The sequence below is a fragment of the Drosophila montana genome, unplaced genomic scaffold, assembly GCF_035044405.1.
Source record: "Drosophila montana isolate Dmon_TW-CO22-7 unplaced genomic scaffold, ASM3504440v1 contig_3217_1, whole genome shotgun sequence".
In the NCBI taxonomy this organism is placed as follows: domain Eukaryota; kingdom Metazoa; phylum Arthropoda; class Insecta; order Diptera; family Drosophilidae; genus Drosophila; species Drosophila montana.
This window is the reverse complement of record NW_026998097.1, coordinates 810,497-1,024,508: the sequence shown is the minus strand read 5'-3', so window position 1 is coordinate 1,024,508 and position 214,012 is coordinate 810,497. Positions and strand designations below refer to the sequence as shown.

Below are 214,012 nucleotides of genomic sequence, written 5' to 3'. Positions count from 1 at the left end.
AGATTCAAAGGCAGGCTCATTGGCTGGCTTTGGATTTGTTTGTTTGCCATGTGCATGCATCTATCCACATAAACACCCGCCGCTCCTCTATCTCTATCTCTATTTAACTCCCAGCCCAGCTGCTCACCAGCTTTATCTATACTAATGTGCTGGCCAGGACTTGTGCACGTTTCGTGCACAGGATATTTGCCCTGCAGGAGCAATTCGCTGTGAAGGCGACGTCGTCGTCGTCGACGTCGACGTTGGCAATGAAAGCGTCGTGCATGTGAAATTGACAAAAAGCTGATGGGCGTGTCTGGGCGCCCACATGGCATGAAAACATAAATATGACTTGAGTCGACTCTCAGCTCCTGGCACCTTGAGGCAAAGTTGCTAAGTTGTTTACCCAGGCATTGAAAAGGACTGAACCAGACCCAGCACCATGGAACCGCAAACAATTCCCAGTTCCCATACTCTCCATACTCTCCTCTCTCCACTAACCCCGCCCCTCAAGAGAAAAGGATGCTGGCTGCAGCCGGAGAAAAGTTTAATTTCTTTAATGCAAGTGCAACGGCAGCTGCAACTGCATTTTGTTATTGTTTTTATATGTAAATCTTTTCTCATATTTTATGGCAAATTTATTTTATGGGTTTTCATTTAGTTGTTTTGGCTTTTCTAGCCTGGAAAATCGTTTTGAGGCGTTTTTTGTTTTGATTGCAAATATTTTATGGTTTTAATTCGTTCTTATGCATTCCTTGTGCGCCTTTCATCCAGTATTCAAAATGCTTTTTCCTCTCCTTGGGCTCGACGGCCAGAGGATTAAGAGGATTCGTGGCAAAAAACGAGAAGACTGCACTTTATTTGCGTTAAAATTCATTGAATATCTTTATAGAAAATACACTTGGCTATGCAAAATGGAAAGCAATCACAAGAAAACTCAGTTGCCCTGTGGTGGCTGTGGCATGGTTTTGCTCGAATTTCTCGGACTTCATAAAGATTTGAATTTAATTGAATGTTAAAATTTTGTTGGTTGTCTTAAGGAATTACTCAGTTGTCTGCAGGATGAAGTGTCTTGTTTCACAGCTTGATTAGCTTTCAAAATTTTTACTCAATCGCTTTCGGTTAGTCTTTGTACTCTTAATGACCCTGATCCACGTTAATTTTTAACTAAGACAGTCTCGGCTTTCTTATTTGTAACTTTTTGCTTTTCAGTTCTCATGTTAAATGTATTTTTATCGCCGCCCTCTTCACATCGCTTTCCCCCTCTCAGCGTGGCATGGAACTTTCCTCTTTAATTGCTCTCGCAGACAGAAAACCGGAAAAGTGCCGCTTATCGCATCCATTCGCATTGCAAGTGCCAAACTTTTGGGCACTTGGCAACTTTAAGCGCGGACCACAAACAAAAGGAGCGTCTGCAACTGCGGTAAACCCTCTCGCAACCAAGCTCCTAGCCCGCCGACCTCCTTTGCCAATTAAATGCAGCAAACTGCAGCTCATTATGGAAAAGCTGAGAAAAGAAAAACTGAGCACTTGAGGGACTGCGTCTACCCCGCCCAGCTTCTTAGCTGCCTTTAGCCGCCACTTCCCTGGGATGCCCCTACGGATTGGGGGAGTAGCTCCACCCACTCGCAGCTGTCTGTCTTCATTTGGGGACATCTTGTCAAGCTGCCTGCCTGTTGACAAACATTGTCAACGCCCATGGCCAACGTCATCATCAATGTCAGTGACAGTCTCCCGCTCCAGTCGCCAGCCCCCAACCCCCAACCCCTTTTCTGGAGACACTCGTGTCAGACATCACTCAGCTTCAACTTGAAGTTCTCTTGACGCTTTTCATGTTGACAAACTTTTCGCGCGATTATTTTCCATTTCCCGTCCACATACCCCTCCGCGGCATTGGCAACCACTTGGCAATCAATTTCCATAATTTCCCATAAAAACGGCATGTTACACATCCCCACCAAATGGCTCGGCCCCTACATGAGCAGCGGCCCATTAGGCCCAGGCCAGGCGGCGCTTTAATATCATTTGATTAACATTTTATGCGCGTTTGTCATTAAAATTTATGATTGTCGAAATGTTTCGACAGCTGGTAGCACCCATATCTAAGAAATATGTATATATATATATATATATATATATATATATATATGTAGATAGCGATAGAGTAGAGGACTGCCAACTATTTGTTGCTCTCTATTAAAACTTATGTCTGTCATTTATTACTTCTTACACTTATTACAAATTTAAGTCCCATTTTTAAAAAAAAAAAGTTTTAATTATTATATATTGGGGACACACTTCTAACGAATTAAACAATAAATCAGTAAATTCTTGCCAAGGCTTACTTCGACTTCTCAAACTAAACTTTTTTGTGTAAATAAAAACATGCTTGTCTGTTAAAAGGATATTTTAAATGTTTTATGTTGAACAAATGGGATAAAATACGTTACGTTATATATCTCGTCTACTTCAACCCATATCATATCAATATATGTTACCAATATTAATTATTAAGCTATAAATTATATATATATCGCCTCGTCTATGCCTTATCATATCAAGATATTGATAACTTTTTAAATATATGAAAAACTCTATTCAAATCTTAATTTAACTTTCCTCTCATGGCAACTCACGGGCTACACTTTATTATGATTGTAATATATGTATTTATCTACCCATCGGAAATTAAGCCACTTTTAATTGGGCGTCGAATGGCAAAATTTGTGCATTTAATATGCGTTCGCGATATTAAAATATGCAAATTCGTGTTGCCTACATTTAGGCGCCCAGACGCGGGGCACGTATTCGCAGTGAGCGTGGAAAGGCTTTTCGTCCGTTTCATTTCGATTTTAATTATGTTAATAGCCGGGGCGTCGTGCTTGGGGCGGGCAGCTTTAAGAAGACTTTGACTAATTACTTATTATAATTGTATAATATTTGTGCGTGCAATGTAATTGGTTTTGAGGGGAGTTTCGGTCAAACAGTCAGGCCAGGCAGCTGCTGTTGCTGCTGTTGGGGACGCATCAATCAATGGACAGCGGACAGCATCATTTCGCGTGATTAGGTAGGAGGGCGAGGTCGCCAGAAATAAATGTAGCCACCCATTGGGCTCCACAGCACTGCAGAGCTACAAGTAAACCAACACACAACAGAAGCGTGACAGCTAAGCCACTGACAATGGGGAAACGCTCTGCGAGACCCACTCCAAGCCATTTCTGTTCCAAGCAAGTCAAGCATTGCCATGCATCGACACTTCTTTTCAACTTGGCAATTTTCAAGTGACAATTTCCACACATTGCAAACCAACTCAGAGCTCGGGTTAGTCCCCATACAATTGCTCTCTGGAGGGGAAATGCTTTGCAATTTGGATGGCCTTTGATATGCGAGACAGTGCCAAGAGGGGGCAACGTGCAGCAGTCGCACACATTTTTCAATCGATATATATATATATATTCAAAACATATTTAGACTAGTCGCCTGGCACTCAAATGAATGTTATCGTAAGTAGTCCTCAGTAAGTCTGTGTCCTTGGAGCTGCGCAGCGAATCACAAATCACGAATCATGACCTTAGACCTGTGACTGTATTAAGGAACGAATAGAACGAATAGTACAAAAAGTTTTTAGTTCTGATCAAATAAGCAAGAACTTGTTAATAGTTCCTCCCTCCTCTGTCCTCATCCATCCTTTGGTCAGGCTTCATAAGTAGTCCTTATGAATCACGGATCGTGACTGTTGCTGTGACTAATCGCTGATAAAGAACAAGTTCCTTATGAATGCGACAGTGCAAAAGGTATTCAGTTCTGATCAAATATGCCCACCACTCGTTAAAAGTTCTTCCCGCTGCTGTTCTCACCCATCCTTTGGTCAGATTTCACAGTGACTACCCGATCACTGGCTGGCTCATCGCTGTTGTTTTGACAGTTCCCATTTGAATCGATTGTTGATAATGATGATGATGGCGATGAAGATGAGCTGTTGATGGCAATGACGATGATGAATCGCTGGCCTGACAAACGCTGCATTTCCCTTTCACAGCAATTCCAATTCCACATCACATATAAATAACTTTGAATTTAAAAGATGTATATTTACAGCAGCTGTTCGAGCAGCTGCATCTACCTGCTGGTAAGCTACTAGGGTAAACATGTCTTTCTGTTATGCGTATTACTTTTGACTGAACCGAGTGCTTGCTCCTTCAGCTCCTGCTGCTGCTGTTTCTTTTGCAGGTACGAATGCGTTAAGCTGGAAGAAGCTCTTTCTTTGATTGGTTGTTGGATGCTGGTGGCTGGGGTTAGTTTTTTTATACCCTTGTAGAGGGTATAATGAAATGTGAAACGCATGGACTCCATAAAATATATATATTCAGCCGAGTTGATATAGCCATGTGCGTCTGTCCGTCTGTCTGTCTCTCAGTTTTAAAGCTATCGTCTTAAAACTTTGCAAAATTTTGTCAGTCATATGTCGGAACCAGAAAACTATAATATATAGCTGCTATAGAAACGATCGGTTGAAATGTAGGTTTTTGTCAAATTTTTAGAAGGGTATTAAACCTTCGGCGTGCCATAGATATTCTTATTTTCTCGTTTTTGATTGATTTTTGTTTGAATTTGGCATTTGATGGTATTTGCCTGCTGGCTGAGCTGCCATTGATTGGCTTTCAAATGCTGAAGCTGGCAAGCAACTTGAAAACTAAAACACCCTAATCAATATCAATCCAAGACGCACTTTCAGCTAGTGCTTAGAGTTGAATCAGCTCTCAAGACAAGAAGAAACTAACGCTGTTTTCTTTTTGTTTGGAAAATCCATCTGAGCTATTATTTGCGTCTCTTTTTCCAATCTGAAAACAACAGCATTTTATTTGCCTTTGCTTATTAGAAATAATATTTGGCTTATACATCGTTTATATTTTGCTCTCCCTCTCAAAAAAACGCACAGTCCCCCTCTCTATCTCTCTCCCTCTCTCTCTCTCTCTGGCTCCGTCTCTTTTCTCGCTGCGTTGACAGTGCGTATTTGGTCAGTTCTTGTTTATTGTTGCTTTGTTGCCATTGTTTGTTTTGAGATACTCGCAAAATCCATTACGTCTCCCCATTGCATTTGCCCCTTTCGGAATCCTGCTGATTTATGCATTATAATTAACGCTATCTGCTCGCATGCAGCATTAATTTAGCAAATCCGATGAAATTGCTATAAAAACTGAAAGAGAATTTCAGCACGTGCTGCTGCAGCCATTGATGGAAATTTAATGAACTGTCAAAGCTGTGCGCGGTGCAACGTTGCGTATGCGTGATTTATGTGCAACCAGTTAACGAGAAAAATCTATTTTAACTCCCATATAAATGAAACAGTTTGAAAATGGAAACTAAAATTCCCTCACAGCCAGAAAATAGCTAGTTGTTAAAAAGTAAATGTTTGCTGACGCCCGAACAGGTACATGTTATAGCAACAAATTGCACAGAGCTCTAAATGTAGATACAAAAATACGAGAACTCTTAGCGAAATAGTATTTTTACTAAATAACGTCGACAGATGGCAGCCAGACTGCCAACGGATCAGGTATTTTTAGGGTTGGACCATTCAAAAAACTTTAATATTTCTCTGGCTTCTTGAATTTTGTGTTTAATACGTGTGTGAAAATTAAAACGAATAGGAATAGTTTTGTCCCGCCCCCGCTCCCCTCTCGTTTTTAACTGACGCCCGCAGATACTGATGATATATGGCTGTGATTGCAATCCGAAGCGTTTCAATTGTGAATCAAAAGCAAATGCCTGAAATATATCTGTTGCTTTGTGGCTGGGGAAGATGCCAGTGGGGAAAGGGTTGAACTGTCGGTGGTCTAAATGCATTTCCGCACGGTCGGGTGCATGTGTGTAATACTTTAATAAAGACACGAGAGCGAACATGCGAATGGGCGAGAGTGAGAGCGTCAGATGCCCCAACATGCCGCGGAATTCCATGGCAGCCAGGCACTTTATCAACTTCCGGCTTGTGAGCGATGTCGACACGGGGGGAGCGGCAGGACAACGGCAGGAAGAACGCAAATCAAGCGAGGCAAGCTCTTTGAAAACTTGCGGCGAAGCCAGAGAATTCGCGGAAGCTTGCTTCATCGCAATGAGGCGTGCAACGTGCCAGCCCCACTCCCCTCGCTTCGCGCCACAGCTCGAGTGTACACTCCTTTGCATATTTTAGGAAGTGATTGCGCAAATGCATAATTTAATGACAGGCGAATGCGTCTGATGCGACAGATAAGTGGAACAAAAGGGTTAGACGAGCTGCCATTCTGATGGCGTGCTAAGAGAGAGAGAGAGACAGAGAGTGAGAGAGAGAGAGATAGAGGGAGACAGGCATGGGATTTAAGTTTAACTACTTTTCTGCATTTAAGACCGACTTAAGCAATTTGATAAAAATTGAATTTAATTAAAATAAAATATAAAAGTCAAAACTTTTTGTTATTTCTTGTCATGTTTTTATTGCTCTACATTTTGTGTAGGCATTTATTTCAGTCTACTTCCCGTTTGGCCCCCTCTCCACCCCTTTTCTTCAAAGTAAAATTGCCTGTGTAACTTTTGTTTCGGGGCAACTTTTCGAACAACGACTGCCAAAATCAAAGCCAATTTCAACGCAGCGCTTATCAATTTGCAAAGCACATGGCCCATAAACTTATTCAATTTGCCGCCATATGTTGCAACAACTTCTGCCTCGTTGCCAGATTCCCCACAGACGTTGCAGTTTAATTGGAAACAAACCAAAAAAGTTATGCAACCAACTTGCCAAATGGCCGTCTTCGCCTCGCCTCGGTCCCATTTGATTGTCATAATTAAATAACTTAACAGGCTGCCCAACTATTTGTGTGAATGGGTGGGTAGGTGGCTGGGTGGGTGGGGGTTTGTTCATGCACTGCCAATAAATGTAACTGTAACCAACAGTGGCACACTTGAAATATGCATAAGGTCATAATAATTAAATATCACTCATACGCACTGGTTAACAATATTACGAGCATCTCGACATATAATAAACAAGGCACTCGCTTGTCCTCGCTTACGCAACAACACGTTCAGACAAATGACAACAGCAACAACAACAACAACAGCAACAGAAACAACAACAACAATTTGCCAGTGTGTTTTTGGTCTGTTATGGCATTTAATTTATAGACTACGTAGTCTGCCTGCATTCAGAATCTCTAGCCCTCACGCTCTGCATATTTCTATCTCTCGCTCTTGTTTTCGGTTCTATGCTCATTACACTAGGCAACAAATACGTTTATTTGAATGACTAACTATGATAAGAGATTCCAGTTATATTCCAAAAGAGTTAATCAAACACTTCGCTATGATAAATACTCATATAGTTAATTGATAAAATTCAAAAGCACAACGTTTTTTTTTTCGAGGAGAACAGGGCCAGATTTCCCTAAGATTTATGTATAATATAAAAAAACAAAAATACCTGGAGTTACGGGAATATATATTTAACTTTTAAGTCTAGCTAAGAGGGACTAGAGGGGATTCCTTCTGCTATATTTATAATATATATAATATACTAATATAACATATGAATATACTTATATACAAATATACCAACACCAATATACTAATATACCAATTTATTCTTTTATACTCTCTTTACGCTTTTTTGTATTTTTGGGTACAGTACATAAACATCATTTTGTATACCATAAGAACCCAATTACAAATATATATCATTTAAAACCCCAATTATGTTGCGTAGTGTAGCTTTGTAGCTGTGCCTTATGCATAATTGAGTTCTGTGCATGAGTATAAGTGTGTGCGTGTGTTTGTATGTCAGAAGATTAAGAACAAAGCGAGATATGCTCTCACATATAACATAATTCAATTGAAATTGTTGCAAAAACTCTTAGTAAAATATTTGTGCAGCAGGCACAACATTTTCAGAGAAGAAAGGGACAGCAACAACTAGCCGCCAGCTCGCCTTATCAATGAATGCTTTATTGGTGGACTTAAACGCTGTTGGACTTAAGCAGCCGCTCATTATCCTTGACAGGCTGCAAAAGGAGCTTAGCAGTGCTCGAAAACATTGCTGGGAGAAAACTGATATCAATTAGCTGACACTTTGTGCTGTGCTGCAATTTCTGCTGCCTCAGCAGAATCCATTGCATTTGTGTGCGTGTGCGTATGTGTGTGTGTGTGTGTGCTGGCGTTAAAGACTCCTGCATTGTTCATGCTTCAGGCCATAATCCTGTCTAAGCCCACTCTGAACAATACAACCACATAATAAGAGCACAGACAAAGAAAAGATTAAAACCTTTTTTTCAATGCAGCCGCATCAGAATACTCTTTAAAGCACTGTGAGACGTTTCGGCTGCAGTTTTTATGGTAATAAAACATAAAAGCTTTATTATTATACCTTAATCAAAGCTCGAATTGGTCTTTACTACTCTGACGAATATAACATTGTTTTAATGTCCTAAGAATCAGAAATGTAGACGTAATATATATGTATACAAGATGGGACAATGATAAATGTACAAATGGTTTAGACTTTAAGAATTTATTATTAATTTAATATTCATAATCCAAAAAGTGGATGAGTTTGAAGCCGATCGGATGGTAAAAAAAGTAAGTTTGAAACCGATCTGACGAAAATAAGAAAATCACCCACAAAATCTTTGAACCGAATTTTTGATAGCGGAAAACTTGGATTCTGCAGAGTGTAAAAACACTTCCTGAATAAATTTTCATAAAAAAACGTTGATAATGAATTTGAACGCGAACGTCACCCACCAAATCTTTAAAACCCATTTATACCGAGGATTAATGGATTTTCCGAAAAGAGTGAAACACCAATCAAATACATTTCAGCAAAGATCTTTAAAAATGAACTTCAGGCTGATCAAAAGGAAAAAAAATTATTTGTCCACGCTTGCCGGTGGAACTCTCCAAAACTCCGCCTTGGCGTGCACCTCCATCGGAAAGGATAACTTAATTGAAATATTCAGCTTTCTAGCTTTTATGGCTTGGGCTGTGCTTCAAACTCCAATTAGTCAGTCAGTCAGTTAGTCAATCACTCAGTCAGGACAACCAATTTTTTATATATAGATTAAATGATATATACAACATTACCTGTTTAAAATAGTTCCTCATATGTTTATTTGCAATTTTATATTCTTCTTCCTTTTATCAAACCATAATACGAATATCTCCTGAGTTGCTGAGTACGCATACGCCCAGTTGGCTGCTGAAAGAAAAGTTAAACGATGCAAAAATTATTCGAGTTTAAAGCAGTTTGGTTGAGCAACTTTTCATCTGGGCAATAAGTGCTTGGTTTTAGCTATCAATAGAGTTTAATTGCCAATGAGCAGGCAAAGTTTTATGAACTCAAATGCAGCAACGAGTCAATCTTAATTTAGTAAAAGTTTTAATATTATCCGATTTATGCCTTTAATGCTTAAGGTACAAACACGCTTAACACGTCTAGGGTTACCTGCGCACAGATTGAAGGGCTAACGATTATGGCCTTGGTTTAATAACCAATTCCTGCCATGAAACAAACCCATTGACAGGCTGAAGCTCTCGTGCTAAGCCCAGCTAAACACTCGAATGGCGCCAGAACAATGGCCGCCTTTGGTGTTGTTTATCAGCAGCACAAGAGTGCGGCAATGGGGCGCCAATTTATTGCAACATCTCGACCTCAAGCCCCTCAAGTCACGCCCCTAAAGCCTATTCCCTTCAATGCTCGCATGCTAATTACCAAGCGAAATTGGCTTGCAGCCTCAAATTGGCCGCTCAACTCCCTCTGAGGGGGTTGCGGATTTGCATTTCGAGTAATTTGGTCGAGATTTTGGAACTGAGATTTTCGAGGGGCTGCGTAGTTGTTGCAGGAATTATGACCGACAAGAAGTGGGGCCAAAATGGCCACCTTGTTTGTGGTCTTGTGTGGGCAGCAGCGGGAGCTCAAATGACCAGCAACTGCAGCACATTATGTGTCGAATCCTATTTCAATCTGGGCCTGGTTAATATGGTATCTTATACTTATTAGACATTCAACCCACTTTAGAATACAGCCACCCTGGACAACGACAAGAATTGCCTTCAATCCGATTCAATTTCAGTCAAAAGGAAAGCTCTTCGCTGTCAGTCATTTGCGTGAAAGTAACCCCGTCGCCAGACGAGCACCAGGCAACGGCTTGGCTCCATTCTTGGCTTCCCAGTGGGTCTTCTTCGTGACCCTGTCGACGGCGCTGAACGCATTCAACGCTATTCAAATTGCGTATCCATCTTCATTTATTTCATTTTCCTGTAATTTCCTGACATTTTTGCTGATATTTTGTTGCCCACGTTCCCGGAACTCAAATTCCTATGCTGCCCGCCCCGCCCGCAAACTAGCAGCACGTCTTGGCTTGGTCTCTGCTCGGAAATGGAAAAGTGCGCCAACTTTTCGCTTGAATTGGCAATCGTTACACCTCACTGTCCTCAGTCTTCGAACCATGCCCACTCCCACGCCCACGCCCACTGGCTGCAGTTGCCAGCAACCGCAAAGCCTCAACCTTTGGCCCGCTCATAGCCATTTGTTGTCTGTGGTTTTGTGGCGGTTGCAGCAACGGGACAACCTGTAATCGTTCTTTTGCGCCACATTTAAAATGTCTCCGGGAGTTTTGCCCGTCCTTTCCCGTTCCACTCCCCCCTCCCAGCGCTAGCCTGCCCCTGTGTCCATTCGTTCATGTCTTGTTAGCGTAAATCAAGCGTAACAAAGCGCCGCACGGCATGCACAAGTCAGAGGAGGCAGGAGTGAAAGAAAATGCCAAGATGAGGCATTGGTCTCCTGCTCCTGTTCATGCTCCTGGATCGACTTCTCCTTCATCCAAGTTGTCGCAACTGGCGGGCAAAAAGACGCTGGCAAATTTATTATGGCGCTCAAACGGAAACTAAACTGCTCCACTGGGATCTGAAAGTGGATTGAGATGGGTTGAGAACTGATGCTCCTCCTGCTGATGCAGCTACTGCTGCTGCTGCTGCTGCTGCTGGCCACGACTCCCGTGCTGACACTGCCCTTTTGGCAAGCGGACAATGCTGATAAAGCGCAAGAAGATCTGCGTTGCAGAAAGGCTTTAGAACGCGCCAAGAGCTTAAATTGAATTCTTATTGTGCTTAAATTAAATTAAATTTAACTGCAGAATAGCTTCAAATTAAATATAAATCCTTAACTTTCTGTGACTATGGGATTATAAGGAGAACAGCTATGACAAATAAACTAGAAGTCCTGTAAAAACATGATTGTCGGTTAAAAAATAAGAAAATATGAAAAATCGATATCTTCGCTTTTTAAATGATGTTTTTTAATCATAAAGTTATTGATCATACTTTTTAAATTTAATAATAAATTGTCTTTGACTATGATAAAATAATAAAAAACCGCTTTAAAAATGAAATAGGGAGTTCTATAAAAAGTAGATTGACAATATTTATGGCGATTTCTTTAATTTAAATTAATTTAATAAAACCTATATCATTTGCTGTTAGAATGATTTTCGATACAGAAATCAAATTTTTTGCTGACTATGCGTAAAAAAAGAGAAAACTTTAAAAATAAACTGAAAATCCTATACAAATGAATTCCTGATATTTATGCGAAGTAAAGACTAATGCCCCATTAACAGTCAAAATTTAAAAAATATGTCTAACAAAACTATATCTTCGCGTTTTCAATGATTTGAGTTTATCATAAAGGGACTATGATAAAATAGACATTATGACATTAAAAATTTTTTAAAGATAAAAAATTTAAGATAAAAAATTGTCATTGTTTTTAAGTTTCCACCTTTGTTAAACCAAACTTATTCAATAATAAATTATTTGTGAATATGAGAAATAGGGAAAACTACTTTGAAAAATAAACTTTAGCAGATATAAATAATAAAAACTATAAGCACGCTTTTTGAATAATTTCTGTTATTCACGCAGAAATTAAATAAAACTATTCTAAAATTTAAGATCAAAAATTGTCATTGTTAATATTATTAAAATTCACACCTTTGTTGAATTAAAATGATTCAATTGCGCAATTATTTAATGATGCATTTCAAGTGATAAAACATGTTGAAAATTTACGTGTAATTGCCAATTGCACTAATTAAATTAGATGGCGAGTTTTACAGCCACATAACACCAGAGTGCACACGAGTGAAGAATTGATTGCCAGATAACTATAGCTATGCATTTATATTTATATTTATATTTATATAGTGTATGCACATACAGATCGGGTATTGTCTCACACAGATTACAAACGAACCGAGCTTTTTGGAGGGGGCACTCGCTGCTTTTTGATTGACACAGTTAGCAGCTATTAAGCACTTAATTGAATTTATGATGCCAAAATGCTGACCGACACGAAGCACAACTTTTATGTACCCCTGCCAAAAACACCCCCCCCCCCTCCCCGGCAAACCGCACTCCGCTTTGAACTCGCGCTGGCCACATCAAAATAATGCAATTATAAAGTATTAAAATTATACGGCAAACAGAAGTGCGCTGCTGTGCTATATTGACGCTGCCAGGATGTTGTGGGCAGCATAAGGGGGGCGTGGCATTAGCCTTTTATCCAACCTACCCTCCCCCCCTTTTACCACCTATATTTATGAAGCTCCGATTATGACAACGTTGCGCAAAAATGTTTACTAATTATTTATAAAATATTGGTCGCCAGCTGTTTACAGATTTAGCCCATTTTTCGGAGTTAAGGCTATAAACGGGAGGTGGGGGAAATTAGTTTATTAAAATAGCACACATTTTAGTATAATTTTAGCAAGTTTTGTTTGTTGTGGTCGCTCGTGTCTGTGTGTGTGTGTGTGTGTGTGTGTGTGTGGCTTTTTGTCCATTTAAATGGAAGCTGCAAATCATTTTCGGGATTTGCAGCAGGAAACAGAATGTACACCATGGAATGCATGGACTTATGAGCCCTCCGAGTATGCCACAAAAAGGGAGAGCATATTTTAAGTGATTATTAACATTCCTCCATTAAATAAATGCATTTGCATATTAAACTAATATTTCTGTGTGTGCTAATTGAATATGATTTTGAATATTTGGCATTTTTGAAAGACCATCAAAAGTTATGGAAGCCAAGTATTTCTTTAAGCATCCGACCATCAATTTTCACAAGCGAGAATTAAACATGCCAGGCAAGCACATTATTCACACAAATTATGGCCAGTCGATGCAGTTAACAAAATGTTAAACGAAATTTATGCGTCAAGGAAAACAAGCAGAGGGCCAATGAAAATAAAACTCAAAGTTTTGCCAAATAGAAATTTCGTTGGCAATTCGCAAAACATTTTGAATACACTTAAAAAGCTTAAAAAATATAAAATTAAATTTAGAATAAATTTAAAATATCTATACATAAAACTAATTGTCCTGACTGATTGAGTGACTGATTGACTGACTGACTGATTGATGATCAACAATTCCACCCGCAGGTGAGAAAAAATCGCGAAAAAAAAACATTTTCTGTTTACGATCGGACTCAAACGAATTTTCAAAGATCTCTGTTCAAATTCATTTATGAGGTGTTTCTCACTTTTTGGATAATCTATCCCGCCTTGGTAGAAATGGGGGTCAAAGATTTAGTGGGTGATGTTTCGGGTTCAACTTCATTTATAAGAATCTTCATAAAAATTGTTCATCCCAAAAGTCTAACGCTCTTGGATGGAAAACGCGGGGTCTAATGAGCGAAAGGTTATTGTTTTGCTTTCAGGATTCTCACCACAAGACTGACATGAACGGAAAACGTTGATTTCAACCTTAAGTTCTTTACTCGTTTAAGATAGAATAGGCAAACTTAAATTTTCCACGAGCGGAAACTGGGTGAAAAAGGGTAATACCCACTAGAATTATATAAAGAGATAATATAAATTTGAGCTGAGTCAAACTTAAATGCAAAGCAATTTAAGGTAGCGTAATAAATAGTATAAAAACAAGAATCTATATATAATATAGATTTTCATAATTATATTTTACTGGCAATTAAGATATTGCACTTCAATCTGCTCGTAATAGCTGATTTACCCATATTCAGAGCTTAACTTTAATTGTTTACAATAATGTGAAATTGAATGCCAGAACATCTTTAAATGCAAAAAAAAAAACAGAAAAGCAGAAAAAAATGAAACAAAAAGGCCTCGAGTCAGATTCACATTAATTTGATTTAAGCATCGTTGCTTTTTTGACATTTTTATTGTTATTGTTGTTGCGCTATCAGACGTTTGTGTTCATTGTTCTTGTTGGATTGCTTTTACGGTCTCTTGCATTGTTTTAAACATTTTCCAACACAGTTGTGTGTTGCCGTTGTTGTTGTTGTTGTTGTTGGTTTATTTTTTCGCATTGGTTGCCCTTTTTTTGTGCTGTTATTTATTTGCTTTTTTGGCCTGTTTGCCATTGTTAAATGGCATTTTCATGCTCAACTGACGTCAAATATGGCGGCCAATGAGGCGGTCAAAAGACCACGCCCACCAATAAATAGGCCCAAGAATGGTTAAATGAAGCCTGGTTGGGCTGCAGCGAAACGAGTGCAAATAAAAAGTTTTGACACGTGCCAATACTAGGGTAAGAGAGAGAGAGAGAGAGACAAAGAGAGAGAGTGAGAAAGAGAGAGATAGACTGTCAGCTAACAGGTGCCACAAGGTGAGCAGAGCAAGGCAAGGAGTAGAGAGGAGAGCTGAGTGTGAAAAGTCTGATCAAGCAAAAAAATTAAATATTGTTTTGGCTGTGAAAGTAATTATCAGAAGTGCGCAAAAAGTAAATTGTGTTGACTTTTTTACAAAAATATTTCTTGCAATAAAATTCAATATTAAATATTCAAAATATGTTTGCATATGATGCTTGTTGTTGTTGTTGTTGTTGTTGTACAACCAGAAACCACCAGCTTGTAAATAGTTTATAAAAATTGTATGCAATTTATGAAAAGTGCGCAACATTCCACAGGGGAACTGTACAAAAAAAACACTGCAAAACAAAAGGCTGTTCAGATGGGGATGGGAGTACAATAAGACGCGTGTCGTGTTTTCGTGACACGGCGTGACACGAAATTGCAAGGCTATAGGTGTTTTTGAAAAACATAAGATTCAAATTAAGAGCCAATTAGTGCTATTCTGTCTAAATCTATAATTAATTTCCTATTCTGGTAAATGATAACAACAATACCATTTGCAAAAATTAAATTATCTAGGGTTCATCTCTGTGGAGGGGTTCGTTTATTATACCCTGAACCAATTGAAAACGGATAAAAAGGGTATAATGGTTTTCTGCAAATGTATGTAACAGGCAGAAGGAGGCATCTTCGACCACATAAAGTTTATATATTCTTGAATAGCATCAATAGCCGATTCGATCTAGCCATGTCCCTCTGTCTGTCCGTCTGTCTGTTCATCTGTCCGTCCGTACGTATGTTTGAACGCAAAGATCTCAGGACCTTTTAGAGCTAGAGACTTGACCCCGCCTAGTGCCTAGTTTCTGATAATCGATAACTTTCCCCGTTTTCAAGCAACCGATACATATCGATATCGAAATCCTGCATATCTATTAGATTTTAAAAGTAGAGCCACCAAATTTGGCATGAAGCTTCTATAATAGTATATATAGATCAGATTTTAATTCGTTTTTGAATCTTTTGTATGGCTGTCGAGTAGAGGCGGTGGCATGTATTTTGTCGGTTACGGGTTCAAGACCAATAAAGTAGAGGAATTTTTTTTAAATTAATTTTTGTTACTGCTAAATTAAATGAGCTCGTAGCTCGAGCTGTATTTGGTGTTGGTATCCCCTAGTCGCGAACTCCTGACGAGAGCCTCTTGTTTTATATACGAATTATTACTAAATATAATGTTATCTCATCATTAAATATCAAAAAATACTGTTATGTTTTATGTATAATCCAAAAAGTAGCTGATATGTCCTAACATGAACAGTTAAGTCCGAATTTTGAACTGAAATTCTTAAATATTGTTTAACTTCCCACACAAAATTATCGCAGAATATCCGCTTCTGTTAAACTGTTTTAACTTCGAGACTTTTCCTATTTGCAATTTATTATATAATGTAAAATTTAAATGACTTTTACTCCCCGCTAACAATCCAGTTTCGGAATTAACAACCAAAAAAAGGGGGCGTGGCCGGGGGCTGACTGACAAAGCGTGAAAAGCAGTGCAAAAAAATGCTCCGCTCGCTTGGAGAAGAACTCGCTGCGGAACAGAACTCAACTAAAACGCATAAATCTTCGTAAAGTGTCAGTGTGCATATTTCTCAGTTGTTGTTGTTGTCATTGTCAGCGACAGCTTTGCAATTGTTGTTGCTTGTTGTTTTTATTTGTTGTTTGGGTAATTTGTACGCATTGTCTTTTGTTTTATTTTTGTGTAATTTTTTTTCAGTTTTTTCCAAAAGATTTGAAGGCTGCTGTTGCTGTCAGCGCTGTTGTTGTTGTTCTTGTTGTTGTTGCTGCTGTTATTGTTGTTGTTGTGTACTATTTTTATATAATTTGTTTGTTTTGTCGCTCGCTAGTTGAAAGTGTGTGAATAACGAGTTGCAAAACGGAAATTAGTTGCAGAATCCCTTCAAACAAAGTTCTGAGGGGGGGCCGAAAAGTTGCTCAACATTCATCATTAAACGCAAAATGGCCACAAGCACAACAGAAGGAAGAAGAAAAAAATAGTGTTGAAAATGCATGGAAAAAGTGTTGCCAAGGATCAAGCAGGACAGCAACAAAAACAATTAGCAACAGGCACAGCAATTAGCCAAAAAACACACACGGGAGCAGTGTCAGCAGGCGACAGAGAGAAAGAGAGAGCGAAAGAGAGTGAGTGAGGGAGAGGGGAAGACGTAGACGAAACAGACAGCAGATAAATGCAAATGAGTTTCGGGTTACGGACAGAGTTTCACAGCAGCCAGCTTTTGGTACAGCAAAAGCGATTAGCAGGATTTATGTGGGCCAAAAGTTTTACGGCTGGACACACCGAAAGTTTTCCATTACGTGGTCAGGCACACCAGAGAGAGAGCGAGCGAGAGAGAGAAGGAGAGAGAGAGAGAGCAGAGAAATAGACAAATGGATAATGTCTGCGTAGGATTGGCAACTGTTGTGTGTAAATGATAAATAAATAACAAGTGTGCAGCCATTTATAAAATCTTCTTCTTTTTAATATTTAAATACACTAGCCAACAAAATACTGGCACTCCCAAAATGCAGTAACAAATCATATATGTATTTGCTTCAATCAGGGAACGGTTCTGCACGATGAAATACGTTTTTTTAAAGACAAATTTTGTAGCTGAGTGTAAGAGTTGCCCTCAATGACAAGGGGTAGGCCAAGGAGGTAAAGTTGTAGTTGTTTGCGTACATTGCTGCAGATTCGTTTCCAGAAGCAGCAGAACGAGCAGGCGAAGTCGTGTGCACTGGCCGTATTTAAAGTATTTACAAAACTTGCAGACCAAAAAAGAAAACATCAACAACAAAAATGGCACAAACGTGTTAATGAATGTGGCCAAATGTGGGTGGCTCGCACTTAGCTGCAGACCCAGACTCAAGAAGAAAAAACTTTGAACAGCTGACAAATTACAACACTAATTATGTGGACTTGGGAAATGTATAACAGAACACTTATAAAACCACCGAAATGGACTCGAAAGCAGCTTGTAATTTTTCGGAAAATTGTTATAAATGAGATGGGAATGCGAGCGAGTGGATTTGTAGAAAAATCTACGAAAAATGTACTAAATAATGCTAAAAAATGTGCGGCTTAGTTCGGTATTTCTGAGCACAGACATTTCATGCAAATAAGTGGAAAATGGGTGAAACTTAATGTAACAAATGGCGCACAAAAAGTTGTTGTGCGAAGATAATGCCGGATTCGCCCATAATTTCTCTGAAGAACATCCCCAAATGTCTCATTAATCTTCGAGTGAAAATAAAGTCGAGATAGTTTCAATTGCATGTTCGAAAACTTGGCGAGCTTTTAGTAATTGATTTTCCCTCGACATCAACTTCTAATACTCTCCGCCAATTTATTGGCGTATAAATTAACGTACTTCTGCTGTTCCGCCTGCCACGCCCACATAAATTTCAGCATTTTCAATACAAGCCAACTGGAAAATGCAATAAATCGACCTCTGCGACCTCTGCGGATTCGAAGCCGGCAACAAATGGGTTTAATTATGCGCCAAACAGTACCGACAGCATTGGCAGGACATTTTGTTGGGAGCTGTTCAGGTGCATTGGCCAGGACAACGGCGACAATAAATTCCAGACGGCGGGGCGGAGGCGTTAATGCAAGTGCGGAAATATTTTGTTGCCAGACAGACGAACAACGAACTCCGCTCTCCTTGTGCATGTGCATATATCCTGTAAACTATTCACAATAATATAAACATATCTTCCAAAGGAATTTTCATTTTGCCAAAGGAATTTCACACAGCTCCTCGGAGCAAAATTAAAAACAAAGAACTTACGAGTGTGTATGTGTGTGTGGGTGGGTGTGGGTGTGGCTGTGGCATTGGGGGCATTAAGTGTCAGCAAGTGGCATAAATAAGTTGGCTAAACAGCTGCCCCGACAGGATGCGGATGTGCTCGACCGGATGTGCCATAAAGAGCACGACTTATGTACAACGAACACGAAGCTTTTGCGAAGGTAAAAACGAGCGGGCTTCGGAGGGAATGAGACTTGGCTTAATTGACTGCACCATGACAACATATCGACAATTGTGCGGGGTTGTGGGCGTGGCAGAATTGAAGTGCCTTCAGCACGGCATTGTTTGAAGGTTTCCAAAAGGATTGAATTGCAGCAGCTGCATCAATATGGTAGACTCTGGCCTGTTTCGAATTACCTTTTGCCATAATTTCAGGCGCAGAAGCCAGCAAAGGTTGGGGCAACATTTTGTGCCACTCAGTTGGAAACTCTGCAATTTTCCCTGTTTTGCAACGAGCAACACCCACACATGCAGGTGCAAGCCAAGCCCAAACACTCCTCTGCCTGCCACACATGCATTCCTTAGCCCTGGTTATCGTTTGGACAGTGTTGGTCAGTGTCTGCATTTGTTGGCCGTTGTTAATTGAGTGACATCTGTGTGTGTTTGTGTTGCAGTCTTGTTGTAGCTCGTTGGACAGAATGTGTTTTTGGCAGCACAGCTGCAACTACATTGATAAGAACATTCATAGTTGCGTATGTGCCAGCTTTTCAGTTGTTACACTCAAAAAGAGGCAATAATGATACCAAATTTAACTTTTTTTGCCAAAAACCCATGTAACTGGACTCTCAGACACACAAGCACGCACATACAAGTGCACGCAAGCATTTCCTGTTAGCATCCAATTAGATTTTCTTATTGGGAGGCACTCAACAGCTCACAATTAAATGCCACACATATCGCTCACTAATAACTCAACTCATTTGCACTCAAAAAGCACGCACTCCCCACATCTCTTTTGCTCTTCCATACACAAAATATAAACCAAAATATATCCAAGTGTGAAACAAGATAAAAATTTACAACTCAATTTTTATGGCCGCAATTGTAATTCCAGGCAAATGACTCAGCCAGCAGCGACTCGCACTCATTTCACTTTTACTCTCACGCCTTAGAGTCAAATTTTGATGTGGTGTAAATTTTGCACACCGAGTCGAATAAAATATTTACTGCTGTCGCAAAGCATAAGAAAACGGAAGAAAAAAAGCAAAGCTGCATAAAGCGCGAAGAGCACAGCTGGCGGCAGTATGGGGCGAGAGAGTGAGCGAGAGAGCGACAATCACGTTTGCTGCTGCCAGCAGAAGCGCCAAATGTCAAAGCAGCAGCTGAACTTTGCGCGCCCCCTGCTCTTGGCCAACACCCCCCCCCCCCCCTCTGCAGCAGGCGCGCTGCGACCAATCGTTAGCTAATTAAATTTATTTTTGCCAGCCAAAAAAATAAAAAAAAAATAGCCAAAATGCACCCACACGAAGATGAATCGTCCTCAGCAATCGTCGCGTCGCGTCGTTGGGTCACGAAAATGGTTAATGCCATAAAAAAAAAAGCAAAAATTATATTTTCTATGGGAAAATAATTTATATTTTATGGGAAAATCGTTGCCGTTTCTCTTTTTGACAGGCGCTTATTTTTATTATTCGTATTTTTGCGCAATTTGCGTGTGATTTCAATTTTTTATTTTCATTTATTTTTTATTTATTAATGTACTTCTTTTGCCGCGAGTTTCGGTGCTGTGTTGTATTGTATTGTGTTGTGTTTATTTATTATTGTTGAATGTCATTTAAGTTTGCGGTGTGGAATTGATTTATTTACTTAACGTCGCATTTTATGCAAAATTCACGAGACACGAACATTATTTTCTATGGGATTATTTAAATGAATGTTGATTAAAGTCGAGAGCGGGTGCAACAATGATAAATGAGATCAGCAATATTTAAGTTTATTAATAAGTGGCTGCTGTGGTGTTATCTTGACAGATATTGATATATTTATTGTTTTGGGTTAAAAAAAAACCATAGAATAGCTAAAGAGAAGCAGAGAGAGGACGATCGGGCATGTCATATTTACTTCCACCTATTTACGGAATATATCTTTTGTTATGCGAACTTCGTACACCATAGAATTCATATTTGACAATTCTCATTGATAATTTCCCGCACAGTTGGCCCAATGTTGTCATAAAAGTTAACAGCTTCACGTTATTTTTAATCTAAAGTGCAAAAACTACAAGAACAACACGACCGGAAACAATAACAGCTGTAATCACGCTTACAGCATGCCGCCATATTGTTTTTCATCGCCCTCCCCCTCCCCCCTTATCCCCTTAAACAGTAAGCCATAAAACGTATCTTATACAAGCAGCGGACGACACCCCGTCACGACTCACCAAAATTGGAAGATGTGCAGGCAAAAAAAAAGTGTGTGCGGATAAATGAAAAGGAAAAGCTAAAACGTATTTTGTAACTGTAAGTGTTTTTTTTGCACTCATAATGAGGAGAGGCGCCATCTGACGGTCAGCGGTCGCACAAAGCTCTTATTAGCGCAAAAATATGGCAATCAAATTCGATTTCAAGCGGTTTACAGCACTTAACTCAATTTAAGCAAACAATTCGGATATTGTCATTGTCCATTTGATTTTTTTGTCATTCTTGTGCTCTTGTCATAAATCAAATACACTTAAATCATCCCTCATTCTACTTGCGCATATATGTATGTATATGTATATGCATGACTGTCTGTATCTCTGCTTCTATGCAATTTTTTGTCATTTTTTTTCGCTCGCTCTGGTCGGGGCTGTCAAAATGACATAGCTGTAAATTGACATTGCAGTCGACCGTTGTGGTTGTTGTTTCTGGCATTTAAACTAATCGTGGGGGAGGGGGCACTTTGGACTGTCATGCGTCACTTTGGCATGTCTCTACTTAGCCACAAAGTTCCTGCTACCCGCCTGCCTCTGGTCATAAGATTGTCAAAACTTAGTTTGATATTTTATTTTTGTGTGGCTTGAGTTTCAAATTTCGCGCGTTACCTAGAATGTTTGTCTTTGCTCTTTGCTTATCCATTGTGGCGCCATCTGTTGTTTGCGAGCTACACTACAACCCGCTAGAGCAGTTTGACTGCTATCTTCCTTTACCCTGTTGTCGTCGCGTTCTCGTTGTCTCTTGCTTCTTGTTGCTATTCTTTGGGCTTATCTTATCGAGAGCCAAATGAAAACAAGTCATAAGCACATTGTTAGTGCAGAAAGGTTTTGGTTAGTGTAGAGATGCTTTGATAATTGTATACTTATTGATCGCGATGCACTGCACACTTGCTTACATATATGTACACATAAATATAAACATGGGCTACTCTTAATTTTTATTTAAGAATGGAATACTAAACCTGGAACAACAGCGGCTGCTCGCTCTTATGCTCTTCTCTGTCTTTCTTCGCATTGTTCCCGTTACGTTTTATTTGCACTCTTTGCAATTGCTGATTTGCTGTGACTGCAGCTGTTGCTGCACTAGTCTCTGCTCTTTGCTTCTTGTCTTCGTCTTCGTCCCCCGCAGAATCACTCGCTGCGCTTGCATATTACAAAACTTTTTACTTCGTCCACTTTTGCATTTTCATTTATTTCGCTGCTGGCGTCAACGCTGCTGCCTTTCATTTACTTGCCGCGCTGCTCGAGTGGCAGGGAGGGGGCGCGGAGGCTGAACTTTTGTTGTTATGCATATCGCTTCACTTTTAGTTCTGAGCGGCGCTGCCGAAGAATTTTATTTCGTTTCCTTAACGAAACTTAACTTTGCTTTCTGCATTGCCTTTATGCATTTTGCCTTTGAACTTTCTGTGCAACTTTTTTTGCCGGACACGAATATAAAGAAATAAGTAAACCGCCAATAAGTAGATATAAACGAACGTACACACACATACACAATCGAAATCGGACTGCAGTCAAAACTTTTTGCAATTATTGTGTTTTAATTCCGAATTTTTTATGCTTGCAGTTAAAGGAAAACTTTATGAATAGCTTCAACTTTGATACTAAAGAGGATCTGCAGAAAATCGACCAGTTACTTGGCTTTGCTTGAATGAACGCGTAACGCAAAGAAGGGCGAAAAGTAAGAGCAGACGTGAGCGAGTAAGAGAACTGCGAGAGGTGGTCAAAGAGAGAGTCGTGTTTACGCAACGGCCTAGCTTAAAATGAATGGGACTGAAGACACGACCTATCATTATACACGTAAAAAAACAGTTATATTGCGTTTGCCTGCGTATTGTATTGGCAAAATACGGTGTACATTTTAAAAATATAACCAGATACGATCGCATAAACATACATACAATTTTTGTATGCAGAAAATCTTACTGTATTTGACCGATAATTTTTTTTAAAATTCAGACTTAAATTTAATTAGCTCACACACATCAGATAATAAATTGCTTGATCTGGCTAACCTTCCCAACTACTGACCCCTACTTTTATATGTATAAAAAAAAAACCCACTCACACACACACATATCTCGCACACATCCAGTTTAATCAAGCGGCTTTTGTTGCAGCGCCAACGCGACGTCCAGTCGAGTTCCGCCCCGCACCACCGCGCCCCCATCGCATCTGGCACGAGCCTGCAATGGTTAACAGCATTGTTACACTTTTAAACGGTATTTTTACGTTTTGAATATGCGGCAAAAGGTAGTTGAACCAGCCGAAGCCGCTGTCGACTCTGCGTCTGGTCCAGTTCTGGTTCTGGTTTTTGCTTCTGGTCAGATCCGCTGCGGTTCATTAGCGCAGCAAATGCGATTTGGACTTTTATGCAGCGGCCTATCCGCAAGGCGCAGCGTAGGCGGAGGGGGAGTGGTCGCGAATGTCGCGTCGCTTTGTCGGTTGCCTCTAAAACTAGAACACATGAGCACGTAATTTAGTAGCCGCTTTAGCGCTTTTGTGTGAAAATCACACAATGGGGAGAGAGAGAGGCAGAGCGGAGCCCCCTCTCTCACTCAAACTCAAACACACACACACTCACACTCACACACACACGCTCACCCCTTGCCATTAACCTATGTGGTGGCTTGTTGTTTATGGTCATGTGCCTCATTGGGATCGCAGGCACTTTGTGTGGGTCCGGTTTTTGCCGTTAATTCCTTTTTATTAATAGCCACCAACACAAAGGCGAGTGAAAAGAGCAAAAACAGACAAATACTCGTGGAAAGAAAAACACGAATTGTGTTAGTTAAACGGGAACCTAAACGAACCTACGGCCATGACGCAAAACTAATCAGATTTTATTTGATTTTTTTTTTTTTTGAGCTAAGAATAATGTAATTGGCTAACAAAATGAAGGGCAATTTGTGGTGCGACTGGAAAAGACATAAAATAAAGTTAAGATCAGCTGCGGAAGGCGACAACAAATAAAAAGTAAATAAACAAATAATGCAATAAAAATAATGCTCAATTTTAGACATCGCAAGTGCGTATTTTTTTATCATTCTGTCCTACGATAGATCTCAAGCGTTTCTTATCAATTCCCGCGCTAACAGATAATTGAGGGAAATTCGCAATATATCACATTTGATTAAAAAATAATTGGGAAACAAAAACAAAAGTGTGCCCGAGGCACTCAACATTATCAGGCATAAATACATCAAGAGATAATGCGCATTCATTTGCGCACCTATTTTGCTAAGCCTTTTGAATTTATTAATGCTGCCTATAAAAACTTAGAAAATACAATACACAGTACATATGTTAGTTATAGATTAGAAGTGAGTTGGGAGTAGGATGGAGATGGAGGGAGTGGGATCGGGTCACAGGCCTCTACTCGGCATCGCTGGCCACGGACATGTCGGGCACCAGATCGGCATTGTCGGCGACTGTTAGGGAGAGGGGTTCAGAGGGGGCACTTGAAAGAGAACCAAATGGTTAAGAACTCACCCTGATCCAGAGCATCGGCGGCAACAGACATGTCGGGCACCAGATCGGCATCAGCCTGGAATGCCTCCACCTTGACGGCTGATATGATGCACAGTTAGAATGGAGGATTCAACTTGGCGACGGGTCGTGCACGGAACTTACTCTCGTTATCCTCGGCATCGGCGGCAACAGACATGTCGGGCACCTGGTCAATGTCGGCACTAGCTAGCTGGACACCATGCACCTGGGGGCTCATGAAGCGGAAGGGCGGCACCTGACGCTTGCGGGGCGTATCATCGGCATCGCTGGCCACAGACATGTCCGGCACACGGGCCAGCATCATGCCATCCTCGGCCGTGGACATGTCCGGCACCAGATCGGCATCGGCCGGCTGTGGCCTGGTCATCGCAGCGCCATAGACGAGGGGCAGCAGCAGGGCAAGAATGGCCAGGTATTTCATAGTGGAATCTCTTCAGTTAACTAATCGTGCGAGCCAATTGTGGATGTGTTCTTATAGACAACATGCGCGGTTGTTATCAAATATATATACAATATTTAATTTACAAGCTGCCTACTGCGACTCTTTAGATAAGATTCTCGTCTGGAATATTTCTGGCCTGCTATAAAAACATCTATGTATATAAATATTGTCAAAAGTTGTTTATTAGTTCCAAGTAAAGAAATCAAATCAAAGGAAATCTTTAAGTGGCTCGCGTGCCTAAGGAGGACTCTATTATCCCTCTATTATCTTCCGACTAAACTATTTAGAGATCTTTGGTTCGGGGCTTGCGTCTACCTGAGCGACCTTTTCTTTTTCAACCCCTGGAACCCGAGCAACAACAAATTGATTTAGCGGCTTTTCGCTTAACAAGTATATACTTTATTTTCAATATTTGGAAAAAAAATATGTTTATTTGTCTTCAATGACTGAAGTTTTGTAATATTCGAATCTCTCAAATAAATTGCTTAGACAATATGTAAAAATGGAAAGTATAAATGAAATCAAGAGATTGTAAATAATCAATATAATGTTAAATGTTACAAAAATTACTCCACATTTGTTTGTGGCTAATAAACTAAAATATGAAATTCAATGGATTTTTTTCAATTGTTTTTTTTTTTTTTGGCACCTACATGCCCAATATATCGGCGTCCTGGTCATCCATAATGTCCTGCGGCTCGCGCTTCAGGCGACCCATGTCGAAGTCGTCGGCCGCTATGATGCCCGCCATTTCGGGGTCCTCGCGCCCAGCCTGCTGCCTGGCCGCGGGGCGTGGCAGCGGCTGGGATTGGGCACGAGAATCGGCCAATAGATTCGCCACATTTGCACTCGGAGACGTTGACTTTTTGATCGGGCCGGGCGCGGCGCTCAATGGTGGCCGCACCGTGGACATCGATGGCTTCTGCTGCTGGCCCGCATTGCCCTTCACATTGGCCACGATCATGCTGCGCTTCAGCGGCGAAATGGATGAGGAGCCGGAGCTGCCGCCAGATCCAGACGAGTTGCCGCTGCGCACCGAGGTGGGCGTGGCAAACTCATTAAACGCGCTGCCCTGAATACTGGCAATCTGCGGCGTTTTCTGTGGCACAGCGCCGCCCCCCGTGGGCGATGGCTGCTTCTGGCCGCCGGACGAGACGCTGCGCATCAACAGACTATTCCCGGGTGCAATGGCGGCGATATGGTTACTGCCCACGGGACTCTGCGAGTAGCGCGCACGTTGCGGCGGCGGCACCATAGTTTGCGATGCGGGCCCCATGCGTCGCTTGAGCAGCGCAGCCTCCAGCTGGGCGGCATTGGCAGCCGCGGCGGGGGAGGTGGAGGCGAGAGCCGTGCTGGGACCACCGGCACCGCAGACCGAGTAGCGCCTGCCCATTTGACGCACAAGAACGGGCTTGGAGGAGACTCCCGACGTGGCTGCAGTTGGCGTCATTTTGCTAAAAGCGCCCGGTGAATGGCTGAAAAGGGCCTCCAGGGGATCCACGATGGCGCGTGGTGTCTTCGGACTGCTGCCGGGCACAATAAAGGTGCCCATACGAGCTGGCCCGCTGGTCAGCGGGATTGTGTGCGAGCTGGAGTTGCTGTCAATGCTGTCCTTGCGCTGAGTTGTGCCCGTCAAAGCGGCCGACACATTGACTCCGGCCACGATCTTGGTGTGGTTGTTCATCTGGAGTATGCGATAGAGCTTCTTGTCGTCACCAATGGCAGTTGCTCCCTGCACGTGCGCTGGCCTGAAGATGCGCTGCACAACATTTGGAGGCTTGCTGGAAGCCACGCGCTGATTGGGCGTGGTCGCAGCTGGGAGGCAGCTGCTGGGCGACCGATCGTTGGTATGCTTGGCGGCGCTCACCATGCTGACCAGCTCCCGGATGAGACGCAGCTCGCCATCGCTGACGTGATCGAAGCCCGAGGGCGTGTTCATATTGAAGTGCTGGACCTCGCCGCTGTTGGGAAAGTCGGTGGCATCGTCGAAGGTCTCCATTAGGGCCTGGAAGATCTTCTGCTTGAAGTGCATCTTCTGGCGCGGATTCATTTCCTTCATCTGCGGCCGCACCATGTCCAGAAAGTGCTCATCCGAGAATATGTCCTGGCACTCCGTCTGATTGCCCCGCTCGCAGCGTTTGATCAGGGTTAGCACCGGCGGAGTTGTGCTCACAATTGGCGATGCGGTGATCGAGGCCGTCTGCGTTGAAAAGCTCGACCCGGCCGTGGAACTGGAAGTGCTCGTCATTGTGCTGTTGCTGCTCGCGGTGCAGTTGGTGGTGCTGATGACCAATGTGTTGCTCGTGGATACAAGGCGCTGCTGCTGCTGCTGAGGCTGAGGCTGCGATGTCGAAGTAACCGTCGGGGGCTGCTTGAAGCTATCCATGATGTTAACTGGCGCTGGAGCGCGCTGCCCGGCAAAGTTGCCTCTTAGTCCTGGCGGCGGAGCCAGTGGGCGTTTGTTCATAGCAGCCATTGCAGCGAGGCGTGCAGGACCCGGCGGACGACCTACACCATAATGATGACGCTGCACAGTTTGTGTTGGCTGTGCGGCTTGTGGATGTGGATGCTGCTGTTGCTGCTGCTGCTGCTGTTGTTGTTGCTGGCCAGGCACGGGACCTGGGCGTCGAGCCAGCACCAGCTGCTGTGCCGTCGGTGCTGTGGATCGAGGACGCGGAAAAATGTCATCCCGGCTGCTGGGCGGAGCTGGCTTTGGTGGCAGCTTGGGCGCCGCTTTCGCCTGTGCCTTCGCTTGTGCCGCGTTCGCCGGCAAACTGGCCCGGGGCACCGGTGTCATCTTGACCGGCGATGTGGAGCTGCGCAGGCTGTTGGCCGCAGCTATGGTCATGGATTTGCGGCGCTGCAACCGTGTCAGTCGCTGCTCGGCGGCTGCCTTTTGGATGGGCAGCTGCTTGATCCGATTGGCCGCACGACGCAGGCGCCGGCCACCGCCCACGCTGGCGGTCTCATCGGGACTGTCCTCGACCATTTGCTCGTAGAGCGGATCCGTGGCCGGCGAGACTGGTTGCTTCTTGCCAATGATCAGGCAATTCGATGAGGAGTTCGTGTTGCTTTGCTTGATGAAGAACTCCGGCTGTTTGGCTACGGCGCTGTTGCTGGTCCCGGCAAAACTGGCAACCGAGCCTACTGATGATGTTGTGGGCGTGGCAGTGCCCTCTGACAGCTCCTTGTCGTCGGGATGGGAGCTGCTGTCCTCGGGCTCGTCGTTTTCCTCCTCGCTGGCAACTTCGTCCGTTTTCGCGGCGTTCGATTTGTCTTTGTCCTGCTTCTCTTTTTGCTCTTCCTTCTCCTGCTTCTTTTCTTCCTTATCCTTTGGTTTATCTTTATCTGGTTTATTCGTATCGGGCTCCGTGGGCATCTTTGCAGAAGCTGCCTGTTTCAGTTTAGCCAGCGGCTGCTCCTCCACTGCTTCGTAAATATCCTTTTTCTTGCCTTTATATTCATCGAGCGTCGGCTCTTTGCTCTTGCTCTTGCTATCCCTATCCCTATCCCTATCCCGCTCTCGCTCTCGCTCTTCCTCGGGCGATTCCCTTTCGCGCTCACTGGTGTCGGACAGAGACAGATGCGGCTTCAAGAACTTAAGCTCTTCGGCCAAGTAGAAAGCCGGTCGCTTTAGCCCGTTGCGGTGACGATGCTCGTCCGAGGACGTCCAGCGGACGTAATCGTTGCGGATCTGACGCCAGCGGCGTTTGCACTTCTCCACTGTACGCGTGGGAAAGAGAGAGGCAGATATATGTAGCTACAGTGTGAGGTTGGCAGAGAGAACGGGTCACAGGTAATCGAAATAGTTGCCTGGTGGTCGTTGGGTGGGTTGGTCGGTGTAGCTGTTGTAGGTGTGGGTGTGGGTGGTTTATTTCGATACCTGAGCCTATTAGGCTGAAAATCCAGACAGATGTTCAGCACCGACAGGCTGCCTGGTAATCTGGCTGATATATTGACTCTAAGCCCGACTCAATAAGTGCCATAAATGTTAACACGTGTGCATTCAAATTGCTCAAGTTTCGACTTTCACAAAATCACATGCCATAAAAGTTTATAATTCTTTTGCTTTATGACTTACTATATGCTTTTCGTAATATGATCTTAACCCAAACTTAACTATAATATGTATCATAATTATATTCTGTAACTAATTAGATGAAAAAATATAACTGAAGATCGATAAACAAAAATGTTCTGCAGGACTTTAGAAATTTAATATCCTTTGCAAGCATTTAACAGATATTCTGTATTCAATATTCAATCGATTCTTTCGATCGGAGCTATTCGATAATGTTTCGCTAATAAAGCTTATATTTAAAAAAATGTATTCCGATAACAATAAAGCTAATATATAAAGAACAACACTGATAGGCATTCACAAGTTTTCCTTATAGGAATTTCGTTTACGATCCTCATTCGATCCTACGAAAGCTATTTGACGAGGTAGTTCTATGATGTTTATTTATCGCCAAAATATAAAAAATTATATATATTTCAAAAGAACAAAAGGAACTAGCGCTAACTTTCGACCGATAGCGTGTTTTCAAGAAGTCCGATCCGATGAACTTGGCCAGATTACCACGGAGAAAAAGAGGATCTTTCTAAAACTTGAACTTGATCAAGGCTTGCTTAGAAAAATACAGAGATACAATAGTATATGAACGGACAATTATGTGGTTTTCCCAAATCTATAATAAATTATTCATTTTTCGTAAATCTCAGCGAAATTTAAAGTTGATCTTAAGATTACGTATTACGTATTTTAAGCTAGAAAGTAGCAAGGTTGTTGTTTTGTCTGCCTCAAAAATGGAAATAATCGGTTTGATAAACTTAAAAATTTGCAACCTTAAACCGTATTTCAGGACTAAAATAAAATACCCGGCGTTGGCTGGCCAAGGTCACCTTCGCAGTGACGTAATTGGGACATGCGAATACGATTTTTTTTCATTATCTCTCGCGCGCATTTAACCTGTGTCAGCTCCTTGCTCTCTTGGGCATTGTAATGAACACTGTAAAACGACACGAAATTGTTTTCACAAACACTCGAACACGAATCAAATCTATCGAAATTACCTTGATTTACTTAACTGAGAACTTAACAAAATGGAAATAATTGCATTAAAAAAATAACTATTTAAAATCATTTAGATTTTTATATTAATCGCTTAAATTTTTTAGCACAACCGCTCGAACTGGTCGTGTCGAGAAACTTTCAGGAACTGTCTTGAAATACGAATTGCTAACAGTACAAGCAAAACAATTGACAGGATGTGGCTTTGATAAATTAGTCAAAGCCATCTTTTGAAGAGCAACGCAAAATTCAAATTTCGATTTTTTTTCGATTTCTTGAATAGAGATTAGCAAGCACAACGAATCGACCAAGATTGTCGAGCCGTGCTTGAGTTTTTGCAGTTCCTACGCACGGATATTATTATTTTTATATAGATATAAAATATTTTAATATTTACAGTTAAGCTAATTAAATATATATTAACTTTGAAATCGCATTATTTTAAACAAATATTTTAACTAACAAAAAGTTGAATACCTTTCTTGTCATCATAGAGGTTGAATTTTGAAGTCTAATTTGTCATAAAAATCGCTTAAGAAATTTATAAATTTTAAGATTGTTTTAACCTGTTGCTTGTTTCGTAAAAAGTATTTTGAATTTTGGGATGGTGACTTTAAAACTTAAGTCAAAATGTGACTTGGGAAACGATTTTTGGACTCGATCCCTTAAGGAGGTCCTGAGTAATCTACCTGTCAAAAATGTGGATGTCGATTGTCATCTAATATAATAATAATAATAATAATAATATAACTTGCCTCAAAAACGTTAAAAAAACTGAAATTGAACAAAGGCAATATGCTCTTTTCCTTTTCCATGAAAATTTTTTTTTAACTTAAGCTCATAAAACAATAAACATATCGATAACAAAATACACGCAGAAACTAATCTAAGAATACGCGAAAATGTGTATTTGTAACTATTGAGCTTTTAACCTTTTAATTAAGCTCAACAGTTTGAAAGTCTATATCGATCCTTCATTTTCTATTTTTAGATCTATTTTTATGCAACTCGATAAACACATGACGTTTTCATGTGAAAACTTACTCTTTTGCGTAGAAAATTTTGCTGTCAATTTAATGTAAAGTAAGAAAGTACAGTGTCGTTAAATTCTAAATTTTATAATAGAATTTTGGCATTATCTATAATCGATAATCTATAAATCGATTTAAGCTCCTTTGCTGTTTTGACCTTACTAAATTAGTAGTTATTTGGTTAAAGTTTAATTTACGATTAAATCTATTAATAAAATCATAAATTGTAAAAAAATGTATATAATATGTATTTACATACTCTTAACTTAAGCTACGAGGTGTCCTAATTTTATTTTTATACATTGTATATTGAATATATAACCAATGTAAATATAAAAACGTTAATAAGGCATTTCAAATTTAATTACTTAACGTTAATTTTAAAGTTCCAATTCGTTAATTCCAATTTGAATGCGCACGTGCAATTTGGCAATTAGCAACACTTTGAGTACTGCCAACTCACTTTTAACAGTCGCCACACAACACTTGGCTGTGGCGATACACGATAACGATAAACGCAAATGCGCACGCCTCACTTTTCAACACTACTTACCCGACTCTCCCACCTCTGAAGCAACCAAATCCCAGCAATTCTCTGATGGTAGTCTTTTTCTATAATGTTCATGACTTTGATCATACAGAATCGGTTGATTCTCTATTGCGCGGCACAGTTTTACATTTGATTTAAATGCAGACATGGCTTAACAACTAAACACACACACCAGCGAGCACTTTGAGTTGATTTTATATTTATTTTACTTCAATTCAAAACTGGCGAGAAACTTGTCCGACAGCAACACGCGTCGTACGTAAAACGAACTGACACAGCTGCGAAATTGACACACATACACACGCACAGGCATTCGTGTACATGCCGTCAGAGAGCGCGAGAGTGCCCAGAGAGACGAATGCGTTGGTGTTTGTGATTGTGATGCAAACTAAATTGGCAGGCCAAACTAGAGGGTTGCATTATTGTTGTCGCCGCCGATTTCTTTCGATAGCAATTTCCATCTGCAGCAGAGCTTTATTTGAAGCTCATTACAAGTATCTGCGGATATTATATGCAATTTAATGCTAAAATCTTAAGTATATACATTGAATTGGCAATTGAGACAAAAATACTGCAGCAGATAGAAATAAAACGAATATTTAAGAATATTGTTAGACTGTAAAATTACAGGGTGTCATTGAACAAAACAATTTCTACAGTATATGCAACCGATCAAACATCATTGCCAGCCGGTATTATTATTAACCGACTCGCTGTAGCAGCTGCTTTGGAGCTGGCAATGCTTCTACTCTCGCTCACTCTCTCTTTCTCTGGGAGAGCAGCTGTTAATGTGTGCGTGACCAGTAGCGTCGTGTTAGTTGCTTATATTTCAGGGGTTACTCGGCACAATATGTAGCAGGCCCCTCTCGTTGTTATTTATACTGTCGACGCCTATGTATCAATTGAGTTGTTTTTTTGCCGGCAAACAAGCTGTTTACGACAATAACAATACGTGCATATGTACATACATATTGTATATGATTCATTTTAAATGCTGGTAGACTTAGTTCTGTTAGCTTTTAGCAGTATAAAAGATATGAATTTAATAACTTATATACTCAACAAGTTATGGTTGAGCGCTGTAAAAATATTAACACATTGACGTTGGATTTTCTGTCGCATTTTCAATATTCTTATCAATGCCTTACAGCAACACCGTCAGTATATTGGTGAGAGAGCGAGCGCGAGAGTAACCGTTAACCCAAATAAATTGTAATAGTGTGCGAGCACGAAACTCAACAACAGCAATTTCACTGCGGCAGCAACAGCAGCGACGACAACAGCAACAGCAGCAGCAGTAGTAGCAGCAGCAGCAACAAAAGACCACCAAAAGCGACTGCAAATCTTAGCAAAACCAGTGGAAAAAGCAATAAACGGATATAACAAATTGCAGGTAGGTGAGTGTAGCTCAAGCTAGCACAAGCGCAGGCAAATTTCAATAAATGTAATTATTGCTGGCATCCCACAGAAAACGCGCCAAACAGCTGTTGCGCCCTGCAGGCAACAGAAATGTCCGAAGCATTTTCCGTGTGGACGTGCAGCAACTAGCATTCGTTTCTCTTGTCACCTGTGCGCAATGGTTTGTTTTGGCATGCGTGTGTAAATTGTGTCGATGTGTTTGTGCAGAGAGAGAGAGAGCGTAAGCGTCGCTGACAGTTTCTGTGGAAACGGACGCAACCAAGTTGCAGTTTTGCTTGGGACTGTGTTGCTGCGCAGTTGACGACTCGAATAATTTGTTGTTTTTGCTATTTTATAGTGCACGAGGCAACATCACCAACAGCAACAGCAGCAACATCAACAACAACAACAACAATGAACACTCGACGCAGCACCGGCAGCATCAAGACCAGCAAAAGAAGCATAAGCCGCTTGTATGTGGCGGCACTGACCACAAAGACGATAACACCGGAGCTGCACGCAATAAACGCGAAGATCTGCCGTTTGGTGGAGCAGCATCCCTGCATGTACGATCGCTCGCATCCGGCGTATATGCGCAAATCTCACGTGGAACAGGCATGGGAGGACATTTCCAAGGAGATGAATGATAGTGGTAAGTGCCGCGCATCACAGCAACATGCTCTATAGATTTTGAATTAATCGAATCCCAATCTACAGTTGATAATTGCAAGGAACGCTTTAGGAATATTCGCACCAGCTTTGCGCGGTCCATTAACGTGCAGCGCGGCTCGAATCGCGTCAAGCCCTACTATCTCAGCGAGGAACTTGAGTTTCTCAAAAAGCACATCACGCCCGGCGTGCCTGTGCCAGTGAAGGGCAGACGGTCACGTGACAGCAACAATCGCAGGTGCGATGATAACGACGAGTATGATGACAACGAGCATGATGATGAGGAGCATGTGGGTGCGCTGGTCCATATAAAACACTCGCTGAGCAGCGACGAGCATGAAAATGAGAACAGCACCGATAGCTCTGAGTGGGTGGCTGAGGAGCATGCGCAGAGTGTCGCCAGCCAAGCGCAGGATAAACCCGAGTCTGAGTTGCACCCACAGAGCGAGGAGGACGACCAGAAGCCGAAGGATTTGGTGCTGCCGAATGCCGTGCCCCAAACCTGCCCCTTTCCGCCCAAAAAACGTCGACGCACGGTCACCGAGGCGGCCAAACCGAGCGAAGTAAGCATGTGAATAAATTATACATTTTCCCACTCTACTACAATTGCCACCACCTAACCCTCTGTCCGCCCACAGCCGACCGAAGTCAGCGCAGACACAGAAGACACGCCCGCCGATATAAAGCCCCCAGTCATGGACTTTGATGATGCCTTTCTGCAGGGCCTGCGCCCCGAAATGAAGCACATGAACTTCCATCAGAAGCTCTTCTTTAAGCGACGCGTTTACGAGCTGCTCAGCGATATATTTGAGGGCGGCGAGAATGCCAGTAGTCAACCACGTACCAATGGACAGGCTGGAGCTACCAACTCGCCATTACCTCTGCAGCATTTGGGCCTTTTGGGCTGCTCAGGGACGCTGCAGCTGCCCAAGCTGGCGCCGAAACCCTCCAAAGATCTCTAAGTAGAAATAACATTGAATCGACTAATGCCCAAAGACGGCCGCAGCAGCAAACGGAGCTGTGTAATCCATTCGAATTTACGCTGTACAGTAATTTCACATACCCATTATTTTTGGGTATAGTTATAGTTATAAGACGTTACTATTTTTAAAATGTACTACATTAAATACATATTTACATAAACGATTGTATAATTTTAAATAAGAAACGGCATGACTCGTATGTTTAAATCAGGATACAAATAAATTGTGAGACTTCTATTGCAACAGTTCAATTGATTTTCGATACCCTAGAACATTACGGATCGGTAGCAATGGCCGATCCGATGTTCGTCTGACTATCTAAAGCAAACTAGTCCCTCATTCTTAAAGCTAACTTGGTATAGACTCGGACTATAGTTTCGGATAGTAGGTATAGAGTATGGAGTATGGTATGGAATGGTATGAATCGAAGCATTTTAGAAACTATCCGTGTACAACGCCTCTTTGTTTATTGCTTAAAATTGTTTTTTTTAATAGTCAACTATATATGATAGCTACGATATGTATGTCAGCTGCCCTAGCAACATTCTGTCTATAATTAAATTGAATTCTTGAATGGAAATTAATCAGAAATCAGGATCTAAAGTGAGCTAACTGTATATTAATTAACTACAGCTCGCCCGAATTTTTTCTAATTTGCTCAATGAAAATAGTAGCGTAAATTCGAATAATTACGAAAGATTTGGTTGCAAATATTACGGAATATATTTTCTTTCGAGAGTTTGAGCATACATATATTAATTTGTAGAGCGGGAGTTGGACAACAAACACTTTTGGCGAATCTTAAAGGGAAATATTAGCAGACTTTTTCTAAAATTTTGGAAATTTGTTTAAACAGTGGGAATTGGGGGGAGTATTTGCGGTGTGTCAAATTCCTAGTGTTTCAAGTTCCAAAAATGTTTAACATTCTTTTTGACACGGATATTCCAATTTCATTCTTTCTTCTGGACTGGCAAAAATAATTCCATAAAAACGGACGGAAGGAGGGACAGTGTAGAGAAACAATATACTCTTTAATAAAGTTAAAAGAGTATATTGGTTTTGTCTACCGACTGCACTTTGGTTCTTCTATTAGTGAAGAGCTGCAGGTAAACGTATATATATATATATTCCAAGGCGAGCCTCAGAAATTGGCGTATATTGACAGTCGGACGGACAATAAATACTTTGTGCACCGAGTACAACACCTGCAGCTTTCCAATCGGAAGTTAACAAATTGAGTTAATTTAAAAAATAGTCTAAATGAGCCTGCTCGGACTTCAAATTTGATCATTACAGCTGCCGAGATTCTGCCAAAATACCAGGCGAACAGGGGCTAATAGCCATTTATAGCAATTTATAGCCATTTATAGCCGTTTTTAGCGGTTTTTAGCAGAAATTTAGTAGTTAGTACTGCATACTTTCGTGCTGTCTACATAATACGTTGAAATTAAAATTAAAATTGAAATATCTCGGGTACCATATGGCCGATATCGGAATGATATACCTCTTTCTTCTCGTACGGATCCCGACTATCGATTGACACCAAACAATCTGAATTCTAAGAAATGGCCCAATTTGAGAAAAACTACTATTTTTTTTGCAAAAATTACGATGTTGGCTCAAAATGGCCGTGACAACGAGTCGAACGAGACCAATCTTTCCAAGATCGGGGCCGATTTGGCCGAGAACAGCGATTTAAAAAACGCGAAAAAATGCCGTTATAATTTTGAAGATTTTTCGTTTTTTTCCGATAATCCGGCTAAAAATGGTCCGATTTTGGAAAGTCATACCTTTTTGAACTCGCACTGATCTCTGGAATCGACTTGCATACCACGTTTTTTGATTTTGTTTGGAAATTTTGAAATTTGTGAAAAAAACAGGCAGACGAACAAAAATCAAAAATTTCATTGCATACCCAAACGGAGTGGTGGAGCAGCTGGTGGAGCAGCTGAAGTACCAGTACGAACGAAATCTGCTTTTTTGCTCCGCCTTCCCGTTGGTGTTACAGAAACTTTGTGGGCGTATTATCTATATCCTGTTGTATGTACACTTGTGTAAATTGGTGGGATTTTCTTCGCTCTTATTCTAATTAGTTCCTCACAGGCAACGCTCCGCAGGGATATTACATATGTCCGGGAGTTTCCTGCGCGATCAATTGACGCACCACAACAGCTACAAATTAGGGGTGCGTTTATTTAACCCTTATCAAGTATCACAGGAGCCCTGAAAAGCAGATTAGGCAAATTCAGATGGCTGCTCAACAGTATCTTTAAACGAGAAGGAAGGGCTATCTACGGCTAGCCGAAGATTTAATACCCTTGCAACAACACATAATGTTCATATCTAAGAAGCTAAAGGGTTCCATACAACAACTTAATTTTCGACCGAACGTTCCTATGGCAGCTATATGATATAGTGGTCCGATCCAGCTGGTTTTGACATATGAACTGCGTGCAGCAGAAAAGAGGGACTTCTTTCTGCAAAGTTTCATGAAGATAGCTTTAAAACTGAGAGACTAGTTCGCAGACAGACGGACAGACGGACATGGATATCGGCTCGGCTGTTGATACTGATCATGAATATATATACTTTATGGGTTCGGAGATGTCTGCGTTACACATTTCACGACAAAATTATAATACCCTCTGCAAGGCAAAGTAAACATAATATACAAAACCTCCTACCTGGCGATATATTCAAGTTTACGGTTTACGGTATCGCGCCTTACGAAAATCAGGGTGTTTCAAGCAAAAACGCTCCGCTATCTGTCTGGTGCCCCCTGGTATATGCGAACTTCTGATTTGGAAAGAGACCTCTAGGAGTGCCCAAAGTCGGGGACGTCATAAACAGTCAGACTGCAAACTACATAACGCGACTGGGAAACCATCCAAATCGACTGGCTAGGCGCCTTCTAAAGAGGCGTCGAATTGGAGGAGTCCGAACGCGGAGGAGATTGCGGAGGTCTCCCAGATCGATATACATATATATATGTATAGTCACGTATCCTTGTTAATTTTATATTAGACTTAATAGTAGACTAAATAGTATTGTAAATTTTCTAATAAATTTAATTTAAGTTGTTCTTAAATAACAGGAAAATGCTAAGAAATTTAAAAAAAAAGAAAAAGAAAAAACAATTTCTTTCTATTAGTTTCTTTTGAGGCAAGCTGATTTTAAATTAATTTAACAAGATTTAACTGGCAACTTTTAACTGTAAGCACGGGCTTATATGTTGTTATAATTTAAAGCCATAGTTAAAAAGTCAAGTTTAAATATTGTCTAATTTGCATAATATGTTATATTTTATATATATATATATATTTTTTTTAGCAAATACTTTTGTAAATGTAAACATTGATTTTATAGTTGTTTAAATAATAAAATAATTATTTATATATCGTTCCCGCATAAATTATGGCATAAAATATATAAAATATTATTGTTATAATTTGATTGTGTATTTTTTTTACTTTTATTTCTTGTGTGGTGTGCAATTAGAAATCGTGTGTATACCAATATATAAGAAAATACCACTGCTAAAAAAATGTCCATTTCGTTGCATCGATTTCAAGAATTAAATACGTAAATTAGTTAAGATAGTTATGTACATTCATCGATATATAACGTATATGTTTGTATATATATAATAATAATAAAATAATAATAATAATAGGGCGGTGGTAAATGCAACACCCCACGCAAATTAGAAAGTTTATATCAATTGCACTTTAAATTATTTAAATATATATATATGATTACGATTACCTGTATATAGATCGTTCTCTAAATGCAGAAACAAAACGTCGCAACTTGTTTTTTTATATCTTTTTGCTTATATCTAAGAAATTGTGGCGCGTTCTATATCATTCTTTATCTTATTAGCTTATCAACTTTAGGCCAAAGATATTTTGACGGGACCCAGCGGCAGCTGTTTCATATAGTTCCAGGCATCGACACGGGTCATTCGCGCCGTGGATGCACCATTGATGCTGAGGATCTCATCGCCATTGCGCACCTGATTGGTCTTCTGGGCAGCACCACCTAGGAGAGAGAAAAGGGGAGTTTAGTAGGAGCCACCAGGTAAATGCCAGTCAACTGACCCATGAAAACCTTCTTGACAATCAGCGGGCGATTGCCCAGCGGCGAGTCAAAGCCACCCTCTATGGAGAAGCCCAGTCCACAGCTGTCTTTGACAATTTCTACGCAGCGTGCGCCGCCGCCGGCAGCAGCATCCTCAGCTGCAGGAGGAAAAGGCAATTAGTGATAATATTCGACTTACTGTGGCGCGGACTTACCTTGCGCGCGAATCTCAGCTGCTATGGCATGACGAGCCTCTGCTGCGCGCTCTAGCAGCTCACTGGTGCTCAGCTTGGCCGCATCGCCGCGTGAGAGCTGGCGGCGTGCTCGAATGGTGGCAATGGTGGCCTCCGCATCGTTGCCGTTCGCCTCGTCCAGCAGGCTGGCCGGCTGCTGGGGGCTGCTGGTGCCCGTGCTGGGCGTGCTCGGTGTGCTGGGCACTGTGGCGCTGCCGCCGCCCTCATTGGACACAATGTCCAGATCCAGGTCGAGCGAGCGTGAGGCCTTGTGGTAGTTGCGCTTGCGTTCGTAATCCAACTCGGTGGGCTTCTCATTCAGCGAACTGAGCGAGCCAAGCGAGGAGCGTTTCTTGTTCAGCGGCTTGATGACCAACGATTCGGAGCGAGTAACCACTAGGACAACCTCTGGTCGTGGTGTCTATAAAGAAGGATGGAGAGAGTGTTGATTAGGCTGATATATGGAATAGTTTAATGGGAACTCACCTTTAGTACGCTGATCGACTCGCGATGGGTCAGGCCGCGCATGCTCATGCCGTTGACGGCCAGAATGCGATCGCCCTTCTTCAGGCGACCGTCCTTGGCAGCCGGAGTGTTGCTTAGTATCTTGTGGATCTATGGATGAGGACAGAATTATAAGCTGTTACATGCGATAGATATAGATATTTATGACGTACGGTTATCTCCTTAGCCTCGTAGTCGGAGCCACCGGCCAGAGTGATGCCAATGCTGCTCTCCGGCGTATCCCGCTGCAGCACTATGATAAATGCCTCCGGCGTCTTGAGCGGCGGATCGGCCTCCTCGACAATCTGCTGCACGTCTTGTGCGGTAATCAAGCTCTGATTGCTGCCCAGCGATGAGAAGCTGCCAAATTCAGTGGCCGTCTCCTGTGTGGTGCTCACATTCTGTGTCGTGGAGCTGACGCCCGACGAGCTGGAGGCCAGCGAGTCCAGCGAACTGAAGCGCTCGTGATGCGGCTTCGTGGCAACAACTGTGGCAAGCGCCTTGTGCATGGGCAGCGGAACTTGAGGTGCGGCAGCTGCTGCTGCACTGCGCTCAAATTTCTCGCGCAGCTCGGCTGTGGTCTGCGACTTGGTGTTGCCCAGTGCCAGCTCTCGCTTTGGTGTCTGTGTGCGCTGTGGCATCGGGCTGATCACGGGCTTGGCCTGCACCACGCGCAGCTTGGCCTGCTGCGTGGGATCTGCCTTGAAGCTCGCCTTGCGCTCCTCGTCTATGAACATGGCACTGATCTTGGCCGGCGTATCCGATCGTCGGCTGCTGTCGTCCGTATCCGAAGTGAGCTCCACATAGGCAGCCACATTTATCAGCTTGTCCACCACCAGCTGCTTGGCCAGCAGATGATGCTGCTGCTGCTGCTGTTGTTGTTGTTGTTGTTGCTGCTGCTGCTGCTGGAGCTGCTGCTGCTTGTAGCTGGACTTGAGACGACGCCCGTTCAGGACGCAGGCCTCGCCATCGGTGCTGTCGTTGTCATTGTCGTTGCTATTGTCCTGGCCGCGGCTCTTGGCACTGCGGCACTTGGCAGACGCGAGGATGCTCTTGCGATTGCTTAAGGCCAGCTCGGTGCTGTTGCTACTGACGCTACCATTTAGCTGGCACTTGAGCACGCGCCGCGTTAGGTCCACGGTGGGCGTGCTGCCCAGGGAGCTGCAGCTGGCCTGGGAGCCGGCTGAGGAGCCCGAGGTCAGCGTGGAGGTGTTTGAGCTGGCTATCGAAGTATTTGTCTCCGAGCTGAGCGTGCGCGTTAGCGCAAACTTTTCTGGTGGCGTGGGAACACGCGCCGTGCTGGAGAACACCGAATCTGTGTCGCTCTCCTGGTCCACCAAAAACGGCTGCTGCTGCTGCGGCTGTTGTTGGCAAAGATTAATCCTGCTGGGCATGCTTAGGGCGCTGGCGAGCGAAGTGCGTGGCGGCTTTGCGGGTGGTTGCGACAGCTGCGACTCCAGCGGACGACGCTGCACAGCCGCAAAGATGCTGCGAAAGTTGCTCATGTTGTTGTTGCTGCTGTTGTTGGTGATGTTGATGTTATGTCTGAGTGGGCGTGTCTCGCCCAGGCCACTGTCCGTGGAGTCCTCACCGCTGGCCGCCTTCACCTGGCTCTTGATCTCGGGCAGATCCAGTATGGGCTCCAGCAGCTGCGGCCGCTCCGGTATGACTAGGCCGCGCAGCTTCGACAGACTGCGACGTCGCTGCTCCAGTATGTTGGTGATGGCCGCCTTGCGCGTGGCCGCATCGCCCTCACCCGAGAAGCTGATGCGGCGCTCCACAGCGGAGGAGACTCCCCCATGGCTGCGACGCGGCAGCGAGGCGTAATTGTAGCTGTAGCTGTTGCTGTTGCTGCTGCTGCCGTTGCTGTTGGGCGTGGTCAGTGTGTGCAGCGAGTACATGGAATCGGCCACGTGGAGCTGCGGCAGCTGCTTGGCCAGCTGGTATTGACGCTGGGCATCGTTCAGGTTCTCCACGCTCATGGCGCGCGTCTTAAGAGACGGCGGCGGCGTCGAGGAGGCGGCCTCCAACAAATTCTCGCTGCTCATGTTGAGCGGCTTGCGGGAGAAAGTGGAGGTAGCGGTGGAGAGGTTGGCGCTGGAGCTGGGTGTGGGCGGCGCAATGGTGTCCAGTTCGTTGCTGGATGAGAACATGGCAATTTTGTCGCGTACGGATTTCTCCGACTTTTCGTCTTTGCGCCAATCGCTTGGCTTGCGTGGCGCACTGGCACTCAAGGAACGTTGGTAATCACGTACGCCGCCGCTAGATGGCGTTGCTGCTAACTTTGTTGGCGTCTCTGTGGCGCGTGCGGCTTGACGCGCATCCTCCACATTGATGACCAGGTCCTGGCGATACATCTTGCGCGGCACTGTGGGCGGTGGCCCCGTTTTGGGCAGCGGCGGTGCAGCCTCCAGTTTGTTGTCGCTGTTGTCGTTGTTGATGTTGTTATTGTGCTCGAAGCTTAGCTCCGCTTTGAGGCGCGTGGCGTGTGATTGGGGATGCATAATCAGCGGCTCACTGAAGTTGGGCGGAAACTCATGGCCATCGGGCGGTAGACGCGAATAGGTCGGTGGGGAGGCGTAGCTCAGGTAATCCTGTGCCAGCAGCTGCTTTGTAGTCGTTGCTGTTGTTGTTGCTGTTGCTGGTGTTGTTGCTATTGCTGGGCTGCTCAGCAGCTCCATTTTGTTGTTGTTGTGCTTCTGCTGCAAACTCTGGCTAAGAGTCGGGGTCGAAGTGGAACTCGGGGTCGAAGTCGGAGTCGAATTCAAAGTCTTTGTCGTTGTTGCCGTTGCCGTTGCCGTTGCTGTGGCCACCAGGGTCTTCTTGCTGTTGATTCCAGTTGCTATTGTTGCTATTGTTGCTGTTGTGTTGTTAACTGTGCTGATGTTGTTGTTGTGGTTGTTAAGGGTACCAAGATCTGTAAAAGGCAACGACAGAGAGAGGGGAAAGGGCACTGGTTAGCAAAATACACGAGGAGCATACATATGGAGATAACAAATAGAGTGTGTAAGGGAGTGGCTGTGGCTGATCATAAGGGAAGTACATTTATCGATAATTCGATACAGCGATATATAGATTAATAGTTTAATATTTGGATTTTAATATTAAACTATTTATTCATATTATATTCACTCAGGTTGAGTAAAAGAAAAAGCAGAAAAAGCAACTAAAATGAATTCGATTTAATCATATGTGCATTTATCGATAAGCAAATACGTAGATATATCGATTGTATATTATATCGATTTGTACGTTGATATACAGAAAGTTTTAAGTGATTCGCAAAAGTTAAATGTTTCTTTTAACCATATGACGCCAAAAGGAATTGGGTTTATTTATAAACAGGAGTATTACACAAATTGGGAAGGTTTGAACACCATCAGGATAGTATTTCACAAGGTATTGTTTTTACAGGTAAACTGAGTTCGAGTAGTAAGCTGTGAGTATAGATTTAAGCAAAAGAATAAGAGAAACAGTTTAAATAACAATCTCCTACAAGACTATAATTATGCATAAAAAACGCTAACAAATCCGAAAACTTTCGCCCAAAAAAAAGCGAAGCAGTTGTCATTATGCGCTAACCCAAAGTTAAGGCGAATCTTACGTCTAAGCCAACTATTTCCAGCACGGAGCAATTAAAAACCACAAGAGCAGCAGCTAAAAATCGTTGTGGTTGACAAAACGTCTCTAACAACAATTGTAATACTAGCAATAATAATAAGTAGTTATAATAATGTCAGAGATACCTGAGATTCAGATATACAAATTATGGACAACAAAGGTTTTAAATTCGGCAGCTAAAAAGCTAAAAGCGAAAGTTTCTCGCCAATCAAGAAGAATAGAAAAAGTTGTTTACCAAAACCAAAAAAAAAACAAAAGCCCTCAAGTATTCGGCCAACAGCAGGTCGGCAGTGCAGGTTGACAGATTTTTGCGGTCGCCTTGCATATTGGGGTCATTCGTTAGGGGGAGTTGAGCCCCACTCCACAGCTCAGGCCAGAAACCTTAATTAATTGCGAGACTGAAATGTTTATCTAACGATTTTGGACTACAAATCAAGTTTCTAACGAGCGTTTAAATTTATTCAGCAATTTCTCTGTTTGGCATGAAATTGAGTTAAGAAATTCGATTTCGTCAAATAGGAAACCGCCCACATATCAACAATCTTCAAAGAAATGCTACATGCATGAAAAATTTGCATTTTTAATTAAACCAAAACAAGAAGCGAGAATGAACAAAATGCGAGGCTACCTTTCATTTAAATGAAAACCGCTGCGTGGTTCTATTTATTTTTTTGTATGTTGAAAGTTATTTAATTTTTCTGTTTTTTTTTTTATGCCGTTGCGGTTTGTTGTTGGGAGCTGTAAGTTTTGTTCTTTCTGCAGTGTTAATGAACTTTCGCATTTGTAAACGTCGCACAAGCCACGGCGCGTCGCTGTCTAAAAAAACCATGTACATATTAAATTTAAGCCGCATATGCAAAAATTAAGTAACAAAAAATGTGGTAAAGAAGAAAAAAAGCATGTGAATGTTTAATGTAAACGCAGAGCCAAAGGGCTCAAGGGCGTCACTCGATGGGCGGAAAAGACCTAGAAGTGTTTGCCCGTGTTTAAAACGTGTATTTTCGCAGATTTTATGCTCGGAAGAGACCTTAAGAAAAGCACAACTTTCGTCAGCATTTTATTAATCAGCAGGCGCCGATCGATAAGTGAAGCCAAAATAAACATTCGGTCATCGAGAGTCAGGCATGTCTCTTATATATATTAACAAAACTATACCATAAGCCTATCTCTCTCTCGTTAAGGTGATTCAGCGGCGGCTGACACAAAGTCTATTGAGTAAGCAACGTCATGCGTCTAGTTAGTCATGTGATTAAAGCGTATAGTTTTGGTCATGTCATAGGTTTTTATGACACAGAGCTGCCCATGAGAATCGCATAGGGCGGCAGAACATTTCCCAGCAATTAGGCACAGCAGCAGCTAATTAGCTTTTATTATGGCCACATAATATTTAATAATAATTGTGATTATTAATCCAAAAAGCCCTTTGGGCGCCATTCAATTCGATTAACAATTTTAATTCCACGCTTAATTAATCAAATTAGCCGTAGATAGAGTATTCCCTGAGTCTGAACTCTCAACCCCAAAACGAACTTTTAAACTCTGCTGCTAGTCGTGGGCCTACGACAGGCAGCAACAATTAATCTTCAACTCTCAAGTGTAACATGAGGCGCCCCTCTTAGTTAGTGTTTAGATTTGGCAGCTTGTTTGGCTTTTTGTTTGGCCGAAACCGCGCTTTATTATGCATATCGTGTTGGCCATTGATTCTTATCTAATAGATGTTTAATGTAGGCGCAAAAACTTGACTTGGCGGTTCGCTTCGCTGGCTCGGCTGGTTCGGGACACCTGCCACAATTTTATAATTTGTAATCTGTTCGGATTGCGTTTCCCTGGCATTTTGGCAATTAAATAACACCGTTCTACCGCGGTGCTGAAGTTCATTTCTGCACAGTTTCAGTTAACATACATCTACATATGTACATACATACATATATTTGTATTTTCCACATTTGGCAACCCGCTGCGAGCTCTGGCCAAATTTAATTGTAATCTTCAGGGGCTCCAGCGAGCGATCGATGTGTGAAAGGTTAAGAGGTTCCAAGTTGAATGGGCAATGGGATTTAAGAATTGAACTGGCATCAAGTTAAAGAAATGAAGTATTTATTGGGTAGAGCAAAGCATGCGTAAGTAGTTATTTTCGTACTACATACTATGTATAAAGTGACCGGCGACTGGCACTACAATCAACTGGAAATAATATAATTCTCGGTACTCCATATATCAAAACGATTCTTCAAAGCTTGAAGCGAGGCATTTCCGTGCTGTCGCCGGCCGTACTCGCTTTCGAGTACATGCCGAAGTGTCGTCTTTAATTAGAAGCGAGTGAAACAAAAGCGACCGCCGGGTTGGGAATCTCAATGCCAAGACCGCTGCGCTACGCTTTAAAGTTCTTTGGAACTGGCTCGCATAACTCGAAGCTTGCTCTAATAACTTCCGCTGTTATCAACATGCGACGATTGCATAAGACATTGCACCGCAGCGCCACCTACCGCTGATAATTATAAATTGCATAGCATAGCTGTTCCCACAGTTTCACACAGCTTATAGAGAGTTCCATGCTATGTGTTCCCTTCTGTTTAGCTATAAAAATCCTGTAACAAATTGCGCGCATTTAGCGCACAAAATGCCACTTACCATGCTCCCCTCTCGGCGATTCTCAACGTGGGAATCGCTGGGAAAATCGGCTTGCGTGCTGCTTACCGTACGTAAATAATTGAAATTAATATTTTATTTTTTTTTTTTTGTACGCTTTCAGCGATTTCTTTAAAACATTTTATCGCTCGCATTTTACTTGTCGGTCTTCCTTTGACGTCGAGAGACGCGAAAAAACAAAAGAAACAGAAAATAAAATGGCTTAAAAAATGCGTAGATTGGTAGCCCGCACATTTTTCAACATGGCTAGCATTCTGCGCTGATTCTTCGTGGTTTCTGATGTTTTTCAGACCCCTCTCGCGAGCCCCTGATCTTTGCAATTCAGTCAGTCAATTGCGAAGCCGGCGCGAATATTGTTCGGGTTCGAGCTATGGCGAACGTAGCATATTTCATTTTAATTATTTTATTAAAGCCTCAGCCACAATGTGCAATTATTTAAAGTGTTCAATGCGTCGTTTGATGGATAGATGGGGAGTATGGGAGCTTGAGAGCTTGGGCGCTTCGCATCAACTGCCTGGGGCAGCCTTTTGATATCTCTCAACACCAGCAACACGCAAGCGAAGACAACTTGTCGGAATATAATTTAATGCATATTAATAAGCTCAAACTACATAGCTGAATGCATTTTCCGCTTGATTAGTGTTAAGAGCGAAGCACCATAGCCAATTCTAGCCGATAATTGCTACGCATTATGCCAAAAACGAACGACTCACCTGTGTGTGCTTTTATCGTATGATTATATTGTCATAAGACAAGAAACAACAGCGTGGCAATAACTCAACATAAGCCAAACAGCTGCTACAGAAACAGACGGTTCTTTATGCGAAAATATACAAAAGCTTAAGACTGTAGTCGTTAAATAATACCCTGTTAAAGCTAGATGAGGAGAATGATGGAACTTGTTCCTGTTTGAACAAAGACGAAACTAGGGTAAAACAGGTCAGGATTGGAGTACGTTAAGAACTTAAATGTAAATCGGACTCAAATATAAAATACCAACCATAATAGAGTACATAAACAAATAATATATTAATTTTTAGGAGATGTTCACATAATATGAAATATCTTTTTATGTCAAAACATTTTATCAACATATTCGTTTATCTATATCATATCTAACTTTAAATGAGTAGATTTATTTTATCTTAGACAACATTTCTAGCTGATGTAGTTATTTCAGAATCAAGTCTGATATACCCAAAGCATTACCATATGCACTTATAGGGCATATGAAAAATTCCAGACCATTTCTTTTATTTAATAAGAGCAACGCAGGAGAATAAGAAGCAACTGCAGCAGCAGTGGAAGCCGCTGCTTAAACCGACACTGAGGCCGACTTCTTGGCGGTGGGCAACAAAATGTTTCAGGTCTTTTCTTGCCTCCTTGAGTGCCCGCTCCGTCTACAAATTCACGCTGTTGTTGTCTCACTCAGTTTGTGTTGCACGCTGCCCGTTTTGCATTTAATGTGTCATGCAACGCTGCATAGCGGACGCTGCTGCCGCTGCCGCTGCTGCTGCTGCTGCTACGGCTGCTGTTGCATATGTTGCAGCAGCAGTTGCAACTTCTGTTGCTGCTGTTGTTATGTGGCAAGCGCCAAGTGTTGCAAACAATGCGATGAGCGAGCAGAGGAAGCGCCCGAGGGGACAAACAGAAGGGTAGCTGGAAAAACTGCTTATGCATATGGCGAGGAAAATGTGTTGCCAAGAAAAATGTGAGCTTAAATTGCAGCTGATGGAGAGAGAAACAGACAGAGAGAGAGAGAGAGAGAGAGTGAGAGGAGAAGGAGGGCAACCAGAACTGAAGTGTGTGCCGTTGCATAAATATCGAGCTAAAGTGCCAGACCTGCGACTATTGTAAACGCAGGCGAGCGGGCACCGCGGCAGGTAACTGTCGGGCTCTCGCAGCAGCAGCTGCCACACACGTTGCACACACGCACCCAGCGGCGGCGGAGGCGGCGGCGGCTTTCGGCTCTTGGCAACTTGACTTAAACGCATTTTTGCCATTGGCAACGGCCCCGGAGCGAGGGGAGAGCGGCAGTTTGGGGAGGGGTAAGCGCGTTGTGAATTATTTGTGAGATAGTCACAGGCAGGCGGGCAGGTGAGAGAGGGAGAGAACCTTTCAAGGAACATTTCAACGCTATTTACGAGGCAATTTCGCAAAAGGAATATTGCAAAATGTCTACTCCGAATTTTATGGTGAGTTTTCTTTTTTGAAGTGTGAACTTCATAAGCAGGAAGTGAAAACTAACATCGAAGAAACGCACAACAAACAAAAAAAAAGCTAGAAATACAAAATTCAACAAAATTCGGCCAGCCTCCTCGCATAGTTAAATCCCACTTAATGCAGCTTCAGCCGAAATAATTCATCGGAATAACGATCGCATCTAAAAATGCATTGTCCATAAATTATGCGTTTCATCGCATTATCAAAAAAAAAAAACAAATAAATCTTTGGGGCGGCACATAAAACTTGTCGTTGAGCGAACGCAATTTAAATAAATAAAAAGCCAGCCGAAAAATATAAAAACCAAGGAAAACTAATTAAAATAATACCAAGAAATTACGGAAGCAACTAATTGGTCAGCTCTCCGACTAAAGTTTGCCGTGAAGTAGCTTTTAAGCCGAGTCTCCTCCAAAGTGTGACATTTGTGGAGCGATCTTTAAGCTGTTGCGGCTTATATAACACGAAGATCGCTTTTTATGTTGGCTTTAGAGTCGCGGATAATGATGATGTTGATGGCTTTTAATAACCGGCGTGGAGTTAAGTAAAATGAAATGGAATGGAATGCTTTGAATATGTCAAGAACCGTAGCACCGGCGGCAGAACTTTGATCTAGACGCTGAAAGCGTAGCCTCCGGTCAACGTATTCCGTTCGGTTTGGTATTTCAAAAATTGCAGATCGAACAATTAAACGGCAATCGGAACAATTAAATGTTTGCAAAAGGCAGCCGGCATAACAAACGGCCAACATGGGTTAATTACTCTCTCCGGCCCATTCCTATTCCCATTGTCATTCCGAGTCCCAGTCCCAGTCCCAGTCCCAGTTCCATTCACATTCACATTCTTCCTTCTTCTTCTGGGGCAGTGTTGAAAAAGGGCGTAGCTGGCAGCTGAGTTGTGAGAGTGTGAGAGGAGCAGAGGTTAGAGGGAAGTGTTGGAAACCGAGTTGGTGAGAGCACGCTTCGCTGCGCAATTTAAGTGCCTCGAAAAGGTCCAAAACTATTAAAAGTTTTTCTGTGAATACCCTATAAGCAAGGCATGCAGTTTGGGTATGTTAATTATATGCGAACGAGTGCAGTCTGCAAAGCAAAGGAATTCTTGACAAGAAATTGAAAGTAACGCAATTTATGCTCGGGTATACAAATTCTCGAAATTCCTATCTAATAAGTAGAATATTTGTTGTATATACTTGAAATTGGGTTTACAGGGTAACTGGCATTTAAATAACATCAGCTTGTTTCTACTTTAATGCAAAGTGCACTCAATTGTGGCATGATTCTCAATTTGTTCTTTCTTTCTTTTAGATCGGAGCAGGAACTTCCACCTGTGACTCGACTCGCCGTCGACGCTAGGGTGTGATCTTTATCGGGGCACAGCTGGCACTTCAAGTTCATTTTAGTTCAGTTGGGTTCTTGTTGCTTCTTTTATGTACATTGGGTTCTGTCATTGTTGCCGATGGGGATTTCCATTTGAGTGACTCTTGAAGCGTTTCATTTACCTACAGTAGCCGACGTTGGGCTCGGCTCGGAAAACCATTTTCCCAAAAGACACAGCATTGTGTTTTCTTATCAATTAAAGCGTGACCTTTGTTGTGGCTTATCTGAGCGAATTAGTTCGGCCAGGCAGGTCGGCTGCTTTATGGTCTAATTAGTTGGAGAAACCTCCGTTCATTTCGGTTCATTATGACTTCACACAACAAATGAAAGAAAGCCAGAAAGAAAAATCAAAACTTGTTCGTTTCGGCGATGACATCAAGCAAATGCTTCCATCACCTGCTTCTGGCCTATCGGCACGAACTATAAAGTATAAAGTATCTAATAAATCGGTCGCTATCAATATGAAGACATCGTCGTAAATAGCCCCGACAAGCCTAACCAGCTAATCACAGCTTTAAATAGCTGTGAAATTCTCCGATCTATTTATACATATGTGCAACACTCTACAATTGTTCAATAAGAGCCAATAAATATGGCTTATTACACGGAATTACAGCCACATATTTTTGATTTATAAACAAATATTGCAACTGACAAAAGTAACTATCAACAGGTGTCTGACAAGCGTTTCGATTTACACAAGTCTGTCGTCTGTGGGGCCCTGGCTGTGAGCTTCTCGTTATATTTTTTTCTCTTTGTGTTGTGTAATACAAGCGAAAATGTCATTAACAAAAAATAAATGGGGGAAGTTACATAAGAATTGGAATAACTCATGGCAATAAAATTGTATTCAAATATAAGATCTGAAGTTGACATCAAGGTTAATTTGTAAAAAAAAAATAAATATTACAACTTTTTGAAATGAGAAAACGAATTTTTCTCACATTAAACGTCTTGAACTTAAAGTTCTTGTTTAATTCTTGAATGTCTCTTTATTGTATCTAACAATTTCTTAGAGGAATTTTTCTATATAAATCGTTTTTCATTACAGCCAAAGTCTACTTCTAGTTGCATTGCCTGACTAAAGAGTTAAATATGATACGGGTTTTGTTTGATTTTCGGGAATTATTACACAAGTTAGTTATTTGCTCACATTCGCAAATTATAACTCACGGCGAAATGTTCACATATTTGCTCATTAAATAAATTATCGTTTTCACTTTGAAGTAATACCGATTCGATCGGATCCGTTACGCCGGGATCCTGATGTCGCAACTGCAACTGTAACGGGCTGTTTAAAAATGCCAAACACAAAATGCCCCAAAAATTAAATAAAAAAAAAAAGAAAGAGATAAATAAAAAACATGGTCTTATAAAACAATTTCAATTGGTTCGCGTTTTGGGGCATTGGGTATTTCCACTCTTATCTCTGTGCCTCTCCATACCGCCTTCTCCCTTTATACGTCTATGTCCCTCTCTCTTTCTCTTCACTGAGCTCCACTTCAGCCCTTTTTGCCGAATTCTTTTTTTTTTTACTGTCAAGCGCGCGATTTTCGTTGACATTTGCAAATTCTTGTCACAAACGCGAAAAATTACAAACAGACAAACATATAATAAAAAGGCGAATCATAAAAATGTTTAGGTTTCGAGCGAATTTCAACTATTTTGTTGCTGCGGCCTCTTTTTCAATTTTGTATATATTTTTTTGTCTTTCTACTCTGTTCACAAAGCGACAAGGAGTATATTGGTTTTCTGCAAACTTCTTTTGAGTTGATTTTCGCAAAAAAGTTTTTTAAAAGTATTTCAGGTTGGAATTTTCCCATACTTCGAATATATGAGCATATATTCGTATATATCTACAGTTTTGGATCAAGTCAAGAATACTCTAGTAGTCACAGTTTTGCAGTCACAGTTTTAGTAACAATTTAAACAGCGTGTGGCGCAGTCGGGTCAGGCTGACTGCAACATTTTTACATTTTTTTTGTTGACTGCTGGAGTTGCATACAAAAGCATACGCCCCTTTCGCCACGCCCACTGTGACAATTTGTGCACACTTTAATGCAAATATTTGAATGAAAGCAAACTCAAGTCTGGCGACGGGCGACGGGCGACGGCCGACTGTCGGCTAAGTAGGTAAATGTTTATGATGCGTTTTATAAGGTAACGACTGCATTTGACAGCAAAAATCAAAAACTTGGTGACTGTCCAAAGTGTGGCAGTTGGGAAGGAGGGGGAAGGGGGCAGGAGTGTACGATATATGTACATACATATGTACATATACACAGCTATGTATGTTAATTCCATTCGCCGTCCAACGAAAGTAGTTCAATTTTGGCCAGCAAATATTTGCCAATGGCATACAAATTTTAAAGCTCTGTTTGTCTCTCGCAGAAAAGAACACGCGAATTGTGTCTATGGAAATGTGTCACAAATGTGCGGAGCAGGGTTGCCACCTAATGAGCGACAGAATGACAAGGCGTCTTTTTTTTTACAGTGGCAGACGGAAAGTGTGAAAGGTTGTTTGTCATTAAGAGTACGTAAGTGTGTGTGTGTGTGTCGAGAGGAGAACAACAACAAAGTAGGCTAAAGATTAAGGAAACGCCACAGAGGAAGTCAGTGGAACAACAATGAAAAGTCAAAAAGAAGAGAGAAAAACAACAATAGGGAAATAAAAGGAACGCTTGAGTTGCCACTATTAAACATGATTATAGGGATACACAGAAAAGAGAGTTGAAAATATGCACTATTTGAGCTAGACAAAGCTTTAATTTAAGGCCAAAATGGAAAACTACAAATTGAAGTACAGGAAAGTTGTTTAAAATGTGATTTAAACATGCATAATTCACTATATTTGCAATTGGTAAGATTTAATCACACTAAAAAGCAAAAAGCTTAATACTTTTCCAAGAGGCAATTTATATAATAAAAGTGCAACTAGGAACGTTTAACTTCCAGAAAAATGGAACCAAATATACCAAATTTTTTTTGTCGAATTATCATTTTTTCTTTGGGCTACGTACCTTTCTAATAGCTTTTGCTTTGCGCTCGGGGCTTTCGTTTTTGCATAAATTTCGCACACATTATTTATTTATTAATTTTTATTTTTGTCTCTTTGTTGAGAAAATATTTAAACAGTTTGCTTTTTGTTTGCACTTTTAGGGTTTTTTCTTTTAATATATTTTTGTTACCAAATAAACTGTGTTAACGATTATTAAAATTAACATAATTATTGTGCATTATAATTATTGTATTAACCATTTTTTTTTGAGCGAGATTTCACTTTCTTGAAAGGCATTAGCAATCATCAGAGATCATATCAAATGTTTTAAATAATTTGCATTGCAGCCAAAGAAACAACAACAAATGCAATTAATTATTGCGCTCGAATGCACAGCAAAGCTAAACGGAAATGGATATGAATGGATATGAACTCGAAATGCCGAAAAAAAAACCAGAAAAATTAATGTTTGCAAATTGTAAAGTTTGCAATTAGCTTTAAACTCGATTTCGATATTTGCGTTGCATTACATTTAATTAGACGGCCAGCGATGATGAAACGTGAATGAACGTGAATGAACTTGGCGAGAGTGCAAAGCGGCAATAACAAAACAAATAACAAAGCACAGTTACAGTTACTCAGCTTATAAACATGCAAAAAGAACAAACTTCACGGTCAGCCTGCAAGCGAGCGATCGTACGAATGAACGCAACCACATGCACACACACACACACAGACACACGCAAACCACACACTAGCACTTTACGGTGTGGGAGAGCGTGAGAGTCAAAGTCAAGTTTACACCTACGTTTGTGCCGTCTATTAAGTGCCCGCTACGTTGTGTACGCGACGAGCGCCAAAAGTAAACTGAATGTGCCGGCAGACACGATACGTCTGCGCAGCCGACTTGGACGCAACTTGCTTGACAAGCAGCTGAGCGGCCGATCGGCAGAGCGGCCACCTCCAATTGAGCAGAGAGTGGCGACTGCGACTGCGGCGGCGCTTGCAATTCTTTCGTTTGTCTTTTAATTGTCTTGGCGTCGCGTCGCGTGGTCTTTTTGATCATTATCTTGAAGCTTCGCTCAACTTCATTATGAGCGCAGCAGCATGTGGCGACTGCTCTTCGACTCCAACTTCGACTCCATGTGGATGTGTGCATATGTGTGCGTGCGTGTGTGTGCCTCGTGTATCTGTGATCGCATTACAGCGACTTGATGACAAATTTGTGATAAGCATTGGAAAATCTCTTACTGAGCATTAAATTAATTTGCCCAATGAAAATGCGGAACGCCGATTGATATCGATTGAACTTTGTACCCGTTACAGCGTGTGCATTAATTGACCGCTAGGCGGCGTTTCAAAGTGTTATTTATGGGCATATTTTGTACTTGAGAAAATTGTTCATTTGTCACACAATATTTGCATGTGTTTCATTTCCCTTTGGTCATATTTAAATGAATTTACGACTTTATTATGTATACTATATCTATATATGTATATATATATATATATATATATTATATCGCATTGGGCGTGTTGATGTAACACATATCGTTCAATTACTTTGTTTGGTTTCGCTGGAATTTCACAGCAATTATCGTAAATAATTCTATAAATATATGTATGTAAGATCTGGGCTGACATTTGAAACAGTAAACGGCCGTTTTTCTTCAACAGAACTTTGTTCTCAATTGTGTTCCCTTAACCTTGGAATACTTAAGAGCTCTGCTTACGCTTCTAACTTACAACTTTCTTTAATTTGTTATTATTATTCTTAACTTTCCTTGAATTATTATTTTTTTCGCTTTCGATTCACATGTACAGCATATTTTTGGATAAACTTTTTTTTAAAAGTTTTTCTACAAAGCATTTCCTCTTCCAGCCCTCTCTTTCCAGCTAGCCAAACAATTGCTAATTTTGACCGAAAAATAAGTGCAAAAGCAAATCGAAATGAGTGCGGTTTTAGCCATGAAATTCTATATATTGTTTAAATTGGTGGGGTTAAGTGCCAAAAAAAAAACCACAAGGCAGGCAAAGAGCAATGTGATGTGCGCACTTATAGGTAGCTGCCCCAAAGGAGGGGAAGGGGGGCAGCCTAGAAGAGGCTGTGGCTATGGTGTTTCGGCCACGCTCCACGCTTTGGGCTTAGTAATTTTTAATTTGATGATTAATCGATAAGCGACAGCCCCATCGACTCGGTACCAGGCCAATGTACGACTCCAATGCCCCCCCCTCCCTCCCCCCTTCGAATAGCATTCGTAGAGTGTGTGTGAGTGGAACCGAAAAAGAGGAATCGAAACGAAATGAAACGAAAAGAAACGGTGATCGGTGATCGGTGATTGCATGTGATTAGAATTTGTAATAAGCCAGAGTTTCAGATTCGGAGATCTCTGGAGAGCTCAAAGCTCAAAGCTGGGCAGAGTTTCTTTTATGCTCGGCACGCTCTGGAGCTGACCGATAGAGATCTCTATGTGAGCTGGGCGCCCGATCAACTGCTGGATGCTGCTGATTCCCAGCTGGAACTGGGAATTGGGAAAATTCCCAAGCGCAACACCCGCAACAAGCATTTTGTTGCCCGAAACTGAAAGTGCATTAGGATGAGTACACAATATTTTCATATTTTTCTTTGGGCAGCTTTCACTTTGTTTTCATTGTCTAGAATTTGTATAAGCACGCATAAACATTGCATAATCGCCAGAGAGTCTCGAGAGATTCACGACCTTTGGGCAATTATCGTTCAACTTTCTATGCCTCTTCGCTTTGAAAACTTTCACACAGAACAAAACACTTTCCCAAAGATATTTCTATGTTTTTTTTTTTTCACTCTTCTATTTCTTCTTTATTTCTGTATAATGTACGCAAATGGAAGTTCCACTTCAGATTGTCATTTATCAAAGCTGGGGGCTTCTCGCTTCTCAGTTCTCTCGCAGCCCTGAGTTATGTTTTTCATTTGATTTTCTGATTGACAGATGCCCCCTCGCAGCATTTGTAATGGATACCAAATGTGTGTGTGCGTCCCCATCGGGTTTAGCTTAGTTTCGGTTCAGTTTTTGGGATAATCAACATACCATATGTAAATATATGTTGGCAAATGCAAAACAGCTGCCTATTAAAATGTGTCGGAGCGCAATTTAGTGCGAAATATTTTGTCAAAAGCCGCCGACCTTGTGCCACTTGAGGCGCAACCCCGACAAGCCACACTCTTCACATCCAACCCAACCCATTCCATTTGATTCCAATCAACAAAAATCTTGCGCTGTTTCTCCTCATGTTGTGCGTCACTTGGCAAAACAAATCAATCAAAGGCAGCTGCAGGAGGGCCGGAAAATTGCATGGCAATACACGTTGCCAATATATAGATAGCTATATATATATATATCTATCTATATGAAACACGCCCCACACGATGCTATGCCAGACAATTGCGGCAGAAGCTGCGGCGCCAAATGCAAATTGCGTCAAAGTTTTGTTTCGTCTCGTTTTGCGGCGAAACTTTAAAGGCAAATTATTTGACATGTGACATTATGCGAGAATTCCTCCCTTGGGGTCCGTGAAACTAGCATTAGATCCATTTGCATATTATATTAGTGGAGGATACTCTAACTTGGCTACAAACTTTGCAACTTTGAGACAAGTTTGTGCGCTCTTTTTGTATGTATTTAAATCTTCATTTACTTCTTGTGCCTTATTCTTAAACGTTTACACGAGTCCGTCAGCGCTTGAATTGGCATTTGTCTTTTCCTTTCGTTTTTGTGTCGTATTCTTAAACAAAGCAGATTCTTTTCGCATTCCTCTATATGTTGTATTCTAAACCCATAGTTCAAAAGTCCCTTGATAAGGTTTTTAATATAATGGAAACTTATTTGTACTTGAGCTCAAAGAAGAGCATAGGAACTTCGTTGCCATTTGGCAAGGCAAGCAATCAAAGCCCGTCAATTGATAGGCACAATTGTGTTTTCTTTTCTTCCATTATTTTGTGGCTTGATGTTTTTTTAGTATGGCAAATGACAAAGTTCAGCGTCGATGAAAAACTTATGATACCACGAAAATGGCTCACAATGCTCACATTAACCCCACAATGGACCATGTTGCACTTGACAGTCGCATTTGTTGTGCACTGCAATTTATTGTTTTGATATTTGAATAAAACAGCCAAAAGTGGCCGCAAAAGGCCGTCAAAGCTGGCCAAAACTAGCCAATGGCCAAGCTCGGGCGGCTCATTAAAAGACTTTTTTTTTGGCCAAATTATTAGCAGGCCGCATACATTTTTATCTCTGCATTTTTTTTTGCACCTATTTCTGCCTGTCTTGTTAACGTTTTTTTGTTGGCCTTTTAGCGTGTTTATTAATTACAATTTGATTCAATACGTTTTGGCTTTTGTGAGTGCCAACAAAAGCCAAAGGGGCGTTGCGATCGTTTTTCGTTAGTTTCCAGCAAAAAAAAAATCGAATTGAATTCTTTGCTTAGAATTAACAAGAATAAAGCTGTGCAGCTGGTTAAGGAAAATATAAACATAAACACAATTCATAAAACTATTACAGCTGGCATTTATTGTAAACATATAAAAAAAATTGCAAGCCATAAAATAAATTTCATAAATAAAATACTTAATGTGGCTTCCAAGCAAGTAAACTCCTCTACATAAAATAGACATAAAAATAAATATCGAAAAATATGTGCAAAACGCACAAATGATAATAAATATAAATATAAAACGGATAAAAAAACGATAGACCGAAGAGTTAATACCCTTCTAGACATTTGCCTTACGGCTTTACAGATATGTGAGAAAACTGAAGCTCGCAAATGTTGAAACTCAGATGAAAATATCTTGGATAAGAGAATATTTTGCCGTAAGAGAACCTGCCTTTCGAAAGATCGTTATAGTGGTCCGATGTTGATAGGATTTTGAATATATCTTATATATATTATATATCTTGACAAACAAAAGAGTTTTCCATACAAAACCCTTCTCTTCAACCGATCGTTCCTATGTCATATATATAATATAGTAGTCCGCTGTTCACAAGATATATTGCATATGTGTAGAGAAAATTTGGTCAAGATATCTTGACACTTTTCAAAAAAGAACCTACATTCGAAACGATCGTTGCTATGGCAGCTATATGATATAGTGGATGTTGTTGATGCTGATCTAGAGTATATATACTTTATGGGATCGAAGATGTCTTCCTCTATGCGTTACACATTTCAGGACAAACTTATAATACCCTCTACAAGGGTATAAAAAGAGAAACAAACAATGTAAGGGATCGTAAATTTCAATCAGTGGGCCAACTAAAAAAAAACCCCATTAAAAATATATGTTATAAAGTGAATAAAAATTCAATAACTGTGGCCTAAAGGAACTGGAACTGGAACTGGAATCGCAACCAACTATTGTCTAGTACAAATAATGCACAATAAACATAAATTAGCAATGCCATTTTTTGTGTTTTCTGTTGTTGTTACTTATTTGTAAATGAATTAAATTGGGCTCGTTATGGCCAAGTGACCTTTGCGGGCGAGCAAAATAGCGGATAATACCCGGAGACTCCAATTGGATCGGCGGCCGTTTTACATTATAAATTGGCAATTCGACATTCGTTTGACAATCGCCGATTTGGCCAAGTTCACATGGTGTCGATTTCGAATGCAACTTGATATCGGATTGCGAATTCGAATACGAATACGAATTCGATGTCGATGTCGGTGCCGATGCCGATGTCGATGTCGACTCCTAATTCATGTATTAGAAAGTACAGCAATTGCCAGATTTGAATTTGGGGCGTGGGCCCTGGTGACGACGGCCACAGCGAAGACACACCTTATAGAGTGAGGGGGCTCATAATGAGATTTCTGTTGCCATATCTAAAAACAATTGCCAGTGTGCTAAAGGGGCGTGAAAACTGCAGGGCCTCTTGCAATTTTGGGCTGGGTCTTTGTCTGCGAGTCCGTTGTTTTTGGGCTCTGATTCTGCCTTTGGGCCCAACAACAGCAAGTGCCATTTGCTGCAGTTGCTTTGGCTTTTTAATTAGTTGACGTTGGTTTTTGGCTTTTTCATATACGTTTTTTTTCTCTTTTTGCGGGTATGTTGCTATGTTTTTTATTGCTTTTTATTGCTGTTGTTTCCATTGCTGCCGTTGGGGCGTGCGAACTTTTTTCTTTAATTAGCTGGCTTGTTCTTTGTGTTCTGATAGAATGAATTTGACATTTCCAGCTGACAAGTAAATAGTATATATATACTTTTTTATATATTTTTTTGATTTATCGCAATGCTGACGCAAGTCGTTCGCATTGCAATTAACTTTAATCTATCAACTACAACTAACAATAACCAACTTTGCCAGATTCAAGAGAAGTGCCAAGCCAAGCACTATTCCTGTTTATTTAACTAAATATCTGATTTATTTAATTTATATGTATTGAGAAATCAATACTCCACATTCACTTTCAGCTAAAATTACTTTTAAATTGCTAATGAAAATCAAAATCTGTTTGAACTGATTTTTCATTAATTGGAACCTTTGCTTTTCATGTCAATTATTGTGACGTGTGTTTTTTATACCCTGAATCCATTGAAAAAAGGTAAGATGCGGGTATAATGTCTTTATGCAAATGTATGTAACAGGCTAAAGGAAGCATCTCCCACAAAAAGTATATATATTATTGAGCAGCATCAAAAGCCGAGTCGATCTAGCCATGTCTGTCTGTCTGAGAATTTGGGAATATTCTATAGCAGAATAAGATCTACTGCTAAAAATATCATCAAGACAGGATAAGAATGACAGAATTTATTAGAGAAATTGAAAAGCCACGTGAACACATAATAACTATACTACATACACACTCAAAACTTGATTCTTGGTATGGCTGAAGAAGGTTCAGGGTATACGCTAGTCGAGCACTTACCGACTAGTGCACTCTTGGTTTTTTTATGCAATTATTAAATAAGTGCAATTTATTTAAATCAAATATTTATCAATATGGAAAAGCCGCAATAAAATGTGAATAAAACTGTCGCAATTAACAGCACGAAAAATTGCATTGCAAAAATGAATCATGAAATTAAATTATAAAAAAGCGCTTTTATTGCACAAAAAAAAAAGGAAGGAAAATCGCGCAATATTTTGCTTAAATTATTCATAAATTTGACAAAAGCAACAACTCGCTAACCGCGTATTGTTAATCATTATTGTTATAAACTAAAGACAACGACAGCTGCGGTATCTGATTAAACAGTTAAAAGCGAATGTTTTATTTATAATTGAGGCCTTTTTTTTCGCTTTTTTTTTCGGTATCTGTTTGCTTGTTCTTTTTGCCATTTATTGTTAATAATAAACTGTTTCAATTCTGCGTTATTTCAATTATCTAAATTTAAAAATTCCTCGCTCTTGTTCACAATATTGTATCTGTATTTGTGTTTGTGTGTGTGTGTGTGTTTCGATTTATTTATTTATTGTATTGCAATTTTTGCTAATTTGTTACTTCAGTTTCGCTGTGTCGAGCACATTTCACGCTGGCTGATTGGTTTTTCTGTTGTTACCTTGCAAGGTCGCAGATACAGATACACGCACACACACACACACACACACACACATAGATACAGCTGCCACAGATACTTTTACAGTTGTGCACACACAATCAGCTGCAGATAGCAGTCGAAATATTCGCGACAAATTAACTTGTAAACGTTAAATGAGCCGCGTGTCGGACAGAAGTTAGATTCGAAGTAAAAGTCGACATTCAAGTGCTTGCGCTGCGTGTGATTCGATAACTTTGGCATTTAATCAGTCAGCTGTTATCGAAAGATCGAACGATTCGCTCGTTCCGTTGCAAGCGTGCGTGGGAGCTGACCTTGAACTGCTTTGCAGGGCAGAGGAATTTGTCAGCGACTTGTGATGAAATCTGACAACCTTGAGTGGGGCTAATGTTAAATGTTAATTGGAAATCTCAACAGGTGAAGGAAGATCAACGAAAGCGGATAAGGTCAAGTGCGCGAAAAATGCGAATCAGCATGCAAATATATATATTTAAATATATTTAACTTTATTACTCGCTGATCTTTGGAAAGTTTGATAAATGAAGCAATATTTAGTCATTAATATTATATTTAGCATACTGATTCATTTTATTTTTTATTTTTAAAAGAACTGTGGAAAGTTGGAAATATGAAGCAATATTTACGAATTTAAAATTTTTTGCATATTGATTAATATTATTTTGATTTAAAAGACAATTTTGAAATTGGCAATATAAAGAAATATTTAATCTTTTAATATAATTTGCATCTTGATTTATATTATTTCGATATTTTAGAGATCTTTGGAAAGTTGGCAATATAAAGCAAAATTAACATTTAATATATTTTATTGTAACAAGGGATCTATTGCATTGCATTTTCAGGGACTTATTTTTAGTCTTATTTTTTGGCATATTAAAATTTTGATCTGAATTTTTTTTCACATGCCTTTCTCAAACTAATTCTATGCAGGCGATTCATGAATCATAAAAAAAATTCAAATTGCAATTACTCGAAACTGGAAAGATCGTGATTCGCGTTGACATTTCTTAGGACCCCGCAAAATTTGCATTTAAATCAAAGCCGACAAACTGTTGTACTGTTGCACCCCCGCACGCCCAACACCCGGAAGCGCCACTAAAATGGAGTTCAAGAAGTTGCTTCAACTTTTGAATTTTTTTTGTTTTTGTTGTGGCGCCCAAATCGGTGTACATAAATTATATTTCTGCCTAATTTCAACGCTTAGAAGCTAGAGGGTGGGCCAGCCCTTGCCGAAGAAAATGCGAGTGCCAAACACACACACATACATATAAATATATATATGTATATACTAGCACGCATAAATCATGGACGCGTCGTCAGGTATGGAAAAGTCGCCTGCCAGGCACTTAGTCAAAAAGATTTTGCCGACACCGCACAGAAAGTTAACATGAAAACTACATAATTCACTTAAATGTCAAGTTTGCGGGTAATGGCCGACAAGGGGCTGCCGGAGGCTGCATGGTTAAGGGGGGGGGGGGGCTAGTAAAAGGCAGTAACTTGGCCATAAGTAGCAGAGGAAACGTTGGTAGCTCCAGCAGCGGCAGCTGCGCCACAAACTGTTCACGTCACTCAGCGGTGCCTGAAAATGTGGTAATAAAGATCCAGCCAGCAGCCAGCAGCCAGCTGAAGAGATGAAAAACATACATACAGAAATTTGTAGTGGGCAGCGGGAAAGAAATTTCACTAAAGCGCTCCACGGTCACGATTTATCATCATTGCTGCAGCCATTTGACAAAAAGGGAAACATCTGCCAGCCATGGGCCGGGCAGCGGGAAAACTGGGGGAGGGGGGGCTGAATCGGGGGAGCGGACGTTTTGCCTGTGTAGCGGGTAGCTGAGTTCAAGTTCCAGTCAAGCGGCAAACATTTTTTTGGTTACATAGGTTACCTTCTTCTTTTTTTTTTTCGTTGGCTATACACATTTTGGTTTATTTTTATTTTTATTTTTTGCTCGCTTGGCGGCCTCTCAAACGACTGTCGGGGATCGGCGGATCTCTTGTAGTGCCTGACACTTAACGTGTCATTCGAACATTTTATTAGACTTGACAATGAACTCTTGAACCGCAGCGGTTCAAGCAAAAACAAAATACAACATTTACAGCAAACTTTAAGATTAACATTGGCGGTTGGTTTAAAACAAAAAAGAAACATCCAAAAGACAAACAATCTTAAAACAATAGAAAATAGAGAAGCGTTGCCTATAACTTTCACATTGACAAAGGATTTTCATGAGAAAAATATTTAATGCAAAAAAAGAATAAATAAAATAAATTTAAATATGTATTGTTGCATGTCCTAAAGAATTTCCACAGAAAACTTAAAACTCACATATTGTTTAGATTAAAACTTGTCTTGTTTTCCTTTAGAATAGAGATGTTATCAAAGAATTTCAATGAGAAAAATATACGAAAAAGTACAGTAAAAACAATATTAAGAGCGGATTTTTTCAGAAAACTATAAACAAAAGTTCATTTACTTTTAAGGTGGATTTGTTTGCGCTCAGACAGACTTACATATTGTAAAGATTTGAGCTCATCTTGATTCCCTTTTTCTTAAAATTCCCAAAACTCTTTTTCTTATAGAGATATCCACTTGATGTCATAAATCAATTTCCCAATTGGGCTGCCAATCGGTAGTCGTTGCCAAAAACAAAGATCGAGACACCTACACCAAAAAGGTAGTTCATTCCCACTAATCTTGAGATGCCAACGATCTGCTTTAGACATTTATCAATGCGCCCAAATCGTAGTTTACATTTCTATTTTAACTGTCTTTTAAATGTTATTTAAATTTTTTTTTGATTTTTTTTTGGACTCTTTATTGGAGTCGTAAAGCCGTAAACATTTCTCAATGCGCGCACTCCAAACGCTTGGCCTTTACCCAGCGCCAGCGAAAAACAAAAACTTGGCTCAAATAAATCTTATCAAATTAAGCCGAGCGCTCACAACAACAACAACAACAACAACTGTTTAAACGTGGGCGTGAGTTGGAGGCGACTACAAGTGAGAAGTTTGGTGGTGGGGACTGTTTTATTTTTTACCTCTTCTTCTCCGTGTTTTGTAGGGCTTGTCGAGGTTTGTTGGTTTTTTTTCGGTTTTTTTTTTTTGGGCTTGGGGACTGTTGAGTAATTGTTAACGACCCAAAGACTCGAGTTGACCAAGTTAAATGTGTACCATGCCAAAATTGGGCGAATTAATTAAGCCATTTGAAACAATTTCGCGTTGGCTCTCGCTTTTTTTTTTACTTGCCCCAAATTGCAATCAAATTAAATTGTTTAATTTAATTTGCCTGAAAATAGTTGCAATTGTTGTTGTTTTATTGTTGTTGTTGTTGTTGTTGTTGTAATTGCAGGCGCATTGCGTTTAAGTGAAAAGTGCTTTGCACGTTTTTTCTTTGCCCCTCTTAGCTTTCAATTCACTCGCGTTCATTTTCAACTGTCCAGTTTTATACTCTTCTTTTTCTCTCCGATAAAAATTTCTTCTGCGAGTTAGAGTCCGCTTTGTTTGTAATACTTTTGAAAAAGTCGATAATTTGTGTTAACTTATAAAAAAACCAAACATCTGCAATGTTATTAGCTCGTTCTTTGGATAATCTAATAGTAGTCTATATACAAAATTTGGTAACTAGCTTACAAGTTGTTAAAGACAAGGCCAAGTTTAGAGAGTCTAGCTTTAAATTCCTTTAGAAAAATATTGGGTAAATAGAGTGATAAATTGTGTGTTAATAAAAGCACAACAACATCAAGACCCAGAGCCAGCCAAATGAAAAGTTATATATAATAATAAAGTAAGGGTATTTCCAGCAAGCCAAAGATTTAATACCCTTGCAGACATTTGCCCTTCGCAGATATGTGAGAATACTGAAGCTCGTAAATGCTGAATTTGATGAACATATCTTTGAAAACAGAATACAAAGCTTAATATGCGACCAATCGATCCTATATGACATAGTAACCCGATGTTGATTATATTTTGCATATATGTTATATAGAGAGCATAGTTAAACTTAAAGATTACGTGTGTGGTCAAGATATCTTGATAAACAGAGAAGTTTCCCATACAAGAACCTAGTTTTAGAGCGATTGTTGTCCTATGGCAGCTATGTGATATCGTGGTCCGATTTGGCCGGTTCGGCCAAAGCTGAGAGACTAGTTCGCATAAAAAAGACAGACGGACGGACGGACATGGCTATATGAAACCCGGTTGTTGATGCAGATCTAGAATATAAGTATATACTTAATGGGATAGGAGATGCTTCTATCTGCCTTTGCACAAAAACATTATACATTGTATAAAAGATCACCAGAAAAATATGTCATTTAAAAAGTTATAAAAAGGTAGAGTATATACAGCTCGTTAGCTTGTGTCAACCAATTCGAATTAAGGAAGAAGCTTTTGCCACTCGATAGGCCTCGTTTGGGTGTTTTGCTGCTTATCACAAATTCCGATGCACGTTTTTTTCGTACTCATATTTGTGTCAGGAAGTGATTCGGCTGCAACTTTCCAGGGCCAATTTATGAGGGCTGCCGCTGTTGCTGCTGTTGCTACTCTCGAAGGCCCATCTCCAATTACTGATTGCCCGGCGACGATGCCTGCGGCCAGAGAAAAAGTTGTGCGTTTGCTGGGGACCTGGGCCCTGGGCCCCTGGGGCTGGCAAATATTTGACGCTTATTCCATCAACGTCAACGGGACTGGGCAACAACAATAACTCAACTGATCGATCAAATGTCGCTGTCCCGCCTCGAACAATCGAAAAAAAGATCGCCACACGGCGGCAAAGTTAATGGGTTAAGAGTTATTTTGGTCAATTTTTGACACACTTTTTGCTTGTGCGTAGAGATTGACACAAATATTTTGTGATAAATTATAAAGCTTTCAATAAGTTGAAATTATTTTCGATAATTATGAAAAAGCATGGCAAGTGTTGAAAGAATTTTGCCGAAAAGAAATGAAATTTCCCATGTCTTCCAGCTAGACTAAAAATGCACGATATTCATGCGTTTTCAGGCCTTTTTCCCGGAGCACAAACAATTGCAGCCAATTAATTTGTCATAAACAATAGTCATAGATCTATGCACAATTATGTTGTTACAAATGGAGAATGGCAGCCGGTCAAGCGGTCGATCGAGTGATAAAAATCTCAATTTGAAAGCAATCCGTAAAAAGACTCGCCAAGACATGCAGCACCCGCAACAATTATAAGCAACAACAGACATTATAATGCAAAAGGCTAACAGCAAGCCGAATTTGGAAAGAGATGCAAGTACGGAGCGATCCTCCACAACAAGCCGGAGCAAATTGCATAATTATTGCTACAAATGAAGCTGAAGCTGAAGCTGGCGCTGTGGCTGAAACTGAGAAGAAAGTGGCACCGTTTGAATCGTGATAAAGCGATAATTTGCCCCGTACCTATCGCCTCCAATCCCGGCGCCACCTTCCCCTCAAGATCAAGCAAATGCATTTCACTTTCTGTTTAACAAACAAAACAAAAAAATATATACATAGTATATACAAAATAAAATCACCAAAGCAACTTTAAGTCCAACTGGTGCCCGTCGACCGGAGCAGAGTGTATTATTATGAAATCAAATCGGAATCGTCCACAAGGCGCCCACGCCAAACTTTGACTTGGTCTGACTTTGGGCTTTTGGTGTACCGGATTCCGTTTTTCAAGTCCGAGTTCGAGTTCAAAGTTTGCGCAAATCTTTAGCCAACATGATTTCCACACAAACACACACACACACACACACACAGCAAGCAGCGTCTGTTGTAATTCATTTTAAATCATTTGCTTTTCACCATTTTCTTTTATTGCCCGGGCATGCACAACTTTAAAACTAAAGAGGAAACTGATATAAACATCACTTTCTGGCTTGTCAACCAGACTTAGTCTCACCCTGAGCTGGAGGAGGGGTGGGAGAAGGAGGACTATCATTGCCCCATCAGCTTAAATGCTCTTTTCATTGCGCCCCAATCATATCCCACTGACGGAAGCTTTTCGTGCTCTTGACATGAGCTTAAACGATCCATTGAAAGGCCACAATTATTGCATTTTAAGCTTCAAGCGCCATTCGAACAGTTTTGATTAGCCACAAATGAAACTAACAGTCAAAAAGCTGTCTGTCAAATGTGTCATTTTGTATGAAGCGCATTCCATTGCATAAATGTTACACAGTTGCGGATGACACTTAACAGCAATCGATAAGTATTGTGGTATTTTACTGAAGTATTATTTCCCTTTCCGCCTCGGGGATTCGCACTCCAAATTATAATTAAATACTTTAACTAGAGGAAGTATACAGGCTAATGCAAACTTCTTCTTAATAGTGAATAAATAACTATTCATAAATTTATTTAGGGGCTAAGTTCAGGCAATGTATTCTCTTTTGAGCCACGAAATGTTAGAATTTGCTACAAAGTATGGCAAGGGGCAGGCAACAACAAACAAGTCAACGAACAATAACAAATATTCGTGGCTACCGTGTGCCGCGGGCTCTGAGTCAAGAGAGGGAGCAGCGTTCCGAGGGCCGAGCGGAGCGCGAATGGCGACTCTGGCCAAAGCCAACAAATACGTGCTAATCCCGCCCTACGGTTATTGACGCAACCCACATACCAAGAGCTCATTGAATCAGCCCGAAACACTTTTCTTTTTGTTATTACTCGCTGTGTGTTGAGGCGAACGGGCGCTGCCCGGGGCTGGGATTAAGTTAAATTATTTTCAGCTTAATTAATTTACAAGCTGGCAAAATAAAAGGGCAAAGTTATTTTCTCGCGCGTTGACAGCTGCGCCTTTATCTGGGAAATTGGCCAGGCGCATCAGCGAGCAGGCAAGAAAATGAGAAAATGAAAAAAATAAATAAATACACCAATAGAAAAATGCTAGGAAAATATTTTTACACGCCAGCTGACAAGAGGACGAGCGCAGAACGTTTGAAGGGCTGGCAATATGAGGAGGCGTGCTGCGGACCGGGGTGTTGGGGGCGGGGGATTGGCGGAGCAGCGGGCGTCTCTTGGGGCGCTGCCTTTTTTGGAATTTTCACAGCCGCCACAGCGGCGACTTTGGCTGCCTTTTGATAACGCGAATGACTTGGGCAATGCCAATCTATAAATAGACATTGGTCTGAGCCAAGGCGGCTGCGCATGCGCAAGGCATGCATGCAGGTTCCTTGGAAAAATGCAGCTATGCCAGAGCAGCCAGAGCTGGCAGAGCTGGCAGAGCAGCCGGAGCAGCTGGAGCTCCAGGAGAGCGTAGGACAAGTTACTTTGAGGGCTGACACGGGCGCAGGGCTGTGTGGGAGGGCAATACGATGCGATGCGATGCGATGCGTTTCGTCGGTTGCCAACCCAACTGCCAATTCCCCTCCCACAGTTCGCTTCATTCCCCGCCAACCTACAGCTTCGTGCATGCTTCATAGACAGATGCTGTTAAATTGATAGCGTGCGTTTAGTTGTTGTTATTTCTGTTGCTTTTGTTGTTGTTGCTGTTGTTGTAGTTTTAGAGCTTGCGTGTCTGGAGTCTTTGGAAACTCAGAAGTCTGAAGCCTGCTAAGACAGCCAAGCATTTTGACAGTGGGGGTAAAGTGTCGGTAATGTGCCTAAGAAGTTCGCTGCACGAGCTCTAGGTGTGGCTCTAACAGCCAGACAATGTTCTAGAGAAAGGGAAACTAATCGCTTAGAGCTGAAAAAGTGGCCCCAACTTACCCCTATATCGTTTAATGGTAAGCATTTTGTTTGAACGTTGTAATTACCTGTAAAGAAAAGAAAGGAAAAATCCATTATTATATATATGCTAATTAAATAAATGATTAAATTATTTATAATGTGTCGAGTTAAAGCTATTCACTGCCCCCGCGATCAATGTTCACTTCTTATCAGCCTGTCGAAGGCATCCACACTTTAAATATGCAACCACTTTTCCACTAATCTACAGAAACGTCAAGTCAACTCTCGCCAAAAGGCCATCGGCATGGCCATGGCATTGATAAGGTCTAGGTCGCACCGTCTAGGGGCGCCCACTCTCTGCCAGATAGCGAATGCCAAACCCAGAGCCAGAGCCCAGGAGAGCCGTTGCAAGCGTCTGGAACCGGGCAATGCACCAGTCGCCACATAGATAAGAAATGCCTTTTATTGGTTTTTCCTTTTGGCTTGGCTCTATTTCCTGATTACCCCCAAGATTAGGGGGCCAAGGCTCAGGCACAGTCGCAAGAGCAGGCGCAGACTGAAGCCTGCAGCCTGAGCTGCAGCTCCAATTTAGGGCGCGGCTGCCAAGAAGCTAAACTCTTGTATAAATTGCTTGCTTTTTGTTTGAATAAAAGTTGTATGCATCAAATAATTTTTGTTGCAAATTGAGCTAAGGAGAACTTCTATAAAATGTAGATTGAATATTATTTTCATTAAATAATTATTTAATTAATTTTATATTAAAATATTCAATATTTATATATATTCATATGTTTAATATATTTATTTATTATTACTTATTTTTATTTCAATTAATTTATAAAATGTTCAATATTTTATTTCTATTAATTTATTAAATATAAATATATATCTGTTTTTAATTTGATTTAATCAAATTATTTATAATTATTTTCTTTTTTTAATATTCTTTTATAAAAGTAATACAAATGATTTAACTTATCAATAAACTGAATTAATATTTTTTTAATTTGATTCTTTCACAGACTCCATAAGCAAGCGAACTTCTTTTCACACTTTTTCTGTTGATAATTAATTTTTTGCCGCAATATCCATTATTGTTATTACACCAAGAAGAACAACGCGAGCACGCGGCGTATGCGTAATTATTTAATATATGCTATGAACGAAGCGCGTGCAACAACGAAAATAAAAGGGTGGAGGCAAAGAATAATGTAAAGCATTCTGTTAAAAAATTGCCATACATTTTGTAACGTGGCGCCGCTAAAGTTCAGCAATTAATTATGAACAAAGCCCGAAAATGATTAAATAAAAAAAAACACAAAATTTGTTTGGCACAGTGGACAAAATATCCACAAAAATAAAAATGTATCTATAAAATAATAAATATAGACAATACATGCCCTGAACATAAATAAATAATTCAAATTTTGCAACATTTTTAAACTCAAAAAGAAAGTTTTCAATTTTGATTTCGTTTTTATTGTTTTTTAAATTGTGCAACATTTGCTGATGCTATTTTTTGCTCGCCATAGGTTGGCAGGGTCTTTTATTTGATAAATTGTCCATAATTAAATAGGCGAAGATGCCTCCAAAGCCGGGCAGGTAGGCAAACTCAATGGCAATCAGCTTATAGCCCATTTGATGATTGACTGCTCGGTATTTGTGATTTTTTTTCTTTCTGTATGTTTTTTGAGATATTTTGAATTATTAATCGTTCGCCTTTGGCGTTGTGTTTTTATGTAATATTTAGTGAATTTGCAATGAAATCAGAGGCTGCTCTCATAAAATATGTTTGGCTAGGAACGATAAGCTACCTTGTACGTGTAATTAAGTCTTTCACTTATGCCCACGCACTCACTGTTGCATTGCTGAGCCATACTTGATTTTATGAGAATCGCATAGAGAGGCAAATTTGACTTGTATGAGTCTTCAATCCAACAAATGACAGGCTGTTTTTCGTTTTCTCTGAGGATTTTGAACGATAACATTAAAGCTTAATGTTCATTTTATCGGTCTTCCCTCACCTGCTGGTTTTCCTCATTCACACATCTAAGCTGTGCGCTCAGATTACAATATTTAATCGTAATATTTTACGGTCTTCAACTGCAACATCTTCTTTTTCTACTTCTTCTTCTATTGCTTCTTCTTGAATTTCTATTACTTTGCCTCTTGGCAGCGATCTTCATATCGATGTGCATGTGAAAATTATATGCATTATTAGATATTATTCCAGGCAACTGCATTGAGAGAGACTCCAACGATTGCAACGACTGTAGCTTGCAGCCTGCAGTGGGACGCGCTGCAAATCTCTGTATAGATTCTAACGGTAACCGGGCAACAAAAGACAACAACAACAACGACAGCCGCAGCAGTTGCATGCAAGGCAAACAAACATGTGTAAGCCGCTGCTTAGCAGCCTGAGGATCCACCTTCTTCTTCTGCTGCTGCTGCTGCTGCTGCTTCTTCTTCTACTACTCTGTGATTCTTCCAGTTGTGATGATTCTCCTGCTGCCTATTTGGCTTCCTCGCTTACCAGCCTCTTCAACCTGCTTGGCCAAGTTGTTTAGCAACATTTTCAACCTGTCGTCATGACTTGGCCAAAGTCAAGTTAGGATAAACAACAACAACAACAACAACAACAGCAGCGGCAGCGGCAGCGGCAGCGGCAGCAGCAATGCGGCACACGTGATTTAGTTCCTGTCGCTGCAGAAAACTTGTTGTTGTCCCAATCCGGCACTCCGCTGCCCCGCCGCATAGCGCCCCCTTGGAGCTGAGTGTCGCCCGTGTTTTATGCATATTTTGTGGCCATTGGAGCTGCCTGCCGCTTATCTTTGGCTTAAATAAATTTAACGCTCGTGTATTTCTTTTCAACGCCAGCATCCAATGCACAAGTCCACAAGCCGAATCCGGCCACAGCTCCACAACTTCGACGACGACGACGACACACTGCCCAAATGTCCTCAGTTACTACGTTGCAACTTATTTTATTTTAGTTGTTTGTTGTTGTTGTTGTTGTTGCTGTTGTTGTTGTTGTTATTGTTACATGCATCCTCCAATCGCTTGGCAGGCATCTTTGTCTGCCCGTTTTTCCCAGCTCAGCCTCACCCCTATGCCAGCCAACCCTCACCCTCGCCGCTTCACTTGTTTGGTTTACTTGCATCTTGTTGCACATTGTTTGAATTTATTGCCACATTAATAAAATTTACAGCTAATAAAAAATGCATTGAGGTCTTGCCATAACACCCACTAGCTAGTCCCGCTTGCCCCCATCACTTCACCCCTCCTCAGGCTCCACATGTCATGGCACAGTTCTCTGGCAACGTTTGTTTTTCCCATCCAGAGTTCTCATGTGGCAAGCAGATATATTTGTAGGCCAAATGTTGGGCGCCAAGGGATTACAGAGGATTCTTTTCTAATCAATTTTTGATATAGTATGCTCTCTCACTCGCTCTCTCTCTCTTCCCTCTAACTACAACTCTTTGGAGCTTCATTATTTAAAAAACGCCCAAAACTCTACAAACAAAGCTTTCCACTGACTGCGCCCCGCTTACCCCTGGACCGCCTGCTCTTTTTAACTGATCTCTAACTACATCTTCGACTTGTCTGCAGCTGTCTACGAGATGAACCTGAAGAAGAAGAAGAAGCAGAGCCAACTATTTCCAAAGCTGTTTGAATAAAAATTGCGCAATATTATTTAGCAACAACTACAACAATGCAATTGATTTTTAAAGGAAAATGAAGAGGAAGAAATACTTGCTAACCAACAATTACAACGGGACTTGCGCTGCTTGAATGAAAGCAAAGAAAGAGCTAAAGTCAGAGAGGGGACAGGTAACGAGGACGGGGGGGTTGGTGCAGACAAGACATCTTACAAAGATTCCTCAAAGCCAACCTCAAGCAAACAAAATGCTTAACAAAGGTCACAACATTGACATTGAACAAGACTTTAAAAGATTGTAAAGAAGAAAAGAAGAGAGGCAGCGGCAGCCGAGGGGTACAGGGAATGTGCGGAGCAGGGTTCTGTAAGAGTTTGGCTAGAAAAGAAACATACATACATATATATATATATATATATATAAGTAAACATAACTTTGGTAAATGTTGTTTAATATGCAATTACAGGCGACAGAGAGATGATGCGAGAGCCGAGCTGGGAGTTACGACAATGCAGTTGAACTTGCTTAGGGAGTGGAGACGGAGACGGCGGATAGTGAGCAGGGGGGTAGGGTAGGGTAGGGAGGGTTACATGAACGCTATGGGAATCGAGTGTACCGTTTTGGCCAGTCAATCAAAACGTTTAAAATTAAATTATACGATGACAAACGAAAATCATTTTTTGTCGGCCTTTGAGCGCGTTCTGGGTCGTGTCAAGAGTTCAGCGGCGCGCAGCTTTGCCCAGTTCCCCATTCCCTTCGGGTTACATATTCTATCCACAAATCAATCATTGCTGTCATAGTGTGTGCTCTCCGTCTCCCTGTCCGCCACCCCTTGCTCCACTGTCCATTGTGCGTCACACATAATTATGCTGTAATTGATATTTTCTACGATGTGCCTCCCGACACCCCTCTTTTAGCCCCGTCCCCATCCACCCCTTCCCCCCCTGTCATACTGTCGCTCTTCCCGGTTTTGGGCGTCGCTAGTTTTCAAAAGAAATCAAAATTTGTAACGCCTTTTGATGGCCCGTTTTTTTTTTTTTTTTTTTTTTGAGTTACCGCCTGGTCGCGGGTCTTCAGAGATCATCGCTTGGAACCTGCACTTAGTTTGCATAGAGTTCTTTGCTCTGTTCTTGTTGTTGTTGCTGCACTCTTGGATGATTGAATGTTTTCAGAGTTCTCAGCGGTACCGTTAGCTCGAAAATGCTGTAAAGTGTTTGGTAATTTTGCCTATATTGTCTATAACATAGAGGAACCCAAAGAGCAAGAGGGTCAAGCTAGCGCACATTATATTGTAGGTTTACTCAAGAAGAAGTTGTGGCTTTATGGAACAGACGTCTAAAGGCAGAAACATTCATACTTTAACAGAAAGGAGAACTCTTCACTTGACAGCGCCCAACTAGTTGATGCAGTGTGGCAAGATCGGAACAGCGGTTGTCCTCAGCCCCACACTAGGGGAAATTCATTCTTGAATAACTAACTACATTTTGAGAGCTTAATCATAGCATTAAAATGTATCTATATATACATCCACTTTAATCGATTTTTATCAATATCAAAGAATTTCAAAAATGTTTGTATATGCCGCTTACTCTGATCGATATTTATCGATATTAAATAACTTCAGCTCTTAATACAAGCTTATAACTTATAACTCTTATCGAAAACAACGAATTTTAGAACTTAAAAATAAATTCGAAATGTGTGTATATACCTCTAAATAATATCGAAAAATATCGATATCAAGGAATTTCAGTATTTAATTAGCGCATTGAAATGTTTGTATATTACTCTAAGTCTTATCAATATTGTTCGATTTCAAAGCATTTTAAAGCTATGTGTATTATTATAGCTCTTATCGACATTTATCGAAAATTAAGCAATTCCGAGTTTTAATAAAGTATAGTAATCTGTGTATATATCTCCAGCGATATCAAACATGCTCGATTTATAAACGGATATGGCTGGATTGATCAGCCTGATCCAAAATATATGTACAATGGGATCGAAGATAAACTCTTCATCTACTCTTTTATATGATTTTTACACATTTCAATGTTCGAATAATTTCCGTAAGCTCTAACGTTCTCTTAGATCAATTCGAAGTATGTAAAATAATTTATCTATATATTTAATACACGTGTATTTACTTTATGCAGTTCCCGCATCAATCTTTACACTTTCCCTTGAAGTGAAAGTCTTTCAGAATTTAACGCTAGACATGCTTGTGGGCGCATCTTACAACACTGGTCGCATGCATTCCAACAATGATAGATCATTAAAACTTTTCGTAGAGGTGACGAGACAGCAACAACAGCTACAACAATAACAGGCAACTGGTCACGACCCTGGCCCGATCCCCAAAAAAGACCAAATATGCGAGTCTGAAGTTGAAAGGTCGTGTGAAAGGCTGCTCAAATATTTTAATGCGACTTGATTTGCTTAAATGCGGATCAAAATGAAGATCAAGTAGCCTTTTAACATCTCAGAACCGAGTCATTCGTTTCCGAGTCCATCTAAGTCCCTCGAACTAGATGCTTTGTGCTGCTGATTGAGTCGAGTTGGGGGCTCAGAATTCTAAGCAGGAAATGATTTATGTTTTCCGTGTGATGCGACAACAATGCTGAGGTTTTTACTTTTTGAAAATGTTCTCTAATAAAATGAACAATTGATAAAAAAACATTGAGCTGGCGATTTTCTTGTTGCGAGCAGCTTAACCAGAGGAAATGATGTAAGCGAGTTATGAGAGGAACAGCTTTGCCATGTAGGAGAGACAGAGAGCATCAATTTGAAGGAATATTTAGTTGATAGTTTTAATCGAGTATCAAAATTTATCAATCAGAAGATAGGATAAAGAATTAACAAAATGAAAGGTTTTTAGAATTAAAACCCAGAGACAAATCGATTAATTTATCGATAAATCGCTCTTTTTGCCGCCTACTATTTGAAGTCACAACGATAAATAGTTGAATACAGACTCGCAAACAGTTAGAGCTATAACAAAAAGATTCCTTAAATTAAGTTTACATTTCTGGCTAACAAATTTGTTGACACTTTGCAGGAGTCGTTGGGCATCCATGACCATTCAATAACTGCCACGAAAATAGTTTCCAATGCTCAAGTGCAATAGACATTTATTTCTATTTTTATTCCAGTGTCAGTGCGTTATCCATCATTAGACTCAATTTGTTGGCAACGCCTTAAAGATGACTCGGCAAGAATCTGGCTTTTGACTCGATTCTAACAGCATGACCAACAACAAAGCCAAGCAGGGAAAAAATAAGAGCTGGGGCTAAAGGGTACCCCGACTGCAAAATGCATTCATTATAAAATATTACAAAACAAAAAAAACTGTCAACAAGTTAGAGAGAGAGAATCAGAAACACGAAAAATTCCCAGAGACAGTAGCCGGGTAAACAAACAAGTACAAGAAAAACACACACGATTGCAGTTCAATCAACTTTGTAAAACCAAAACCAAAACTAGAACCCAAACCCAAACCCATATCCAGAAGGGTCAGACTGCTGCACGTTGCCGACTGTCGACCATAAACGTTGCTCTAAAACTGTCAAAATGCTGCACCAGACGTCCTGCCAAACGTCTGGCAAATGTCAAACGTTAGTTTTGTAATTAGCTGCTTACTTGTGACAGGGCATGTGGCATGCAGCAAGAGCCGCCGCTGCTGCTAGCTCGAAGTCGCCAACGCTGACAATTTGCAACTGTCATTGTGACATTTGGCGGCAAGTCGCAATGTTGCAAGCGTCGCCGGGGTTAATGACAACGTCGCCACATCTCGCCAACATCTTGCAACATATGACAGCTTAAAACACACTCGTAAGTTCATTTTTCTTATTGATCGTTTTCACAATTCCAGCCAGTATATGTGTGTGTGTGTGTGTGTGTGTGTGTGTGTGCCACTCGTTAGGTAGCCTTGAAGTTGCGCAAATGCGCGCCCACAATTCGCATTTGTGGCCAGTAAAAATGTCAATGAAATTCGCCAGATCTACTAAGTGCCGCATATAAAACTATTTATAGCTTTGCCATATCGGGGCCCTGTACGATCTGTCAGACTTTGAGAGCTGCTCTAATACAGACGTTAATTGCGCTACTTGTGGAGCACTTCAAAATACAATTGAATAATTTATATATATAAAGCGATGCGAAATATTTTTACAAACATTTCATAAAACACAAAACAGCCTCACAGTTGAACAATTTGAGGATTAAAATAAAATATAAAAATAAATAAAATTAGATTAAAATATAAATAAAATTTGATTAAAATATAAATAAAATTAGATTAAAATATATAATATAAGGATAAGGATAATAAATACTCCTCACAATCAAAATAGAATACTAGGGAATTTACATTTATCTTATAAGACGTTCTATGCATTCTAAGTATTTGAGTATTATCAATGGATTAGTTAGATATATTAAAGGCATATTAGGTTAATTTTTAATCTTTAATCTTAACTTTTCAACTGTGCAATATTGACTATATCCTATATTCGACCTAAGTAAATCGACTTTCTATTGATAAACTGAGCCACATTTCGTCTGATCTTAAACTATTGGCAATCTCTTAGTTATATTTATATATTCTTTTCTCATGCATTTGCTCTTCGAGGCCAATTTGGTATCACAAACTAACCAACAGATCACAATATGCCACTGACTTGACTTGAGCTTGTGCTTTTTTCTTGCATCTTTTCTAAAAAGATAATTGCAAACATTCGTTTGAAAATTCTTCAGTGTTTGCATTTCTTTAATCAACTTTTCCACTTTTCCACTTTTCACTTCCCATTCAAATTAACACATTCACCCCAGTTTGTGCTGCTCAAATACAATCGCAAATCACACTCGCACTAATCAACAGCAATTAAAATCAATTAAAACTAGACAGACGAATTGTCTGTCTGTTCGTCTGTCTGTTTGCTTGTTGCAGACTGAGCTGCCAGGCCTTTTAATTCCAAACTGCATTTCTGTATTGCATTTTCTGATTTTTGCAGTTCCGACTCCCTTACTTTGGAACGCACTGTTGCAGTTCGAGCTGTCAAATCAGCGCCTGGCCCGTTGACATTTCTATTATGTCAGTCAGTGAGTCAATTGCGCGACTGAACAAACTGAAGTGCAGCCGGCGGAGATTTGTTGGCTCTTTGTGGCGGAATTAAAAATTCTAAACACTCGCAAACACACACACTCGGACACACGCATACAGTGCCCGTCAAATGTTAATGACCAGCGTTGAGGCTCGTCTTGGGGCACGTCTAAAAATAAAGCAAAACCTTTGCAAGCGCCACGACTGCGCAAACTGAGGCGTCTGCATGGCGAATCAGGCGCAGATTAAACGCAGCTCCACTGCGCAGCGAGGATGGGCGGATGGTGAGGGGAGGGGGGGAGGGGGGGGGGGTGTCGTGGCCTGGCCTGGGCAGCGGAAAGGTAGCGTATCAAACGCCTGGCATCTGCAACTGAATTTGACTTTAATGCGCGGTAATTATGAAAAGTAAACTTGACCAGGCACAAAGCAAAATCGCTTCTGGTCTTGCTAGGCTCCCATTTAGATTAGTTGCGGTTTGTGGAGCTCCAACTGAAGGTCGAACACGATGGGCGATGGGCAATGGGCAATGGGCGATGGATTGGCTACTCTTGCAGCTCATTGTGTGGTTTCTTTTTTTCTCTTTTCCAATATTGTTTTGGAATGCCCGCGCAGCCCGCTCCCGCTCCCTTGCCGATCTGTTCATATGCTAGCCATATATAATTCAGTGCGTCAGTTCTCTGACAGCTTCATGCAATGGGTTGGCAGCACGTTCCAAGCTGGAAACTGGTGTGACTTTTGGGTGTTTTGTGCCCGCGACGCGTTTTTCTGACAGCCCAACGGCAGCGGGCTGGGATAGAGCTGTAGAGGGGCAGAGGGGTGTTCCCGCTTTTTGCATAAATGCATAAAAATTGTTTGCCATTGTTTGCAGTTGCCCCATTCTTTCTTTTTCCATTTTTTTTCGGGGTGCTGCCTGCAGTCGAGCTGTCAAAATATTGAGCTGTCTGCGGATTTTGGTCAACAGATTGGACTGACAGTTCAGTTGTATATATGTATGTGTATATCTGTGTGAGTGTACACAAATATTTTCAATTGTAGACAGGACTTAAATTGAAAAATAAACTAGATATAGACAATGTGTACACATGTGCACGAATATTTTTGGTATGCACAAAATATATATGTATCTGAAATTTTCTTAAGCTAACATCATGAATATAAATTCAAATAATGTTATTATATGGGATATAGTTACATTTGTAGAAAAAAGAAAACTGTGTAAAAAGTAAAAATCAACTATTTTATTGTTCGAGTGCATTTAACTGCATAGAACACTTGGATATATCAGTTATTTGTTTTTCTCACAACATTTCAAATCACGGCAAACAAGAAGATGCAATCCCAAAAAGGTTTCAAAGTGCATACAGAGCCGCATATTCAAATAACAACAACAACAACAACAACAATGAGTGCGGCACTCGATTCTAACTGCGTTGGGCACATTGCGCAAACATTTGAGGCAACCCAAACAGAATCAGAGTCCAAACTCTATGCAAATATTTGTCTCAGGTCCGGAGTTCGAAGTCAAGCCATCGGCAATTTGGTCTATTGGAAAATGTTATCAGCTGTTGTTTGCACAGTGCCCTACGAGAGGAATATACATATACATATATATATAGTTACATAATCTGTGAAGTTTTGATGCCGGATAACAAAATCGTTGCCAACTGCATTTCTGAGCCGCACTTCAAAGCGTTTGCCGGCATAGTTTGGCGTTATCTTCCGACACTTTGCTCCATTTGTTGTCAGCCGCTTTATATTGAGGCATATGATGTATTGCAATTGCACCCACCCCCCGTCCCCCGCTAACCACACCCACACACTGGCCAGTTAAAGTGTATTGGGGCGAAGGAAAAAACAAAAAGGCAACAACAGCTTTTATGACTTCCATCCGAATTGTGGCCACACTCTTTGTGCTCTTTATTCCTACATATCTTTCTCTCCTATCTGTGCGTACATATCCGTTTTTATAGCTCATTTCCCACTCTTTCTACTCTTTCGGTCTTCTAGCAATGACATTTTAATTGCTTTATTGCATATTTTTTTTTTTGTATTTTCGTTTTTTTTTTTCTTTTGCGTTTATTGTCGTGTGCCGCCGCCTTACGTTGCGTGTTACGTCACTTGCGTAATTGCAGTTATTTCCCTCCCTCTCTCCATCTCTTTTATTTGTATCTCGCTTGGTCTTCGCCCAATAACAAAATCTCAAACTCCAAATTAAACGAGGTCAACATTGTTATGGGCCATGTTTTGTGTCGTGGTTGTCGTTGTTGCAGTCAATTTGAAATTATCGGTCAACTTTTTGTCTGCCGTCTGTCAAAAATTAATCAGATAAATATGTCACACGACAATCTCGAAAAAAAAAACACCTACGCAGAAAAGGTCAAACTTGTTTATGTGTCTACACAACATGAACAACAACAACTAGCTACAACAATATTAATTGGGTAATGGAAAATTTTATAACTTACGCAGTTTATTGCCAAAACTTGTAAATTCTTGTTTATCAATCAAATTTTCATTCTTATCCAAGCACAATTTGAATTTGACATTAATTTTTTTCTGAACAAATTTCGCTTTCGTTTGTTTTTCGGCCTAATAATGCAAATTCCACCAATATTTGTGGGTTCAGTGAAAATTTGTTGAAAATTCCCATACGCGAATGGGAATTACAATAACAGTTAACACGAAACACGCAACGCGGACTTGAAACTGAGATTCTGCAGCAGAGACGTTGACGCCGACGTCCGATTGCACGGAAATGAAAATGTGCACTGGACTATTTGGGCACGAAAGCCGCAAGCGCAGCAGCACCGGCAAAGGCAGCGTCAGCAGAAGCAGCATCAGCAACGACGGCCCTACCTACAGCGGCGGCAAACGCAAAAGAGACAGCTTGAGCTTCGGTGGGACCAGCGGCACAGCCGTCAGCTGCTCTAGCGACAGCACTGTTAAAGATCGCAGCAAGAGATCGCATTGAGTTGCAGGTAAACAAAGCAGATGGCAGAGAGAAAGAGAGAGAGAGAGAGAAGTGACAGTGCGCAACTGAGCGCGTGCAGTCTGCGTGTACAAGCCGGTGTGCCGGCTCAACATGCTGAAAGAGCGCACGAGCCAAATGTTGCCAAGCAGCAAGTAAAGCAACATGTTGAGAAGTAATGTTGCTAACAGCACGCAAATTGTTGAAGCTTCAGATTAAACACAAAATTTATTGCTAATTATTTAATTGTTCTAAGAAATATGAAGTAAACCTTAAAGTATTAAGTATGCAAAGTGCTTGCACTTAAAAAAACCGTTAACTTAGTTATGTGACAGTCAAGGTCTGCTAATTTTTTCAATAATTATGCTGCAGTTGCTCAATAGCTGCGCGCTGAACTTCCGTCATAACTGACTGCCGGCAAACAGAACAGAAATTCCAAGCAAACATTTCCCACATTAAGAACCAGGCTAATAATCACAAAAATGAACCAACTTTAATAATGATGACGCTGCTGCTCCCCGCTGCTAGCGACTGTCTCTGCTAATGAGAGCAGACCAGCAGCTCACACCTCACACACACACACACACACACACCTCGCACACACCTTGCAACTTGGTCCGGAAGCCTGAGAAACTTTTGAATTGTTTCATAAAATGCACAAAGTTGCAGTTAATTGTGTCAGGCCTGTCATCTACAGGCCTCGAGAATATGTGGAGCCCAAAATGAAGCCATTTTGTAGACAGTCTTTCGTTTCCATTTCATCTGTCTCTCCCTGCCTCCCTCTCTCTAACTGTCTCTCTTTCTGTCTCTTGCTCGCTCAGACTCTTGCGGCAGCTGGCATCAGGTTATATGCTAATGCCAACAAGGATCTTGAATCGCATCGCATATAATTTATGCTTGCTTATTGGCAGCTGTTGCTGTTGCAGATTTGCATAAATTTCATATGCAACATGTGGTGGCTGAGACGGAGGCCGCATGCTGTATGCCGCATGCTGTATGCCGCTTAGAGTCGACTCGCCACAGTTTTCGAGTGGGCGATGTCTTTGACATTGGCATAAAGCATCGCCAATGTTGAACTTCAAAAGCAGCTCGCTCGAAATAGACATCAATGTTCAGGAAGCCGGACAACAAATACAACAAATACAACCAAGAAAAAAAAAAATATATCACGGTGAAATTTTTACAGCACGACCTCATTTCGTATATCAGCAAAGAATGGCAGCGAGGGGTTTCGAAAAAAAAAAAAAAGCAAAAGAAAAAAATATGAAAAATATGTTTGGCAACGGGTCGAACGTCGTCGATTGGAGATCGCTGATCAGTGATTGGCGATCGATTATGATCAGCAGTTCGATTTTAATGAGTTCGCGCGCCAAAAGTATCGAAAACACAAACAGGCAGACGGACGGACGGACAGACTGGGCGACGGGCAGACGGACACGTTAAGCAGGTCACTTTTTGTGGCATGAGAAAGGCAACAAATGAAAGTAAAAGACAACAACAAGATGCACCCTGCCACCCCCTGCTCCCTGCTCCCAGCGACCATGCAGCAGACAGCAACAGGATGAGAGGAGTCTCCAATATCGCGCCGGCGTCGCCGTCGTCATCGTCGTCATCTCTGACCCAATTTCGCTTTTTAATGGGGTGCCAAAGGCCGCTTCAAGTCGGTATGTGCCAAAAAGATTGGCGAGCCAACGATCGATCTTTTCATCTCGCTCGAAATCGATCGAACGCGCTTCTTGTTGCTTCTTCTTCCCCTTCTTCTTTTTCCTGATCATTGCAATCGATCTTTATTACTCTCAGACGCGTTAGTTCTCGTTCTCTCCCTCTCCCAGGCTAGCTCAATTTTCACGCTCAATTAATGTTTATGACAAGTGATTGTGTCGCGGCGATAACTCAACTTGGACTTCGACTTGGACTGAAGCTATATAGCCTCCCCCTCCCGCAACCCCAACCCCAACCACTCTTCGAACGATCGAGCAGACAGAATCCGATTTGAATTTGCCAGCCTGAGAATGTTGCAAACAGCTTGCCTGCTTGCACATAGAAAGTTGCCGATTTGCGAGTGGATTCGTTTTGAATTTATGTTGCCCGCTGCCCGTTTGACATGTGAAAATCAAAGCTTGATTGATGTTATGACTGCGCCAACGGAATCGCATTCAAAATCATTCGCAGACCTGCATTAGACACAGACGGGTGCACGGTTGGAGGGGGAGGGGGAGGAGGGGAGGGATACGGCTACGGTGTGAAATGCAACCGAATTGGAGTTGCAGCCGACTAGGCGTTGTGTGTGTGTGAGTGTGTGTGTGCGTGTGGGTTTTTGATATGCATTTGGGTTGGCGACAAGCCGGCGAGTGGCTTTGTTTATGGTATTTGACAGGGAAGACTCTAATTCTAGAGTTTTTCCTTAAGCCCCTTCCAGAGCTTCACCTCCCTCTCTATGTCTCTCTCTATCTCTCTCTATCTCTCTCTATCTCTATCTCTCTATCTCTCTATCTCTCTCTCTTTCTCTCTCTCTCTATCTCTCTATCTCTCTATCTCTATCTCTCTCTCTCTCTCGCTCTGTCTATCTCTTTCTATCTATCTATATCTCTTTCTATATCTCTATCTCTATTCCTATCGCTTTCTCTATCCCTATTTATATCTCTATCCTTATCTGTAGGTCTATCCCTATATACTTATATTTATATCTCTATCCATCTATCTCCTTCTCTCTCAATCTTAAGTGCTCCTTTCACCTTTGGAAAACACAATCTTTATGCTTCTTCAACATTTTAGAAATTAGTTTATTTTCTCTTCTAATCTTTACTCCACTAAACTATTTTCTTTATCTAATTTAACTTTAATCTAAGCTTTCAAATAGAATTCGCAATTTGCATAAACTAATTTCTAATGCAATTTATCTAACTATCCAGCTGCTTTACCCTGTCTCTCTCATCACGGAAAATAGTTTCTCTTTTCGCACAAGCTATATTCTCAAAAAAATATTTTCTTTATCTAAATTAACTCTTATCCGCACTTTCAATTGAAATTTGTAATTTGCATGAGCTAATTTCGAGCGCAACTTTTTATCCATCGTGCTGCCCGCTGCCCGTCTCACCTGTCTCTTTCACCGGGGAAAACAGTTCGCTTGTTCTTTAAACTGTGTACCCAGTGCACAGTGCAGCGAGCCACGTGGCATATCCTCTCGAAGCTTCCAATTACAAAGCTGCCTTTGAGATATCTGGCACTAAAACCAATTTGGCAACGTACCCGCCGATCCAATCAGCTGCGAGTGTTGGCTGCAATCCCTAAATGGTCGCGCATCGTCCGGCTTGGCGTTTTGTTGTTGCCGCCCCGCGTTGCCCCTTGGAGGCCCCGCAGCCAACGCACCGCATCAACAGCTGGCCCAAAATAAGCAGCTAGTCAGCACAGTTTGAGCCAAAATTCATTTGCGCCGCGCTCTCAGCGGCAGCCCATCTATTTTCACCGCTTGGCGTTTGACCGCAGCGGCAGCGTCCCAAGCTTCGGAATTTGAATTGAGAGATTAAAACGCAGTGAAAAACTCATGCCCCAGCCGGAGCTCCGCGCAGCTGCCCCCACAAACGCCACTTAAGCAGTCGCCCACACACGCGCGCGCGCCGCCAGCAGGAAGTGTCGGGAAGGGTATGCGGTTGCGGGTTGGTTCTACGGCGTGTGGCATTTGCAACAGTTGCAGTTGCAGTTGCAACAACAGCAGCAGCAGCAGCAGCTACTCTTGCAGGCCGTGTCATGACATGAACACAGCGCCAAGTGAAAGCAGGTTAAATGCAAATAAATTGTATACGAAATATGCGAAATCCCAAAAATACGAACAGTTTGTGCCTTTTTTTTTTTAACTGAAAATGTGACTCCATAAGGTATTTGCGTGCTTTAAATGTGGTCTTTAATTTGATTACTCTTGATTGTGATGATTATGCGGGTAATTTGTTTAATACTATTGATTATTTTTTTTAACAATTTTTAGCTGACAAGGTAGAAAGTGGAATTTATGATATTTGCAATATTTGGGAGTTGTTTTCTATATTTATATGGAAGCTTAAGAGTAGATATGGCTTATATTTTTACCCTGAACTCATTGAAAACGGGTAAAAGAGCATAATGTTTTTGTGCAAATGTATGTAACAGGCAGAAGGAAGCATCTCCGACAACCCAAAAAGTATATATTCTTGATCAGCCGAGTCGATCTAGCCATGTCTGTCTGTCGAACGTATTGCCCGCCCGAGCACTACAAGTTTATCTCTGATAATCGATCACATGCCCCGTCCAAGTAATCGATTTAAATCGGTAATGAAACCCTTTTGTCTAATGTTAAAGAACTAGAGTCACAATATTTGATATGTAGCTTCTAAAATAATAATTATATATATCAAGTATCTATCTAAATCAATTGGAACTACCCACGAATTTTAGCGAATTTTTGAGAATATAAATGTAAATTTATTATTTGTAAAGCAAACGAGTTGGTGGAAGAGGGTTTAGGGTAACCCCTAGTCTCTGTTTATATAGGAATTTTAATGCAGATATATAAGAGGATTCTATGTTAAGTTGAATATTAAGTTATATCTATATAATTTAAAGTGTTTTTAAAGTCTAAGATGTTGTTAGCAAAATCCATATTTAATGGAAATTAAAGTTTAAAAAGTTTTTATTGCTATGGTCAATTTGTTCTAAATAATATTAAACTATTTATTTACTTAGGACAATTCTCTATTTCCTTTTTCGTAAGGGTTTCGGTCTTTTATGACAGGCGCTGGAATTGTCGGTGCCATTCACCTGGCAAGTGTAACAAATTGAAAAGGTGTGTGTGAATGAACAGCAGGTGTGTTGACTACCTGATGAAGCTGGTGAAAACCGCGCCCGAATTCCGCGCGGGTTACCCTTGGCAAACACACACCCCAGGAACCACTTAGGTGATGTCGCGACGTGCTAATGAGTTTTTTTTTTTGGCAAAGGTAAACGCACCACATGCTTGGGTAAGGTATTCGAATTCGGACATGAATGAATGTGAAAGTGTTTGAAGATTTATGAGATGAGGCAACACCCAGGCTAAGTTGCAATTAGCTCACGGGAAAGTGAAATGTTCTCAACGAAGTGCGGACAAGTAGGTAGACTCGATGATGCGCTGGCAAAGGCGGACATAAAAAGTATAGCACAAGATAAATGGCAAAGACAAGACAGAGAAGAGGAGAGGCGAGGAGAAATAAAAAAAAACGTAAATAAATAAATAAAATAAAACACTTTAACGCTTGGGCCACATAAATCACAATGGGACATCATGTTCGGGTCCTGTGTGTACATGTCAGCCGGGCAGAGTCAGTCGGGCAGTTGGGCAGTTGGGCAACTGTCAAAACAGCAGTGGCCAAAATGTGAGTAACGGCTAAATAATAATGTTGCCAAAAACGAACGCGAAACTGGCCCAATGCACTGGTAACTGAGACTCTTGGCAGTGGGCTAAGAAGGTAAACGCCACAAATGAACGCTCATTTATCATACGAGGCGAGGGACCTTTCCCTCAGCTCGTGTTGAGGAGCAGTGGGACAAGCCTTTGCAGCTGGCCGCTGCGAACACAAAATTGGGGTCAGGCACACAGGAAGCCCGTCAAGTGTCGCCAGCGTCCAGTGTAGGAATCGGCGCCGCCGCCGCCGCCGCCAAAACCAACTGAAGCAACTCTCTTTCTGCCAAATGGCTCAATGAACTGTAATTTGAGCGCTCGGTAATTTGCCGAATGCGAATGCTTATGGCCCGAGGTGTTTGCCACAATGCAACAAAACGAATTGGGAGGCACAAAAACACAACAACAACAAAAAAAAACAGAACGTGCAACGCAACAACGCGTCCAAAACTTAATTCATTGACCAAATTGGCCAGCAGAAGCGCAAAGGGAAGAAGCGAACAGGAAGTTTTCCTGGCCGTGTTCGTCGTGTTCAGCTCTCTGTGTGTGGGTGCGTATGTAATTTAAGACTTTCTCGCTTAGCCTCACTCATTTTATGTCGATTTGGGGCGATACTCGGCGATACAGCTTTCAAAGGCCAACAGCTGGCCTGATGCGGCCTGCCGCAGACACATATCGAGCCAGCAGCTGCTTGACATTACGTCCGTGTGTACTTGTGGCCAAAATAATAAAACAACTTAACAAGGTATCGATATTTATCGGCATTCAATTAATAAAAGCAATTATCTTACCGATAACATATCGATAATTTGGGTAATCGATTTAGTCTTACTTTTAACTAGGCTGGCAATTCTTTTACGGTACATAATTTTAAAAAAGTTCAATATTCGATAACCTATTTATGCAGTTTATGGATATAGGAATCGGTTTTGGTAATATAATACAATTTTTGTGTATGATATTCACCAGGTCAAAGCATTTTCTAGACAAGAGCTATCTGCAGAGAAAACACTTTTCCTACAATCAGAGATATATCGATTTTTTAATCGGTTCGGATAATGCAGGAAAAATTTAAGTGTAATATATACAACAAATCCAGACCACAGCTGTCTTCATCTAAGTAAAAACTTTTCTAATATCCGTAGATACAGTTTATTGATAAATTAATAGGTTTGGAAATTTTCTGTGTGAAGGGCTATCTATCTTTTTGATAACTTAAAGATACACGTAATAAATCGTTATATCGATACAATAATCGGTTTGAAATGAAAGTGTAATTTTGTGTGGCATATATGCAACACCTCTTGACGAGAGCAATCAAATTTGAGTAAACATTTATAATCAGAGACTTAAGTGAGTCTTAATCGACCTTATTAGCTTTTCAACTACCATAATATCCAAGAGTTGTGACATTTTTAAAGCCATAAATTATAATCGATAACTCTTTTGAATAACTGCCAACTACTCTTTCAGTCCATTTACTCAACTCTAAAAGTCAATTTCGAGTAAAACCAATGACAAAAGTCCATTAAAATTTGGCAGCCGGAACCGAATGAAAAAGCAAAGCATTAACTGTTAGAAAAGAAAAAAACTGGGTAAAACTGTTGCACAGCGGTTCACATTTCGACGTCTGTCTGTGTGTGTGTGTGTGTGTGTGTGTGGGAAAACCGTTGGAAAAACACGTCGCTGTGGCAGTTGCCGTTGCTGTCACTGCTCGTCGAAATGGAAAACACAATTAGATGACCTAATAAATAGTTATACTCGTATGCGCACACTGACATGGACAGACGCAGCGAGTAGCGAAAGCCCAACAATGGCCAAAGAGGTAAAAACACAATTTTTGGTAATGCAAAAATTTGTATGGGAATTACCTTGACTCCGGATCGTGAACGTGTGTCGCTCACAGGCGATGAGCGCAGAGGGCTGGCAATTGGATTCGGCCTAGACTCTGGGTTTGAGCCTGATCATTGTGTGCCTTTATTGGTGCACTCACAGCGTGACTTGTTGGCTAAGGTCCAATGCTTCTAATGCTTTTGGTCATGGGAAAGTGTCGCCTCAAGGCTTCAAGACTTGAAAATTGCGAATGATGTGTTAGAATTGTCAAGCGATTGCAAAATATTCACGATTTGCAGTGAAAGTCAGAGAAGGAAGCGAAGATGTTTGAGGAACACAAAGACTTGTAAGATTGGCCCCAATTCGAGCCAAATCATACTAGGAATATTCTGACAGAGATATCTGAAAATGATAAAGAGGATCTTAAGTGTGAATTACAGAAAATAATTCAAGACAAGGGGTTAATTAGGTGATACCAAAGATCAACGGTAAGTCCTTTGAAGACTTCAAAGGTAAATTAATTATACTATCGTGAGCTTGCTTAAAATACCTCTAGGAAGTCGTAAGAGAGAGATAATAGTACATTTCAGCCTGAGAAACTTGTCCCATTTTCTGATTGATGAAAGAATCGCTGCAGATCAACAAGAGAGATTACAACATATTTATTTTAAAAACTATGTAACGATATTCCAGACTGACAAAGGGAGATATATGTGAATGAAAAGGCAGAATGCCAGAAGACTCTTCGCTAGACTCTCTTTCGTAAAGAGATCACTTTAGATAATAAAAAATCATAAGAAATCATAAACCGATTACTTTAGATCTTAGAAAATATCACTCGTGAGGGTTAATAAGATAGTTGACTGTGGATAAGAGGATAAATGAGATTAGGGGTTCTCCTTTTTTAAATAAGACTTTAGATTTTAGGAAAGAAAGATCACTTCATTTTAGAAAGACTGATCACTGTGGACTAAAAGGGAGAATATGGACTATCTTCATATAAGATAAGTAAAGGGTTATAAAGAGAGATTACAAGAAACATACAAAATATAAATTTAAGATGTTTAAAAAATAGTTTCCAACTGTTCGGGACTCTCTTTCATAATCCCATTACATTTGATAATAGGAACGAGCGATTCCTTTATTTAAGTATAGGGTTACGAAGAGAGATAACTTTGGATAATAAGGCAGAAGTGCAGAAGACATGTTTAAGAAAAGCGTGTCACCTTCTCTGGAGCCTCTTTTATAGGCAGATCCCTTCAGATCACTTTATTTTGTTAACGGATTACGAAGGGAGATCAGGCAGAATTACAGTAGATCTTTCTAAGAGTGTGTCAACTTCTCCTAACTCTCTTTCATAAACTAATAACTTTGGTACATAGAAAAGAAAGTAAAGGGTTTTACCTTCACTGCAGATGACTACAGTTGGCAACGCCTAATTGAAAGTTCTGCCCTTAATCAGCTGACACTCAGACCAATAAACAATTGACTCAGTTTGTTTGACTTATCAGTGTACAACGATTATCAGCTGCCATTAAGTTAACATTTAGCTCACATTACAATCTCTCCACTGCGAGGAGTTCAACTCCTTTCGGTGCCTTTTTATCGTGGCATTCATCTCCCTCATTTATCATCATCGAAAATTTGAAGCGTGTTGAGTTAGCCGGCTTGCTCGGCCGGCTGGCTGGCTAGCTGGCTGGGGGCTCATTGTTTGGACAGGCGCTCCAACAGAGATGCCGACCGCTTGCCTGACCCACATCGAAAGACGAGAGAGAGATGGAGATGGGGAAGGAGAAGCCCCCCGCGCTTTCCAAGAGGAGAAGATACCAATGCCGCGACTTCCTTGTCGGTTGTGTGTGTATGTGTGTGTGTTTTTTTTTTCGGCTGTGCTGCTGTCGCTTTTCAGTGATAAATATATGTTACACTTTTTTACTGTTATTGCGCCCCGCATGTGTTCGCATTTCTCCAGCCGAGTTGAGCTTTTAGTTTTTGTAGTATTTTTTTTGTTTGTTTCTGACTGGGATCTGTGGAACTCTTCCTTTCAAATGCATTGGCCATTAATCGTTGCGTTTGCGTCTTGTTTTCTAATTAAATTGCGGCCAGCTCCATGTGGGTGTCTTGTCTAACAACTAGATAATTATTCTACAGCCTCAGAATTTGTTGTTCACATTGGGAACTGGGAATTGAAATTAGACTTTTACTTTGCATACCCCGTTGACTATTTTTGGTATGCCGCTCATAACTCAACTCCACAATCCAAACTGGGGCAATTACAGACGCGTGAAACAGTGAAAATTACGAGCTCCTATTGAGTACGATTCTTGGTAATTGTGTGGGTGGTCGGTCTAATGATGCTGGCGCAGAAGACACACAAGTGGGCTAAATGGGCAAAAGGAAATCAGTGTGAACTTTATAGATTAATTTTATTGAATGTTTGCTTATGATCTTCCAAGTCACATCTGAAGCAGCGAACCCTAACTTAGTCAGGGCAAACGCGGAACGTAAATTGCCCGTGCGATTCTCAACAAAGGAAGCGCCATTGAATAGCGAGAATTTGGAGCAGATTGTTTATCAGAAATGTTGAAATTCCCCGACTTGAGAGGCAGCTTCAATGCAAGTCGCAAGCCCAGTTAGAAGCATTTGAGCCAACTCTTGTCTTGGCCTCGCTGATTGTGTCAGCGCGATAGCGAACGGAACTCTGCGGCTGTCCCCTTAAATTCACCAAGTGTGAATCCCCCCCCCCCCTCCTACCCCTACCGTTTAGGAGTCTCATGGTCTCCAGCCTCCACGTGCCGCCCCTTGGCGTGTGAAAGCGCAAATTCTGATTATAAACCGAAAAGCAACTGACTAGCGACTGTAATTTATAGACTAGCCTGCCAGACAGATGCCCCTCCATCTGAGAGTCTTTTTCGCAGTCGCCCGTTCGGTGTTGGCTCCTCCCCAACGCTTTTCGTTTTCACTTCCTATCGCAAACAAAAAGTATTCCCCTACCCAAAACTAAGCGCGAAAAACATTTTATGCGATTTTTTTTGTTCGTTGTTTCTCATGATAAATTTGCGTGGTTTATCCTGCGGCTAACAGCAAATTATGGTTCTTAAATTCTCTCTGTGCCAGTTGTTGCCGTTGCTGTTGATAATGTTTGCCAAACACGAAATGAAATGGCCATAAAACTGTTGTTGTGGGCATTTCAGATTTAACGGAAATAAATTGCTGAACCAATTGTACGCTCTTTAAAAAATCTTTGAGCGAACCCAGCCAAAATAGAACTAACCAAAAACTATAATATTATTTGCAACGTGGCCCCAAGCTACAATTGAAAATTGATATTATTGTAACAGCATTCGATGGCCAGCGATAAAAAATTCGAATTAAACTCTATTAGGCACAATTTTAATCCATATTTTCAGATTTACAGATTTCAAGAAATGTTGAGCTTTTGTCCGACTGAAAGCTTTAAGCGAAATGAATTGTGTTAAGCAAATAACTTTACTCTCTTCAAAACATGCTTAACTGTCAATATAATATATTATTTATTGATAAAATATTTTTTTTAGTTTAGCTATTTTATCTTATTTTCAAACTAAAAGCTTCTTTAAGCTGAAATTTTGCAAAAACGCGTAACTGAATGTTTTAAGAAAATAAAATTGGACTGAGCAAATGAAATGAATATTCCTTAAAGCTTGCTTAACTGGAAATATAGTGCACGATAAAATATTTACAAAATAAAATAATGTTAAATAATCTCCCTTTTAAAACATTTTAGCTATAAACAATTTCGGTAACTTGTCAAAGACATTAATTGAAGATATATTATTTGGCTGAAAGCTTTAAAGGAAAAAAATAGATTTGAGCAAATTAAATGAATGTTACCTTAAGCTTGGTTGACAAGAAAATTATGCACAATTAAAAGGAAAGCGATTCAAACATACAACATTTATTATGAAAAATTTTAACTATTTTAACTAACCTTCAGGCTAAAAGCTTGTTTAAGTTATAATTTCGGAGACTTGTTGAAAATAATTGTTGGAGAACTGTTGTGTAAGTGAAAGCTTGAAGAGAATAATATTGTGCTGACCAAATTAAACGAATCCTTCTTAATGCTTGCTTTACTACCAATAATTTCTGAAAAGCTTTTGTTTAACTGAAAGCTTTAAGCGAATAAAATTGGGTTAAGCAAATGAAATGAATCTCACTTAAAGCTCGCTTAACTGGCAATCTTCTGGCACTAATAAGAGGAAAGTAATTTTGAAATGTGTAAGACACCAATTTCCAAATAATTGTATTATTTTAACAAATCTTTAGGCTAACAGCTTGATTAAACTGCAATTTTAAAAAGATTTGGTTAAAGAGCATTTAATATCCAAATGCTTTGACAATTATTCTCTAATGACAGCCGCCGGGCTCAAATTTAGTTGGGTATCTCAAACTCAAATAGTTAGCTTGACCCTCTTTTGCCCCATCACAATAGTCATTAGCAGTTGATATGCCATTTAGTTAACAACCCCACTGTCAAAATATGCTTATTTATTGTAATAATAATTCATTTGATTAACTCGAGTTGTGGTGTCCAAGTCAGAGTCGAAAACTAAACGCCCCCATTAGCCTTTCTAAACCACCAGCAGCTCGGAGGCCCGGCCCGGCTCGGCTCGGTTTGGGGTTTGGGTTAAGTTCGGGACACAGCTCCTAAATGCGCTCACGTTTAAGTTGTCCGAAAGACGACATGGCTTGGAACTGGACGTGGATGCTGACTACTGTGCACCACCAATGCACCACAGCCCCTGCAGGAAAGGAAAGGAAAGTTTTTTTCGGTTTTGTTTTTTTTTTTTATTTAAGCTGGTCGTGGATGTTGCTTTGGTTTTTTATTGAGCCATTATTAAGTTATAAACACGTTGCTATTGATACAAATACAAATAAATATAGAGTCTAGAGACTCGTACAGCATGCACTCATAACACTGGCCAATTGTTTAGAAAGAAAGACAGCAGCCAGAGTAGCCGGAGCTGAGTAGCCGAGTGAAAGGTTGCACATGGACAAGGACCTGGACCTGCCTCAGATTTAGACTAGGCACTTTGTTTATGTGCAATTTAGTTGCACATTTCGTGGAAACGTTTCGAGACGTGGGGCAAATGTTATAAGTAAATATTGCCATGTTGATATTCTGTGTGTGAACAGGCAATATACTAACAACTAACAACAACGAAGGCTTGAGGCTTGACTCCGTGGGCGAGTCTTTTCAGTTTTTTGGATTTGGGATTTGCGATGTGTTCGCTGTGCATTTGTTTTAATGGCCCATTTCAAATTGAGTTGTAGCCTAGCCTACAAGTGGGCGTCCATCCGGAACCGGGTGGAACCACCAAACTGATTTTCGCACAGTTCAATTTGTGCAGCATCATTTAGCCGATTTTATTGTGGGCTAAAGAAACAATTAAGCGCACCCAGAGAGAAATGGAGAGTGGAAAATCACAGTTGCAATTGTCTGTCACAGTGAATGCCACACTCAAGCATAAAAAGTGACTGGGACTGTGAGACTGTCCGAAAGCTTTCACACGCACACGACACACAAATAGAAAAGCAGCTGTGTACGCATTGTTCTAAAATACTTAGAAGCTCCTAGCTGGAGCTTAAAGCTCACCAATACCAATAGAAATTGTTGTTGATTGCGAATATAAAGCTTTTTTGGTATTTAGTTTGGAATGCGCTGTATCAGGCATTTCTGCTTTGAGCAACAAAGTTGTTTATAAACTAATATTAATTATATATGCCCATTCATGTGCAAGATTAACATCGCTTATCTGCAGCATCTGTGACCTTTTCATACCACTTGTGTAGACATAAACAAATATATATATTTATATATAAAAAACGACTATGGGGGCTGGCACATTAGATCTAAGCTGATGTTTTCAGCAATTAGCGGGATTAATTGCTTTCGTGTTGGGCTGCCGACGCAACAGAGAAACAGCTACCCGGAGACCTCACCTAGTAACCTCACTGAGCTCAGCTCAGCCAAAACAATTAGAATCAACATAAAAACTAAGATGAAAAAAAAAATAAAAATAAAAAATACTGACATTTGAATTATATGAGAAAAGCAAACGGCGCATGAGTCAAACCCACAAATGTTGTAGCCCAAGTGGGCTCCATTTTTGGATCGCTGCCAGTTCTCGGATGCAACGCACCGCCCAGTAAGCCGTACAAACAGTATTGAGTGCCCGCCGTTCCACCGCTTTCTTCTGGCCTCTACACTAATGGCTACAGCTGCTGTCAAATTGCAGTGGCTGCTGCTGTTGCTGTTGCTGCTGTTTCTAGTGGGCGTGACAGCCTCGACCAGCCCACACACACACACAGACAGAGGGAGAGAGAGAGACGGTTACACACATACAGGAAAACACCGGCAGCTAGTAAAGCCAATAAATGGCATTAACCAAATGTGGTAAAAACAATTTTGAAACTTGTTAATAAGTGATCGCTGGCATACACATAAATACAAAACACACACACACACACACATTGACACACACAAATAGAGGCAACGCTTTGGCTACTCCTCGAAAAATGTTTTCATTTTGTACAAATTTCCCACAATTGTTTTAGGTTTTATGCTGTAGGTGTGTTTGATTTCCTTCGACAATGCTTCACTGACCAGGCCAGAAAAGCAAGCAGCCGCAACCCGCACAACCCGCAAACCGAAACTGAAACCGAAACCGAAACCAATCCCAGACCCAGACGCGACTCATATGCAAATTTGCCTCGCAGTCTCTTTGTTGGGTTTCTTGGTGGCCCAAAGATTAGTGTGACAGCTGAGCGACGATTTGTTGAAAAATTATGGACAGTAGTCGCTGCCAGAAACAATAACAATAAATTTCAATATGCTCCGCGGCGCAGATTTTGCCAGCGTAATGGAAGCAGGAAGCCTCTTTTTATTTCTTTTTTCATTTTGTGGGTGGGGTCCTCGCCTCCGTATAATGACGTGTAATATTTGGCCAAGAGATCGGCTTGTCTTTCAGCTTTCGGGTGTGTACGATAAGAGGAGCGCAGCATTAGAAAGTCGCAGATTGAGCTTAATGCACATGAAATGAAAGCCGGCCAAGCTAGCTTAAAGTTAATGTTGTTTTAGATATGAACACTTGACTCTGCCAGCTAACAAAAATAATAACAATAATAATAATAGTTGATATGGCTAGGACTCGGTGTGCCCAGAGGGCAATGATAACACAAAAAGCTATTAACTACATTAATGCAATCCCAGTGAAAGCTCTCAAAATGGAAAACCTATGTGCAAAGAAAGTTTGAGGCGGCATTTAAAAGGTTCTTTTAAGCGAATAAAGAAATAAAATCTTTTAAAAATAAATTTAATGTTCTAGAACGGTTTCAATATGAATATGCTTTGCAAGCTTGTTTCATTAATCCACTGTCAAGAGCGGAAAATTGGTGAAAATAGAGTTCAAAACAGTTGACCCTGGTTAATGGCGGCTTAAACCGTTTAGTAATCTATTGTCTATTTGAAACTTACCCCAAACAATGGAAGTTGCAAAAAATCTCATTAAAATAAATGAATTAAGTCCGTTTTACATACCTAAAAAAAAAGTAATAAAAAATCGTTTAAAAAAATGTCATTAAAAGTGAATTTTTGCAATAACAAATAAGACTGACAACAGTTGTTGTTATTTTTATTTATTATTATTAGTTTTTTTTATATATATTTTTTTAAATTGAAAGTGTTGCGGATAATTGCTAACAAATAAATAAAAGCCAAGTTTTTCAAGCTAAGGGAAGCAGTCGTCAAAGAAAAAATCAAAAGGGAATTATACGGTTGAACCAATGTGTGGAGAAGTCGCTGAGATTCAACAATAATAATAATAATTACAACAACAACAACAACAACGGCAAGTGGCATTTTGACACTCGCTTGAAGTCGAGTGGGGGGAAATTGCTCAGGCAAAGACAAACAGAAACTGTTGGGGCTTGATTTGGGGAATATGAAGCTGCCAAAAACAGACTTGGAATGCTTAAATTGATGAACGATCCAAAGATGAGAGAAGGAGGGAAGGGGCAAGGGGGGGGGCAACAGAAGCGTGTGTGTGTTTACATTTCAATTGTAAAAGGTCGGGAGCAGTTGAAGGCGACAGCGGCGCCTCAGGGTTAAGCAAATTGCGCATCCATCGCAAAATATGCGGGTCAATAAATGAAATGCGATGGCGATGGCGATGGCAAATTATGCAACCATTATCAAAGTGGAGGGAGCTGCGTGGAGCTGTACATGATGAGTGAGTGGCCTCCGTAGGCAGGCAGCCGGGCAAGCTGGCAGCCGGGCAGCCAACCAGTCAGCCAGGCAGTTGGAGCTGCTCATTAATTTCATAAACGCAGAAGAAATGCAACAATGAAACCGAAACCCATACTTAAAAATAGCTGGCCTCCTCCCGATGCCTGCCTCCCCATTACCGCATCGGCACATCTCTCTCGCTCTCTCTTTCGCTCTCCCCTCCTCGCATCTAGCCATAAGCATCTCTTTAGCCCCCATCTTCATCTTCATCTCCATCTCCATCTCCATCTTCATCGCCATCTCCATCATAGACAAAAGCAAAGCGCGCGCGCATTTGGCACACCTCTGGAGCAGTCTCTGGGGTATGGGGAGATGCAGCCTTGGCTAAGGCGTGTGTGATGATGATTATGGCCTAATGGTGGGGCCTGTTGGCATGCCAGCGTAGATAACAACAAAAATAACAACAATAACAAAAACAACATCAACAACAACAACAACAACTAAGACAGTCGATGGCCGACAGTTGCCGTTGCTGTTGCCGCGTTTGAAGCAGCGCGTAAAAAATGGCAAATAATTTTGCGCTCTAGCTGATTAGTTGATGCCAAGCTGCTGCAACTGGAAGTGGGGGAAGGGGGAGCAGGCGGTTTTGGGTAGTACTATGAGGAGGGGGAGATCGTTGCTTGGTTGCACTGCAATAACAGATGCAAAACGAATGCCGTAAACATCAGAGAACTCAGCGGCAAAATCAGCACAAATATTCTTAGAAGCTAAAAATGCTTTAAATTAAAATTCAAACCAATCAAAACTTTGACTTAAAAATATACTTTCCATGGATAATTAAATACAAATAAGAAGGAAAAAATTAAATTCAGATTAAATAAAAATCATTTAACTGAAACTGTAAGCCAATTGGGGTAAAATTCGATATTCACAATTTTAGATCGAACTATCAAAAAAAAAAGTAAATTTAAATTCAATTTTGAGGTTTTATATATTGTAACTAAATTCCGCTAAAATTAGATTTTCAAAATTACAAACTAAACCATAAAAACTAACAATAAAAATACAATTTTCAAAATTTATATTCAATACTTTAAAGAACTTCACCTAAAGTTCTATTATCACAACTATAAATTGGACAATTAAAAAAAAAAAATTAAAATATAATTCATATTTAATACAATGTTAAATATCATTCAATTGAATTTTTTTTTATCTCCTTTTGTTAAAGGTTGTGTATGTAAAATATAACATATATAAAATATGATTTATGAAAAAACCTACGAGTACAATTTTGTTTTAATCACCATCATCGTAAATATACTCATTGTTGTAATGTAACCCTTCATTGTAATATACATATACATACATATATTAAGTATAATATTCATATAATTTATACACTTCTTTCTGTCTTTCGCTTGCAGAGCCTAATAAAACAAACTGAATTTAACAAAGTTTTAATGAGTTATTGATGAACAATAACAAATATCTTTTTGCATTGAAATTGAAGACGAAATTAAAGTAGATATTGAAGTGAAATGTTTCTTAAAATAAGTATGTGTCCCTGGCAGAATGCAGCCCAGCTTATAAAATGTGTCTATCGATATCCCAAGGCTGTTATCGCTACGCTCGAAAAGAATATACATAGATGAGGAACAGATTAATTTATTCTCTAGACTTATCGAGCGGGTTAATCATGGTTAAGCGCAGCAAGGTTTGGTAAAATGAAAAGGAAGTAATCGAGTTTGGTTAACAATATAGATATAGATATACCTCCAGCACGCCCCTATCAGATTTGAAATTGAAAAATTTACGTCAAAACAGAATTCGCTGTGTGAGATAAGGCTAGGTTTGGAATGTCATAGTAAATATCTTATAGACTCATACTCGAGTCTGTGGCTGACTGTATAAGCCACACAAATACCCTAAATAAAAAACAGCATATGATCTATGGCCATCAAGATTGGCTTGTCTAGATGTCTGGCCTGGGCTACCAACACATATCGGTTCAGCAAACAAAACCAAAATAAAGATTTTCTATATTTGTTTTGGTTGAGGGCAAAGCTTTGTAGGCGTTCCATTTGTCTGGTCCAGATGCAGCTACAAGCCACATAGAATTGTCCGGCTCCGGCTCCGGCTCTGGCTCTGGCTGCGTTTGTTATGACGCTGACAAATTGTTTACCATATCAGCTTTTTGTCCATGTGTAACAAATAACGCCCTGACCGCTGGAGCGAGCTGGGTGCGCAGCACACGCCCAAACACAAAAGATCCGAACGATGCGTCTATATGTAACTTTTATATGCATGTGTGTGTTGTGTTGTGTTGTGTGTGTGTGTGTTGCTGCACTCAAGGTCGTTTCATTACTCAGCGGCGTCCTTGGATAATTACACACACGCCAAGAGACCAAGACCAAGACGAAGACCAAGACCAAGTCCAAGTCGGGCTCGGTCTCGGCCTCAGTCTCTGGCTCGAACCGGGCCGCGCAGACCGCAGCCGCGCCAAAAGAAAAAGCACATAATAATAGCCAGTCAGCCAGCGAGAGAGATAGACAGACCAAGGCAGAGAGAGCCAGTGAGAGAAAGAGAGAGAGAGAGAGACAGGGGGAGAGCATGTCTTAAGCTGCTGCAGAACGGTGCGCAGCTTCGTTGTTTTTTGTTTTTTTTTTTTTGTTTTTTCAATTTTAACCATCATAAAAAATCGCCAAGCCAACATTGAACAGACTCCAAAGTCCGGTCCGTCCACGCAGAAATCTGATCTTTGCTTCTCGTTCTCATCTGTGTCGCCCGCTCGCCCGCTCGCTCGCTCTCTCTCACCCCTCTCTTTCTCTCCCACTTGCTCGCTCCCTGTCTCTCTTTGCATTTTCTGCAACATTACTTCCTTTTAGGCTTCTAATCGCTTGCTGACTCAACCCTACCCCTTAGCCCGCAACACCCTCCAACTATCAACTAGCAACTCCCAACGCGCTGCGCATTCGTGCGAAAGTCCGTCCTCGTGGCCCGCTGTCCATTCTGTGCAATGTGTTCGTTCGCATTGTATATTTGTATCTGTGGCCATGTTTAGAACAGATACGAGTTGGCCGATTCTTACGTTCGCTGGTTCCTCAGCGATGTTTCTAGTTTTGTGGCCTGCTCTGGCCTGGCCTAAACAGTGGACCGAGTGCACCGTGGACCATGGCAACGGAGTTCAATGCACCGCCGCCGCCGTTCGCAGCTCTACATGCATTTTGCCCGCCGCTGGCATTTTATTCAATTTTTTATTTGCTTTTATCTTGAAGTGAGTGAGTACACTACCCTACCTATGAGTATGTAGTTGACCAGCTGGGGTCGCTTAGTTTACACAGAACTTTTATTACCCGAGATAGGTACCAGTATAGCATATCTACGGAAAAATTCAATTACAATCTATTCAGCTGATTTGTAAACTTCCGATAGCTTACTGCTCGGCGGGGTTTATTTGCAAATCTGTAAGATCTCATCTCAAGGCAATTCCCTGAATGTCTTGAGCCAAAATTCAAGATGAACAGTCGACTAGTTGCTGAGTGAAAAGTTTTTCGATCGATTTAAACCTTAGTATAATCAGCTAAAATAGAGCTAGGTAGAGCTGATTAAAATTTGAATACAGATAGCTTAGATGAGCTTCGTAGCATATTTGATAACTAGTTTGATTGCACAGCGTTCTGTATATTGCCTAAATCAACTCTAGATCTTTTCGAGGTGAATTCAAGACGTTTAAATTGCGCAAAGTTTTGAACTCAACTCAAAGCAGAACGAAAAGTTGCTCTTGCGAATCGACATGAGGCGGCTGTACGAAAAGCAGCTGTGCTACGCTTTTGTGGACTGCCATTGTTGCGATAACAATAAAATGTGGGTGGGTGGCTTGAACTTGGACCTCTCATTGTCCGTGTGCCCCACAATTATAGGCAAAAGCGCTGCCCAGATGAATTACTTTCAAAACCAAAAATCTTGAGCTCCGCGCTCAGCTCTCGCAACATCTGCCCAATATCTTCGTTCCCGTTGCCAATGCACAGAGACCAGACAGACAAAAGACCGGCGCACAAAACTTGAAACTGGCCAAGGCAAAAAGCCAGCGCACGATGGGGAAACACAACAATAGCAACAGCAACAACAACAGCAGTAAATAAATAAAAGAAACGCAATAACAACAAGCACAGAACAAGAACTTTAACTGCAAGTCCAACTGCGATTCTCCAACTCCAACTGCAAGTCGGAGGCGCATTACTCAACTGTGGTAAACGCCAATAGGCAGCTGCTTTTTGGTCAACTGCAGCAGCAGTAACAACAACAACAACAACAGCAACAACAACAACAACAACAACAACAACAACAACAACAACAACAACAACAACAACAACAACAATAACAACAACAAAAGCAGCAGCAGCAGCAAACGGCAGTTTTATGTCGCCGGAAGCAAAGCTAAAACATTCGTTAGAGACGCGCATCCAGGGTTCGGGATTGGGTCTCCAACCAGGGGAATTGAGTGTGCGGGCTTTGGGTTTTCTTGAGTCTGTTTTTGCTGTGTGGGTTTGTTTGTGGTACGTTTTTTTTTTTTGATGTAAGAAATGCATTTATTTATAGCACTTGCTCGTTCTCTGACTTCCTTTGCTCCCTCTGCGCTCCTCTCCTCTCCTCTAACTCTCAATGTGTCGTCTCGCTGTGCTGTGTAAACAGCACAATATTTTCCTATTTATTTATTTATTTTCTCTCAAATGTGCACAAAAGGAAGGAAGTTTTTTAATGTGGCCATAAAGTGCCGGCCACTTGCCGTAGACCCCCTGAATTCTTAATGAGATTCCTAAGGCGCAGGTGACGATGCAGGTCAAGGATCGGAAGCTGCCTGATCTATGTATGATTGGATATGGGTCAATAAACGGAAACGGATCGCTACTCCAAACTAACTCAACGTAAGAATAATAAAATTGATTGCGTCTAAACCCTATTAAACATCTAGTTAGTGCTCGTAAGTTGTTAGGAATTTGACAGGTGCTTCGGTTGTGATTGACAGCTAAAGATGCATTTCACAAATTTATTGAAGCTGAGCAAGCCGGTTCTGTTAACTATTAAGTAAGCTTTTCCTTAATAATCGAGTTGAGAAACTGAGAGAGAAAAAATGTATTTCTTCTGGCAAATTTATTCTATGTCTACTCACAATAAAAAAAAAGATAATCAATCAAGGTAAAATTGTTCAATTAATTAAAAACGGGAATTTAAGGATATCTACAGCTTGTCGAATATTGCAGAATATTGTGTCATATAAGAACCTACTTTTCGAAACGATCTTTCCTATGGCAACTATATGATATAGTTGTCGTGTTGTTGCTGATCGAGAATATTTATACTTTTATGGAGATGTCTCCTTCTATGGGTTACACAAAATATATAATTTTTAAAAAGTTGTTAATGGCATAATCCTTTTTTCATTATATATTTTCGAGTTGAGAAAACGAGAAATAAATTATTCGCACTGGAAAGTGTATCCATGTCTATTCATTTAATCTTGTTTAATTATTTGTTATATTATTTTTAAAGGGCTCTTGAAATTTATTTTAAAAATTTTATAGGTCCAATCAATATCTTTGATTTCCTTTGATTTTGTTTTAAGAAATTTCAAATAAATAATAAAAGTTAATCTTTAAATATATTTGCAACTATTCTTGTTAACTATTTGCCTGCATTTCTTTTTTATAGCAGCTATTTGTATTTTCTCATTAATTTAAATTCGCAACATTTTCTGAAATGACCGCAAACAAATGTTCGTTTGGGTAACAAAGTTACAAACAGATTTTATTTTTTTTTTTTTTTTTTTTTTACAAATTTTGCGAATGTTTGCAATCCATTTTACTTTTATACAGCTTAACATTGTTGTCGGGCCCTCACAGCAACGTCTGTGAATATGATTGTATTATTTTCTTGTTGTTGCTGTTGTTGTCGTTAGTGCTTTCTGATTACAACAAATTTGTCATGGTTACTAGCCGGTCCCCCACAGACATTTGATACCAGCCAAATGTTGACAAATGGCAGCAAGGTTTGTCGTTTGCCGTTGTTGTTGTTGTTGCTGCACCCCAACAGCAGCAGCAGCAGCGGCAGCAGCTATGCAGGAATAGGAATTGGAATGCTTGACGCATTTGGCAAATAAAAGTTATTTCTTTTTTTTTTTTTTTTGCAATTTGAAAATAGAAGTTGGTGCCTGAAGAGCTGAAGCTGCTGCGTCTGAGGCTGCCACGGCGACTGGTCAAGTTTTGGCGTTGTTTGTGGCGACTTTTGTGTGTGTGCGTGTGCGCGTGTGTGTGTGTGTGTGTGTTTGGCTTTGAGGGCGCAACGCGCCTCTTGTCAACATGTTGCCAAGAAGCTGCTGTGCGGCGTCCATAAAAATGATGAAAAGTGCTGAGTGCAGCAGCTGCTTTTCACTGGTCTAACAAGTTGTTGTTGTTGTTGCCATAACGGTTTCTATTGCAGTTATGTAAACTTTTGTGAACTTTTGCTCAATTAATTTGCAACGCACAAACTGCAAAATTGAGGCGCAACAGCAACATTTCGTTCCGGTTTATTGAGAACAGACTGAATTGAGAGCATGCCAGCGCTAACTAGAACATAATGCGAATCAATTTTATTTCCCTGGAATGTCTGTTAATCACGTTTTAACAATTTCTTGTAAATTACCTATGCAATTACCAAAAAGAATCGCAGATTATCAAGCAGATATTATTTTTGTTTAGCTATATTTCAATTTAAAATATCTAACGATCACTTTTGGGGCATGGTGTGTGCACACAGCTCAGCTTGCCGCTTATTATGTGCAACCAATCAAAGTACTTCCATGATGAGTTAGGCAACAGGCCCTATACATAGAACATGGGCCAGTGTTTGCCTTTTAATGAGTTTCCTTGGGCTCTACGCGGGGCGCCAAAGCAGCAGTAATAGAGTGAGATCGAGAGGGAGAAAGACAGTTAGAGCGATCGAGAGAGAGAGAGAGGGACGCAGAGCTACAGATGTAGAAGATAGCAAAAGAGTTGTTCGCACAGTAGCCACAATCTCGGCACAATCTGTTACATCTTCAACTTGTAATTATTAACTTACGGCATATTAATTTATTATTTGCTATTTAATGTGGCCAGCCTCCAAGACACTCAAAACCTGCCCCCAACCACCTATCCCCCCTCAACCATGCCCTACTCACAACTAGTCTTCTAGGCTACTATCATGCTGTGCTCTGGTCCGCAAGTCAAGTTCATTTTTTGACATCTGATGTATTTATGTGTTGGGCTCTGCTGCTGCTGCTGCTGGCAGTTGTTGTAGTTACTGCTGCTGCTGCTGCTGCTGCTGCGGCTGTTGCTGTGAGCGATTGGTGGGAAACTATCCTGTCATGTGTAGCAAAATGCAGTCTCTAGCATTTTTGATTGAGTGATTTATTTGGAAAATGTTGTGTCTGCAAAAAGGTATAATTAAATGGGCATAATGATGCCAAAGGGAAAGGCCACAAAACAAAGTGGGCTATTGTGGAAAGGAGTTGCTAAAAGGAGCTGCACCCAAAGAACTGAACAAAGCGCTGATTACTCTAAGATATTAGTGAATGTATTTGTTCGAGATAGGATCAGAAGATTGCCAAAGTGCAGAGCAATTGGCTAAAACGATTGTATACAAATCAAACAAAAGGTAGATAATAAATAGCTAAAGGAAAGCTAAAAGTAGTCTACCAATTCTCTTAGTTACTAATTGATTTTTAAGCGTTGGATATTAGCTATAGATAATATTTTATAAATGTATCTAGCTGCATTCAAAGCTTTTTATTTTTTTGCATTCGCTAGAAATATTAAGTAATTGACAATTCCTTGATTATTCAATTTCATTAAGCTATTTATTGTTTAAATAATAATAATCATTTGATTGCTTTTTTTTTAAATTATTCAATCTTCCCTTACCTGAATTCATGAGAATCGCAGAGTGGGGCGATGTTTAAAAATATTTTTGTTTTTATTTTGCATTAATTATTGCGCCAACTACTTGAAACATGTTTCTACACTAAGTAAAGAAGATTTTCGGGATATTCAAATCATATACTATGGAGACGTTTGAAAATGAGTTCAAAATTGATCAGACGAGCCTCGAAATGTTTCAATCAACTTTATGCCATAAATTCTTAGTCAGAATAAAAAGATGTATGCATATAATTCAATATATATATAAAAAAGAGGTATGAGGTATTTGCAAGCTCTCAAAATGCCGCAAATATTTTTTATTTAAAAGTGCCGTTTTCATGACTTTAATGGGTCATTGACTTAAGATCTGTCAGTTAGATATTTGTTTGAATAAGTCATGCAGCTATAATAATAATAAAAGCCTCTCATTTCCTTGTGCTGGCCATAACTATATATCTATATAGACTCGCCGCTAACATAAAAGTCAATTAAGCCCGCAAATCAGCTGCAATGTCTCTATAAAAAGTGTGATAAAGCCATCATCAAAACACGCACTTGCGGTGTCTTAAGAACGTCAGGAACGAATCACCGAATCAAAAGAACCCAAAGCCAATGACTTAATCGCACCGAAGACATGTTACAGAGCGCTCAGTCTAGCAGAGCAACTGTAAAAGCCAGTCGTCGTCATTCACAATAGCCTTCTGGGTAAGAGACACGCAACGAACTCGAACTCGAACCCACATAAAAATCTTAATCTAGATCAGGAAGGAAATCAAGAGTCGTTATAATTGATTAACTGCACACGCTGAAGACGACGCGAGCTGAGCGAAGGCGCTGAAGACAACACGACGACAGACGGGGACGGCAATTGCATAAACAGAGACAGAGGATCTGGCAAAATGCAGATGAACAAGAAACAGGAAGACTTTCGAGTAGAGAACTGGCAGTGGGACTCGGACTCGGACCGGGATTGGGACCGGGGCTGGGACCGGGACTGGAACTGTGAGGCGTGGGGCGTGGGGCAGTCACGCATGCGCCGAGTGGTTCGCCCGTTTCTGTTGCTCTTCTGCTGGCTATTTTGGGATGCACACACGACCATCTCGTCTTTGAGGATGACCAGAAAGGGAAAACAACCGTTGCGCGTTCATCGTTAGAGAGCCAAACATTACGGTAAATGCAATGGCAATCGTCTGTCTACCCCCACCCCCTTCCCTCACCCTCCCGCTGACGCAGCACAGTGTCTGCCTCGTCTCGTTTCGTCTCATGTGATTAGATTAGAATTGCTCGATACTTAGTTAGTTAGTTGCGTTAGATAAGTTTGGAGCGTCTCTGGTGTTGGCAGAGGTCATAAAAATAGCTGCCCGGTTGGTTAGTTGCTGCCACCCGATGAGGGTGCCAGCCCAGACTTGGTTGCCGTCTGACTGATGCGTGCAACTTGGCCATAAAAGAGCGACAACCACAGCGGCAGCAGCAGCAGCAGCAGCAATAACAACAACAAAGCCGTGGATATAATTTAGCTGACGTCGACGCCGTGTCCAGTCAAATGGCCGTCGCCAGTCGTCTTAAGGAAATGTATTAAATAAGACTCGCAGCTTCGGCGCGTACAAGTTTGTAGCTTAACAGTTAGACGTGGCCTCAGCCCCAACAGCAACAACAACAATAACAATAACAACAAGGAGCATGCACTGGGGCAGCTACTGGGCATGCCCACGACCAATAAAAGGGGCTATTAAATATATATGGCCACAGCGTCAATGAACAGTTTCAGTAGTAGCTGCCACTGGGTCAAAAGACAGTTAAAAAATTCTTTAAAAAATTCAGTATGCAACACGAGAAAAACTTTAGGTTCAACTAACTAACATTTAAAAGTATGATTCTTAAATTAAAAGAATGCATAAATTATTAAGAAATCAAAAACTGTTTAATTGAAAGACAATTGGATGAGCTTTGAGTTTCAAGCGTGCTTAAATGGAAGGCAATGGGTAAAGCTTTGTGCTTAAAGCATGATTGAATGTAAGACATTTGATTAAGCTTTGAGCTTTAAGCATTCTTAAATTGAAAGACAATTGGCTGAGCTTTGAGCTATGAGCATGTTTTGATGGAAGACAATTGGTTGAGCTTTAATGAAAGGCAATTCGTTGAGCCTTGAGGCTTTAAGCAAATGGAAGAAATATTGTAGAGATCTGAGCTTTAAGCATGCTTTACTCGAAAAAAATTGGTTGAGTGTTCTTAAGTAGGTTGAGTATTAAAGTATTCTTAAATGAAGGATAATTTGTACATTTCTTAGATTTAAGCATGCTTAAATAGAAGAAAATTGGTTGAGCTTTAAGCTTTAAATTGCATTATTGGTTAAATTTTAGTTAATAATGATTTTCTTTTGGTAAATCATACATATAATAATGTTATCAGTTGATATTCATTGATATCCGGCTAAAGAATGCAAGAATAAAATACATATTGAATTAAGCTAAGCTTTAAAGAAACATTTGAAAGCTTTTATATGAATTTCAAGCTGTGTTTTAATAGTTTAACTTTTTTGCTATCTTACTTTTAATTGAATAATTTGTTGTTGTCTTAACTGTTTTTAATTACCTTCAATGCATTAGAATTTTACGAACTCTAAGTTTGGGCATGCCTAATTGTATTAAATTAATAATTGAATTAATTAAAATGAAGAAAATAAATGCATTACTTTGATATTGATTGATATTTGGCTAAAGAGTCCACAAAATTAAATGCGGATTTAATTAAGCTTAGTATAAAATGTCATTTAAATTAATATTTGAAAGCATTCATGCGATTTTTAATGCTCTGCTACAATTGGTTTGTTTTTCTTTCAATAATTATTTCAATTAATTTCACATACAGTCAGCTGATAATAATAATAATTTATTGACATTCAATTGTTGTTAAATAAATAAATATATTGTGCAGCACAGAATTAAATATATTTTAAACCATATTTAAAACCTTTCATGTGATTTTAATGTTGCATTCCGAATTTTTTCCATAAATTTAATGGGATTACAAAAATGAGCATTCGATAAGGTTACAATAATATTGACACTTAACTTTGAATGTAAATTATGGATTAAATTTAGCTTAGCTTATAAAAAAACACGTAATTTAATACGAAGAAAAACTGATATAAATTTTGAATAGAAATAATTTAAGAATAATAATAATAGTTAGGCTTTGTTGAAAAGCTTGTTAACAGCTATGAAATATTGAACTAGCGGCAATTTTCATGGCTGTTTAGAAAGTACGGTCAGCTAATCTATAACATATATATGTATGTATATATATGCCGCCAATCTATAAGCAAATGCCATCGCAGTGGATGCCATGACCATATTTTTATGCATTTCAATAATAAATCTTTTTGCCAATTGGCCAAGTACAGACGTATGGCGGCAACTGGCAGACAGGTTGGGGTGGCAGGGGCACAGACCGGGGAACAGGCTAGACAAGAGAGCAGGCCGGCAAAAAGACTGAAAAGTAAACCTAAAATCCGTCCATGACCTTCTTTGGCCATGTGCAGAGCTGAGCAGCGCAGTTCTTTAGCTAATAACGAAAGATTTTACTTTGGCACGACTTTGAACTTGGTTTGGTTTTAGTTTTGGTTTTGAGTTTGGTTTTGGTTTTAGCCAAACTTAGCCAGCTGCCGCTGAGGACAAATTGTGGCCCAGCATTTGGCATGCAAAACAACAATTGCCTCGCTCTTGCTTTGACTGACTGACTGACTGACTGAGTAGTCTCCTGACAAAATGAAATTATATGCCGGCCAGCACGAATCTTGAATTGACACGCTTCCAAAAACTAAAACCCAAGCTGCAATTCCAAGAGCCAAGCCGAAGGTTTCTTTCACTTGAATGCTGCCCAAGTTCTGTCCTGCGCCGTCCCTTGGCAAATGAAATAGAAAGATGATGCCCGGGGCCGAAATTGTCTTGGCGCTTGCCAGCAGATGCTGTACCCCAGTAACAGTCACAGTGTTCCCAGTTTCTGGGTCGTCTTTTATCCGGCGATTAGTGCTTGTAAATAATTTTTGCAGCACAGTTTTTGGTTGTTTGCTGTTGACTTCTTTTTGTTTATAATCAAAAGTAAAATGATTGCCATTTCGTGTTTGGGGTCTGTGTTTATTTGATGACCCAATTGCATGGTTTTCATTTTTTTTTCTCCTCTTCTCTTGATGGTTTTTTGTGGTAAAGAAAGTAAAGGAAGATGTGGAAAATATTTGCTAGCTAATGCCTTTTGTTGAAGGTTTCTATTAGGGCCCAATTGTGCATGCAGGAAGAGAAAGGAATTGCTTTAAGACTGGGCTAAAAATGTAACCAGAACTGAGATAGGGCTTGTGGAAGATTTGTGCTAAATTTATCGATATTTAACTTCAAGAGCAAGCTTCAAAGATCTGCTGAAGACTTCTATTAGAGCCTAATTGTGCATAGAGGTAGAGGAAGGAATTGCTGAAAAACTAGCCCTGAAATATAGTTTGTGGAAGATTTGTGCTATGATTATTGATTTTTATATTTAAAAGCAAGCTTGAAACATTTGCAGCATGAGCTAAAATGGCATTGTTTAAATGATTTTAAGCCAGCTGGTTTTTCCGAGCACTTGCAGTTACCTCATTTGTCACCGGCCCCTAGATCAGTCATCCGCACCATATAACTGACCACACCTATGGCCAGTTCACAGCTCAGCAAATGGGCCAAAACCGCAAGAGCATTTATAAAATAAACACACTTGACGCCAACCGCAGAAATTCAAATATGATATACATTATTTGAGTGTCTAACGCTGCGTATGAGTAATGACAGCGAATTCTCAATGCAATGAGTCAATTTGGCTTCGGTTTTGGTTTCGGTTTCGGTTTTCGACGTGTGCAAATTGCGACAATATTTGTAATTGGATGGAATGTATTAATTGCTTGCGGTGGAGCAGTTACAACAATTTGTATTGCTTATCGCTGTGTGGGGTTTGTCAGTTGGGTTTCGGCCATTAGTTGCGTTTGGAGTTAAGCGCAGTTTGGGGAATTTCTTTTGTTTTTTATGTAATTTTTTTTTTTTTTTTTTTTTTACCTTGTTTGGCTATTAGAGCGGCGCGTCTTTGCAAGCGATACATGATGTGTTTTTCTTGAAATATTTATGTGGCCTTGGGTTGCTCGATTTAAATGAATTCACTTGTTTTCTTCTCCTTTTTTTTTCGTGCACACTAGAAACAGTTCATTGTAATATACCAAGAGTTTTGGATATATGCACTACGCCTATGCCGCACACTGCGCGCAAAACATTTGCGCCATTTGAGTTCCACGACGCGATCGACTTAGAAAAAATTCTGGAAGTACTTGCAAAAGTGAGACACGAGCGAGACGACTCAAGTCTGAATTCGAGCAACGATTTAGGACCGCTTGAGATGACGTGCAAAATTCAACTGAACTGAAAATTGAACTTCCTGCTGGTCGCATTGGTTGGCATTGCAAAAAACAGAAAGAAAAAAAAAACACAGAAAAAAGCCACTGGGCCGTGTAGGAGTCGGGTCCAGAACCAGCGACTGCAACTTGTTTGGCCAGGCGGCTGCCGCGCTCTCGCTCGTTCTCTCTCTCTCTTCATCTCTCTGTTAGAGAGCTGAAGAGAACTTTGCGAAAAGTCAAAGTCGATGCTGATCTTTAACGAGGCACAAGGTAAACAAAAGTCGCTTAAAACAACAGCAACAAAAACGTTGGTAATGCAGAAAAAAAAACTAAGACAGCAACAGCAAAAACAACAACAACAACAAGAACTTGTTTCCAACATTGTCCGTAGTTGGACTTGGACGGCATTAAGCAATGTGCGTGCGTGTGTGCGGCCAAGAATCTGCTCTTGGCTCTTAAGAGAGCGCCGAAGAGCGTGGCATGATCGAACATGTTGTGTGTTCGAACGCCAGCAGCTTCATACAAGCTGCAACGCTTTGACACTGAACTTGGCCGGCTTAGCAGATCTTTTTTTTGTTGTTGGATAAATTAACTGTCGTTTAGCTGTGCTTGGCTTAAGGGAGCGAGGGAGGGAAAGAGGAGGAGGGGGGGGGGGGGGGGGCTTGAAGGCTTATGGATCGTTAATTTTTGTCATTCAAATTCCCCGCTAAAATGTATTTTTTTAGAAATCATTTTTATTTCCGTATATTTGGATTAGATCACTTTTCAAAAACAATTAGATCTTCAACTTGTATTGTCAGCTTAACTATTATAAATTATGTGCTAAGTATTTAATTTGTAAATAATTTATGCAGGTATAAGACTAAGCTTGAATACTTGGCGATGTATTCTACGGAGTTAATTAATGCATAAATGCATGTGATTGACAAATGATCTACAAACTGAGTCAATGAATAATTAATTATTAAGCTATAGACAGCGCATATTTAATTATAATTGCTGAGAAACTTATGATGGCATAATGATATTCGCAAAAGTAGGCCAATATTAGGCGTCGATTATAACAACAGCTATCAAGTTGGGCAATTAAAAAAAAAATAATGAAAATAACATAAAATATGCAAAGAATTATATCTAAAATCTCTGCACCCACAACACAAAAACATGGCAAGTAGCGGCTAATCAAGTTCAATAAACCCCAGGTAAGGTAATAACAAAAAAAAACACACACACTCCTACGAGCCGATGATGACCAGCTCCAAGAATAAGTTGTTACAATCAGGTACTGACTTTGCATATATGTACATATGTATATACATACGTATGTATGGCCCGTAATCCCGATCTAAGTGGGTCAAAGTTTGCGGGCAAGCTAATTTATTTGAAGTAGAAATAAACAAAGTGCGAGGAGCGAGAAATTTGCAGATCACTTTTGGCCAACAGACAAAACTGACAAAATATTTGTGTTTGCCGCGTTGCTTGGTAAGAAAATTTACATGCCAAACTTGTTGCTGCCGAGATTCATCGAGTCTTGGATTTTGTGAACGAAGATTTACAACATGCACGATAAAGATCGCCCGCCATGCTATGTACTTATATACATATATATATAAATATATACATATGTATAAATGAATATGTTCTCACGCTTTATGGCTACGCATTCGGTTGAGTTGTCAAGTCAAGTGGCCAACCGAGCCCTGCCCCAGCTCCAACTCGGCAAGTTCGAGCCGAGCGAGCAGCTCCAACTTTGTTGCCCGTTTTGTGTCTCATTAAAAGGGCACTAAAAACCCGAAGCTCTGCTATCAAGTTTTATTGTAGTACATCGGCTATCAAATAGCCAACTGCATACGTTTTATGGGTTATGGCACATTCTTGATGTCCGATCGGTTTATGATCCGACTGTTAAGGGCATATATACCCTATGCCTGGGCTAATTTTTATGCCTCGTTTACACGCTCTGCTCTTTATCAATGTGCCTAACAACCCGACAACCCGACAACCCGACAACCCAACAGCCCAACAAGTCAGCCCATCGCCCGCTGATTATTGATTTCCAATGCAAAATCTTTGGGATTTCATTTTTTATGTGTTCATTTTTACAGCCGCAGCCCAATAATTGGATAAAATTGTCGTCATCGTTAAATAAACCTGGTGGCCACGGCACTTAAACAGAAGTTGTTGCTATTAAGCTTGCCCCAGGGCTATTTGTTTATAGAGCGTTTTACAGTTTCGATGATGTCTTTTATACAACAAATTTATGATACGAGCTCCAGTTCCGACGAAGGGCATGTGTCTAACGCGTTAGGTGTTAAGATTAAATGAGATCTTTAAATGTAAGTGTTATTTGATATTTTTATAAAAGACATAAAACCGGCAAGAAGTTAAATAAAATGTGAAATTAAGTGTAGTGCCAGGAATTTCTGTTTTCATCCCAATAAAGACAGCAAAAATGATTGGTTTAATTCCTATTTCTAATTATTCAATTCATTTAAAAAAATAGATTTAAATCTTCAAAAAATGTGAAACAACTGAAGTTCATAAAGATGATTGGAAATGAGTTTGAACCAGAAACTTTGGTGGCGGATTTTTCGAAAAGTGCGAAACACCTCTCAAATGGATTTCAACACAGATCTTTAAAAAATAGTTTGAACCCGTTCATATGATAAATATGAAGTTTCAAAAACCGTTTTTCACAAATTGTTCAAGCTTAAAATTAAATTAAATTTGTATGTTAGTTTTCTAAATAATTTAGAAGCTGATCGAACGAAACTTAAAAATGTAATCTAAAAAATCTTTTGCCAATCAAAAATTGTGAGTTCATATATTAAGCGATTTGAGTCCAAGAACGACAGCAAAAATTCTTGTTTTAATTCTTATTCCTAATTATTTACTCCATTTTTTTTTAACTAATAAAAAAGAATTACAGTGAATGGAATTGTTTGAGACTTTTGAACCCAATAAAGGCAGCAAAAATTCTTGCTTATTCCTAATTATGTATTCAATTTTTATAGAAATAAAAAATAATACAAATAATTGTAGCAAAAGGAATTTTTGTAGAGTTTCTGGCCCAATAGAGGCAGTAGCAAAAAATTCTTAAAAAAAATGTATTTTGGCCTATAATTAAAATTTAACTTTTGAGCATTGTGTACATATTATAAGGCACAGGCGTACGCTACATTCAGTCCCATATTATATTGCATAATGAGCAATACCTTGTGCCAAAAGCTGTTCAGCCTCATGAACAACTCAAGTGGATAGACCGCAACAACAACAATAACAATAATAACAAAGAGCCAACTCCTCCAACTCAACAGCTATAGAAAAAAGTATTCAAATGTACCACACGATTTGAACAAATAACAAAAGAAAGCTCCGCACGGGTCCAGACAAAACTTTTTGCACACGATCCACACATAAATACGAACAAATACTGAAGTCCATATACATATGTATATATATTTTGCTCACTTCATGCCTTATACACTACTTCATACAATAACTACAAAAAACTACAAATCTACTTATTTTCGCATACAAAAATCATTAAATGCGATCATTGAACCGCGCTCCCGTAATGGATACGGCAGGAGAGAATGGGTAAAGGGAGACGGGAGAGTGTGAGAGGAGAGACGAGAGACTCGGCCACTCGAAAGTTAGAGAAATAATAGAGTCACGCAGTCGCATAGATCAGAGTTTATAAATAAGAATTATGGTACAGAGATTAGCACAGAAATCAATGGAATTTGACTATCGAATCAATTGGAGATGAATATTAATCAAAAGTCTGCCTAAATTTGTCACACAATTCATTCAAATTATTTAAGAAACCGAATACGAAAAAGAAACCATTAATATCAATTTATGTGCCCAAAATAATAACAACAACAACAACGAGGAGCTGATGAAAAAATGCGAGTAAATTTCAATTGGTATTTAATTGCGATGACGACTCGAGAATTCATTGGCAACGGCCGCCAACCAATCGATACGATTTCAATTTACTAGTCGTACGGCAACGGGTACTCATACTCAAACTCATACTCGAACTCGCATTCATATGCGTATTCGAATTTTGGCGACTTGCCGCCGACAGTTTTCAATATATTGATTAAGGCTTAAGCATTCTGACCTTCAACATTCATTGAGATTTCTTTTTTTTTTTTTCATTTTCTTACTTTATTATTATTTATTTATTATGATTATTATTGAATTCGATTTCGATGATTTCGATGATTTTTGTGGTTCCATTCGGTGCGCCTATTCAAAACTCGTCGTCGCCACTTCACTTGATCAAAGCATCAAGTGAGAATGTTTTTTTTATTCATTTATTTTTGATTTTGTTTTTATTTGGCGCCGAGCTCAACAGTTTAATTATGGCTGATATAAACGAAGCCGGGATTTATCGTACTGCTGCCAAATCGTAGGCATAAGAGACCAATTAGAACATTTGCTATTTGCAGATTTTTATGTCGTCCCTGAGGCTCATGAGCTCAGCAAGTTCTTTAAGGCATTTGAGATATATTATAAACGATTTTCAATTAATACGTAACTTTTAAAGTATGGTGACATATTTATTATTATTTATGATAAATCTACAGTTTGTTTTTTTCCTTTTATGTATGTTGGGTTGCTTGAATAACCTCCCAAAATTTGTATAGGAAAAAATTCATTTCGTTATTATGGTCCTCAATTCTATATAAAACACAACTAGTGGATACTATGAACCTTCTGCTACCAACACCAAATGCAGTTCGTACTACCCGATTGATTGGTAAGCACGGTATAGGATACAATTGCATTTATATTTGTGTGCACATGTATACAAAAATTCTTGCGCTATGCGATTGCAGCCACGTGGCTTACCCATATATTCACACCTATTCTTTAATTTCTGCCTTGCTTCGTAACCAATCTTGATCAAATTTTCAGAAGTAGATCTTATTGTGGTATGGAATTTTTGTCTTTTGTTGGTAGTTCCAATTGATTTATTTATAGCTCTGTGGTGGAAAATATGAATGATAATTGATTTTTATATACTATTCTAGAAGAAAATGTCAAGTTTGATGACTCTCCCCCTTAACCAAAGTTGTTAAAAACAAGATTTTATTATCCAGTTATTGATTATCGGAAATAATCTCGTACCGCGCGGGCACTAGGAGGACTTACGTTCAAAACTTCAGTCTTTAGCATTTATCGGATCTCAGATCGACGCATTCATACATAAGGACATGGCTATTGATGCTGATCAATATGGGGTTGGGATGCTTTCTTCTGTCTGTTACATACATTTGCACAAAAACCTTATTTCCTTATTGCCCATTTTCAATGGTTTGCGTGTAATACGAATTGTAATCTTTGTTGATTCATTTAAATACAACTTTTCGCATAGATCTTTCGATCTCAGTTCAATTTACAAAACGAAAGCAAATCTTTCTCACAGATCGCCTTTGGCGTGGTGTAAGCTCCTTCGATCATTTCTCTGGTACAGGTTTCACTTCCTTCTTCTATCGGACTGGCTGGCCATCAATACAGGTCTCAGCTCAGTTGTACGATCTGGGTACATGACTCTTATCAGCTTATGCTTTGTAGCTGGTAACTTGACTTTTTGGCTCGTCATTAGTCAGATCGTTTGCTTATTATTATGGGGCATGATCGTGTCTAAATGAAATCTATTTTGTTGTGCCCATCCATGGCGTAATAAAGCGCACTAATGCGATTACATTAGAGCCCCCAAGTATTAAAAAAAAAAAAAACAAAATAAGAGCCGCTTAATACAAGCAACAAACAGCAAAACTGGGAGGACGGCCCAAAAAGCAACTAATAATAAAAGTGAAAAAAAAAAAACAAAGAAAAAAAATTATATGAAAGATAGACGGGGCAGCAAATAACCAACAAAAGCCTTGGCAAATAGTTGGCTAAGAAATTTCTAAAGTCAATGAACGTTACGTAATTTCAATTAGGTTTTCGAGGTTAGCATTTGCGCCAGGGAAGTACGGGAAGTGCGGGAAGCTCGGAAACTCGTGGCTCGGAAATGATGAGAATGAAATTGCATTTAATATATGAAATGTGCGTAATTAGACAGACGAGCTAATGATACACTGCGCGTGCTCCCCCCCTCAAAGAGGTCAAAAGACTTACCCGCTCGCAAAAGAGGCAAAACATGACGTATGCGTAATACATATTATTTTTTGGGAATTAAACTCACCTGGAAATAAAAAGAATGAAAGGAAGCGTAAATTAAATGCTGTTTTATGTTAAAGAATGTTCATTTGCCCTAAATTATTGCTAAACATTTAGTTTCAATATTAAGCTAGTTCATTTCAAACTTCGCATGTAAATTGTTTTCGAAACATTTCGCTGTTAAATTGTTATTTGTTGTTTCTGTTTGCGCTGTTTGCATTTCAGAGCAGTCAAATTTTTTGGTCTAGCTAAGCAAATATTCCTCTCCGATAGGGGCCCCACCCTAACTGTTGCATCCATAAATCTTTTATGCGAGCAATGAACGTTTCACTAAACTAAAAATTGCATTGAACAATTTGCACGGCGCTGAGTCAACAATTTGTTCATAGCTCCAACTGACTGGCCCCCCCCGCCCCTCCTTGCGCACAGCTGCTGCCCGCGCCCCCATGAATGTCTGATAACAAAAGGCAGCGATACACGTGAATGTGTGTGCGTGTGTGTGTGTACCTACGTACACCTAGCCTGTGTATAGAATAAAGCTACAACAGCGCAGTTAAGTCCCCAGCTCCAACCTGCCCAGCCCCCGCTCCCCCGTCCGCGCACACACCCCCTTCAATTTACTCTTCTACCAACAGTTTTGCCGGCAAAAACCTATTTTTGCTTGTTGAATGCTGCAAAATATTTGCGATTGCCTTTTGTTAAATGTTGCCCGGCAGCCGGCTTACCCCTCTCGACCAAATTTGTATCTCTATCTGGTGTTTATACTATGACAGACAAAGCATTGTGTATAAATACCCTATATGCCAAAGGGTATATGCGTGCTTCTATCAATTTGGAGACGAAAGTGGGGTTGATAAGTGGATGGAATTTTGATTAGCCATGAAAATTGTGTTTAAATTGAATTATAAATCATTTACAACTATAATTAATTGAATTGTAGCTAATAGAGTAACGCGCATTCGGTTAGCTGTCGATTTTAGCTGTCGACTGTTGTGCACTTTAGCTCTGGTCTATGGAACATGGCTACCAACAACATAGAATGAAATCGGCGCCGTTCTTTGCCCGCTTATTATGAATTATGGCCACGTTGACAGTTTGGACCAGGCGAGGGCGTGGAAAACTTGACAGATGCGCGCAGATCTCGCCGAGCTGTTGCCGTAGAATGGTTCCTGGTATTTATTGTTGTCTGTAGTTTTTGTTGCTGTTGCTGCTGTTATTTGCGGACAAGCAACCGCAGCTCTATTTCTTATTAATAATGTGATAAAACTGTCAGACTGCCAACTGTGTGAGCTCAAGCTCTCTTGAGTCGTTGCCAGTTGCATGTGAAAAGCAAAAGTGGCTTTTGGCTGGTGTTTTTATTTATTTATTTTTTTGCGAAACTCTCGCAATCCATTCCACTAAATTAAGCAATTAATTTCACATTTATATAAGCCGACAACAACAGAAACAACAGCAACAACATCTATGTGGCACAACAATAAATTATTGTAGTTTTTGTGTCTTGTTCATATACATGCATATATAGGGACAAGATTATAACAAATCCAAGAGTTACGCGCAACTCTGTCACATTGCATTATTTTGTGGTGCCATCAAATGAGCCAAGTTAATAAACGAAATTGGTAATAAAGTTGAAATAAGAAATAAATCTGAATCTTAAAGTCAGTCAAATTGCCTGGCATATAAGCTAATTGATACTGACGTCTGGCATACTTAAGACATAAGCCAAGAAACAGGAAATCCCCATCAAGTCAAAACGAAAGTGAAAACTTGACTTATTACGAAATCAAGAGTTAACAATCAAGTGCCTACTTCAGTATTCAAGAAGATGAAACTGTTTTATTTTTTAATAGAATTTAATAAAATTATTTATATTTAAGTCTATTGAGCTTCAATTGCCTCTCTAATCTTATAAGCAAAAAGAGTTGCAAGTTCCTAATCTTGTATAAAAAATAAATAAAGATATAAATATATCATTTCACTCTATTTTTTAATTGCCTTTCTAGCCTCAGCATTCTTAGAAGCAAAAATATTTTAAAAAGAAGTGTATACGGGTTTTGACCTTCAATTGCCTTGCCAAATTAAGCCTTATTATGAGCAAAAGGAGTAAAATATCAATAGCTTTTGCAACCTAATCCCAATATGATACAAAATTGTTTTATTGTTTTTAAATGATTTATACAACTATTAATATAACAATAAACTCTATTTACATTTAATCAGCTTTATTTGCCTTCCCAGCCTTAGCTTAGTCTACAATCCAATGCCTTGTCCTGTTTACATATACATTTATTGTTTTTGAATAATTTATACAATATTTTATATAACATTAAACCCAGGACCTATTGTGAGCAAAAAGAGCTAACAATCAAGTGTCTGCTCACGAATAAATAAAATTAGTTAATTCTATTTAATTTATTTATATAACATTTAACTCTATAAAGACTAAATTGCCTTTGTAATATAGCCTCAAAAGGGTTTTAATTCAATCCTATATACTAAAATAAATGTATTATGCTCAAAAAATTTATAAAATTATTTCACATTAAACTCTTTTTTGTAGTGTCTACTCCTGGCTAAAAAATTTTGTTTATTGTGTGTGAGCTATTTTGAAAATGTTGAATAAAAAGTTTGGCTCTATTGTGCTTTAATTGCCTTTCCGACTTATAATAAGCAAAAAGAGAGTAAAATCAAAGGTATACTCACTTTAATAATTTATAAAATTATTGAACATTAAACTCATTTTTTGTGGCTAGTCTAACCTTAGACCTGTAATAGGCAAAAATTCCATGGCTTTAATCATGTTCCTTTCCGCTCTGGAATCTCATTAAATGCCAGCTGAAAAATTTGCCACGCATTTGTTGGCGATTTAGCGTTCAATGCTCTCCATTAGGTATAAACAAGAAACCGCTTGGGCCAATAATAAATTCAAATGCTGCTAACATTTCTGCTATCAATAGTCCCGTCTAACCAGCAACAACTGCAACAGCAACAACAACAACAACAAATGCAATTACAAATAATATGCAACTTGGTCGTTTATCTTTATCTTATTTATGAAAACGACAACAAACCGACAAATGCAATTTATGTGTTTGTGCTGGTCAATGCAAAGGGCAGGGACTCTCTCCCTCCCTCTCTCACTCTCTCTCTCTGGGCATTGGGATTCCGTATCAGCAGCTGGCACCATGGACCAGCAACAACAACAACAACAACAACAGCAGCAGCAGCAGCAGCCACAGCAAATGATGCTGCATAATGGACGTTGCTGGGGGAGATGAGCGCTGCAAGTTGGAAGCTGCAAGCTGCAAGCTGAAGAGACCAGCACTCACGATGACGCTCCCCAAAAAACAAAAACAAAAAAAAAGGGAAAAAACAACGCAAAACTAAAACAAAGCAAAAGCCAACTAGGAAGAAGAAGTGGCAACAATTGTCGGGCATTAGAGATAGAAGATGAAACAAAAAAAATAAAAATAAATATACAAATACAAAAAAAAAACCATCCAAAACATTAAGCAAAAAAGAATGTGAGGCGATTTGTTGAAGTGTGGTAAAGCTGCACAGTGGTTCAATACTAATGAAAAAAACGCACATCAAATATCATACCAAGAGAAAAAGTGGTCTAAGATTACAAATCGGTCTTATTCTTCTTTTTTTTTAATCGACTAATACTCTCTAAACTCTTTTATTTATTTTATAGTATATTTACAACATAACAAAACTCCTTTTCTTATAATAAATTTCTAACATACTAAGAGTTTTGTGCTCAACTAAACTATATTTATTAAACACTAAAAAAAAGAAAATAAACCATAACGGGCTTAAGTACGAAAACTATCGTATGAGGGCTTTGTAAGAAGAAGAAAAATTAGCTTAAATATAACATCTTTTCTTGAATAATAAGAAAATAAGGAATTTCTTTTAATTATTTTATAAAATAAACATAAAATACTAAGGAATTTGTTTGGAAAAAAGATGACTAAGATAAGAAAACTCTCTTATTTATAAAATAAAACAAGTCTCTTATTTATTTTGTATTATTTATATAACCAATTAAACAAAAATTTTAATTCGGTTTGTTATTTTTTTTAAATCCATCTTCAATTTGGCCAAATCGTATTTTGTAGAATTTTTTTGGATAAATAATACTTATAGATCTAAAATATAATAATAACATACATAATCTTAAATAATATATAAAAAAAAGGAATATTAATTTTAAAAATAACTAAAAATAAAGACAATTCATTAATCAAATTTTCTTCTTGACTGTACATAAAAACACATATTGAACTAAAATTATAAAAAAACAAAAAATATTTTAACTAGAAAGAGATATCAAGGATTTCTTATCGTAGATCAGTCAATGATTTAATTTTCAATTATGTTAAATAAAATAATTATAGTTTTTTACGCAGAATCAATTTTGTAAAGAACAAATTTAAAAAAATCAATTTAGCTATTAATAAATACTGGCGAATATATTTATCTACACCTATCACATGCTCCACTGTGCAGTGCTTACCAGAGGCAGTGGCAGGGTCAGAGTCAGAGCATTGCATCATCGAGTGGCATTGTGATTGGAGGGGGACTGCGCGCCGAGCAGTCGTAACAGTGTGCAAAAGTGTGACTATAGCATCGTCGGGAGTTGCAACATAGGGCACGGCTACCATGTACACTGGGCACCAGACACCAGGCAGTGGTCAGCAGTGGGATGCTGCCCTCTGTGTGCTGCAATTGTTGCAACCTGGAAGTAGGAAGTGCCTGGGCACAGAGCAGCAAACCCTTTTGGGGCAGCGGCAGCGGCAGCAGTGCACGCAAAAAATCAACAAAAATAAATCGCACTTGATGGCCGATACCCAGAGCCACAGCGACTGCCAGAGGAACAGCCAGAGATAGACCCAAAGTCGGAGCCGTGCAACGGCTGCAACTTGCCACAAATATTGCGTTTAATAAGCGCACATTGAGCCGGTAACTAACTGGGCGCAGTTGAAACAAAGGCAAGCAGCTACCAACCTGTTGCCAAGTGCAGGGCCAACATCTTCTATTGATAGTCAATGACATTTGGACGTGGTTTGTGGTAGGGCTCTGCCACGACTGCCAGCTGCTGCACCTTCTCGACTGCCAGCTGAAGCTGCTCCCGCGCGCGGCCATAAAAAACGGCCAAAAGCTTCTTTGTTGCCTCGGCGGACCAGGGCAGCGACTGCGACTGCCGACTGCTGCAGCGGCTGCTGCTGCTGCGACTGCTGCTGCCGTGACTGCCATTGAAATCCTATAAAAATGTTATCTTAATGGCTTTTATGTTAGCGAAAGCCATTAAAACAACAAAGCCAAAGCCCAGGCGAGGCAACAGGCAACATGCAACAGGCAACAGGAGGCAGCCGCAAAAAATGAGCAAAAACACAAAAAAAAAAAAACAAACCGTCGCCTGTTGCAAGTACTGCAAATAAAGTTGAGTTTTACTCAATTGTACGATTGATCAGCCAACAGGCAATGGGCAATGGGCAATGGGCAATGCTCATAATGGGCTGCGCCCTGGCCATAGGGATTCGATTTGGGCTTCAGTTTGGGTCTGAGTTTGGGCTTGGGCTCGGGTTTTGGATTGTGCCTGATGAAGATTAGCCTGGCTAAGTATTTGCCAGATAAATGGTCGAATATAAGCGAGCAATTGCCCATATTGTTGATACCTGCCTTATGCCAAGAAAGGTGGGTGCATTGGGGGTCTATATCGCAAGAATTCCAGCTCAATGTAGCTGAGATAAAAATGAACAGATTATCTTAGTGTAGGAATGTTAAAAAGAGAAGCAACTTATACAGAGACAAGGGACTAAGAGAAGAATGATTAAGAATGAAACTGTGAACAATAAAGTGAGACATAGCACCAAGAAAAGAATGATTAAGAATACAAATAAGAACAATATAGTTAATTAATAATCAGGAGACACTATTGTGCGACCTTACTTGCCAGTCTTATTTATTACAAAAGGGTCTCATTACAATTCTGCCGACTATCTCGAGCGAGTCGCTTGGGGAACCGAGATTCCATTTAGTTCCGTTCCTGTTCATGACTTAGCTCGAATTTATCGATTTTACATGTTTTATCAAGTCGATGAGACCACACTTTCACTATCTTTTCAATATAATAATAATAATAAAACTTAGAATATAGATTTTAAGTGTTAAAAAAATACTCAAGATTGGCATACAAAATAATTAGATTGCAATAATAAGCAATTATTAATTAGCTATAATTAATTTTGTCTTGCCTTATTAAGGTGCGACAGGGGCATACAACAAATTTAATTATAAAAGAAGAATTCTTTATTCCGAAAAAGTTTCCAAAGGTTATCTGTTATTTTAAATTCTAGATTGAGTTAAAAAAAACTTCAGTTTCTATATTAATATTCCATCTCATTCACACGCTGTCGCAAAATCTACCAGAGCGGGTAATGCTTCCTACCCCCACCTCACTTCCTCCAGCATCACATCGACTAAAGCCACTTAAGCACGCTGTCTTTACCCAAAAAAAAACTGCCAAAATCAAACCTACCGCAGTGTCAGCAGCAGCAAAGTTCCAAAAGCAACAACAGCAACAACAACAGCATCGACTACGACCGAGAGACAATCAACCTGGCCTGACTGTTGAGCACAGTTTGAGAGGCACTGTCAGCTTAAAATGCCCTTCAGCTGAGCTGCTCAACTGACACGTCTCTTGGCTATCAGTTTACATTTTGATTTTATGCTCCCGTCCCTGTTCCCGTCGCCGTCGCTGTCCCTGTCCGCTTGCCAGCTCCTGCAGCTGCTGCTGCCGCTGCTTGTCACTTTTCGCTTTTCGCATATTCGTAATTAAATAAAAACAAACTGTAAATATTTGCAAAAAGGCTATACGGAAGCTTTTTATAAGCACATGAAATACATGCCTTTCGTTTTTTTATATATTTACTTTTTTTATACATTTTAAAGAATTTTTGTGAGCCATTAAAAACATTCAGATTGCTAAGTGAAGTGAAGTGCGACAGCCGACGCCGGTTTCAAGTGGCCTCAGTACAGCAACAGCAGCAACAACATCAACGACAACAACAACAACAACGGCAACAAAACAATGCAAAGTCCTCCCCTTCAACAGCCCATCAGCAGTCAGTCAACCAAACGATCTGTCAGGTCTCCCGCTCTTCACAATATCGCAAAAAAATATTTGTTGAATAACAATCAACAATAACAAAAGCCGAACAAGTGAATGCGTGTAATGCGATGAGAAAGGTTTGTGCATTGGCTAAATAAATGTGAGTTTTTTCCTTGTCGAGTGTGTGAGAAATTTGGTAATCGATAACTATGCGATTTATGATTAAAGTAAGCTAGACTAATTAACATTAACTATTAGTTGCTGTTGTAAATACTGGAAATAATATCCGCGTCCTGAAGACGCTGCTGGTAATCATGAAAATCGCAAAGAAGGGCGATTCACATTTTTTCTAAAATGTTTACCTTAACAACGCATCGTCAATAATTTAGATGCACAAGCTCATTTTTATATTTGAATTATTTATATTTGAACGTCAACCGCTTTTTGCGCAGCCATGCGAATGGCAATTACACAAAAAACGAGAAAGTAGGTATATCTTCGGCACGTCGAAGACTTAATGCCCTTGTGAACATTTTGCTGTGGTTGTAAAGCTTGTAAATGCTGAGATTTAGAAAAATATATTGGAAAACAGATTATTTTAAAACACAAACACTTTTTGACCGATTCTTCCTATAGAGCCATATATTAGATTTGGGTCCTATATAAGCAGCATAGTTTAACAAGTAAATGCCAGATTTGCTCAGAATATCTTGAAAAACAAAAATAAAATGCCATACATATGGCAGCTATATGATATAGTGGTCCGATCTGGCCGATACTGCCTGCAATAGAAAGACGGACCTTATGCAAAGCTTCACGAAATAGTTCACATAGAAACATACATATGGACATAGCTATATCAACTCGGCTGTTGATGCTGATCTAGAATATATATATAATATTTTATGGGTTCAAAATAATCATACTCTTAACAAAAGTAAAAACAAACTTGACTTTGACGTTGGTTAATTGCATTTGCCCTCTACACAGAAACCCCAATGCAATGCTGCAACCAGCAACAGCATCAACAACATCTGCAACATCGACAACAGCAAAAGTCATAATGAGCAAACAGCAAGAGCAACAAATAATAATAATGAAACTAACAACAACATGCGATATGATACGAAACGATAGGAATGAAAAACAGCTTCATACACAGTAGCATCAAAAGCTATTTAAAGTCTTTGACACTTCATTTAAAATGAAAATGAGAAGCCACTACGCAGACGAGTCTGGGGACTGGGGACTGGAGACTTGGGACTGGACTGGCCTGGCTTGGGCAAGCGCGACCCAAGCGGATCTCAATTCTACACCCCCGACGGGTAACCCCCCCGACACCAGCACACCCCTGTGCCAGTAAATGGACTGCATTTCGTGCTAAGCACAACAAAAGACGAAGAGCCAAGGCAGCAAAAAAAAAAAAACAGGCAATAAAAGGCGAACAAAAATTAAATAAGAACCAAGCGAAAAGTATTGCAGGCTATAAAAAACCTAAACCTGAAACCTGAGCACAGTATGCTGGTACACCGAAACTTCGAATGGGTTCACAAAAGTGTTGATCAACAGCAGCAGCAGCAGCAGCAGCAGTGGGAGTAGAGAGGGCTCGCGGCTGGGGTTATCCAAGTTGGATGCGAAGCAGCTGAGTCTTGGACTTGGAGCCTGTGACGGCGACAAAGTGTCGCACGACGGCGTCGGTCTAGACTGCGATACGGTTCTCTCGCTCTCGCTCTCTCTCTTTCTCTCTCTGTCTCTGTGTGAGATTCTCGGAACTGGCAATGCAAAAGTTGCAGTTGAGAACAAAGCTCCACAGGCTGACTGATTTGAGGGCAACTCATAAACCTAAACAAACGAGCCCCAACATAGGCCAACATAATGGCCATAAATAATGTCCAAGAATTGGCTAATGGCAAAAGCGTAACGCTGGCGACATTAAAATGCAGTTCCCGGACCCATGGGAAGCAATTTTTTGGCCCAACATTTCAGACGACTCAACTCTCTGGCACTTGGCATTAGTCATACTCCGTCTACACACACATGCTTGCACTTATGTGTGTGTGTGTGTGTGTGTGTGTATACACCCATTTTTTAGGCTCTGCGCTTTATTGAAATTTCTCAATGCTGCCAAAAAGGTGTGAAACTCACGCACAAAAAACTCCAAAGCTCCAAACGGCCAAGAGGAGCTGTTCCAACGGGCGCCTCTCTTATATTTATGAGTGACTGCCGAAATGGCAAACAGACGCAGCCAGATAAAAGTCCGACTAACTGACAGACAGAGAGACAGACAGCCACACGGACGAACAGACAGCCAAACAGTTCGCACTGCTACTACGTGTGTGGCCTATTTCTTTTCGTTTTTTTGGTAAAGCTTCCACAATGAAGCACAGTGAACTCTCTTTGAAGATGCCTCGAAATGGCGCATTTCGACGCGGTTTTTTTTATTTCAATTTTTAGAAGTAGTTTTTCTTTTTGTAAATACTAAGTAATGTTGGATACATAGAGAAAAAATTATAAATAAAATATATCATTAAAGATCCTGAAAACTTGAAGCTAAAAGTCGAAGCTATGCGCCTAAGGAGTTATTTTCAATTTTGGAAGGTCGTTTGTTTTGTTGTTAATCTATGAGATACTCGTAATCCTAATTAATTTCTTTTAAATTGATATAAAGAAATGGGGATATATAGAGAGAGAAAAAATAAATAAAGGACAATATATATTTTAAAGACTATATAAAAAAGAATTGTGATCTCTCTTTAAAAGTGTTGGAAACTGAAAAATAAATTATGACAGCTTTACAAATCCTTATATCATTTATATTTAGGTTTAGACTTAGTATGGTAATAACACTCTTTTATATTAATTAAAGAATACAAATTAAATATTACATTTTTGATACATAGAGAGAAGATAATATATATGCACAATGTATATTTAAAGCTTATAGAAACACATTAAAACTGAAAAACACTCTTGACAGCTAATAAGCCCTTCCATCTTTATATTTATTAATTAACGAATATAAATTAAATATTTATTAAGTGTCGAAGCGTCAAGTTTTATATTAAATTGATTATTATTCTTAAGTGAATAAATTCCTAGTTTATTCCTTATTCAAGTACATATAATGTTGGAAAAATTGAAATTTTCGTCACCAAAGTGGCAAAAGGGGTAACCGTTTTTCTTCTTAAATTTCTTTGGCAGTTTATAAGATATAAGTTCATATACCATCAACTAACAAACAACAAACTCTTTGTAGGATATGCAGAAAGTAAATATATATTTAACAGTGCTATCTATAAAAGCTCATCTAAAATATTTAAATAAGAGAAGGTGTATATGAAAGCCGATAATAAGAAACATGAATAACTTAAACATGGGCACGCATATTTCCTTATAGGCAATTCGCACTGTACCAAACTAAGGGATTAGCCAATTCAGGATCTTTTTACGCGTGACTCATTCACAAATAAACAAAAACAAGTCTTAGGGCGCCCTTTTTGCGGTTCTTGGCTACGAAACATATTTTGCAGCAGTTGGATTCTGTTCGGGCTAAAATCTTCATCGTCCGCTCCTTTTCCCACATTTGACGACGCCAGCGCATAAAAAGACCACCGGCGTTTTTTTGTTTTTGTTTTTGAGTGTGTTTGCAATTTTGCTGAATGAAAATTGAATTTGAAGCACATAAATTATAGGTTTGCCCTGGGTATTAGTTTGGTTTTTATGCGGAAAAGAGCATCGGGGGCCATCATCATTAGATGATGACGATGATGAGGATGATGATCATGATGATCATCATCAGATACGCCGCTAACAACGCAACGAATGCAGGCAACTCGAGATGGGCCTCTGATAATGCCAGAGGAGCCTGACCTCTGGGATTGCGTGCGACGGGCGCTCAAAGTGTGGCAAATGTCCAGGCAAAACTAACTATAGTTATACGAGTCGCGCATTCTGCTCTACTCTAGCAACACGCAGTCCACTCCAGTCCGGTCCACTCCAGCCCCAACCCTAGCCATAAATATTAATAAGCTGCAAGATACAAGCGCCAACTTCCTTTGAAACATTTAGAATTCTAATTAAAACGACTTTATCTCTGATTGGATGCCAGTTTTTTTTCTCCTTTTTCTCAACTGCGCAGCGATTGCATTAGAATCTGAAGCACGTGCCCAGGGACTGACGTCTGTAACTAGACCTACAACTGCTTGTCAAATGTAACTATAGAGTGGGCATTATAAATAAGTCACAGTGTTTGCGACATCCTAGTAAAATGGGTTTAGATAATTGTGAATCCAGGAACTATAAGAGTATACCTGTTGTTAACCAAATGGAATCAAGCCAGGCAATTTATTTTTTACCCTGAAACAAACCCTTAACCAAACCAAACAAAAGAACTTTTTAGAGACACCCAGCGACAAATCATAAATATCTTCGGGTCTAGCCATTGCAACTATCGAGCCATAGATCATTTTTTCCCAGCCTATATGAGAATATATATCTATCTGTCTCCAAGTACATCACTTTTTTAGCGAGTTAAAACTTTAATTAAATGCTAATTAAACATATTTTGTATACTTTGATTAGCAATCGCTGCCCACATGCTGTTAATGTTAATGTGCAAGCGGCTGTTAGGGCTGTTACTGTTGTTGTCTGTTGTTGCAATTGCTGTTATTGTTATGGTAGTTGTTGCTGTTGTTGTTGCAGCAGCAGGTGCAGTGGATGGCACAAAAACTAAATAAGGCGCAAAACAAATAGTTTTTGCTATTTGAAAAGTGGCAAACAAAACAAAGTCAAACAACAGCTCATTGAGCAAAAGCAGCCAGGAGGTGTGTAAATAGAGGCAGGAGGGGCGAACCAGAGCCAACACAGTAGCCAGTGCGATAGAGAGCAGAGGGAAGAGCTAGCTAGAGCGAGCTTCGCTTGGCTGCTGTTTGCTGTTGTTGTGTCTTTTATTTAAACAATTTACAAGAAAGCAACATTCCAGCTGCCTTAAAATGGACAAAAGTTGGCACAAGAACTACGAATAGAACTGCGATCGAGGCACACGGTTCGAGGGGCAAGTCGGCAGAGCTGAGCAGACGCCAGCGACGACGTCGACGACGACGACGACAATGGCCAACGTTGGCGCGACAGCAACATTTTTCTTGGCACCAACACAGACAATGTACACAAGCCGAATGAGTGGAAGGAAGTGAACTGGGGCTGCCGGAGTGGTAAGGGGGGGTTAGAGGCACTGGTGTTGGGTAAGACAATAAACGCGTTTATTGACTTGGCTGCTCCTTGGCAGCAGCAGCTGCTGTGTGGGCAGAAAACGGGCCTAAAGAATCGAAAAAGCGGCTCCTGCAGAGGCTTAACAGGCATGCGAGAGGCGGCTACAACAGCGGTTAACAGTTAACAGTTGCCAACAGAAAATGTTAATTGAGTGTAATGTTAATTACGTTGTGGCATTTAAGCGATTGATTATGGGCCTGGGGCATGGTCCAAGAGAGAGAGAGAGAGAGAGAGCGGAGGCGTGGGCGGCAAAGCTGAAGAAACTGTGAGAAACGTGAGCAACGAAGTGAAGCTAAAACTGTTTTAATACAGTGCTGCAGTCTTAAAGGCAAACATGTTTATGTTAGGTGCTCTGTTAAGCATACCTGAAATTTAGAGTTATACAGTTGAGAGGCACACTGTCAGCGCTTTTATGCCCTGTTGCTGTGCACAGCTTAGGAGAAAACAGCTAAATATTCGTTTTGGCATGCGATTTGATATCGTTTCTTACAAAATTGCCCTATAAAAACTGAAAATAAATAATAAATTATGAAGCACGCTTAGCGCCCGCCACACAGAAGGGGCATCGAGAGAAACGGAGAGGGAGAGAGAGAAAAAAGACAGCAAATAAATATTATTATCGAGATTTCGTTCATCAAGTTTTGAAAAGGCTGAGGCTGTGGCATTTTGAAAGAGGCTTCTCCACTGCTTCCTTATTCTTTTCAGCCAAACACGCAATGAAGACAACATCTTGAAAAGGGTCAAAACACCAAGTAAAAGGTATTAAGGGATTGCGCTGGATAGCGCGATTTTGGGATTGAGATTCAAATGCGAAAGGTTTCCTTTTCGTTTACGTTTAAGGTTTTTTTTTCTCGACTTGGACTTCAACTTGGCGATGCGCGGCACTTGATAGTCGACTCCAAAAGTTGGCGGCTGTCTTTACAGCTTTATAGTAACAATGGAAATGAAATGAAAGAATTGGGCAAAGATATTTGCAGCACGCGAGATTTATGAGCTGAGACTTTGAGATGAATTTGTAATCACGCCAGGGCCAAAATATAAAATGGATACAAAGGCAGAAAGTACACAAAACGCTGATTGTTCAACGATTTTGCGGCCTGATTTGGCAATAACAGCATTTTGAAGAATTAAAAACCGTTAATAATAACTTGAATAATGGCAGGTAATAATCAGCTAATGCTTGATATTAATGTTAGCTAACAGCCGCAACTTAACAGCAGCTGTTAACTGCTGCCATGTAATTAACACCAAAACTAACAGATTTACACTGAGGCAATTCACGCGTTTGCTGGCGTTTCAAAAGGGAGGAGGAGGGGAGGGGGGGGGGCGTGTCACGCAATATGTTTAACGTAATTAGCAGCCGAGGCAGCCTGTAAAATATTTGCGTCGAATTAAGGCAACAAACAAGCTCCCGACGGCAACAGCAACGGCAACTCGGGACTCGGGCAACATGGAGCTGCTCGTCGCCGCCAATGCCTTTTGTAGCAATAACAACAACAGTTAGAGAAGCAGGCAGCATGTCCAGGCAGCAGGCATAGCCAGTGATTGGCGTCAACAGACGGCGACGCCGACGACGACGACGTCGACGACGACACCCATTGGAGTCTACAATATGGCGCCACTAATTAGAAATTCTTAGCGCACAAAAAGACGTTGGAAAAATATTTTTGTTGCCTGTTTGGCGACAGGAGACGCTGTGCGGACTTTTAAGGAAGTGCCAAAGTGACATTAAATAGTTGTGCTTGCATTTCGACGATTCGATTTTTTATTTAGCCCAGCCAAGTGTCAATTGTGGCCAATGTCTTGGTGCGATTACAGTTTGAGAGGCTAGGAGGGAATGTCTATGAGAGATCGGGCATCTCATATTCGGTCAACGGTAGCTGCCCTCAAATCTAACCCTGGGCATTAAGAGGTTGTTCTCCCTACGATACTTAAAATTCAAGTTCAATAGCAAGAACAACGACAACAACAACAACAACAATGATGCTGCTGCTACTGATGATGATGATGGCAACAGCGGAACGTGGCGCAGCATGTGGCGCGTTCTAAGAACTTGCAACAGTTGCCGACGCTACTGCTGCCACTTGGCACGAATGTCAACTGCACGAAAATGTTGCAGCAACAGCGTTTTGTTGCCTGCTACCGCATGCAATTGCCTCATCCTCTCAGCTCACAGCTCGCTTCTGTTCTATTGATCGTTAGGCGGTTGCTGTGGCTGCTGTTTTTTTTTGTTTTTTTGTTTTTTTTTTTGGTCCCTGGTGATAGCGTTTGCTCCTTGGCTTGTCAAAGACGGGCAGCAACTACAACTGCAGCAGCTTCTTGTAGTTGTTGTTGTTGTTGTTGTTGCTACTGCAGGAAAAGGTTAACAACATTCAAGCCTTGGACTACGTTTCGGTTCGTGCGGCATCTTGATGTTGCTAGCTGCTTCCTGATGCTGCTGCCGCTGCTGCTGCAGCTGATGCTGCTGTTGTTTGCCTTTTTAATTAGCAACTTTTGGGACTCTTGGGGCAGCCCAAAGGCAGCTGCTTTTCATTAAGTATGCAGTTTCGGTTTGCTGCTGCTGCTGCTGCTGCTTCTTCTGGCACAACAATGTCTCCTTGTTCTTGCATTTAATTAAATGCTCATAAGCATGTGAGCAACAACCCAAACAAAGTCATTGTTTAAGTCTCTTGGGCTACGGCCTGTAGGCAACTCCTGCAGCGTTCTGCCAGCCAGTTGGCTGGACATTAGAACCAAAAGGTTTTTTCTTCTCTTTTTTGGGCTCGCTTTAGGGCCTCTTTTGTTTGCCTGTTTGATATTTATCAGTTGTTTTGGGCTATCTAACAGGTAAATGAACTGAAAACATTTCAGAAATTACTTTAAAAATGTTTTATTGCACACGGGACGTATGCGTAATGGACTTTGCAGCATTTGCGGTGAGCTCAGTTGGTAGATTCTGTCTTGGGGAAAAATCTATGATATGAACATTTTCTAAGCTTATTTTTTCTGGTTGCAAAACTGATATAAAAAGGTAAAAAATAAAATTTTTTATATTTCCAATGAAATTATAATTTAGGTAAACATACTGAGTCACAATAAAGTATCCCTTCTTTTAGGATACATTGAAATTTGTATTCTGTTCCCTTGATAATTTATTTTTTTGTATATGTTTTGATCTAACTGTAAGGAAAAAGCAGTATGCAGCATACTTAAGTAGCATAAATAAAATTAGAATCCCTTAAGTTAGCAAAATGTCAAGAGCTTGCCTTTCGTGCCATTGCCAGGCAGTGCAATTTTTAACCAGGCTAGCTGGTAACCATCTCCTGCCCCGCTCCGCCCAAACCCATTGCTTGCGGGTCGCTGCTGCTGCCTTCGCTTGGCCAACGCAGAGCGCATTTTCAATATGCTTCCCCGAAGCTGGCAAATGTCCTTTTGCATTTTAGTTGAGGCAATTTTGCCTTTTTCAATTTGTACCAGATTGCTGTTCCTTTTGTTGTTATTGCTACCTTTTGCTGCATGTCCTGTAATTCCTGCTTTTTGCTGCTGCTGCTGCTGCTGCTACTGCTGCTGGCCAAATGCGCATTTTGCATTCAAATTGCTGCCGCCTGTCAGTCAGCATATGCAATCCTTTTAGCCCCCTCAACCACCACCAACTATTGTTTGTGCTGCCTTCTGCTGCAACTGCAATGCATATGTGAAAACTCAATGGCAGTAAGAGTTTATGCTGTTGTGGCAGTAGCTAGCATTTTGGCTGCCGTGTTATAGAAACTTTTATAATCAAATTAAATTTTATGGCTTATTGCAAAATGCGCGCGCGTGCAAATCCAATTTTCTCCACACATGCAAAATACGTTTCACGTTTTACTATTTTTCTTTTTTTTTTTTGTATTATTCATTCCAATGGGTAAAGAATTCCGATTGGGATATGCTGGTTACAAATTTCAAATTGCATGGGAAATGGATGAAATTTGATTAGCATTAAAAAATGAATGCCACTAAATGTGGTTAAAATGGCCAGAATTTTATAAGCGTTATAGCAAATATCTCTCGTTTGGCATTTTTTATAGGGAATAAATACGTTTTTTATATGTTTTAGTAGTATCGAACCATAAGAATAATATTTTCCTGACAATATACAACAGCATCTTAGTTTTTAACTCGAACTAAAAATTTATTTTAAATAATTGAACAACGAAGTTCGGGGTTTTGAGTCTTCGCTAAGGGGCAAAAGTGTTTCCAAATACTTTTTTTAAATTTCTTTCAAAAGAAAAGTCTTTTGTAAAATGTAAACTCGGAAACAAGATAAGATATTTATATAAAATGTTAAGTTGTATTAAAAATTTATTAACTTTAATTTAAAGTCAGTTAAGTCAAGCCCCAAAAATCCTTATGCCAGAAATCTTTTGAATTTCTTTCATTATTTGCATTCTCCTTTTAAAATTTACATTCCCTTTACAAATGTAAGCTCAGATAACAAGGCAAGGATTAATATATCATATAAAACGTTGATAATTTAACAACTTAAATTTTTAGTAATTAAACTATAGCTCCTATAAGCTATAAAGATATAAATATCTTATTCATATAAAACGTTTCGTTATATTAATAATTAAATTACTTTAATTTTAAGTAATTTAACTATAGTCCCCAAAAGTCTTGATGCCAACAATCCCTTGACTTTTCCTAGCAAAAACTTTGTCTATTCAATTCTTAGAGCAACAAAAGTACACGTTACTTTGTGCTACATTTAAAACTATGTTACTTTTCGTTTTTTCATTTGCTCCGCTTGATCCAGTTTTTGCTCTGAATTGCCGGCAGCTCTTGGCCATTTGACCAGAGAGCGCCTTGCCCTGCCTTGCCCAGCCATCAGTTTGAGGCGGAGCATCCACTGTCCACCCACCTAACCAGTTACAAGACTATATATATATATATATATATCTCTTGTTTTTTTTTGATGTTTCTTTGCCAGCTACTAGTATTTTTTCCCAGCTTGTTGGCGTGCGCTTTTTGCCCGCTGTATTTAAAGCAAATTAAACAAAATTGCGAGCAATAAAACTTAATGGCTAATTAAATGGGTTGGGTTGGACTTGGGCTGCCCCCGAGAGCTGCTCCATTGGCGCATCCTTTTCAGCGGATGGCGGACGACAAAAAAAAAATGCGCAGCAGTAGCAGCGGCAGCTGCCAGCAATTTTGAAAAGCCTTTTGCATAATTTACAAGTAGCAAAGGAAGCAAAAACTAAAAAATAAAAAAAAAATAGTAATAATAAAAAGAAGTAGAACTAGAGACAAGCTGCAGTGAGGCGAACGTGGCTAAAAGGGATGCTGCCGCTTGAGTGGCCGGCGCCTGCCCGAGTGGGCGGCAAATTGAGTTTAATGTTTGGCTATATGGCAATATTTACAATTCGCTTTAATGAAATTATTCAGTTAATGCTCTATATGGCCGCTGCTGCGGAAAAGTTTCAACTTGCCACAGCAAACATGCGCCGTTCAAATTTTAAGCAGCCCCCCAAAAACTATAAATATGCAAATTGCATATGCATAATGAACGCTAGCAAAAGCAAACATAAATAAAATAACAAAAACAAGAGTGTTCTCGACGCGAGTGTACGACGATCAGATACCCTGTATAGAAGCGGCGAGCATTTTATACAGCAGCTGTGCCTTTGCCTCCCTTGGTCCCAAATTATGAGCAAAGCTTGCGAGAACATTTCAATTTTGGTTTTAAATATTATTAATCTTCACTTTTTGAGAACTTTTCCTAGTACACTACGACTGGTTTTTCTAGCTTCTATTATCTCCGAGTTATAACATGTGTCAAAAAAACTATATATCTACGAAAATGAGGGGAGATATATTTGCATTAAGGCATAATAAACCTCTTTCAGCCCATTGCCAATGGATACGGGGTATAAAAATAGCAACTAAAAGGGTTGAGAATTTTAAGTTGGGGAAAATGCATTTAGCTGCAAGAAAATATCTGTGTAATGCACGCGCTCGTGGGCTTCATAAAAATTTTAAAAACTACCTGGCCAAATGGTTGGGTCGATTAGGCGATTTACGAAGAAGTTACAAAGTTCGGTTCCAAAATATTTAAAATTATTTTGATGCTAAAATAAACCGTTTTTAAGACTCACTCTGATATATTTAAAATTATTTTGATACTAAGATAAAGAATTCTTTAGGACTCACTTTACAAAAGCGTACTTCGCCTTTTAGAATAATAATATATGTTGAATATTTGTTGCACACTTTTCTTGTCTTACCACTTTTCTTGTCTTACCTGAAATTATAAAGAAGAAAATTTATCATTAGACATAAATTATAATATTATAATATATAAATTAGTTGCAGTTTAAATTGTTTTTTAAAAATTTAGAGATAAAATTGATTCGTTTTTTGTTGAAATTAATGTTCTATGTTTTTATATATTATATTTTATTATAATTAATATATTGTATACTAATTAAAGTAAACACAAGCAGGTAAAATCTGGCGTGATAACATTACAATATTACTATCATATTTGATTCAATTTATATTATCTTTTAATTTATATTACAAATAACAATTTTTTTTCTGCTAATGAAATTTCTTCCTGAGTCATATACCAAATATGTACCCCTGATTTTCTCTATGTACATTTTCTTTTTTCCAACATTTCCATATTCAATTACCAAGTCAAAAGCGTTGTCATCCGTTCTTGTTGTTGTTCTTTTCTTGCTCAATTTCTCAATCTCTGCAACGCAGGCATTACGGATTGTCCTGCTATCTGTTCACTCATTATGTCTGCAGCACTTTGTCTACTTAACATTTTGTGCAACAATTTTGCAACTTCTGCTTACAAAACTTTGCATAGTTTTTAATTTTAATTAGCCAGCTGGATGTGTGTGCCGAGAGCCGAGAGCCGGACGCCCCTTTAGCGCGCCTTTAGCCCCTTTCAGCTGCTGCTTGCTTATCTGGCCAGTTTCCAACTGTTGGCTGCCTGCCTTACGCTCAATTTCTTTTCGTGCGGCTGTCCCTGGCCTGTGCCTGAGCCTGAGCCTGAGCCTGTCGAGAGTACTGTCCTATCCAGTCTTGAGCGTCGTCTTGGCAGCCGCCTGACCGCCAGATAAGCGCGCAAATTTCCAAATGGACAGCAAAGTGTCGGCTATACCCCGGCTATAGAAAACGAACTGGGCTGGCTCAGTTCTTGGTCTTGTAATCTGCATAAAAAGATTTTATTCTTGCCTCGGCATGGGTAATTAGTGCATTTTAAACGTCTTTTAGTATTTGGCCACTTGGGCCCTGCGCAATTTTCCAGGCTATTTTAAGAGTTATGGGCATAGATAAATGGATTAGCCTGGGCTCGGAGTCAGAGCCTTTGACGGGCAACAAAGTTGCGTTTTTTAGTGGCAAACTCTGAGCAGCAGCAGCAGCAGCACCAGCCAACAACAAGAGGAAAACATTTGGAAAAAATATTACCTAGGCGCAGGTACATCAGCTACCTTGCCCCGCATCTCTTTCACGCTCCGCTCTCTATCTTAGCTGAACTAAGCGCAAAACGTAGTTAAAGTCAAAGATCTGACTGGTAAACGCAGTCAAACGTGCGATAAATTCAAAGCATAGACCAAAAAACCCCAACTGACATGGAAATAAAAGGCACAAATGTTAATTGGTTTGTGTCAATCTTCCAGCACACTGCCCAGCGGCCAATGCCAGAGAAAGAGACATGGACAAAGAGAGAAAAGGGTGGAAGCGAGAGAGATTCGCCCAGAAGCTCTGCTTGCCTCTATATAGGAATACACATTTAATGCTCCGGACAGATGAAGTTGTTTAGTTGGTAAATTGTCTTATGCTACACTTGAGTCAAGTGTCGGTTCTGGACCTGGTTCTGGACTAGCGATTTTTCGATTTCGCCTCTTTTTTCGCTGTTGTTGTTGTCGCTGATGTTGTTGTAATTTTCATTTCAATTTCTGCAACGTACGCTGAAAGGGAAATGATGTTTAGCTTTGGTTTCGGACCATGCTCTATTAGAGACCATTCCGCGATCTTCACCTGCCTGTCTGACACTCTGGATGCACAAGTTGTGGCTTCTAATACGACGGAAATACGCGCGGCATTTTGAGTAGCAATTTCCTGAGTAATCGTAGAAAAGCAGAGGGGAAAGTACTTAGCAATCGTGGCAAATAAAAAAATGACATCTGCATGAATTGCAAATGTTAATCCGACTGCATTCAAGCGGAAGAGTTGGCAGTAGACTGGAAAAAATACATGCTTAGCATTTAACTGAGTGCTCGATCGGTTTGCTTAAAATCTGAAATAAGTCTTGGATATCTTTAAGAACTATTTACTCAGCAATTAAAGCTCCGATCAACAGAAGTCTTAAATACCAGAGTCAGCTTGACTTTTATCTGTACCATCTGAACTATTAGTTTTTTGCCATTTTACACCATAAATTATTAAGGAACCTCGCACACAATTTGTCTTGCCGAGTGACTGCATCAGTTGCCCCCTCGAATCCTCCCTTTGACTACACAGAGGCTACGTTCTGCCACTCTCCCGGCACTTGCTACCTGCCATAGCTGGGGCTGGGGCCCAAACATTTGAAAAATGATCAAAAAGCGAAAATGCCGAAAAGCAGAGAAACCCAAACCCAATCCTCTGGCTCGAGCGACTGAAGCTCCTTCGCTTTGCTGCCTTTTTGCCCATTGCCAGTTGCCAGTTGCGAGTTGCGAGTTGCCAACCATTGCCATTTTGGGGCGCAAATCCCTTCAAGTTTTGTTTGATGTCCCTTAACTGCGCCGCTGCTGCCGCTGCACGCTCCGTCCATCAAGTCACCGATGCGGCCGCCTTTGCACGAAGCCGCCTCAACTTGTACAAATGTCCCAAACTGTCCAAAATGTCTGTTCAAATGTCCAGGGCGCAACTTTTATGGGCAGCGGCAAAGTTGATTGCACTTTGCAAAGCATCTTCGTCTCGGTGACAAAAGTTGTTCCTGTCGTTGTTGTAGTTGTTGTTGCCCTTAGTTTTGATGCACAGCCCGGACAAGAGTAATTAACACCCACGTGAAATGCAAGCATCAGGGATGAAGTGGGGCCACTTGTCATTAACTGCCAGTAGCAGCTAGCAGCCAGGGATCAAGTGTGAAAAGCAGCTGCCCAACTGCTCAGGCAGCCATTTACATGTAACAATGTTGCTCAAGTTTTGAATGTTTACTTTACATTAGAGATGACAGCGTGTCTGTCACATTTACCAGCGATCTGGCAACACAAAATACCTGTGTACCTTTGCATAACGTTGAACACTTTAATGCCAGCAGGCGATTCCATTGTTGCTTAACTTTTTTCCATTCTAAAATTTTAAGGATTTTTGTACATCCATTCAATGCAGAACGATTATATTTCATTGTTTCAAACGAAATATGTGAAAAAATCGAGAGCATGACAATCACATCGATCAAGCAGCACCAAGTACATGGGAAAATCTCGGTTATGTTGGCTGTACATGAAGGAGATTCTAATTGGAAAATATCTTATGTATAAATATCGTTATACTGGAACTTTTCTTTTTCAATTCGAAAAATTTAAGTGATTTATATCGATTCGTTTGATAAGCGAAATGCAATATTCAAGTGTTTCAAAATGGAGAATGTGAAGATAATAAAATTTGGCACCGCGTCAGTCACATTTATCTATCTGGTAGCACCGAATGATGAATATGTGTGTTAAGTTGGCTGCACTTGAATACTAAATAAATACATGTTGAATAAATACTAAGCATGTTGACTGCCGGATTGTTTTCCAGCGGAAACTCTAACTTGTATAGTTTTCTATTTTCTGGAAGACTGCTTTTTCTACAATTTCATTTCATGGATATTTTAAGAATTCTATGTTCCAAATTGGAAAAACATTTTAGTTTCTGGAGGACTTCTTTTTCTACATTTAAAATATGATATATATTAATACATATATATATGATTTATATTTCGCATTTCATAGGGATGTGAAGAGTTCTATGTGTCATTGTTTTTTAAAACAGAAGGGGTGAAGAAAATGTCTTTAGAATTGGAGCTTTAATTGTAGAATTAAAATGCAAATTTTCGGAAGTTTTAAATTACGAGCAGCCAATGTATATCCACAGCACATTAACTTATTTATAAACAAAACGAGCCCAAATATTCGCAGATTCTGTACATGTAGCAAACTTTTTACATTCGTTGCATTTATCTTTTTTTTTTTTTTGGGTTTCCTTCTGGTACACGGTCTCATCGCCAATTTAATCGTCAAGTGGCTGAAACCAAAAGCCATACCAGATTCTCAATTCAGACGCTGCGGTCCTCCAGTGGCAGAACTTTAACCCCCCGCGTCTGAGCCACTGCGATTGCCAGGGTTCTACTGCTACAGGCACGTCAAGTGTGTGGTCTTTGGATGCACTGCAGAGCGACAGTCGCTGATACGCACACTTCACATTGAATTTCCATTTGTTGGCAACAGCCAACAGAGCTAAAAGTGGCTCCAAGCTGCTACTACTGCTAGGAGCAGGAGGAGTCGCAGTTGAAGTTGCATGTTGCCTTACGATGCGACGCGTCGTTGGCTGCTCCCTTGATTTCCATCGATTTTCTAGACACTTTGATTGTTTTATTGTTGCATTAAGTGCCCGAGTCCAACGGCAGCGGCTACAGCAGCAGCAACAGCAACAGCAGACAAGGGGCCGAGGCGGAGCCTCTTGCGACCAACCACAAAAATGCAATTGACACTTTGGTGTGAAGTGCTTAGCAATGGTCATAGTCTCGACTGGATCTTGGCGGCTTAAGGCTACGAGCTGCGAGCTGCGGGCTGCTCGCTGCTGGCTAAGAGCTCTAGGGTCTGGGTCTGGGTCTGTTTCTGCCTGATTTCTGTTTAATAGATACATTTGCATCTTCCACGGGCTGAAGATGCGTTGTTGCGCTCTTGGCCATTTTGATGGGATGTTGCCACAATGCTCACGGCTGGCTGTGCTGGCATTTTTCTAGCTGGTTGCCTGCGCCGCTTGAGTGGAAAATTGTTTTGGGTAATTTTGTGCGTGATAGAAGGCATGAGCCAGAACAGCGGACGGCCTCTGGTATGCTATGGGTAAATGGGTTCGAGTAAATGGGCAGTCGTTGTCGTTGCGCGAGGCGAGTGTGGGGGAAATGGATCGATTAGCATGTTGGCGAGGTGTGAAACATTAGGCTTTAAAACGTTTTCGGTTAGTAATAATATGCTTTTAAATATGGTGGGGGTAAACATTTTCTAAATCCTATATGACGATAGATGGCGCTAATAAAAATTATAGTTTGAAAACTTGATACTTAAATATAATTAAGACATAGTTATTTTATCTGATCGAACTACATATAATGTGTATATTTAACTAAATATCTAGCTGCTTTTAAATTCTCATCTATAGCTGTATATGTATTTATATTTGTATCTCAAGCTATATATGTATAAGTTTTTGAATTTTTATTAGTATCGCCATCTACAAAACTCTATTTGTATCTACGACCATATTCAGTTAAAACTCTGTTTGTATCTACGTCTCTTCAGTTATATATCTATATGTTTTGTGAGTTTAAATACACATTCACTGAATGTCTATATACCACATATTAAAATCAACGATAATAACATCGAATCCCACCACTTGATGTTGATTAAACTCGTCTATTGAATCATCTCGCGCGTGGTGATTTCTGCTCCACATATCTGTATCTGTATCTGTATCAGTAAATGTTCGATATAACTGAATATGTATCTGTATCCGTGCTGTTGTGCAAATACACTCGCGGCCATAACTGTCAATGTCAATAGGGGAATATCGATGCGAATGTGTGTGTTTGTATGTGTGGGTCGGTTCATGTGCCAAATGCTGATGATTGCCAATGCACAGCGTCTGTCCAGAATGAGGGGGTGGACTGACGCCGAAGCGCAAACAACGAGGCGCACGCTGGCAAAAAGCCTCGGGGGCCAACTCCTTTGGCTCCAGCGACTGCGGCATTGCGATTCGAGTCCAGCGATGCGAGTGCAGTCCTTTTAACGCTGCGGTTTAAACCTATTTTCTGTTTACAATCGCCGCCACCACACAACAGCAATAACAATAACAGCAACAACAACAGCAACAGCAACAACAGCAGCAGCAACAACAACAACAACGACAACGTCAACAGATACTGCTGGCAACCTGGAGGCAGACGAGCTACGTGCAGCGATAATTGCCACAAGATTTGCCTTGTGCAACATGAATAATTTCGCACGCAAATTATTTTTAATATTAACGCCAGTCGAGCCGCTGGATAGCCGAGGAGCCAACAAGGGCAAGCGGGCACTGGGCGGGTGCGGTCAACCACACAAGAGCCGCAGCAGCCGGAGCAGGAGCAAGCAAAGTGTGGAGGCAGCCACTAAAAGCGCAGCGCACGAATTTAATTTTTACTTTGCCGTTTGGCAACTGCATCTGCATCAACGTGTGGCCTAGGATGACAGTCGAGAGTGCCCGCGCGCGTGTGCGCGCGTGTGTGTGTGTGTGTGTGTGTGGGAGGGGTAACCCAGCAGCTGTGCCGCTGTGAGAAATGCGATATGTGCAACGGAGCCAGCGCAACTGCATATGCAACTGAAATTGGCGAATTGGCAGCCTGTCAGCTGTCAGTTGTGCCCCAAAATACGTCGAACGCAGCGACTGTGGCTCAGTTTTTGATGGCTTTGCGGTCGTGTGTTGCCACTGAGGAGGCTAAGGTGTCAAAAGGTCAAGATAATTGCGAAAATGGGAGCAAAGGAAGAGGCTATGTACGTGCATGTATGTACTACATGCAGTTACGGCTGTGAGTCACAACGGATTGTGGCCAAATAAAAAATAAAAATAAAAAGAATATATACTAAGGCCATTTACAAGTTCAATTAGCAGATGTCAATCGAGGCAAAGCACACCCCATACAATTAATATCAGACATACTAAATTTGACTGCACTTAAAAATGTAATGTATATAGTTTCATATTGTGTTAGTTGGAACAAATTAAATAATCATTCAACCAATTGGAATCAATTTCGAGGGTAATTAATTTCTGAAAAAATATTCCAACAATATATAATTCTCGATTACTTAGACAATTATCCCAGCAAATAAGATTTTATGAGTGATAGAACCCTTTAGGACCTACTTTAGGCTCTCTTTAACTGTTGAAATTTTTAATTAAAATTTTCCTCCCACACCATAATTTTAAGGTTTTTGCCAACTTGATAAATATTAAATTAATTACCATAATTAATTTACTTTTTAGCTACAAAATCTACTAAATAAAGCTAGCAACTAAATCATTATCCGCATGTTCTTTTACTTAACTTAAATTAAAAAGCCTAACCACCGACCATCTTCTTTATATTTAATTTTGAGTTCGCAGGCTTAGCGAGACCTATTAATGAGGTTAAAATAAACATTAATAAATAACTAACGAGCACTTTGGAAAAGAAAAGAAATTGGTTCAAACCGTAAACCGAACCAATAAAGAAAAACTAAGGAAAGCTGAAAGCTACAAGTCTAAATTCCTTAACATTTTATATGCCCTAAACAATTAAGTTCTTATCGTGACAGTTCTTGATGGTTATTCAAATGCACGATCATCACCATGTCGAATATATATTTAGTGGAACATTAAGTTATTTAAGCGAACCAGGAAAAGCGCTGCAGCTGCCAGGCAAATAAATAATTCACTCGGCGACGGGCTAATTCAATTTATTCGCAACGTCTATTGGCCACTTTAAATGCCAGTTTAGAGGCGATTGCGTTTTGGGCCCACACACTGCAGCCAAGCTGTGCTTCTGCTCGTAAGGGCCAATAAAACTGCTGCCCGGAGTACTCTCTGGATATAATCGTAAAACACAAAACTCAATTACAACATTTGATGCTCAAGGCCACAAATAACGTAAGTTACGATGCGTCAACATTTTGCACACGTCCGCCGAGACGATGAGACGCGCGGCGCGACACACCGCGCTCGTTCCCTCGTAGCCGGCATGGCATGGCATGGTGATGCATTGCTTTATTACCAAGAAAGTGAGGCGAGGTTTCAGTGCAGAAAGCTGACTCTCCGGCCTGTGCCGGGGTCTGGGCCAGCTCGGCCTGGTTCTACAGACTGCAATATGCATAATTATTCGCTGCAACGCCCTCTGTCAGCGGCTGGGCGACGACGACTGCCCAGTCAGCAGAGCAGGGCTGCCGCCTGGTATCCTTAGCGGCTCTTTTGGACCATTCACTTGGCTCGTTTTTAGTGCTAGGCTGTCTTGTCAGCAGGATTAAGCAATTTTCAGCTTGGTTTGCGCTTTTCGCTTTGCCTGTCCGCGCCTCATCGTCAGCGCACAGCTCCTGCCCGCCCTTCTGTCTGCCTTCAAACACCGCTCTTTGCCACTGCACCCTGCAACAGAACCGCAGTCGACCCACTGCCCACTTTGACAAAAAAAAAAAAAAAAAAATCAGAGTTGCAAAATCGCGTTACTGAAATTTTGCGATGCGTAAAATTTTGTTAATTTAAGCCGCACGCAGAGGATGTGCAACACCCCAATCCCCTCTGCCACGGCTGTGAGGTGTTAATGTGTGCTGCAAAGCTGCAACGTGTTGCATCTTTATTAATTTCCAGATAGTGTTTTTTTCCTTTTCTTTCATACAGCACGTTCTGCTTGAAGTGACTTGAAATGTTTGGGTGTGTTTTTTACCACAAGACAAAAAGCTGTTTATGTTTTGTTGAGGGTAGATGAGTAGAGAATTTTCAAGTAAAACTTTGTTGATGAACCCATACACTTAAAAAAAATTTGTTCCCTTTAGTAAGAAAATCGACATTAGATGAACATTTTACTTGATTTCCTGTTAAAAAAGAAAATGTCTCATACTCAGAAAAAATTAAATTGTTAAGAAATGTATAAATATTTCTTCAAATTTAGGGCGATTTACCCCACAAAATCCCGATTCAAATTTTATTTATTTCTTTATTTTATAGGAGATTTATTTATGTATTTGTATTAATGGTCGACAAAACGAGTGTCCGCCTAATTATCTTTCTGAATATATTGAAAAGTACACTAAAAAGGAAATATTTAACACAACAATAATTTTTTAAATATATAAGAATATTAGAAAATCAAGATGTCACGAAACTCAGCCAAGAACTTCGCTTTCTTAAAGTTAGAAAATATTTCACTCTTCATTCCTTTTTTTTTTGCTTTGAGAAAATTGACGAATCGTTTTAGGAAATATTTACTAAAAACTAGACTAAATATTTTGGACCACTTTTCAATTTCGAGCTGTAGTTTTTCTGAGTGTACGTATACTCTGCCAAACAACAAGCTTTTATTATCAATCGTGTCTTTTCACTGATCTTGTGAACCATGCTAACATTTAACCTAGTACAGTGCCATAACTATCAACGACTCATGTTCTTTTCAGTTAACAAAAATCTACTGCTCACGGCTAGTGCTACTCTCTATCGGCGGCAAACCGAGCTGCACCTTCTCTTCAATCCATTATCATTAAGCGCAACTGAACTGAACTCATTAACGGGCTGCCAGGCACATGAAAATCTTCGCAAAATGCATTAAATGCCGCCACCGCCGTTGTTGGGTTAACCCCATTCACACAGGCTGGCCAAAACAAACCCAAATAGCCAGGCTAACTAATCAGCTGTCATGTCTCTAAACTTCTGAGCCGAGCTGGCGGAGGAGCATAAGCAGAAGTAGCAAAAGCAGCAGCAGCTAGGGGATTGGCCTGTGTCAAATGCTGCCTCCGACTGCACTTTCAAATCCAATTAAGAGTGTGAACTTGCGTGGCGTTGCAAATTAACAGATAGATAAACGACAACAGCAGCAACAACAACAACAAGTACAGCAAACAAAATGACATTGTCACATTAAATGCGAAACAAAGCGAAAATGTGCAACAGTAGCTAGAGAAAGAGCTAGCTGCTGGTAAGAGTATGAGGAGCTGGAGAATGCAGTGATGGGCCAAGCCCAGCTGCACTTTAGTGTCAAACGCAACCAACCCGAACCCGAACCCAAATCCAAGCCCGAAGCGGAACCCGAACCAAAACCTGAACCAAGTTAAAGGCAACTCACATCACGGCTATGCCTCATTACAAGAACTGCTTCTGGGTTCTGCGCGGCGGCAGCAGCTGCAATTATCACATTGCCAAATGGTCACGGACCACGAAATCTCGATTTTCAGATAGAACCCAAGCACAAGCATACATGAACCCCGACAGCCGAAAGCTGAAAGCCAAGCGAAGCATTGCACCACACCATGACTTCATAAGATGACTGAATGCTACTCTAGAGCGAAACAGTACCTAGCTCCCTATGTTCCACCTCCTGCAGTCTCTATACTCCTGGTTTTTTGTTTGGTTTTTTTTCTTCCACCTTGTGTGCCATAATTCTCGCCAAGTTGACATTTATGATGTGTGCGCATGTGATTTTCAACGTTCGCGATTTCACTGCGATAAAACAATGAAAATAAAGTCATGACTTGGCTTCCCGCATGGTTTCCTTGCTTGACTACTCCCAGCCAAGTGTTAAATAATTAGCACAAGTTTTTTTTTGTTTCATTTTTTTATCTCCTTCTTTGGGCGAGTCTTTAAAATGGGGCTTAGAGTTTGCATTGGAGCTAGCCAGGCAAATGTACATCTCTGAAGCCGCTCTTGAAGCTTTCTTTGTTAGAATTTACTTCCAGCTAAAGACATTTGCTGTAGTACATATATGCAGCTCATCTGTCGGAAAGCAGTTATCTACGGCCTATCTTATTGACGCTCTTTATAATTTTCCTAAAGCTACACACCTATTTGCATGGACATGTATGTTAGTCTATAAACACCCTACCTATATTCGTATGAAATTTCTTAAATAGCATTTTATCAAGAGTTTGCAGTCAATCACACAATTTGCAAAGCTGTTGAAGAATAAAGAAAGTTCCGACAACGGGCTTAGATTCCTATAAACATACAGAAATTGTTTACTAAATTGAGAATGTTTAATAACATTTTTAAAGTATTATGCCAATTCAGATCTAACTCCCGATGAAATACGGTTCAGCTTCTCTGCACATTTCAAGCTCTATGCCAATGTAGATTTCGTTTCCTTAACATCTATTGTTGGATCAGAGATTTATTAGCAAAAGCCCAAACACAATTCAGATTTTCTCGGATTGCAGAACCTAATGGACCAATAATGTTGTAAGTAAGACCAGGATATCCTGCTCTCGGATAATCTATATGAAACTATCTGGTAGATACAATCATTTTTTGCATACTTAATAGAGTTAAGCTATGAATTATCTTTGCCTTGAAAGCGATACTTCAGATAGCATAAAAACTATATACCTTTATGCTTTATCAATCAGTAAAAGCTCTTTTAAAGCATATTATACATATTTATTTTTGTTAATTGTAGCATGTGCCCTTTGTTGCATAAAGTTCATGCTCTAAATTCATTTTACAAAACTGGGTCGCTGGGCAATTGAATGGTCCTTTGCCATTGTTTGCTTTAGCATTCATTTCAGGCCTCGCGTTTAAGCCCATTTAAATGTGCTGATAATATTGACCCAATGCTCAATGCTGAATGCTGCATGAATGTTCATCTCTCTGTGATGTTTGCCGCCTGTTTGTGCTGAGTCTGGAGCCAATATATAACTCATAAATGGCAGGGGCGGACATAAAGGCTCAAATGGACTGAATTCATACGAAACGGTAAAGTGTAGAGTAAATGACTGCGGCTACTATTCAGTGAAGAGTCAGCAGGAGCAGAAGAATGAGATGCAGTAACTTCTCAATCACTTGCCCTTTGCCATATCATCGCTTATTCGTAATTCACAACTTTTCAAGCAGATTTTCAGCTAGGCTGCAATCGCTTTAAGATTTTACGAAATTGTGTGTGCAGCGTTTTATGACAGCTGCATCAAATCAAATCAAACGAAATCAAATCAGTCAATCAACTTGCCCTTTGACCTATTGGTTGAACGCCTCGCAAAATGTGGCAGTGCAGCATTTTCAGGCTCATCGATTGTCAAATTAAACGCCATTTAAAATCAATCAAATCAACTCGACAGCGTTTTGTGGTGCGGTTTCCAATTGGAAACGGTATTGGAATTGCCGTTAAAACCGTGGCTTTGCGGTATCATGTGGTATATGTGGCATAGCTAACGGTTCAAATCGATTTGGCTGGTGTTAGGCCATTAAGCCCACAAAAAGTTATTATGAATTAAGCGTTAAAATGCTTTTTATCCTTGAAAAGGGTATTTTTATTTCAATACGAAACAGCTAAGGGTAGAGCACAAACTTGTTAAAGTGTTTTTGTTTCGTTCAATGAATACATACAAATGAAGCCTTAGGCAGGGCAACGTAAATTGTTGCATTTAAAACATATTTGAAGCTTTGTCAAATCTTTCATTAAAAATACACATAAAACACTTGCAATTTATAGAAAAAGCTGTTTCTAATTGTCATACCCTTGCAAAGGTTATTATATCTTCGATCAGCATCAACAGCCGAGTTGTTTTTATGCAAACTTATCTCTCGGTTTTAAAGCTATCGTCTTGAAACAGCATAGGTCCCACTGTTCGCAAAGTTAACTTTATATAAAGAACTTTTATTTTATCAAGATATCTTGACTAATCTCGGCATTTATTAGTTAAAATATGCTGCTTATATATGAGCCAAATCCTATCCATTTCGCGCTACTAAGTATATCATATAACTCTATGTATAGCAACATGTTCTGCTTTCCAAGATATTTTCACCATGTTCAGAATTTACGAGATTCACTATTCTTACAACGATATGCAAAGCCCTAGGGCAAAAGTCTAAAAGGGGAAAATATATTTATTCATTATTCACTTAAAAGCTGATCAGATCAAATATTTATATAGCTGTTTTTAAATAAATATAATGTAAGGGCATTTAATCTTTGGCACTTGTTGGCTACTTGTTCCTTTCATATAAAATAGAATTTTGCAATATTAAATTCAACCACCACAACCGCAACACCCCCTACGAGCCACAGTTAACAGTTGATAGTTTCATTTACCAAACAATTAAAATCGACAAGACCGCAAACAACAAAATTAGCTACAAAATATAATCAAAAAACCCCGAGGCGCCAACAACAACAGCAAACAGAACGACATGTAATTACATGGAGCCAACTGCGATGGCAACAACAACCAACAACCAACAACAACAAGCAACAACGAGCGACAACAACTAACACACACATCAAATGAGAAGGCAGCACCGAAAATCGAATTGAAAATTAATTTCAAATTAATTTCAAATGCACAAAAGCGATAAATTTTGCGCAATGTTCGTGACACACACACACAATTTGCAGAGAAGGGGCAAGGAGCTGTGAGTAGGGAAGGGGGAAGCATTTGACCTGCAAATGTCTACAACACTTGTAATCAAATAGACAGACAGACAAGGCTGTCAATTGAAAACTGTAAGCCACATCACAGCAAAAGCAACAGAAAAACCAAGAGTGCTTAAGTAGGAAATGTCCGACTAGTAGATACCCTAAGACAATCAATATTTATCGAAGGAAATGTAGGCAGATATCACATAAAGAGATGATTATTTTTTTTTGCATATGATATATGAGATGTTAGTATTCGAAATCGTACAGACTAGATCAAGTATATATATCTATATAAAAATGTACTTAAGAAAGTCGAAGAAGCTTCTTTCTGCTTGTTACATACATTTGCACAAAGCCTATATACCCCTATTTACCCATTTCCAATGGTTTCAGGGTATAGAAGCAAATATTGAACAAACTTTTGTATAAATTTAAATATAATTAACATATTAAGTTTCTGGTAATAATTTTCTTTTTTGTTTTCTTTTAATATGTTTAAAAACAGAATATTCTGTGGCATACCTTTGGTGTTCCAGAGAAGTTCTTATCTTGCTCAAATATTACAGGCTCTTCAAGGTATGCAATAAAAAAAACGAGCTCTTTACATATGTATCCATCTTACATCTTGTTACAATAAAATCATATGTAAAGGATTTTGTTTCTCAACTTAATCAAGTTTTTTTTGCTTAGCTTTTGCCTTTCTAAACTATTTAAGCTTTATGTGAGAAGTGTTGGACCCAAAAAGAGAATGATTTCTAAAACAGAGCCCAGCACACGCGACACACAGGACTCAACTGCACGTCTAGCCAGCGCCAACTGCGCGTCATGCATTTTCATTAGCACCATGGTGGGGGCCCAAGTGCTCCTTTTGAGCTGCAGTCCGAATCGCTGGCGCCTGAGTGGGTGCCATGTGCCCAAAAGCAATTATGCCGACCGCTTTCTGCGGGCTTAGATGTGGCGGAAGAGGGCGTGCCGAGGGGCTCACGGCTTGTCAGTCATTCAGTCAGCTGGTCAGCTGCTCATTTTGGCTCCAAATCCAATTTCAAAGTGTTGAGTGCACTGACTGGGCACTGAGCACTGAGCACTGAACTCCGAACACTGGACCTGGCGCTGAAGTAGACACAGTTCCCATGCAAAGCTGGCGAGTAGCAGCTGTTTACAAGGGGCAGCTGGAGCGGGTTAGACTTAGTTGTTTCGGTGGGTTGAGCAGCAACTGTTGACGGATTAGCAAAATATTTGGGCCAAACAACTAATTACAACACGCAATGCTTTGGCAATGCTGATAAGGTCTTATCGAAAAGTATCAGGCCAATCGACATATGGCATGGATGAAATTCTTGTCAACTGATAGATAACATTCGATATGAGAAAAACAACGCTATCTATCAATGCATTTCGGTTATAAAAATTATTATCATTAAAGTGATAAAGAGAAAGAGAGAGCGAGAGAGGAGTGCGAGAGAGAGAGAGGTGAGAAAGAATAACACAGATAGCCAAAGGATTGTAATTATGAAATTGAATGCGCCGTAAAAATATTTACTTTTATGACAGAGCAATTTCATATATACGCATGTGAATGAAATACAAACAGATTTAATTCGATATGTATGACGTCATAGTAAAAAGAAAATTAAATGAAATGCCCGTCAGTTTACTTAACTAAATGAACTACTTGCTATATCAGTACCTAAGCAAAATCTATGGGCGTAAGTTATAAAATGAAAGATACTTAATCTGTGTATACTATTTTATAAGCTAAATGTCAAGTTTGGTGCCTCAAGCCATTAAAAGTAAAGACATTTGCTCAAAAACAGGATTTCGATAACGATTGCTTGGCAACGGGGCAAGTTATCGATTGTCGGAGGAGGAGAACCTACTTTGAAGTCTCTTTATCTTATGGGTTCTGAGATCGACGCTTTCAAATATACGAACAGACATAGGAACATGGCTAGATCGAAGCGGCTTTTGATGCTGATCACGAATATATATACTTTATGGGGTCAATACTTCCTTTTCCCTGTCACATACATTTGCACAAGAACATCATACCTTGTTACCCATTGTCAATAAATTCAGGGTAAAAAAACCTCAAAAATTATTAAATAATTATTATTTCTTTTGTGACTTATGTTGAACTTTACCTAATTTATAATATATACTGAGATCGTGGAAACCATACGGATATACGCACTTAACTGAATCGAGGATAAGTTCTTCAGTGCGATAAAATGAAATTACAATTTCCAAGCGAGAAGAGCAGCGCAGTAAACCCTACGAAATGCTAACCAAAATTGATTATTTGTTAACTTTTATCATCAGTCAGCGTGACGCAACCAAAATATTTAACACTAAAAGCAATGTACCATAAATGCCTTCCAAATGCAGAACTCAATCAGAACAGGGGTTCGACTGTCAGCTACATGTGGGTATGTAATATTCTGGCTCTTAAGATAGCCTTTTATGATTGTTGGCAAATGGCAATTTTAGTTTATAGATCAATCAAAATGTGCGCTATCGATTAGATAATTAAATTTCTATGATATTTGTCGCATGCAGACATTAAAATTTACGATAGTGCTACTTGAATTTTGGCTGTGTGCGTGCCACTGTATAATATGCAAATGCAATGCAGTTGCGCTGCAAAATTTTTGATTAATATTTGGGAAGGGATATATGCCCAAACCCCCGAAAGGGAACCGACCGCAGCAGAAAACCAATCTGCATTTTGGGGCGCATTTTGGTATGCAAATTTTCTGTTGCATGCAACGCTGGCACCTAGATGGGAATACAGGTGCCAATATTTGTCAGTTTTTGTTTAATTAAAACATTTTGCCAATATTTTATTTGCACGTTTCGGGCCGCTACCCGCTCATTGGTTTCGGTTTGTTTTTATAACCAAAATGCAAATGCAAATGTGTCGTTTGCACAGGTAACGCAAATCCAATGCACACGAAATATTTAAGCCAAACAATTACGTTAGAGCGAGAGAGCAACATACATATGCATACATATGTATATGGCATACGCATACTCGTCGTATACGTCGTATACGTAATACTGTTGCACTTTCCCGCTGTTGCAATTTACATTTTGTGGCAATTGTTTTTTAAGGTTTTATTTATATCATTTCGTTTTTGCGCTCTGGCGCTCAGTTATATGAAAATAATTTGCTCTATATGGTGAAATAAATTTGGCATATTTCAAATATTATAATTCACAGCATTGTCGACTTTAGGCATTTGCTTTTGTACATTCCAAATATAAAATTCATATTCCGATTGCAATATAATTGGCAATACTGTAGATATACTTTATTTGGCAAAAGCACAAATAAATAATTTCAAATAAATGACAATGCCGGCAGAGAAAATGTTACAGTTAAAGATGCAATAAAAAAGCAAATAATGTCCTTTAACGGCAAATGTTAAGGGATTGTTGTGTGAAATGATTGTAAAATATATTTACAAATATTCGAAAATTGAATAATATTTTATATCAAATCACAAATAAAATAATTACTTATGATAAAATTGCTAGACGTAAATCATAAGCGAATATTAATTGAACATTTAAGATTCGGAAATTGTTTATTTCATCAGAGATAGAAACCTGTGCTCATATTGCCAGTATAACTTTAACAGCTACTCCCCAAAATTGCATTCATGCCACCCAAAATGGTTGGCTCTTAATAACTAGACCCTGCTGACCAGACAAAACTGCTGGCGACTCTCCAGTTTCAGTTTCAGTTGGCGCAAAATGAGTCCATAAAGTCCATTAATCGCATTTTGCATATGCTAAAGGAAAACAAAATGCAGACCAAGTAGATCTGGCGATGGAGGGGCAGAACTACGGGAGAGGAATTGCGAACTGTACAGCTTGGAGTTCCAAATTGTGGCTTATGGCAACGGACTCAATGGCGCCGAAAAGGGGAAACGCTTCCAACACATTCATATAGTGACCAATAATTGGATGCGTCCGACTAACGGACTTTCGGTTTAGAGACGAGAGCTGTCAAAAATCAGCTTGGCAAGCGGACCTACCGGGGCCGGTTGGCAGCCGCAGTGACCACAGCTAAATGCTCATTGAGCGCTGCTGGGCAAACAATTACCCGCCCCGCATGACCCCTGTCCCTATCAGAGAATTTGGGCATTTGACACAATTGTGAATTCGTATCTAAAGTGAGAGGTGTGTCGAAAAATTGACAACAATTCATTAAACAGCAAAAAAATAATATTAAGTTGAAATCGTTGCCTCACATTTATGTTGTTTTTTTTGGCCATTTATTGTGATTTAGACAGAATATAGCTAGAAGAAGTTGGTCTCATTGTAGCTGAAGATAGTTTTCAGAAGAAGTCTTCAGCTTATTGCTAACTATTGAACTTACGAAAAAAAAATAATAATAATATTGATAAAAAATCATTAAATAAAAAAAAAATAATATAAAAATTATCATAAAATAAAAATGAAATCAAAAATAATCAGAAAAAAATAAAAACATTAAACAAAAATAATCATAGAGCAATAATAATCAAAAGAAAATAATGTCATAAAATAATAATATTAATAATTAAAATGATAATGATAATAATAATAGTAATAACAATAACAATATATATTGTAAAAGTTAAATTTGAGGAGATTTAATTTTTATGAATTTAATTTTTAATAAAATAAAAATAATCTCAACATAATATTATAATTTTAAGAGTGAAGAAAACCATAAATTTTGTGTATTAATTATTATATAAAAAAATTGCTCAAATAAAACCCTAAAAATGACCATCAAATAATTTACGTAATATAATAATAATGATCAAATAATAATGAAAACAATAATATTACTTATTAACTTAAAGAAATATGAATTTTGTGTAATAAAGGAAACTAATTAACAAATAAATTAAACCCTAAAAAATGTTCAGTTTAATAATAACAAAACAGTTTCTCTCACTAATAATATTATTATTACACTACGCTTCCGAGTTGAAGGGTAGCAAAAAGAATAAGGTTTTTAGGGTATGGTATTCAAAGTGCACAAGAGTCAAAGCCCAACAATGTATCTTATAGACACCCCCGCTCACTGGATAGCCTCTCATTGCACTCAGCTAAACCATAAGCCCTTAAGCCCTGCATTTGACAAGCACTTACCTGTTTCGTGTTCTCTATCGAGCGTCAACGTTGACACATTCTCCACATGCTCCTCGCTGGGAGCAGTGTCATCAGCGACTACTACGGCTCCATTTAGGCTATTGCAGCTGTCGTCGTTGCTGTGCCCCTCGGCTCTGTCAGGGGCATGCCCATTGATGACCTCGATGACACTTTTGACCGAATCTAGTGATGACGTTGCTGATACCAAAATTGGCGTTGTTATTGGCGTTGCCACCGACGATGACGACGATGCTGTTGATGTCATCGATGAGCTGGCACTCAGAACAATGCCATTTACTTCGGCCTGCCCCTGGCCCTGCTCCAGGCCGCGCCCCTCTATGGCCACCTCGCCCTCAACCTCTCGTTGTTTCTCGGCGTTCGGCAGTTTATGACTCTCAAAGTGCAGCTCATCCTGCAGCAGGTCAACAGCTTGGGCGAGAAGATTATCGTTGGCATTCGACTTGTGGGGGACAACAGTAGCGGGCGCTACATTGGGCAGATCAACGCTGGCCAAATTGATAATTGGGCTGGGTTCTGTCTGCTCCACGCCCACAATGATGCGTTCCAGCGGTTTGGGTGGACTCTGTAGCTCCACGCTGCTGCGTCGCTGTGTGGGCGTCGGCTTGGCTCCCAGTCCCAGCTCACTGCGTTTACTAGGCACTGGCGGCGGAGCTGTCTTGGGTTTGACAACGGTTGGCGACACCTTTGGCTTGCCGCTTGGCAAGGGTGGCTTCGGTTTGGGCGCTGCCTTGGGCGCAGCTGCCTTGATGACTTCCTCGCTAACGATTTCCGGCTTTGGTGGATCTATGATGTTTTTGTGAAGCACATAGCCCAGATCGTCCTCGACAGCGGGTAAAGTAATTTCCAATTGTTCGTGCACAGTTACTTCCTCCACAGGTTTGATTATCTCCTTCTGCACCACCTCCTCCTCCACCACCTCTTCCTTCACCAACACCTCCTTCACCACCTCCTCCTTCACCTCTTCCTCTGGCTGCACAACTTCTGCCTCGGCCTGCTGCTCTGCATGTGGTTCAACCTGCTCAAAGGCGCTCAGATCAAAGCCCTGCTCATCATCTGCCAGCTGCAGATTGTATAGTTTCTCGGTCTCCTTTTTGACTTTCTGATAGCTCTCGATAATCTTTTGCGCCTCCTGCTCTAGGCGACGCTCCTCATCGGTCTTCTTTAGCAGCTTGGCACCCTTCTTGCAGGGCGTCTCCTTGCTTTGCTCCAGTCGCTTGGTCACCTGCTTCTCACCATCCTTGCTAACCGTTAGAGTCTCGCTGAATTCCCTCTCGAGCGTGGGCTGCGCATTTATGTCGACGGGCTGCTCGTTAAGGATCTGTTGGCCCTCCAAATAGGTCTGTTGTTCGGTCTGCTCGCATTCGGTGTAGCTGATGCCACCGTTCTCGGACAGCTGCAGCTGCTTGCCACATTCGGATAATGTCAAAATACCCGTTTCAATACTCTGTTTATCCTGTGGATTTTCCAGACGCTCCGTTAGACGCGTCTCCGCAGAGACGGTGGCAGTCAACGGCTGCAGCTGCTCGACATCGGCCAGGTCGAGCAGATTGTCGTTGCTGCTGATCTTCTTGAAGCGTGCACTGCTTGACTTGGACTCGGCGCTGGTCACCAGCTGTTCCTCACCGGTCAGCGCATCCTTGGTTCTCAGCTCGCTGAGCGTCTTCTGTTCGCTGACAACGCGACGCTCCTCGTGTACGGTCGTTGTGGTTGTTGGTGTCGTTGTCTGCGCCTCCTCACGCTCCTCATACGGTTGCAGCTTGAAGCAAATATCTGCTGAGGGACTCACAAAGCTCGAGGAGCTGCTGCTGGTGCTTCTGGTGCTGCTTGTCTTAGTGGTAACCACCTTTGTGGTAATCGTACGTTGTGTCTTGCTGGTGCTCTTCTCGCTGCTTTCGCTAGTTTCCTGCGTGCTACTGCTTTCGCTCTGCTGCGTTGTGCTGCTCGCGCTGTTGCTCTCTTCGAAATGGTCAGCGTTTTGGTCACCCTTATCGCCATCGGCTGCGTCATCATCATGGGCAACAATCTTATCAACGCTCTTGACTTGAGGAGCCTCCTCCGTTGCTGCATGGGCTTCCATTTTGGCAATGGTCGCTGTCACCTTCGGTGGTTGCACGTAATTCGGTAACTTCTTTAGCTCCTCCGCAATCGCACTCGGTTGGCTGTTGGGTAGACAGACAGGTGTATATCACATTGAGTAATTAGAATGATGGGCCTTTTATCAAATTGTGTATATGTATGTATGTTAATTGAAACGTTTCCGAACCTGTCGCTACAGCAAACGGAAATTTGCCCGTCAGCTGCTTGATTTCAAACGCTGCGCAAATTATATGCAACCCCGCAAACCTTTGCCTTTCGCCTTTCGAAATTGAACTAGTTGGCCCAAACGTTCGCCGAATGCCGTTTGCCATTAGCCGTTATCAGTCGAGCATACAAATATTCACGCCTTTATCAGTGCGTTTGCCGGCATTTTTCTTATCAGTCTATAAACGGGGGTAGCCCCCTCACGCCTGGTCAGACGCCTGAATGTGTGAGTTCCTATAGTTAGGTTTATATACCGCAAATATTTACCCATATCTATTATTTGCAAAAAATTTTGGCAACTGTGAGACTGGAAAGGCCTATCTGGTAAGAATATGACTAGCATATGATGAATTGCGCAAGTTTCTACGTTGACTGGTCTAAAATCGTTTCACTGTATTATATTTAACACAGTAAAACAAGAAAGAACGGCACGTTGCAGACTTAATACTCTTGAAAGCATGTGGCTTAGAAAAGCTTTATTTCCAAAGGATTTTTACTGAAGGAATCATATAATATAGAAACCCGATTTTGCACATATGCCTAATGCATAGTTAAGAACTTTATTGCAGAAGTTGGTCAAGACATTTTAAAAACCAAAAGGTTTTTTATGCAAAAAGAGAGTATAGCTTAATATATACAACTGATAGACTAGTTGGGACAAGACTATATCGACTCGGCAGTTACCTAAGATCAAGAGTATATACAGTCAGAGAGGTAACTATCTATGCGTCACACATTACGCGACAAAACTATAATAACAGTTTCAAAAAAGGTATATAGTTTATATTATATTTAACTATACTAATATATTGATTAAGTCTGCTGATAATCCAAATCCGCATAGTTATCTAATCTCAAAAGTACTACTTCGATTTTGCTATATCAATCTTGTTTTCTTTATTTACTTTTAAAAGTCCCCTATTTTAACTCTAAAACTTCGACTCATCTTATCTACACCCACTCTATATACTTCAGTCGACCTGTACCAACTCATACTCAAACTTTCTAGCACTGATTATCATTATTTTGGTACTCACCCATTCGTCAAGGATTGCGGCTCGAGTGACGAGAACTCTTCCTCAACCTCTCCAATGGTGGGCAGCATATTTGAATGCCAATACATGTTGAAGTAAGCCTCTGAGGGCCCCGGCCCATTGATTAACTCTGGTGGACCCAGCTTTTCGCCATCCTCACAGATATACTCGCGCTCGGCGGCATCTACATCATCCTGCTCGACTTCATCCTCATCACTGCTGGAGCTCGAGTAGCACGTTGTGGTTTGATTATCATCCACAATCTTGGTGCACTTGCCCACTACCAAGGGAGGTGGCGATTCCCTTGCCAGATCGGCTGCCTCCGCAGCTACCGCTGCCAGCAACGCGGTTATGTCACGCTGTGGCTTCGGTGAAGTCTCCAGTTTCTCGACTGTATCCTGCTTGTGCACCAGATCGAAGAGACTGGGCAGCTTGTCCTCATCTTGGGCCTTGCTCTCGTAGGTCTGTATCTTGAAGCGTATCTCACGATTGCTGGTGGGCGAGGGCGTGCTTACGGGCGTCGCTGGAGGTGTACCATTGGTGGCCTGTCTGAAGGTCTGCATGCTCAGCTTGGGCTGCTGCTGTGGCGGAGTCGTTGGCAGCGACTGCAGTTTGGGTATTTGCGTCTTTTGCAGTGATTGAACACGCTCCGGAGGTTTCGGTTTGGGTCCCTTTGGAGAACGTTGGCTGTTGCTGCCGTTGCTGCATATGGAGCTAAGCGACTCCGTTGAGTTGGAGCTGCTCCGGGAGCCGCTGTTGAGCAGCACAGGTATGTAGGTGCGTTCAGGTGTGGTTCGTGCAGGCGCCTCCGCGGAATTGGCACGCTGCAGTGGCGCTCTCAGGTGTCCAGGACTGGGACTGGCATCCTTGGACTTGCTGCGATAGAAGCCTAACTTCAGATCCGTCTCCGACTTTTGCTTCTGCAGCAGGCGAGGAATGTTGGAGCTAGCTGTTGACGGTGGCGGCGACGAAGCTATTATTGACTTATTGGCTGGAGGTGATTTCTGGACTGGGGTTGTGACGATGGGAATGCGAGATTTCAGCTGCGGTGACTGTTGCTTGACGGGCTGAAGATGAAGCTTTATCTCGCCCTCAGTTTTGGCACGTGAAAAGCCCGGACTGACTATGGAGCTCAACGGCTTGGCCTTGGGTATTTTGGTGCTGAACTCCTTGACCTCCTTGGTGGGCTCATTTGTGGGTGTGCTGGCCAACTCATTGGTGGGCGTTGTGGGTGAATCAATTGGAATTCTAGGAGGCGCCACTTCAATAGGCAACTTACTGGGCGTGGCGATTTTGCGCGGCATAGGAATTATGGAACGCTTCTTGGGCTCCACGGTGGCAAGCAGCACACGTGGCTTTGGCGTTGGAGTGCCAAGCGGACTCTTCAGCTCAACATTTTCATAGACATTGACTTTCTCCGTCTTGAACTCGACATTCTCGTAGTTGTTGCCCGGTATGATCAGCTTGGGCTGACCCAGTGTCTGTTCCAATTGAAATTCCTGCTCGAGCAAAGTAAACGGTTGCACCAGCTTGGCGAGCTCTGGTCCGTTCAGGCTGCCGGCCAACTCTGTGTCGGATGAGTAATTTGAGCCCATGGAGAGCTTATCAATGACAGTGGAAATGGTGCTCGCAGTGTCATCCGACTCGGAGCCGGCCTTCAGAGATTCAGCAAACAGATTGATATAGTATTCGGCGTCTGGCGGTGGTGTCAGTGGCTTCTCTACAACGAGCTGTACTGTGGAGGGCCCCTCTTTGGAGTTTTGCCGTTTCACCAGTTTGCGTGGTGGCACTGGTGGCGGCGGCGGTGGCTGGGCATTGAGCACAATGGACACATCTGTCTGCTGTTCCTCCTCGCTGGGCGGCTTCTGGCCGTGACCATTGCGTACGATTAGATTAATTGCCACACTATCCTTGAGGCAACGCACACAATCAATGCGCGTCATTTGCGAGACCAGCCGCCCATCAATGCTCTGAATTTCGTCGCCCTCGCGCAAATGGCCCCAACTGGTGGCCACCTTGGAGGCGGGACTGTCGGCGGCGCACGATTGTATGTACAGCTTTTGCACAAGCTCCGTGTTGCGTGTGCCACCCTGAAATTTAAGGCCAAAGCCCAGTCGCTCACCCGGCAGGCGGTAGACGGTCACGTGCTCCGGTTCATCCGGCTCGGTTTGCGATTCGTGCTGATCTTTTTGCTGTTGCTGCTGTTGCTGGAGCAGCTGCTGCTGCTCGTTAATGGTCAGCACGGTGATAAATGAGGAGTCTTCGGCCACGGAACTTTGCCGTTTGACTAGCTTCTTCAAATGGTTTGTGTCTTTGGTGGACGATGTGGGATCGTCGACTTCAACAACGGTTATGTAGTCATCGTCCGCTGTTGCTGTTGGGTTTGTGTCATTGCTTTGCGACATTGTCGTTGCTGTTGTTGTATTTGCTGCGGAGTCCATGCTGTTAAGCTTTGTTGAGCTTTAAGCATGTGACGTTGTTGATCGTTTGGGTTTGTACATATGCTAGGTTGTATGCTTGGTACTTGGTAATTGCACGCGCTAAAACGTTGGTGATTTCCGTGGTTCGGTTGTTGCCTGAGCTGAACTTTGTGATCTAGGGTTGTGCGGTTGGTGTCCGAGCTGAATTTGGTTGGCAGCTTGAGATTTGTGCTGGAAAAAATAAATTGAATAATAATTTCATTAATAAATATAATAAAATTTAATTAATAATAATTAATTTATAACAAATTAGTAGCTAAGTATATCATATATTCAGAGGGAAAATACGAATTTGATTTATTTATTTAAAGATAATTTGCAAAATATGATAATTTAGATTAATTTAAAATAAGTAGCTCGGAAATTGCAACTTTTAGAAATTTTACTCGCAATTTCTTAGGCTTCTGAATTGTATACAGAAATACAGACTTTTAATTATAGAAAATATACTAAAATCAATAAGTTTTCAATTGCTGTCAATAAAAAGAGGAATTTAATGATAGCTGCAATTGCAATCGCCTTTTGTACGTTTTAATGCATGTACATATCGTATTATCCTCTTCATAATCATCTAAAATTCAATTATCACTTTGCTTTTCATTTCATCTATCCATGGAGCTCTAGCCATAAACTGGCAGACTCACAGACGATTAACTTGTTTCACGAACTTTCAAATGCATTTCATTTCAGCGCCAAAATCCCACAATAACTTGCCAAAAACTATCCGCAGCTCGCAACTCTTTGCCCCTCTCTGCTAACTAAACTTCAGTTATTTCCTTCCTGCGCACGACACAAGACAACGAAAACAACAGCACAAGAAACAACAACAACAAATGGCAAAAGACAGCAACTGGCAACTTTTTTGCCACCGCAACTTCAACTGAGCGAGCGCAAAAAAAAAAAACTTCGAGTTAACAATTTATGTCAACTTTCTTTTTTATCAAACAAAAAGAAAGAATTAAGGAAAAATACAACAACAACAAAACATTCCAAAGATTTTTCAAAGTAACCGCAAAATCTGGCAACGACTCCCACACGAAAAGTTGCCTAGTCAGGTGGGTTGGGCCGTTCGGCCGGAGATGCGCGATTCAACAGATGATTTTTGCAACGTGTTTTTCCTTGCTTCAGCACGTTGCACATGCCACAAGAAAGTTGCCAAGTTGCCAAATCATGTTGCGGTTCTTCTTCGCCATGGCACAAATACATTTTGGGAGACCAATCGAAATAACATATCCCAACGAGCCGGCCAAGCAGGTGACCAACAGCGGCCGCAGTTCCAACACCAGTCGGTTCAGTTTTTAAACTTGTTTTAATTCTCTGTTCAATTTCAGATACCCTAACAGGGCATATTTCAAATTCTGAACGCAATTCGCAACGGTTAAGGGAAGTTTTTTTATTTTTTACTTGTATCAAATAAAATTAAAAGGAGCTTTATAAAAGATTAAAATGTAACTGGTAAATATTTCCACAAAATGTCAAAGAGATATTCATTTCTTTTTTTTAAGATTAAAGACAGGTATTTCTTTTATGAAAAATCTTGAATTAAGCCAAAAGTCTAACTGAATTAAGATTATTCCTGATTCTATATCCAATAGTCCATAATCTATACTATGAATAGTTTTAAATGTTTTTATACTGATTCTATATCTAATAGTCCATAATCTATACTATGAATAGTTTTAAATGTTTTTATACGAACAATTTATCGTAAACTGTTATCATATTATTGTTGAATGAAAAATATTATCGTTATTTTTATCGTAATATTTTAATTGCAAAATTTCGTAATTTTATATTATCGTAACATTTTAATATGAGAAATACCATTACCAAAATTACATTTGTATGAAAGTAATATGAAAAATATCGTAAATTTGTATTATCGTAATATTTCAATGTGAAAAATGTTATCGTAATTTTTTAATTTTTAACTTTTTTATTAAATATTTTCAAAAATTACGTATTTGAAATAATTTGTTTGGTATGAATTTCAAAACATGCAATTAAATAATATTTTTGATGATATATATCTATACTATAAAGAGTATTCAATATTTTAATACGAACATTTTATCGTAAGCTTTTACTTTATGTTGCATGTAATATTTTAATATGAAAAATAGTATAGTAACTTTTAACTTGTAAATGTAAACAATTACTAAAATGTTTTTTTATTAAATATTTACTAAAAGTACATATTTTAAATATTTTGTTAGATATAAATTTTAAACCTTCAAATTAAAAACTATATTTGAGAGTATATTAAAGACAAGTAAGACAACAAAATGAGATTAAATAGCACAAATACAAGTGTATTGGGGCTTCGTTTAGGTCTCAACTTTAATTTTCTGGCATGTCGTCTTCGTTTTTTGGACTTTTCTGGACGCCTCTTTTATAACTGTTGTTTTGGCCGGGACCGGTAATTACGAAGCTCAGTTCGCGCTTGCGGCCTGTACATCACAAATTTGAAATCAGTTTCATTATATAAATTGTTACCTTTAGACGATGTGGCAGACAGTTGAAACGGTGGATTAAGAAGAAAGATAGACAGACAGAGAGAGCGAGAGCAAGGGAGAGAAAGAGAGAGAGAGGGAGAGAGAGAGGGAAACGGATCTGATTCGGTCCATTGAGCGTTGGCACATTTGGTATCTGGAGCTGTGAAATATTTTCTGTTGCAGCGACTTAGATTGGCTTTAAATTGCCACAATTTGTGGCGCATAATGTCAAAGTTAGTTTCTGTAGCTGCCAGAGCAGTAAAGCTGCAAGCTATGCACTCGACTTCAATTAGACTGGCAAGCAAAAGGCTTCCGATACACGCTCTATCCACTAGTTTACCCAGACTTAAAGCGCCTACCCCACACCGTTCCCCGCCCGCCCATCTCTCGTCAAGCCAAGTGGCGTCTGTTGGACGGGGGCATAAAGTGTGTCAGCCAGGAAGCCGCGACTTTGAGTGGCGTTCCCCAGTTTACAGTTTGTTTGCTTTCCATCGTACCAACGGCCTCCGCCATGTTGCAAGCTACCAGCCAGCCCGTCCGACAACTGTTCCCACATCCCAGTTCGTCTATCTGCCTGTCCACTGCTCGTCCACCTCCCTGGCAATCTCCCAGTGTTGACTGACGGCTGCCGTCGAGAATTTTGGCGCTACAAAAGCGCATAAATAAAAATTGTTCAGCTCTGTTGACAGTGCGGCATGAAGAGAGAAAAGGAAATTGTTGCACCATGTCAACTCTGCAATGGGACGCCATTAGTTAGATGAGCTACCAAAAGAACCAAAAGGAAACGTGCAAATTTCGGTTGGCATGCAACGTGCAATTTCGACAATTGCAGTTGCTATTTAACATTGTTGCAACTGTGCAACAATATTTTCAAATCAATTTGAACTATTTGCCTTTAAAGTTGTTTGTCATTAAATAAAATAATATTAATTAAGGATGAGTGGAACATAATCATGTAGTTCTTTCTATATACCATATACTATTTATCAATATGAATAAAAAGCAGAAAAAAAAGTGTGCATTTAAAATAAAAAAAAAATAATTTATTCTAAATATTTACTAGTGGTTATTACCAGTCATTCTACTGGCCAAGTTTTATCTTCAATTTTATGCTCCCCTTTCATCCATCATTTTCAATTAGTGGAGTTGACTTTCCGCACTCGGTAAATATTTGCATACCCTTGTTTAGGATATAATTTTGTCACGATATGTGTAACGCATAGAAGGAGTCATCTCTGACGGACTTCGACTGATAAAGTATATATATTCTAGATCTGCATCAACAGCCGAGTTGATATAGCCATATGTATATCAGAACCGGCTGGTTCAGACCCATATATCCATCGGTCAAAAAGTAGGTTCTTTTATGGAAAACTTATTTGTTTGTCAAGTTATCTTGACCAAACCCCTCAAATGACTAGTAAATACTAGTTTCACTATTCTTCTTGTATATATGCACTATCTAATCAATATCGGATATCGGATATATTGTACAATGATGCTCTGCAACCAGCTCAGTTCCCTATTAAATTAGTTTAAGGCCATGAAAGCAACTAAAATCTAAAATGCATGCCATGCACATGGCCTTAAGCATGATTCGATAATCTTACAAATACAATAATTGAACAACAATAATAGTATTAAGGGTATTACACATAACATTTACATAAAATTCATAAGAGGTTACGTAGCCAAAGTCAAGGCAACAAAAAGGCAAATAAACAAAAATACAATTTAATATTCTTTCTATGCAGCAAATCAAGTGCTTACCTAATACACTCATATAAATGTAAATACATGTGCACTTATGCATGTGTGTATGTGTTTACACACATGTGCATTTCACTTCCTTTTCAATTTCATTAGCAACTCGAATGCTCGCCCAGCTAAAAGCCACTTAACAAAATATGCTTTAAATGCTTTAATTAAAAACATTTATGCAAATTTCAACTATAGCAATAATAACAAAAACTAAGTGCGGTTGCGAACAATGTAGCAGCAGCAGCAGCAGCAGCCGCCGCAACTCCCCCAACCCTCCACTCCCCCCTCTTTCTCTAACGGCAACAGCAGCTGTAGCACTGCTTGCAACTGCTTTGTCGACTTTTTGCGAAAAATTTCACACCATTTGCTATGCAGGTGACCGCAGTTTCCCCCGCCCCTGACTTCCTCTCTACACCTTACACCTCACCATTCTCTTGCTCGCTCACACTGTCTCCCTCCTTGCCCCCTCCTCGTTGCTCTTGAGCTCATTATGTGCGCAGCGCTACGCAAATTATGGGAAACTATCTTGCCAGTTTTTGCTCTCTTTTTAGCCGGCATCACACTTTGTCTCTTTTACTCAAGTCAATGCTAATGCTAATTTGTTTTGCCTCGAACTTCCTTCAGTGATCCCGCCAGCCCCTTCCACGCCCTTTTTCTAGTAACTCGAATGCATTTTAATTGCACTTTTTCCTGCTGCCGACAACTAATAACTGGCAATTTATTAAAATGTTTGCGGTTTGCCAGCAGCAGTAGCAGCAACAGCGAGGAGAGAGAGAGAGAGAGATGGGGGGCACTTTAAAGGGGCTGTATTAAGTACTATTTGGCATAAGTTTGTACACAATTTTGATTAAAGATCAGGCCTTCGCCTCAGCGTGTTGGCCAATGGTCAGCAAGGCGTGAAAATTTCTCTACCCAAGTCGCTAGCGATTTATGTGAGAAATATGCTAAAATGCCAAACGAAGCGTGGCCCAGAGACGCCTCCAAAAAAAATACGAAAAACAAAAAACCTCTAGTAAACAAAGCTGTCGGAGATGAAACCACAAGCAACATATCTGCCACAGATGAGGGTCACTTGAACAAAAGAACCAGTTTAACACAAAGTGCTTTGAGTTTTTAGCATTTTAGGTCAACTATATAGAGTAAGGCTCATGGATTATGTTGATCCAATAGCTGCTAATAATAAGCAACATATGCTTAACATCTAGAGACATATTTGAAAGAAAGCATAAGACAATTGGCACACAGAAAGTACTCACTATAAGATATAGCCAATTTAGACAATGTGCCCCTTGGCTTGTCTGGTTTATATCCTAGAGAGAAATTGTGAGAAAATATCGGAATAGAGTTCCTGAAAATAAAAAGAAGTTGTGCTTTACCACCTTTGTTTATTCCCGAAAAAGGTATATATATCGGGTTAGCTCCATGGCAAGTTTTGAGCTTCGAATCGAAAATTTCAGTATATACCCATACTATCTGGAATCAATTTTTAAAGTTAAATTTTACATAGATATTGGAAAACAGGATTATAATCCACCGAATAAAGAACCAAAATTTGTTATCAATGACATGCGCCCATGTTAGTCTTGGGGTGAGAATCTTGAAATCGACAAATAAACTTTCGTTCAGTAAACCTTCGACCCGCATTTTTCATCTAAGAGCGATGCATTTTACGAAAAACGTTTCAAATTAATTTGAACAAAGATATTTGATAATGGAAACAAAAAAGTTTCATATAAAGGTTATTCGTGCATTTTTCACACTTGCGGGTGGCATTTCCGAAATTTATTATCTATTATATCTCTTACGGTTTGGATGTTCGTTGATCACCAATACTCCTGTTTGTCAGTCAGGAATAACAGTTTATATGTTGAAATATATATCCCCGATTAGACCGGGTTCCCAGATCGAACCACTAAATCATACGGCTGCTATAGGAAAGATAACTCATAGAGTTATGAATAAATATTTATTTTTTTTTTGTCAAGAATATCTTAACAAAACTCAGCAATTATGAACTTCAGTAACATCCCTTTTTTTAAACAATTGCCTATATTATACATATAACTGTATAAAATGTTGGCTAGAAAAAAGTTATCTTTTTTATCTGTATATCTCTATTTTATTAATTTTTTGTTTCGTTTTCAAACCGATTTTTAGATGCTTCGAGGTTTTAGTCAAAAATTAAATTAAAATTTGAACTTGTTTATTTCCATTTTTATCGTATAAAAATGAGCATAGAGGACAGTTTAATGGAAGCTGAGATCTGTACTGTAGACACATTGACAACGATTGATGCAGAGGAAGCTGGCTGCTTAGAAAAGAAAGTAAAGCAAATCAACGGAATGAGCATTGCGCACGATCAAGGGAAAAAAGTAACCAGCAGCGAGAACAAAGAGACGACCACGACGACGACAATTGACGAGGAGACTGGCTGCCTAATGGACGATCTGCACCTGCACATGCTGCAACTGATTGAGGATCAGATCAGTCAACAACTGGCGCTGGAAACGCAGACAGCCAGAGCACGTCTACTCCTGGCCAAAACCCGCCTGCAGCAAGGAACACAAAACTTTGCCACCGCGTCGCGGTTGCCCGGCAACACGCCCTACCGAGCACTATACCGGATCTTGGAGCAGGGTGTAAACTGGGGCAGTTCTTTAAAACTGTTTCGCTTCGATGTGGAACCAGCCAGGGGGTATCTGCTGCCTGTTACTCAAATCTTTGGCGCCCTGGTGCCTTATAGCCTTCGGCTGGCGAGCCACAAGTGGGAACGCTGTGTGGAACAGATTGTCGAATGTGTGAATGTCCAACGGGAGCTGCAATCTGTAGTCAAATCCATTGAACGATTGAGTTGGGTGCTGCACAGAAGGGACAACGTATAAGGGGGGAAGGGGTACTAAGTTCAAAGTTGAGAATAAAGTCACTTAGTGCGAATTCTTATAATACGTGCTTCCATTTTGTAGATGGGATTGCCGACCAGAGACATGGACAGCCCGTAGCCGTCTCCAATGAAGCTATAAATAGCCAATGTGCTGCGTGTATCTGTGTCTAGTACTTATGTACATGTATGTATCTTCCCGTATCTCTTGGCGTGCCTGTAATTGCTTTTAAAAATAATTTATATAAATAAGTTTCAAAAGTGGTACGTGAGCTGAGATGTGAGGATAACTGAAACTGCCTTAGCAAGCTCTTTACGAATAAAGAATTTATCAAGCAATATATATCTGAAAAAAAAAACTACTCAAAGCATTTATTTTATCTATATGGATATTAACTAAATACTTCTTTGACAATCTTCATATTTAAGTCTAGAGCAGTGATGCTCTGTTATCAGCAGCTAAATGTTATGTGAATGTTAAAAATAACAATTGGCAAAAAGAGCGATAACAGAGATTAATTCTTGGCTAGTCATGTACAAATGAAAATTATGATGCTTAGCCTAAAATCATTCTTAATACTCAATAGCTCAATATTAACAGAACTTCACAACTTCCACAACAGTAACATATGCCTTTATCAACAGCTTTGACAGTCTGTTAACAACAGCTGTATTTTAGTGAATCTTCTACCAAACTGTTGCTGCTTTGTTATTATTTAATTCTTTGAATTCTTACATAATTCTTACATAGTGCTGTTACCTACATACTGTTACCTACACACTGTTACCTACACACTGTTACCTAACAGCTAAATTTTAAGTGCAAACATTATCACAAGCTAATGATGCTTGCAAATTTGTTACGCTTCATTTCTAAAAATCTTTGTTTTTAATTAAATTTTCAAGCAACTTTCATAGTTTTCTGCAATTTGACAGAGTTCCGTCAAAAAAAAACTGTTAATTGCCGTAGTAAATCTGTAGTGTGCGCCTTTTTAATGCCCCTACAATGCCGGGCATCATTTGCAGTCTAGTTAAAAATAAAATCAAATGCCAAAGCGGCAGCATTGACAACATTGTCGATTTGGCCAACAATCCCCTCCGATCAGCCCCGGCTTCGACGCCTTGCGTCGCGACAGCGGCAATTATGCGGCATTTTCTTTGGCCTCAGGCAAGAAACGAGTTTCCGAGATATCTTTGTTTGCGTTCAAGTAGTTGCAGTTGCGCGCTGCATTCGCAAGTTGTGAGTTGCGGCAACTACAACAAAATACCAGAAATAACTTGAAAATCCATTAAATCGCGGCATGCCATGGCTGCTGGCATAGGGATAAAGATAAACTTTTGTCAACTGGCCCCTGGCGGCGAGCAGCTATCAGGGCGCGGCGGAAAGCGTGCGCTGCAGAGGGCTAAACGCTGTGCGAATGAAACCTGCATTGACAAGTGATAACAATGTGTCAGCGATTCCGAATGGCGGCGACGTCCTTGGCTTCGATCTGCCGCGAGATGACGTTGCCAAAAATGGACCGTGACGTTTAAACTGATTTTTTGTTGTTTTATTTTTGCTTGGGTCAAAATGTTTATCGGTTTTCGTTTGTGCGTTTTATTGATTTTTCAGTATATGTATAAAAAAAAGTGAAAGGCCAATGTTTTGTTTTTTGCCTCTTTGACTTGTCGAAGCCAAACAATAACCTGTTTCAGCCAAAAATTTGCACAAAAAAAATGGCTTTATGAAAGTATTTTCAGCCGACCAGGTTGGGGGTGTTCATAATTGAAAATTTGCATTGGAAAACACTTGAGTTGGCTGTGCAAGTGCTGAGTGCTTTGGAGAAGCTGATGCTACCTTTATAACAGAGAAATCCGATGCTGATACGATTTATTTATATATAAGGAGCAAAGCTAAATTCATTTGTTGTAACTTCAGTCAAGATATCTTTAGAAAATATAAAAGATGATCATAACCCTGTGTGAAGTTGCAAAACTGAGAAACTACGTTGCATAGATATGACCATATCCATATTGATCGAGAAAATGTAAAAGCCAAACAAAAGGCTGTAAGAAGAATATATAAAAAACAATTACTACATTTACAGCGGAAGTAAAAGTTCAGTTCCAAAAAGAAAACTTGCCACTTTCACGCATATATTATTTTATCTGACAGACTAGAGTGAAGACAAACAATCCGAATTTGTATATTAATTATTGCAATAGCAGGAGTCCCGGGTATTGGCAGCAATCCAGTTCAAGTACCTGCTGACCCTTGTATAGACGCCAGGTGCGTTTGGTTTGGCACAGCCATAGCCAAAGGAAACAACGCCAGCGAGACGGAAGATGCGATCCGGCACAATAAGCGGACCACCGCTGTCACCCTGCAAGCATGCGAGAAATATTATGCCAAAGATCAGGCAAAGCTTGGATCAATCGATCAGCTTTTAGCCCACCTGACAGGCATCCTGGCCGCCTGTTTGCACATAGCCAGCACACAGCATCGTGTCCACAATCATTGACCTGTAGGAGGTGGCCCTGCACTGAGCATTGGTGATGATGGGCACAATGGTCTCCTGCAGCACACTGGAAGTGGTGCCACCCTCGTTGCTAAGTCCCCAGCCAGCCACAATGGCCTTCTGGTAATCGAACTGCTGCAACCGACTGCTAGGGAGGCAAACTGGCCTCATGAACTGCACCAGTGGCACGGGCTGATCCAAGTGCAGCAAGGCAATATCATGCACCAGGCTGACAGGATCATAGCCCGCATGGGCATGAGCAAATGAAACGGCTCGGGTTATTCCCAGATGCGTGGAGCTCCGATCCAGCTGCAGCAGACGCACCGACACTGCAGACATGTCCATGTCATGGACGCAATGTGCGGCGGTCAGCACGTAGCGATCGTTGATCAAAGTGCCGCCACAAAAGAGAAACGAGCCGCGTATCATCTGAGCTATCCACGGATACTTGTTCGAGCGCACCTGAGTGCCGCCCACAATGCGATTGGCGTTTGGTACGCCGCAGGCTGCAAGGATGCGAATAGGGTTTCATATCCAATTGTAGACTAAAGAAATCCAAAGTGCAATCTCTTTAGAGCCCAGTGATACTCACAGCAAGTGGCGCAACGGTTGACGCGAAAGGCCTTCTCGTCGCTGTCAAATGGCGACAGAGCTGCGTCTTCTGGCGAGGTAGAAGCGGATGAAGCGCCTCCGCCCAGCACATTTGACAAGATTTGTTGCTTTTGTTCTTCGATTAGATCCTCAATGTAATCCGATTGCATGCCGGGCGCTGAGGAGCTATTGGTTTGCAGAGGCGGCAGCCGCGCGGGCTTCTTATATTGGTAACCACGAAATGGTGGCTTATAGCCATAGCCATAGCAGCTAACACATAGGGCTAGACTGCAAATATAGCTGAGGCAGAGAAGAGTTTTGGAATTGGATATCATCTCGAGAACCGCACGAACCGCGAGGTAAAAGTCAACTGTCTGCAAACGGGTCGACTTTAACGGTTCTTATAGGCCAGCCACATGGCTGGCAACTTTATATCTATAAGCCAAATTCCAAATTCATTATAGTCTAATGATGCTGTTAAAGTGCCAATCAAATTTTTATCAGCTTAACTTTTGCATAATTTGCAAATAACCAGTTGATCCTCTAAAAAAAAAGCCCTCAGACATTACTTGACCCAAATGGCAATGCATAAAACCTTAAACTCATTTGTCAATTAATCCGTTAACGATAAAAAACAATGCCGCCGCCGCAGTTTCCCCAGAAACGCTGACAGCTCCAAGTGGCTCTGGTTCTGTTCAGCTCAGTTCGATTCGGTTTATATCAAAATTTATGTTAATTGTTTTCGCTGCTTTCTATTCTGAAACATTTTTGCCGTCAGTTTTACACGCACTCGTAAAAATATGTTTGTTCCGCAAGATTTATTTATTTATTGCCAATTCGACTAAAAGGCGGCTGACCCACTAAATTAACTTTATAAATGCCTTTAATCATTTCGGATTCTAAAACAAACGTTGACCTCAAATTCTCTGAACTAGAAATTTACAAAAGGTGGAGCACCGCTGCGATAAGTTCAAAAAGGGTCAAACATGTGAGACGATCATTAGGAAAAGCTAACAATTGAGTTTTACAATTGTTAGAAGAGTTAACCACAAAGTAAATGGTTTCTTTTTGATAAATAATTGGATTGGTGAAGCGGCATAAGCGTTGATAGAAAGTCTTACAGGGCTCTTTTCATATCTTATCTTATTTTCAGAGAGTGGCTAAAATTTGCCAAAATTCTTATTGCTGAAATACACTTCTCACACAGAGCCCCTGTAGAGGGTATCATGATTGTCTTTATATGTGTCACGCATAGGAGGGGACATCTCCGACCCCATAAAATATATATAGTCTAGATCAGCATCAACAGCCGAGTTGATATAGCCATGTCCTCTCTGTTTTTTAGTTCGATTCACAAGTTTATCAAGTGAATTTTGGTTATGTAAAATGTCAGACTCTGACCTTTTTTCCACCCTGGTTGGCTGTGTATGACGCTCTAAACATCAAAATCATCAAGCTAAAGTCACAATCCTATTATCTAGAAGACCCTTTTCAAATGATTAAATCGTTACTTATTTAATGGAATATCCCTATTGACTTTCTACATTAATACACATATATACAAATTTTAAGTGCAATGCGTCCGACAAGTTCAAAATTACGATTTTTATATGGTATTCTCAGCAGCTCTAGTTTCCGGAAGTTGCAATTTTCTAGTAACCACTGAATATGACTTGAGTTACACTTATATTCTCACTTAAGACATTCACATTTAATTGATATAGTATTAATGTACTTATCTGAGTTTACTTTTTCTGTGAGTGTGAATCGAAACGAGTTGGAACTTACCTGCAAAATAAAAATTAAAATAAAATACATTTAATAACAATATAAGGAAGTATTTCTTAAAGATATGAAATCAATGAATGTCTTCAATAAATGTTGGCATATTATTATTCTTTCTGAATAAGTTTGAATCTGATCGGGCAATAAAAAGTAATATTTTTATGGCGCAATTTCACAAAGTAAATATGGTCAAACTTTCAGCTCTTACAGTGTACTTTGTGCATTGATCACCAATCAGTCGGACCGCTGGTAAAATTGTCAGTTAGGACAAACAATTCGATATATATATAATTATGTATATTTAAATCCCTTATTAGTCCACATATTGCACTTTACCTTTCTCTTTATTTAATTTCATAAAATCACATCTCAAACTTGTCCCAAATAACGCATTAGCAGCTCTACGGTGAAAACGGAAGCAGCAAAGGCCACGCCTCAACAACTTAAAGAAAATAAAATTTAATTCCCCATCGGAAACAAAAAAAAACCAAAATTTGTACAACTAGCTGGCAAATGAAAGTAAATTAACTCCTATAATAATAATAAAAAAATCGAAATGCTAACAAGCCGGCTATCAAAAATTCTAGAGTTCGTTAAGAGAAAATAGAAAGTAAAAATAAAAAAAGAAGAACCCAGCATCCAAGTGCAGACCCAAGCACAAGATGAAATTGGGTCAAACTAATGAAGACTCAGATAAAGGCAAATAATCGAGAGAAAAAGAAGAAAAAACGACATAAGATCCCCGCCCAAAACAGTGCGGGGAACCCTGCACGACACGCATGTAAATTGCTTGGGCCAAGAGCAGCTGGTGCTGATAATCTCTTGTCTTGTTGTGCCAACAACGAGAGCTCAAGCCGAAACCGAAACCGAGTCCACAACACCCAACAAATGACACAAGGTGCACACCAGCTAGCCAGTCGCCACGACCAGGTGAAAGAGCGTAGTCGAGTGTATTTGGGTTAGGAACGAGGCGAGAGCTGGCTGCTTCTAAATAAATAAGAAACAATTGAATAGATGATGAGACAAAACCACGAACGGGCAGATGGATAGAGTGATAGTCAGGGAGTTGGTTGCCTCCATGATGCGATGCTGTGCAGAAAGAAAGTCTTAATTTGTTATTTATATGCGTTCCGCTAGAATCAATGAAAGAAAGTTCTGCAGCATCCCAAAAAGCAGAGCCAGCCAAAAGCGAAGTGCCAACCACAACAACAAACACAACAACAACAAAAACTTGTTTTGCTGAGAGAGTCATGCTGCTCTTGAAGTCTGGAGCTGGCGTTTCTCTTTCAGAACGAAAGACTTAGGCAACAAACTTGAGTCACCCATTGAGAAAGACTTAAACAAGAAACCTGTAACTTGAGTCTTCATTGAGTGAAGATATCGCCGCTGAGTGGCAAAGAGTCTGGTCTCTAGAAATCAGCGCCCGGCTATTTATGGCCACCTTGCCGCTGTAGTTGTGTGTTCCACTTGCATTAAACTGGGTCAGCGCACAGAGATGCAGCCGCAGCAGCAGCAGCAGCTTAAGAACAAGTGGACGATGCAATGATTGTGTCTGCACTTGGTTCATCGAAGCCTCAAATGGACAGCGAAGCAGAGACGGACATATATTAAGGCCGTCTCCAAAGACTTGCTGTTATTCTGCTTGCCGCTGCTGTTGCAATTGTTGCAGTTGGTGCAGTTGCTGCTGTTGCATGTTTGGCATGCGTTGTCCGACAAATTTGTTAGCAATTATCGCATTTGTGTTGCCGCTTGCAATTTATTTGCTGTTTTGTTTTATTTTTATGTTTAAGTCAAATTTTGATTGTCACTTGAGCTGTGCTAAGCTGGGTTCAGACAGCACTCGCAACTTTCTCAGGCTTCATTAAGTTTCACTTCAACTCCGCATTTTTTCATTTGAGCAACTATTTTGAGTATGGCACGATTTTGTTTATGACACGAAATTGTTTATGGAGTTGTTTGCCATTTGTTAATGAGTTTTGCGCATCGTGCATTGCATTTAATTAAATTGTGAGCGGCGATTTGTTGAATGTTTGGCATTTGCAGCGAGTCATGCGTGCGTTTATCATTTTTGAGCTAAGCAATTCAAGATTTATAAACTATTAAATGCTTTTGGCACCATTTGTTTTGAAAGATCAGCTTTAGATTTGGAGCACAGTATTTCTTGTATCTTTTCGAAAACTTCCCATTGATTGATTAACAATATATTGCACTTTCTTTCTTCTTATCTTTTTGCTCACTTTTGTGTCTTTTACTTTCGAAAAAATCATGGAAAAGGTTTTTAGAAAATTCCTCTGAGCGGTTTGTTATAAAATCGTGTGTTCAAAAATTACTTTTATACAAAAAACTGTCGAACAGGATTCCACTTTAAGTTTTGTTGATTTTTAAAAATATATATGGTATTTTTCTTTAACTGGTTTATCAACTCATAGTGAATTCTCACACCTCAAAAAAAAATTGAACACATTGCCAAAGTCCAGCTCGCAAGCAAACTACGAATAAAATACCTGAGTCAAGTTCGTTGCCCAAGTCATTTGTTTGGCAGCATCAAAAAACATGACTCAATATAAATCATATAAAAATATCTGTGTCTATATATGCAGACCGGGCCACCTTCAACTCCGTTTGACATTTGAAAGTAAATAGCAACAACAACAAAAATAACAACAACAGCGACAGCGTATGACACTTGAAGAAAAATATGCAAAACGAAACGTAGAAATAGCAACAAAAAAATGTAATAAAACGAAAACTAGTTTGCCAATTGAGAAATAACAAAAGAGACAGAAAAAAAATCACTCTCAATTTTTTTGGTTCAACTCTTCATTTGTTTATGCTCGCTAAAAACTGCACAGAAAGCCACCGTAAATAACGAGAAATAGCAACAAAATACAATAACAACAACAACAATAAAATAAAATGTAACTGTTTAGCGCTTTTGGCTTTGGACTGGCGACGAAGCGCATTGACATCAACGCCGCTCCATTTACGGGGGCAGGCGGCAGCTCGTATTACCCGACGTTGCGTCCAACGCCTTTTGTGGGTTCTATTTGGCCGGTTCGCTGGTCCGACAACTGCTGCTGGTGGTGGGCGCCTTTGTATGCGCCACACGCAATTGTGCGGTGAGGTAATTAATAAGCCACCAAACCAATTGAAATTGAGCGTCGACTCTCGCACCGGGCATACCAAGTAGCCCCCCAGTAACGATCCGACAATATACGGTTACGAGTGCGAATACGAGCATTACTCGCACCTGGGTTACTGACCATACGCAAGACGAGTTTTGGTTGGGCTCTTGTAGGGCTTCTCGCTACTTATTTTGCAAGCCACTGAAAACGCACTTACAACAACATTCAAGGGAAGTGGAAAATTTTTGGCAATAATTTGCCAACATTATGTGCATGAAATTCAGTAGAATTAATAAATAAATTCGTCTGAGCAGAATTAAAACATCAATTCTTCTGAGCTCCTTAATTATATACTTCTAATTGAGCTGAACTAGGTTCCGGGTTCGTGTCCCAGCTAAGAGTCTGCCGAAGGTCACTTGATACCTATAATAATATTTCAATTATAATTTTAATCCTTTCCTAAATCGTAGCCATTAAGAGCATTTCGATTTAATATTTCTTCTCTTAGTCTCTATAGCTTATAAAAGGGTTATTACTGATTTTACTTTGTTTTGATGTATTTTTTTAAAAGCATAAAAACATCGCGCATTTGGAAACGAAATAAATAGGAAATGATACTCAAACTGTTGAGAATCACAGAGAAGCGCATTTCACACTAAAGATGGGAAGGCTGAATTTTGTATGCGCATGAGTTGTACGTATTTGAACACAGTTAATCGTCGCATTCCTAGATTGGAACGTACTGCTCCAGACTCCAAGTTGGACGTGGCCAAATTAGCTGCAACTGAACACAATGGACTCACCGGCCAGCTGATGATTGCCATAACTGTTGCCAGCTTTGGACTGTAACTCATTGTTGTTCCCATTCACATTTGCCATTTCCATTGCTATTGTTTGCTGCTGACCCACTCAATGTGTCCATTCATGCTACATATCTGCAGAGAGGGGGCACTAATCGGTTGGCGCTCTCATTAACAGGCACCGCATTTCCGCAGATACTTAAAGCATGAAACGGTCGCACGCCTAACCGTAAATCCCTATTGACCTGCATTTAAACGCAATGAATGACCGCGCTTACACCAGTTAAAGTCGGCAAAAGGGCCGACAATACGATTGGCAGTTACTCAAGCTGATGTGCAATACAAACGCTTCTAATACCCTGTAACCAGTGAACATGAGTAAAAAGAAATAGGGTATAATGATTTCGTAAAAATGTGTATATAGAACAGAAGAAGGAAGCAGCTCCGACCCCATTAAGTATATATATTCCTGATCAGGATGACGAGCTGAGTCGATCTGTCCATCTATATTAATGCATCCATCTCGACAACCGCAAAAGAAGGTTGAAGGTTGAAAAATGTACGTATGCAGAATGGGGCTATCTTCTATTCGATAATTCCCTTCCATTTTTTAATCGATAAATATCGCCCAGCAGTGTGTAAAGGGTAGTTCATAGTGGAGCACTCCCGGCTAGAGCACTCTTACTTGTATCTTTTTTTAGCTTTTCGCTTGTTGCGCACTTGCAATTGGCCTTTTCATTAGCTGCAATTTCAATTTGCACACATTTTGTTGGCTATCGCTGTTGCAGGCTTTTTTTTTTAACTTACTGCCAGTTAGATTTTTTTTTTTTTCCTTGACTGAAACTTGTTTATGGTTTGCGCTCCTACAAGAATGTGGCCATAGCACAAAACTGGGTTAAAATAGTTAGACAAGCAGCCAACAGGCGGTCGCCTTGTGTTGTTGTTATTGTTGTTGTATTTGCCGGTTGCCGACTGAAGTTGCAGTTGCCGTTTAAAATGATTGCACAGCCCGCTGCTGGTCTCTATGCCACGGCATATGTTAAAACGCAACTGTTTTGCGTTATTAACACCGTTTTTAGCCGATTGCAACGAGTTTTCTACAGGCCCAAATCAATGGTTGCTTGGAAATATTTTTGCATACGGCACTCAAGCAAAATTATTGCATTTGTCTGTCTAAGTAGTACTTAAATGATTACAAAATATGGCTGAAACTCTGCTAAACTCTGCATAAATACTAACAAAAACCTGATATTTAACTAAATTTACGTGTAATTTAAAAACTGCTTAAAGAAGGTCCATCGTAAAATATAAACATGTTAAAAAAATGTACAACCGTCAAAGATCGTCTATATAAACAAATATGCACGTATAAATTAAGAGCTACTAAATAAACTCCATATACATGCTACATCTAATCCAAAACATAAACAAAACAAAAGTTTACTCTGAAAAATCAGTCTAACAAAGCCACACTATAGTAAAAACAAATCGAGTTAATAAATCATGAATATAATATTCTTACTACATCAACTATTCGCAGGCCCAAACATAATTATCGCAAACATCGTGACATTATCGTGATTATAAAAAGAACAACAGCGTGTATTCTTTCTTTTTAATAAAGTATTTATAACTTATGTTACATTTAATTAAAAGACACAAATAGATCTATTTTTAGGCCGCGTGTCACATGTGCTATCAACTTGTTACTTTGGTGATAATTCTCAAAGGTGATCTATCGAACAATTCTAAACAACTAAATTAGTTATACAAACTGTTTGCAGTGGCTTTAGCACTATTTTTGGCATATAACCGATATAACCGAAAAATATGACACAATTAGTGCCAGCCAACATCATCAATCTGTTGCTTTGTTTTTGAGCTCTTAGTCTAGGAGGCGCCAGGTTCAGTGACCCCGCGACGCTACTGTCCAGCTTTTCATTTGTGGCCTGCTGCTGCTGGTTGGTCTTCTACACTTGTTGTTCAGTAGTTCGGTTTCTTTAAATACCCCGTTGGCTATTATTTACACGCTGTCATCCGCACGGCAGCAACGCATTTCTCTAAGTCATGATCCGAGGAACTACTCTGTACTAACTACTTGTTCCAAAGACCCAACCTAACTGAATGCCAGTACCATATGTTGTACGGGGCCTGGGGCCGCTTATAATTACGTATTATATTAACTTTATACGTTTGTGTGTCTGCTTTTCTCTAGCTCATTTACACTTGCTGCCTAACTGCATCTAATGTCTTCTTTCTATACCCTAACAGCAGGTATTATTATTTTGCTACGAAGTATATAAATCTTATTTATTGAGTTAAGCAATGGGTTAAATCAATGTACTAAACATAACTTTCAGTAAAAATGTATGCAAGCTCGTATATAGTATAAAACCTGAATTGGATCAATTATTCGAGCATATAGATAATATTGGATCGGATACGGTTAATATGCTCAACAAAAAACAAATTCTAGTCTAGCTTAGGACCAGCTTTGGCTAGTTTTTTCCCTATAAATGAGTAAGATGCAAAATATATTTTAAGTCAGATTCTTTTTCTACTATTTAAATAGACTACACTTGAATACTTTTTCGTAAATTTCATATGTTCTAGAAAGAGCATTAAATTTGCGGCACTCAGAGTATATCTATTGTTTCATGTATTTCCGCGCCCTTTTGGCTTTTTGCTTTAGCTGCGCTCTCTTTTATGCTTTCTGCTTCATTTTCACACATAAAAAAACGCATAAAAAATGTTTCTTTGTCATTAAAAAGTCAAATTTATGATAGTTTCAAGAACGAGAGACGAGTTTGGCTCGCTTTTGCGCTCTAGGTGAAATTAACGGTTCTGCAGAGGCAAGAGAACACTTCGAACGGTATCGCCCAACACATGCGTGACCTGGGGCCAAAACCTTGGGCCGCTTTTTGTCCTAATGAGTTAATAATTAATAAACCATTTTTATATATGGTTAATAATACGACAAAAGCTGATGAAGTCTACCAAAAAAAAAACAATAGTGATGAATGCATTTTTCATCGAGAGATGACACAATTATCGATGGCTAATAATAGCCTTGAAATAGCGCGATAATTTTCAATGATAATTAAGATTTCAAGAATAGCTGAGGGTCATCGATGTAATATGATAGATACGTTAAGATAAATTTAAATATGAAAATATGTATGGAGATAGTGGCAGAATATAGGGCTAAACTGATTTATATGTAGCCTGACAACTATGATAAAAGCGGACGACTCTACAAACTCTTCATGAATATACAAAAACCATACTTGTTAAATTTACATTTAAATAATACCCAGTTAATGCCCCTAATCTTGCCATATAGGATTGAGCATTCCCATTATCTTGATCTGCTCAAATTTACCATTTAGGCGTGAGCTCCAATTAAATGCCCGCAACACGTTACCGAAATGAAGCAATTACAAAATGCCAAAACAACATCGGGGCGTTCCACTCGAGAAGTGTTGAGCCGCAATTAGCGGCCGCAATAATAAGCCAGTTAGGCAGGCAGGCGGTTGTCTCTCAGACGGGCCTACTCGCACAGACCTGGCAAAAGCCGGGACGGTTTAAGTATACATGTATAAACAAATATCAAAAATCCGACAACAACCTTGACATTGAGCGCTGACAAGTTGCGTAAAAGATGTGCAGCCGTGTGGAAAGTAAAGCAAATATTTCGAAAGTGCTTGACTTGCAGATACCCAGTAGCGAGTGTCATCAACAAACTATTCAAGTATTAACTAGATCATCTGATAAAATGATTTGTATATGACTTACGTGCGTATTATACCCCACACAGCTAGTTTTACTAAGTATGAAGAATACACAAAAACAGCAACATGTGTACAACCCACATATTAACTTTTGCATTATTTGATTCGCGTCAGCGAAACGTGCCTTTGGCTGGAAATCAACTCGCAGCTGACCAACGCTGCACACAAAATTATGCAAAAATTAATTTAAAAAAAAGAAATAATTATAAACACAAAAACGTTAACATTAGAAACAGTTAACGAGACAATGCCAAAACGGTCGAAATGAGTCATTTGCCCAATGAGTGCGACCTGAACAAGTTTATTGCTGATCTTTCACGCTGGAACGACGAGATGAGCTCACAGAGTCTATAGCTCCCGATGCCGTCAATAGGCATAACAAGCAAGCTGAATATTTCGAGCCAGAAGATCATCTGAATAGCAAATGATCATCATCAGGGTGGTGTCTGGGTTGAAGCTTTCGTTTAACTTATAAATTATTTGTACGTATTTATTATTTATATATTTTGTGTGCTTTGCTTTGCTTTACCTTTATCTTTCTTTCTTCTCTGCTTTGCCTTTTGTATTACTCCGACAAGCGTGTCTTCTAGTTGAAAATATAGCCGTGATTTTTCACCACTTTCACATTCACAATGAAAATAAAATGATAAACATAAAATTGATGCGAATGCAGCATTTGGTTATTTATACAAATTTGTTGTTTATTGTTTTGATTTGACGTTTGTTTTTGTTTAAAACTTTGTTTATTTGTGCTGATTATAATATGCTAAATTTTTCTTGATTTATTTAGTTTTGCTTCGCGTTTCTTTATTGTAACACACTGGGGGGAATATGATATTTGGGCTTTACTTTGTTAAAGATGCAAATCAAAAAATATACGACGTTTCAACACTTTGCAAGTCTCTAATAACTCGTCTTGTCGCGTATATTTGCCAGCAATTTATCAATATACGTATATTTATCAACTGATCAAAACTGCATATTAAATTTCACTTTAATTTACAACACACGTACTTTACATGCAACTGTCTATGGTTATTTTTCTGGCGCTGCGCAGCTGGAAAACTCATTTTCCATTCGACTTTTTACACATACACACACTCACACACACACATTTAACGCTCGAGTCATAAGTCAAGACTTTCAATTAAGCGGCTTTAACACGACAAAATACGTTGGCAATAGTGAAAAGATGCTTACGAAAGTATCCATGTATCTTTGTATCTATGCAGTTATGTATCTTTAGGTATGTAAGTGCGGTAAAAGTGTAAAAATTACACTTTACAGAAACAAAAACAACTTGCGCTTTCACAAAAAGATTGCAGTTTGTACTGATCCATGATTTGCCATATGATTTTTTAGCATCGGGCGACAAAATCGGAATGAATCTTTAACATTAACGCTGGGTCACAGTTCCGGGTTGAATGACAGTGGCGCATTAGCAGACCTCGCGACATATGCACCAATGATTTGTATTGGCGATCGATTTAAAATAAATTAAAATACACGCACAGCTGCCCAAATACAATGGAAATTGCTGTGTGTGCGTGTGTGTGTGTGTGTGTGTGTGAAAGTACGCAACGAAAAACAAAGTGGAAAACCGTTGCCAGCCCATTTCGAAATGGAAAATTGTCAACGCACATTGAACTTGACGACAAAAGAAATGCAGCGCGAGACCAAGAGAGAGATAAAGGGGTAGAGAGAGAGAGAGAGGCCATGCCTCAATTTACAGTTAAGATGCAGAGATGCAAAACTCGTAAGAGACTTTCGGCCAGCGGAATGCGAAATGCACTTGCCGCGCCAACTTTTTCGCTGAGCAGAAAAACCAAAAAAAAAAGTGAAGGGGCCACAGCAGCCGGGATCGGCGAGACCTGTGCCCAGTCTCCCCATGTGTGTGTAGCTGGCTAAAGATACATGCGCGTCTCTACAGATACGACGACTAGCCGGCGCATAGCGGTACTTTGAGTGGGCATGACGAGGAGCTAATGACTCGGCGCCCCGTTCGACAGACACACGATTTACAGGAAGTTGGCAATTTTGGTTAGCCAGTTGAAGAAACTAATGTTTGATTGGGCTGCTGTGGGCTTTATATGGGCGTATATGGTGGGCTGGCGGCGTTAAGCTTGTGAACGATTAACAATTGCATGGGGGGCGGGACCAAAAATCATTCCAGTGAGTTTTCAAACATGATTTTTCTGCTCAAATCGAGCTTGATTTCTTCAATGCCAATCAAAACACACAAGTGTATTCAATTTCCTGTCATCTTAACGATCGAAAACGCTGCTTGAAGCTTTCAATCTTTTGATTGACCCAAAATGTAAAGAAATCACATTTTGGGTTGAAATACCACAGGTCTATTTCATTTTTGCAGAGTTTATCTAATGCAATCGTTCAATTATGTTAAAACTTAATTCCTGACTACCACAGTTCCATTTGTCTCATAGTTATTGAAAGCTCTCTTTGGTAATCTTTTTTTTCAATTTCGTAAAATAATAATGTAGGCACACTTATTTTCGGTATGCATGAATTTTCACCAATTTAAAAAACCGTTATCACTTTCTTACATATGCTAAAAAATGCTCAATTATTCCGCTTGGCTTTAGTTTTGCTCACTTTAAATTGAATTTAATTCAATAATTAGCCGCAAAGTACGCTGCAGCACACGTCGTCAAAAGTTGCGCGAAGAAACTCTGCAAAAGAAACTGAGTACCAAGTGTACGGCGATCGGGCCGAATAATAAAAACGCGCGCGTTGCGAACGCGTTGCGTACCAAACTCAGACTGTGAGCAGACAGGCGGCAAAGCGAGCGGCCAAGCAAGCGCGCAGCAAACTAAAAAAAACAACAACCAGACTCAGTGCGAAAGCAGCACAGCTGCTTAAGCGGCTTGGAGAAAAAACGTTAAAAGCGCCGAGCGACACAAAGCAAGGGATAGCCAAGAGAGCAGCTGAAATTCGAGAGTACACTCCGAGCGGTAGCTGCAGCTTTAGCGCTCAGCTGTTACGAGTTGGCCGGTAAACTATATTGGAAAATATACAGGGTGTCGATTCTGCATCAGGCGATCAACAAAAATCACCCCATTCTTTAGCGCTAATAATTATTGCATTAACTCTATTAACATACAAACATACATTAATAGCAAACGCCTTATTTCACATAGAACTCAAATAACTGTAAATTCTCACCATTTCGCTTTGCCTTCCATTCGTCTTCCCAGTTCCAATTGCGTCGTGAAAAAATGCGATCGTGCTCTGATTTATATGTTTTCTGCACTAAATTTACAATCAATATCCCATTTTTAGTCACTGCAACGCGGTAAACTTGTTTAATATTCATATATGCTTTTGCGTTTTGTAAACTTAATTTTTTATTTGAATTGCGCGAAACTATGAATAACGATGCACCCACACAGTAGCAATTTTACTGTTACTGAGTAAGCCATGTATCGATAAATACAACTGTCTATACAATAGTTGAAATTCTTAAAAATATCGACAAATATTTCAAACTGCTACCGATGGTATCGATAGGTACATCGATAGTTGTGCAGCTGTTTTCAGTTTTGTTATTTGTAAACTTTGCTTGGTCGACTAATATGGCCCATCAAAATTGCTTATTCTGTGATATTTCAAATGGCAAAACTGAAACAATTTTGGAAATGGAGACTGACGAATTTGCCATATTTAAAGACATTCGGCCGGCATCGCGACATCATTATCTTATTGTGACAAAGCAACATTATGACAGTCTAAAGGTCCTCAACCAATCGCACGAAAAAATGGGTTAGTAGATTAAACATACTTATATATATGCATGTTTATATAATTGTGTACTGACATTAACATATATAATTTCTAGTGCTTCGCATGGAGGAGGGCCTCAAGAGTTTTTTAACATCAAAAGGTATCAATACAACGGATGCTCTCTTTGGATTCCATTTCCCGCCATTCATCTCTGTGAAGCATTTGCACATGCATGGAATTGCGCCGCGCTCCGAGATGAGTTTTCTGTCTCGTTGGGTTTTTAGACCCGCGACGGCATGGTTTAAGACTGTATGTAAAAGATTATATGCTTTATTCTTGTGACTATATACTGCTTGTCCATTTAGGTCGAAGAAGCACAGGCTTATCTGAATAAGAAAGCGATTTAGCTCTGGAACGAGCTCTTGACTTTGAAATGCGGCCAACGAGACTAAGCTAGCTATTTGTTATAAGGTATCAATAATAGTACAAATTCAAATAAAATATATATATTTTCTCTGATTATTTTATTTTAAATCCAATTTCAAGATTTTCTTAGGTAGACTATAATTTAAAAAAATAAGTACCCTTCACCTATTTAAGAAATAAATATTTAAGCTATTAATAGGTTTAAATTTTGGTTAATTTACGATTTTTTAAATTGTTCCTGTAAGTCAGTCAATTGGGTTCAGACCTTTCGTTCTCTTCGCCTCGAATTTATCGAGAAAGCGAAATTTCAGTACTGTTATCATGTGTCCCAAAAGGGTTTTACACATTTTTCAAAGGGTTCAAGTCATTTTCATCTTGTAAAAGATGTTTCGTATCTGTGTGGCTCTTCATGTGTCTCTTAAGATACGAGCTCTTGGGAAAGGGCATGAAGCAGATGTCGCATTTGAATGGACGTTCGTCATTCAGATGCACGCGCATGTGTCTTTGGAGGGCTGCAGGCTGGACATAGGACGCCTGGCATTGGTTGCACTTGTACTGCCGATTGCCCGAGTGGATTCGTCTGTGCACCGTCAGATTTCCTGCATTGGCGAAGGTCTTCGGGCATTCCAAGCACTTGAACGGACGTTCGCCGGTGTGGATGCGAATGTGCTCGTTGAGCCGTCCACGCTGGGTAAATGCCTTGACGCAGTGGGGACACTTATAGGGGCGTTCGCCGGTGTGAGCGCGTATATGATCCTCAAGATTTCCTGGATTGACAAACTTCTTTGGGCACAGCTGACATTTGTGTTTCCGTTGGCGTGCATGGAAGCTCTCGTGCAGGCTGAGTTTCCTTTTGGTTGGAAATTCCTTGCCACACGTTGCACAGAAGTGGGCTTTTTTATCAGTATTAGAACAGGGAATAATTAATTCCTCGCTAAAGGAGCTTTTGCAGCTCACATCGCACTTCATGTCGCAATCGATGAATTTGGTTTCAAACAGGCAAATAGGATTGGCATTGGAGTTGGAATGCCAATCATCTGATCGCGTTTCTGTGTATTCGCAGATATCTATTTTTGAATCCAAAATCTCTTCGCACTGCTCTTCTTCTTTCTTAACAGACATCATATTTTTGGCCCACTCGGAAAGTGGCCAATCGTCCGTTTCAAGCATATCCCTGGCGTCCAGCTGCTGCATGAAATACTGATGACTCTCCTCGCACGTTCGCTTGAATTTAAAGAAACTTTGAGCAGCGAGAACGCACGACTCGCACATTTGTTGAGGTAGTGCATCATTTTGGGTTACTTCACAGTTCGTGCACTCGCTCAGCATCTCCGCCAAACTGGGTTCGTCCGTCTGATCGGGTTGGTCGGCGAATATGTCCACTAGATTACCTCCGCCGTCTCGGCACACGCGGCAAACCTTTTCCATAATTTATTTTGTGCCCCTTACGTATTGTAAACAAGAATAAAATGTTTGGGCAGGAAATTTCTAATGGTTATTAATTCGATACAGTATTATTTTTGTAATTGCGGTGGTGTTCTTGGTTCTAGTAGATTATGGTCACACTGCAAAAATAGTCGCTTTCAAAAATACTAACAGAATTGTACGTTGATTTAAAAAAACAATAAGATTGGCGGCTTGCCGCGAAATATTTTGTACGTCAACAATGTACTTATTAAATCATAGTAATTATTCTTACAGCAGTTAATTTGTACAAAACTTTCGATTATTTCGCCACTCATATATCGGTATATGAAAACATCGCGCACAAGACAAAAAAGGAAAACCATCGTTGGTATCGATATAATATCAACAATTCCCGAGTCGACTTCAGCTGTGTGCGCTGCTCTGCTTCGCTGCTCATATTCGTATGTTTGTGTCTGCTTCCATGCATGTGTGCGTGTGTGTTTGTGCGTGTGTGCGCTGTGGTATTTGTGTGTGTGTGCGTGTGCAAAATCAGAGTCTTTGAAAAAACAGAAAACTCATCAACGGCCCAAAAACAAAGTTCCTATTTTACACAATTCGTGTCCGTGTTCAGCATAAAAGTGGCCAAAATTCGGCGAAAACAGCGCAAGAGTGATAAAACCAACGTGCCACAGCCGTCTGCAAAACGAACGAAAACAAAAGAGAATAGCGTTGATAGTACAACAAGCATTTTAAGCAGTGGCAGTGGCAGCAGCAGCGGCGCCGGCAGCAGAGCCAGCAGCAGCAACAACAACAACAAGCGCACATACGCGTCGGTCGGCCGGGGAGCGGCCGACGTTGTACCTGAACCCCGTGTACCCCCAACAGCAGCGTCCACAAACCCACGAGCAGCAGCAGCAGCAGCGGCGGCGGCAGCAGCAACAACAACTAGAACTACAACTAGTACAACAACAACACAGGCAGCTGCCGGCCGGTGTCCGGCCGACGAAACTGTTGCTAGTGGTGGGCGGGGCGGCGGGGGTGTCGAAGGCGCACAGCTAACAAAGGGGCCACTGAATGCGACGCATTTGTCAGTTCCCGTTTATTTGCGCACTGTGCAAAAGCTTGCCTCTGAGCTTGACGCAAACGCGAACGCCAACGCTAGCGTCAACGTCAGCAGCAGCAGCGCCGTTGACGTCGACGCCAACGTCATGTCGGAAACGGGCTGTCGGCATTATCAGACCTACGTGAAGGAGCACAGCTACGATACCTATCGGGTCATCGATGCCTACTTTGCCGCCTGTGTCAACAAGGATGCGCGTGAGAAAAAGGTAAGCGGCAGCAGCGGGCAAAACCAGCGCCTCAACCATCCACCCCTCCCACCTTTTTTGCGTTCCCCCCTGTCCATAGGCCATACACTGCAATTGCTTCGAGTGCGGCAGCTATGGCATCCAGCTGTACGCCTGCCTGCACTGCATCTACTTTGGCTGCCGCGGTGCGCACATAACTAGCCACCTGCGCGCCAAGAAGCACAACATCGCACTGGAGCTGTCCCATGGCACATTGTACTGTTATGCGTGTCGGGACTTTATCTATGATGCGCGCAGTCGCGAGTACGCGCTGATCAATCGCAAGCTGGAGGCCAAGGATCTGCAGAAGAGCCTCGGCTGGCAGCCCTGGATACCCACGCCCAAGGAGACCAATCTGCTGCTGGCCAATGCACGCCGTCGTCTGGTGCGACCCAATCAAACGATTGGTTTGCGTGGACTGCTTAATCTGGGTGCGACATGCTTCATGAACTGCATTGTCCAGGTGAGAGAGAAAAAATTGGCTGCTATTCGATTAAAGCCTTAACTTATATACGAGTGCCCAGCCCTAACCAATCGAACAGGTCCTATTATCAAGTTTTGGCATTGGGAAAGAATCGATAATTTCGACAAACTGCTATCGACTATTATTTTATAAGTTTGTAACGAAATGTGTACGCATTGAAAACAGTGTTGCCCACGAACGCAAAAAGTAGCCGAATCCAATGTTAGAAACAGCTAAAAGTAGCTAAATTAGCTCTCACTAGTAATTAGTTCTCTTTGAGATGCCATAAAATAGCTAAATCAGTTTAAAGTTTCAACTGTTTCTGGCTGACGAACTCTAAATCTAGCTGTTTTGCACTAAAAAAAAGTAAATTGGCAACATTAACTGAAGCTCTTAAGTATATATAGATCGTTAATAACAGCCTATTGCTATGAAAACTAGTTAATCTGTTTTAAGACCCAACTTAATCAAACTTCGCAGGGATTCGTCTATTAGGTGTAGGCATTAGCATATGTCGCAGTCAGCCAGATTCTAAATATCTGACTACTATATCATATAGCTGTCGTAGGAACCATCCCCTTTAAATTGCGGTTTTGGCATGTTTTCTTTCCAATTAAGAGAGATATTATATATGCCTGGATTTTTTATTTTTCGATTAACTACTCCTTCGCAGGCTCTGGTGCACACTCCGCTGTTGAGCGACTATTTCATGTCGGATCGCCACGACTGTGGCAGCAAGGCCACACACAAGTGCTTGGTGTGCGAGGTGTCGCGTCTCTTCCAGGTAAGCGCATGCGCGGTTTTCAGTTATGTCCAGTTGCGGCCGTTTTGATTTTGGGCTTTTCGTTTTAGGAGTTCTATTCGGGCTCACGTTCGCCATTGTCGCTGCATCGTTTGCTGCATTTGATTTGGAACCATGCGAAGCATTTGGCCGGCTATGAGCAGCAGGATGCGCACGAGTTTTTCATAGCGACGCTGGACGTGCTGCATCGACATTGTGTGAAGGCCAAGTCGGAGCACGAGAGCAAGAGCAACAGCTCGAGCGCATCGGGGGGCAATTCCAGCTCAAGTTCCAATGCAACGGCCACGCATTGCTATGGCCAGTGCAACTGCATTATCGATCAAATCTTTACGGGCATGCTGCAGAGCGATGTGGTGTGCCAGGCATGCAATGGCGTTTCGACCACATTCGATCCCTTCTGGGACATCTCACTGGATCTCGGCGAGACAACAACGCACGGCGGCGTCACGCCGAAGACGCTGATTGACTGCCTGGAGCGCTATACGCGTGCCGAGCATCTCGGCTCGGCGGCCAAAATCAAATGCTCCACCTGCAAATCGTACCAAGAGTCCACCAAACAATTTAGCCTGCGCACCCTGCCCAGCGTCGTCTCGTTCCATCTGAAGCGTTTCGAGCATTCGGCACTGATCGACCGCAAAATATCGTCGTTCATTCAGTTTCCCGTCGAGTTCGATATGACGCCATTTATGTCCGAGAAAAACAATGCCTATGGCGACTTTCGTTTCTCTCTGTACGCGGTCGTCAATCATGTGGGCACCATAGACACCGGCCATTATACGGCCTATGTGCGTCACCAGAAGGACACGTGGGTCAAGTGCGATGATCATGTGATAACAATGGCTTCGCTCAAACAGGTGCTCGACAGCGAGGGGTGAGTTGGCGGCTGCTTGGAATATATCCCATACAGACATACATACATTCATATATACCAATCTATTTATTTCTCTTTATCCACTCCTTGCAGTTATTTATTATTCTATCATAAGAATGTTCTGGAATACGAGTGAGCTGGCGGTAATGGAGACAAGTTCAGCGGCAGCCAATTGCATCCATTGAGACTGTTTCTCCCCCAAACACAAATCACACAGATACACACACACACGCGCGCACGCCCTCATGGTGACAGCGCATGTAGCATACACATACACACGCACACACATACAAATACAAATACCAAGCAGACAAGAACGCGGCAGCGCCTACAACAAATCTTAATCTTAATTAATAAAACCATATTGTTCTAAGTATTTCCAGCACATAATGCTAAAAACTAAACGAATGCTAAACAAAAATGCTTATGTATGTAAAACAAAGGAAAAGAAAAAAAAGAAAAAAACACAAAACAACAACAACAACAAGAAATTATGCATAGCAACCAAATGCGAAGCAAGAATGAAACAAAACGAAATATCACAATTTTGCTCTTACTCATGAACTCGAAACAATTTAAACAAAACAAATTATCTGATGAATAGAGCAGCTACTTGTTTTGTTTGTAAGGCGGCAATTTAATTGTTTCTCTTTGTAAATTGCAGCAAACTAATTGAAATCAGATTTTTGTAACAAGAAAAAAAGTACAAAATAATTACATTTAACCACTTGGGCTCGTCCGGGAATTGAACCCGGGACCTCTCGCACCCGAAGCGAGAATCATACCCCTAGACCAACGAGCCAGTTGAAGGTGGATCGCCATATTGTATATTTCTCATTGCTGCGACGGCGCTGATTGTTACATATTGTGTGTATATTTGGAAGCGCATGCAACACGTGTCAGACAGAGATGACAATAGTATGCTTCGATGTTTGTGTCTAGGCTAAGCACAAGGGTTACTTGTTAGCAAAGACAACAACCAATCTTATATTCTGTTTAGCTCACGAGCGTGATAAATGTTTTTCAAATTGCTCTGTTTTAAAAGTGAAATAGAGTGTATTCGTTTTGCACATTGTCCAATGAAACGGAGATATTTAGGCTGCCCGTAAATTTGAGACTTGAAACTTGATTTTTCTCCATACCTGCTAATACAGTTACGGACTTATATAGTCTTCCATTTTGCCAGTGAGTCTAGAAGATATGATGCTTGAAGTTGTTATTACACTGCAAACAGAGTATTGCGCAGTTTTTCAATTTAAAATAAATAAACTTTAATCCGATAGTTTGAAAAGCATATCAACACAATTTTATTCGAATGCAGGAATACCCACAACTTGCGCGGCTGGCTGAAAATATTTTACAGCACTGCCAGTCGATGAAAAATAAGCCGAGTGAACGATCGAGTCAATTCAAAAATAAAAACCTCAAAATGGAAATTCAAAGAGGCAACGGTAAATCTAAGAAATATTCCTGGCTATCGGTGCCATCATCATTCTCCGTCTATAAGAAGTCGGAGGCGAGTTGTCCAGAAAGCTGCATTTGTCATCGCAAGCGCGGATTGATTATCTGCACTTGTTGCCAGAAATCGTTTGTGGGCCGCATCGGGGAGCGTTGTCTCGCGCATCCAGAAGTAAACTATTAAACTACGCACATGCGTATATATGAATAAAAGCAGCGATCAGTTTTTTATATCCACAGATTGCTTATCTTATGGATGCACGCAATTGCGCTTTCTGCGGAGCTGCTGCTAAAGATTTGCGAATGGCGGCGGATCAAATGTGAAACAATAAAGATATGTATAAGAAAATTGTCGTTGACGACACTCAATATCAAATACAAATACCAAAGTATATGTAAACAAATGAACAATGAAATCAATAAATATATTGATACGATTGTGTATCTAAACACACATTTTGTTCCTTGGGAACAATGGCTTTGATTACATATGTATGTATGTGCATAAGTGCATGGCTTCAAATTGATATGTGCATATGTATGTATGTATGTATCTGTTATTTTGAAAGTGCGTCATTCTGTATGTATGCATGTGTGTGTGAAAATACAAAAGCAATTGCACATGTTTTTTAAGCATTTTACAGCACTGATGAGCACCGTTACTTAAAGCATTCCAGAGATAGCGTTGCCAGTTCGGCTGCTTTCCAATTGGCTGTGGCCTTTTGAAAAAACGGTAGATAAGTAATTAATTCAGAAATTTGCGACAATCGCAAACAACAGCTTTAGCTGCAACCGGAAAGGTAAACAAGGTAAAATGAAATATTTGATAGAAAAACATTGCATAAGAAATGCAGCTGTTTATTTATCTAACTTATTGCTTTTCGAAGGTAGTCAACACTGGTCGCTTAGTTAAAAGAAGCCGCGTCGCAATTGTGCGCAATTAAAGAATTCGTATTCTTTTTATTTAAACGCACTCGTTTTCATTATAAGGTAATCGATACTGAGTTATTACTCAGTATAATTATGTTAATTGGTTTGAATATAATCACACACACTTGATTACACTTAATTTGTAAAAAGGCAAACTTGCGTTCTTTTGCATATACATAAATACATACATACATACACACGCATTTATGCATATGTATGTATGAATGAAAGTTGGAGTTGTAAAGAATATGTCAAATCACAAGGCTTCTTATTTAATGTCATGCATTAAAAGTTCTGTGCTATATTCATTTCAAGCGAATTGGTTAAAGTACAAAAGCGTCTAGAGTAAGATCAACGATATTTACATGTATATATATGTATATATGCATTTTGTTCTCTTAATTGGCAGTTGACTTTAAAAATGATGAACTCCAATCAAAATGAATATGCCGACCAGAACAACAACTGGTGCAGCAACAACAATAATATTAAAAATAACAACAACAACAACAACAACAACAACAACAGCAGCAATGACGGAAAGAATAAACTGAAATATGAGCTGCCATCGGATTACAAGTATGAGGTGCACGTATGCATCTGCTTCCGCCCGCAGAAGGCATTCGAGTGCCAGCGCTGTCATCATTATTTCCATGGACGCATAAGTGAGCATTGCAAGGTGCATCCTTCGGTAAGTGGCGGGAATGGTATTTTTTTCATAGTGAGTTTTTCTATTAAGCATTGTGAATGGTCATCTGTGCAGGAATTCTTTTTGATGGACTTTCGCTATTGTCCATACTGCTCGGCACCCATCACGGATGTCAGGGAATCGAAGTTGAGCTGGGAGCAAATCCGCAAAATAGAGGATGCCAATTTGCCAAATGACGGCGATGACTTGTAGCTGGATTTGACATTCAGCAATACGTTAATTAGTTTTGTGTACATTTCATGTGTATCCATTAATAAGCTATGCTTAAACACGTTCTTGTAATGCTTGAGATTAATATAATAATAATTCTAGAGTAAACCCAATTTGTGCCATTAATCTATACCATATTGACTAAATACGGCTGACAGCGTCTGGCCTTAAATCAACATAACAAGCCCACGTTAGGCACCTGCACACACCTCACACTCACACACGCAGATACACTCGGGAGTCGGCACGCCGTTCAAACTTGGCATTTATGAAGTGCTCAATGTCGTCGGCAGCTTGGCAAGAGGTTCAACATAAGCTGGGAAAAGGAAACATCAGGCACAAGGCATAACCCAGCAGCTTGACACAGTACAGCTATTGCATGTGGCATGTGGCAAGTGGCAAGTGGCGTATGGCATATGTGGCAGAGAGCGCAGCTAAAGCAGTTGGCGGCCATGACTTGGCAACAAGTAAGTTAAGTGTTGTTAGTGCTGCACCGATTTAACTCCCCATCTCTCCCTGCAGGTGCCGTACACACACTACGCCCTCAATTTGTAACACAGCTCAAGCTGCTTGCAACATAAGGTATGCATCTCTTTGAAGTGGCAACAGCGGCGTCAGTTATTTCACAGGATGCGCCACACGACCAGCCAGCTCGCGTATTGCTTGCAGAATTTATTCAACGCTTTGAGTATCTCAAGAACAGTTGACAATTGTAAAGAGTTTTCGCTTAACTTGTCCTTTAGGGACCATTATCGCAGCGCTTAGCTTCAATTCCAGTCCCAGGGCGACATCATTCAAATGGCCAAACAAATTCATGTCGCTGATAACAATTCAATCACTTAAAAGTTCAAATCGCCCAACAATATCCCCCCGAGTCCAACTGGCAGCTTTTGCTGCTGCTTGGATCTTCTGCATACTGTGCTTTACACTGCATCTGCTTCAGCAGCGATTTACTTTTGCTGAAGTTCTTACTCGACTCAACAGCTTGCATAGTCATTCAATAAACTCCATTGACTTCTCGACTGAAGCGGCAGCCTTGGAGTGTCTTTTGATGGCTGACCAACCTTTTAAGCAATGATTTTTCCAGCAATCCGTTGCTCATAATAATGTGACGTCAGAAACATGATAATATTGGGAGTATTTCGGCTTAAATGTGATGTTGATTTAATCTTTCTAATCACGTTATACAATTGCAGCCCATGGAAACAGTTGATTGCCAGTGGGAAAAGATTCGGTTTATTTTATTGTTATTGCACAATTTAAAATATCTTTAATTATTCTTAGTAAATTGGTGTGTCGCTTTATGCACATGTAGTTTGCACTAAAATGCATTCCCATTTCTAAATCCAACTAGCAGTAGCCGCCGCCAGGCGTCAGTTCTCTTTCATTGTTGCCCATTTGAAAAGCAGTTGGGGGCCCCATACGCTTGTTACCCTTGACTGCCTCAACTGGCACTAGCTCCAGCTCTGGCCCCGTGTCTAATTTCCGTTGTCCTGTGTGTCTGCGTGTTTTTTTTAGCCTCGGGGACACTTCTGAGTGAGTTGCACAATTGCTTTCATGCTGATTTTATTTGCCCGCAACACTCACAGCCGACAACTTGTTCCGTCTGGCTATAACCCCGACCCCATTGTAAGTTTCGGTATCGCGACTTAACCAAGTATTAGCACTATTTAAGAGCTGGCAGTTGCAGTTGAAAATGTTTCCAATTAGTGCAGCTATTTGAGCCCCGGCCCGCTGTCCGTTGCATTTTAAGTTTGGCGTAATCTTGGCAATTAGTTTGCCGACTCGAGCAGTCGCCAACTCACTTTTGCGCCTGATTCTTGCTGCTCTTGTAAATTATGCAATTGCCTAAAATATTCATGAAAAGTTTCATGGCAAGGCAACAGTTGCCATCAGTTCAACGCATTGCACCATTGCACATTAAATCAGTTGGGCACATCCTTGTCTGCGCCGGGTGAAAAATGTGCGTTGTTTTCCTTTAAGTACCTCGCGAGCGCGCCATTGTCAATGCGCCTTTCATTGTGCTTGTCCTTTCTGCACTCGGGTGCCACTTTCCACTTGCCACTTGCCACTTTGCGTCGCCCGTTCCATTATTGAAGTGTGCACTTCCGCTAAATGGTATTTGGGGCAAGCACATAAGCTTGCGATATAGCAGATAGCTGCCTGCTGGAAATTCAGTTCAGTTTTCGCCTAAACACCCCAAATTTAGTGACGCCTGCAAGAGAGTGAGGAGGAGGGGATAAGAGTGGCGGCATTGATCCACTTTTGTTAGCATTGAGCTGTTTATTAACATTTTATCTTTTATAAGAAAACTCGATATTCAGGCCAGGCACAGCTTCTTGGGCAGCTGCTGTTGATCTTCTATGCACTTCGATAAAGCTGTAACAAGTTTAATATAGTTTGCTTTTATTCGCAGTTGTGTGTGTTGAAAGCCTACCCCATCTGGAACCCACGACCACAGGACAGACGGCATGCCTTGTCAGCGGATCCGGTTTACCCCCTACATTCAAATTGTACCACAACAAGGCTGTGCCTCTTTTTGGCTTCACGACGAGCTGCAGCCTTGGAAATATGGTAGCGCCACCGAGCAGAACATCGCTAGCCTGTTATAGCAAATGATGGTCTATATAAGAACTTTAAATATTCCGAATTGTCTTACGTACGTAGAAAATTACTGTAGCTATGCGATTGCCTTGCAACTTCATCTGTTTACCCAGATAACCGCCCAGGCCAAAGTTGAGCAAATGAAGCGCTTTATTCTGTGCCATATCCAAGCCTGTCATATCTGTAATTCTACGATTTATGTTTTGTGTATGTGGCGCATCCTTCAATGTAATCGATTTTACTGTGCTGGCCACATTCTCAACCATTTCCCGATGATTTGTCGCATTTTTAACAGCTTCGATTTCAGAGTCGTGCAGGACATCGTGATATAGCTGTATTAAGGGTTCCACACTCAGGATTTCCATCTTCAGAGGTGCCAGCATGAGATAGTCCGAGCTCCTCTGAACGTAGCGACAGGTCAACGGATGGGTCTCCCGCTTTGGCCACAGTCCGCGACAGCCCTTCTCCACTGCATTGGGCTTTGCTTTGTGTTTAGCTCGCTGATCAATGAAAATTTGCTCGTCCACTGCCAGATACTTATCGACCATATATTGGATTTGGTCGCTACTGGACTGACTGACGAGTTGCTTGATGACATTATCTACATTATCTTTCCATTCGGGCGCTACACCAGCCACTTGCGGCTCCTGTGAGACATCCGCTGTCAGGCATATATTTAGTCGAGATATTAAGAGATACTATTCGAATTGCTTACGATCGTAGACAATTGCCTGGGCATACTTTCTGTTGAGTCCCTTGCGCTTTAAGCCCAGCACACGATTGTACAGTTTTCCATATGGCTTTTTGTACAGGCGTATTGCAGTGCGGTACCAGTGCGTAGATCTCGAATACTCGGTGCGATTAAAGAGATTGTCCGCCAAGGCTTCGCAGTCGGGCGAAGTGAGAAATGAGCTGCAGCGAAGAAGAGAAAATCTCCAAGTGAATTCTAGCTTAAGAGCTAGCCGGTCTATACTCTACCCACTCGTATTGTTTGCCTAGTAACAGGCCCTTGGCCATGTGCGATGACTCTAGATCATAGACTCTCTCAATGCGCAGCAAGCCTTTTATTGCTGTCTGCAAATCTTTCTCGCTTGGCGCCTTCTGCATCTCCTGCTGCATCTCTTCTATTTCGGGTTGAGTCTTCAGATACATCAGCCACTTGGGCCAATCCTGCTGCAACCTTCGAAGTAGTGCGAATGCGTTTAGCGGATTTGCCACAAATTCCTCGTGCTTTTCGTAACTGTCCTCGGGTGAACGCTTCAACATTTGCTGGAAGCTGTGAGTAACTGGATGTAAAGCGATGAATCAGTTACTTTTCCACTGGCACTTACAGCCTTATCATATTTAGCTTTTGCTGCATGTCCTTGGCAATAACTTGCAAACGACTCATCAGCTTATTTTCCATTTGCACCAGCTTCGACATGCTTCCAACAGATGTGCTGTATAGAAACATTTGATTTTCCATTTCTGCTGTGCAAAAAGCAGCACATATGAGAGAAATGTAACATAAAGTTGAAAACCACGTCATTTCTGGCTGGAAATACTATTCGAGCGTAGGGTTTGTTTATGTATATATACTTGGGCTAAGAATTCGTTACACTTTGCAGTTAATTTAACTTTAATTTTGTATACACTTGTAGAGGGTATTATAATTTTAACGCGATATGTGTAACACATTAAAGGAGATAAATTCGACCCTCTAAGTACATGATGGTTAGGATCACTGTGTCATATATATGAACATTTTTTTGTTTTTTTTATAGATATCTTGACCAAACTCGGCGTTTATAGGTTTTACAATGCTTATTAATTATAGATTTACATTTTAACAAGATCAAATCAGCAAAATCTTAGAAATGAACGGTAGAAAATTAAGTTCTAGACTGAAAACTTGTATGTAAACCATATATCTTGACAAAACCTGGCTCTTTATTTATGAACAAAATCTTATTAAAATCGGACCACTATATCGAACCACTAGCTGCCATATGGAATAATCGTTCGAAAATGAAAATCTTCTTTGAACACTTTTTTGTTTTTTAAAAATTTCTTGAGCATGCTCGGCCTTTATTGATTTCACCATGTTTCTAACTTTTGAGCAAAATCTTATGAGCACTGAATCACCAAAATCGTATTAAAAGCGGACCAATAGACAGACTTATTAAAATTGGAACATTATATCGGACCACTAGCTGCCATATGAAAAATTACTTTAGAGAGAGTTTTCTTGACCAAACTCGCCTTTTATAAGTTTCATTATGCTTAGCGCTTAGTGAGCCATGCTTATGAGCTAAATCTTATCTAGCCCGAATCTGTAAAATCTAATCAAAATTGGACAACTATATCGGACTTATCCATATCGAATCAGCAAAATCTGATTTAACACCGGTTTGCTATATCGGACCACTAGCTGTCATAGGATTTATTGGTAGAAAAGTATGTTCTTTAAAACTGAAAACTAAATACTATGTATATCTTGATCAAACTCTGCTCTTTTTAGTTTCATCATGCTACTTACTTATAAGCAAAATAATATTAAAATCGGAGCACCAGTTGCCATGGGCATAATCGGTCGAAAAAAGTTCTGAGAATTACCATGCTACTTACGTTTGAACAAAATCTTATCAATATCGAATCAGCAAAATCTTATTAAAATCAAAACAATATATCGGACCACTAGATGCTAGAGGAACGGACTGTTCAAAATAAAATTCTGGTATGAAAATCTCTTTTTCTAGGTGTCTTAACTACGCTTTTTACTTATAAGTAACATCTTATTAACATCTGATCACAGAATCGGACCACAACTGTCTTGGGAACGATCGCTAGAAAATTATGTTTTGTTTGAGCAACTTTTTTCCTTCGTCATATATTTTGAACAAACTTGTCTGCTCTTTAATATATATTATTCTTCACAGAAATCTGGAAAATTGTAATCCATTGTCTAAAAGGGTAATTTATTTTCGGCGTGCTGAAGTTACCCGTTATGGCTTGTTGTTTTCATTTGCATGGCTCGTTTACAGTTTTCATGTGTTAGCCAAGTAAAGAACGATAACAACTAGCGTGACCATAAGCTGGTAGCTTTTTCACATGTCTTAAAAAAAGCTCTAAAAACCATTTCTTTCAATACCGTAAAAAATGCATAAGGACATCAGCAGATATATATATATAAATTTTAAAGGAATTAAAAGTAAATCATTTAAATTATCTTCGAGGCTTATTTTGATGGCCTTCCGAAGCAGGGCTTGATAAACATCTGGGGCCACATGTGCAACCACTTGGTGAGCGCTATTGGAATAAAATTGGAATTATCAAAGCTAACAAGCAAACCACAGAGACAGACTCACTCCATCTGGAACCCACAATAGTAGGGCATACGGAATGCAAAGAACGAGGATCCGGTGTGCCGTCATCGAACATATTATACCAAAACAGGCTGTTGCCCTTTAGGGGCTGAACTGCAACTTGAATGTCGGGAAATGTGGTGGCCCCACCTTGTGCGACATCGCTCGCCTGTAATGTTTTAAGGTAGTCACATGCAATTCCATGACTATGGCATCAACGAACTCACGTAGAATATCAGACTGGCTATACGCTCGCCCAGTTCGGCAACGGACTCACCAGACACACGCCCACCGTACATGTAGTCGTAGTGGGGCTGGAAGTAGTTGCCTATGCCGTAGTTAGCCACCATTAGAGGCAAAAAATCCTGCACATCGAAGCCCGTCATGTCTGTGATGCGTTGATTGATGCGCTCCCGAAACGGTGTCGTCTCCACCAGCCAGCTAGCGCGTGCTACGATGTCGAGCGGCTCTGTATTATTCGGCGTATCGGCACCCGATAAGCCATTTTCCATACGCCCAGTTAGCCGCTTCATTTCCACAATCTCGCTGTCGGACAGCACTTGATGGTACATGACTATATATGGATCGTGGCTGATCTCCTCCAATTTGAGCGGTGCCAGTCGCAGGAACGGCGTGGTTGTCGAGTTGTAACGACAACTCAGATTTTTGCGACTGGCAAAAAGGCCACGACAGCCCAAATAATGGGCTGTCGGTTTCGGTTTTAGTAGGTTTACCCCTAAAACGTCCACGTCTTCCTGTTCTAACAGTTCGTTTACGAAATTCTCCAATTGACTTGAGTTGGTTGCCTTCAGTATTTCATCAACTTTTTCCTGCGTTTGTGTTTCGTTCAGTGTGGGCTCAATGAACGGCATACCTAGCCAACAGTTGGTCATGAGGCATTTGGGCATATCAATAGATCCGTTCTACTAACCTTGCAATAGACGCGCTCTGGCAAATTTGCGACGCATACCGGCTAGGGGCCTACCCAATATTTTATTGTAGGCCAAGAAATTGGGTTCGTTAGCGCGCCTAAATGCAATGTGGTACCAGAGTAAAGCCCGGCCGTAGTCCTTGTTGTCATATTTGTGATTAGCTATGGCCAAACAGTCACGTATCGAAAGCGTATTGCTGCAGGATAATTGTTGGCGGGTTAGGCATGTCCTGAAACTGACAAATAACTCACTTGAATTGCTTGCCTCGCAGGCGACCTTCTGCTATGTCAATTGCACTGAGGTCATAGGTCAGCTCGATGCGATTTATGCCCAGCAGCGACTCTTCCATATCATGCTCAGTTGGCGCTTTGGCCAGAAGCTCTGTCATAGCTGCCAGCTGTGCTGCTTGGCATTGATATTCAAAGGCTATGTTATATACTTGCTAATCAGTGGAAAATTATGTTTCCGCATTACCTGCACCCGCCTTTGCCTCCGTCAAGTCCTGTAATGCGCGCCAGTCTTGACGTATGCGTCGAATAAGCCCGAATGCTTTCAGCGGATTTGAGACATATTGTTCTTGTTCTTTTGTGCTCTTCAGAGCATCACGATTCAGCGTCCTTAAATAGCTGGACGAGAATTCAGTGTAACGTACGATTCATATTCGACTTTCACTCACATTTGCAGCGTTTCCAACTTATCCTCTAGGTCTTCGGCATATTCCTGCAAATTAGCCACAAACTTATCCTCAATATCTAACAGCTTTAACAGTCCCACAATGGAGCTGCTATACAGCTCTGTCGTGTAATTTTTAGAGCCATTAACAAGCGTGCCATAAACCAAGATTGAGAAACTAAAAACTGCGAGTTGGAACCTCATTATAAGCACTTCGCAGCCAATCGGATGGTAAACTGACAATGCTTTGGCGTGTTACGCTATAGAAATGGGATTGTGCTTTAAATTTAAGTAAGCACACCATAGTTAATATGCCAAGACTAACTGATGAATATTTAATATCCATTCCAAATCAAGTGAACAAACGGAACATAAATTCATAGACTGTAATATCCAAATGTCTTGAGACAAATACTCTTATTTTTTGTATCTGTATATCCACTTAACAAGTGCTGCAATTACAAAAAGTTATTTCGAGTTGAATTTTTTAAAGAAATTTTAAAGAACCTACTCCACATGGAGCCCACCAAGACGGGGCATGACAAATGATCCGAGCTAAGATCAATATTTAGCTGCTTGTCCAAATGATGCGTCACTAATGCGGCGCCTTTTTTGGACTTGATGGCAATTTCCAGTTCTGGAAAAATAGTGTCGCCCCCTTGCGGCACTTCACTCAGCTTGAGAGCGTACAGATAGGAATTTGAGATTGAAAACAACAAGAAAAGGGAACTTCGGTACTTACGAAAAATATAATGGAGGCCCTGACAGTGTCCAGTTGCGGCTAAAGTATTTAATAGGGTTGGGTTACTTTGGCTTTATGAGTTCGCTGTAACTCACCTGCTGCTCAGAGAGTGCTCTTATGTGGCCACCTATGCCAAAGTTGATGAGCAGAAAGTCCTTTTCGGAGGCCACGTTCATGGCTGTCATATCCATAACACGATAATTGAGCACATCATCCAGGTCCCTCGTCACGGTTGTGTACTTAACGGAGTTTTTATGGTCTGCAGTTCGATCGTGTCTCATGCTGGCAAGATCTAAGCTCAATAGTTTTTTAATTTCAGTTTCATAGATGACATCGTGATATAGCGCCAAGTAAGGTTCATTGTTTAGTAATTCCACTTTAAGCGGTGCCAGAATTAAAAAAGGTTCCTTTGAATTTTGATAGTAACAATACATTTGCGTTAAATTTGGAAACTGGCCGCGGCAACCGATCTGCATAGAATTCAGGGGGTCTTTTTCAAACTGAAGAGATTGAGAGATTGTAATATTATTCAATTACAATTTGAAAATATGCAACCTTATAGCCTGTGCTTGTATGACGAACGGAATCTTCCAATAATTTTCGCTGTAGCCAGAGTAAACTATGTAAATCAGCGGCTTTGTTGAGCACATTTAAAGCCTCCTTATTATTATCTATGTGGATGAAGCAAATCAGTTTCCTTTAGGATCTTCAAATAATTGTATTGCTTACTGTTCTCCGAAAGCTTGTTGGCATATTTTCCATATAAATCATTCACTGTTAGTTTATAAACTGTATCATATAGCTCGTTATCTTGGCTATAGTAATACCTTTCAAGAGCTTCCTTGTACCAGGCCACAGCATAGTGTAACTGTGGCTTCTTCGTGCAGAACTCGGCCAAAGCAAAGCAGTCAAGAGCATTTAGTTGGGCACTTTAAAATACAAAAAGTGAAAATAAGAAGAATTTAAGCCAGGCGTTGCCTACTTGTATTGCTTGCCATCAATCAGCCCGTTGGCCAGCTGCGCCGCATCCAGATCATAGCAGTCTTGTATTCGTATTATGGCCTTCATGGCATCCTCCAGGTCTGTGGCTGTGGGCGCATAGTCCTCAAAAAGCCAATTCACATTTTCAGCATACTCTGAGCCAACTGGTTTTTGCATATACGCCTCAATGTAACTCCAGTCCTCGTGGAGGCGCCGTATCAGCGCATAACTGTTCAAGGGATTGGCTAGATATGCCTCGGGATCAGCCCTCCAATGCTGCATCTTTGCGCGCACTTCAAACAAGCATCTGGCGAGTAACAAGAAATTATTTGCACTCTTAATCCAATCGTTTAGTTACCTCTCGAATGTGTTAAGTGTTGTCTGCAAAGCCTGGGTATAATCGAAGAGCTCGTCTATAAATAGACTTTGGGCATGTATTAAGCTTTCTAAGCTCGCCACGGACATGGCAAGATCCTCCAGTGTCCCATAAGCATCCGTGCTGTGTAGAACTAGTAAGCAGATCAAATAATGTAGATATGCTCTCATATTGAAAGCTTGAAGTAAGTATTGTGTTGCATAGATTTTTATTTATCCATGGAACGCTACACAGCGCAGCTTTTTAATTAGGCGAATAACGCCCTTTAGTGCTGGGTCTTTATATTTAAATACCAATTGGTCTCAGTCCCACTCATGTATGTTAACTTTGCTGTGGAGTGTGTTGGAGTTTTTCAAGTTCCATAAAACTTTAAAGCTGTGAACGCAGGACTCGGTTCGTCTTTAATGTACGGTGGATGAGGCTTTTTTCGGCTACTTTGGTCCCTTCAAATATGGACAAAAGAAAAATTGTCGCCCTTTTCTTCGTACAGCTGCGCCGCAAGGCTGGCTCTATTATTCATATTGATATGCGTATTTAGATACCACTTAAGCTTAATTTGTTTAGTCTATTCTTTATTTCCAGCAGAGAAATGGTCATGTCTGAGCCTGGGCAATTGTATTGATTTATATTGGCGCGACATTTTGGACCATTTAAATTGCAAATTCACACTTTCGTCTTGTGTGTCCAATGGATATTTATGCGGCTGGTTTGGTTCCACAGCTGTTTTGTCTGGCTCTGATTTCTTCTTCTTCTTGAGTTGATACACATAAATTCCTCTTGATTAAACACATGCCATTAGGTAGTTGTCTGGTCTATTTCTGTTGCCTCAACTGAGCTATTGGCCATAAAACAACCATTTGGGATTAAAATGCGTTGACCTTTGCCCTTTAACATATCATAAACAAGGTGGAAGACTCGCCGGACAGAGCGATTGTATGCAATTTTCGAAGTTCTTTGTTCTAGTTCACTTGAGGGGTGTATCACGCTTTTTTGAAAATCTTTTTTGTATTTTGTAAGTGAAGTTCAAATTAATTTTCTTATGAAATATCATTTAAGACGTGTTTTACGCACTTCTCGCAAAACTCAAGCTTCCTCTGGTACATTGGCAACAACGGTTATTTGCAATTTTTTTGTTTATCATTAGATCGGCTTCATAACTTATTCCAAAGATCTTTTTGAAAATGTATTTAATGTTTCTTCGAAAAATCTACCGCTCTTGGATGAAAAAAGAAAATGAAAAAGATTTATCTAAAATATAAGGACAAGACTTGCCACGAGCAATGCCGGGAAATACCCGCAGGTACACATATAATTTTATACCCTTTCACAAGAATAGCAACAGTTTTTTCTCTATAAGGGCATTAAATGTTCGGCCAAAGCCAGCAGTTCCCTGAAAGAGTATTAAATATAACAGATGTGCACTTTTTTTTTTGCCATTTCGCATTAAAAGCTAATTAAATCTTGTTGATGATTGCGCTGCTGACGCAATTTGTTGTCGTGGCAATCGGCTTGGGGGAAAGCATCCCAACAGCAGAATGAGTTCATTGTATTTTGTGATGAAACAGTTTGGCACGTTTTCAAGAACTTCCAAAACAGACAAAGATTATGTACATATATGTCAACATAGAATCTCTTTAACATAAAGCAACCAACCAGTTGCAATCGAATGTTGCAGATTTGTTGAGGTTTGTGGCATGTTATATGTGCCACCATGTCTGGTTAGCCCATGTTTGCACAACTATATTCATATGCCTGTGTATATGTGTGTGTGTGTGTGTGTGTGTGGTAAGTAGTTTCATGTGCGTCTCCCAACTTATATGATTATCTTTCTATTAAAGCAGCAACTGGATTGCATGATTCGGTTTTTGTCGAGACTCGCTTGCTTCGCATTTATTGTGTAGGAAAAACAGTTTTCATTGTATGTGTGTGTGTGTGTGCGTGTGTGTGCATGTAACAATTGATTTTGATTTCGACTTGGCTTTAAATAGCATTGAGTTACGACAATAGCAAATGGCAAATGGAAATGGAATAGAAATACTCGTCGCAACGTTCTTCTTTTTGGCATTAGGTGCGGCGCTTCATTTAGTTTATGTCTTTTGTCTGCTCTTTATGTGTGTGCGTGCGTGTGGGCGGGTGGCTGGTTGGTTGCGTGGGCGTGTCTATGGCCACTATTTGAATGAGCTTCGGTCTTTGACTGAGCGTTGCATTTTTATGGTCTCCAGCACAGCGTTCCCTTTGCCATCTCATCAAATGTTTGGACGGTTCTTTTATTTATCGTATGGCTACTTGATGAGCATTTGCTGAAAATGTTTTATGGCCCATGTGCCAAGTTCTCTTTGTCATTCGTCGGCATTCATCAATCATCGTTGGCAGTCGCAGCATTTCAAGTGAAATGCGCATTTAATACATTTTATGGTTTTCTTCATATATACATACATATATACATTTTTTTTTTTGGCACATACGTTCATGAAGTGCCAAGAAATTGTCGACCACAAAATCTACTTAAATTGCTGGTCGGCTGCCGCCTCTGGACGTCAACCTGTTGGACCTCCATTTATCACTGGCGCCGGCGAGTGCTTAAGACGGCGGAACTAATGTGTCCAGCGTCATATTTGAATTATGTATTATTAGGCTGAATTATGCCCGCTCCTACGATTAAGGCGGAACGTATTGGTTGGGGCGGGCAGCGAGACGCACATGAGTGTTAAAGTGGCGGCGCGTAAATTCCGCACGATTTACTGCCACAGCTTCGTCCACGAACTTTGACAAAGGACAACGTGTAATTCTTTTTGGCAATTTATAGCCTTTAAAATACAAAGAAAATTAATAAGACTTCAAAATGCTGGACTATATGACACCCTATCTGCAGTACACTGAGCTTTACAGAAAAGGAAAGAAATAAATATATAAATAAGAGCTAAAATATATTAAAAAAATCAAAAATTAAAAATATTTTATATATCAATTAATTAAGTAAAAAATAAAAAAACATAACAATAATAATAATTTTAATAATAATGATAATAATAATAACAATAATATTAATAAACTAACAATAATAATAATAACAATAATAATAATAATAATAATAATAATAATAATAATAATAATAATAATAATAACAATAATAATAATAATAATAGTAACAATAATTAAAATCATATATAATAATTATAAAATAATAAAAATAAAATTAAGGACCATAAAAAATGCTGTTGCAAAACAGCAAAAATAAAAACACTTAACAATAAATTATTTTACTATGATTATAATACTTTTTTGAAGTATATTCAGTTTAAGTATATTTAATTTAAAGTTCTAGCAACAACAGCTTTAAAACATTTCATATTGTCTCAAACAAGACTCCATAATCTTAACTTCTAACCCATTTTTCTACAGGGTATTAAAGTAAAATAAGAATCGATTCAAAAAATTGCTCAAGCAGGTCAAAATTTTCAAGTGGATAATATTTTATTTCGTTTCTCATTTCAGGCATGAATTGATGGCCTCTCATATTTTGCACTTGCCGTTCTTGGCTATTAAAACAATGACCAGACTGGCTGCCCGCCTAGTTTATTGTCGAGCCGTTGTTATCGGTTCGCATTAGGTTTAATGCATTTCACCATATACCCTGTAACCTTGAAACTATGACATAGGGAGTTTATGAAGATAGAGCATCCGTGTGATATTCAAATATAATTTAAATGTGTGACAGCCATCAAAGAGACATTAATCCTGTTTCCCAATCTTTTCTTTACTTTTTTCCCCAGATAATAAGTTTGCTTTGGTTTTGAAATTTAAATTCGTCTTGCTTAAGCAAATTGTGTCTTGATGTTCATTTCATATCCATGAGCCTGAGATGTCGCTTTGAGTCCGAGGCATCTCTTGATTGAGTTTTATTCCAATTTGTTGTTTATGCGAACACGTCGCTCCAATAATCCAATTTCCCGCGTTGATTGACATTCGAGTTAGTTGTTATGACTGCATTGCTCTCACTACTCAATTCGCATCGTAATTCCAATTATCTTAAGGCCAGAAGGATAGTAAAAACCATACCAAATCATCCGTTCAACTTATTAATAATTCTGCATAACTTTCAATTAAATGCAAAATGCACACTTTTGCAATATTCATATTCATTCACTCGCTGGCTAATTAGCAAAGTGTTCGCTAGAATATTTTTTACTTTGACGCGGAAGCCACGGGCTACAGCAAGCAGAATCCCAATAAAAGGCGAAATGCAGCGAGGTGATGTGTGTGGTTCTCGTGGTTGGTGGTGGGGCAGGAAAAGGCGTTCTGCTTTCCGATGCATTCTTGTGGCATTGCTGTGGCACAGTCACGGCATTAAGCTAAAGTTTGCATTAGTCTCATACCCTGTAGTCTACATTAAATTCTAAGAAATTGTGTTCATTTAAAATGATTAGTTTTATTTTAAACAAGTTTAGGCTCCGAAGAACTGTCCACATAAATGGGCTAAAGGGTGAAACCAAAGGGTAACTACAAGGCAAGGCAAACTCTCAGATAAAAATATTATTTATATGATTTTTGTTTAAATATAAAGCCGCTTAATTAGTTATAATAAATACAGGGCATAAAATTTGTATTTATGGTTACCTGAAAGCTGATAGTATTGGTTAATAAATAAATACGCATTGGAATGTTTTAAAAATTGTGATTTTAAGTTTATACCTAATATTATCTACTATATAAATGCCAAATCAAATCGAGTTCAAACCAAGTCTGAGGTTTACTTTTACTACTTAATCTTTCAATCATTTTTTAATGAGTATCTCTTGATACTGTTGCTGTGTGCCGTTGCATATTTCATATGGTTTTTATTTTCCTTTGCCAGTTAGCTGGCAAGAAGTTCGACGTTGTCCCGTGTGGATACGCTAATAAAAATTTCAAAATTCTAATAATGCACCTTTTGTGTGGTTTCTTATAATCCCTACTGCTGTCACTATGATTGACAAGCTCAATTATTTTTTGGTTTATATTAATGCTCTTAGAAGGGTGTTGTGTTTTCATATGCATAGCTTCATCATGTGGAATATTGTGAAAGAGCTACTTTTAAAATTAGTAAGAATATATTTTGTACGTATTTAAACATATTTCTAAATACGCTTTTCAGCTGCCGAATGGGTTGTTGGTTTCGATACAGAAATTATTTACAAATATTATGAGAGCATGAAACTGTACACAGTTATTAAAATTTATTTTTCGAATAATATGTATATATAATATGAATAAAAAGGAGTTGCTGCTAAAACTTCACCGAAGCTTCTATTTGGGTCGAAAGTGAGGACAAGGTTTGGGAAAACTATAAAACGGGAAAACGGTGAACAAAGTTTGTTTTTATTTACGTGCCTGAGCGTTGGACTATAAAGCGAGAAGTCGCTGGTTCATATTTAGCAGCAATTGAGCATTTTTATATTTGCTATTTAATTTGAAGAAATCCTTTTCAAAATTAAAGTAGAAAATGTGTGATGCGTGGTAAAAATGTTACCAAAATGCAATCAACCAAAATCTCAACGGAAAATTCGAATAAAAAATAAAGTTACACCAAGTTATTTGCTTAAAATTGAATTGATTTATTGATATGACTTAACTATGTGTATTTACAGGGACTACTGAGCTGAGCATTGCTAATGACTACACAGGGTCCGTGCTGCACCTGAACGGAGCTCTTGCGGCGCCAATCGCACTCGATGGGCACAAATTGACCCTTTCTTATGACCGTTTTGGGTTTGGTAATGCCGTAGCAGGTGTAGAGGGAAACGCTGCGCGAAATGGGCAGGCACTGCTCGTAGACCTCCACAATGTCCGGATGAATGCTGTCCAAACTAAAGTCCTGGCCGCAGCGCAACTGCTGATGAATATGCAGACGACTGCGGCTCTTCAGCTGAACGCGACAGCGGCGACACTGGAAGGGACGTGTACGGGATCGGCTGCTATTGGGCGCGATTGGGGTTTGCAGCTCGTGCAGTCGCTGAAACTGGCCCATGATGTCGTTCAGTATGAGGAAATTCTTGTTGGGCTGCTGCTGCAGCGTCTCGCTTATGTGAAAGGGCACCACATACAATTCCTTGGTGGTCTGGCACTGCTGCAGTCCGTACAGATTGACGCGCATATTGGGCGGAAAATAGCCGTTGCACTCGCGCTGATGCTTTACATATGCCGCCCGCAAACTGGCCAAGTCGGCCTCGCTGGTGAGGCTGCGTGGAGCCGTTTCCTGGCGCAGCTGCAGCGGCAATGGCAGGGCCAAGCATAACGAGCCCGTGGATTCGCTGTCCTCCCGCTGCCGCTTCAGCTGGACACGTATGCGCGTTATGCTGCATTCGTCAAGGCTGACGTCATGGCTGCTGCTGAGATAGTTCTGAATGCGCTGTGTGAGCAGCTCGTAGACAACACTCACGCTCTCCTCAATGTCATAGTGATGCTGAACGCCCAGTGTGCCGCTCTGAAAGATGTGTACCTGGTTCTGGACATGCACATAGCACGCCACATTGAACTCCACCCGCTGTGTACCATTGTGAAACATCCAGCGCAGCAGCTCCGGCACCGCCCTGGAGCAGGTCTCCGCCATAAACTCTTCCAGCTTATGCTGTGCACTCTCGTCGCAAAAGAAGAATGTCTCTATTTGCCGCGCCTCGATGATGTCCAATACCGCCTGCTGTTGCTTGGTAAGCTGCGGCCGCTGCTCCTCGCCACGCCGCAGCCAGTGCTGGCTGGGCGGCTCGTCCGCATCGATGCTGCTGTAGCAGGTGGTGCACTCATGCAACTGCCCCTCCACATGCCACTGATGGCGAAAGGTTTGTTTTTCACCCTCGTTGTTGAACACAAAGCTTGAAATTGGCTCCTCGTCGTACATGCTGTGTTTTGCTTTCAATCGATTCGAATGTTGTGTCTGTGACAAAGTTGTCTGGATGACTGTTATGCTCTTGCTGCCGGACGCTGGTATATATATATCTGGAAAGCTGATAACAGGTAGGCGGCGCTTGGGTTCCACACACCTGCCACAGGTAGCACTTAGGTGCAACATCTGCGCTGTAGGTTTTCCTTGCTGACGTTTATTGGTGGTAATCCTTGCAGCTGTGGGCTGTGGAGGGGCGCAACAGATGGTCACAGTTATAAAAAAGTTAATCCTCCCCATGAACCTCCAGCACAGATGCGGCGTGACCTAAAATGTCACGAACATTGAGAGCGTAGGCAAAATCAAAGTGTGAACGAGTTAAATCGGGCTGCTCTTCGTGTTTGCTACGTGCCTGCCTCAATTTGCATCCGTCAACCGCAGACCTGGGGCCATCCGCGCGACCGCAGACGCCTTCAACCGTTGCAAATGGCGTCTCACATTTTCGTTGTCGTTGCATTTGCCCGTTGTCTGGTGGCAAACAAACTGGACAATGGCCACCGTGTGGCAAGTGGTTTGACAATGGCGTGCCGCGGTGGCCTGCAAGAGCTTTGAAAGGGTAGGCGAAAGAGCACGAGGCGAGGCGAGGTGAGGTGTGGCTGGATGGCCGCTGCAGTCACTTAATTTCCTTTTCCGCTTTTTACGCTTCATTGTCTGACTGCGGCTTTGGTTTGACTGCCGGCGGCTTTTAAAGGCAGCTCAACATAAAATATGCTTGAAAATTAACAAAGGCAATTAGAGGGTACTTAAAGCTGAAATATACAATGATTGTTCCTGCTCGTTTACTCTGCTCTCTCTCTCTCTCTATCTCATTATTGCTATCTCTTTCTAATTTTTGAACATTTTGCATTGTCTGTTTGCCAGCTGAATTCCGCATTATAATACACCCTTGCACAGGGTTTTTGATAGCACACTTTACTTTGAGTCCAGCTCTTAAAGCAAAATCATTGTATGCCATTGCAGAAGGGATTATAATTTTCTTACAAGAAATGCGAAGCGCAGTAGATAACGCATTGACAATCGCATAACTATATACATACAGCTGCGAAAATAAAAATAGCAGCATCCTCACAGAAATGCTTTCACAGACGTCATAAAAAATTTTGTGAAGAGCTTATGAAAATGTTTTAAGTATAAGACTCTTAAACATTTGAGAAAGGAACAATTTATTTTCTTCACGGAACACTGAGTAATATATTCATAATAAATATTTATTTTTAGAGTAATATCGAAAGCTGTTAATTTTTTCGCTTTCTTATAGATAGAGATACATGCATCCGTCTGTCTTTTTTAGTGTTCAAAGTGATTTGCGAAAGATCTGTCTACTTGCTGCAGACCTACGTATATCTAATATATTATCTCTATATATAAAACTGTTTGTCCTGACTGACTGACTGACTGACTGACTGACTGACTGAATGACTGATTGGTGATCAACGCACAGCCCAAACCGTAAGAGCTAGGAAGCTGAAATTTTCACTGTAGCTACCTTATGTGAAAAAATCTGAACTCCTTCAGTGGAAAATGCATTTCAGAGATTTTTTTTGGTGAATTTTAAGTTTTGTCCGATTTGCATAAAAGTTGTTTGATTCCCGTCCGATCAGTTTCAATATCATTTTCAAAGCTTTTTAAAAACATTGATTTTATAACATACGTTCCACGGGCAAGGCCGGGTTATACCTGCTAGTATATAATATACGTATGGCTAATTTGGCTTTTGTCAGAGTATTCAACGTTCAGCTTTAACACTTTATACACTGCACATTTTTCAGTTTTATTTATGCTACTATTTTTTCCTTTGCAAGAAGTCCTCGTGTAAACAATGCCACAGAGTAGAGGACGCAAAGTTAATTAAGTCACTGTTGGCTGTGGTTGGGGAGGGTCGGGTGCCGGGTGTCGGGTGGAGGCAAGGCGCCTACCAGCTGCCAAATGTAGCGATGCGAAAGGCAGCCGCCGACTATTCTAACAGTCGACAGACTATCACAAAATAAACACGACACAACAAAAAGGGAAAAAAAGTCAGCAAACTTTAAAAGAAGACGAAGCCTTTCGCTGCCGCAAAGTTGGCAACAATTGCTCGCCTCTGACTGCCTGTGCAGCCCTGCGGCATTGAATCACTCAGCTTCAAATCAGAACTAAGTGTGAACACGTTATTTGCTGTTTACGAGCTGCAACCGAATCCTAACAGCCAACACCCAATGCAATCCAACTGAATATAAATCACGGTAACACAAGCACACGAATGTGGCAGGATGACAGCAACCCAGGTCTGAGGTTTGCGGCAACAGCCAATGCTAGTGCTCCATCATAGTATGTTTAATCGAAGCATCTCCATGACATACTTGTATATTCCCGAGCCTGGGTGTCCCCTCGCCGCTAAATGCATTTGCCAAGCTGCTTAAGGACCCAGTTGTGGGTCATATAATCGACAGGTTAGTCGCTGGTGGCATGTTGCATGCAGCCAGCGAGGTGTGCAGCTGATTCATAAAAGCTGCAACCAAAAACGACAAATAATAGCCAAGAGTGGCGGCAGAGGTTTTATTTATCCTATTTTTTATCGCCCGTTCAAGGTGTTGACATTTTTTGTTCTCACTCGGATTTTCTTCTTCCGTTTGTGGATATCCGTTTCATAAAAAAAAACCGGCGACAGGAGCGGCTCATTGACCTCTGGCAACTTGGTGATATTATATATATTATAATGGGCGCAGTTCCATTTTAACTCAGGTTCTTGATTAAATATGACCTATAATTCGTGGCCTTTTTTTTAATTCTGGTGTACATTAAATTTAACTCTGAAACCAATTATTAACATTCCAAACACATCTATGTGTTCATGTTTAAATTACACGACCGAAGTTTGTTTTTCGAATTCCTTAAAGAACCTAATTAGTAGATCTAATTAAGAGATCTTTTGTCAGGTGATTAACTGCTCCTTGCTCCCGCGTGAAGTTGAGATGTAATTTGGTTTGAAACGTCGTCAGTTTTCATACCATTTGCGTGCTATTTTCTACGCCGCTTTAATTTAATGCTGAGAAAACTTTTCCACTTTTCTACTTTGCTGTGCACAAGCCTACGTGGAAAATGGTAGAGAAACTTGTAACTGGCTGCTGTTGCAGTTTTTATATGCATGCAACTATAACAAGAGCAAAAAGAGTCGGAGAAAAAACAACAAGCTTTGAATATATTCGGCAAGCCGAAGATTAAATACCCTTGTAGACAAATGGCTGAGTACATTTGATTGTGCACAATTGTAAAGAGCATAGTTTAAAGAGTATATGCCAAGTTTAATCAAGATATATAGAGTAAAAAAAGATACAAGAACTTATTATATGACCGATCGTTCCGTACCTATAATAGCTATATATTTGTTATTAAGATTTTGCTTCAATGCAAAGAGATTAAATAATAATTAGTATAAATAATAAATGACAAGTTTGGCCAAGATGTTTTCAAAAAGAAAAAAATAAACATAAAATAAGATAATTTTCGACCTCATCATTCCGATGGCAGCCGTTTGATATAGTGGTCCGATTCTGACATGAGTACCCCTTCTATGCGTTACATACTGTATGCCAGCCTAATAATACCCTCTTTAAAGGGTATAACAAAAGCAACTAGCAGTTTAGCCACCATTTTGAAGGCGTCTGCTTGAAGAAATTGTCATAAAAGAAAAACTTTGGCTGTCTCAATGGCGAAAGTCGTCAGCAGCATTGCCGTTGTCTCAGTCGTTTGCATGCGTAATTTAAGCAATCTACAGACGTGCCACAGACTGAGGTAAGCGCCACGGATGGCAGTTGGGCTTGGGCAGGGGTAGTTGGGGCTTGAGGGTTAGTGAAGTGTTGACACCTAGCCGGGACCACAATTTTTCAGCAAGTTTTGCGAATAAGGTTCCTTTTTCTTTCTTTCTTTCAGGCTAACAACTATGGTCGATGCTGGCTTTAGTGCATCTAAGGCTGCCATCCGACTTTCTCTGGCCACATGCCCCACGCTTGCACTTGGCATGTTGCCGGCAATTTATGCAAATTTGGCTTTCACTTTCTAGCTGACTAACAGCAAGGTCAACATATTTGCGCCCTTTTTCTGTATGCAGCTGAGTAAAGTCACAGCTAAGCAAGTGCAACTGCAAACGAGAGTTCCCGAATGCGAAATACCCTTTGCTTGCCTTATGTACAGCGTTAATTGATCAACTTAACACATTTAAGAACTGTCAGTGTATATACTCTGCTTTTGCTTGGGTGGTAGGGCATATTAAAGCTCAGATAAGCTGATGCAGCACTCAAAGGACTCGCGCAAATGGTTTAGCTGTCATTCAAAGATTGAGTCACTCATCAGGCTCATTTGACATTTCACATTTGACTGCTTTGACTTGATGATAATGTCACAGATAGTACATTTAGAAAACTTAAACGAATGTCTGCCGAAGCACGAATATAAAATTAAATGCCATGGGATCATGACATATGAAATCATATTAATGCACAATAAATTTGCACATTTAATTATATATGAAAATGTTATGAATTTAAAAATAGGTTAAGCTCTTATTAATTTATTTGCCACTTTGCCAAAATTGCGAGACGCAACCGCAGTTCTTTTGCATTTTTGATAAAACCTGGCAGTTCATAGAAATACATAATATTTTTTTGATAGTTTTGATCCACTTGTTTGTGTTTAGATATTTTGTCTGTGGTCTACTTTTTTGCTAAATATATATTTTATTTATTTAAATAAATAAGAAAATGTATATGCACTTACCCAAAAATTCAATTAAACACGCTCGATTATTTTATTGACATTTATATCCTGAAAAAGATATAGAGACTTAGTCAGAACAAAAGCAAACGAAAGAAAGAGAGAAATTTTTCAAATCCGTTCAAATCTTATTAATACATAATGTAAACTAATCTAGATTTCTTGTTCATATCTTTGCCACTTGTTTCTTGCTAATTTATTGCATAATTTGTTAGACTTGGAATTGAATCGGAGGCTGCTGTTGACCCTCGCCAGGCCAATGTACACAGACCATTATTTATGCAGCAAACGAAGGTCAAAGCCGGCGAACGAGCGGAGCGTCTGTTTAATTTATAGCTTTTAATTGAAATGCATTTTATATGAGTGCGAGCTGCTCGATCTGCGGCTTGTTTTCCTGTTGACCAAGTTAAGTTTTGCCTCCCCCCCCCATTTGTGTTTGCTGTCTTTATATCGGAATTGCCACAAGTGCATTTTGTGCATTTTGTTGCTGTTTACGATGTGCACAATTGAAATTGATTTGAATTATCGCAGATAATGTGATTGCGGCTGTTGTGCATTTCTATGCCTTTTGATCAATCTTATTCTTTTGGGGTAAACATAAAATGTGCTGCACAATTTTAAAATTTAATTGAATGCCTTAAATTTGATGGCACCTTAATGTAAGCACATATTTTGCTGATTGACGGCAGGCTCCATTTTAATTGCATGCATATTTTATTAACAATTCTCTATTATTAAATTTTTTTGCTACGGAATTTTCTCATTTACTTTTTTGTTACCTCAGCCCTTGCACATTTCTTAGCAATCCAGCGCTTTTTTTATAATTCAGCTTAGCTGTCGCATAAGATGTGGAATTTGCTTTGACTACTTTGGCTTAAGCTGCTTTTCACTTGCTTAACATTTACTGCGTACCTTTAGCTTAAATTTCAATTTCCAGCTAAAGCGATATGCATTACTTTTATCAGCGAAAGATAATCCTTTGGCCTTGTAAGTCTTTGCCGGTGCTTGATTTTCATTAATGCCGCGTTCGCCTTTTATTTCTTATTTTATTTTTATTTTCATTAAATGTAAAAATCGATCTGTCGAAAAAATTCATCTGCGTCTGACACGCACTGTAATGAAGCTGCTCACAAAGCCAGAAATCGAATTAAAATTTGTTTGCACTCACTTAAATTGTTACTGTCCTGAGATTGTAAATCTCTTAAAACATATTTTATCGTTACGAATATCTGATTCAACAGCTCGTAATCGAAACTCGAAAGCCGCAGATTTAATGATTTCATTTCAGTCGCAGTATGCAAAGCGATTCCTCTTTAAGTAATTGCAATCATATCGACTTTAAGTTTGTATTTATAATTTAAGAATTCAAGAGAACAAATGCATTTATTAATTGTATTTCTTCTGGATTTACTTCTCTATATCTCACTCTTCGGCATCTGAATGTATTCTTTATTGAAATCTTGTTGTGCTGACAACTTTCTTCACTTGTCATATTGATAGTGGGAAAGTTCTGTACTTTAAGGGTTTTGCGTTCTGGTAATATATTTCCAACAGCAAAACGTATATACATATATATTTAAGCCATAAAATTACAGAGCGGAAGTAGCATATTGCCTTCTCTTTCCTACCCTCTGCATTGCTCGGCCAAAACGATTTTCCGGCACACATTTTGGCTACAAATTGCAGCATTGACATGGCGGAAATGCCGACGCCATTTTGACTTGGCTCTGACTGGGTTACTCACTCATATGGTCGCCTAGCTGCCCGGTTGCTGGGCTGCCGGATTGCCCAGTGGATGTGACCTGATTTAATTGAACAAAGGAGCTGCTTTAGATTCTGGCTAATTCATTGGCTGTGTGCGAGAATGAGATTAAATCGTGTATAAACAATTAATTTGTTTTTCATGTTTAATTGGCATTCCCATTCCGATAGAGGATTGCAATTTGAGCTAACACTTGCTTTAATTAATTTGATGCAGCAACTAAAAGATTAAACAATCCCAAACTCTCCTTTAGGCATGGGCTAAGCACAATGGCAACTTACAAATCCATTCAGCGAGCATATTTAAATGCAGCAAATTAAAACAAAGACACATATATGGCTTTATTAATTTTTACTGGCCTCGCTGAATGGTTCCGTGCATGGGAGGCACTACGTGGCATAAAAGTGAGTGACGTTTATTTTTATATATATTGCGAGTAATTTATGCATAATGAAAGTTGTTAATGTTGGCTCCCCTGGCGTCAGCCCTAGCCGGAAGCTTGTCTTAGCCCTGGCTGCTAGTCAACTGACTTTTTTTCCCCAGCTTTCGCCAGCCGCTTAAATAGGGAGCAGAAGCTGTCGAAAGGACTCTGCCAACCTGCGCCTAGGCCCCAGTCAGCCGTCAACTCTATTTACGCATATATAAGTACATATATATAATTTTTTATTTTGTGCTGCACTTTTGAGTAATTTCACATTTCAGCGTCCAATTAACATTTTAAGGAGAAAAGCTTTTGCGTTGCAGTCATAAATGAATGAAATAAAAATGTTGATTATAAAAATCTTTACGTTTTTGCGGGCTCTGGAGTGGCTGGTAAAAGAGCAGAGGTATTTATGAAAAGTCGAAGGTTTAATACCCTACTAAAGCCATTAATGCAGGAATGGAGAGGCAAGAAAAGGAAAGATATACATATGTTCTATTATTCTATAAATTCCATAATAATTGATCCCTAATACAGACTAATAGATAGAGAGGCCTGAAAATTCAAGAGCTGTAAACTCTCACTAAACATGAGACGCATTGCTACATTTATTTATTATCGCAATAGCATTTTATATGCATATATATTTAGTTAGTTGCACAATTCATAACGTGGTTGTAATACCTCTTGAAAGAGTATAAATGTACGAAAAAGCTGTTAAGTACAGGCAGCTGCAAGCCAATGAACTTTGAGTGCCAGGCATTTCAGCGGGAAAAGTTAAAATTTGTATACTCATCAAATTGCAATACAAGGCGCCAGCACGTATGCAATGAAAGAATGGCTAACTGCATTTGCGCCGCAATGAAATTGCATTTCTGTTAATGAATACGAACGAATGTGCATATTCGTTTGTATAAAACTATCTCTGATATCTAAATTCTCTTTGAGTATTATTTGCATAATTTTGAAAGTTTGTGTCGTATTGGTGAAGGCTGCCAACTCGGTGCTCATTAAAATTGAAATTATGTTTTGTTTTTATGTACATTGTACTTTGGCAACCATAAAGACTGTAAGTTGCACTTGCTGCGTGTTAATTTGTGCGTGAACTTTTCTAACGAACCGGAAGCCCCACCCGTACAGCCATCCCCACTAAGGATTAGGAGCTGGAGCCACTGTAGGTTTGCTCCAGCTATTGCACAGACCGTAGAGCGCATAATTGAAATGGCATTTAAATGTTTTGGTCGTTCGCTGCAAGTGAAGTGAATGCCAAAGTAAATGATGGGGTGCAGTAAAGGACAGGGTACGCCACAGGGGCAATAAAAAGCTAAAAGAGTTTTGCTGAGGATTATTATAGTACAGACACCGGCGGTTTAAAGGTGTTGTAACATATGTGAATAAAATTAACGCTTTCGAGAAAGTTGCAACGGAAACTTTCGATCAATATGCCCATATTTTGATATCGATACCAGTCAGAATAACAGCAAGCAG

General features: G+C 40.2%; 14 protein-coding genes, 2 long non-coding RNA genes and 1 other non-coding gene across 28 annotated transcripts; 7 read left to right on the top strand and 10 right to left on the bottom strand.

The window, feature by feature from the left end:
* Nucleotides 1-24,119: 24,119 nt before the first annotated feature.
* On the bottom strand, nt 24,120-24,881 carry LOC135433071 (uncharacterized). Its single transcript, XM_064689017.1, has 3 exons — nt 24,518-24,881; nt 24,377-24,454; nt 24,120-24,315 (listed from the first exon to the last, which is right to left on the bottom strand). Exons 1-3 carry the CDS (start codon nt 24,813-24,815, stop codon nt 24,260-24,262), a joined length of 432 nt encoding a protein of 143 aa, XP_064545087.1. The 5' UTR covers nt 24,816-24,881; the 3' UTR covers nt 24,120-24,259.
* Nucleotides 24,882-25,411: 530 nt separating this feature from the next.
* On the bottom strand, nt 25,412-31,774 carry stwl (stonewall). 2 transcript variants are annotated; one of them, XM_064689012.1, is made up of 2 exons: nt 31,495-31,774; nt 25,412-28,559 (listed from the first exon to the last, which is right to left on the bottom strand). In XM_064689012.1, exons 1-2 carry the CDS (start codon nt 31,637-31,639, stop codon nt 25,486-25,488), a joined length of 3,219 nt encoding a protein of 1,072 aa, XP_064545082.1. In that variant the 5' UTR covers nt 31,640-31,774; the 3' UTR covers nt 25,412-25,485. The 2 variants fall into 2 exon arrangements, with proteins under 2 accessions (XP_064545082.1, XP_064545083.1); XM_064689013.1 differs by lacking the exon at nt 31,495-31,774 and adding an exon at nt 29,718-29,802.
* An 844-nt stretch (nt 31,775-32,618) lies between these two features.
* Nucleotides 32,619-34,784, top strand: LOC135433069 (uncharacterized). Of its 3 annotated transcripts, none has more exons than XM_064689014.1 (4): nt 32,619-32,884; nt 33,248-33,541; nt 33,607-34,121; nt 34,197-34,784. In XM_064689014.1, the coding sequence occupies exons 2-4, from the start codon at nt 33,304-33,306 to the stop codon at nt 34,518-34,520; spliced, it is 1,077 nt and encodes a 358-aa protein (XP_064545084.1). In that variant the 5' UTR covers nt 32,619-32,884; nt 33,248-33,303; the 3' UTR covers nt 34,521-34,784. The 3 variants fall into 3 exon arrangements, with proteins under 3 accessions (XP_064545084.1, XP_064545085.1, XP_064545086.1); XM_064689015.1 differs by having other exon boundaries at nt 32,960-33,541; XM_064689016.1 differs by having other exon boundaries at nt 32,724-32,888.
* Nucleotides 34,785-38,351: 3,567 nt separating this feature from the next.
* Nucleotides 38,352-157,109, bottom strand: bbg (big bang). Of its 7 annotated transcripts, none has more exons than XM_064689314.1 (7): nt 154,462-157,109; nt 151,103-153,282; nt 39,532-42,275; nt 39,341-39,469; nt 38,837-39,275; nt 38,642-38,779; nt 38,352-38,582 (listed from the first exon to the last, which is right to left on the bottom strand). In XM_064689314.1, the coding sequence occupies exons 1-7, from the start codon at nt 156,897-156,899 to the stop codon at nt 38,434-38,436; spliced, it is 8,217 nt and encodes a 2,738-aa protein (XP_064545384.1). In that variant the 5' UTR covers nt 156,900-157,109; the 3' UTR covers nt 38,352-38,433. The 7 variants fall into 7 exon arrangements, with proteins under 7 accessions (XP_064545384.1, XP_064545385.1, XP_064545386.1 ...); XM_064689315.1 differs by lacking the exon at nt 154,462-157,109 and adding an exon at nt 153,387-153,492; XM_064689316.1 differs by lacking the exons at nt 151,103-153,282; nt 154,462-157,109 and adding an exon at nt 107,692-107,817.
* Nucleotides 141,787-143,129, top strand: LOC135433119 (uncharacterized). The gene is made up of 2 exons (XR_010437028.1): nt 141,787-141,879; nt 142,005-143,129. It is a non-coding gene; the product is annotated as an uncharacterized LOC135433119 (long non-coding RNA).
* A 6,230-nt stretch (nt 157,110-163,339) lies between the features above and the next one.
* On the top strand, nt 163,340-164,411 carry LOC135433308 (uncharacterized). Of its 2 annotated transcripts, none has more exons than XM_064689326.1 (2): nt 163,340-164,087; nt 164,158-164,411. In XM_064689326.1, exon 1 carries the CDS (start codon nt 163,423-163,425, stop codon nt 164,074-164,076), a length of 654 nt encoding a protein of 217 aa, XP_064545396.1. In that variant the 5' UTR covers nt 163,340-163,422; the 3' UTR covers nt 164,077-164,087; nt 164,158-164,411. The 2 variants fall into 2 exon arrangements, with proteins under 2 accessions (XP_064545396.1, XP_064545395.1); XM_064689325.1 differs by having other exon boundaries at nt 163,340-164,101.
* Nucleotides 164,412-166,261: 1,850 nt separating this feature from the next.
* Nucleotides 166,262-167,496, bottom strand: LOC135433333 (trypsin-1). Its single transcript, XM_064689350.1, has 3 exons — nt 167,163-167,496; nt 166,508-167,076; nt 166,262-166,435 (listed from the first exon to the last, which is right to left on the bottom strand). Exons 1-3 carry the CDS (start codon nt 167,494-167,496, stop codon nt 166,262-166,264), a joined length of 1,077 nt encoding a protein of 358 aa, XP_064545420.1.
* Nucleotides 167,497-180,147: 12,651 nt separating this feature from the next.
* On the top strand, nt 180,148-180,922 carry LOC135433309 (adenosine 5'-monophosphoramidase HINT3). The gene is made up of 3 exons (XM_064689327.1): nt 180,148-180,442; nt 180,519-180,712; nt 180,769-180,922. The coding sequence occupies exons 1-3, from the start codon at nt 180,178-180,180 to the stop codon at nt 180,808-180,810; spliced, it is 501 nt and encodes a 166-aa protein (XP_064545397.1). The 5' UTR covers nt 180,148-180,177; the 3' UTR covers nt 180,811-180,922.
* LOC135433307 (zinc finger protein 502-like) lies at nt 180,907-184,261 on the bottom strand. Of its 2 annotated transcripts, XM_064689324.1 has the most exons (2): nt 184,258-184,261; nt 180,907-182,182 (listed from the first exon to the last, which is right to left on the bottom strand). In XM_064689324.1, the coding sequence occupies exon 2, from the start codon at nt 182,156-182,158 to the stop codon at nt 181,169-181,171; it is 990 nt and encodes a 329-aa protein (XP_064545394.1). In that variant the 5' UTR covers nt 182,159-182,182; nt 184,258-184,261; the 3' UTR covers nt 180,907-181,168. The 2 variants fall into 2 exon arrangements, with proteins under 2 accessions (XP_064545394.1, XP_064545393.1); XM_064689323.1 differs by lacking the exon at nt 184,258-184,261 and having other exon boundaries at nt 180,907-182,425.
* not (non-stop) lies at nt 182,642-186,139 on the top strand. The gene is made up of 5 exons (XM_064689322.1): nt 182,642-183,564; nt 183,644-184,045; nt 184,719-184,829; nt 184,898-185,718; nt 185,812-186,139. The coding sequence occupies exons 1-5, from the start codon at nt 182,722-182,724 to the stop codon at nt 185,852-185,854; spliced, it is 2,220 nt and encodes a 739-aa protein (XP_064545392.1). The 5' UTR covers nt 182,642-182,721; the 3' UTR covers nt 185,855-186,139.
* Nucleotides 186,140-186,448: 309 nt separating this feature from the next.
* TRNAP-CGG (transfer RNA proline (anticodon CGG)) lies at nt 186,449-186,520 on the bottom strand. The gene has a single exon. It is a non-coding gene; the product is annotated as a tRNA-Pro (tRNA).
* Nucleotides 186,521-186,948: 428 nt separating this feature from the next.
* LOC135433258 (uncharacterized) lies at nt 186,949-187,630 on the top strand. Its single transcript, XR_010437051.1, has 2 exons — nt 186,949-187,348; nt 187,417-187,630. It is a non-coding gene; the product is annotated as an uncharacterized LOC135433258 (long non-coding RNA).
* Nucleotides 187,631-188,063: 433 nt separating this feature from the next.
* Nucleotides 188,064-189,133, top strand: LOC135433108 (uncharacterized protein CG13380). The gene is made up of 3 exons (XM_064689068.1): nt 188,064-188,166; nt 188,516-188,797; nt 188,870-189,133. Exons 2-3 carry the CDS (start codon nt 188,528-188,530, stop codon nt 189,005-189,007), a joined length of 408 nt encoding a protein of 135 aa, XP_064545138.1. The 5' UTR covers nt 188,064-188,166; nt 188,516-188,527; the 3' UTR covers nt 189,008-189,133.
* Nucleotides 189,134-191,283: 2,150 nt separating this feature from the next.
* On the bottom strand, nt 191,284-193,154 carry LOC135433219 (prolyl 4-hydroxylase subunit alpha-2-like). The gene is made up of 5 exons (XM_064689211.1): nt 192,961-193,154; nt 192,345-192,905; nt 191,689-192,290; nt 191,463-191,628; nt 191,284-191,404 (listed from the first exon to the last, which is right to left on the bottom strand). The coding sequence occupies exons 3-5, from the start codon at nt 192,175-192,177 to the stop codon at nt 191,346-191,348; spliced, it is 714 nt and encodes a 237-aa protein (XP_064545281.1). The 5' UTR covers nt 192,178-192,290; nt 192,345-192,905; nt 192,961-193,154; the 3' UTR covers nt 191,284-191,345.
* Nucleotides 192,328-193,052, bottom strand: LOC135433332 (prolyl 4-hydroxylase subunit alpha-2-like). The gene is made up of 3 exons (XM_064689349.1): nt 192,961-193,052; nt 192,612-192,905; nt 192,328-192,541 (listed from the first exon to the last, which is right to left on the bottom strand). Exons 1-3 carry the CDS (start codon nt 193,050-193,052, stop codon nt 192,328-192,330), a joined length of 600 nt encoding a protein of 199 aa, XP_064545419.1.
* Nucleotides 193,155-194,790: 1,636 nt separating the features above from the next.
* LOC135433331 (uncharacterized) lies at nt 194,791-199,041 on the bottom strand. Its single transcript, XM_064689348.1, has 14 exons — nt 198,659-199,041; nt 198,302-198,607; nt 198,049-198,248; nt 197,875-197,990; nt 197,415-197,819; nt 197,320-197,358; nt 197,040-197,254; nt 196,582-196,833; nt 196,380-196,531; nt 196,157-196,310; nt 195,905-196,101; nt 195,201-195,847; nt 194,977-195,142; nt 194,791-194,917 (listed from the first exon to the last, which is right to left on the bottom strand). Exons 1-14 carry the CDS (start codon nt 198,844-198,846, stop codon nt 194,847-194,849), a joined length of 3,108 nt encoding a protein of 1,035 aa, XP_064545418.1. The 5' UTR covers nt 198,847-199,041; the 3' UTR covers nt 194,791-194,846.
* Nucleotides 199,042-204,259: 5,218 nt separating this feature from the next.
* On the bottom strand, nt 204,260-205,919 carry LOC135433143 (protein terminus-like). The gene has a single exon (XM_064689106.1). It carries the CDS (start codon nt 205,830-205,832, stop codon nt 204,288-204,290), a length of 1,545 nt encoding a protein of 514 aa, XP_064545176.1. The 5' UTR covers nt 205,833-205,919; the 3' UTR covers nt 204,260-204,287.
* Nucleotides 205,920-214,012: the final 8,093 nt, after the last annotated feature.

What these genes read in the sequence shown, in the direction of transcription:
- LOC135433307 (XM_064689323.1), bottom strand. Translation starts at nt 182,257, where the DNA reads ATGGAAAAGGTTTGCCGCGTGTGCCGAGACGGCGGAGGTAATCTAGTG.
- not (XM_064689322.1), top strand. Translation starts at nt 182,722, where the DNA reads ATGTGTGCGTGTGTGTTTGTGCGTGTGTGCGCTGTGGTATTTGTGTGT. An exon ending in AGGATGCGCGTGAGAAAAAG is followed by an intron (nt 183,565 to 183,643) that starts GTAAGCGGCAGC and finishes CCCTGTCCATAG; the next exon opens with GCCATACACTGCAATTGCTT. An exon ending in CAGGTGCTCGACAGCGAGGG is followed by an intron (nt 185,719 to 185,811) that starts GTGAGTTGGCGG and finishes CACTCCTTGCAG; the next exon opens with TTATTTATTATTCTATCATA.
- LOC135433333 (XM_064689350.1), bottom strand. Translation starts at nt 167,496, where the DNA reads ATGATATCCAATTCCAAAACTCTTCTCTGCCTCAGCTATATTTGCAGT. An exon ending in CAACCGTTGCGCCACTTGCT is followed by an intron (nt 167,077 to 167,162) that starts GTGAGTATCACT and finishes GCATCCTTGCAG; the next exon opens with CCTGCGGCGTACCAAACGCC. An exon ending in GCGGCCAGGATGCCTGTCAG is followed by an intron (nt 166,436 to 166,507) that starts GTGGGCTAAAAG and finishes GCATGCTTGCAG; the next exon opens with GGTGACAGCGGTGGTCCGCT.
- LOC135433309 (XM_064689327.1), top strand. Translation starts at nt 180,178, where the DNA reads ATGGTATCGATAGGTACATCGATAGTTGTGCAGCTGTTTTCAGTTTTG. An exon ending in CCAATCGCACGAAAAAATGG is followed by an intron (nt 180,443 to 180,518) that starts GTTAGTAGATTA and finishes TATAATTTCTAG; the next exon opens with TGCTTCGCATGGAGGAGGGC. An exon ending in CGACGGCATGGTTTAAGACT is followed by an intron (nt 180,713 to 180,768) that starts GTATGTAAAAGA and finishes TTGTCCATTTAG; the next exon opens with GTCGAAGAAGCACAGGCTTA.
- LOC135433308 (XM_064689326.1), top strand. Translation starts at nt 163,423, where the DNA reads ATGAGCATAGAGGACAGTTTAATGGAAGCTGAGATCTGTACTGTAGAC.
- LOC135433071 (XM_064689017.1), bottom strand. Translation starts at nt 24,815, where the DNA reads ATGAAATACCTGGCCATTCTTGCCCTGCTGCTGCCCCTCGTCTATGGC. An exon ending in CGATGCCGAGGATAACGAGA is followed by an intron (nt 24,455 to 24,517) that starts GTAAGTTCCGTG and finishes GCATCATATCAG; the next exon opens with CCGTCAAGGTGGAGGCATTC. An exon ending in CGCCGATGCTCTGGATCAGG is followed by an intron (nt 24,316 to 24,376) that starts GTGAGTTCTTAA and finishes TCTCCCTAACAG; the next exon opens with TCGCCGACAATGCCGATCTG.
- bbg (XM_064689314.1), bottom strand. Translation starts at nt 156,899, where the DNA reads ATGGACTCCGCAGCAAATACAACAACAGCAACGACAATGTCGCAAAGC. An exon ending in CGATAGAGAACACGAAACAG is followed by an intron (nt 42,276 to 151,102) that starts GTAAGTGCTTGT and finishes TGCCTTTTACAG; the next exon opens with ATCTTGGTACCCTTAACAAC. An exon ending in TGTCAAGAAGGTTTTCATGG is followed by an intron (nt 38,583 to 38,641) that starts GTCAGTTGACTG and finishes TCTCTCTCCTAG; the next exon opens with GTGGTGCTGCCCAGAAGACC.
- stwl (XM_064689012.1), bottom strand. Translation starts at nt 31,639, where the DNA reads ATGTCTGCATTTAAATCAAATGTAAAACTGTGCCGCGCAATAGAGAAT. An exon ending in TTCAGAGGTGGGAGAGTCGG is followed by an intron (nt 28,560 to 31,494) that starts GTAAGTAGTGTT and finishes CCACGCGTACAG; the next exon opens with TGGAGAAGTGCAAACGCCGC.
- LOC135433069 (XM_064689014.1), top strand. Translation starts at nt 33,304, where the DNA reads ATGAACACTCGACGCAGCACCGGCAGCATCAAGACCAGCAAAAGAAGC. An exon ending in CAAGGAGATGAATGATAGTG is followed by an intron (nt 33,542 to 33,606) that starts GTAAGTGCCGCG and finishes CCCAATCTACAG; the next exon opens with TTGATAATTGCAAGGAACGC. An exon ending in AGGCGGCCAAACCGAGCGAA is followed by an intron (nt 34,122 to 34,196) that starts GTAAGCATGTGA and finishes GTCCGCCCACAG; the next exon opens with CCGACCGAAGTCAGCGCAGA.
- LOC135433331 (XM_064689348.1), bottom strand. Translation starts at nt 198,846, where the DNA reads ATGAGAGCATATCTACATTATTTGATCTGCTTACTAGTTCTACACAGC. An exon ending in ACACTTAACACATTCGAGAG is followed by an intron (nt 198,608 to 198,658) that starts GTAACTAAACGA and finishes GTTACTCGCCAG; the next exon opens with ATGCTTGTTTGAAGTGCGCG. An exon ending in AAGTTGGAAACGCTGCAAAT is followed by an intron (nt 196,532 to 196,581) that starts GTGAGTGAAAGT and finishes ATTCTCGTCCAG; the next exon opens with CTATTTAAGGACGCTGAATC.
- LOC135433332 (XM_064689349.1), bottom strand. Translation starts at nt 193,052, where the DNA reads ATGTCGAAGCTGGTGCAAATGGAAAATAAGCTGATGAGTCGTTTGCAA. An exon ending in AAGCTAAATATGATAAGGCT is followed by an intron (nt 192,906 to 192,960) that starts GTAAGTGCCAGT and finishes AGTTACTCACAG; the next exon opens with CTTCCAGCAAATGTTGAAGC. An exon ending in TTACTAGGCAAACAATACGA is followed by an intron (nt 192,542 to 192,611) that starts GTGGGTAGAGTA and finishes TCTTCGCTGCAG; the next exon opens with CTCATTTCTCACTTCGCCCG.
- LOC135433143 (XM_064689106.1), bottom strand. Translation starts at nt 205,832, where the DNA reads ATGGGGAGGATTAACTTTTTTATAACTGTGACCATCTGTTGCGCCCCT.
- LOC135433219 (XM_064689211.1), bottom strand. Translation starts at nt 192,177, where the DNA reads ATGGTCGATAAGTATCTGGCAGTGGACGAGCAAATTTTCATTGATCAG. An exon ending in TAGCTACAGTAATTTTCTAC is followed by an intron (nt 191,629 to 191,688) that starts GTACGTAAGACA and finishes TTGCTATAACAG; the next exon opens with GCTAGCGATGTTCTGCTCGG. An exon ending in GGTCGTGGGTTCCAGATGGG is followed by an intron (nt 191,405 to 191,462) that starts GTAGGCTTTCAA and finishes AACTTGTTACAG; the next exon opens with CTTTATCGAAGTGCATAGAA.
- LOC135433108 (XM_064689068.1), top strand. Translation starts at nt 188,528, where the DNA reads ATGATGAACTCCAATCAAAATGAATATGCCGACCAGAACAACAACTGG. An exon ending in ATTGCAAGGTGCATCCTTCG is followed by an intron (nt 188,798 to 188,869) that starts GTAAGTGGCGGG and finishes TCATCTGTGCAG; the next exon opens with GAATTCTTTTTGATGGACTT.